The sequence below is a fragment of the Gymnodraco acuticeps genome, unplaced genomic scaffold, assembly GCF_902827175.1.
Source record: "Gymnodraco acuticeps unplaced genomic scaffold, fGymAcu1.1, whole genome shotgun sequence".
In the NCBI taxonomy this organism is placed as follows: Eukaryota; Metazoa; Chordata; class Actinopteri; order Perciformes; family Bathydraconidae; genus Gymnodraco; species Gymnodraco acuticeps.
Genome location: NW_022992313.1, coordinates 1,354,468 through 1,598,841, shown reverse-complemented (window position 1 = coordinate 1,598,841; position 244,374 = coordinate 1,354,468). Strand labels below are relative to the sequence as shown.

The 244,374-nt window shown below is 42.1% G+C and overlaps 7 protein-coding genes and 3 long non-coding RNA genes across 23 annotated transcripts; 4 read left to right on the top strand and 6 right to left on the bottom strand.

The window, feature by feature from the left end:
* Positions 1–5,787: 5,787 nt before the first annotated feature.
* LOC117541197 lies at positions 5,788–8,244 on the bottom strand. 3 transcript variants are annotated; one of them, XM_034208348.1, is made up of 3 exons: positions 8,083–8,244; positions 6,431–7,394; positions 5,788–6,242 (listed from the first exon to the last, which is right to left on the bottom strand). In XM_034208348.1, the coding sequence occupies exons 2-3, from the start codon at positions 7,271–7,273 to the stop codon at positions 5,910–5,912; spliced, it is 1,176 nt and encodes a 391-aa protein (XP_034064239.1). In that variant the 5' UTR covers positions 7,274–7,394; positions 8,083–8,244; the 3' UTR covers positions 5,788–5,909. The 3 variants fall into 3 exon arrangements, with proteins under 3 accessions (XP_034064239.1, XP_034064237.1, XP_034064240.1); XM_034208346.1 differs by having other exon boundaries at positions 6,431–8,244; XM_034208349.1 differs by lacking the exon at positions 6,431–7,394.
* Positions 8,245–11,812: 3,568 nt separating this feature from the next.
* On the bottom strand, positions 11,813–13,865 carry LOC117541186. Its single transcript, XR_004568277.1, has 3 exons — positions 13,758–13,865; positions 13,393–13,432; positions 11,813–12,234 (listed from the first exon to the last, which is right to left on the bottom strand). It is a non-coding gene; the product is annotated as an uncharacterized LOC117541186 (long non-coding RNA).
* A 3,402-nt stretch (positions 13,866–17,267) lies between these two features.
* On the top strand, positions 17,268–25,029 carry LOC117541185 (lymphotoxin-alpha-like). Of its 2 annotated transcripts, none has more exons than XM_034208321.1 (4): positions 17,268–17,772; positions 21,765–21,792; positions 21,883–21,942; positions 23,425–25,029. In XM_034208321.1, the coding sequence occupies exons 1-4, from the start codon at positions 17,560–17,562 to the stop codon at positions 23,835–23,837; spliced, it is 714 nt and encodes a 237-aa protein (XP_034064212.1). In that variant the 5' UTR covers positions 17,268–17,559; the 3' UTR covers positions 23,838–25,029. The 2 variants fall into 2 exon arrangements, with proteins under 2 accessions (XP_034064212.1, XP_034064211.1); XM_034208320.1 differs by having other exon boundaries at positions 17,277–17,772; positions 21,762–21,792.
* Positions 25,030–48,014: 22,985 nt separating this feature from the next.
* Positions 48,015–77,327, bottom strand: LOC117541194 (endophilin-B2-like). 8 transcript variants are annotated; one of them, XM_034208336.1, is made up of 14 exons: positions 77,072–77,327; positions 76,403–76,544; positions 75,383–75,394; positions 71,585–71,713; positions 65,024–65,157; positions 60,508–60,600; positions 60,399–60,410; positions 58,826–58,888; positions 57,200–57,223; positions 52,663–52,752; positions 52,426–52,526; positions 52,181–52,195; positions 50,978–51,164; positions 48,015–49,736 (listed from the first exon to the last, which is right to left on the bottom strand). In XM_034208336.1, the coding sequence occupies exons 1-14, from the start codon at positions 77,132–77,134 to the stop codon at positions 49,629–49,631; spliced, it is 1,173 nt and encodes a 390-aa protein (XP_034064227.1). In that variant the 5' UTR covers positions 77,135–77,327; the 3' UTR covers positions 48,015–49,628. The 8 variants fall into 8 exon arrangements, with proteins under 8 accessions (XP_034064227.1, XP_034064230.1, XP_034064228.1 ...); XM_034208339.1 differs by lacking the exon at positions 52,181–52,195 and having other exon boundaries at positions 77,072–77,325; XM_034208337.1 differs by lacking the exon at positions 60,399–60,410 and having other exon boundaries at positions 77,072–77,325.
* On the bottom strand, positions 71,930–72,744 carry LOC117541195. The gene is made up of 2 exons (XR_004568278.1): positions 72,596–72,744; positions 71,930–72,549 (listed from the first exon to the last, which is right to left on the bottom strand). It is a non-coding gene; the product is annotated as an uncharacterized LOC117541195 (long non-coding RNA).
* dph7 (diphthamide biosynthesis 7) lies at positions 76,441–104,267 on the top strand. 2 transcript variants are annotated; one of them, XM_034208335.1, is made up of 10 exons: positions 76,441–76,579; positions 78,246–78,418; positions 84,340–84,473; positions 84,558–84,645; positions 85,226–85,320; positions 87,969–88,126; positions 90,308–90,380; positions 90,458–90,523; positions 91,887–92,059; positions 103,688–104,267. In XM_034208335.1, exons 2-10 carry the CDS (start codon positions 78,287–78,289, stop codon positions 104,095–104,097), a joined length of 1,329 nt encoding a protein of 442 aa, XP_034064226.1. In that variant the 5' UTR covers positions 76,441–76,579; positions 78,246–78,286; the 3' UTR covers positions 104,098–104,267. The 2 variants fall into 2 exon arrangements, with proteins under 2 accessions (XP_034064226.1, XP_034064225.1); XM_034208334.1 differs by lacking the exon at positions 76,441–76,579 and adding an exon at positions 77,223–77,921.
* A 4,737-nt stretch (positions 104,268–109,004) lies between these two features.
* On the bottom strand, positions 109,005–110,040 carry LOC117541225. Its single transcript, XR_004568283.1, has 4 exons — positions 109,906–110,040; positions 109,632–109,676; positions 109,450–109,513; positions 109,005–109,333 (listed from the first exon to the last, which is right to left on the bottom strand). It is a non-coding gene; the product is annotated as an uncharacterized LOC117541225 (long non-coding RNA).
* Positions 110,041–111,608: 1,568 nt separating this feature from the next.
* On the top strand, positions 111,609–115,059 carry LOC117541223 (THAP domain-containing protein 5-like). The gene is made up of 4 exons (XM_034208389.1): positions 111,609–112,313; positions 112,668–112,759; positions 113,142–113,334; positions 113,504–115,059. The coding sequence occupies exons 2-4, from the start codon at positions 112,680–112,682 to the stop codon at positions 113,759–113,761; spliced, it is 531 nt and encodes a 176-aa protein (XP_034064280.1). The 5' UTR covers positions 111,609–112,313; positions 112,668–112,679; the 3' UTR covers positions 113,762–115,059.
* Positions 115,060–115,137: 78 nt separating this feature from the next.
* On the bottom strand, positions 115,138–123,405 carry mrpl41 (mitochondrial ribosomal protein L41). 3 transcript variants are annotated; one of them, XM_034208390.1, is made up of 2 exons: positions 123,278–123,405; positions 115,138–115,901 (listed from the first exon to the last, which is right to left on the bottom strand). In XM_034208390.1, exon 2 carries the CDS (start codon positions 115,880–115,882, stop codon positions 115,475–115,477), a length of 408 nt encoding a protein of 135 aa, XP_034064281.1. In that variant the 5' UTR covers positions 115,883–115,901; positions 123,278–123,405; the 3' UTR covers positions 115,138–115,474. The 3 variants fall into 3 exon arrangements, with proteins under 3 accessions (XP_034064281.1, XP_034064282.1, XP_034064283.1); XM_034208391.1 differs by lacking the exon at positions 123,278–123,405 and adding an exon at positions 122,482–122,571; XM_034208392.1 differs by lacking the exon at positions 123,278–123,405 and adding an exon at positions 116,209–116,566.
* Positions 123,406–124,397: 992 nt separating this feature from the next.
* On the top strand, positions 124,398–218,596 carry LOC117541196 (patatin-like phospholipase domain-containing protein 7). Its single transcript, XM_034208345.1, is given in 36 exon segments — positions 124,398–124,416; positions 124,678–124,734; positions 125,358–125,435; positions 125,639–125,726; positions 126,161–126,240; positions 126,712–126,806; positions 127,297–127,342; positions 127,344–127,438; positions 135,966–136,125; positions 136,231–136,311; positions 136,699–136,827; positions 136,956–137,036; positions 138,760–138,880; positions 138,986–139,057; positions 141,246–141,328; positions 142,698–142,847; positions 143,003–143,080; positions 151,526–151,731; positions 173,079–173,210; positions 173,685–173,808; positions 178,922–179,111; positions 179,994–180,143; positions 187,467–187,530; positions 187,684–187,852; positions 193,306–193,488; positions 197,321–197,439; positions 204,904–205,060; positions 205,325–205,441; positions 206,008–206,077; positions 206,896–207,012; positions 211,335–211,483; positions 211,656–211,808; positions 211,906–212,022; positions 212,936–213,020; positions 213,333–213,463; positions 215,638–218,596. Coding segments are annotated over 35 exon segments (3,978 nt in total). The 5' UTR covers positions 124,398–124,416; positions 124,678–124,692; the 3' UTR covers positions 215,704–218,596.
* Positions 218,597–244,374: the final 25,778 nt, after the last annotated feature.

The window sequence follows — 244,374 nt, the reverse complement described above, 5'->3', positions numbered from 1 at the left end:
GCAGTGTCCAATCAATCGCCAGCCGCCAGCCGCCCCTGAAGGGGAGCTAGAGGCGGCTGGCTTCCCCTGGCAGGGCCCTGACCAATCACAGGTTGGCAGGGGCATCACGTGGGCCTCATCTGATTGGTTAATCCCTCAATTTTTTTTCACCAAGGGAAGCTAGATTCTGCTGGCCTCCTCTCGCAACAGTGAATGCAATCTACTGTTTCACCATGACATCTAGAGGGGCGCTGTTTCACTCTTTGTAAAATACTCAATGAGAATGGGGGAGAGACGGAGAGACGGTCCGGCAGGAACACACAGGAAAGTAGAATTACAGAAACAAAACAAAGTGTTTTTATTTATTTATTTAAGTTATAACTACAATCCAAAAAAACAGGGGAAGCCTGGCTTCCCTTGGCCTCCGGGAGAAAACGCCACTGAGTAAAACCCCTCTCGGTACTGTAGCATTGTTACCACAGGGGTTTGGGCCATTGTCCTTGTATCCCACAATCACAGAATTATCAGCATATGAATATGAATCCTGCTGTACTGTCTGAAGGAGATTAAAACAGCAGGACAGTGTTGGTAATTGTATCTAGTATCGCTGCGTATCATGTCAGTCTCTAACGTTAACGTTACTGAAAGCTGCCGTTGGTGGGCCGCTGGCTCTGGCATAGGTGGGCCGTGGACTTTCACAGCGCCGGTACCGCATCCGCCGCCGCAAACACCCGCCGTTGCGAGGCTCTGGTGGCTCCGGCAGGTCCGGTGCAGCGGTGCTGTGAAAGTCCACCGCCGTTGCGAGTCTCCGGCTGTAATAATCCACTTTAAAAACACTTTTAAGGGTTATACTTATGTGAAGGTTATAAACTTTAGGGTAACCAGGGAAACTAGTAGTTTCTGTTTTTTTCTAATAAAGTGACAACAGTACCATCATGGCAAAAACTGGCTTTTTAAGGGTTAATATTCTGAAAATTAATGAATGTTTTGTATTATGAACAGGACTGATTTGGTCTGCGAAATGGCAAAATAGTATATATCTATATATAACGATGTACAAGGGTTGACAATAGTTATACAATGTGCACAAACTTCATTGTGTTTTCTTTTCTTTCTTCTTTGCAGATTGACAGCGACGTCATTGGTCTTATGGATGATGCCACTCTTCAAAAATACATCCCCTCCTACGGAGACCGAAATAGCCATCTTTAATCATTGTAGAAGTAAAAGGCCCACATCAAAGCGAAAAAAAGGCCTTTATGAAAGACTGAGGGAAAAAATGACAGTGAGATCGGAAAGTTCTCAAGGAAACGCATCAGGTACAGAAACAAGAAAAACACAGACAAAGAAGCTGAAAGCCACAAGAAATATTGAATAGGCTGGATTCACAATGACACTAACACAACCAAACAAGTAAGGGCAAAACAAGGAGGTGGCACTAGAAAAATTAAACTATCAACTAATGCTGGTTTGAATGAAATCCTTGAAACAGGAAAGACACTATTTTTTCCTGATGGAATATCACCTAAAGGACCTGAATCAGAGTTCGACTTTGAGGTGTGGGATTTTAAACAAAACTGCCTTACAGCTGAAACATGCCCTTCAATTAGCACAATGTATGAAACTGTGCAAATGACAATGTTGCGATTTTACATTGCCACAAAGCGAAAACCTTCTGCAAACGCTGACAGCGACACAGTTGAAGAGACTTCTGAGTTTAATCTTGTCTCGGGTGAAAATGACGACTACACAGATGTCATTATTGTTTTGGACGACATACAGCGATCACTAAACATTTCTAGTGATCCTGAAATCACCTTTGGTCCTCATTTCGGCATCGAGGAAGATGAAGAAGACACACTCATATTTGAGAATGTTCCTGTCCCCGCCAGTCCACTTGAGGCAGAGAAACAACTAACAATCACTGTACATCATGCAAACACCCTAGCTGACATGATTACTGCCTTTCTGATGCAGAGATTTTAAACAAATCATTGAATGTGAGGCACATTCTCCCAGATAACAGGAAGAAGCAGGCAGTGGTTCTGGGGTACTGAGGGATGTTCTCAGCTGCTTCTGGCAAGAATTCTATGAGAGATGCACACTTGGGACAACAGTTAAAGTGCCCTTCATTCGCCATGATTTTCCTGCTGAAACATGGAAGGCAATTGGAAGAATCCTTTTGAAAGGTTACCAAGATTGTGAATATTTCCCAAACAAACTTGCACTGCCTTTCCTTGAACAGGTGCTGTTTGATAATGTGTACAGTGACCTCAAAGCATATTTTATGCAATTTGTGAGCAGCCAAGAACGTGAAGTTTTGATGCAAGCGCTGACTGATTTCACTGCAGTTGACACTGATGACCTTTTGGAGGTTCTCGACAGCTATGGCTGTAGAAGGAAAGTCAGCGCAGAGAATCTTCCTAAAATAATTGAAGAAATTGCCCACAAAGAGATGGTCCAAAAACCAATGTTCGTTATTGACTGCTGGAGGGAGATTAACCATCAACATCTCAACCTCAGTCCAGAGGCACTGACTAAGTTGTTGTCTGACCTGCAACCCACCACAAAAAAAGTCTGCAAACTACTGAAATTTGATGTTGATTTGACTACAAACCAAAAAGAGGTAGCAAATCATCTGAAAAGATTCATCAGAGAGCTAGATGAGAGTAAACTTCAGAAGTTTCTACGGTTCTGCACAGGATCTGATCTCATTGTGACAGACAGCATCTACGTGGGATTTGAGAAAATGACAGAGTTCACAAGAAGACCGATTGCACACACATGTGGGAATATTCTGCACATAGCTGACAGCTATGAGAACTTCCCAGATTTCCGTTCAGAATTCAATGCAGTTCTTGAGAGCAATGTGTGGGTTATGGACATTGTTTAGACTCCAACAACAATAACCAAACCAATCCAAACTGTTAAGAGTTTTTCATGTTCGAAGTAGTTGTGCAGAATTGCAAGTAATGGTGTGCTATACTGTATATTTGGGAAGCACTTCACCAGGACCTTTAATAGTTATAGAGAAGTCCAGCTGGCCAGAAGGGAGCCCATCTTTCACTACACAAACTTGGTGGTGTGTTCACAAACTACAACAAACTTGCATATTGACTATTATTCTCCAGTTGCAGAACACAAACCTGACTTGACAGAAATGTAATTTGTTCATGTAATTCAAGACCTTTTAATACTGCTAAGATGTTTAAGGATTCAAACAAGAACAGTGGCATGCTTCATTGTTCTTATATGGAAACAGACAGTTGTAAAATACAATGTACTGTTTGCTCCCTCTTACTTTTTGTGTAAATTGTAAAATGATATGCCACTTACCCAGGTGAATAACTTGTGTAAAAGCATGAATGTGTAGCTAACCCCTTATCTGACCATTGACTGGAATATAAAGTTGCAAAGCAAGTGCCTTGTTCAAAGCATACTTGTTTATTTAGAACATATTTTATACTAGTGTAAAAAGTAATTAAGACATGTGCCAGTGCAATAACAATTATTAAAGTATCCAAAAATAAAAGATAGGTTTTGTTGCACACAACAATGACTGCAAAACAGATGTTGAGACTTAATACAATTTACCTTCAGAATGTCTTTCAGTATCAAAGCAATACTTGCAATCTTAGTAAAAAGCAAACAATTGTAATCATAACTTCTCATAACTGAGATAACTGGTAGAAGACTAGTTCAGTCTGTTTATATGCACATCTGAGAGGTGTGTGTGTGTGTGTGTGTGTGTGTGTGTGTGTGTGTGTGTGTGTGTGTGTGTGTGTGTGTGTATCTACTTGTTTAGAAGAACCAACCAGTCCACCACTTGAAACTTTAACAAGACATTTGGAATCAAGGCAATGTGACACCTGAGGAAACATTTGATCATACAACATTTTAAGCATTATTTTTAAGATATTTGTTCCGTTTCTATATTTCACATCTTGTTTATTTAGAACATATTTTATACTAGTGTAAAAAGTAATTAAGACATAATCTTAAAATAATGCTTAAAATGTTGTATGATCAAATGTTTCCTCAGGTGTCACATTGCCTTGATTCCAAATGTCTTGTTAACGTTTCAAGTGGTGGACTGGTTGGTTCTTCTAAACAAGTAGATACACATACACACTTTCCCTATACACACACACACACACACACACACACACACACACACACACACACACACACACACACACACACACACACACACACACACACCTATGAGATGTGCATATAAACAGACTGAACTAGTCTTCTACCAGTTATGAGAAGTTATGATTACAATTGTTTGCTTTTTACTAAGATTGCAAGTATTGCTTTGATACTGAAAGACATTCTGAAGGTAAATTGTATTAAGTCTCAACATCTGTTTTGCAGGCATTGTTGTGTGCAACAAAACCTATCTTTTATTTTTGGATACTTTAATAATTGTTATTGCACTGGCACATTACAGGCAGATATTTTTTCCGTTTCTATATTTCACATCTTGTGGATCAACCAATAATTTAAAAAAAAAAGCAAAGCAAAAGGGCTGTAATTTTCCGGTCATCCTTGTGCGGAATTCTCATGTTTTGTTAAATGTTACTTTTAACATTGAAATGTAAGTTAAGGTTACATTGTGAATCAAATGTATTTTCTTACACCACATTTGTATGCAGGCCTTCGATTGAATGTTGATAAAGTTTCCTATTCTTATGGGTATAAAGTGATTGAATAAATAAGCTTTACAATAGTTGTTCCAAGACTTCTCTAAAATATATTATAGTAATTCATATTTGACACTAATGTGAGAATTTAATTAGTCATGTGGCATTAAAAACAATGATAAAATAATTGAAAATTCATTAAGAACACTACCATTCTGTTTATCTATGCTTTGAATTCTTGATGCCTTTTTTACAAATGTGTATTTAATTGTCTAGAAATGGTATCCTTTATTGTCTTAATAAAGTTAATTGTTTATTTTTGCCAACACTAGGTTGTAATGTTATGGTGATACAGGTAAAAGACTGATGTATATCAATACTGAGAACATATGATGAATACTGCACTGACATAGTCATTGTATCAGCATTGGATACAATGAGCTCCTATTAGTATGAACTCACAACCAAGCTCCCAAAGTCGGTTCACCTCAAGTTATTACGGCTAAATTGTTTCATTGAGTTCCGAGAATACATAAATGTAACCACATTTTGAAATATAAGTAATTGAAATAAATAAAATGTGTTACTGCATAAAGACAATCTGATCCATTTAATGAATGTGTTGTGCAAAAAGGTGTGAATGATGTATCTATTGCTTAAATCATTCAATTTGTGCTTACACTTTTGCAAGAATGTGATCAGACATTTTTAGTAAAAACAATGGAGTTATACTGAAAAATTAACATGTTCATTATTGTATGCATGTGGCAATCAATAAGTCATTCTCAAGTGATGTTTGTATTCACCAATAAATGGCACTAGCAGGTTTGTTATGTCAGCGAATGGCGTTGTTATCCTTTCTTAAAGGAGGAAGTTTGCCCAGTGTAAGCAAAGCCGTCTCAGTTGCAGCAATATTAATGACTGGTCCCTTACTGTTTTTAGAGCGCACATGAAACAATCTGGCAACTGAGTGAAAATTAGCAATCAGTTGTTACCATTGTGTAACACATGGTACATTATTTGTGTATACAATGTAGAAAAATGTAACAAAGATTTGGCCCATACATACAGTAGGCTACCATTAAAAAAAAACTGTTGAAAAGCTGTAAAGAAAAATGAAAATAGTGTTGAGAGACAAACATTTAAGGAATACATGAAATACCATTGACTATGATTTTTATTGATACATTTTTGACTAAATAATTACTTATTTTTTAAGGTCAGTTTTGTCCTGAACAGTATTTTGTGTTTTGCATAATGACATGTACGCTACATGTACCATTAATCAAATACTTGTCGTCGTATTTCATCTCGTAACAGGATGTATAGATCAGCTGCAGCAAATGGATCTGCTGGATCATCCCATCCGTTTTCCGCCATGAGTAGACAACACAGTTCAAAAACAGTTTCATCGCATGGAAACTGGCCTTTGGGAGTACACTCTAACATACACAAATTGACCTCCTCCATGGCAATAGGTTTGAGTCTATCCTCAGCACTGTGCAACTCTGGGAATGAGTACATAATCACTGGCCGACCAGATGCTGTGTCATCAGTTGATCTTGGTCTGATTTTGTGGGAATTCCAGGTGTTGACCACTTCATCAAGTTCATCCTGCATAGAAAAAAAGCACAGTAAATGTAGACGACACATGTCTTAAGAAGCTTTCGGACATAACTTCTACCTGTCTAGATGGAGGCTGAGGTTGCTGCAATGTCCACGAACATAGTGAATTATAATATTATTATTACTCATACTACTTTTATTAATGACTAATCTCAGAAATAAATAAAATATTTTACCTGAACAAGATTAAGGTAACATAATTGGATAAGACTTTTGTCCAAAAAGTCTCCTGTGAAGTGGCCATCTTCCTGGAGAGTTTGGAACAGGTTCATCCAGAACTGCGCACTCTGTTTGCGGAGTATACCCCACCATCCTTCAATGCGCTGGTTTGCTGTGCTTCTTCCATAAAGGAAACTTCTCTCCCCAGCAAAACTGTCTGGGTGGTTCCTTCGCAAAAACATCTGCATTTCTTCAACAGAAACATTTTCCGTGCCCCTGTCTGCACGAATCCTCTCTGGACATCCACCTATACCTGAAACTGTTTTGATAAAGTAACTTGCAACTACTTTAGGATCACTGTTTGTGATATAGGCTTCCATCCATAACACATAGCGGCTAAAACCATCTATACAGCCGTTGATGGCAATGCCATAGGGCTTTAGTTTATCATAACCATCCATGTGCCAAAGTGCATTTGGCCCTCTGCATCTGTACTGACGTCTTCTCAAGCGGTGGGCTCGTCTTAATTCCACACCTTGTGGATCAACCAGTTTGATGATGCGTCTTATGCTATCTTGTGACACAACAAGGCCCTGTTGAATTGCACGGAGATGAAGCCAACGGTATCCCTGCATCTGTCCATTAGTCATGATCTCATGCTGTACAAAAGCTAGCACTTCCTCCAAGTCAGACTGGTTCTTCCTCCTGAACAGGTTAAGTCTTTTACAAATTCTCTTTAATGTTCGGACACTAATTACAATGTGATTAGTGTGTGCCAAAATAGCAAGTATTTCTTTGTTACTTAGGGAAAGTCTGAAGTATAGTTTAATTAAGTCATCCAAATCCGGCTCTGCAGGCATTGTTGTGAGCAGCGCAGCAAACTGATGTAATGCAGAATATAAAGAGGACAATTTGGTATTCGTAGGAGGGGTTGTAATATGGCAGTTGAATTGTACATCAGACAATAACGTTGCTTTTAATCTGCAAAAAAGAAAAGAAAATATATTGTTTAAATATTGTAAGGTTAAGACTCTTCTTCCTATTTTACACAGTATATGCTCAGTAAAAGTGTCCATTACGGAGTACGGATCTTATTTATCAGGAACACTTTATATGCAGGAACACAAATCCTACCTTTAATTTAAAGCCAGAAAGTGTTAAACATTCTTACTGTTAACCTCACTAACTTGTTTCATAAAATGCGTATATATAGGCATATATATATATATATATATATATATATATTGTAAAAAAATACGCATTTTATGAAACAAGTCTAGAATGGAGTAAGACAGTTGTGGTTGTGGGCCACAACCACAACTGTCTTACTCCATTCTAGACGAGATGATGTTTGAGATGTTGATCATTTTGATGGTTAATAGCCTTCTGATTGTCAGCTAGCTGCCTTGTTAAACACACTTAATGAAATCTTCTCTACAGAAACATGAAAACCACCAGGCTGTTGCTCTTGGTTAGTCGCCACTGTTCCAACAAGCACAAACTTGCGTGTCAACGAACTAAACCATTATTTACTGAATTAGATGGGGGGAGCCATAGCATATAAGCTAATGCACTTGCTGCTAGCTCATCAATGTCTGCATTTCATATTCTAACGCCTTTTCGTTGTTTTTACGAACGCCCAAAACACACTTATATATTTATAACTCACCTTTTGTTCTTCCATTTGCAATATGGTTTCCTCTTGGACCCCTCTGGCGCGCAGAAATTCACTCACGTCCTCCATTGTTGCCTACTGCAATGTGTAAATCGCAGTGAAGCTGGTTCGACAGTTACCGGTATTTCTGATTTTTTTCTCCCAAATATTTTTTTTTTTTTTGTTCTGAGAAAAAAGTCAGAATTCTGAGATTAAAGTCAGAATTCTGAGATTAAAGTCAGAATTCTGACTTTTTTCTCAGAACAAAAAATAATAATATTTTTTTCAAATCCTCACAAAAAAATGTTTTATGTGGCCCTAATCCTCTTCCGTAGTTGTCATACCATGGTTGAATGTGCAGCATTTGGATGCTCTAATCCAGAGGTGCCCAGTACGTCGACCGCGGTCGACCGGCAAAGCTGGTAGATCCCGAGTCATTCATTAAAAAAAAAAATCCAGCTCCGTTAAAATAGACAAACACAGGTTTTGATCCCTCCTCCCTTGGCCTTCCTGCCACTTAATTCAGGAGTTTACTTGATTGACAGAAAAAGCGACCTATCGCTTTCCAGTCTGTTAACCCAGAATGCAAAGCGATACAAAATCAGTCAAGTGCCGGGAAAACTCAAATTAAGTTAAAGAGACAAACAAGAGACAAACAACAAAATGAGTGCGGGACCGAGCAAGAAGCTAAAGACATACCACTTCCACCCAGAATGGGAGGAAGAATATTTGTTTGTGATGTCACATTCAAAGGTTATTTGCCTTATTTGTAAAGCAAGCGTCGCTCTGCCAAAGAAAGGTAACGTGGAGAGGCATTATCGGAGTGTTCACAAGGCATATGACAGCGACTTCCCTCCGAGTAGCGAGTTGAGAAAGAGAAAGGTCATGTATTATTGCTACACAAACATTATCTCGCAGTCTTAACATGCAAAAAGACAAAACAAATGCGTCTATGGTCGGTGTATTTTTGATCTTTCCAATCGAGACGAGATCTCTCTCTGTGCGCGAGGGGGCGGGGCAGTTTACACACACGCAGCTGCTACATGCAGCAACACACGGAGGAGATGGCGGAGAGAACTAAGCGCTCCGAGGTGTGGTTAAATGTTACCCGTCTTGAGGTGGACAATGCTCCTTGCCAAGAGTGTTTAGCATGTGAGGGCGGTAACACGAGCAATTTATCTAAACATTTAGCAAAAGTGCTCCACATCCAGACGGAGGAATGCACCGGGTTCGACTGTCTTTCTAGTAGCTCTGTAGCCCCATCCACGAGTAACGTTTCCACGTCAGGTGTTATGTATGCTAGCAGCAACACACGGAGTTAACTCAAGTATACAAACATGGGTTAATGATTAGAGGAAACAGAGTTTATGTTGTTAAAGTTTCAGCTATTCTGTTTACAGTTCTGTCATCAGGTTATTTAATACGATTTGTTAAAACATTGTTTATTTTGATGTGAAATATTATTTATTTAATTTAAATAAAAAGCAATGTTAATTTTGTAAACAATTTGTTAAGTTCATTTAATAATATATGTATTTTTGAATCAAGTATTCATCTTTATTGTCTTCATTGTTAGTTTCCACATGCCTAAAACAACCTCAAGCTAAATCTAAAAGTTGATGGCTAAATAAGAGCGTTTGAGAAATTGTGCAAGGCGTACAGTGATAGTCCGAATAGTCGATTAATCGTTCCATTAATCGATAGATTAATCGATTATCAAAATAGACGTTTGTTGCAGCCCTATTGTAGTTATCCCATAAATAAAACGTGTTATTCAGCAACCCTTGCAATTTGGGATTTTATTTTTGGTTGGTAGACCTCGGTGAGCTGGTCATTTCAAAAGTAGCTCACCAGCCAAACAAGTGTGAGCACCCCTAATCGATCCGAGAAGGGGTTCCGGATGTATGGCTTCCCTAAGGACGTAGAGCGAAGGAAGAGATGGATGGAAATGGTCAACAGACAAAACCTGTGTCTGACAGAGGACAACAACAACAGCAGAAAACTCTGTCATGTAAGTAATGTTCACAGAGGTGACATGACTTGTTAACATTTTAAAGGGCATCATATTTCCAAGTGTAGAGAATTATGACTCTTCAATGACATTTGAAGTGTGCAGTGGAAACTGATCAAACCTACCTACCTACAGGTACACTTTGAAGACGACCAATATATTGGCAACAAATCAGGAGGAAATTTGAGGTTGAGGCCAGATGCTGTTCCAACAATATTTATACATCGGCCTAAGCCGAAAAGGAGGACATCCACGTCAAGGAGTATGCCTCCAGCTGTCAGGAATGATGACCACACCTATTATGGCACATCAAACATTGGTATGATATATGAAGCTAACAATGTTTCCCATGTTATATAATTCAAGGATAGACTACACTCCTAATGCAACCTTCAGATTATACAGCTTCAAAACTACCAGGGTTCAGGGATTCTCTGAAGACTCATATACCACATGTAGATCATCTACAGATTTCTTCATACTTTAACATTGCCAATAGACAAACTTAGATGAATGTCACTATAGGAGTGTAGTCCATCCATCCATCTTCTCCCGCTTATCCGTGGTCGGGTCGCGGGGGTAGCAGTTCCAGCAGAGAGCCCCAAACTTTCTTTTCCCTGGCGACATCAACCAGCTCTGACTGGGGGATCCCAAGGCGCTCCCAGGCCAGCGAAGAGATATAATCCCTCCACCTGGTCCTAGGTCTACCCCTTGGTCTCTTCCCAGCTGGACGTGCCTGGAACACCTCCCTAGGGAGGCGCCCAGGTGGCATCCTAACTAGGTGCCCGAACCACCTCAACTGGCTCCTTTCGACGCGAAGGAGGAGCGGCTCAACTCCGAGTCCCTCCCTGATGACCGAACTTCTCACCTTATCCCTAAGGGAGACACCAGCCACCCTGCGGAGAAAACCCATCTCGGCCGCTTGTATCCGCGATCTCGTTCTTTCGGTCATGACCCATCCTTCATGACCATAGGTGAGGGTAGGAACGAAAATGGCCCGGTAGACCGAGAGCTTTGCCTTCTGGCTCAGCTCCCTTTTCGTCACAACGGTGCGGTAAAGCGACTGCAGTACCGCTCCCGCTGCTCCGATTCTCCGGCCCATCTCACGCTCCATTGTTCCCTCACTCGAGAACAAGACCCCGAGATACTTGAACTCCTTCACTTGGGGTAAGGACTCATTCCCTACTTGGAGTGGACAGTCCATCGGTTTCCTGCTGAGAACCATGGCCTCAGATTTGGAGGTGCTGATCCTCATCCCAGCCGCTTCACACTCGAACCGATCCAGTGAGTGCTGAAGGTAGCAGACCGATGAAGCCATTAGAACCACATCATCAGCAAAAAGCAGTGGTGCAATCCTTAGTCCACCGAACTGCAGACCCCCTCCCCCATGACTACGCCTTGAAATCCGATCCATGTATATTACAAACAGGATTGGTGACAAAGCGCAGCCCTGGCGGAGGCCAACCCTCACCGGAAATGGGTCCGACTTACTGCCGAGGACCCGGACACAGCTCTCGCTTTGGGAGCACAGAGATTGGATGGCCCTGAGTAGAGACCCCCTTACCCCATACTCCCGCAGCACCTCCCACAGTAACTCCCTGGGAACTCGGTCATACGCCTTCTCCAAGTCTACAAAACACATGTAGACCGGATAAGCGTACTCCCAGGCCCCCTCCAGGATCCTTGCGAGAGTAAAAAGCTGATCCGTCGTTCCACGACCAGGACGGAATCCGCATTGTTCCTCCTCAATCTGAGGTTCGACAATCGGCCTGACCCTCCTTTCGAGTACCTTAGAGTAGGAGTGTAGTGTACCCTTAAATGACAATAGGTGCACATGTAAAGGCAGCATACACATATAACAGCAAGATTGCCTTGTTATTGTTACAGAGATTCAGGGAGATATTGAGGTGGAGTTCCAAGGGAATGAAAGGGACATAACAGACAGAGAGAGTGAGACAGATGTCAGCAGACTGCCAGGGGCCAGTATGTCAGGGGCCGACAATCAAGAGGCCACCTTACCAGAGATCAGTGTGCCAGGAGCCAGTCAGTCAGGGGTCAGCTATGAAGAGGCCAGTTTGCCAGCGTCAGGTGCTCCAGGGACCAGACTGCCAAGGGCCAGTTGTGACCGGGCTCACGTGGAGGATCTAATGAGGCAACTGAGAAGGGAGAGATTACTAAGAAAGAGAGCAGAGAGGGCTCTGGTAACCAGAAAAGGATTCATTCGGCATTTTAAAAAAAAAACACAATATGATTAATCTAAAGTTTAAAAAAATCTTCAACACAGACCAAATTAGAGCACTTGGGCAATCAAAAAAAGGTGGGATACGGTGGGGGAAAGAAACCGTGAAAAAAGCAATAAAACCAGTGTTGCCAAATTTGGGTTCCTGGCTGGAGTGAGATTTTGATATTTAAATTACACTTATGCGCACTAAATGACTGCTATCGTGTCAGTAGCGGGACCTTAGCATATATATAGGATATATATACAATATATACAAATACACAATATTGGACACAGACTATAAAGGGCACACAGTTTCATTCACTAATGAAAGTCAAACACATGTTTGATTCCACTGTTTTATTGTGTGCCTGTGGCGATTTTTTGCAAGCAACACCACCAACAACCAATCACATGAATCTCCCGCCCCCGACATACAAAGCAATAGCAATGTTAAAACGAAGTAAACTGGATATAAAATCCCCAAACAGGCGAAAACCTACCAGTTTCACCCACTGTCTCTGCCACCTCCCTCCATGCCTGGTTCCTCCGGTTTGTATCCCGGTAAATAGTTCTGGTCGGAAAGAACCGGGTGATTTGCTACCGTAATTTCTCGTTTGGAATATGAGGAAATGAACTGCGGTCTGGCTCTCCCAGCTTGCACGCGGTTTGATTGGCTAGCGCTTGTACTGGCGGGATTTGCATACACGGGATTTGATTGGCTGATGCCAGCATCGGGAGCATCAAAAGTTGAACATTGCTCAACTTTTGATGCTCACGATGCTTGCAAAGCCATGCTCCGCTCCCCACAATGCAGTTCGGCGAAGATTCAAAATCTTCTACGTCACCCCATTCAAATGAATGGGCGAAGCGTTGAAAGCATTTTTTGACGCCTGTAGTGTAGACGGGCCGTGAGAGTTGGCAACCCTGATAAAACCCTCCAAGCCATGAATATGCCTCTGCCTGACATCAGGACCATTCAGAGGAGGATGCAGCAGGTCAAACTGGAGCCAGGAGTGTTGGGGGAGGTGTTTGATATGCTGAGGCTGAAGGCAGATGGCATGAGTGAGATGGAGAAGAAATGTGTGCTCACCTTGGATGAGATGTCCATCACGCCTAGCGTGGAGCTGCATCTGGGAACAGGGAGGCTGATTCAGCAGATAAAAACCAAAATAACAAAAAAAACACATAATCAATCTAAATCCTGCTTCTTAGTTACCCAGCATCATTGATATAAGCTGCTAGCGATTCATTACTGAAATCTTACCTTCAAAGCTGACGAAGTCGCGCTAGCTAACTAGCAGGCAATATAGCAAAATTGGTTGTAACAACCAAGATAAAATATAGATAATTACGCTGTGCATATACAAATGAAGACCAGTATAAGCATCATAAAGGGCCTCTGATACAATATAGACAGTTGACAATTCAAAAGAGTTCGATATTTCAGCAACTTACCTCTGGAACTAATCGACGCACCATAATGTGAGTGAGGTCCAACGCCCAAATGACAATATTTGGAACTATTTCGATGTCCATATCCCGGAAGTAGGCGCCGCCATTTTTTACAACGGAGGTCTATGGGAGTGTCGTAACTCATGAGAGGTTTCTCAATACTCAAATTTCCCCTCCTCGACTCCTATCCTCGACTCCCCTCCTCGAGACTTGGTGCCGCCCACCGGAGATGCGAGCGGAGGAGCCGAGGAGGGGAACCGAGGTGAGAGGAGGGGAAGCAGCAGGCGGTTAGAGAAATGAGAACTCCTCTCCTCTGAGCGGTCATTTTAAAGAGACGTCCATTAATGATGACAGGAGGCACAGCAGCCCTCTGTCTGATGGACAGATATGTTCATGATGACTTATATATTTACTTTTAATTCATTGACAGTGCGGTATAATGAGACAATAACAGGCTACAGATGCAGACATATACACACACATATATTTATATAAATATATACAATTTCAGAATCAAACAAGTATGAGAGCACTCTCATAATAACGTAACACAATCAGAAACTGGATATATCCCCCCCCCCCCCTCTCTCTCTGGTCGCTGAAATGGGGAATTGAAATTATGGGCCAAAATTTGTACAAGTATTAAAAGTAAGCAGAGGACACCAAACCAACTGAGACCCGTCTGTCCGCTGCATCTACGCACTGTACAACACACACACCTACACACTGTACCACACACACACCTACACACTGTACCACACACACACCTACACACTGTACCACACACACACCTACACACTGTACCACACACACCTACAGCTCCTAAAGCATAATCAGGCTACAGCCGTTGTGTATTTTATTATGTGAAGCACTAAATGGTCTTAGAAAAATATCGACTCTTTGTTTGTAGATATCTACTAAACTAAAGCAAATGAAGAGAGTAGGCCTGTTATACTCAGTGATATATATTATACACACTGCTCTGCTTTCTGCACGGACCTCACAGCTGTTCTCTCTGGAAACATCGCGTTGCGATGAAAGCAGTTACGAAGATAATATCCAGGGGATGCATGCAGAGCTGTCATTGGCTGAAATAAGTCCGGCCGTGCGTCACGCCTCCACCGTTCCCGGAAATGCATCCGTGGAGGAGCCGTGGAGGATGCATCAGTGTCTCCTCGGTTAGAGCTCCTCCAGAGAGCCTCCTCGATGCTCGATGCTCGGTCCTCGAAGTGCATTTAGAGAAATGAGATGTCCTTCAACATGGCGCGCTGAAATTCATTTCCGGGTCACTACCGGAGGACCGAGGAGTCGAGGAGGGGACATTTGAGTCTTGAGAAACCTCTTTAGTATCTCTAGGGGTCCTTCTCACTTCGGTTAAATGGATTCCTTGCGTCCCTCACTTGCGTCGTTTCCCTGCGTCTAGTCCCTCCCACCAGGGAAGCATGGAGGGACGCAAGGAAACCACGAGAAGCAGGGAAATGAGTTTTAAGAGCAATGGGACGTCCTTTCCTCCGGAGCGTCACGTGAAGCGACGTCCGTTTGTGATGACGCTGCACAGCTGATCGTCTGACAGCAGCTCTGTCCCCGTTATTTCCACACACACCCCCGCCTCTGTTAGTACACATTTACTGACACAAACATTTGTATCATCTGTTGTAGACCCAAATAAATAAAATAAAATAAGAACTCATTCTCAAAAAAGATAAACGCCATTCTTAAAATGTATAAACGAACAATAGTTAGATTAATATTGATTAGAGTGCACAATAGAAATAAAATAATTGAGAGAAGAAAAAGAGATATCTTATCTATGAAAACCCAGTTAGATTAACATTCATTGGATTGCACACTTTGTTTGTTTGTGTGGATATGCAGCACATTAACATTTTAAATAGCACTTAATGACTGACTGAATGGAAATGACAATAAATGAAAATGTAAAACGAAAAAAGCGATCATGAAAATGTTTCCAATAAATGAATAAAATGATTTGTGACCACTTTGTTGTTCAGATATATCACATATTTGTAACTAAATGAGACATGAATTGAAACAAAACACGGTATAAACTGAGGAGTGACTCTCGTGAGGTTCATGTGTTTTCTTCACTCCGCTGGGAAACTGCTCTCATGTCAAGAAGCATCAGATCAGTGCATGATGCGCTGCATCGTCCAATCAGTGAGCGATACACAGTAAGGGGGCGGGGCGAGTATCTGAGGATTTCATCGAAGGATGGTCTGGTGGTTCCTCGCTTATAGCTCCTCCATTATCGCTCCTCGGTCCTCGATCCTCTGGCAGAAATAAGGCCATTGGGACGCTACTCAAGATGGCGCAGACAAATCAACTTCCGGTGAGACCCGAGAAGCGAGAAAATGAAAAATAAGAGAAGTGAGAAGGGGCCTAGGGCTCTGGTAGAGATGAATGAGCCTACCCTCATTGGCCCCTCCCCCACTGAACATCACAAATCTCAGTATGTACAGCAAGGGGGTGTATCAGGCCAGGGACGTGCGCAGGTACGGGCTAATGTTGCCCGAGCAACGGCATTTTTGGCTGACCTGCCCCTCTGGAGAGAGCGAGAGGTTGTTTTTCTTTTTTCTGTTGTGGCCGAATCAACATGATAAGCCCACAATTAGTATTGTAGCGTCTCGCTGCGGCAAACACACTTTGTCAGCGCTGTCATCTGACGGTGCGTTAAGACCATAGGGTTAAGACCTATGGTTAAGACCACCTCAGTGTCGGATTTTGGAAACTTGATTTTGAGTTGTCTCATCATGCCAGGCGACAACCCAGGGGACTTTACTTCCTCTTGATAGCGTCGGTTATTTACAAAAAAACACCTAAATATAGCTTAGGCCTACTTGTTATTGTGCTTCTGTCTTTCTGTGTCTTCTCATCTGTCAACTCCCTCAATGGGGCCGCACGCTCTCTTTTCTTGATCGCCCTCTCACACAGGTACAGTTCAATGTCCCGCTTCATTGTAGGATTTCTGCCATGTCTCTACCACTTTAGTTTGACCATCTCTGTTATTAAGTTATGGAATACTAAATAAATAAGTAATTAGATACCTTACCGTTACTGTGCTCATAAAGAATGATAAGAATAAGAATACATTATGTATTGAACTGGTTTAATTAATTAGTGAGTTTATTTAAGGTAATTAGTTAGAGGCCCTATTTTATCAGTATGTCCTGCACAACAGTTACAATGGTCAAACTACATTGGAACAGAATTGTCCCCATTTTGTCTTTAATAGTTCCTAACATTAGATATTTTGGACCGCAAAACATTTTTAAAATCAAGTCACCGAATGCAAGTAGTCGCCTTAGCTTATTTTGTTATGAGATGTGAATTACTGTTCAATTTAGTTGATGTAAAAATCGTTTGGTTTCTTTTACATTAAAAACAAGTTACAATTTTCAAAAGGTCTTATATTTTTTTTCGGGGGGAGGTGCTTTTTCCAGTTTAGAGCAATAGCCCCTGCAAATGTCTGTGCACGTCCCTGTATCAGGCTCATGTCATGTGATACTGGACAGGAGAAACATCAATACATTCCTATGATGGGCCAACTTCTGAAACCAGGTGGGAGTGTGGACGTTCTTGTTGATAATCCCTGTCGCCTGCTGAGGTGGAAACGTGAGAAGTGTCCGGAAAACAAAGTGCAGGAAGAGGAAGTTCATGTTTGAGTCGTGACACTCACTGAAACTCGGTTTAATCGAGACTCCTTGCGAATGCAGAGATTGTCAACGTGGGCGACAGCAGGCTGATAAATAGAGATGCAGGATTGGAGCCGGAGACTGAGCTACAAATGGAGGCCGAGCGCTGCTGCTGCTGCTGCGGAGGGGAGGGGGCGTTACAGCCGCTCTCTCTGGTCCAGCCTGCCCCGCGGAGACAGACGCGACCCCCGGCCATGGCTCAGTGTGTGACCGTGGGGCTGCTGCTCCTCATCCTCGCTGCTCTGGCTCTCCTTCTCACGGTGGTGCTCGGAGGGCGAGGCCACCCCGTGTCACCGGACAGCCAGGTAACCTCTACACTCCAACAGTGGCTAAATAAAGTGTTAATTATTTTTGAAATCTGTGCCATTCAAAGTAACTAGCTAGTTTTAACTAAATTGACGCAACTGCTCGCGAGTTTTTATTCGCGGTTCCTAATCACAAAGGACAGGACGTTGCACGGTTACGCATTTTAAATGGGTCGACGTTTCAATGCTAGCTAGAGTTGTCTTAACGTTGTACCAAAGTGCTCTGGAAGTCCAAATAAACCCTAAACTAGTTTGCGTACAGCAGCCTTCTCACCGGTGTTCCGGATTAACTGTTTCCCTCGTCAACTGGGGTGATTTTCGATCGCTTCTTCTGTCGTTTACATAAATCTTTTGGTATATTTGGCTCGGTTGGAAGACTTTGATGCACATTCAGTACCAGTGTGTGAGGTTGTGGTTACGATGGAGATATCCGGACGTGAACAGCGGGGACTACAAAAAGAAAAACGAGTTGACTGGGGATGTCTGCTCAAAACATTGCGAGCTCCAATAAATCATTTAAACCAGCTATTGTTGCCAGACTTATTACCGAATATCGTTCTTAATGTGATACCAAGTCCATCTGAGACCTGTGTACACCTTCAGACAGCCTCCAAGTGAAGCACACGGTGTTTACTCACAGTTTGAAAGCAGCGTGGAGAAGTCTTCAGCTGTGAACTGTAAACTGTGATCCTCTCAGGGAAAAATGGGATCCGCCCAGGTTAAACTGTGTTACGACTTCTGTGGCTATCTACCAGCGATCATGATTAATATGAAAGACTACACACACATCCCTTTTATAAAAACAGTATTCTCTGTACATCCATCGCTGTGTGGTTTGGATCCCAACAGGACAGAAAAAGGCTATATTCATAGGCGGCGCATGAGGCTCAGGATTGGGAAGGCTACTTTTTTTACCTGACGCTACCCGCCCCCGGCGTCTATAGAAAAGAGCTCAACTCAGTGAAAGCACCGCCTGCTGACAAATCAGAGCTCAGTGTGCGGAGTTTAAATCTATCAAGTCATATTACATGATAAAGGAAATACAGTGTAAACTGCCGTATGCAGAGAAGACGCCGACGTGTCACACTTATCATTCATATCACATCATCAATCAGATCATATCATAATATATCATATATTTCCTTATCTGAGTCAGCTTCTCGAGCCGTATCTGGCCGTGCAACACTCACAGTGTCACATACTGTATTATTTTAAGCAATACATTAAGTTTGACGAAACACTCAAGTCAAATGTAATTAAAGTCAGATCCACTTGTGTTTTAGACAGGGCAGTGATATCATGAAACTGTTAATGTGCGCATTCAGACACTTTTTCTTTTACCAGCTGTATTCAATCAATCAATCAATGTTTATTTATATAGCCCAATATCACAAATGTTACATTTGTCTCAGTGGACTTTACAGTTTGTACAAAATATCAGTATGACAATACAACACCCTCTGTCCTTAGACCCTCACATCGTACAAGGAAAAACTTCCGGAGAAAACCCACCTTGCAGGTGCAACTATGTGGCTTTTATCCTGAATTATATGTTTAAGTCATGGATGTTTAAAGTTCATATTTGTCTAATATTAGTTTACTTTTCATTAATGAAGTATGACGCTGCTAAACGTTGCTAACCCCGCCCCTTTCACGTGAACGCGCTCTCAGCTGGAGAGAGAAACTCTGGCTTGATTTCCCGAGTTGATAACCAGCGTCGTATGACCGCTTAGCGAGATCTCGTTTGTTAGGGTTAGTTAAGATAACTCAAACGTATTCAGGGTCTGTTGAACTGGCTTCGTAGTACAGGGCACAGGTGGCTGCATAGCAGCGCTAATGTCAAAGACACACACATTATACATTATATTTTTCTTGCATGCAGTGACAAAAATATTTGGGAAGGCTTAGCCTTCCCTAGCCTACAGTACCCGCCGCCCCTGGCTATATTCCTTGTGTGTGTACACATGCCAAATAAAGCTGATACTGAATCATTACTATCATTGTTGTTGTCTTTCCTTCTGTCACACTAATGAGTAAGTCTATCTACAGAAGCAAAGCTTGCATTGCATATTAGAGCATGAATTTGGCAACTGTTATTATAGTTGCAATATGTAAAATTAGCCCTTAGCACACCATAGGGGACGTGATGCCTATGCTGTAAAGTATTTTATTTTGGTGAGTCTGTCGCAAGACAGAAAAGACAGCCAGTATTGCTAGAATATAAACCTTTTTTTAATTGCATTCTGTTTCTAGCGCAACAGCTTTGGTCCAGGTTTACATCCCAGCAGCTACTGCATTAGCAGACAGAGCAAAAGGAAATGGGGGCCTATTTAAAAAGTTAGCGTTTAAAAATGTCTATATTATGAGGCTAAATATTATATTATAGCATAATGTTGCATGGCAAATGTAACGACACACATGGCCTGATTTGCATATTGGAACTTTATGTGCACTGGAACACATTTATATGTACAATTAACAGTTATCACAACATAATGTGGGCTCGCAGGCTGATCAACTAGGATATCTGATCTCGGTGGGTCTTAGTGAGGCTTGATACAGACCTCAGTCAGTAGCCTATATACTATTTCTAAGCAAATGCCTACTATAATATGTATATTATAAGTGTAGATACATTCGCTCACATTATAAATGATGGTCGGGTTGCATTTTTCTGGAACTTTTTAACAAGGTTCATCGAAGACATTAAAGTGTGGTGGTGTAACACTTTGTGTAGATCCGTGGCGCACTCATAACGCGCAGGGCCCGAGTGATTTTTGCTGTTGGGACTCGGGTTTGAGTCCAGCATGAACTTTTTTGTTATTTTCATGTCGATGCACACTGAATATTATGTTTGAATAGAGGATTCCTAATATTGTTTGCCGAGACCAACATTAATGACCCATCAGCATTTTAAAGTCTAAATATCCCAAGCAGCAATGACATTTCTGCTGCTATCTTTGCAAAACGAGTTAACAGTCACATCTTATCTGGATGAGTGCTGCAGAATACTGTTTTTATAAAAGGGATGTGTGTGTAGTCTTTCATATTAATCATGATCGCTGGTAGATAGCCACAGAAGTCGTAACACAGTTTAACCTGGGCGGATCCCATTTTTCCCTGAGAGGATCACAGTTTACAGTTCACAGCTGAAGACTTCTCCACGCTGCTTTCAAACTGTGAGTAAACACCGTGTGCTTCACTTGGAGGCTGTCTGAAGGTGTACATAGGTCTCAGATGGACTTGGCATCACATTAAGAACGATATTCAGTAATAAGTCTGGCAACAATAGCTGGTTTAAATGATTTATTGGAGCTCGCAATGTTTTGAACAGACATCCCCAGTCAACTCGTTTTTCTTTTTGTAGTCCCCGCTGTTCGCGTCCGGATATCTCCATCGTAACCACAACCTCACACACTGGTACTGAATGTGCATCAAAGTCTTCCTACCGAGCCAAATATACCAAAAGATTTATGTAAACGACAGAAGCAGCGATCGAAAATCACCCCAGTTGATCGGGGAACCAGTTGACGAGGGAACCAGTTAATCTGGAACACCGGCGTTTCCCGACGAATACCCGCCCCTTTGGTAAGTGCATTCAAACGGTGCACATTTAACTATTTACATGTTTTGTTCATTCAGTGTATGACCCTCCGACACAGTTTCACTGAAGCAGAAGGCTGTCGATCATCACTTACTGTACATTTAGATCCTCAGTTAGTTCATTTCTAGGAATATTGTAATATGCTAATTGAATAAATACTGTTCTGCTTTTACAATGGCATAGACTTAACAATGTAATAACTACATTAACACATGTATTTGTTAAAATATACTTATTGTATAAATAGCAATTGCAATTACAGTTGTGCTTATAATAAACACTTTCTTCTGCATTTAAAGTATTGTATTATTCCTTTTGTCTGTGTTATTCTAATGTCTTGCATTTTCATTGTTAATTATACAAAGTGTAATGCGTTTCCTTACAGCAGACGATGAAGCCTGAGAGACAAGCATCAGGTACATATTTATATCCTACTGAGATTAAAGGTTATGTTGTGAAAGCAGTTGTTCATTCATGTGTTGAGCAACCTTTGATTTGTCTTGTAGGGGGCAGCTTCGAACAGCAGCAACAGAAAAACTCTGGCCATCCAAGTGCCATGCTAACAGGTAGCAAATGAGCGCTAGATTGCAGGGTTAGGGTTCTACGGACTTTTCTAGAAAGGCACTGATGTTTGTTTCAGAGTGAAGTCAACAAAGATACAAATATTGGTGCTTATTTTGACTTTGATGGTCTTGCTCTAGGATAAGAAAGAAGAACAGCTTGGCAGTAAACACAACATGTACCGCGTCAATTTTAATAGTCTATAGTATTTTGGTGTTACACAACTTAAACAAAACAAACCATAGGAACATGTATAGGAATATAGACTTATGTTTTTAATTTATAATCATATTATAGAGACAACAATCGACTACATTTTCAATTGTAGCTGTAGGGTTAGGGTTAGGGGTGTGTCGACTCTAAAGTTGACACTGACCACTGTGTCGACTCCTAGATTCCACCGGGTCCGTCTGCGTCGCGTTACGGCCGTGTTACGGCTGCGCCGCGGCGTTCGCAAAGATCGCGGCCACTCCAGTCAATGGGTGCTATTCCACCAGATGCGCCGCGTTACGGCTCAGAAGCGTCTCGGCGCTGGGCTCCGCTCAAAATAGGATTCAAGTAAATTTTTCGACGCGAGGCGTTGCAGAGGCACCGGGCAGGAAGTGGACCGGTGACAGCATCCGTCCCATCCCCCAAATAAACTAATTTGCAGACCCTATCCCTCCGTAGTCTTTCAAGTAGGAGGAGAAATGCCAGCGTTCTCCTCCGGTTTACAGGCACTGTGTAAATTATATATATATATATATATATAGAATAATTATGATGATGAATGCATTTTTTTACCACTAAAATACAGCAACACATCTTTGATTCATGTCGTTTATAACTGGAATATTACAATTATTATTAACTTTGTCTGTACAAAGTAGTCTGTCCAGGAAATATGCCCAAATCAACAAAAACTGCGAGCCGGCAGGCAAGACGCTCCGCTTCTGAAATGCTCCTGAAACGCCCCCGGTAGGGTATGACGCCGGACCAAAACCGCGACGCAGATGGACCCGGTGGAATCGAGGGGTAGCAGTTAACAATCTCTGCCGTGCATGCAAGACAATGCAGTTTTTAGCCTTACCAGCTTTTCTGTGTTGTCATATGATATTTATCGATACTAAAAAATAAATGCAGCCCTATTTACTATTCTGCAGGGAATTCTGTCTTTTTTCTGTCCTTACATATTTCCCAGCCGGTAGAATGGCACAACACGAAGCAGAAATGTGTAAGGGGAACCCTGAGCAATACTTTGGTTCCTCATGACGTTTTGATTTGACCAGAATACCTCCTGTGTTCCTCCTCACTGATGGATGGGATCATATTATCAGTCAAAACAGGCACTGAAGAGATTGGTTGTTATAAAAACATTTGGCTTTTAATGGCAAATAGTTGCTTTTCTGTGCTTTAGCATATTCACAGCTTTCGTGAAAATGTCAGAAAAGGACCCGTCAGCAGAAACAGTCATCACCTCACTTGTACCTGTTTGCTCTCGTCCTTAGCTCCTACAGGCAATAAGACTGATGGGGATTATCTTCTATGGGAGAGTGATAAGGGAAATGCCTTCTGTCTTGGAGGTTTCATCTACTCCGGGGGAAGCCTTGTCGTGCCCCGAGCCGGCATCTACAGAGTCTTCCTGCAGATCACCTATGAGAGCAAGAGTCACTTCCACTGTAACCTGAGGCTCAAGAGCACAGTGTTTGTTCTGCAGAAAAGTTACAAACTTGATCAACCTCTCCTGATGTCAGTAGACACCGTGAGTAAGAAATTGAAGAGGTGGAATAAATCCCTCTATACAGCCGGCCTGTTCTTCCTGGATGCTGACAGCATACTGCGAGTGACATCATCATGCCAGGAACTTATTGTTGGGAACGAAGACCGTGTGTTCTTCGGTGCTGACCTTCTGCCTCAGTAATCTGACCGTTAGGATCACCTACATCTGCTCTGCAAGTAGTTTGCACCTTTAACCCCATGGAAACGTAAAGGGACAGTTTGGATGCTGAGAAGCAGGGTTGAATATGATACTTATCTATAGTCAGAGTTTGACCCATGCCATGTTTTGAATTAATTGGACATACAAACTGATCAAGGCAGCAGGAGACCTGACTTTTGATGAGGTCTGGTGTCTCAAAAGAGAGCACAGATAGCGGCTTAAGTTCCCCATCAGAAAGGGCTATCAGAAGGCATAAAATACACTAAGGTAAAGTTAAAATTATATACTGCATCTACTTATAAGAATATACTACCCCTTTAAGGAAAGATAGCTAGTTTTCTGCTCTTCTTCTATTACTTCTCAGAGTCTATAGTAATGATAATGCAAGAAGCTGCCAGTATCTGCTCGACCAAAGTTCTCTATTCATCTCACACGCTGATGATTAGTGATTTAACTGAGATGCACTGAGAATGCATATTGAGAATGTATATATTTTTTTAAACATCCCAAACTCTTGTAACTTCACAGCCTTCTGACAGAATACGACTGTAAACGTATCCTATAACTTATTCTATAAGTTCAAGTATTTTGATCATTTATGCAGAACCAAGTTCATCATGTTTTATTTATTCATCAATTTTGAAAGTGAGGATTTTCTCTATTTGTTGATTGAATATATTTGTGATTGAGACTGTATATGACACCAGCCGAGGATTTTAAAATAGTCAACAAGAATTTTCTGACATTTTACAATGTAAAAAAAAAAGGGATATTCCAAAAAGAATGAACAGATTTGTTTGTTGTTAACAGTAATATATCCATTGAGAAGGCTAACCGATGTGTAGGCTGATCACACATAGAAAGGGTTTCTCTGTTCTTCTCTACAAGCCGGGTTTTGTGCTACAATATGCTGACATATGTTTAACAAGGTTAAAGCTGTGCTTTAATGTATTATTAAGTTCATTGGTTGTGGCGACACTGCACTCTAAATCGTTGCTATGCAAATTGAAATGTTCTTACTTTTGTGATGATTTGTGATTTTTTACTTACTGGCCCCCCTAACAATGAAAACGTTTTTTTTTTGTTTTTTTTAAATGTATATTTTCTGGTACTCGGTTTGCCAAAAACCGCAGGATTTTGTTGCTGTAATGTGAGATTGTGCAGACACCCTTATGTAAGTAGAGACATGTAACTGTTCATTGCCTTTATTTTTATATAAATATGGTGTTAGTGCAAACATTGCACTATAACTTCAGCTGAAGCTAACAGTAATAACTATAAGATCTATCTGAAATAAATAAGTGTACTGAAACAAATACCAATAACTGTATTGCATTGTTTTCTTATGCGCAATTACTTCATACTGTCTAGTTCTCTTTTTCGTCCTGCATTTATTGTGCCCCCCTCAGAAAATAACTAACAGAATTGAATAGGAAAAGAAGCATGAGTCAGAAACAGTAAAAAACAAGGCTTCGTGGTTTCCAGCTTTATCTCTCATCGGAGACAGCTCTTCTTGGTTCCAGCCTACTGATTTATTGGTTAGTAACACCTGCTGTCGAATAACCCTTGTTGTCATAATAATCAGTGTAATGTGTCACAGTGGGTCACTAACCTGGAAACAGACATAATATTGTCGTATTGTTGATAAGGGATAACATTTCATCATCAACATGAATCACGTTTCGGAATGCTCTCCCTGCTCTGCTCCACCTATCCTGGCTGCCGGTTGACCTTTTTATAACAATTATGCAATGATCCTCAGCCAGATATTCAGGATATATTTGGCAAGATGAGTCATTTACAGTAATAATATGTTTATTTTATGTGATTGTGTTTTATGTATTAACTGGTTACTAGAGAATGAATAAATAAGGTATTTAAAATCCTTTCTGGTATAAATATCCATGTAATATCTTATCTATTTCTAATGAATGAAAATGTCATTATTTATTGGACTATTTAAAAAAAAAAGTAAAACATGTTCGAGCAGGACGTTGGTTGTTGCTGAAAGGGATGGACCTTATTGTGAAGCCAGCACTTTGTATTCATTTCTCATGGTTAGAGTTGACAGGCAGACACAGTGCCAGCTGATCCACCCTCTGCAGGATCTTTGTGGTTTTTATTCAGAGCTTGGCACTCTCAGATGTGGCCAACCCTGTCTCCTAAAAATTACGTTCCCACAGAACTAAACTGCATTCTCAATTACGTTTAGCTAGAAACGTATTTTCTCCCACGTTATGTTTGTTATGAACGTATCTTAAATACGTTTATTTTCTATATATCTTTGCCATTTATTGTCTTGCTTATAATAATCATTTATAAATATCATTTTAGAGCACACATTTGAAATCGAGAATCGGGCTCGATATATGGTTCATATATTAATGCGCTAGCTAGACAGTTAGCTAACATTAGTTAGCTAACATTTAAAAGTCCTCCAATAAAGATGCAAGGTTTTCTTTTCTTGACTTTACTGTTCTTCTTTTACTTTGTAAAACGGTAACAATACAGAAATAAAACACATAAGTGTGCAGGCTTTACATAACATATAAGTAGCACTGTACAAACGGCACACATACTACTATTAAATGAATTAGCTAACATTAGCATCACTATTAGCTAGAAATAGCACATATCACTATTAGCTAAATTAGCACACATTAAACTAGCTTCAGACCAGCGTTTCCGCCAGGGGGGCGTCTTGCCGTCATTTGACGGCCTTATTCAGCTCGGAACGCCCTGAACTCGAGCCGAGGGCGTCCAAAAATATTAATAATTCCAGAGAAGATCGAGAGTTTTTATCACTTGAAATGACGAAAAGGAAAAAGGACAAGGACATCCCTCTGTTGGAGGCAACCCGGTATCACGGCAAGACGTGAACATGTGACGATTTACCATGCTGGGAGACGTGAAGATGTCACGGTTTCGTCCCTTCAAACGTGACAGCTACACGGTATTGTTAACCCATGTCAGAGCCATATAATAGAATAGTTATGACATCTCCGTTCACTCCAATGGACCACTTTTTTACAGCAATGGCGGATCATGGAGCCTCTCATTCGTTCCCCGGAAGTTAGCGCCAAGGCTAGCAGAGGTGTGGAGTTGCAGCATAATAGACCGTTCGTGACGGACTTTTAAAGGTAAGAAGAAGTTTAAAGATTTATATTGCGGATATTATCAGTACATCTGATTCAATTGAACATGTGTATTAAAGGATGTCAGTGGATTAGTAGATTTAGGGAACGTTTACAGATAACAGATCAAGCTAGGATACCGAAGCAAGTTAGCAACACACGTTGAACAGCATTTTAATTGTAAATTCCGTTCTCTTAATGTCTATTTGGTCCAACATTGTTGAATTAGAGAAGAGGGGCTTCTAAACGGGATTGTATGCGGGGGTGGAGGGAGTTAAATATTAGATAAATATAACTTTGGTGCGTGTAAGAGTGAGTGTTTTTAGCAGAGCCATATTGTGTCCTTGTGATTATGTTGATTATTACCTGTCTGTATAATGTTGCAGCTCAGCTGATTTTGGATTGATGGTAAAGGGAGAGGGACTTAAGTGAGTGTGAAAACACAAGGTAAGTTTAATACTACTGTTTTATATAAGTAAGCATACTAAACATGTATTATATCACTGTATTATATAAGTAATCTTGTTAGTAACCTACTGTATGGCAGGTGGAGGGGCAGTGATGTTACAGGTGGAGGAGCAAAACTGCAAGACTGCAAACTCACAAGACAGAGAAATCGAAGTTTGTTCTCCAGAGAAGAGGTTGATTTCACTTCAATTTTTTCATATTTTCTAAAGATGTGGAAATGGCACAAAAAAAAACTTGAGAGCTGTAACCAAGACAACTGTAACAACATGAGTAGAGAGCCACCAAGGTTTTTCAAGTCCCTCTCTTACTCCATTTTGCCAACCCAAACTTCCAGGTACATGACGGGACACCTTGCTTGTTTTTGTTGTTTGCGCTCCTCTGGCAGGTGGAGGGCAGTGATCCCTTCCCTTCTTCCCTCAATCTTTGAGACTAATGTAAGTAGAAGACATGGCACTGTAAATGTTCGAACATTTAAAATATTATACCACTTAAAAATAAAAAATATTACTTTTGTTACTAAGAGTTCATACTTATTATACCTGTGTCACCTTTCACACTATCGCTGTGATCATGAGCTATGGGCTTTGTAGATACAGGTCCCGGGGTGAATCGTGGTGCAGGGGCCCTTCTCTTTTTGACCACAGGGCGATGCACGAAGATGGTGGGTATAGCCTCTGCTCTCAGCCTAGTCTTGCTCTTTTTTGTCTTGACAAACTGGTCTGCATCAAAATGTGCCTGCGGAGTGACTTGAGATTACTTCACACACAGAACAACTCAGTTTTGTCTGCCCACATACATATTCCATAGTGGTTGAATACACAGTATTAGGAAACACTTTATACTTACTGGACATGTTATACTCATTACATACTGTATATACAATATGACCAAGAATGTGAGACAACTTTATAGAAATTCATATCACATATGTTACTGATGCCATTTGTCATACTTTGTTAAACTCACAAATAATAAAGTTCCATAACTTCAGTTGGGAACAAAGACCACACCTTATCTCCCCAAGGCAATTTCCCATCCAATAGGTGTGCTATATAGGTGTGTATAACCCTTTCTCCTGTCTGTTTATCCCTCTTTCAGCACAAGAACCAGAGGGGGATTCAATGGAGCCTGAATACCTGCACTGAGACCCTCACCCTGCACCCTGAGTCTCAACTCTGTGTTTTTCAAGCCTTTCCCTGTTTTTTGTATTAAACAAAACATTAAGCTTTCCCAATGGTGTGGTTTTCATTTTGTGAAAAAGTGCAAATGCAGTGTTTGTATATAAATCACATATTTTTTTGCTGTTGGTTGTGAAATTGCTCCTGCTTCCTCCGCTCTGTGTCAGTGGGGAAGCTGTACATTCATACTCCTTTCTCTGAGCGATTGGAGCATCCCCAGGCAGCACAGCAAACCATGGTGGCGACTAGGAGGCAGCACCGCAAACCAGGACAACACGGAGGAAAAGGCACAGACAAACTGCATGATATGCTATTCAATGTTTATTGAATTCCATGTATTTGCAATGGATGTTCCTAAAACAACACATTTAACATCATCATCATCATGCTGCTGCTGCTAGTCCTTTGATAGTCTCCTGTCCTTTCTGAAAGCCATAAAGATGACATTAGTCATTTAGATAACTTGTGTCCTCAATTACCATGGGATTACTGAAACTACCATGAATTTAAGAAAATGGTAGACATGAATCTAATCTGAATTTTAAAGCATTACTTTAGATCCCCTCCCTCTAAATATATCAATACACATTAGAAAGTGATGCTCCTGACTACCATACAAGTTTAAGAAGATAATATTGGTTTTAAAGAATTCAAAGCTATAAATAAACAGGCTCTTTAACCAAGGCACTGTTAGCCTAACATGTAAACTAGTTGTTCACACTAATCCTAATATTATCACTTAATATTAGCAAATTCTATTTAATTTTTTAAAACATATTGATGTAAATACATACACATATTGATTTGTTGTATAAATATTGCAAATCAAAACCTTTATTCACTAATAATTACCAAAAATCGTAGTTCTATCTCCTGTTATCAATGCATTCACATTGCCCGCCATGAACTTCCGGGGAACGATCCTCTTCTACATGAACCACGTGACGATAACCGTTTTTGGACTTCCGTTGTCGTTGTCACTACCCGATCTGCAGTTCTGCCCGATCTGCTGTGCGCATGTGCGAGATGGTCCGCCATATTGGACAACGCCGGACGGCAACCCAAGTAGGACAAAATTGACATCTAGACCGTCTGAACCATTCGCAAGTTTTTACATGTGACAAAATATGCATTGCGCATTCGCGAGTTTTTACATGTGACAAAATATGCATTGCGCATTCGCGAGTTTTTACATGTGACAAACGGTGATTTGCAGAGTTTTTACATGTGACAAACGGTGATTTGCATTGCATCTGACAGAATGAAGACTTTAGTGTTTTACAACAATTTGAGAGAATACATGTCTGAAGGTGAATTTCACACAGACCTCTCTAAAAATGAGCGAGATCAAATGCGCCGTGCGTCATCGAACTTTACAGTAAAAGGTAATTAATTATCATTCTCCTGTTATTTTGTGTTGTGACTAACTGATCAGTTACTTAGCTCTGTCCCAAGTTTTGTATTGTATTTTTATTCTATTGTATTTGTATTGCCTTTCTAAATGAAATAATTAGGGCCGGGACTTTAACGCGTTAATTAAGATTAATTAATTACACAAAAATTAACGCGTTAAAAAAATTAACGCATTTTAATCGCACTTATTTTTGCACCGCGGAACGTTTCTCACTGGATGAGTTTCAGGCGTACCGATTATACTGGAGCACCAACTAACGTTCATGACTTCAGACAACAACAAACCACAGTGAACAACAGTGGGAAATGTTGTTTTAAAAAACGGACGGATGGGAGCGTCGATAAGAGCACGGTTGTGTGCAAATTATGCAAAAAGGAATTCGCATATCACCGCAGCACATCAAGCCTCAAGTATCACCTCAATGCAAAACATATAGCAGCTAGCGTGGACGTTAGCCTCTTTTATCGCGTTCACACCAAAAAGAGCCGGTACTCAAATTAGTTCATGAGAACCTTTTTACCCCCACGAAAGTCCCTGCTAGAGAGCAGAGAGCTGCTAGAGAGCAGGGACTTTCGTACGGCTCTCTTGTGAGAAAAGAGCTATATTTCTGATTGGCTGGGCGGATTGCAAACCACGCCCCGTAAAACTCCCAAAAAGTTTTGTGAAGCCGCCATTTTATTATCCTCGCATTAGCATTATTAGCATTAGCCCCGCGCACCAACGGAGAGAGAATAACTTATGTCAACACAAAATAAAACATGGGAGCGGTGGAGATGAGGAGGTGTCGGCGTTCTGGCGATTTACTCGGAAGGCTTCAGTAGAAGCTGCTGGGAGTCCCAGCAGCTTCTACTGAAGGCAGTCCCCAACTCCGGGGACTTCCGGCCAGGGACTTTGGGACGCCGTGAAGTGGTTTGCGGCCTGCCAGTAAACCCAAAGCAGAAGAAGAAGAAGTGACGTCAGCGGCTTCATTTGCCTAATCCACCCCCAGGTTCAAAGAGTTCTCATGAACCTTTGTGGGAAAAGTACTGCGGTGTGAATGCGCCTAATGGTATACTAAAATCCATGTGAAAAAAATTGCTTCTCACTGTTCTCAGGTCAAATATTTATATGTGATTAAAAATGCGATTAATTTCGATTAATTAATTACAAAGCCTCTAATTAATTAGATTAATTGTTTTAATCGAGTCCCGGCCCTAGAAATAATACTATACAAAAAAATATTTAATTCAATATTATAATATAATTGATTATTTTATTATTATTTATAATATAATAATTGTATTCCTGAATGACCCCTTTTTTATGTTTGTGTTTCTGTTTTTTTAATTAATCAAGCAAAATTAAAGGATAACAAACTCCAGTTATATAATTCCATATGAATAAATAATATTACATGCAAATGACATTTCTTGTAGGATGCTGAACTCTCTCCCACCTCTCCCCTCTACCCCCATTGGACCTGGATCTTAACACCCCCCCCCCCCCCCCCACACACACACACACAATATATGTATTGCTGTGCCTTCTTATTTGCTCGTATTATGATGGGATATGGTTTAATTTAGTAAATGGTTGTGTGTGAAAAATGTATATCTCTAAAATGTGTGTTGGTGTATGATCACATTTGTATATGAAAATGTCTGAAGTTCATAAAAACATTCTCAGTGTTCAAGTCAATCACTGCAAAGGGTGACGATATGGCATATATATATAGCACCTTCTGCCATATCGTCACCCTTTGCAGTGATTGACTTGAACACTGAGAATGTGTATATATATATATATATGGAATTGTATATATATATATATACACACAATTCCAAAGCTGGTAAGGACTCTTTCAAATTTAGCAATAATAGTCTGAAGAAAAGGACTGATAACAGAGATTTGCTCTAATATGTATTCAGTATGATAGGCTCTGTCTTAACCCCAAATAATAAAACACAAAAGTCTTCATTCTGTCAGATGCAAAAGTCTTCATTCTGTAATAAAACACAAAAGTCTTCATTCTGTCAGATGCAAAAGTCTTCATTCTGTAATAAAACACAAAAGTCTTCATTCTGTCAGATGCAATGCAAATCACCATTTGTCACATGTAAAAACTCTGCAAATCACCGTTTGTCACATGTAAAAACTCGCGAATGCGCAATGCATATTTTGTCACATGTAAAACTTGCGAATGGTTCAGACGGTCTAGATGTCAATGTTGTCTTACTTGGGTTGCCGTCCGGCGTTGTCCAATATGGCGGACCATCTAGCACATGCGCACAGCAGATCGGGCAGAGCTGCAGATCGGGTAGTGACAGTCGTAACTCTTCTATTATATGGCTCTGACCCATGTTAACCAGTGGAGAAATAACCGGAAATACCAAGCAAATGCTACCCCGACGTAATGATTTATTTTTTAATAGTCACACTCGATTACAGCGATTTTCTTGTTGCCCCAGCTGGTCGACACCTCTTTTAGCAGAAACAAAGGCTACATTAATGTATTAAATCGATGTTAATCCATGCGTGTGGATGTGGAATTAACGGACGTGACGTTGTGCGATTGAGTTGCCAAGCAACAGCTTCGGTTCATGTTAATTTACAAACTATTCAACTACAACCGTAGTTATATTTAAAAACATGTTAGAAGGCCTCACGAAATACTTTAATGCACATTAAAATGTAAATGTGAAGGAATGTGTGTATAACAAAATACATCGGTCATTAAACGAAACCGGAAACAGACGTAGGCAAGATCCTCAGCTCGATGATTGGATGGTTATCCGCAATGCATGCTGGGATTTGGTGTTTATGTGATGTGAAATCTGAAAACGTTTTTTAAAAATACAATAATACTTTATTCCGAGTGTGCTTGCTTTACTCTTTGAAAGTCATCACATAACAGCATTGTAATACACGGTTCGGCTGCATTAAATATTACATATCTGCCGTAGTTCTCTATTTATAGAGCCCTGATGAGAAGACTTCTGGACAAACAGGAGAACTGCCGCCAAAACTGAATACGTGACGTTGATCATAAATATATAAGCAATTATACAACATCTTACATTTATTTTTCACACAATGCGTCTCCTTGCAGTATCAACACTAATTCGGCTGACTTTTATATTTGATCCAATTGGTAGATAGGCTGTATTTAAACCATAACCGTGCAGAGCTGATAGAAAGGGACACCTGGTGGTCAAAGCACGCTATTGAATTTTATTATTTTATTATTAGATATTAATAGGATCTCTATAAAGTATATTCATTACTCGTTATTCTCTACTAATAGTTCATTAAAGACTGTATATAATGACTAGTTTGAACATCCCTTTCAAGATTTCAAGATGTTATAAGCTAAGGTTTATTGACATAGCATATTATACACAACTACTGTGTAGTTATGCAATGAATGAAAAACTTGGGTTGCAGGTTCCTCAACAGTGCATTACAAGACATCTATCAATATGTGTGTATACTCCACCATTAAACTGTCATTCTGCACATTTATTATACTATCTACATACATCTTATAAGAGTATAATACATATGTATAATATCAGTTTAATAATAAACAAATAAGTGCTTAAACATAGTTAACATTGCAGGAAAGCAATATATTAGACGTTAAGTACTTTGTCAGGCTTAATATTTATCTGTAGATACAAATGTCACTGTGTGTGCTGTGTGCTCTGCATGTGTGACCATTAAAGAATCAGAATCAGAATACCTTTATTAGTTCCACAGAGGGGAAATGTGCAGCGTTACAGCAGGAAAGAGCCACAGACTTAGTGTTGCATATCTTACATGCGTTAAAAAAGTACTATGTTAGAATAAAATAAACAATATGCTAAAAAAGTACTAAGTTATAATATAATAAACAATATGCTAAAAAAAAGATAACAAGTTACATAATTTTCAAAAATACAGATCAAAAACAAAACGGCATATATATTGATTTAGTGGCCAGGTATAAATTACACAGTTATTAATGGCATATATATATTGCACATATAGCACATATTGCACAAAGTTGGTTTGTATTTAGCAGCAAGGGGTGTTATAGTCTGTGTTGTGGTGTGTGTAGGAGGGTCTACTAGGGGCAGTGCTGGTTGTAAAGTCTGACCGCTGCAGGAAGGAAGGACCTGCGGTTTCAAGAGGGTTTCATCCCTCCATATTCTTCTTAAAGCTTTTTTCTTATTCAAAATAAGACCTTAACCTAAAGTACTCTTTAATGTTTAAATTAAGCCTTATTAGTTTGTCTGTTTTGCACATCCTCCTATTAATATCTAATAATAAAATAATACAATTCAATAACGTGCTTTGACCACCAGGTGTCCCTTTCTATCAGCTCTGCACCGTTATGGTGTAAATACAGCCTATCTACCAATTGGATCAAATATAAAAGTCAGCCGAATTAGTGTTGATACTGCAAGGAGACGTATTGTGTGAAAAGAAATGTAAGATGCTGTTTAATTGCTTATATATTTATGATCCACGTCACATCTTCAGTTTTGGCGACAGTTCTCCTGTTTGTCTAGAAGTCTTCTCAGCAGGGCTCTATAAATAGAGAACTACGGCAGATATGTAATATTTAATGCAGCCGAACCGTGTATTACAATGCCGTTATGTGATGACTTTCAAAGAGAAAAGCAAGAACATTCGGAATAAAGTATTATTGTATTTTTAAAAAACGTTTTCAGATTTCACATCACATAAACACCAAATCCCAGCATGCATTGCGGATAACCATCCAATCATCGAGCTGAGGATCTTGCCTACGTCTGTTTCCGGTTTCGTTTAATGACCGATGTATTTTGTTATACACACATTCCTTCACATTTACATTTTAATGTGCATTAAAGTATTTCGTGAGGCCTTCTAACATGTTTTTAAATATAACTACGGTTGTAGTTGAATAGTTTGTAAATTAACATGAACCGAAGCTGTTGCTTGGCAACTCAATCGCACAACGTCACGTCCGTTAATTCCACATCCACACGCATGGATTAACATCGATTTAATACATTAATGTAGCCTTTGTTTCTGCTAAAAGAGGTGTCGACCAGCTGGGGCAACAAGAAAATCGCTGTAATCGAGTGTGACTATTAACAAATAAATCATTACGTCGGGGTAGCATTTGCTTGGTATTTCCGGTTATTTCTCCACTGGTTAACATGGGTTAACAATACCGTGTAGCTGTCACGTTTGAAGGGGACGAAACCGTTTGATTGATTGATTGAAAAGTTTATTAACAGCTTGTATATTGGGTACAGTACAGTACAGCTCAAAACATACAATTGTTAAGGGGATGCAGACCAGAGAAAGACTTTCGTCTTGTTTACATCAGGGTCCCCCATTTCCAATTCATCATGTCATTTAAGACATATAAGACATATTTGACATACAGATGGCTTATTTACAATTTACATACAGGTGGTTTTTTTTACATACAGATTGCTTGTTTACAATTTTCATTTTAGATTTCGTTCTAATACATCCTAACCGGACATTTAAGACATACCAAGTCTACAGATATACAGTTAGTAACAGAGTCTAAAATGCGAGTATATACATAGATGGGGGGGGGGAAGCTGTCCATTGAACGACAGGTTGAGATTTGTACCATTACCGGGGCCAGTTTTGCAATGCTCTCCCCCGAAGGTGCTCTTTAAGAGAGGTTTTGAAGGTAAGTATAGTTTTACTTTCCTTTACAGTTCTGGGAAGAGCGTTCCACCTTGATGTGGCATAATTGCGAAACGTGTATTCCCCCTTTTTTGTGCCAAATCTGGGTTTCACATGATTTGTGGAGCTCCCTCTGGTGTTATGATCATGGTATTCCTTGACCTTTGGGAAGAATTTTGACATGTACATGGGTACCATAGAGGTGTAGTGGATCTTGTAGACCAGGCCCATTGCAAGTAGCTGTACTCTGTCGTCTACTCTAAGCCATCCTAGGTTGTCAAAGTGGGCAGAGGTGAGGTGGGTTCTAGATGAAAGGTCAAGCAGTAGTCTGACCAGTTTATTTTGCGATGTTTGAAGTTTTATTTTTAGCGCCTTGGAGGTGCTATGGTACCATGACGTGCAAGCATAGTCATAGTACCCTTGAATGAGTGCTCCTACCGTGACATCTTCACGTCTCCCAACATGGTACATCGTCACATGTTCACGTCTTTCCGTGATACCGGGTTGGTTGGAGGGGCAAAGGAGTCTTGTGGGATTATTTTTCGGAGTATTGAAGATCGTTTCCCCGACATCCAAGACATGCGCGATTTGGAAGGAATGAGCGGGAGGTTTTAGTGGAGCACGCGCGTGAGCTGAGGCTCTGTGGTAAACTGTGGTAACATGAAGAGCCGTTTGGGAGCCGAAACAGCCGGCGCTTTAAAAGAGCCCCCTGGTCTGGCGGAAACACTGCTTCAGACCAAAAGTTACAAACTTCAAACATTCTGTACATAACACATCCAAATTGCACATGAATACCTCACAGACAAATAGTCTCCAAGGCTCAAGCATCACAGACACAAACACAGTTTATCATACATACCAATCTTTCCAAATCCAAAAGAGGTAGGTTTGCACGCGGCAAATGTGCACGCCCAAATTAGGTAATCAGAAGAAATGGAACCCCAGTAATTACATGTATAAACCATGTATTTAACATGTAGGGTTTTATGCCTTTTATGCATTTTTCAGAAAAAGTGGTAGTTTGGTAAACAGTGACATCAACGACATGTCTGGTCTGTAAAATGCCCGAAAAGTAAAAGAATGGGAGATAAATATCCCAAAGTCTCCACATTGTATTATATTTGTAATGTGTTTCTGGTCCTCTTTCAGTTGAGACAGTGTAGATGAAGGATGTGTCAGGATGTAGAACTCCTGTGTGAACATTGGATAAAGCCAGGTTCATATTCTTGTTTCATGTTGTTGACATATTAGAGTCAAAGGTTTGCACAGAGCGAAATATCTTTGTGTTGCGCCATAAATCAGAAAATATCTGCATTAAAAAAGTAATTTCCTGCATTTCTCTACTGATAAAGTGTGATATAAATAATGTACATGCTTTCAGATTGCTGTAGTTCACTAAACAGAGACATTAACGACATGTTTGGTGTTAAACATGTCAGAAAAAGTGAAAGAATGGGAGATAAATATTATATTTTGTGTGTGTTTGTAGTCCTCTTTCAGTTGAGACCTCTATGGTTGAGACACTGTAGGCAGGGTGCGAACTGGAGGGGAGCAGGGGGAGCTATAGCTCCCCTAGTGGTGACATGATCTCCCCTGGGAACATGGTTTGTGAAATTTGGGGGGAGCTCTCTAAAATACTGATATGATGACCAAATAAATTCCATTTTGGGCATGTTTTTTTTTTCAAAGGTGTAAAATAAGTGAAATAAAAATTATATTTAGAGTTTATGATTCATGAAAAAAGTGTCGCCTGCTTGCACGCTGCCCGCAGCTCCACCTAGGGTTCCAGAAATGGAGAAACGGGACACGCGCAAAGATTTTCGGGTTTCTGGTGGATTTAGTTACTTTTTTAGTTACTCCACCTCCTCACCTGCTGCGACCTCGGTGGGAGGAGGACACAGCTCTTTTAGAATATCCCGAACAGTTTTGGGGCCAAGCACATTGGCTGTTATTATCTCAGCCTTTGTTCTTCCACATTGCATTTTCTTTGCAGTGTTCGAATCACTGAACATGGCACTTGCCCGCTTATTACTGCAGTCCATGCTGTTGTAACTCAAACCATGCTTAACTGTGTGATACACTGATGTTACCTCACATGCAGCAACTTTGTCTTGTTCTGCAGTTGAACTGCCGAAGAATTTAGTTATATTTGATGCACCTTTATTTTGTGTTGCTCGCTTGTGCATTTCTGTGCCAGCATGCTGTTTCAGGTCGTTTTCTCTACCGTGACCTATTGAAAACTCCCTCCGACACAAGGTGCAGAAGACCCGAGACAGATCTCCACTCACGGGCTTTACCCAACTGTGTTTTTCTTCCCACTGTTTGTTGTAAGACACAAGTCTTTTCTTTTTAGAAGGGCCAGGGGGGTTCCCACACGACTGAACAGGCTGACATGCCACACAAACAATGATGCCGCTCGCCACCCACGGCCCACCGGAAACAAATCTCTCACACACACACACACACACACACACACACACACACACACACACACACACACACACACACACACACACACACACACACACACACACGCACGCATGCACGCACGCACGCACGCACACACACACACACACACGTGCGAGCATTGTGCCTGCCCTGTCAACTGAGCGGTCCTAGCGCCCTTCGCATACAGCACACAAACACACAGGCACGCAGCCAGACACACTGCATTGCGCGCAAACAGAAAAATATTTTTTATTTTTCCCTTTACACGGGAGTCCGGGACAAACAAAGTCCCGTACGGGACACGCCCCTTTTGGCTCAAATACGGGGCGTCCCGGCTAATACGGGACGGTTGGCAACCCTAGCTCCACCCACTACCCACTACCCACTCACTCACAAACTCGTTTAGTTAACACTGCATGTTTACCAGGCATTGTTGCCAGTAGCGTGGCGTGGGGGAAAATGTAGGGGAAGCCCATTTTTTGGGTCGGGGGGGATGGTCAATAACGTAACCAGATGAGTGATTACAGCGCCCGGTATCATTTTACACACATTTGTATCACACAGATGCAGGACTTGCACACGCCTGTTATCTAACCGAAAGGTCCGCACGCACTCTCCAGCTGAAACTCTCTCCTTATTAATTTAAGCATTTTACTTATTAATGTATGCAGACAATAACACAATCTATGTGATTTTTGGATTTACCGTGCCTCTCAATTGCCCGTGACAGGTTGGCAAGGTCGATGAATCCTGAAGTTGCCCAAGGATTGTTCAGGGAGCACGAATCCTTGTCAAAAAGAAGACATGGCCAGCAAAATAGACGCTGAAGTTTAGCGCTTCCAGTTAGCCACTCCGTGCGGACATAAATGTCCTCATTGAACGTCCGATTCTCTCCCTTTTGTACACACAGCTCGAGTGCGGGCATTGGCCTGTCATCTGATTTAATTTGTAGTTGCTGCTGTAGTGGAAGTTTAGTAAAGTTATGTTTGATTAAGTACGCCAAATCTCCACCCTCCATAATGCTTCATTTGCTTGATAATTTCTAACGGCGGTGATGACAGTTACAGTATTAAAACGGATGTTGATGTGATTTGATTGGATGGCAGTGTCCAATCAAATCGCCAGCCGCCAGCCACCTCTGAAGGGAAGCAAGAGGCGGCTGGCTTCCCTTGGCATGGCCCTGACCAATCACAGGTTGGCAGGGGCATCACGTGGGCCTCATCTGATTGGTCAATCCCTCAATTTCTTTTCACCAAGGGAAGCCAGATTCGGCTGGCCTCCTCTCGCAACAGTGAGTGCAATCTACTGTTTCACCATAACATCTAGAGGGGCGCTGTTTGTTTCACTCTTTGTAAAATACTCAATGAGAATGGGGGAGAGACGGGCCGGCAGCAACACACAGCAAAGGAGAATTATCGAAACAAAACAAAGTGTTTTTATTTATTTATTTAAATTATAACTACAATCCGAAAAAACAGGGGAAGCCTGGCTTCCCTTGGCCTCCGGGAGAAAACGCCACTGATTGTTGCTGCTACTGACATGTCGAAAAGAAAAAAACAACTTACCTTGGGTAATTTCTTTAAAAAGACGGCCAAACAACCTGATCAAGAAGACCAACCGAATGTAGCTGGCCGGCCCGCGTTAACCTGCCATCAGGCCCTGGGGCTGATGGTTTTGTAGGCCCCCTATTTAAACAACAAATCAAAGTCATTTATAGCCTCGGCAGGCTCTGTGATCGCACTTCTCCACTCTGCTCTATGCGCGCCTGGTCCTCTCCTCCAGATGAGTGATGTATCGGGCCTCCCTCATGTATTTGTCCGGTTGCCGTTGGCTCCCCTCCACGTAGCAAGTCCTCGTCGTCCTCTCCATCTCCTCCAACATCCCTCCTGTCTGTTTTTCCTCTCCATCGCTATCAGAACCAGACGGCCTACTTGGCTCCGAAGCCCCGCGGCCGGCACCGCTACCGCTCGGTACAGAACTAATCTGTCCTTCCTCCTCATCCTGGCCTACAGGTTTAAAATAACCTGTAAGCTTCGGCATTTTTTGTAATAGCTGCTTGTCTCGAAACTCCTTTTCCCTCAACAATTTCCTTTTCCGAGCGCCACTCTCAAACTTTTTCTTCTCAAACTTTTTCTCCTGAACAACCTTTATCTGTCACTCAATCACTCGCAATTTGAATAAGTCACATGTGAAACATATTCTCATTCTGATTGGCTGTGAAGTGGTGCCCACTGACTGTTTCGGAGTCATCTCTGGAATCCATCGATCTGTTTGATTAGCGGAGCAAATGATCAAAATACTACGGAGGGAAGATATTTTCGTTTGGATTACTGGTCTGGGGGAAGCTCACGTGTGTGTGTGTGTGTGTGTGTGTGTTTTTGCGTTTGTGTGTATTGTGTTTGTTTCCCGGGGAAAACACTCACGAGAAACACCGGCTGTTGTTATGCCTGCTGTGACGTCAAGTTACTCCGTTCTCCGCTTGTAATTATGCCGTTACAAGCTTCAAAGTTGTATTTATCATCTGAATTTGACGAAAGAAGTTTAATATTCTGAAAGCCAAGACTTTGTTTATTTGAAACCAGATGAAAACAAACTGTAACGGACCCTGCCGTGTTATCTATGATTATTATACACCTTACATTCATAATTTCAGCCGGAGGGAGGGGGAGTGAGTGGCGAGTGAGAGCTGTCATCTTCCCTTTACAAGCTTCAAAAATGTATTTATCGTGTGATTTGGGAAATAAAAGTTTCATATTCTGAAAGCCAAGACTTTGTTTATTTAAATGTTTTTTAAAAACATCCGAAATAAAAAACTTTTTTATTTTTATTTACTTTTTTATTGGCTCATGATAGGCCCGTGATCTCCGTAGGCCCCTGGGCTTCAGCCCAGGTCAGCCCGTGCATTAAGGCGGCCCTGGTAGCTGGTGGTAGCACATCGTACGTTGTGACTGCTGCTACAACAGAACCGAGAGAGGAGGGAGCTAACGTCAGTGCTAGTGCTAACTTGACAGCTAACGTTAACTTGGGGGCTGAAGAGACACAAGAAGACGAGCCGTTGTGTTGTGTGTGTGGCGTCGCGTCTCTCCAGGCAGTGAGAGGGTTGTGTTGTGCTATAGCTGTATTATTAATATTAATATTGTACATGGTTGGTGCCACTGGCTGCTCTTATCGCGTGTGTTCGGCTCTGTGTAGGCTACAGCCATAATAGGCTATAGCCCCATACTTGCCCCAACCTTCAGACCTCAGAAATCGGGAGCATTTCAAAACCACCGCATTAACATGCTTATTGTAGTTGTTAGTGCACTGTCTTGCGGCCTGTAGCATGGAAAGGAGTGAGCAGAGGGTAGAGTTGTCGATTCTTGTTCAGTTTACTGTGACTCTCTTCCTCACCCTCTCACCCCCTAATCCCACCAGGAGCGTCTGCGCTGCGGCTGCGGCGTTTTTAGCGATCGCGGCCACTCTAGTCAATGGGTGCTATTCCACCAGACACGCTGCGCCGCGCTGCGCCGCGGCTCGAAGCGTCCCAGAAGCTCCTCGCCGCAAGGAATTTCTAAAATATAGGATGAATCCTATTTTTGACACGGCGCAGCGCGGCGCAGGCAGGAAGTGGAATGTTCATCCAACAACTGCAAGGCTGCACACAAGACGCTCCGCTTCCGCAACGTTTTGAAACGCGCCTGGTGGGTTAGGACGCAGGAGGAGGTCGCAGCGCGGCGCAGCCGCAGCGCAGACGCTCCTGGTGCGATTAGGGGGTCAGACTGTTAGTTGCGCGCTACTAAAGAGACGCTCTACCATGGAAACCAAACAATGGTGTAGCTGTATTAAAGTCCGAGTGGAAACAGTCCTGAGTAAATCTGATTTTGTCAGAAATCGGGAGAAATGCGGGAGAAATATGACCCCGGGAGGAAACCGGGAGAGGGCAATGAAATCGGGAGTCTCACGCGAAAATCGGGAAGGTTGGCAAGTATGTATAGCCCATGTGAAACATGTAGCCTGTTTTTGAGTCATTTTAAGTTGATTTAATTAAACAGTCAAACGTTACATTGGTGGTCCGTGGATTATTTATTATCAAGTTGATTGAAGTTTGCGTAGCCCATACGTGCTCGGGAAATCTGTTGACATGAACATGATCCATCGGGACGTTTCATGTAAATGTAGACCTGTGGCACCACCCCGTGTGCAACAGATTTTGTCTTTATAATAGGCCTATGTCTGTGCTGTTGCTATTAATGCACGGATCAGCATTTACCCACCCCCCCCCCCCGCAAAAAAAAAAGAAATCCCGGCTCCACCGGAGACCGTGGTATAGTTTGCACACTGACTATAGGTGAAGGATGCTTCAGGAAAAGACCAAACACTGGATGTCTTTCAGTCGCCAACATGTGTTTTCGAGACACTGATATTAACGGGGAAATCCTGCAGGACTCAAATGCCTCGCCTCTGTTCAAACCAAGCGGCAAACTCTGGGGCAGAGCCGGGACGCCAATACGGAAGTGCAGGGCCGGCCCTGACCAATTTGCCGCCCTAGGCAAGATTTTAGCTGGCGCCCCCCCCCCCCCCCCCCCCCCGCCGAAATGCAGACACTCACTATGATTCGCGCGTGCACGGTTGTGGCAACAAAGATATTGACACAAGATGTGTGCAACTGTATTTCGTTTCCAATCCATTTGAACATGATTTAAGTGGGGGGGGGGACCCTCACCTCCTCTAGGGGGGTCCGGGGGCATGCACCCCCGGGAAGACTTTTTTTTTTTTAATATTGAAGTTAAATGCATCAATCTGGTGCACTTTGAGAGCAACATTAGGAGATCTATGGATACATCTCTCAACACCCATATGAATCTTTTTCTTTATGGATGTTTTACAAATCACTCCCCTTTCAAACTGTATTCTTGTTTATTAATAACAACTTTTTTGTACTGTCAGTATTTTATACCTGTTTTTCACCTATTCTCTTATTTTTTTATAACTATTATGATCATATAAAAGGTGTGCCTTTACCTCACTGAGCTGAGGTTATCAGAGCCTCTCAGTCTTTCAGGAGAGAGCTCTCTAAAGCTCTCCCCCCCGCGGCCGCTTACACAGTAAATTCCAATGTTAATAAAAACACACAGAAGCTGTGTACGTTTTTTGGGAGTTTGATTTATTTTAAATAAATACAAATACAAAATTAAAACCTATAATTGCACACTAAAACCATTATTTAAAAAAAAGAACAATTTCACATAAACCTCTGGTTTTTACTGGGACTGGTTCAACTTGATTTTGGGGGGGGGTGTGTGCCATAGTTTATGGGCGCTGTATGCAATATAGGCGTAGTTCTGTTAGTATAAGATAATAAGATGTACTTTGTTGATCCAAAATCGGGAAATTGTGTTGTTATGAAATACAAAAACATTTTTTTTTTTTATTTCTAACTTTTTATTTTTTTCAATTTTCGGCGCCCCCTATGGGTTGATGCGCCCTTAGCATTCGCCTATACTGCCTATGCCGAGGGCCGGCCCTGCGGAAGTGCCACACACTGTAGTTCATCTAGTGGCCAGTAGGAGCAGTCTGCAGAAGGGAGCAATTTCCATAGACCCCCATGTTAAAATGCCCAACTTTACAGCAGAAATAAACATGTTTACACCGTGGTTCAAAAAACCATATTCTCTGTATAGTTAGATTCCCCCTTCATGACTACTGTGTGGCGGGTGCATTTTTTCTCAACTCATCTGTTTAATTAATATTAAGCCTTAAAGTTATGCATATATTAGGGCGTGGTCACATTGAGTGACGGCTCTGTCAAGTGACTGCTGCTGTTAGCTTCTTGTCTCTCTGCTACCTGCTCCGTGAAGCTACAGGGACTCTGCCTGCTCAGTTCATCCAGGGAACACAACTTGAAGCCGGCCGTGGTTGTTTGTTCTTCATGCTTATATATCTATGGGCATAGATATGTCTCATAATTATTTGTGTGAACATAACAATTATTTGTGTGTAAATATGTGATTTGTAAATGTAAAACAACATCCACAAATGCATTTAAAAGATTTGCAAACTCACAAATACATTTGCAAGTGTAAAACGGATCTGCAAATACGCTAAATATGTTCACAAATAAAAAAAGATCTGTGAATATCTCTTTAACATTTACACCTTTCGATCAGGCATTTGTGAATCCATTTTCTATTTGTAGACCAAAAATGCGCTTGCGGGTCTCAAATCTCTGTTCACGGATCGTCTTTTTACACACACGGAATTTTGAGACATATTTTCCGCCGGTCTCGGCTAAAATCTACTCGTGTCACTCGGTTATTTTCGAAAACCACGTGATGGCCTGCTGATGACGACATTTCCGCATGATTTCAAAGTAAGAGCATGATGGTTTGTTTAATGCTCTGTTTTTGTATTATAATGAACAGCGGAACGTTAGATGCATTCTTTATCACCATCACCATCATGTTATAGTGATACAGTTAGTTTGTGTTATTGGTTCAATATAGCATATATCGAGCACTTTCGTTGATGTTGAAGTGCAGGCTATACGCCACTTTCGGGTCCCGGGGGAGCAGCTGGCAGCGAAACAGCCCAGATAAAACTCTTTCTTCATTGTTTGTTGTGTATTCAGTCAAGCGGGTCGAAGTTACAAAGCACTTCACATCTTATTAATCGGCCTAATTTTACCTTACCAGTGCAGTAATAAAGTAATCTGTAGAAAAGCACCGTATTTAGGTCAGGGTTATGGTGATAAAGAATGCATCTAACGTTCCGCTGTTCATTATAATACAAAAACAGAGCATTAAACAAACCATCATGCTCTTACTTTGAAATCATGCGGAAATGTCGTCATCAGCAGGCCATCACGTGGTTTCCGAAAATAACCGAGTGACACGAGTAGATTTTAGCCGAGACCGGCGGAAAATATGTCTCAAAATTCTGTGTGTGTAAAAAGACGATCCGTGAACAGAGATTTGAGATCCGCAAGCGCATTTTTGGTCCACAAATACAAAATGGATTCACAAATGCCTGATCGAAAGGTGTAAATGTTAAAGAGATATTCACAGATATTTTTTTTATTTGTGAACATATTTAACGTATTTGCAGATCCGTTTTACACTTGCAAATGTATTTGTGAGTTTGCAAATCTTTTAAATGCATTTGTGGATGTTGTTTTACATTTACAAATCACATATTTACACACAAATTATTTTTATGTTCATACAAATAATTATGAGACATATCTATGCCCATATATATCGGACTATTGTGACTCGCTCTGCGGTTAAAACAGACGGTGCATGAATGCGGTTTTGCGGTAAGTGAAATTCAAGTACTTTATGTGTTAATGATTTTAATCAGCTATGTAATGAATGATAAGGCTTGGGTTAGCGTGTAAGCGAGTGGTAGCTACATCGGTGCTAACGATGCTAATAGTAGCCTCCAAGTTAAAATCGACATAGACTATATATATAAATGTTAAAAGTTAAAACGAAGTGTTACGCGTTAAGTGGGATAATACTGTACAACAAACGGCTTCTGTTTGAGGTTGATAAAATAAGGTCATCCTTGTAATTTAGAGAGATATTTTATTATGTAGGTAGGAACTGTATGCATCGCTAAGGTTAATTTAAATTGGCTAGGGACGGGTGGCGCAGTGGTCTGCGCATCTTATCATCAGATCAAGGGGGGTGCTGGGGAACTCCAGTTCGAAACCCGCTCCTGCCGCCACTGCGTCAGGCCGTTGTGTCCTTGGGCAAGACACTTCACCCGGATTTGCTCCTGTGGGTAATGTCCACAGTACATGTATGATATCAATGTGTACTTGTAAAAGCGCCTCGATGACTTCGAGGCGTGAAGATGGGCGGTGTGGCGCAGTGCGCTGTGCAATGATCATCAGATCAAGGGGTGAAACCCGCCACTGCTGCGTCTGTAAAGCCCTTGGACACTTCACCTGAACTTGCTCCTGTGGGTATTGTCCACAGTGACCATTGCATGTATAACAAATATGTGTAATGTGTATTTGTAAAGCGCTTTGAGCATCTGGAAAAGCGCTATTATAAATGTAAGGAATTATTATGCTCAAGTATGTAGACAAGCTAATGTCGAAGTAGTGTATGTGAAATCAACCTCACAATAAGATGTGTGTATATTACAAATAATGTCATATTTCAACATGATTACTTACACTGAACAAAAATATAAACGCAACACTTTTGTTTTTGCTCCCATTTTTCATGAGATGAACTCAAAGATCTAAAACAGTTTTTATATACACAAAATAACCATTTCTCTCAAATATTGTTCAAAAATCTGCAAAAATCTGTGATAGTGAGCACTTCTCCTTTGCCGAGATAATCCATCCCACCTCACAGGTGTGGCATATCAAGATGCTGATTAGACAGCATGATTATTGCACAGGTGTGCCTTAGGCTGGCCACAATAAAAGGCCACTCTGAAACGTGCAGTTTTGCTTTATTAGGGGGGTCTGGGGGGGGGGTCCGAAAACCAGTCAGTATCTGGTGTGAGGGGTAGGGTTAGGGGTAGGGTTAGGGTAATGTTGTGAATCGAGTGGCCCATGGTGGTGGTGGGGTTATGGTATGGGCAGGCGTATGTAATGGACGACGAACACAGGCCACTCAATTGTTGTAAACGTTGTAAAAATACAAACAACATGACTTTACAATCATAGCAAGGTAGACAACGAGCTACAGAGTCGTTTTTATCAGAACAGTTCGATACGCGCCGTCATCCGAGCTAAACATCAATAATTGGTCACAATCCGCAGCTGGAGGAGGGAGAGGAGTGCTTAGGGACCGTCTACAAACTGCAACGGGGTTTTGCGAGATCTCGCAAAAGTATTGCGAGATCTTGCAAAGGGGTTTTGCGATATCTCGCAAAGGTTTTGCGAGATGTCGCAAAACATTTTATTTTTATTTTCTTTCAAATAATTTTTTTCTTCTTCTCCATGTCCCCTAGGGGGCTCCGTAAGTTATTGATCCGCGAAATCCGAATCTGTTAATAACTCAGCTCAGAGGAACGTGCATGTCCCCTCGCTCTGAGTGTTTTCTTGAGGTGTCTTCACTTATGTGAAACCCTTTTATATATACAGTCTGTGTGAAACCCGTGCCTATTGCCAAGCACTGATGTTGTATCTTTATATTTAAGGCCAAGCTCAAAGTAAAATCGATGAACCACTCCATTGTTGTGGTTTCTGTGTTGCCGTAGCAGCCGAACTGACCAGGAAGTACTAAATGAAAAGTATTGCGAGATCTCGCAAAACATTTATTTATTTTTTTGTTCAAATTATTCTTTTTTTTCTTCTCCATGTCCCCTAGGGGGCTCCGTAGTTACACACTTATCCAGACAGAAAGAAAGAAATATTTCTATTAAAGAAAGAATTATACATTTCTGTCTGGTTATGCCTTTATTAGTTACTAACTTGAATTTTTATTAAAATTAATTAATCAATTACTTTGTATATTTTATTGTAATGTAGAGACAAGGCCTTTAGTGACAATCATGTATTGCCTTACAATTATATGTGTAAAAAAAAAAAAAAGTCTAAATATGATATTTGGCCTCAAATCATCTGAGGCCCTGCGATCTTTGGCGCCCCCCAGGTTGGGAACCACTGCTTTAGGGGCTCCGTAAGGAGGAGATTCAGGTGATAAGGTGGGTGGGTGTTACCTTGGTTGGTTATTGACTAATGGTTGTTGTGTAATTGTGACATCACAAAGTGGCAAAAATCTGATCAGCTCATTTACAGACAGGTTTTTATATAAATGGATCAGGACAAAAGAGAGAGAGAACATAGTGTGTTTTTGGCTGTCAATGACAAATAAATATAGCAGCTGTGAAAATGAATAGATCCAAGTAAATCTTACTTTTTATTAAGTTCAATCCTATCCATTCATTGAGCATGGGTAAGGAAGGGGCAATACATATTTTTGACAAAATATATAATAATAATAATAATAATAATAATACTACTACAATATGAGGTAAACAGACTCACAACAGTCAGTATAAGTAAAAACATTTTTGAACAGAAATAAATGCAATGAGCACAGAGTAAAGAGCAGGACGGAGGACACACACAGCTCAGGTTAATCTAACTTCTTCTTTGATGACAGCCAGTTTCACAAACCCTTAAGACGAATCTGGTGGGTCAAAAGACATGTGCATTCCGTGCATGTACACATACCGGATGTCAGATAGCACATCAGATATATGCAAACATTTTGGTGCTGCAGTTCCCACAGACTTCATAAACTCATACACAACAACACATGTCCAGCAGGACAGGCTGCTGTAGCACATGCAGCACTAAGACAGAAGACACTTGTACAAACAGACAGTATCGTGGTTAACTCAGAAAACACAAAAGGGGCAAACAAAAATCCCACACACACACGTGCTTAAAAGTAGTTGCAGTCTTGCATGCAGTCGTGTACAAGTGTCAGACATTTTGTTGAGAGAAGCACATTTTTGGGCTTTAGCAGTTCTTTCTCATCATGTTAAGGCAGTTAGGGCAGGTCATGTTTATTTATTTTTAAAGGTGTTTAAAATTCAAAGGGACATCATCCAGTGCCGTGGAAAGGTGCGCCAGGCACAAAATAAGTCTAATCAAAACAATAGTGACTCGATGGCTTTAGATAACAGTTATTACATTCATCTCAAAAGCAGTTAAGGCAAATCTGTTTTCAAAGAGTTGAGGATGATAGGATGCAAAAAAAACGTCCATGAAAAAGCTGTTAGTGTTGTCATTTGTTTTTTCAGGATGCAAAAGATACAAGACATGCTTTACTGTTCATGTCGTATTGGAAGAACAGGGAGGAACACAATGTAGTTCTGCAGCAAAGTAGGAAGAAGTCACATCTTTCATTTGCATTTATAAATGAATAATACACCTGGTAGTTTCAGGACATTTCACAAGGAAACACAACACAATAAGGAAGCGTCTGTCAACAATCTGTGTTCTGTCCACTTTTGTTTTCACTTCTTAATGAGGACAAGACAAGACAGGACAAAAGTACATCAGCCCTTTATCAGGAGAATCATGTGTTCAAGTTTGATCCCACTCCATGACAAACTCCATGAGGTCTATGGAGTCACATTCAAATGTTGATGGAAATCCCCCTAATGACAGTACGACAGGTCTACGTGAACTATTGGGATGCACAACAATAAATAGTTAATAAATAAGAAAAGGGAGAAAATCCTCATAATGATCAACCAAACGGATCCAAAAGGAATGTTGATTCTCCTGCACACATTGTAACAATGTCTCCAGTGTGGGGATGGGAGTGTGTGTTTAAACACTTTTTGCTAATGCTTACTGAGGAGTTGTGATGTTTAAACTTACAGGTTGGTGTCAAATGTAATAAGCAAATGAAATACCATGGCTTCAGTAGTATTCACACACACTTATGAGTCAATGGTATGCGTGTAATGTGTGTCAGTGCATCTGTGTTGTTTAGCTGAGGAGCTCCAGGTATGTGACAGGCACTTTTCCTTTCTGGTTTCCTCTCTCTCCAATCAGCCAGTCCGAGTCCATCCCTGGCACTGTATACACTGTGATGAGCTGTAACACAGAGTGCATGGTCACTGATGAGACTTATCTTCAAGGTATATGGCTAGAGCCAAAATAACGGGGGGAAAGGAGGCCCTAGAACATGGCATTATCAGAAACAAGGAGAACATGTCATTTAAGACAATACATGTGGGGGATGGTATCGTGCCATGTGCTTGTCGGGGTGTTATAATTAAGGCTGCACATTAACCAACATTTGAACAAAATCGCAATACGGACTAGAGCAATACGATACTTGAATATGCTTTAAGAAACAGACTGCCTCCATCCCAGCTCTCCAGAGGGTTTCATTTATTTTGTTACTAACAGTGTTGCAGCTCCTCCCTTAAAACAGACGCCTCAGATTGATTATAATAAGGGGAAATAGGAAGGGAATAGGGCCTTTGTTATCAACTAATATTTGTTAGAAAAAATTCTAACAAATAGTAGTATTAACACATGAATACTACTCTGCAATATATGTTAACATATATATTTAAGAAGTACAATATTAGAAGTTTCATGTGTTGGCCATATTCCATTAGACTTTTAGAATTAGCTGCGGGCCAATTAAATATGGATCACGGCTGCAGTCGGCCCCCGGGCCGTAGTTTGGACACCCATGGTATACAGTCTCTTCAAAAACAGACAGATACATATTCTTTGAATATCGTTTACGTGACTTATCATCTTTATTTGTATATATTGTTATTATTGAACTATGCTAAGGTTAATTACAACAGGGGATAATGCTGAAACGCAGTTTTCATAGAGCATGTACAAATAGGTTTAACTACGATTTTTGTAAAGCACCTTGAATTGCCTTGTGTTGAAAGGTGCTATATAAATAAACTTGCCTTGCCTTACATTATGCCAGCAGATGAAGGAAGTCTGAAGTTTTAGACCATGGTTTGTAGGTGTGTAACTTCATTTTGAATGCAGCATTTACTTTTTAATACTCAAGTCGATAGTGGACCGGTCGATCAATTTATAAACCTTCGTTCAAATTGTACCTGCCTTGTGTGACTACATTGTGTCTTCACAAAAGCATGGGCATATGATGTCAGATCTAAGATAGCAGACTGAGAGTTCCAGTAACCCGGTCCACTGGATAAAGGGCCACTGTCCCTTCGGCTGCTCTAACACTACCGGCTGTGGGGCTAATATTAGGATCATCCCTTATCAGCATAGTGACATTTCTGGCTTGTGGCCCTTTTTCAACACATCAGCTGCAGTTGATGATGAAATCTTACCTCGTCAGCTAGAAGGGAGAGCTCGCTGGAGTCAGCAGCATCATAATCATAAAGGACTTTGGCCTTGCGGGTCCCTGTAGCCGGGGCCTGGACTTCCTCTATCTTCAGAGTGTCCGTCTCCAGCGGGCTGCCTTCTGATGCCGGAGCTGCAGGGTGAGTGGAGCTCAGTGCAAACGCATTGGGAAGCCTGAGGGGAAGCAGGCGGAGAACATACATATTAGATCAAAAAGAACACAATAATAGTACAAAAAGAATCACACAACAGCCGAAAACCAAACATATCTTGAGTTATGCTTCAGTACGTCTACACTGGAACATATGACACTGAAGAAATGATTAGTCATGCTCCATCAAAACTCAATGCTGACGAGAAAACTTGAGGCCGACACAATTATTACACTATTTCAATTGCAGGACATCTACAGGCCCACAGTGGACTGTGCTGTACTGTGGATGTTGATCTTTATCACCTGCATTAGCAGCAGGAAGGACATTTATAACACATCAGTCTGATATTAGAATCAGAAGACTTTAAGGATCCTGGGGGGAAAATTGGGCTTTGAGACATTTAGAATGAAATATAATAAAAGTTTAAAAATATAGAATACAAATATTTAAACATCACAAGTTACAATGTGCATTATACAAATATTCAATACAATTAAGATATTCATATAAACAAGAAGTTAAAGTAAAATGTCCAATAGAAGGTAGAATAAAACTAGTTAGAATCAAATATTTATATAAAATATATATATTTTATTGAATAGTTTGTCTACATTTTAACCATCATCCGGTGATAACCTTTCCTTCGAGATATTTTATATATTTTGATCTCGTTGATAAGAGCAGCAAAGGGGCAGCGGAGGGGTGTTGGCCAGAAACAGGCCCCAAGTCTAACAAGTTTTCTGTGCAACTCTCTTCACTGCCTTATTTGAGAAAACCCCACCTTTTGTGCATTCCCTGCTGGTTTGCTGCAGGTGGGCAAAGATCATTTTATGGTCAGGAAAATAAGGAACAACTCATTGGCAAAGCCAACAAGGACCTGAATCTCATTCTGTTCCATAATTGGGAAATTAACCTAATGCAATCATTTTCAGTCTGCAGCATATGAATTTGAGAAGAATTGTAAAGCAATTCAATGTGTGTCAGAACACAAAACAAACACAAAGAAAGATCACACAGGAGGCGAGCCATACTCACACGTTCTCATCACAACTGACGGCAGGAGGCAATGAGAGGGATTCATCAAGATTTGACCAAACCAAAAATAACAGAATCAGACAACAGTAGAACTGAGGAAGTCCAAGCTGCTTCTTTGTCAAGAGTTCTCAGTTAGGAACGTGATCCCATCACACTAGAAGTTGACTGCTTATTTTCATTGTATACAAATCACTGACCCAGTGAATCCCACGACATTCGTCCGTTTTGTACCATGTGACTCTCACCTGCTCAGCTCTTTCTGTAGTTCTTTCATGTGGAAGTCACACTGCTTATAGTAGGCGGCCTGGGCCTCCACAAACTCATGCAGGCAGCGCAAGTGGTTCACCTGCAGGCAGACAGACAACACGTCTCTTATTCACTGTTATTGTGTGTGTGTGTGTGTGTGTGTGTGTGTGTGTGTGTGTGTGTGTGTGTGTGTGTGTGTGTGTGTGTGTGTGTGTGTGTGTGTGTGTCAGACCTACATGTGTACTGCTGATGCCCTCCAGGAGCAGCCGTGTAACCTCTGCTTGGCGATCAAACTCAGTTTGGGCCACTCTGAGCTCATGCTCGGCCTGGGACAGAAGGGAACATATCAGTGACATATTTCCTTCTTTGTTTTTCTTTAAATCATTTCCACATCTCAAGTCCTGATTCTTTAGAGACATGCATAACTATGACTAGCAATGATAATGAATAACGAAAGGCTGACAATACAATAATAACCTGATAGGCCTGGTGATTTATATGTGATGAAGTCTCACATTTTTCCATGCCCTATTACCAAAAGAAGATACTCATTTGTGTAATTTACACCAAGGTACATTTATATGAAACATACTGCTGAATTGTTTGTAACTTTGTGTGCAGAACAGAGTAAACCGGAGCTGGATCCATAGGGGGAAAATTAAGGCCTCAGTATGCTTAAACAAATTGCTGTGTCAGATGTTTTACAATGTATTAAGCCCCATTAGAGTGTGTCTCATCACCAAAAACAGTTTGTTGTGGATAGCATTTTATAGCACTTTCCCACTGAAATGTGTTCATTTGTTTAACAGTTGGTTCAACTAGCGACCCAGTTCTGAACTGTACATCCTTTCCTTACTCCAGCTGCTTCAAAGTAGTGATTCACTCTCTCATTGGCTTCCCCTGATGCATATTTCCCCCCAAATATATATATATATATATGTTATTTTCAGAATTGACAATGTATGGCAACATAGCCAGTAAATAATGTAAACATGGATGCTGTTAGCCTAGCCACAATGATAGCAGGTTATTAGGGCGCAAGCACGGAGCGCTAGGACCCAACGGCGTCCTAGCACGAAGTGCGAGGAACCTATTGTTATCCTAGGTATTTTTTTTTTTGTGCTGGCGTTTCCTGTTTTTGAGGCCTTTAGGACGCTTCAAAAGTTGTATAATTTTGCACGGACGCCAGGACTGGTGAAAACTACAATATTCTTACAATATTCTGGAGTCAATGGGTTCAAATTATCCAACGTGCTCGCTAGCACCACCTATGAAAATCCCAATTCGGAATACATTTACAAAGTCGCACCGTAACTCTGAATGACCTGCAATTTTGCACACATATCCGGGTGGACCTGCTCTACAAATAATCCTCTTGGGACCCTAAGCTCCGCCTACATTTTTTTAATTAGCATAATTTTCAAAAACAGTGAAATGTTAACTTAAATTTTTATTTTCTGTTTTTCAACACCAAACTTCATATACAGCATCGGTGGAGGGTCAGACACATTACCCTACAAAATGAGCATGTTCAGACGACAAATATTGCCGCCATGAATAAAAACGTACTCGCAAAAAGGCGGGGTTTAGAAATAAATGCTCATAACTCATCAACAATGTATCCATATATCACAGCTTTTGGTGGATAGGTTCAGTCTGTCTTGGGGAATAGGCACACCAAAGCATTTTCATTTTGGACTATAGGGGGCGCCAAAAATACCACCAATTTATAACTTAAGAACGGATGGACGATTTAAAAAAAAAAATGTTACACATACTCTGGGGGTGACTACGAACTGAGATTTAAAGTGTCGCAACAAATGCAGAATGTGGACGTGGCCTATACATTTTTTTTAAAATTGCGATAGCATAAAATGAGCTTCGGACGCAAAACTTGGGACACACGTCACAGCCTACGACCTTTTCGAGAATGTAAAAAAAAAACGTAATTTTTCAAAAAACTGCTCACTTGTGTATTGTGTGGTAGTCACATATAGTTTCTCAGAACTTCACGAATTTTGGCACAGACATTCCTCATGGAATTGCGGACATATTTCTAATTAGCTTCCATTAGCCCCTCCCCCGACAAATTTGGCCATTTTGAAATGTTTTTCATGCATTTTAAGGACATTTTTGCAAACTTCTCCTAGGGGAATGATCGGAAAATCCAGAACAAGTTCAGCCCCCAATGTGATGTTAAATTGTGAAGCCAATTTTTTATAAATCAATCGTGGAGGTCGTAAGCTAACAACGAATACACCATTTTTGACGATTTACATCAAATTACTCCAAACTACTCGGATATAGTTTTTCCGATATTCATGAAACGCTGTATACACATTGCTCTTATGATTGTGGACATATTTAAAATTGGCTTTTATTAGCCCCGCCCCCCAGGAAGTTGGCGATATTGAAGAGTGTGCGTTTTTCATGCATTTTAAGCACATTCTTGCGAACTCCTCCTAGGGGAATGATTGGAAAAATTCCAGTCCAGGACAAGTTCAGCCCATATCCAATATCATGCTAAATTGCGAATACAATAGTTGCTAGCTCAATCGGGGCGGAGATAAGCTAACATTTCTGACGATTTACATGACGCAAATGACTCCAAACTACTCGCATATAGTTTTCCCGATATTCACGAAACGCTGTATACACATTGCTATTATGATAGTAGCCACAGTAGTGGCGTAGCCAGGAATTATTGTGTGGGTGGGCCTGGAGAAATGTAGGTGGGCCAGGGGGAGACATATTAAGCGTGGGGTTTGAGCTGAAACTTCATTTTTTAATGCACTAATAGAACATAAGCATAAATTAGCAGTGAAAACAAAAACATAGGCACGGCAGCCTCAGAATGTGTGTACAACTGACATCCACATAGGGATGGGTATCGTTAAGGTTTTAACGGTACTACTACTTGTATCGATAGCGCTTATCGATCCGGTCCTTTAACATTACTTTTATCGGTTCTTTTGGAGAAAAAAACAAGGTAAACTAACTAAACAAATAGTGAACAAAACTAACATTGCTTTTTATTTAAATTAAATACATAATATTTCACATACAAAGAAACAATGTTTTAACAAATGGTATTAAATAATCTGATGACAGAATTGTAAACAGAATAGCTGAAACTTTAACTAAATAAATAACTCAGTTACCTCTAATCATTAACCCATGTTTGTATAATGGAGTTAACTCCGTGTGTTGCTGCTAGCATACAGAACACCTGACGTGGAAACGTTACTCGTGGACGGGGCTACAGAGCTACTAGAAAGACAGTCGAACCCGGTGCATTCCTCCGTCTGAATGTGGAGCACTTTTGATAAATGTTTAGACAAATTGCTCGTGTTACCGCCCTTACATGCTAAACTCTTATTGCACTTTTGGTAACGAGCATCGAGACGGGTAAAGTTTAACCACACCTCGGAGCGCTTAGTTCTATCCGCCATCTCCTCCGTGTGTGTGTGTGTGTTGCTGCATGTAGCAGCTGCGTGTGTGTAAACTGCCCCGCCCCCTCGCACACAGACAGAGGAGAGAGATCTCTCGACTGGATTGGAAAGATCGAAAATACTAAAAATAATCAGACGCATTTTGCTGTCTTTTTGCATATTAGAAACGGAGTTGGCGACACTTAAACAGCAATGTAATGTTTGTGTAGCAATAATACATACGATATATATCGGCGGCCACAGGTTGTTTATCCTTGACAGTCGCACAGTGGGCACACACTGAGTGTTTTCATATTCAGCAAATGTGTACACGCTAAACTGCAGACCTCAAGAAGAAATAATACTTTCATTCACTCACGGCAAAAGTTACTTTACTTACTATAAAAACTCATGGTAAAAAAATGCACTCCCTATTCCATTGTCCATGAAGGTGGAATCTAACTATATCCAGAATACGTTTTATTGGATCCAGGCTAGAAACATGTTTATTTCTGCTGTAAAGTTGGGCATTTTAACATGGGGGTCTATGGGAATTGCTCCTTTCTGCATCCATCCCCTGTCGGCCACTAGATGAACTGCAGTTTGTGGCACTTCCTTTTGGGCTTCCCGGCTCTGCGCTATGAAGCGCTGATTGGCTGTGGGTGGGCCAGACGTGCATGTGGGTGGGCCCGGGTGGGCCTGGGCCCACCCACAGCTACGCCACTGGATGGCACACATATTTCAAATGGCTTGTCATTAGCCCCGCCCCCCCACAAAAATGGCAATTTTGAAAGATGGCCATTTTTCATGCATTATGAGCACATTTTTGCACACTGCTCTCAGGGAAATTATCGGAAAAATCCCACTCCAGGACCAGTTCAGCCCATATCCACAGCCATGCTAAATTGGGAGTAAAAAAGTTGCTAGCTCAATCGGGGCGGTCGTAAGCTAACTGAGAATATAAAATGTTTGCCGATTTACACGTCGCAAATTACTCCAAACTACTTGCATATGGTTGTTCCAATATGCACGAGACGTTGTATACACATTGCTCTTATGATTGCGGACATCTTTCAAATTGCGGACATCTTTCAAATTGCATTCCTCAGAAAGTCGGCCATTTTGAAAAATATTCAGTTTCCATGCCTTTTCTTCACATTTTTGCAAAGGCCTCCTAGGGAAATGGCCGGAACATTTCCATTCCAGGCCAAGTTCAGCCCATATCCAATGCAATGCTACATTGTGAGGGAATAGTCAGTCGCTCGAACTGGGAGCTCACGGGCTAGAATGTAGAGACTGGGAATCTAAACCAAGTTCACTTTCACAACATTCATGTACTTACTTTTTCCACTTCCTCACTCCAGAGCTGAGAGGCCAAAGCATACAAAAAAAGAAGAAGAGAAAAACAGAAGTCATAACAAGGATATTTGTTTTATTGCCAGAAGCCTCTCTCATTACTGGTAGGCTACCCCTCGATTCCACCGGGTCCGTCTGCGTCGCGCCATGGCTGCGCTGTGGTTTTGGTCCGGCCTCCTCCGGCGTCATACCCTACCAGGCGCGTTTCAGAAGCGGAGTGTCTTGCCTGTCGCTTCTGAGCCGTAACGCGGCGCGTCTGGTGGAATAGCACCCATTGACTAGAGTGGCCGCGATCTTTGCGAACGTCGCGGCGCAGCCGTAACGAGACGCAGACGGACCCGGTGGAATCTAGGGGTAATATGTCTTTAGAATGTATTCTGATAGTCAATAAAGGCAAACAATGCTTTTGGATTAACGCTGTATTTTGCCTGATATTTACACTGAAATATCATTTTGCCACTACTTTACTTATTTGGAGATGACTTTGTTTCAACGAGAAAGGGGTTAATTAGATGATTAAGTTATGAAATGCTCCAACCAGCTGCTGCTCTCTGTTTGCGTCTGTGCTACACAAAATATCTTTAATGGTCACATATTTAGTTCGAAAGGCTGAGTTGCTATGGGTGACACCTCGTTGTGGTGTACACTGTGAGTCAATTTAGGATGCGTGAATCCCCCACACTAATTACACAACTATTTGAGTAAGAGGGATTGTTACGGTAACTTGCACTTAGTCATAATATTTACAGCTCCATGTTCCTCAAGAGACTGAGAAATCAGTGCCAGGGCAGTTGGCCATTTCTGGTCCAGATAAGAAAAATAGAAGGGGGATCAAGACAAATAGAAACAGAAGGAGAACGTGAAGAATTAAAGGAATTGGAGGGTGATGAATAACAAAAAATAAAATGATATATTATTATAAAATATAAGTGTTACACCAAAAACAGCAGCTTCAGTGTGAGGTTTCAAAATTCTTTACTGACAATTGTTTGTCTTTAGATTAGAGCTTCACCACTAGATCTGGAGAAGCATCAACCAAAATATAACTTGATATGTCAAACTAGTTTTGTGTTAACCTGTGAATGTGACGCTCAGTATGAATCTTTGTCATATTTTTTAAAATGACGTTCTTATGGACAATATGTGTGAGTGTGTGGTATACTGACTACAACTGCTAATCCCTGCATAGGAGTAGAGGAGGAGCATAGTAGGTCATTATATACAGCATATTTCATTTAACCCAAAACACACTTCCTTTAACCCTCCTACTCCCATGGCAGATTCTCTGTCTTGTTTTGTTTTTGGTTAATGAACGACATCCTTGTGCTCTGCTAGACGATTGCTGTGGAGGGTTGGCCAACATTTAGCATTCCTGCATAAATCAGACGTTACACAGAGATCAGGAGTGCAACTCTGAGGTTACCACATCCGGACCATGAACAGTAATAAAGCACCGATTCAGAGCCATTTACAATAAGTGAATGCAGATGTACAGTACTGAAGGATTTTTGAAAGCACTCTCTGAATGTGCACATTGATCCCAAAGTGGATTCATTATTCTAAAAGGATTATTTTACATTTCCAGGATTGTTTTACAATAATCACTCCTTACCGCAGATGCACTGGCAGAAAGCACATAGTTTCGGGGTCTGGTCTCCTGAAAATCTGGAGCCGTCTGCAGAAAGAGTAAGGGATTCAAACTACTGTGTTCTCAGTGGACCACACTTTGGCTCATGATATGAATCGAGAAATGCAGAAAAAAACAACAATCAGAAAGCTCAGCAGAAATAAAACAATGATCTTGGTGAGTTACACTGTAAGATGACATGGAACAGTATACGATCTGTGCATTAGTAACACTGGGTAGATTTCAGTTTTTACAGAATATTCATACAAAAGTGAATCATTTAATATCATATTGTATGATATGAGTGTAAAGTAATTTATGTGGTCCATCTCTTAAATAGAAGTCAGAAAGTCTCCCAAAGATGACTTTAAATTAGATTTTTCTCTTTAATTTAAAACTGTTAAATACAAGCTTTCCAATTTGTTCTTGATTTAGAAATTCAAAGTCGTGGGGGCGGTTGCATACCTGTTAACACCTGACAGCACATTTTAACATTGGGTGTGTCTGAAATCATAAAAGAAAGGTGCAGAGAAATGATGCAACACAACTGTGTAAACATTCGCACCAGTGAAACTAGTGACTAATCTGTCCGGTTCACTGACTTGACTCTGACACTGCAAACAGGTCTTGTTTCTATTTTTAGCCTTAAGCAGTGCTTTGTCATGCACATGCTAACATGCATAAACGTAGAAAAAGTCTGAATGTGGCAGTCACCAAATTGCTATGGTCATTCTGAAAACAGAAGTGCTAATACAAGTCAGACTTTTCTAGTTGTCATAGAACAAAGTAAAAATGAAAAGAAAATGATGAATTATAATCTTCTTTTATTGGCATATGGCTTGGTTTCTGCCTGAGCAGTAGAAACAAAGCTTAAACCTCAAATAGAATGTTGTGCAGGATTCATTACAATGTGTAAGGAACCCAAACTCCTTGCTGCTGTGGCTGAAGGTGCTGCACAGCCACCTGCTGGACACACCATGTAGTACGTGTGTTCTCAGTCTGAAGACTTGTGAGGGCCCAGAATGACCCAGTGCTTTTTCGTCTTTCAAAGTGGGGCTGTATTGGACACTTCTCCACAGTCAGGACCTCTTTGCTCTGTATTGGCTTTATGTGCACCTTCTGTCTTTGTTGTTTATTGACCAGATTCTATTATATTTTTCTGACAGATGCCTTCACACTTAACCCGCCATATTTTATTCACAGCAGCAATATAAAGAACTGTTCAGAAAACATATTTCTATTAAAGTTACATTTGATAAATATTCAGGTTACATATGCATACCAAACAGAGCACAGTCATAGAGACTATAAGTGAATAATTGTCCAATAATGAAGTAACATTTTCTTCAATAAGTTTAAAGCTTTCTTTGCAAAGTGTCAACTTCAGGTCGAAGTTGTTTTTCCAGTCCATTGCTTTTTTTTTTATACCGATGATTAATATTTTTTTGTCACCAGTAATTGCATGGAACAAATAATTAATTCAGAGCAAGTGAGAAAGGAAAAACAACCCAACATGTGCACCACACTGAAATACCTTAAAACCACATTTAATACTCACTTCCCCGTCACACTGCAAAGGTTATGAACACACAGAGGGGTAGTCATGGTTAATGCCAGTAACACTTTAAGTACATTTTAAAAGAGGATGTGGCTGCGCGAGGACTCACCGCAGACCTGGCCTCAGCCGCCTTGGCCTTCTTCAGACGGGTCTTACAGGAATCAAGGTCCAAGCGCAGATTTTCCAGAAGACGCCGTTCTTTCTGAAATACACACAATGACACAGTGAGAAAATACTGTCCACCGGGGGTCAGCATGAGTAAAGCAACCATGCTGACCCCTGGTGGCCACGTTCAAATTTGACAGGAATGAGGCTTTGCACCTGTGGAACTCTTTACTTTGTCTCAAACTGGTTTTCTATACCCTTTGTAGAAACAAATCATGGACACAAAAATATAAATCCAGATTCAACCTCTGTCAGGCTATTGTTACCAACTCTTCCATTGTTCAGACCCAAAGAACAGTATTGCTGTCTGGTGGGGACCCCAAACTTCTTAAAGATACTTTTTAGAAATGTATTATAAAAGCCCATCCTCATGACTCAACATGACTACTTCAATCACTTTAAAATGATATAATCAGTGGGTAGACATGGTCAAGAGGCTATTAAAGATGATCATTTTGCCAATCATATTAGTATTTAGTGTCTAAAGTGCTTTAATGTTCAAAAAGCTCTTTCTTTTTTCTCATCCTCATGTCTACATGCATTTAGGCATGGAGACATGGTGAAGAGGACCTGGGGCTCATTTATAAAACTTTGCGTAGGATTCACGTGAAAAGATGGCGTACGTAGGAACAAAGGAAGTGCCTACTCACAAAATATTCTGATATACAAAACAGTGTGGACGCGTGTCCTCCGCGGTTTGGTTTCCCTTTATAAATCACTATCAACTCGAAAAGCGGCGCAGCTTTTGCGGGTTGAAAGTAACGCCCATATTTGCCTATACATAGTCAAAGAAACGTCCTGTATGAATATTCATTTAGACTGATTGCATGAAGAAGATCGCAGGAAAAGCCGACAGAACAGCTACAAAATGTAAAATGTCACAACAGGTTTGCCGGACACACATGGTAACTCAGATGTAACGTAAGGTTCTTCCCTTTCAGGAAATGATAGTAAGCCAAGTGCAACCAAGCTGGGTTTGCACATGTATTTACAAACAGCATCCTGACTGGCTGCATCACGGCCTGGTACGGCAGCTGCACCGCCCTCAATCGTAAGGCTTTACAGAGGGTGGTGAAAACTGCACAGAACATCACCAGGACGGAGCTGCCATCCATGGAGTACCTTCACTCCCAGCGGCTCAGGAAGAAATCCCTCAGGATTATCAAAGACCCCCATCACCCCAGCCACAAACTGTTCTGTCTGCTGCCGTCTGGCAGGCGCTACCGCAGCATCAGGACTACAACCACCAGACTCAGGGACAGTTTCATCCCACAGGCAGTAAGACTATTAAACACCTGAACTGTTGAACCAACATCCATAACATCCATCTGCTACTTAGAAATTATTTATCTAATATATAATTCCAATAACTTGCATATAGACTCTTATTGCACTATTTCACTTTTTTAAACTATTTTTCTTTTTGTATTTACTATTTACTTGCACTATATTTTTTCTGTTTCTGTGTTGCAATGCAATACAGCTTTATTTATAAAGCACTTTAAACCTCCAGACCAAAGTGCTGTACAGTCAAATAAACAAAACAATACATACAAAAAATAACACAGCACAGCTCACACACACCATAAAACAAGTACAAGTAAAAACAATAGACCATTTAAAAGCAATAAAAGCAACGCTCTAAAAGACGCCAAGGGGAAGAGGTGGGTTTTAAGAAGCTATTTAAAAACAGGCAGGTGTTATTGTGTTGCTCTGTTGGAGAAGCCTGTGACCTAAGATTTTCATCGGCATAACCACTCTGTAGCTATGTTCGTATGACAAAATAAAGAACCTTGAGTTAGAACTTTGTTTACAAAATACATTTCAATTTATTTGGTGGTTTGTGTTCCAGCTGTCAATCAGCTGTGCGCAGCGTCTCCACTGCACCCTGTGCATCTCAACCCCCCGCAGCAACTCTATCCACCACTTAAAGGAAATAAACCAGATGTGTTGTGTTATATCAGCTGTACAATTTACCAAATACATGGTGGAATTAGTTTTCATACCTTTTGTGTTTTAGGAGCGACCCTTCAAGTTTTGTCGAAAGGCATAATAATAATCCACTATATTTGTAAAGGACCGTTCAAAAACAAAGTTCTAAAAATGTTTAACATAATTACTGGATATAGTATAAAAAACCATGCACTCATATTTACTGTATACAACCTATAGAAATGCAAAACGGCATCAGTTTAAATGTAATTCTGTCTTTCTGTTTACATTGAAGTGAATACATTTCATAAAAAAGAGAACATATTCGAGGTGGTTTTCAAAAACATATCTGTAGTTATTTATTTTTGTGTGCACTCAGGAGCAACAAACAGGTCTTTGTTTAATCATTTTAAAGGTCATCTATCATGCTATTTTTAGGCAATAGCATAGGTCTCAGATATATAAAAACATATCTATGAAGTGTTTTGGCCAAAAAACCAAACTGATCACCCAGTCTAGCCTCATATCCCTCTATCTCACTTCCTGTTACAAAAGTGCTGATTCTGGGTATAAACAGGACTCTCTTGAGAATGAGACCCTAGGCGCGTTCACACCGGAGTACTTTTCCCCGTACTTTTCCCGTTTAGTTCCGTTAGTACCCCTTATGTCGCGTTCACACCAAAAACAGTACTTAGTGCCGGGAACTTTTACCCCCATTTTTAGTGCCTGCTGAGAGGTGGTACTCTCCTGGGGGAAAAAAAGTGCCCCAGTTCTGATTGGCTGGGAGAATTGTAAACCACGCCCCATAAAAGTCTGAAATCTTTTGTAGAGCTGCCATTTTATTATCCTCGCATTAGCATTATTAGCATTAGCCCAGCGCACAAACGCAGAGAGACAAACTTATGGCAACACAAAAGAAAACATGGGAGCGGTGGAGATGAGGAGGTGTCGGCGTTCTGGCGATTTACTCGGGGAGTCCCAGCAGCTTCTACTGAAGCCAGTCCCCAACTCCGGGGACTTCCGGCCGGGGACTTTGGGCGGCAGTATACGCCGTGAAGTGGTTTGCGGCCTGCCAGTAAACCCAAAGCAGAAGAAGACGAAGTGACGTCAGCGGCTTCATTTGCCTAATCCACCCTCAGGGAACTTATTCCTGTGTGAACGCGATCTGCTCTTAGTTCCAACTAAGGGAACTAAGTGATGGGAACTAAGTGCTGATAACTAAGTACGGCAAAGTACTTGGTGTGAACGCGGCTCCTGTGTCTCAATGAGATTTTGACCTGTATAAATACAAAAAATAAAAATAAAAGCTTTTTTTGGCAGATACTGTCTAAAATGCTGCGGTGATGAAACACAAGGATTATTAGATCAAGGATTGTTTCTGAAACAGTATGGAGCTCAAAGGCTTTCTCTCTTGCCGGTTATACCACAAGGTGAGTTCCTTTGTATTTCCTGCTTCTTCACACACATGCTCTCCAATACAGGTTAGCTCTGAGTGTTAGCGATGCTAATGTAAACACCGACCATATTACGTCCAAAACAGTCGGACATTGTTTCTGATAGCAACGTTTCTGATAGTGCCGTGGGTCCGCCGCCGATATTACGTCATATCGGCCGCAAATCTGGATCAGCTCCGTTGTAGCCCCGTTTTTAGAGATTTGGGTACGGAGGAAAAGAGAGAGGGTTTTATTTTCTGACGCTGCGTGAGTTCCCTGACACACCGGGGACACATCTTTATGTATACAATACATCAAAAAGTGCATTTTGCATGATAGGTCCCCTTTAAGATTGGCTTTTATCAATTTTTGCAAATATATTCTTCATTTGATTTATGGTATTATTTTACATGTTTCTCTAAATTCTTCCTTCTGCCAATGGCTTCGCAGTTTCTCATCCCTCCTCTTTCTTTGTGAGTACGGATGGGTCAATGTGTCCGTGGAGGACCGCACATTTCCCACAGTGCCACACCTGTCAGATAAGAACAGGACACTGAGGCTACAATTTGCACGGGCGCACCAAAATTGGGCAATAAAAGATTGGAGAAATGTTGCCTGGTCTGATGAGTCTCAATTTCTGTGGCGACATTCGGACGGTAGGGTCAGAATTTGTGGTAAACAACATGAAAGCACGAAGAATAAAGGCAGTTCTGAAGGCAGAAGGGGGTCCAACCCGGTACTAGCAAGTTCTACCCAATAAAGTGTCCGGTGAGTGTAAGCATCTACTGTACATAGCTTATACCAAGACTGGGGGAGATAAGACAGACTTCATAAGCTATAAATCGATAAAGATTTCATTCTGGACAACAAACTGTTTAGGTTTATATCTGAGAGACTAATATAAGACATCCCAACTAGAGCCTTTAAAACGCTAGATAGAAAGACAGTTTGCGAACAATGGGAAAAGGAAAACCAGAACCCTCACTAAACAACTCGCATCACAAAGACCCATTGGTTCAGATGCTAAATGGAACAATTGATCAGTTCAAAAGGAGAAATGTTGATGTGGTGTAATGTGTCATGTTTCAGACTCACGGATATTGTCCTCCAGTCTCCTTCCAGAAAGTTCCTGAGCGGGGTGAGAAAGCTGATGGCAGACGTCTGGAGGAAGTCCCTCTCTGCAGCTCCTAATCTTCTTTCACATTCCCCCACCTCCATCAAAGTACTCCCTGCAAGAACAGACTTCATCCAATCACCACAAAGTCCTTATTTCAAACGTCCTCTCCTCCCAGGCGTTCAGTCTGCAGCGTCTGTGTTTTGCTCTAGTCTAAGCTAAAGCCTCGCTATAAGCCGAGTGCTGCAAATGCTTTGTGTCGACTTCTTGACACTACTAAAAAACTTGCACAAATGAATAAAATAAAAAATAATGTGTATGTTTATTTTTTTACTTCTGCTGAACCAATATGGAATCAGAAGATTCAAAGTAAAGAAAACACGAGTGTATATGTCATCATAATAAACACCAGGGTTGCGTTCCGATAATCCAAAAATCAGCTCCTAAATTCTAACCCTATCTCCTATTCCTTGACCTCTGAGTGAAAGGTCACGGGGTTAAGGGATAGTGGATAGGAGAATTCAAAAGGACTTAGGAGAAGAGACCGCGGTACTTTAGAGAATCCGACTGCACTTTCACTATCCGACGTGTTTATGATGCGCCAGCGGACGTCATGAATGTGCGTCTGCTGCTGTGGGGAAACCATGGAAACTACAGTTTTCTATACAGCGGACTACAACATGGATGTTTAATAAGAACGAGGGACTACTGTAAACTCATCTAGAGACTCTGCACCGTGCTCTGATGCTGTTGCTTTATGCTTTATGAACGTGGACAACAGAGAAACATATTCTTCAGGACCAAAGTTGGAATTGAAATAAAAAAGGAAAGTGAAACTTATGCTCGTCACCCTCTCCCTCCGGTCCACATTAATACAAATGATCCCAATACGTATGATTGTATGAAAAGATCTTAAAATCAATACAAATGTATTTATTATAAACGTTAGTCCTTAACATCTATCACTGTGTATATCACCATTCAAACATCTTTTAAAAGTTGAACAAACCCACACAGCTCAGTAAAGACTGTGAGATGTTGACTTTATTTGATCATTTCAGTAAAAACTAACGTTCATATTTCTCTTTTTGATTATAATACTGATGAACGTTCAAAACAAAGCAATTTGGCAACTTACCACATACGTTTTAAAATGCTTAATAAGCACCGTAACTTTCATGATATCATTTATCCGTCATAATCGGTTGTTTCCGTGAACGGCCGACTGTTGTGACGGCAAATGCTGCGGCTGCAATGCATTGTGGGGCAGCATTTTTTCCTCTCCTTTCGGTTAGGGAGGTCCAGTGGTTCCTAAGCTAAAGGAGGTTATAAAGGAAGTTTGAAACCTCCTTTCCTATCATCTAGAGAATTGGAACGGCACTTATCAAAAAATAAAGGGAAACTTGAACCCAGCGTTAAATTGTGGTGTTTTTGAGTATCAAATTCCTCACTGATGAAGTCTGTCTGTCTTTTCTTTAGCCAAGAGAAGGGTTGCATTCCAATAGTCCATTTAGCTTAGGAACCTTCCTAACGGAGTGAAATGACCCGGAAGTACGTCACTGGCAGCCCGTCATAACTGTTGCATTTTTTCTAAAAAGATCAAGGAGTCAATTATTTGGCTCTGCATATTGTGAAGACCAGAGTTGGGCAAGTTACTTCCAAAATGTAATATATTACATATTACTGTCTTTTGAAAGTAATAAGTTATATTACAATATTACTGTCTCTGAAATGTAATGAGTTACACTACTTTAGTTACTTTGTAGTTACTTTCACCAAAATAACCTCAAAAGAATGGCTAGGTATTTTGAATGCTGAAATGTGGTTTAGTGCAGCTCATTATACATCCAGTGAAGGGCGATGTGGTATAGCATAACAACTGTGTAGGCCCTTAAGGCTACTAACAACTTGTATTACACGGCTTAGTTGAATACTCGATTCTGATTGTAACTTCTTAACATGTGACACGTTGTTAATACAGCAGTACAGACCACTGTCAAGGACTATGATGAAGGTTGCTAAGGAGGATCCAGAAAGAGAAAGGAAAAGAGGTTAAAAGACGGAGCGCTGGACGTCAGATAAATCACCAGAAGAAGGCAGAGAGGAAGTAAACAATAACAGGACACAGAATGGGCTCTGTAGTGTGTTTTAGTATATGGCCGTGTACAGGCCCGGTTCCAGAACAAAATGACTCAGGGTGCCTCTGAGATTACAGGGGGCCCAGCAGTAGCAGGTTTACATGAGCAATAGTGGCCGGCAACAGCAATGACAAATAGCATTGATGGTCCCAATGAACAGATTATGGCCTTTGTTATGTTTTGAAACCAAGCAAGTGAGAACATTTCAAGTGAGTTAAAAGTGCAATCCTGAAATATCTCATATAGTCCAAAGTGGACTGTGGCAAGGAAAAGCACAACAGCTTCAAAGCTGTACTGATAAAACAAATGAGAACATATTGTAAATCAAGGCAAATATGATTTGAACCAGCTCATGGTTTGAAATGACAAACATTGAAAAGCAAAAGTATTATTAAAACCATGTACTAAACATCACTTTGGTCCCATCATATACTCTGGGAAGAGAATATTTACTGTGCTTGAAAACTGGATCACATCATCATGTGAGGTTGACTTTGTGACCTGGAGAACATTTCAGCTGCAACATTAGCTCGTTGATAAGCTTGGGATATGAGATCTTTTTGTAGCCATTCGTGGTGAAGGCATCTGTGCTATTGTATGCATTATGTTTGACCCAACATTTCTACAGGCATGGCAGAATATGGCACTATTTCACATGAATATTCTAGCCCTTGTCTATTTGTATACCACGAGCTGCAAGATGACCGCCTAACCCCACTGTACAGGCGGGTACTTGTTTAGATATACCTGGGCAGTCGCTGTTTTGCCGTGGTATCCTGGCACCTGCGGGCCGCAGAGGGGCGGCGTAGTTTGGGGAGACGAAGACTGCTGCTCCGGGGGCGAGGGCGGAGTCAGGCGGGAGTAAGCTAGTGTCCACAACGGAGGGTCACGTGATGTCCCCATCTGACCTGTTGCTACTGTCTGCAGTAGATGCAGTGTTGCTGGCGTTTAGTGATGGTTGCTTTAACCATGTTCGTATAAATGATTATCCACAGATGTGTGTCACTGCTGTGGAAGCACTTTGGAATGATGCACGCGCAGCGGAGCAGGTCACGCGCACCTGACACCATTTGTTGTTTGTATTTTTTGCTCCGTTCTCTTTTTTGAATAGAGGGTGCATAACATTCAACTGCCCGAAGATCCCGACGCCTGAAGGGTAAACACCAGGTTCACTAATCTACCCGCACAATTTGTCTGGTGTCGGAATGTCTCGCTATGTTAGTACATTCTTAAAAAACAAAACACCATTTTGGGTTGAAATGTGTTGTAACTGCGTTACTGAGCATTGTAACGGGTAATATATTACCCACATTTCATTAGTAATGCGTTACATTACTTCGTTACAGCAAAAAGTAATATATTACTGTAACTCCGTTACTTTTGTAACGCGTTACACCCAACACTGCTGAAGACCAGAGTTGGGTGTAACGCGTTACTGTAATAATATTACTTTTGTCGGTAACGGAGTAGTGTGACGCGCTACTTTTATAATTCAGTAATCACACTACAGTTACTAACATTGCCCCGACACGCGTTACTTCGTTACTTACTAAAATCAGTCATAATCACAATGACAGACAAGAGGGGTTTCTGCCGCAGGTTTATATGTACGTATTTGCGCGATTTGCACATCCACATCTCCACGTGCAGTCAGTGCTGCATAAACATGGCTGAGTCAGCGATAACTTTCGAGGGGTGGAGGTATGCCCATTATCTTGAGTTCGTCTGAAGAATAGACAGGAATGTGACGGTGAGGTGCAAACTGTGTCCAGGCCAGAAGCTGTTATCCACTGCTGTAAACACCACGTCAAACCTCAACAAACACCTGCAAAGAATACATGCTAAGGTGAAGCTAATAGCTAAGGACCCCCGAACCCAGAGTGAGGATGTTGTGAGTGCGCCGCCGCCGACTCCGAAGCAGCAACAATTAGAATTTGGAGGACCGGTAACCAAAGCAGAGATGGACAGGCTTGTAGCATCCTTCATAGTAGAGGAAATGTTGCCCATGTGCCCATGGAATCACCATCGTTCAGAGACATACTCTACTTTATGTAGAGAGTAACAAAGTAGTGTAATATATTGCTTTTAAAAAAAAGCAATATGTAATATATTACTTTTTTTTTAGTAACGACCCCATCTCTGGTGAAGACATGCTCTTTTGAAATGATCAGAATTTGTAAAAACACACGAACCATGTTTCAGTGGCTCTTCCTACACATGAATAATAGAAAGCCTGCAGCCGAGTTACTGTGGCCTAACAATGACACGTAGAGAGCGCATGGATTCCTCTGTAATGAGTGTGAGCATTCTTCAAATGTTATTCATAAAATAGTAACCACATCAACCAATATAACAATCTCAAGACTGTTAGGTCAACAACAAGGGACGTCTTAGCATTGAGGCAACAGTCCTCACTTTAGCTGCAACCGTTAATCCAGTGAGCAGGTTCTAGCCTCTCAAATGTAAAAGTGTATAAATAACTTATGGTGTTTACCAGTAGGGAAATACCTGGGCAATTGTTCCATCTACAAATATTGCAAAACGATTTGTAAATAGCTCATTTAGGCGAAGCACCTACTCCCTATTTGGTAAATGTTTATATTTAAACTACGCCTTTATATTTGAGTGTGACATTTTCTGCAAGACAAAGAGTAATCCCACAGTCTGTTTGCAGAAAATACATCACATTCAGATGAAATGATGAGTGACAATAGTCAAATTCAGTTTTGCTCTAAAACTTGTATAGATCTAATTTCTGGATTGAGCTATGAATTTTGCCCGAGGTAGACATTCTGAGAGCAAAATGATCTTTAATTTGGCACAGCACGGATGAGGGCTGATCTATCTGCCTGACACACACAGTGGAGTGAACATGAGAGAGATGGATAGACCTTATACATAAAACACAGTTTTTCGTAAGTTAACACATTCTTCCTCACTTATTCTAAATAGAAAAAAGAAAGATCACTAAGAAATCAGAGGAGAATATCATCATAAAGCCTTTTAAACATTCATTTTGAAAGCTTTTGCTTTTTTATGAAACTAATGCTAAGAATTAGTTATAGAAAATATTTAAATTATTTATAAAATACTCCTAAACATGTTTAAAGGTCCCATGTCATGCTTTTCCGGTTATTACCCATCCCCTTGTGTGTTATGAAGGTTGTTCTGCATGTAAACGGTCTGCAGAGTCACAAACCCTCAAAGTGCACCCTGTAGCGAGTACAACTCTAACACAGAAAGACCTGTCTATGCTGCCCCAGAACGCCTCGTTGGACATTTCTCTTTTTCCATTGTTTGCTACCTGAGTATGATGACGTAACGATACCCAGGTCCAAATGGACCAATCCGTGGACACACACACACACTCACTCACTCACTGCGGATTTCTCAGCCTGAACACAGCCAGGCTGTGAGTGTGTGCTCAGGCTGAGTTCAGATGAGTTCCGCTGTGTCTCGCAGACCCCACGCAGAAACCAGGAAACGGCCCCAATAATCCAGCTTACACTGTCCGCTCCTCGCAGCAGCGAGCCCCGCAACGTCCCGCCCACACGGCACCCAGACCCTACGCACATACTTGCCAACCCTCCCGATTTTCGCGGGAGACTCCCGATTTCATTGCCCTCTCCCGGTTTCCTCCCGGGGTCATATTTGTCCCGCATTTCTCCCGATTTCTGACAAAATCAGATTTACTCAGGACTGTTTCCACTCGGACTTTAATACAGCTACACCATTGTTTGGTTTCCATGGTAGCGCGTCTCTTTAGTAGCGCGCGCAACTGACAGTCTGAGAGGGTGAGGAAGATAGTCACATAAAACAGAACAAGAATCTACAGGTCCAGCCCACACATATGCTCCATCAAGGATGGTACTACAGGCCGCAAGGCAGTGCACTTACCACTACAATAAGCATGTTAGTGTTAATCTAATACAGCTCCGGCGATGATCCACTAGCACCCCCCCCCCCCCCGCGTTGGTTTTGAAATGCTCCTGATTTCTGAGGTCTCAAGCTTGGCAAGTATGCCTACGCAGCATTCTCATCTGTTTGTCATTACTGGTGTCATTTTCTGGTTGGTAATACCATTGTAACACATAATCACTGATGTTCCGCTGTAACGGTGGTGGACTCATCAGAACAGAGTGGGCGAGCTGACCAATCAGAGCACAGTGGGCTCACAGGGAGAGGGGGGGGGGGGAGGGGGGGGGGCAGGAGCTCCAACAAGGCGTTTGGGACACATTTGTTGCCAATCTGCTACTGGTATATTGCAGGATAATTATTTTTCCATTAATAATACTGTGTTCATTTTGATGGTTAAATTGTAATATTTAAACCATGTTAGTTAGAAAGGTTTACATATGTTCCACTTAACCAATATCTGGACTTTGTTATTGGATGCATACTCACCATAAGGAGTTCCTGGACCAAACTCTTTTGCTGCGTCCTGCATGTAATGGCCCAGCAGCTCTGCATTGGTATTTCTGGAGGGGGCCTTCCTGTCCAACTTCTCATAGAGGAACTCTTCAATCCTGGCACCTACACAGAGAGCCAAGAAGAGCTTTCAGTTGCGGCACAGCCAGGAAAAAAGAAATGTTTGGATTTATACGTTTATTTACACTGATAAAAAAACCGATATATATATATCCAAAAAGAACACACTTAAGTGTAGTTAACTACTACTCACTGATGTATTGCACTCACTTCATTATGATAACATTTTAGCTTCTTGTTGCTCATACTTATTATTTTGTGGTTTATTTTTCACACATTTATAGTTGATTTTAAGCCAATAATATGAACCACCATAGACAACTCAGTAATTATTTAACATTAAATGTTAAATAATTACAGGGGTATTTGGTTAACATAACACAGTAGAACACGTATTTATTGTGTTCAGGGTCAATGAAGACAAATCAGAAGTAATAGGGGTAATTTTTGGACTTTTGTTAATTAGGTGTGCCTGCTGGATGTATGGATGGATAGCTAACATCAAAATGAATATGTAAACATGTGACTTATGGTAATAGTGTTCAGCCCCCTGTGCTTAGCTTGTGTATTCTTAAATTCCTGATCAAAGATGTACCAAACTATATGCTTAGTATATTGTAAACATGTATTTTGTAGCTTAAATTAGCTTTAGCCTCATCCTACCAACATACAGTGCATCCGGAAAGTATTCATACCCCTTAACTTTTTCACATTTTACAGCCTTATTTCAAAATTGTATTCACACCCTTTGCTATGACACTGAAAATTGAGCTCAGGTGCATCCCGTTTCCACTGATCATCCTTGAGATGTTTCTATAACTTGACTGGAGTCCACCTGTGGTCAATTCAATAGATTTGACATGACTTGGAAAGGAACACACCTGTCTATAAGGTCCCACAGTTGACAGTGCATATCAGAGCACACACCAAACCATGAGGTCCAAGGAATTGACTGTAGACCTCAGAGACAGGATTGTATCAAGGCACAGATCTGGGGAAGGGTACAGAAAGATGTCTGCAACATTGAAGGTCCCAACGAGCACAGTGGTCTCCAGCATTTGCAAATGGAGATGTTTGAAACCACCAGGGCTCTTCCTAGAGCTGGCCGCCCAAACCAAATTGAAACTCGGGGGAGATGGGCCTTAGTCAGAGAGGTGACCAAGAACCTGATGGTCAGTCTGACAGAGCTCCAGTGTTCCTCTGTGGAGATGGGAGAACCTTCCAGAAGGACAGCAAATCAGGCCTGTATGATAGAGTGGCCAGAAGGAAGCCACTCCTCAGCAAAAGGCACATGAAAGCCCACATGGAGCACCTAGAGCAGGGGTTCCCAACCTTTTTTCCCCAAGAGCCCCCCCAAATGACTCCTGTTGGAGTCAAATCATCTGAGGCCTGGCGATCTTTGGCGCCCCCCAGGTTGGGAACCACTGACCTAGAGGACTCTCAGACCATGAGAAAGCAAATATTCTGGTCTGATGAAACCACATTTGGCCTGAATGCCAAGCATCATGTCTGGTGGAACCCAGGCACCGCTCATCACCTTGCCAACAACATCCCTCCAGTGAAGCGTGGTGGTGGCAGCATCATGTCTGGTGGAACCCAGGCACCGCTCATCACCTTGCCAACAACATCCCTCCAGTGAAGCGTGGTGGTGGCAGCATCATGTCTGGAGGAACCCAGGCACCGCTCATCACCTTGCCAACAACATCCCTCCAGTGAAGCGTGGTGGTGGCAGCATCATGTCTGGTGGAACCCAGGCACCGCTCATCACCTTGCCAACAACATCCCTCCAGTGAAGCATGGTGGTGGCAGCATCATGTCTGGAGGAACCCAGGCACCGCTCATCACCTTGCCAACAACATCCCTCCAGTGAAGCATGGTGGTGGCAGCATCATGCTGTGGGGATGTTTTTCAGTGGCAGGAACTGGGAGACCAGTCAGGATCAAGCGAAAGATGAATGCAGCAATGTACAGAGAGATCCTTGATGAAAACCTGCTCCAGAGTGCTCTGGACCTCAGACTGGAGCGAAGGTTCACCCTTCAACAGGACAACGACCCTAAGCACACAGCCAAGATAACAAAGGAGTGGCTTCAGGACAAGTCTGTGAATGTCCTTGAGTGCCTCAGCCAGAGCCCAGACTTGACCCCGATTGAACATCTCTGGAGAGATCTGAAAATGGCTGTGCTCCCCATCCAAGCTGATGGAGCTTGAGACGATCTGCAAAGAACAATGGGAGGAACTGCCCAAAGATAGGTGTGCCAAGCGTGTAGCATCATGCTCAAGAAGACTTGAGGCTGTAATTGCTGCCAAAGGTGCTTCAACAAAGGATTGAGTAAAGTAAACTTATGTTTGTGATATTTGAGTGTTTTATTTTTAACTCATTTGTAAAAATTATTTTAAAACTTTTTTCACTTTGTCATTATGGGGTATTGTGTGTAGAATGTTGAGAAGACAAATGTAATCCAAATTGAAATAAGGCTGTAACATACAAAAATTAGGAAAAAGTGAAGGGGTATGAATACTTTCCGGATGCACTGTATATCAATTTCAAGCACTATGAGCAAAATGTTAACTTATTTCATTAACATTATTATTTATGCAATTGATGTTATCTGAAGGAACTATTATGATTATTATTTGGGGAAATAATAATAATCTCTTACAACATGACTGACGCATGGCAAACATTGGATTCATCTATTCAACTGTATCCATTAAAACTTGATACGCTGCAAATGAGTCTTTTTGACTGGGGTTCCCAAGGATCAAAATACATTGGTATTTAAAAAAGAAGCACTTATTAAAATAGTAACATGACATGAAGTAATTAGGAAACAATTGATACACAAAGTTATGAAATTATAGATACCATCAATATTTCTGTAACTCTCAACAAAGATGTACTGTAAGGTTTCTCTTATTGTGTCTACTGTCTGCACAGCAACTCTTATCTTAACAATATAGTCTTAAAAATGTTACGGTCTAATTAACCTCCAACTCAGCCCAAACAGTGTCCATCTCTTAAGATATAAATGTGATATGGGTGAGATGTGCATTAGACTTGAGAGGTACCAAAATACCTTCAAATGATCATGATCAGAGTTTACATAACCACACTTAAGTTTAGTTTGAAAGCAAATATCTGGGTCTTATGGTGGAGGTTCCATACAGGTCAGCTCTAAGGGCCCCTGTCTCCTGCGAGGTTCTTCTGCTTAATCAAAAACATTCTAAGAATCGCTCATATGGTTAACACGCAGCAAAACATGTGTTTTACTCAAAAGAGATGAGGTCATAAAGGGATTGATTTTTGACGGAATGCAACAGAGGTTTTTTTGCGTATTTAAGTTTGTAGGTGCTCAAATCTAAAATGCCCAAAACCAGGGATAAACATTTGTTCTTCTTTTTTATACTGTACAGACAGAATACCAGCATATCATGCTTTAGCTTTATAGCAAAGTAAAAGTGGGCTAAGGTTAAACCATTAAAAACCCCTTTGGTATAATGTATCAATACTAATGTCCTGTACAGCATATTCCGGTCAACAATCAGTGTGTGCCACTATCCTCATCCCTGAGCCTTCAACATGTATTTTGCAGCAAACCAATATCTGAATGGGTTTTGGTCATGTTAATCAATTACTAATTACTATGGCTAATAACTCAAAGACATGAGAGGTTTCCACAACACAGCACTAAAATAGGGAGGCAGAATACTTACCAGTGTGATCGACTGTAGCATGGAGAATCAAAAAGTAACATGTTAGAGTTCCCTATTCTCTAGCATGTCATTCCATATCACTGTTAACCCACAGTGTGAATAATAATATGCCTAGTGTTTGACCTCTTTGATTATAGGCGTTCTTACAAATAACCTGCCACTAACTTCTTGCACGATGTGTTGCAACTATGCTGACTGACAGGTGGTAAGAGGTGCCTACTTTGAGAATCATTTAAAGTTGTTTAAGGCTTGTCATTCGTTAGTGTGTATTGTGCATGTGCATGACAATGCACAAGCATGCAACGTAAGACACATTCCTGCCGTCGGTTTAAGATATTCTGCTGATCAACAGTTATCAGCCGTTGTGCACAGAGAGACAACACTGTTACAAAATGAAGGGAAAAAGACTGCGATAACATGGAGCTAAAAAATGATGAACATTTTGAATATTCAGAGCATTGGCCTTGAGATTTAATGAGAACAAATATTCAACACGTTTTTCATACCCAAGGGATACATAGTACATTTTGGTGAATTATAATATGAACCTAACTTTTATTTAAACTTTACCGTCAGCAACTTAAACAACTTAAACTGGACCTGTCCTGCAGGCATACGAGGGCAGCAAGACTCGGATCATCAGTGTTTACAGCACCTCAGAGCTATATATTAATACACAATAAGAAGATCCCTACCAGAAGCACTCTGCGTGTTGGACGAGTAAGACCTGATGACTAATCTGCCCTCACGTCATGTAGAACTACTACTACTGAAGTTAAACAACAGGTTTGCAGGGGGATCCATTTATGTGAAATAAATTACTTTTTGTTTGTCATTATAACATGTACACTGCAGAGGGCATGCAGACTATAACTTATTTCCCATAATAACTGCTAAACAAATCAATTATCTGACAATATAACTTCAGCAGAGTGTTAGTTCTGCTTGGAGATAATATGTAGCCTTCTCTGGAATACTCCTTAAAGCTCTAATGATAGGACTGGTGTAGTGATGGCATACTTGGGTTGGGCTGCAGCAGGACTTCAGTCTGTCTGTAGATTTTCTCCGTCCACAGCTTGGTGCAGTCTGCGCGGATCATCAGGTTCTCAAAGTGAGCGTCCAGCTCCGTCTTCTCCGCCTGGCCCAGCTTCTCCTCTGTGAACTGAGGCACAGCAACACAGCCAAACTGACACACAAGTACGTACAACGCTCCATAGCGTCAAGCTTTCATCAATTATTATGAAAACATAGGGACAGCATTCACGACAGCTCATTATTCAGTCACCCTCAAACTTGTCTACACATTAAGTTTACAACAACGTTTCATGTTTTACTGAGGTATTTTAACTGATTTATGATAATGGTTACTAGAGACTGGTAGCCTGCACATGCTTGGCCTAAGATATAACGTTACATTAACAAGTAAACGCCTATGGCAAACAGTATTTGGACAGCCTGTGTTTAATTAAAGTAAAACGTAGGCCTTGACTGTTCCAAGCTGAATATAAAGTAATGTATCCTCCTGCTATGCTAATAGGTAGCGTTATGTTAGCTTGTCAGGGCAATAGCCATGGTAGCGTTAACCCAACAGCAGTCCCTGAGTAGCGTCACTACAGCTGGCTGTCAAAATGAAAGGAAGCATCATCAGCCGAACCACAGCCATGTTACTGTGCACGAGGGTTACATTACCTGGACAGCCCGCGTGAAAAACACTCCAGCACCGGAGGCTATTTTCTTCACGTTGAAATCCATTATGTTTGTATCTGCTTGCTTGTGGTCATACACTGACTCGAAGCAGACTACTAGCACTCGACACGGCTGGATGTTGTGGCATACGCAGCTAAACTGCAAAGATCACGTGACCGTCATGGCCCTAGGAGCGTCAAACCATGCCTCAAACACGCATCGCTCTGCCACATTTTAAAAGCAAAACATTGGACTACAGGCGAGTTTCTTTAGAAAAAATATCGTTATATATTTTATAAATTACAGCAGTAACACAAGGCTTGAGCAACTGTTACATTAGTCGTATGGTCTTGCTTTTCATTTTAAATATGCAATACCAACAGTTGGCCAACAGATGCCACCATTAAACAGCGTTTTGCCTTCAAATCTTTTAAGATTTATTTTGAACATTTTCCCGGAAACGTGCTGTCCGACTGTAAATGTCCGACTAATATGTACACTGACGATAAAACTATAACAGTGACATTTGTAAATGTTACTGCATATTGGAACTGGCAGAGTACATCCAATATTATTAAACATCCCATCAAATGTATCAAAATTGAAGGCAGCGGCATTAGCAATGCAACAAATTAGAAAGCCATACAAAGACAGTTTTAAAATATAGACAGCCTACTACTACCATGGATGTAAAAAGATCACTTTTTTACTCATGAAGATCGTGACCATTAACTAGAACTTCCGGTGCAGCCCTTCAACATAAAACGTGCCTACAATTGGGTTGGGCAATGTTGTTGCGTCTGAACTATGACGTAACTACGTAAAAAGCTGTCGTCTCGGAGCTGGCTCACATGTGAGTTTTGTTGATAATTGTCCTGTTGATATTAAGTGTTAAACAAATGTTAACGTAACTTTGCTATCTTTGTGTACCAGTTGAATATCCGCTCACTGTGAGGGTATTTACTTTTGACAGTTAGCGCTGTGTGATACTCCAGCAAGTGAAATCACGTTATAGCCTGCTAGCTATTTCTACCACAGATTATTCAGTTAGCTCAGATTTAGTTTACTCGAAGTTAGCTTTAAACTATTGCTTACGGTTTTATGTACTACTAGATAGATATATCTGAGTGTACTCGTTATACAGTCGAGACGTAACGGGATAACTTTTGTCTTTTAGTTTTTGCACCAGCACAGTGACGTTATGCAAAGCAGGGGGCCATGGCTTGGAAGTCGAGGACCCGCAACCTGCAGGTGTTTGACACCGAGCTGAGCGCCGACACGGCGGAGTGGTGTCCTCTGTCCTCCATGCAACACCTCCTGGCCTGTGGGACCTATCAGCTGCAGAAAGGGGTGAGTGTGACGCAGGGGCGGATCTAGAAAAATATTCATGGGGTGGCAAGAGGGTGGCAGGAGAATTTGACGGGTGGCATCCCCTGGCAGAAGTATATGTTGATTTAATCGCAGTCATATCAATCAATGTTAACTTGGAAAGCCACAATATTTATATTTTAACTCAATAACATTAGGTGACATATAGGATGCTCCGATCGATCGGTCACCGATCGAGATCGGCCGATACTCACTCTCTACCGATCGATCGGTGCTCTCTAAACATGCCGATCGCATGACGTAAAATACATGACACTTTTCTCTGTGTGCGGCAAAACAAGCTCGCCAAAATGGCTTCACCGGTCTGGCAGTATTTCAAGGTGTCCGAAAAAGACAGTAAAATAGCGGATTGCAACGTGTGTGAAGCAGAAATCCTGCAGCTCCGCCCGCTGTGACGGACCGGTGAGCGGAGCGAAACACACAAGAGTTAGACCTAACACACTTAGCTATTTGATCTACCTCTGGAACAAGCTAAACTAGTTATTATAAATATATTTATTCTTCACTGTCGGGTCACTCATTACTGGATCAGTGAGCTGCATGAGATACTGACAGGCTGTCAGGAGAGAGAGAGAGGGGGGAGAGAGAGAGGGAAAGAGAGTGCTTCTGCTAATTTCTCCCGTGTTATTATCCAAAGTGAATGTAAACTTGAATAATGTACATCATTTGAATGTAATAATTAAGTTGATTGTTGTTTGTGGAAGCTCCAGTGAATGAGCCCCATTAACTGAGTTTTAAACATCACTTTAAATGGAAGATTTAAAGTGATGTTTAAATCTTCCATTTAGGCCCCGCCCACTTGATCGGATCGGCGATCGGTATCGGCCGATACTGATTCCGGCGATCGGAGCATCCCTAGTGACATATTATTGTGGCACATCAGTAAAGCCTTAAATTGAATATAAGGTGGCAGACATAATTGAATGAATTTTAACTGAATGAGTTTGTCTCACTCTTAGACCAGCAGGAGTACCAAATATATGCAGACTGCTGCAATAAGTACTAGGGATCGACCGATATGGTTTTTCAAGGCCGATACCGATACCGATTATTAGTAATCAAGGAGACCGATAACCGATATTTGGAACCGATATACATTTGCAGTAAAATCAGAAAATCTTGGTGTCAAAATGTAGAATAACACAAACTCCAACACAACTCAACACAACTTCTTTGAAATGCATTTAAGCATATATTATGTTTAATGAACTTTTAAACATCTTACAACTGGTTTCCTCTCTGTGCCCTTTTCTTTAGTGCAGCCATCTACAATGAGTTAGAGAGAGACAGAGAGTTAAAAGTGGGGCTGCAGGCTGACATGCTTAACTAACAATACTGCTTAATTTATTATATCAAAACAATGCCTGTCTATCTAGCATAACATCCCAATAAGCTGCTAGCAACTGCAAAACACTAGTGCTAGCTAATGTTTTGCAAACTATTAAAAGTGAGGCTATTACAGTAAGCCTAACGTTAGTCTAGTAGCCTCACTTCTAATATTTTGCTAAACATTTGCTAGATACATGTTGGCTATCTAATGAGCTTCACATATCAAGCTGAAAAACTGCGAGGCTCCACTCAGGAGTTAATGATGAATGTTCCTCAAGATGCTTGCTCGCCCTCCTTCAAATTTGAAAGTAATTACTATCATAAATCAAAGGAACAGTTCAGCGCCACACAACTTCATTGCAAACAGTTCAGGGTTTCCCACACATAGACTATACTTGGGCGGGCCGCCCAGGTATATTAACGGCCGCCCAAGTATATTTCGCGACCCATTTCGTTTTTTTTTTCTAAGTTTTATTTTTATTTTTATTCGTCCGTGACCACGACGCCATCTGCGATCGATTAACTTGTGGACAATGATCCCTCGCTCTATGCCTCCTGTGCCCAGTCCCGGACTGGCCATCGGGAGGACCGGGGGGCTTCCCGATGGCATGGCCTGTTAAGTGATTTTATGATTATTGAAATGTATACAGTTCTGTTTCATATAGGTGTTCTCATAGATGTAGTCTCTTTATTTTGCATGCATTTAACTCCAACGTTTAAAAAAAAATCTTACTGGGGGAGCATGTCCCCGGACCCCCTAGAGGATTTGAGGTCCACCCCCACTTAAAATCACATGGATAGGTTCCTAAATACATTAACCATTTAAAAAAATAGTAACCCATGTCCATATGTTTATTTGTGGGTAGTAGATTTAAACTATAGGGCTATCACTATGGGCCCTGCCTGTACCTGTTCGCTCTGCCATCGCGTGAAGGGTCTGCTAACAAGCGACCAGCAGAAAGGCTAATGTTAATGTTGTTGCCTCAACCTCGCGCCAGGGCCGGGGGAGGGGTTACAAGGCTCGCGTCTTGTGCTGCATTCACTTGCACTCGGACATTAGAGATTTTCTCTCATAAATTTCCGATGAGCCACAACTTTTCTTTCAAAACAAAGCTGCCAACTGGGGTGGCAACTAGGGTGGCAAGGCATTTTTCTGAGGTGGCAGCTGCCATCCCGTAGAACCGCCACTGTGGCGTTACACACCGAGGTTACAGACAGAAGTGTCTCAGGAGTCCTGGGACACTTCTGTCTGTAATAATAATAATAATAATTCTTTACATTTATTATAGCGCTTTTCCAGATGCTCAAAGCGACTTACAAATACACATTACACATATTTTTTATACATGCAATGGTCAGATACTGTGGACAATACCAACAGGAGCAAGTTCAGGTGAAGTGTCTTGCCCAAGGACACAACGGCTTTACAGACGCAGCAGCGGCGGGTTTCACCCCTTGATCTGATGATCATTGCACAGCGCACTGCGCCACACCATCCATCTTCACGCCTCGAAGTCATCGAGGCGCTTTTACAAGTACACATTGATATCATACATGTACTGTGGACAATACCCACAGGAGCAAATCCGGGTGAAGTGTCTTGCCCAAGGACACAACGGCCTGACGCAGTGGCGGCAGGAGCGGGTTTCGAACTGGAGTTCCCCAGCACCCCCCTTGATCTGATGATCAGATGCACAGACCACTGCGCCACCCGTAACCTCGGTTATGGGATGTCCTGGGCTAGGACATCCCATCCCTGTTGTGTGGGCAGAGTTACTAACCTGAGTTAGCGATGAGATCAAATAAGATTAGAGGACTGTATTGATCCCAAATTGGGAAATTGCTTTTTTTCACAGCAGCATGTAAACAATGCATTGCACCTTAGTTAAAAATAAAACTATTGAAACGTTTTTTATAAACAGTTAATATACTGTACATACATAGGCGGCCCGTGAGGCTCTGGTTTGGGAAGGCTACATAACTTTTTTTACCTGGCGCTGCCCGACTGCGGCGTCTATATAGATAAGAGATCAACTCAGTGAAAGCACCGCCTGCTGACCAATCAGAGCTCTGTGTGCGGAGTTTAAAGCTATCAAGTCATATTACAGGATAAAGGAAATACAGTTTAAACTGCCATAGGGGTCAGTGTATGTTTTGGTCATTGGATTTTCTTTTCACAAATGGATATTCAAAAACGACTGGATATTTAATTTTCGTTTTAAAATTGAAAAACCAAAATTGAAATACAAGGCGTTTTTCTTTATCATTGTCAAAAAGGGATTTACTAAACTTAAAAAACGGGATGATTTTCATTTTCTACTTCTCAAAACAAAAAATAAAATCACTAGAAAACAGAAACAAAAAACTACAGTTTTTTCATATTCTGTTACCGGAAGTTACCTTACAAAATAAGAGCGCAGATGAGGTCAGAATCCGTGTATCTACGGTCCATTTGTCTTTCTTTATTAAACAAGTAAACGGAAGAGCATCTGCAAGGCGTTTTTGCTTTTCACTTTACTAAATGGTCAAGAGCAGTGACGTGCGGTGAGGTTCATGGCTGGTGAGGCACTGACTCTTTCAGAGTCAGATTTACAAATGTTATATTTTGACCTTAATCGAAATATTCGGTTATTTTCAAAAGCTTTTTTAGTCTGATGCTTCAATTCATTTTAAACAGACCGTTCAACAAAAGGATACCCACAATCTAAATATTGGATTGTTCTTTCTTAGTAAGATCCCATTTTCATTACAATTGTGGTCTTACCTTGACTTGAAGATGAACGGCCCGTCCACACAGCGGCGTGTGTTGAAGCTTCCAACGCTTCTGCCCATTCACTTTGAATGGGGTGACGTCACTTTTAGCCGAACTGCATTTTGGGAAGCGACGTGGAGCGTTGCTGGCGTCAAAAGTTGAGCAATGTTCAACTTTTGACGCCTCGACGGAAGCGTCAGCCAATGAAATCCCGTTTATGCAAATCTGCCCGTACAATCGCTAGCCAATCAAACCGCGTGTATGCTGGGAGAGACTACACAGATTCTGACCTGATCTGCGCTCTTATTTTGTAAGGTAACAGAATATGAAAAAAAACTGTAGTTTTTTTGTTTCTGTTTTCTAGTGATTTTATTTTTTGTTTTGAGAAGTAGAAAATGAAAATCATCCCGTTTTTTTAAGTAAATCCCTTTTTGACCATGATAAAGAAAAATGCCTTGTATTTCAATTTTGGTTTTTCAATTTGAAAACGAAAATCAAATGTCCAGTCGTTTTTTGTTTTTGAATATCCATTTGTGAAAAGAAAATCCAATGACCAAAACATACACTGACCCGTAGGCCTATGCAGGGAAGTCACGGACGTGTCGCACTTACCATTCATATCACATCATCAATCATATAATATCATAATGTATCATATATCTCCTTATCTGAGTCAGCTGAGCCGTATCTGGCCGTGCAACACTCACAGTGTCACATACTGTATGCAGAAGTATTATTTTAAGCAACACGTTAAGTTGACGAAACACTCGAGACAAATGTAATTTAAAGTCAGATCCACTCGTGTCTTCATAAACCTGTTAATGTAGCCTACGCATTCAAACACTCTGTAGTTTATTTTTAACCAGCTGTTCTGTATTCACCTTGCAGGTGAAACTATGTGGCTTGTATCCTGGATTATGTGTTCTAGTCATCATGGATGTTTAAAGTTTAACTTCTTCATATTTGTCTAATATTATAGTTTACTTTTCATTAATGAAGTATGACACTGCGTTGTCAGTATGCTTGTCCATGTTTGTGATTGGTCAAATGTTGCTAACCCCGCCCCTTTCACGTGAACGCGTTCTCAGCTGGAGAGAGAAACCCTGGCTTGATTTACCGAGTTGATAACCAGCGCCGTAGGACCGTTTAGCGAGATCTCGTTTGTTAGGGTTAGTTAAGATAACTCAAGCATATCAGGGTCTGTTGAACTGGCTTCGTGGTACAGGGCACAGGTGGCTGCATAGCTGCGCTAATGTCAAAGACACAAACATTATACATTATATTTTTATTTTACCAGGATGCAGTGACACAAATATTTGGGAAGGCTTCGCCTTCCCTAGCCTACAGTACCCGCCGCCCCTGTGTACATATCAACAGTGTATACATAAACACAAGCAGTTAATATATATAATTACATATGTGGAGTGGTGGTGTCAGGTTAATAAAAGAGAAACTTTATCATTAATGAAACTAATCTGACCTGTTTTCACTTTATTCCTGTCATATATTCCCTGTCTGTAAAAAAAAAAAAGGCACGACATCAAACCTTTTTTGGAGGAGTTATTGTACACAGAAACATTGCTTCTGCACATATCTGCTTATTTTGCACCTGATTCTGATTGTTTCATTTGAATTCCAACGAATCAAAAAATAAATAAATATTATTGTAATTAAATGTATTGCACATACTTATTACATGATTATTTGGGATATAATGAATTGCAGCAGAACATATTGGAGCTACAGCCACTCCTCTTGTTGCTGTCTGACTGATGATTTCACTTCCACATTCTTCCTGCAGGCTGGGGAGGAGGATGCTGCACCGAGCCGGACCGGTCGTTTGTACCTTTTTGAATTTCGGCGAGAGATATCGATGAGCCCCCCTCTCACTGAGCTACAGCGCATGGACACAGCAGCTATTTTAGATTTGAAATGGTAAAAGACCATAGTTTTGACGATTGTAACTATTGACCTCGTCGTCTGCTTCCTTCCTGTTCATTTTGTAGCTATTGTTCTCAGGTGCCATGTGCCGGTGTCAGGGGAGGCGGTGCTGGGACTGGCAGCTGCCAACGGAGAGCTGCAGCTGTACACACTGTCACACAGTCAGGTGAGAAATGTGGCATCAGTAGAATCACAACCAGTTTTTGACACATGATCGCTGAATACATCAGCCTTTGAGATTAAAACTGATTTAAAAGCAGTTTTTCTCCAACAATAAGAAGTCCATATGAGCCCTTTTCTCATAAATGCTGAACATAACTCTGAATAAACTCACTTATAAATGTTGCTTCATGTGTCTGTTAGCAAAAACTGTATACAATGCGCAAAATCAGACGGCTTGAGTTTGTATACCAAATAGCAACTTCATTGCTGTCCGTACCGTAAATACAAACAGTCTCGTCTTGCATTGCCTTTAGGAAATAGCCAAAGAACAAAATAGATGGATCAGGGAAACGTAATAGGTTATGTGCTGCATTGGAGACATGGATCTTTCAAAAGGGCCAAAAAAAAGTATGAGAACATCACAACCATATGTGCCTCTGATGTTTAGCAGGGCCGTGTTGAACTGTTAGATTTTAAAGCAGAGTTTTCTCTATTTGACAAAACACCAGGATCCCTTCCCAATAGATGGACAATATATTGTGTTGTTGTGGTCCTCTGCACTCACTGATGTGTGTTTCTAGTAGGAGGGGGGCCGCAGCCTACACCCTCTGTGCAGTTTGGAGGTGGGGGCCGAACGGCTGGCTCTGTCTTTAGACTGGTCTACTGGAAGAATGGACAGGTAACAAACGATCTGCATCTGTTTTTCTCCATCAAAGTTCACATCACATTTTCTATGTATCTATTATAACGTGTTACTGTTACATGCAGTATGTCTGCAGTAGGGACATAATACTTAGTCCTAACACGGCTCCTTAAACTTTGTCCCTCTTAATCATATCTGCCCTGTTCAAAAGATTTTGGGACAGAATAGCAAGAAAAACATGTTTGTTGCATACTGTTACGAACTCAGATACTCAGGGTATAGGACCCAATTGCACGACCCAGGAGACAGAGGTAAAGTATTTGTAAGATACTTTATTTTCAATAGACGAACAAAAATAATCACTATCAAATCTCTGGATGAGATGACAAAAAGAGAACAAAAGAAAATGGCTCACGTAGTAAGGAACAACATATTTTGACAACAAGGAGAGCATAGATCTGACCTAGGCATGAGACAAGACGAACTGACGAGGAACACTGGGAGACTGGGGAATTGAAACACACGACAACAAGACACAGGTGGAGACAATCAGGGGCGGGGCTGGTGCTGATGAGCACGGGAGACACACAAAAGGTAGACAATCAGGGAGCCTGGAATGACAGGAGCCTCATCCCAATACCCCTCCTCGACTCCTCTCTTCCCCTCCTCCGGGACTTGACCCGGAAATCGATCAAGACACGCCATTTTGAAGGACGTCCCAATAGCTGAAATGCACACGGAGGAGTCGAGGAGGGGTGAGGGAGGAGACGAAAGGGAGGATACACGCGAGCAGACTACGCGGAAGTGTTTTCACTACTCGCGTATAAAAGCCCCGCCCCCACCTTCACAGCTGGTCCATTTGAACAGAGGAAAACCGACAACTGGAAGATGAGTGGAAAAGCGTCACATAAATGTATAAGTGCTCACAGCTCCGTGGGAATTATTATGTGCAATTCATTTCTAAATTACTATAATTATATTTTTATTTAAATGTAGGCTACATTTTACACCAAAACGGAACACAAAAGCAGGACCAACCATCATTGAATTCCTTGACTAACAAGAGAAAGATTCATTCATTTAAATATTTAACCGGAAATGGGCCGGTTCTAAGGAGTTATTCAGTTAAGCCCGATGAGAGGGGATACAGCTGTGCACATGTCATCATTAACAGACGTCGTTTAAGAGTGACGTTTGAGTGAACGAGGACATCCCAATGAATACCTGAGGACTCCTCTGTCTTCGCCTCTCCTCCCTGGGTCCTTCTCACTTCGGTTAAATGGATTCCTTGCGTCCCTCACTTGCGTCGTTTCCCTGCGTCTAGTCCCTGCGTCTAGTCCCTCCCACCAGGGAAGCATGGAGGGACGCAAGGAAACCACGAGAAGCAGGGAAATTAGTTTTAAGAGCAATGGGACGTCCTTTCCTCCGGAGCGTCACGTGAAGCGACGTCCGTTTGTGATGACGCTGCACAGCTGATCGTCTGACAGCAGCTCTGTCCCCGTTATTTCCACACACACCCGCCTCTGTTAGTACACATTTACTGACACAAACATGTGTATCATCTGTTGTAGACCCCAATAAATAAAATAAAATAAGAACTCATTCTCAAAAAAGATAAATGCCATTCTTAAAATGTATAAACGAAAAAAGCGATCGTGAAAATGTTTCCAATAAATGAAGAAAATGATTTTTGACCACGTTGTTGTTCAGATATATCACATATTTGTAACTAAATGAAACATGAATTGAAACAAAACACAGTATAAACTGAGGAGTGACTCCCGTGAGGTTCATGTATTTTCTTCACTCCGCTGGGAAACTGCTCTCATGTCAAGAAGCATCAGATCAGTGCATGCACTGCATCGTCCAATCAGTGAGCGATACACAGTAAGGGGGCGGGGCGAGTGTCTGAGGATTTCATCAGAGGATGGTCTGGTGGTTCCTCGGTTATTGCTCCTCCATTATCGCTCCTCGCTCCTCCTGCAAAAATAAGGCCATTGAGACGCTACTCAAGATGGCGCAGACAAATCAACTTCCGGTGAGACAGAGACCGAGGAGCGAGGAAATGAAAAATAAGAGAAGTGAGAAAGGGCCCCTTGTGTCTCTCACTCGCATCTTACGGAGGCGGAGCTAAGATGCAAGGAAGGGACGCGAGTGAGGGAAAGGAGGAGTCGAGGAGGGGTATTGGGATGAGGCTAGGGTAAACGGTGAGTGACAAAACAAAACAGGAAGTGGAAGACAATACAACCAACATAAAATGTGACTATCTCAACATTTCTGTCGGTGCACAACACATACTGCAAAATATGACCTGATACACTAAAACAGGGGTCACCAACCTTCTTGAGACTAACATATAAGAAAATAATTTTCACTTATCACTGTTTCAGCACAATCATTATAAATAATAATTATATATTATTATTACTATTAAAAGTATTAATATTATTTGTATCATATATTATTATTATATATAGCTACAGTCTAAGGAGCAGATGAGATTATTTTCCCGCTGCAGTGACAGCGGAGGTCAATAAAAACTCTGCTGAGATTTTGCCTAAACAGTTAAATATGAACAACATAATTCAAAAGGTTTGTGTTTATGTGTTTGCCTCGGACAGACTTGTTCATGTTGTTCTGACGGCATGTCTTCATAATAAATCACTAATTGTGTGTGTGAGCAGCAGTGATGTGCGGGTGGTGTGCAGTGACTCAGCGGGCTGCGTCAGCGTGCTTTCTCTGGCTGAAGGCGCTCTGGTCTCACTCTCCCAGTGGAAGGCTCATGACTTCGAGGCCTGGATCTCTGCCTTCTCCTACTGGGACACACAGCTGGTGTACTCTGGTAACACTCTTTCAAATCATAAACAGTTCCTTTTTAACCAGGGCTGTCCCTACGCAGATATTATTTATTCTTACCGTGGCTGTCAGCCTGCCTAAATGTAACCAATAATAGCATGTTTGTATATCCTTGCATAGTTTAGCTTAGGTAACATCCTTAATTAATGAATTGATAATGTTACACATTCAATATTACATCTCCATCAACAGACATTAGTGTCAGTGCAGCATGGTGCCCTGTTCAGGCAGAGCTCAGAGTGAGCTGTCTCTGTTAGCATGTGCTACCAGAGACATGGTTATTATTAGGAAAGCTGGGGTGTAGAGTGTTGGCTCAGGAATAAGGAGAAAAAAGGGGAGCGGGGTTCTTTTTAATCTCCATTTTAAACTCAGGTCAAAACTTTAAGAATAAGCATTCAATAATAGTGCGAAATACCATTCTATTTATTTAATTTTCAATATAGATCAAAGGTTGAGAATGATGCCAATCTTTTGAGAGGGAAACAAACTTCTAGCATTGGTGCATGTCCTTATGATTTGACTTCATGCTCTACGTTTGGACCTTTTCCCCCTGTGGGCCTAATCCTCTCTTGTTGCAGTGGTATACTGTATATACCTGATCCCAGTCCCAAAGCAGGTTGGGGATGTTTATTATTTTCAGAATAATCTGTACGTTGGAATAGATATTGCTGAATTCTTGATTTATTTACAAAACATTATATAGATCCCAACCAGTGACCTGCGGTGAGGTTCATGGCTGGTGAGGCACTGACTCTTTCAGAGTCAGATTTACAAATATCATATTTTGACCATAATCGACATATTTGGTTATTTTCAAAAGCGTTTTTAGTTTAACAGACTGTTCAACAAAAGGATACCCAAAATCTAAATATTGGATTGTTCTTTCTTAGTAAGATCCCATTTTCATTACAATTGTGGTCTTACCTTGACTTGAAGATGAAGTCCATGCTATCCTTCTGGACAACAATCTCCATTACATTTTTGTAAAAGTCCTCCTTATCTTCCTCTAGTTTCAAAAGTCTAGCTTGTTGTTCGCGTCTATACCGTCTCTGCGTAGAATAACAGTAGCAACAAGAACCTGTGGCCTCACTTGTGCCCCCTTCAGTGCGGCAGAGGTTATGGCTGCCTCCCCTGGTGCTTTTTTCATTGCCGTTGTATGATGAGACCAGCGAGCCTAAATATCATATATACGTGAAATAAGTTATTTAGAGACTATGGATGGCGAGGATAAATGTAATAAAGGGATCTACAAACATTACATTGGTGACATACAGTGAGATGGTGCAGGCATGCGCTTAGGGCCCGCTTTCCAGCCAGTTTCTGTGGGGTGACGCATTCTGAGGTGAGGCAGAGCTCATCTGTGCCTCACCTTACCACACAGTAACTGGCTTGAGCGCGCTCACAAAATAAGTGCCCGCGCTACATTAGTGCCCGCGCTCCAGCCAGTTACTGTGGGCTTACGAGAAGCAGAGCTCGTCCCTGCCTCACTCCTCATCGCTCCCATGTAGTTGTAGCGGAGCTCGGCAAATTTGCTAATTTTGACTATAAAAAGCGATTGGAATCAAACAGAAATCACATTTACAACACAGATCAGTGGAGACATGTTATTATTATTACTATTTAGTTTTTCTTTAGTTGTTTTTCCGTTACATTGGAGTATGACAGGTGAGGCTCTGCCTCCCCTGCCTCCCCTGACTGCACGTCGCTGATCCCAACTATTACTGATGTCAAGAGGTTGATTTGAAAATTACCAAAATCTGATAATCATACATAAATTGATCATGTTTTACATAAACACAGGACATACTGTACAATTTTTATAATTCCCTTCATTTACCAAGCAGGGCAGTTTGCAGTTCAAAATCATTGATGTGCTCTCCGTAAGACAAACTGTTTTACAACTGTTTGATTTATGTTAAGCATTTCTCTATTGCAACTTCCTATTACTTATCAGCTAACATAAACTGCAGACTGATACTGATATTACAAAAATTGCACAGTATTGCACAGTATGATTATATTATTAATCTATTGTTACTGGATGTGTAAATGCCTAATCATCCTTTGTGGTGCATAGGAGGGAACTCATTTGAATGATTTTACTAATGATAATGTCTGTTTGCCTGTGTGTATGCGTCCTCTCTCTGTTTCCCTGTGTGTGTAACAGGCGGTGATGATTGCAAACTGAGAGGCTGGGATCTCAGGGCCGGTCCGGCCTGCCCCACTTTCACCAGTAAAAGGTGAGTCCTGAAGTTGCTGTCATCCATCTCATTAATGAGGCCAGCTACATAACACTCTCCACTTTGTTCTCTTGAAGGCACTCAATGGGTGTGTGCAGTATTCACAGCAACCCGCACAGAGAACATATCCTGGCAACAGGCAGGTAAACATCCCAATTAACTATCTGTGATAACTTGTTGTCATCTGAGAATGACCTTTTCCACTGTCTGTTTACTACCACTGCTTCCTGTCTTTGGTCTCACTATTTCTGTGACATAATGTGAGCATGGTTCCCACTGGTCAGTGAAATCCCTAAAATGTGTCAATTTGAGGGTAAAATCCAGGCCTTCAAAGATCTACAAGTCATTTAAATTGATTGAATTTATATCCATTCGCTTGCACTATATATTTGATCAGTGTCTCAAACTATGCCGTGTTAGGTTGTTGAATTTGAGGGAACTATGCCTCGAAAGTCCTTGAATGTGTGTGAACTAGGGGTGTAACGGTATCCGTATTCGTCCCGTACCGTTACGGTTCGGACGTCACGGTTCGGCACACGCAGTCACACGACGAATACGCCTTTTTTTTACGAGTGGGAAAAAAGTCTGTCATTCAGGGTAGTATCCACTACACTATATATAATCCAGGGGGCGGTATTGCTCCTAAAAGCTGTTTGCCAGCTGCCCTTAAACAACAAATGAAGAACAAGAAGAAACACAACAACAAAACGAACAAACTACAAGAAGAAGAGAAGTTAGTATGGCGATTTCAGATAACACACAGGAGCTAGAACCCACCTGCTTCTTTTAAATCAGCTGTGTGGGAACATTTCGGGTTCCCTGTGGACTACAATAACGATGGAGTGTGCGAGTGGTGGATCGGACGAGGATGGTGTGTCGGCGTTGTTCTACAGTGGTGCGGTATGCTAATGGGAACACACGCCAAACATGCTAAATCATATAAGAAGGCATCACCAGATTTGCCAATCACCGGAGCCCGGCAAAAGACAGCAGCTGCTCAACAGCTGATCCCCGCTGTTTTTAAGAAGCCAATAGACATGAGAGCCGAGAGACCAAAATAAATAACGGAAGCTTTTGGCATATGTTTTTCAACGACTTTGCGCTCTTGAAACACTTTCTTATTATTTATGATGTAATATTTTCAAGACATTATTTTTAGCTTTACAGCTTGATGAAACCTTTTTGTTTGACATCAGCCATTATAGATACTATGGCCATCTGAGTGTACTGTGTATGGTTTGTTTTTAACTGTTTAATACAGTTCATTATTCAAAATGTCAGAGTTCTTTATTTTTAAACTGAAACTTGCACTACTGTTCAAACATAAATAACAACAAACCTGGAATTATGCATTTGGGACTTTTTTTTGCTTTTTCTTGTTGTACCGAACCGTACTGAACCGTGACCTCCAAACCGAGGTACGAACCGAACCGTGACTTCTGTGAACCGTTACACCCCTAGTGTGAACTCTGTGAAAGTCTGTGTCCTGGTTCCCTGGTTCTGCAGCTACGATGAGCAGGTTCTGCTGTGGGACGGCAGGAACATGCGGCAGCCTCTCAGTGAGACTCCGCTGGGGGGCGGGGTGTGGAGGCTGAAGTGGCATCCGACCCACGAGCAGCTGCTGCTGGCCGCCTGCATGCACAACGACTTCCACATCCTCCACTGCCAGCAGGCCCTCGGTGAGTGTGCAGGAGGAAGTACCTGCTCTGGATGGTTTCTATGAACTTTGTTAGTTAACCTAGGTTTGGAATCCTGATTCTTAAAGTGTAGTGACTCGAGCACAAACAATAAGTGAATCAAGAAAAAACGTACAGTAATTTCAGTGATTTGGTTAGCAAAAATGAATGAGAAAAAAAAGGGTTAAATTCAAGTTTCCACTTGTGGTACATTTATAAAAGAGTTATATCTTTACTATTTGCTGTCGTTTTATACTCACAATGATAAATCAGTTATATTTTGAAAATTATGGTTATATAAATTCTTTAAAGGTCCCCTATTATACTGTTTTTAATCAATATATTATAGGTCAAAACATGTTTCTGAAGTGTTTGGCTCCAAATACCAAACAGATCCTGCATTGTAGCATGCCATAATCCCCTCTGTTTCAGCCCTGTTTCAAAAGGGCTGATTCTCTGTCTGTTACTTTAGATGACAATAAGGAGCCACTCCCCACGCCCCTCTGAGAGATATTTGGTTACAAAGAACACAATAGGCGCTTTCACACCGGAGTACTTTTCCCCCCGAACTAGGTCGATAGGGGGGGAGATTTGGTTTCACACCAAAAAGGATCTGGAACTAGTCCCTAGTTCGCGCAAACCTTTTCACCCCCAGATAGTCCCTGCTAGAGAGGTAGTACTTTCCTGAGGAGGAAATGGTTTGTGGGTGTGTCGGCCACACTAACATTGTGAAGATAAACTTCTGTTGTTGCAATGTTGAGGTAGAATGAAGGAGTCTGGAACCGTCATTAGCCAAAGCACTGAGAGTTTTATTGATCACAGTACATTAATACGGCCGGGGAAATCACTTAGTTTCACACTGTCCCGTGCTCCACCATCATGATCTCTGCCCCAAAAGACACAAAACATCTAACAACACGAGGAGAGGCGGGCCCCCAGAAGCCCACGTTTACCTAATTAATAGCAGATGGGAGACAATAGTCTACTTGTCTCAAAGAGATGCAGACAAGCCTCAACCCTCCCCCACGGATATAGGAGAAGCGTTTGACCTGTGACCTCAACTTACAGAGGAGTCTTTGACTGATAAGTCAAACACATGTTTGCAGTATCACAGAATCTAAGAAACTATAGGAAACTCTATAAACAGATCAGATTAAAATATTCTCTTACAGATTCACTCTTTTTATCAATCTATTGATAACCAATTAACATTAGTCTAAGAATATTTCAGTCAATACTTAAAATCAATAAGCGTCTTCAGAGTTGGGTGGGCTCAGATACATTCATTACATTAAAAGTAGAACAAGATTGAAAACACTTCAATCACCCTGATTGAACACAGTCAATCATAATAAAAATCATCTCTCTTCAGTGCTTGGCATCTTTTGTCAAAAGGCACAATAATAAACACATGGGATACAAAATATTACAGCAAAATATATGTTTCAAAAATAAGATCTTTTATCATTTATCACTCAGTTAATCTCATTCATCAAACACAAATTCTAAATCAGCTTATATCTCAAAGATTTACTTTAAGGCAATTACTTATTAAAAACACAATTAGAATTTAGGATTATAAGAAATCAATTGAGGTATAAATCAGAATCATGAGAGATCCAGCTAAGGTTCCTAGTTAAGGTATAAATTCACAGTGATGAATCGATCAATCTGTAATCTGTAAAATTATAGTGTCCTCAATCTTTAACATTACTTTACGTTTACTTCATTACGCTTTATTCAAGAGTAAGGCATGATATTTAATTAATTACATTACTTCAACTATCAATCATTATGTCATTTCAAAATCTGAAGGGAAAACTAAACAATTCTCAAAATGTTTAACAATCTGAAAAGGAAGAATCAAACATTTTATTGTATAACAACCTGAAAAGGAAAAAATCAAAACATCTGTTCTTTATTCAGAGTGTCAACTGTAATCAATATTAGAAATATCTTATTGTTCAATACCTTATAAATCTGAAAATATCAATTAATTAATTAGTTTAGTGTGAAAGTGTAATCTGATCTGACAAAATATATTTATCACCACTATTTAACACATATCTGTTCATTGGGAATACAAAAACAATCATTAATTGTACATCTGTAATCATCTGATCATCCAATTCAAATGTTATCTTTGTATCAGAGCTAGAAGAACATGTTTTCCTCCTCTCTTTATGACACAGAATGTCTGGTGTAAATGAGTGTGTTGCTGCTTTGATGAAGCCTAATTTGATAAAGTTTCAAATTAATTTCTGAAATATTTCGTAATATAGTTGTCTTTGTCACATTTTATTTGGCATTAGTAAATAATTATGCACATTTACAGATACTTTACATGATATGAGTGATAACACGTGTTATAAGGGCTATTTTTTCACAATAGGTGTGCCTTGAGATTTTTTACTTGTCCTTTGGTGTGCCTTGGGCACAAACAAGTTTGGGAACCACTGGCATAAATGATAGTGGGCGTCTGAGGGTGTCATTACTGAGAAATGTCAAAGAAATTCAAAACATTACATTTGAAAACAGGTTTGCATTCCTCCACTTAAGGTGACGTTATCATTGGAAACAATAAAAACGAACTATTTTGATGTAGAATCTATAAATTGAATCGTTAGAGCAGAACAAAAATGGTTGTATTGTAGCCTGAGTTCCGTGCAGCCTCTAGTTTCACCAGGTGGAAAAATGGTCCATATAATGTGAATACATGCAGAAGTAGACAGTAAGAGGCCCCTGACATTAGGCCTATTTTTTAAAAATAGTAGGGGCTCTTCACTCTGCATAGCAGTATGAATAGCCTTAAAAAACATACAACCCACTCCGTGGTAACGAGAGTCATATTTCTGACCCATATGCCCTAAGTGAAGCCGTTAGTCTCATCTAACTGACCCAAGGGTTGGTGCTGGTGTGACAGTTCCAAGTGTTCAGAGCAGATGTCAAGCTTTCAGTTCATGGCTCGGTGGGGGGGAGCAGACCCACGTGAGACAGTATCAAGGCTGTAATGTTCAGTGTGAGGCCCGTCATTCTCTCTGGGTGCAGGAAATGGTGCCCATTCTCGGACCAAACCATTAATGTCATGTAGAGCAGCCATAGCATCTCTGTGACTGCACTCAGCCGGACTGTAGCAGGGTAGAACTGGGTGACTCTTAGTGAAGCTGTCCAACGCCATTAGACAAAATGAAACCACGTGCTAACAAAAAAACACAGGGTCATCAATGTCTCTCTTTACCATTGGCCTAATCATAAACAAATTAGTGTGAAAAATGTGGAACACTAATCCATCATGTGGAATGTTGAGTTAATTTAAATAATTACTTATGGGTTGAAATCAAATTAACATTAACATTAGAACTAAAGTCAGTTAACAAATTTGACTTGCACAGATCAGTAATCAATACACCATATTTCCAGCTCCGTGATGAAAACGATAACAAGCAGGGATGCAAACTTGTCATCTTTTGGGGAAATGTTGCCGTTTTGAATCCAAAATAGGTCGTTTGTGTGATTCATGTTGATCTGCAATAAAATATTATTGGGGTATGGACAGGGTTGCTAACTTTGGGTACCTGGCTGGAGTGAGATTTTGATATCATGGGTTTAATTACACACAAGCGCACGAAGTGACTGCTATCGTGTCAGTAGCGGGACCTTAGCATATATTTAGGATATATATATATATAATATATAGGGCCGGGACTCGATTAAAAAAATTAATCTAATTAATTAGAGGCTTTGTAATTAATTCATCGAAATTAATCGCATTTTTAATCACATATAAATATTTGACCTAAGAACAGTGAGAAGCAATTTTTTTCACATGGATTTTAGTGTACCATTAGGCGCATTCACACCGCAGTACTTTTCCCACAAAGGTTCATGAGAACTTAGTTCATGAGAACTCTTTGAACCTGGGGGTGGATTAGGCAAATGAAGCCGCTGACGTCACTTCTTCTTCTTCTGCTTTGGGTTTACTGGCAGGCCGCAAACCACTTCACGGCGTATACTGCCGCCCAAAGTCCCCGGCCCAAAGTCCCCGGCCGGAAGTCCCCCGAGTTGGGGACTGGCTTCAGTAGAAGCTGCTGGGAGTCCCAGCAGCTTCTACTGAAGCCTTCCGAGTAAATCGCCAGAATGCCGACACCTCCTCATCTCCACCGCTCCCATGTTTTATTTTGTGTTGCCATAAGTTAGTCTCTCTGCGTTTCTGCGCTGGGCTAATGCTAATAATGCGAGTGCGAGGATATGGCGACAATGGCGGCTTCACAAAACTTTTTGGGAGTTTTACGGGGCGTGGTTTGCAATCCGCCCAGCCAATCAGACATATAGCTCTCTTCTCACAAGAGAGCCGTACGAAAGTCCCTGCTCTCTAGCAGGGACTTTCGTGGGGTGAACTAATTTTAGTACCGGCTCTTTTTGGTGTGAACGCGATAAAAGAGGCTAACGTCCACGCTAGCTTCCACGCTAGCTGCTATATGTTTTGCATTGAGGTGATACTTGAGGCTTGATGTACTGCGGTGATATGCGAATTCCTTTTTGCATAATTTGCACACAACCGTGCTCTTATCGACGCTTCCATCCGTCCGTTTTTTAAAATAACATTTCCCACTGTTGTTCACTGTGGTTTGTTGTTGTCTGAAGTCATGAACGTTAGTTGGTGCTCCAGTATAATCGGTACGCCTGAAACTCATCCAGTGAGAAACGTTCCGCGGTGCAAAAATAAGTGCGATTAAAATGCGTTAATTTTTGTGTAATTAATTAATCTTAATTAACGCGTTAAAGTCCCGGCCCTAATAATATATATATACAAATACACAATATTGGACACAGACTATAAAGGGCACACAGTTTCATTCACTAATGAAAGTCAAACACATGTTTGTTTCCACTGTTTTATTGTGTGCCTGTCGCGATAAGCAACTAATTGACTTATCGGCTCCAGAGTATTTGTGTTGGATAATCTATGGTAGGGCTAACCCATACAGTGGTGGGGCTCAAATCAGTATTTGAAATGTAATTACATACACGCTATATCGCTCCCTTGTCAGTGAAACGCCACGCGTGAGGTTTAGATTATTTCCTTGTCTCAATCCAAATTGAACTGTATGAAATAAAAATAAAAATAAAAACATTTGTCTTGTAGTAAATAAAAAGGGCGACCTGGAGCCAATCCTGCCATTTCCTCACAAGTGAAAGTGTTGACATGCTGAAAACCCAACCGCCGCTTGGGGTCTGGGGGGATTCTCCCCCAGGAGATTTTTTGAAATACTAACATAAAATACACATTCTCTCTTGAGAGGAAAAAAATAAATCCATCTACAGTATTACTACACGACATATTTAAATGAAGCTGAACCTGCTGCTCCTCGGGAAAAGGCTGTGTGAATTACTTTACATTACCCCATTGTTCTGTTGTGTCAAAATGGAAGGTTTCTGGCTAACGTTAGCTTAGGTACTCAGATCTTGTTCTTGAGTACAAGTAGAAGTACCAGAGTGTAGGAATACTAAGTTACAGTAAAAGTACTGCATTCAAAGTGTTACTCAAGTAAAAGTATAAAAGTATTGTCATCAAAATATAGTGAAAATAGCGACAGTAAAAGTAGTCACTGTGCAGATTGGTTTATTTCAGAATACTATATATGATATGTTTTATAATGATTGATCATGAAAGTGTTATCAAAGCTGGTAAAGGTGCAGCTAGTTTGAATGACTTTGTATACTGCAGGGTAGCTGGTGGATTTACTCCAGGTGGAACTAAAGTCTGATTCAACACTTGATTAGATTTCACATCATTCATCCACATCTGAAAGTAACTAAAAGGTATTAGATACATGTAGTGGAGTAGAAATACACCATGTACCACTGAACTGTAGTGGAGTAGAAAAATAAAATAGCAAAACATTTTAAATACTCAAATAAAGTACCAGTATCTCAAAATTGTGCCCAAGTATAGTACTTGTTGAGTTTATGAACTTAGTTACTTTACACCAGTGGCTATACAGATAGAAAGACTAAGCCTTGCACAGAGGCATGAAAATACATTTTCAAAGTGCTCAAAAGTTCTGCCAAAAAAAAAAACTGACTGCTGAAATTAGATCTTCCTTTGTGCTCAGGCCATAAAACCCCCAATGCACCGTGCTGTGGTCTGCTTCAGATTATCTTTTCCTTCCAGAGGTCACGCCTGTCTCTGACCCCGTGTCTTGCGTTTTATTTTTTTTATTTTTCTTCTGCAGCACCAAGCAGAGTAAAGAAAAGGGAGGGGATTTTGACTAGAAATAATTTGAAACAGTTTAATAAAGAATGTTGAACTATATTTAAAACTGTAATTGAACTTCAACTTATATCAATTTTCCAATTCCAGTGGCCAGTTGGAAACAGATAATGACAAAGTTTTCATTTTGCAGCAACCGTGCAAAAAAAGTTCAATCACCATTATGTCTGAGTCTTGTCTTATCTGCTTTGTTTCGGAATGTGTTCAATACATTAGGTTTTTTTATTTTCATTATTACCGTACAATACATAGATTAATAATAAATGAAACAAATAATACAACATTGACCTATTTGAGCAGACAGATGACCCGCAGTGATGCCTCTGAGGTTCCCGGGTGTAAGACGCCTTTTGCTATTTATTTTCCTTTTGCGGAAATTTAGATTACAATGTATAATTTTGGTCCCTACATCATGCATTTTTTCTCAAGTAATTTACTTTTGGTGAGATAACTAAAGTTTAGTTCATTTTACCTTGGCTGTGGACTGATTCATTATTAGTTGTTACAAAGCATGCACAAGACGGCGGGTAGACAAACAAACACGAAACAATTATACAAACAAACATGAACCCGCAACAAATCAGCGCCCTGGCCAAAAATTCATCCAGTTTAATTTAGTCCGAAATTACGGAAACGTCAACGGGAGCACTGAAATATCTGTTTAATATGGGCTCTTCTCAGCCATATTTACTAGTAATCTGTTGATGAGCAATAAACTACCTTATTCTCAATCAAAACCACTATGCAAATGTAGTGGTAAAACTGCTCAACCGACCGAGAGCAGAGATTTTCTTAATTAATTCAGTACTTATTTTTTTATTAAACAATATCCAATTCAATAATCCGTTAGTTTATTAAACAGTGTGAATGTAATATTCTGCCACCACCCTTCCCATTTAATAGCTACATTTAGTTCTTGAGCTTATGGTGTGATTAACAGAAAATACAAGTCTGTGTTCTTAAACATTCCTCGTGTGCCGTTCACCACAGGGGGGAGGGGAATTCGCCCTCCCTCGTGCAGGCTTGAACAGACACCCGAAAACGGATTGGTCTGATTTAACCCGTTGAAATCTCCAGAATTCGGCAATTTGTTTCAATTACAAATCCTCACATTGCTTTTTGAAACAGAGGTTCCACCTTGCTGATGCTTTCCTTAAGGTCTCTCCGAATATTTGCAGTGTGTGATTGTCCAGTAATTTAATTCTAGAAAACACACACAGCGGAAATCGTTAAAAGTTGACGTTCCGAGGTTATTTATTAGCCCCAAATATTCTTATTGTTTTATACATGAGCTGTGCTTGCTTTTGTTGGCACTTGCCCCAGCAACAATCACAGGAAAAACCGGCCAGGATAGAATCCCCTAGACACCGATTCCTCAGGTTATGATTAAGCCTTCAAATGTACAGAGTGAAGAGACCAAAACAAATTGCACTCGCGCAGTTTCACAAGTAATTTTGATACCGTCAATCACAGAGTCTGGTAAGGCAGTTGTTCAAATAGATTTGAAAAAAAGCACTTACCAGTCTTCTGAAGAAATCTCGGTATCCTGTTCGTAGACGCCAACTGTGAAGATAAACTTCTGTTGTTGCAATGTTGAGGTAGAATGAAGGAGTCTGGAACCGTCATTAGCCAAAGCACTGAGAGTTTTATTGATCACAGTACATTAATACGGCCGGGGAGATCACTTAGTTTCACACTGTCCCGTGCTCCACCATCATGATCTCTGCCCCAAAAGACACAAAACATCTAACAACACGAGGAGAGGCGGGCCCCCAGAAGCCCGCGTTTACCTAATTAATAGCAGATGGGAGACAATAGTCTACTTGTCTCAAAGAGATGCAGACAAGCCTCAACCCTCCCCCATGGATATAGGAGAAGCGTTTGACCTGTGACCTCAACTTACAGAGGAGTCTTTGACTGATAAGTCAAACACATGTTTGCAGTATCACAGAATCTAAGAAACTATAGGAAACTCTATAAACAGATCAGATTAAAATATTCTCTTACAAACATCACTAGGCGAATTGCAAACCACGCCCCGTAAAACTCCGAAAAGTATTGTGAAGCCGCCATTGCATTTCCTCGCATTAGATGTGTCAGCGCTTCTGGTGATTTACTCGGAAGATGCGACCCAGCAGCTTCTACTGAAGCCAGTCCCCAACTCCAAAGTTTACGAGCGTTGTTCGGTAAAGACACGCGCACAGCTCTTATGAGGTATCTGAACAGCGTGTAAATTGACAATAAAGCGGATATTTTGTACAGTGCTTTTGGTTCTCCCTTTTATTTAGCACAGTCAAGACAGGCAAAATTACAATAGTGCAATAGTAACAATAACGGCATCACGCTGTCCCAGGTGTGTCGTATGTATCGTAAATAGGCTCAGCAGCAGACACACCTTAGTGCAAAGATAAATAGCAGATAAACCACTACAAAGTAAGCCTGCCAGTAAACCCAAAGCAGAAGAAGAAGTGACGTCAGCGGCTTCATTTGCCTAATCCTCCCTCAGGGACTTATTCCGGTGAGAACGCTATCTACTAGGAACGTTTGAGGGATTAAAGAGTTCGGGGGGGAACAAGTACCGGCTAAGTACTTGGTGTGAAAGCGGCTAATAGGCGCTTTCACACCGGAGTACTTTTCCCCCCGAACTAGGCCGATAGGGTGAGGGGAGATTTGGGCTGCAGCCACACGAGGACAAAAACGGCCGTTTGCGTTACTGTTTAGTGTCATATTGACCATTCGGCCACACGAGGATGACCGCATACGGCACTAAACGACTGAGGAAACGATAACGGGTCCCAAGGTGGATAGAACGGCATACGCAACGCTCTGGGGGGTCAAACAGCTCCGTGTGTGCGCCCAATACGATCATTTTCTGATAATGATTGCGCAATAGCCCCGCCTATCCCCACCTCTGCTGCTCACCTCCGCGTACCCCGTGCCATTGCTGATGTGTTTTGCCACCAACAACAACAACAATGGCGGATCGCAGAGTTGCTATCGTGCTCCGGACGCTACTGACCATGCTACAGTTCTTTGTGCAACATCTACAGCAGACTTACACATCCGGGGGGATCTTACTCGCTGCTTTTGTGGATATGTACTGCAGCTTCAGCGATCATTTTCTGATAATGATTGCGCAATAGCCCCGCCTCTCCCCACCTCTGCTGCTCACCCCCGCGTCAAAGTAAACTGCACACTGAATTCAGATTATTTATCTTTCTCTCGATATGGACATAAACGCGAGAGAAGTCTAATCTGACAGGACGGAGACACCTCTCAAACTACCTAAACTAGTTATAAATATGTTTATTTTTACTGTCGGCCGGGTCACTCATTACTGGATCAGCTGCTGCATGAGACAGACACTGACGCTGTCCAAAGAGAGGGAGGAAAAAGAGAGGCTCCGTGTATTTTTATTATTATATTATATAGAGTCGTTATTCATTTGTTTTAAAGCTCAATAAATAACAAAGAAGACCTTTGACCGGCACTTTTATAATTTTGTCGGAAGGTTTAAACTTTAATACACGTTGACTGGCGAAAAACTCTGCCCGGTTCCCTCGGCCCCCACCGCGGAGAATAAACAGAAGGGCAACCATGACAACCATGCTTCTTCGCTGCTTTTGTGGAGGAAGTTACAGCGCCACGTACAGGCTCCTGCCTATGTACTGCAGCTTCTCCAGCTGTTGGAGCTAAATGGAGCGGTCTCGTGTGGACAGACACTATCCGGATAACTATTGCGTGTGGACGGAAGCTTGTTTGCGTTTGCGTTAATCCTATGCGTTTAGCCGTTTTCGTCCTCGTGTGGCCGGGGTCTTGGTTTCACACCAAAAAGGATCTGGGCCTAGTCCCTAGTTTGCGCGAATCAGAGTTTCCGTTAGCCGGTGATTACCGGACTTTGACCGGTAAAATATGCTGAAAACCGGCAAATCTAAATCTCTCCGGTCAAAATGTCCGGTCAAAATTATTTCCCCTTAGCGCAATACCGCATCAGTTGCACCACTTATGTGACAGACAAGAATAGTATGTGACAGACAAGAAGAGTATGTGACAGACAAGAATAGTCAATTATAATGTCTAACACTTAAAGGTGGGGTAGGTAAGTTTAAGAAACCGGCTCGAGATACACTTGTTGTTATATTCCATGGAATGCTCTTAACATCCCGATAGCAATGAATATCTGAAGTGCTTTGACAAAAAATCCATAAAATAATGTCATCTGTGGAAGCTGTGGCGCTGTAAAAAGCACGACCAATCATCTGAGCCGGCCCGGCTAAAGTAACTGGATGGCCTACCTGCCTGTCAGCCTTCCATCTGGGCACAAACTTATCTCGTGCCCTCATTGGTGCTGACGAGTCGACACGCAGCTCTGCATGATCACATGCAGCGGTGAGCGGAGCAAAACACACACTTCAGGTTAGAATATCACACGTAGCTATTTTAATTAGGCTACCTCTCAAACTACCTAAACTAGTTATAGATATGTTTGTTTTATGTCGGTTCACTCATTACTGGATCCGCGAGCTGCATGATACTGACGGGCTGTCAGGAGAGGGAGCGCTCCGTTTATTCCCGTGTTATTATAAGTTACTGTACTTTTGAATAATGTAGTCGAATGTTGAAAGATTAGTTTAATATAATTTTTTTATTTAGCTAGGAAATTCTGAAACGCTCACGTTTGCCTGTGTGCTCGCTCAAGTTGGCACAGCATTACAAATGTGCCACAAAACCAACCAATGGATGTATAATAAGACCGTCAACAGCCTGATGGCAACCTAAAACCCCTCTCTTTCCATATCTCAAATCGAAGACGAAAACAGCCAATCAGAACCCGGTTTCTCTGAAGTCTGGCACCGCCCTTTATTTTAACAATTCCCAATTTTATGTGAGTGCGCACACAGCCTGAAGAGGAAAGCCCAAATTCACAAAGAGAGTTGATAACCAGCTTTGTAGAACCCGTTATCTCATCACGAGTTTTAGTTTTGTCGAGCCAGCTAAGTCAAAGAAACCCTTAATCTGTTAAATTTGCTTCCTAGTATACCCCCCCTGAATCTTAATTACAGAATGAACGGAGATCCATTAGGTGGTATATACACTGGGGAACTGTCAGTGGACCTGAGACATTATATACAAAGTTATGTATTGTGGTTGAAATGGAGCCTTTCAGAACACCTAATAGTGAGCAGTTTATGTACAGTAGGGCTATACCAAAAAATGTTAAGCTTAATTGAAGACATTTGATTCAACTTAAGGGAGAACAGATCCTGAATAGAAGCTTTAAATGTAAAAAAAAAAATTGTCAGCACAGCCCTGAATTCTTCCTATCAAACCATCAGTGTGTTCATGTCATTCTCCAGAGGCCAGTGGAGGAGCATGTCCTGTGGTAGCCTCCTACATACTCCACAACTCTCTGGCGTACGGAGCCGACTGGTCCCACCTGTCCCTGGAGGAAGCGGCCCCATGCTCCAATGTCGCTGCAGAACCCAAGGAAAGCCTCACAGAGAGCGGAGGGCACTTGAGGATTCAGTATGAATCTCCCACAGCCAGCTTTGATACTTCCTTGGAGGACGATGCAGGACGATACATCCCAGAGAGCATTGCAGCGCCCACTGTCCTGCCTGCTGCAGCCCCTGTCTTCAGCTCTAAAGAGGACGCCCCTTCACTGTCCTGTCTGCTGGCCAGCTGCTCTTTCTATGACCACATGCTCCATGTGTGGCGCTGGGACTGGACTCCAGAGGAGGCTCAACAGGAACCAGAGCAATGCTGACCCGGCTGGAGCTCTGGGTGCATTGACACTAAAGAAATATCTTCTACTTATGTACCTAAGTAATGCAGGATGCACAGCCCCACTACATCACACAATTTAACATATCAAGGATAAGTAAACCCTGTATTCAAGACACTTGATTGTTATAATAAAACTTTGATTTAAACAAATTGCTTATAATCCCTATAAATGCAGCTATTCATTATGGAAAAGAAATGTTTGCAAAAACACCCTGAAGACTAGCATGAAAAGTAATGTGAGGCATCTGCTGCTTCCCAGAAATCTGAGCTGGTGATTTTTAAAACTATGACCAGGGGCCTCATTTATAAAGGGATATACGCTCAAAAAATGGCGTACGCCAGTTTCTACGCAATGTTTGCGATTTATAAAATACTAACTTGACGGGAAAACGTGCGGTCCTCCACGCAAACTCTAACCCATGCGTACGCACTAAGCACACAAACGGGAGAGACGAGAAACTGCGACACCGTTGGCAGAAGGAAGAATGGAGAGAAATATGTGGAAATAATACCATAAATAACTTGGGCGTAGGAAGCATCCTCAATGTGGGTGAGACAATTTAACAGGGGGTGTGGGCAGGTGGTGGACATCACCTCCTCTAGGGGGGTCCGGGGGCATGCTCCCCCGGGAATTTTTTTTTAAATGTTGAAGTTAAATGCATCAATCTGGTGCACTTTGAGAGCAAAATTAGGGACTAAATCTATGGATACATCTCTCAACAGCCATATGAAACAGAACTGTAAACAGATTTACTTTTTCTTTCAACATTTATTTGAACAGCAAGTGGAGGCAAAAGTGACTGCACCCAACACAATAAACCTGCTAGCTAACTAGCCTAAACTCAGTAACAGAATGTGGGCAACACGTTCTTCTCCACAGCCGCGCGACCTCTGAGTCAGACGTCACTTCCCCCTTTTCTATCCTACGGGTACAGCCACTCCCAGGTAATTCACGTAAGCAAAAAAAAAAGGGAGTGGCCGGAACACTTACAAATGTGGGCCGGTAGGATTTAGGCAAAAAAATATATATACATTTTGTTTATTTTTTAATTATTTTTTGTTGGCCCTCCAGCCCACGCAAAGCACCGGCCTATCGGGAAAACTCCCGGTATTCCCAATGGCCAGTCCATAGCCCAAAAAAGCTGCGCCGCATTTCGAGTTGATTGTGATTTATAAAGGGAAACCGGCGTAGGACGTGCGTGCGCAGTGTTTTACAAATCGGAATATTTATGTGCGTATTTATTTGCTTTGTCCTACACACGCCACCTTCCCACGTGAATCCTACACACAGTTTTATAAATGAGGCCCCAGGGCCGGCCTGTGGCATAAACAGTATTTAGCAAATGCTAAGGGAGCATCCATCCACCAGGGACCGCGGTGAATTTAGTTTTAGGTTGGATATTCGACGGACATTCGCGGACCCACCAGCAGCGTCAGTTTAATGGGGAGATCTTCTCCGCGAAACGAGGCTTTCACTTAGGGACCATCAACAAATGACTTTTACAATTAAACAAGAAAAATGTTCTTTTTAATAAATCGACAGTGACACTGCGTTCGCCCCCCACCCATTTCTCTTTTTTTTTTCAACGTCTCATGAGTAAGGTGCAGTACCGGAGTCCAACAGAGAGGCAGCAGCTGCGGGACAGTAGACTGCGTACTGCGAAACCTTCCCTGCCTTGAAGAAGAAGAAGTGATCCTTCGTTGTGAAGAGTCTGCGCCACAGCAGTAGCCCCTCTGCTACAGGGGTTGCGTTCCGATAATCCAAAAATCAGCTCCTAAATTCTAACCCTATCTCCTATTCCTTGACCTCTGAGTGAAACGTCACGGGGTTAAAGGATAGTGGATAGGAGAATTCAAAAGGACTTAGGAGAAGAGACCGCGGTACTTTAGAGAATCCGACTGCACTTTCACTATCCGACGTGTTTATGATGCTCCAGCGGACGTCATGAATGTGCGTCTGCTGCTGTGGGGAAACTATGGAAACTACAGTTTTCTATACAGCGGACTACAACATGGATGTTTAATAAGAACGAGGGACTACTGTAAACTCATCTAGAGACTCTGCACCGTGCTCTGATGCTGTTGCTTTATGCTTTATGAACGGGGACAACAGAGAAACATATTCTTCATGACCAAAGTTGGAATTGAAATAAAAAAGGAAAGTGAAACTTATGCTCATCACCCTCTCCCTCCGGTCCACATCAATACAAATGATCCCAATACGTATGATTGTATGAACTATGAAAAGATCTTAAAATCAATACAGATGTATTTATTATAAACGTTAGTCCTTAACATCTATCACTGTGTATATCACCATTCAAACATCTTTTAAAAGTTGAACAAACCCCACACAGCTCAGTAAAGACTGTGAGATGTTGACTTTATTTGATCATTTCAGTAAAAACTAACGTTCATATTTATCTTTTTGATTATAATACTGATGAACGTTCAGAAAAAAGCACTTGGGCAACTTACCACATACGTTTTAAAATGCTTAATAAGTACCGTAACTTTCATGATATAATTTCTCGGTCATAATCGGTTGTTTCCGTGAACGGCCGACTGTTGTGATGGCAAATGTTGCGGCTGCAATGCATTGTGGGGCAGCATTTTCTCCTCTCCTTTCGGTTAGGGAGGTCCAGTGGTTCCTAAGCTAAAGGAGGTTATAAAGGAAGTTTGAAACCTCCTTTCCTTTCATTTGGAGAATTGGAACGGCACTTATCATGGCTGCCACTGAGGGACTTCCGGGTCATTTTACTCCGTTAGGAAGGTTTCTAAGCTAAATGGACTATTGGAACGCAACCAGGGTCCAACCAAGGGGCAAACTCTGGGGAATAGCCGGTGTCGGGAGAAGCCCATGGATGTATAATAAGAACTGGATACAGCGTGGGAGGCGGGGCCTCATTCATTCCTACGAGAGTTGCTCATTAGCGCATGATGACAAAATGGCCCAACTTTTGAGAGAGCGAAACGTCACAGATTACCCGGCATGCCTGAGAAGTACCCGTATGTGCACTCATAGAGCATGCGCAACTTTAACCACGCCGCCCAAAAGGCTTGTTCACATTAAGCACGTGAATTTGCGTACACGTAACAGCACCGCGCGTTCATGACAGCATGGTACTGGATTTACATTAACGAGGCGGCAGTTAGCAGCTAGCGGCTTGCTAGTAAATTATGCTAAATTACACATCAATCGTTATGTACTTTTATATTACGCGGACATCAGGATCTAGTGATATCCAAGCAACAGAGCTTCATTTAGCATGATACTTGTGTGGGTTGTACATGAAACCACTTGGTAATATATACAAATGTATATGTTGAAGCCTGTTATGATCAATTGTGAGTTAAAACTTTATCTAAAAAGTAAAGCTGATGATGGATTACTGTGGTGGAGTTAAAATAACAATAGCCTATTTCTTTTTGAAATGTGATGGAGTAAAAGATAGTAACTGTGATTATTCATGTTAAGTAGCCCACAAGTAACTAAAACAATTGCAAGTGCAATAAGAAGCTACAGGAACGTTAATCTACGTCGGTAATATTAACTTTGTTTAATACAACATTTACGGTACAATATTTAAATCATACATCCCATGTAGTATAATGTTTTACAAATGATGAATTACAGCAAACATGTGCAATATATCCATTATTACAGCTCCGTGGGCTGGCAGTAAGGCGATATGGTCCGTTGTTATTGTGCATCCATGGGTAAAGAGAAACATGAACGTGCCGGGCGGCGCGGTCCCGTGGGTTAGATGCGCGTTCATAATGCCGAGGGAAATAACTCTCAGAATAACGTTATTAGCACATTTTTACAACTTGAGGAACGAATGTTTTTAATAAGAGCTATACAAGTGTTCATACTGGGTAGTTTATTTAGTTTAAAAAAAATTATCCAACGAGTTACAGACCACTCTTTCCCAATGTAAGTCAATGGGAAAAAGTGTTTCCGGGCCCAGCAACCTAAAGGAAGTGTAGTACCGCCGTTTGACCAGCACGAATATTCTCATCAGACTCCGGCGCACTTCCTGGGGGCTTGGAGAAGCCCCTCACTGCAGTGCGCAGTACCTCAAGATGGGCGGGAGCTCAACATGGGCGGAGCCTCAACGCCCCTCCTTCTCAACCTTTGAGGCACGTGACGGGACGGCCCCACCTTCTCAACCTTTGAGGCACGTGACGAGCTTCACAGATGACGCGTTGCATCCTGTTTCCGGGGTAGTAGTTCTGTTCTGTTAATCATAGCGTCAGAGTATTAACTATTTTAACATATTATATCTTATATTATTAATATATATATATATATATATATATATATATATATATATATATATATATATATATATATATATATATATATATATATATATATATATATATATATATATATATATATAATGATACCTTGAGGTCTGTGATGATGGCGAGTGATCTGTCGCCATGGCAACGGCATTTAAAAATGTAAAACTCAAATTAAACACATTAACAGCCTTCAAAGCATATTTTAATGTCTATTTGCATGTTAATTGCATCAATTATTTCAGTTATGACTTCAAGAAAGGGCCTTCATTTGTTTTTTAACATACACCTTTTTCATTTTCATTTAATTTTAATTTCAGAGGCAATATTGTATATTTACTCACTTTTTACTGAAAAACATGTGATATAAATGAAATCATATCACATTATTTCCTACCAGTATTTTAAAAAGTATATTAAAAAAGTGCCATCGTATTGACAAATTGATAGAATTGACAGGATAATATCGATGGTAATATAATACTGTGAACAGAGCCATTCCGCATGTACTTCTACTTTTGACACTTCGAGTACATTTAGCTGATAATACTTATTCTCTTTTACTTAAGAAACACTTTGAATTCAGGACTTTCAATTTGATTGAACACAGAAAGCAACAGACAAGACAGGACAAAATAATACACAGACAGATCGTGACAACTAATACATTTTGAGGCATTAGTGAACCCCCCAGCAGCACTCACTCATGACCCCATCTCAAATGATGGCCTGCTTCTTTTGTGGAACCTCACAACCTCTTCATCCTGAAATATATTTGACAAAGAGAGGTTAAATGTTTAACACTCACACTGGTTCAAGACTTTATCATTTGTGATTCAACAACTTCTACCTGCATTGCCTTTTCCTCCCGTCGCCTCTTGCAGTCTTGCGACCTCGCTTGTTCAGACCTTGGTGAATGAAAGACAAACATTAAAAACATTCATTAAAAATGATATAGTCAGGTTACAGTGTAAGAAATAGTCTCAAGAATGCAAATGTAAATTGTAAAATTAAAGAAACCTACGGCATGGGAACGTTTTTCAGGAGAACTAGGGTTACCACCAGTGCTTAATTTGCTGCATGTTTGTCTTGGAATATAAAAAGCACACAACCAGATGGGTCAACAACACATGTCCTGACAAGTCTTGTATATCAATGAAAAATATCAATGAAAAACTGAAATATGAAACCCTTATTTCTACATACCTCATTGAAATCAAATTGGGCTCTTGCCACAATGTAAAATGCGTACTGTAAATAAAGAAATAGTATATTATGTTAGGTTGTTGTGATGCTATGGTGTTCATTGACAAATAATATTCCTCCGTGAATGTTGTTTTGGATATAAATAAATTACAGCATGTCTCAAACTATGAGCAATAATGGAGTGCAAAGCATGCTGAAAGCAGTATACATTTGTATACATTATTATAAACAGAAAAATAGGACTACTATGTTTACTGTATATCCAGTATCTTACCATCAAAAACAAACACCCCACAGTTGTTCGAGAACCCTTGTCTTGGTAGGCCCTGTAGTGTGAAAAGTCATGTGTCAAAAATGACAATTACATCATACTCTTCAGTAGAATAATTTTAACAAATCTAACCTGGACATCATCCACACCAAGACTTGCCCAAGGCCCAGGGCACAAGATCTGAGCAAGGTTTATGTGAACACAATGCATGTGAAAGTTAAGAATAAGTACAATTTAATTCAACTTTATAAGTACTCGAAAATCAGGCAGAAAATCTTTGAACACTGTTGGAACAGGAACAAACTTGAACTTCCAAAAAAAAAGTCATTAAGGGGTCAAACAGAACAGCCCGCTGTCAAGTGGCATCTATGGTTCTGTTCAATGCCTTTTATTTAATACAATGCATCCCATGTTAGCTCAAATAACACAGAGCCATAGATTAAAAAAAGATAGACAAGTGGTCTGAAACAGAACTACCACTGTCCGGATGTGATGGAACTGTGCGCCAAAAGACCTGAATGATTTGGTGCGACTATCATCTCTCCAGCCAGCGCCACGGAGGGGATCTAGAAAGAAAATCTCCCTAGCTTGTGGCCTCAGTATCTGTTAATATCACACGTTCCAATATCAACAGGTATACTTTGACATGCAAACGTTATATTTAGGGCCGGGACTCGATTAAAAAAAATAATCTAATTAATTAGAGGCTTTGTAATTAATTAATCGAAATTAATCGCATTTTTAATCACATATAAATATTTGACCTGAGAACAGTGAGAAGCAATTTTTTTCACATGGATTTTAGTATACCATTAGGCGCATTCACACCGCAGTACTTTTCCCACAAAGGTTCATGAGAATTTAGTTCATGAGAACTCTTTGAACCTGGGGGAGGATTAGGCAAATGAAGCCGCTGACGTCACTTCTTCTTCTTCTTCTGCTTTGGGTTTACTGGCAGGCCGCAAACGGCGTATACTGCCGCCCAAAGTCCCCGGAGTTGGGGCCTGTAAATCGCCAGAACGCCGACACCTCCTCATCTCCACCGCTCCCATGTTTTATTTTGTGTTGCCATAAATTAGTCTCTCTGCGTTTCTGCGCTGGGCTAATGCTAATGCGAGGATAATAAAATGGCGGCTTCACAAAACTTTTTGGGAGTTTTACGGGGCGTGGTTTGCAATCCGCCCAGCCAATCAGACATATAGCTCTTTTCTCACAAGAGAGCCGTACGAAAGTCCCTGCTCTCTAGCAGCTCTCTGCTCTCTAGCAGGGACTCTCGTGGGGGTAAAAAGGTTCTCATGAACTCATTTTAGTACCGGCTCTTTTTGGTGTGAACGCGATAAAAGAGGCTAACGTCCACGCTAGCTTCCACGCTAGCTGCTATATGTTTTTGCATTGAGGTGATACTTGAGGCTTGATGTGCTGCGGTGATATGCGAATTCCTTTTTGCATAATTTGCACACAACCGTGCTCTTATCGACGCTTCCATCCGTCCGTTTTTTAAAACAACATTTCCCACTGTTGTTCACTGTGGTTTGTTGTTGTCTGAAGTCATGAACGTTAGTTGGTGCTCCAGTATAATCGGTACGCCTGAAACTCATCCAGTGAGAAACGTTCCGCGGTGCAAAAATAAGTGCGATTAAAATGCGTTAATTTTTGTGTAATTAATTAATCTTAATTAACGGGTTAAAGTCCCGGCCCTAGTTATATTATAAAGTTGTAGGATCTGTATTATACAACTAAATGAAGCGTTGAATTGAAAGATAGAAACACTATTTGCGGCATGGCAAACTTCATTGTACAGTAAACAAACAATAGCAAAGACTGAACTACATGTACTCACACAGAGTCCAGGTTCCAGGTTCCCACACTGGAAGGACAAGCCGTTGGAGATTTGCTGCATTTTCCTGGAAAAGCAAAAAACCAGTTGTGTTGATGTGACTTCAGTAATGAGTTGGTACAAGAACATGGAGCAGCAACATGGGTAATCAATCATGATCAAAATAGCGGCAGGTGTTGCATCGGATTGATGGTGGAAGATGGTGGAAACCAGGCAGCTATAACATGGCTGTTGGAAGCAAACACGCCATCTACTCTCTGTAACATGTAGTTTCATAATGTAATATCTTATAATTGTTTGATATAATATAGTATGTTTTATACATATATTTACATATTTTAGAACAGCTTCAATACCTTCTCAATAACTGTAAGACAGCTGTTCAGGATCTGGCAGAATACAAACACACAGTCAGTAAAATACAGAGTACATGAAACATGCCAACAATTGCCCCGACCCATAGATATATATAAACACTAGATGGCTCATGGGAGATTTTCCAGCGTAGCTCACCGGCCGCCATCTTGCTACAGTCAACAGGTACTCTGATTCGCGTTATGGTAGCTGTTGTAAGGTGAGTCATCTGCACACAAATACTCTTAACTCGCTGAAATCTTGACTGATTTACAAACGGTTTGGTTTATTATAAACATTATTAGCATGGCTATGATACAGGATGCTTGGACATGTTGAAATTGCAGCTTTTCTTTGTGTATGTGGTTGTATTTATTAGCTGGCTAATAACAAGAGGCTGTGAGTGAGACCTAGTATTACAAAGTTGACCCAGCAACTTTACACCAGTGGGAGAGGCAGAACTGCTCTTTCTTTTCAACATAACTTAAGTTACACATGATTTCTTCCAAGTGGTTTGGCTTGTTAAAAACATCTTGCATTATGATACAGGAATTTGCTGGCTTTGTGTTTACAGAAGTACCTGACTATGCCGGACTTTTGTGCAGCCTACGGATGCTCTAATCACCGCAGTCTGCAAACAAGAACCCGTGGGATCACCTTTCACGTGTAAGATATGACAATATTATGACTAAAATTAGGATAATCGTTAATTACTTAGTGGATGTATGTACATTACAAGTCCTGCTACACAGGATCAGTGGGGCTATGTGAGATAACAGTATTGCAAGATTGTTGTTGACCCAGCCTCTTTAGAATATGTTGTTACCATTTCTTTACACAATTATTTAATGTTTCTTTTGTACACCTTTTTTATTACTCTTAGTGTGGTTGTCTTATTCTTAAAGTAGGCTATACATACATGCATACATACCAAAAATATGATAATTTCGGTGTGTATTTTTGTCCTTACCCTTAATGTTAAAGGAAAGAAGGGAGGAAAATGTTGACAATAATTTATATATCTGGCTACCATTCTCATGTTTTTAAGGTTTCCCAAAACCGGAGAGAGGAGGAGGCAGTGGGAACTCGCCCTAAGAAGGGACGGTTTTGTTTCCTCTGGCAGGACACTGCTCTGCAGTGAGTACTTCAGGAGTGAGGACTTTGACAGGACGGGGCAGACTGTCCGGCTTAAAGATGGTGTTGTGCCAACAGTATTCAATTTCCCAGCTCATCTTCAAAGGGTATGTGTATCATTGGCCAACAAGAATTCAAGGTGTATAAGATTGATATATAAATATGTGATTAAATGTCACACTTTAGTTTTTTCTTTCTGCAAGTTTAGGAATAAATAATGTGTTGTGTATTACAGCACATTTTAAACACTCAACATGTCTTTAATGTTTATTTTAGCCGGAAGCAACAAGAAGCACAACCACTTCAAGAAGAGCGGAAGATGAACCTCAGCCTAATGTTGTGAGTATTCTGAATGTGGCCAAGACCAGAGAGATGGTCATTGATTTCAGGAGGGTGAGGACGTCTCCTCTACCCCTGTGCATTCTGGGAGAGGATGTGGCTGTTGTGGAGGACTACAAATACCTGGGAGTGCACTTAGACAATGGGCTGAACTGGAGGATCAACACTGACGCTGTGCACAAGAAGGGATATTAGAAGAAGGATATTAATTTCCATATTACTATTATTTATATATTCGTATATTTTGCCAAAGCAACAGGGAGCCACTGAGTGTTGTCAGGGCAGCAGAGTGGGTAATTTGCCAGGCATCAGCAGATTCTAGACGATCACAGCCCATCAAACTGCTAGAGGTCCTCTACATTGTGCGGAAGAGGATAGGTCCAGAGGATGTGTTTTTGCTCGGGGAGCACATTGTCGACACACAGTATGGCATTGACAGTCACCACCATACGCTGTTGACATTAGTTGTGTCCCTGTTTTTTAAGCTAAGGCTGCATCACATTGCAAAAATAACTGCTCTGAGCTTAGAGTGGCAGCATGAGACAGAAGCTCACAAAAACAGTCCTTTTCAAAGGGCATTAGCTCCAACTGTGTGTGCACGTGTTACGTGCCGTAGTGGGTGCTTGTGTGTCTCCCTCTCTTTCCCCCTGATGTTTCTTCTTCTTTGTTTAATGGTGAATCGTTACCACTAGGAGCATATATCGCCACCTACTATGTATTTATTAAATCTTTATTAAATCTAAAGAGGTGGGTCCTATGCAGCCAATGTGGTTCTTTGACCCAGCATTTATTTTTGAGTGAAGGTCACATGACCTGGAAGTTATTGAAGCAATATGCTCATTTTCCCATTCAAATATTATAAAAATATTTACAGGGTGAAAATGTAATAAAAAGAGGTGTCCTATGCATCAAGTATAGTTGTTTGATTCATAGCTGAATTTGAGTCATTAGGTCACATGATCTAGAAGTTATTGAAGAAATATGCAAATGTTTCCATCAAAATATTAAAACGTATTTAAAGTATTAAAATGCAATAAAAAGAGGTCTGTTCAACAAATGTATGCTCTAGAGTGGATTTGCTTCACATTCACTCGATCGGGAAGCTGTAGATTTATTAAAAATAACATGTTTCTTGTGTAATTGAAAAGTCATTTGTTGATGGTCCCTAAGTGAAAGCCTCGTTTCGCGGAGAAGACCTCCCCGTTGTAATACAGCCAGCAGCAGGGGAAACTGACGCTGCTGGCGGGTCCTTGAATGTCCGTCGAATATCCAACCTAAAACTAACTTCACCGCGTTCCACCAGGAGCACCAAATGGGGGGGAAGGAAAAAAGGAATTAAAAATGTAACTTTTACAATTTGTTTTGCTAATACTATTTGTAATAAGTATTGGATAACGAATTCAGAACTGTCTACATTGTGTAAAGCGACCGTACACAGAGCGGTCAGTGTTTGGCTTGAACTTATTTGATCAGTGGTTCTGTAAAATGAAAATTGTGACACAACCAATCACACACAGCATGTCCTCCATCAAACAATATGGAACGCTTCTGTTATGACAGTACAAAATAAAAACTTTTAGAAGCCATTTTAATTGCAGTCATTACACTTTCTGACAAATAAAGTTACATTGACAAGTTAAAGTTCACTGTGCATGTATACACGTTGCCACTGAGTGAAAAGGTCTTTGAAATCAAGGGGTTCTGAAGAAAGTGGAAATGACTGATGCAACTCTGCAGTATGGGTCATAGACTTACAGGTTTTATTTTGCCAGATGTCAACCACTTGCATGACATACTTTTTCTAAACACAGACAGACCCATGTGTGATATTTTTCCTGAAAGTGTCACACCAGTTGTCAACCGCTTTCAGTCTGATCACATTTCTTTGTCAAAGATCTGCATGCATCTTTACCGAACATAGTTCTTTGGAAACAGCTTGAAGAGCTTCCCCTCCTGCTTGGGATTAAATCCATATTTCTCCAGCTGTTCTTTGCTGAAAGTCCCATCTTTATAGTCTTTCTTGATCTGAGGGGCCACTACTTCAGCAAACACACTCTCTGCTGAGAGGGGGGGCTCCACTCCTCGAGGAGCGCGATATGAGACGTAGGGTTTAAGTTTGAAGTCTTCCAAGATCGGCACAACAAACTCAGGAATCATGGTCCGTATGGACAGAAACTTCCTGCTGGACAGCCTCATCCCAGTGGGCCTTGCACCCCTGCCTTTGTTATGAGTCCTTGATCCACGTTTGCTTGTAAACTCAGCCATTCTGTCCGCTCCTCTCACCAGACCCCTCACCAACGTGGATAACACCCCCATGGTTCCACAGCGTTTCCTCCTTTAAAAGACGGAGAAAAGGAGAAGACATGTTGTTTGACACATGTATTCTAGGGACAGTGGTGTAATGTCTTGAAGAACATTTACTCAAGTATTGTAATTAAGTACGATTCTGGGGTACTTCTACTTCAGTATTTGTATTGTATGCTTCTTTATGCTTCTACTCCACTAGAATTTGGAGGCCAATACTTCACTTTTTACTCCACTACATTTATTTGACAAAATGAGTTAATAGTCACTGTACAGATTCAGATTATTAGCTGAAACTAAATATACATACATTATGTAGGTACTTTTAGAAATGTTACCATTATTCCTTGGGATTGTGACAAACAGCATTGTGATCTCCCTGCCTGTATCGCATACAGAAGATTGACAATAAGTTGACTTTGACTTGACTGACTAAATACGCTAATAAATAAAGTATCATATATAAAAGGTTAACATATCCAGCAGCTGTACATAAAGAAATTTAAAGTAGTTCCCCCGTTACCAGCTGTGGTGAACACATTAATACATCAAAAAGAAATCCAGTAATGATATCATTCTAATATGGGACATTAAAAACAATAGTTACTTTTACATTTGGTACTTTAAGTATATTTTGATGTGCTACAGTTCAGAGGTAAATGGTGTACTTTTACTCCACCACATTTAATACCTTTAGTTACTTTACAGATGTGGATGAATGATGTGAAATCTAATCAAGTGTTGAATCAGACTTTAGTTCCACCTGGAGTAAATCCACCAGCTACCCTGCAGTATACAAAGTCATTCAAACTAGCTGCACCTTTACCAGCTTTGAGAACACTTTCATGATCAATCATTATAAAACACATCATATATATTATTCTGGAATGGACCAATCTGCACAATGACTACTTTTACTGTCGCTACTTTCACTATATTTTGATGAGAATACTTTTCTACAAGTATCATTTTGAATGCAGGACTTTTACTGTAACAGAGTATTCCTACACTGTTTTACTGAAGAACAAGATCTGATAACTTGTACTTTTACTCAAGTACAAGATCTGAGAACTTGTACTTTTACTCAAGTACAAGATCTGAGTACTTCTACTTTTACTCAAATACAAGATATGAGTACTTCTACTTTTACTCAAGTACAAGATCTGAGTACTTCTACTACCTCTGTTTATAGCCTATGAAAAAAACTATTAGAAAACGAAGGCTAAAGCTAACGTTAGCAGATAGTGACAATGTATGCTAGTTAGCTAGCTCAACGATTCCTTAAATAATATTGCGACAGAAAACCTCTTCACTGCACATCACCCTCTGCCGATCCGACAGGGAGCTCTGCTCTGAACACCTGAACTGTTCTAACAGCTGTTCACCAGCGGTCCAGTCTGTGCTACAGTGACTCCGGACCGCAGTTACTGTTAACGAACATTAGGTAATGTAGCTGCTGAAGTTAGCGGAGCAGCAGAGCCGACAGACAGGAAGACTCGAGCACACAGCTCGCGCTTCATTATAATATATTAAAAAAATAACACCATGCGCGTCAAGATGGCACATAACAGCTCGCGGCCGGAGATTACTCCGGGTCCCAGACAAGCCCCCAGGAAGTGTGCCGGACTCTGTGTTGTGTTTATTGTGTCCAAAACGGTGGTACTGCAACTTCCGTATCAGTCCGTGATGTCACAGTGACGCGTCCTAAACCCTGGAAGTAAACTGCGCATGTCTACCCTACTTTTATAATTTTCAAATCATAAATCTATCGATCATAAATCTATCGATTAGGTTTATGATTCGGAAATTATAAAAGTAGGGTAGACATGTGGAGATTATCCGACTGAACAAAACGTGATCCGTCTCTTGAATGTGTGTCAACCACAGACCTTATTTCGAGCTATTTTCCAAAATCCTATGGAGAAATTGCATTGCTTTTTTGTCGAAGGAACCCATGCGCAGTTACTTCTGGGTTTTAGGACGCGTCACTGTGGCACTCTATTGACTAACATGGGGAAAGAGACGTCTGTAAATCAGCGGATCTTTTTTTTTAACTAAATAAACTACCCAGTATGAACTATTTTATAGCCCTTATTAGAATCACTAGGTCCATAACATTTTAAAATGCACTAAAAGCCGAATCTAGATTTATTTTCTCTCCATTCAGTCTAGTGAGCCGAGAGTGGAAGCTCGGGGTACGGGTCTTAAGGAGCAACTCAACTGTGCATGCTCTAGCCAGGAATGACGGGTAATCTGTGACGTTTCGCTCTCTTAAAAGTTGGGCCATTTTGCTTTCATGCGCCAATGAGCAGCTCTCATAGGAAAGAACGAGATCCTGGCCGTTTCACAGGGTATTTCTCAATGCCGAGTAAAGCTGCTCCAGAGCCACTATTTCAAGCATACTATGTCATCGAGTGCCGCCGAAGGACTGTTCCACTGTCCAGCATACTTGGAATTCTACCGAGCCCGGCGTACTTTGTAGCGAGACATTTCAAGGCTGCACATGTGTAGACTCTGCGGTCTTAAAATCCCCACAATGCTTAGCGCACGGACCAATTTCCCCAAATCTGTGGCGGAAAATGTAAGACGGGGCCTCTCATATGACGCACACCTGCACACTTGCTCGCCTATTCCACTCTTCGTTTTCCGAATGCCAGGAAGGATTCTTGCCTCGCTTCTGAAGCAAGACGCTCGGGAGACGTGCTACCAAGCAAGCGTACTCGACAGAGTGGCGAAGTCCCTCCCCTTCCGGTTGGACCTCCATGGGACCTTATTTCGAAAAAATTATGTATTGAAGTCAATGGAGAGAGAAAGATTATCTTTTGATCCCGTTTGAATTGTGCCACGAATTACACATATGATGTTTGTCAAAAAAAAGTGTCGTAAAACTGTGAAGTAACACATTTGTTTGTGTGAAACGCTCAATGAACTACATCTCTGGTCTCGCAGAACAACACACGTCACCAAGATGGCCGTCACTACTGTCTTGTCAACAAAACGATGGACTACCCTCACTTTCACCACAATGAAACACGTCCAGAAGAATGTCATGCAAAGCTGCCTGCCTGCCTTTGATTCTCTCTGAACTGCCTGGTCTTTTTAATGTTTAATATCAACCATTTGTGCAGATAACATGAAGTAGAAAAGATCGCCGATCGCCGATGCTAGCGTTAGCATTTCTCCCCCGGGCTTAAATTGTGTATTATAGAATGATCACACCGGTGACAGTACTCTTCAAAGGGTTCACGAAATATGACTACTACTCTTACTGTTTAACATTTTGGGTTACTTAATGTTACTTCATGTTAAGGCTAATAAAAATGACAAGGCTGTAATGCTAACTAACGTGCTAGCTACTAGCTAGGTAGCTAACTTGATCCAGCCACTCCTGGTCCTTTCATCAGACGGGAAGTGAAAGAACGAGCAAGACCCAATGCTGGTATGATAACAACCTGGTACTAAGCACACAGGCATCTTGTTAAAGTTCTCTCATCTTAGCCAGCGCCATATAGATAGATTATATCTATATGGCGCTGATCTTAGCCATCTCTTAGTGGAGGAAAACAATTGTGACATCACTTACGCGACTCTGGGATTTGTAGTCTTTCTAGTTGCGTATTTTTCATCGTCTTATATTTCAACAGTTTTACGACAAACTGTGACTTTTTTGACATGGAAATGATTTTTTAAGATTGACAAACATATGTGTAATTCATGGCACAATTCAAACGGGATCGAAAGATACGTTTTCTCTCTCCATTGACTTCAATACATAATTTTTCCGAAATAAGGTCCCATGGACCGGAAGTAGATGGGCGTGACTTCGCCACTCTATTGAGAAACACCCTCAATGTCGAGAAAAGCCGCTGCAGAGCCACTATTTCAAGTATACTACGTCATCGAGTGGCGCCGAATGCTGGGCATTTAAACCATGGATGTATTATAAGAACTGGATACAGCGTGGGAGGCGGGGCCTCATTCATTCCAATGAGAGTTGCTCAATGGCGCATGATGACAAAATGGCCCAACTTTTGAGAGAGCGAAACGTCACAGATTACCCGGCATGCCTGAGAAGTACCCGTATGTGTGCTCATAGAGCAGGGGTACTCAAATACAAATCTTAAAGGTCCAAAATAAATGTTTCAATAAGACAAAGGTCCGTTTATTACGGTCATTCAAACTTTTAAACAATTGCAACAAGATTCTTAACACGAGGTTGCAAAAACAAAAATAATCTGTATGCAGCAGTTTTCATTGTTATTGTGTCTGTGCTTGACCCCTCAGAGTCGCAGTGTAAGAGCTGCACAGTTATGAATAAAGACAGCTGCACCCTCTTTCATTCAGCATTCCCATTATTGCTTTATAAATGTATTCCCCCTTGTGTGTCCACTGAGGATCGTCAGGCCCAACACATCTTCAACAAACTCCCCCTTTGCCTCATCATAAAAACTCACAAACACCAGCAACTGAGCATTGTCAGTGGTGTCAGTGGACTCACCCACAGCTAAGGAAATGCACTGTGCATTTTTTATTCCATCACAAAGCTGATGAATCAAATCACCAGCCAGTATTTATGTTCTTCTGGTTGCTGTGGAATCTGAGAGGGGATTTGCTTGATTTGACCTGTTATTTCCTCTTTTTGTTTGCCTTCAACATGGTCTCCATCACTTCAGACATGCATTCTTTTATACTCAGTTATTATCCAGTGGAAAGTCCTTACCTACTGGCCTAGTTCAATTAAAGTGGTTACTTTTTTTTGGCTGGGCAGTGTAGTTTTAAACACCGTCTGATTTGACTTTCTCAGGACTTAAAACAGTTTTTTGGGGGCAGACCCCCTCAAAGAAAAAAATATATTTACACACGTAAGTTCATCATCTTAATAGTTGTGTATGCTCATCCGTGAGCAGAGCATCAAGTTGACATGTCTATTACAGCTGAATGCGGCGATTACCATTTTGTTCAGCGAAACGCCTCACAAACGTATTAAGATCAACAGCTTTAGTGCGTTTTGATTCAATGCTGAGTACAGCCAAACTGACAGTCTCTTCTCTGTCAGACCGCAAATACCTCATTCCTTCAGCGCTTGGGTCCGAATGCTTCTCGTTTTGCGCCGTCCAGTTCAAAATGAAATCGCCGCCAATCGTATGTCCACGCTCGCGCCAGGACCGGGGGAGGGGTTACATGATGTGCATCTTGTGCTGCATTCACTTGCACTCGGACATTAGAGACTTTCTCTCATAAATGTCCGATGAGCCACAACTTTTCTTTCAAAACAAAGCTGCCAACTGGGGTGGCAAGGCCTATTTTTAGGGTGTCAGTTGCCACCCCGGTAGGTGAAACAAGGCTACTAGCTACAGTACAGATGGAACTAGATGAGCTGTTAACTCTCGCTCTGAATTTTTTGTTGTTGTTAATTCTCGCTCTGACTTAGACAGGTTGAAAGAGACACACACATGTTTCCCACCCGCATTCCGCGAAGACCCGCCCTACTGTGCCTCTGATTCGCAGATTGTTTGGGGGGAAAAAACGCTGACTGGATGCTGAATGTGATTGGACCAAAGCGTTGACACACACAGGTGGAACACAGTGGAACAGTCAGACATGCAGAGCGCTGTTTGCAGTGGACATAGAGGAGAATTTTGACTCATTGCGAATGCGTTGTGGCGATGTCTCACATATAATACAGAGATAATACATATAAAAAGTATAATTTGCTCAGAGTCCGGAGACAGTGGTGGTTCGGTCCGGATCCGGACCGGAGTCCGTAGTTTGAGGATGCCTGTCATAGAGCATGCGCAACTTTAACCACGCAGCACAAAAGGCTCGTTCACATTAAGCACGTGAATTTGCGTACATGTAACAGCACCACGCGTTCATGACAGCATGGTACTGGATTTATATTAACGAGGCGGCAGTTAGCAGCTAGCTAGTAAATTATGCTAAGTTACACACAGCGCGGTCCTGTGGGTTAGATGCGCGTTCATAATGCAGAGGGAAATAACTCTCAGAATAACGTTATTAGCACATTTTTACAACTTGAGGAACGAATGTTTTTAATAAGGGCTATACAAACATTCATACTGGGTAGTTTATTTAGTTTTAAAAAAATTATCCAACGAGTTACAGACCACTCTTTCCCCATGTAAGTCAATGGGAAAAAGTGTTTCCGGGCCCAGCAACCTAAAGGAAGTGTAGTACCGCCGTTTGGCCACAACGAATATTCTCATCAGACTCCGGTGTCAGTACCAGATATGTTCCGGCTACCAGATATGTTCGGGCTACCAGATATGTTCGGGTGTATTTCCGTCATATCCGTCTACTCACCTCCCTCTGCTGCCACACACAGAAATTGATTTAACTTCTGTTAGACAGCTATCATACTGAATACATATTTACTGTGAATGTGTGCAAAAATGTATGGCATATAGCTGTCGAACAGAAGTTAAATCCATTTCTCACTTATTCTGACAATGTACTTAACCCCAAATAAAAGAACCCAATAAAAAGAGTTGTTACATAATAGTGAAGTCACGTTGTAATAACAATAACTCATCTCTCTCTCGTTTTATTTTTGAGCTTTGCCAAAAGCCACTGTGTCAATGTTGTCCTACTTGGGTTGCCGTCCGGAGTTGTCCAATATGGCGGACCATCTCGCACATGCGCACTGCAGATCGGGCAGAGCTGCAGATCGGGTAGTGACAGTGACATCTGGTACTGACACCGGCGCACTTCCTAGGGGCTTGATTTAAACAGTCCTTCAGCGCCACTCGATGACGTAGTATACTTGAAATAGTGGCTCTGCAGCAGCTTTACTCGACATTGAGAAACGGCCCCTGCTTCCCACGCTTTATACAGTTCTTAGTATACATCCATGGTCCCAGACCCCCCCATATGCCTACCCCAAACATATTTGTATTGCAGATCTACACAAATGACCTATTTTGGATTCAAAACGGAGAATTTGGCCGAAAGGTGACAAGTTTGCATCCCTGATCTGAGTACATCTAACACCAATATCTAGGGAAGTACACAACTATAAGAAACCCCAGCTTGAACATTACTTTTTTTAAAGAAACGCTAACCTCCATTTGTTAACATTAAAAGTATGAAATAAACTATTTTAATAACTTTTAATTACATGTTTCCACATGCAGTAAAATTCCTTCTGGTGACATATGTATTGCTAGGTCTGAGGAAAAACACAGAAAGTGTTGCATTTTCTGTAGTGAATTCATTAGCTTGCTAGCTATCGATAACATGCGAGCTAGCTTATTGCAGTTAGTAGCATCTTCTGGCAAACTACAGTTCCTAACGTTATTACACGAAAACATGTGTTTCCGTTCAGTTAAATGTCATAATGTTCTCTCTATACGCTCATAAATGATGACAAAATTCGACTCCTCTCACCTTGAGCCCACTGTTTGTCCAACACAAGCAATGTGCTAGCACTCACTGCCCAATGAAATGCTCAGTGATTGGTCGAAAAGTTACACCATTCACCAATCACAATCCGAGATACTAGAACTGGACTGTCAATGATTGTAATGCGTCAAGTTAACCAGAGTTACCTGGAAGACCGACAGCTAGCCCTTCAAAATAAATGCTAAGAAGGCAAAACAGTATCTGCAGAGTGTATCTAATTTATTGGCAATGTTTTCCTGATGTATGGATATACTGTGTAATAATAAAACATGTAGCTGCACTCTCTCTCCACAGAGCCCAGTTATCTCTCGCTTCTGGTCCATAGTCCACGCGCGTCGGCATGATGCTTTTATTTGGACAGGAGTGGCAGGACATTCAGAGCGAGCATTCCGACACTATTCTTAGGTTTGTAGATACACAGAAACTTTGACACCAAAAAGAAAGGTACGTTGGGAAAAATATGTTTTCGGGTCTTTAGAACAGGGTAGGCTATAGCTGAGTGTTAATTTGTTTGTATTAGTTATAGACTCTTTGAATGTAGCTTTCAGCTCGCATTCGGTTGTCCTGCTGTGTGTGTTTGTAACGGACTGCACACAGAAGCGGACACCCCCTGTCAGCTATAACAAAGTCAAAGTTTATTTTACATGCAACGTTTGCTCTCTGCGCACTCTTATACTGACTATAAGTTCATATTAAACTATAACTGTGTGAGTAATTGTGCTTTATCCACTAACGCTGCATGTGAATCCTGTCAGCCAGGAATATGATGCTCCTTGTTGTCGCCAAACTTTTGAAATATCTGGCAATTTCCCTTTGGCCAAATGATCTCACGTGGACCAAAATAGGATACGACGTGAATGCCTAAATCCACTTTTTATTTCGACATATAGATAACAAAGCACTGATAAACACCTATTTATTATTATTGCTCATTTTGAATTGGCACACGAATAGAGACTAAGACAAATGGAGTCGTAAATATGTGACAGAAGTGATCCACAGATGGATCTGGTAAACAAAGTTAGGTTTGATCCCATTATCCCGTGCAGAGTGCTGGGGAGACAGCGTGAGGGGGAGTGTTCGGTTACAGCCATGAAGCTTGTGACCATTTTCTCGTGAGCCATGTAGGTGATCTTTAACCCAGATTCTTAAATAGTCCCGGTAATTTGGGTGGAGCAAGGCACGTGCGATAACAGCGTCAATCGTTCGAGTCCCGGACTTTTAATATTTTAACGTAAATGCTTTATCAAAATGTTCTACCACGTCATTATGTGACCATCTTCTGAAGGTTCAAATTCACAATCTTTATCTTGATGAAATGTTCTCATTGTTTGACTTTTTGGTTTAAATTATTTCATGTAACTCTAGAAATGGCCTCATTTCAGTCTCTTGGAACAGGCATGGGAGAGAATGAGGAAGAGGAGAGCTGCAGCATCTACCCGGTTAGTCTCCTCAGCACCATCCATTACACTGTATTGTCTGAAAATACATATCCATAGCCCTGGCTTGTACCTAGCAAGGCATTCATTTATACTGGGGATGCTAAGGACGCTGAGGAAATGTCCCCACCACTTTTGGAAAGGGACAATTTTGTCCTCACCACTTGCAATAATTGTACAATTTGAGAAAGGTTAATGTGCACAAGAGAACATGCCAATCTGGAGGACTGTTCTCACTTTGTGGGTGTATTTCTGGTAACCCAGTTGGTGTAGTTTGGACCTGCCACATGTTTTATATAAGTCATATTTGAATAGATAACGGTAAAGCAATTGTTGCTCCAGCTTTGCAGCAACGCAGCATAGTTACTGCACTAGTTATTGTAAGCATATTGTATGTATGATATAACAGTCGGCATATCATTCAGAGGTGTTTTTCCTAATGAAATACATGACACATTTCAAACAAGTATTCTGCTATGCTTTATGTATTTCACGTGATGATTACGGCTCTGAAACTGAAATGATAAGGTTGTTGCCTTGTCATATTTTCAAATGAACACTGCATCACAGCCTGACCTGCCTGCCGGTTTCTTCTCTCCGTGTTGTTCCTGTGCTTCATGTTTCAGAGCCTGCTGCTTCCACTCGGTAGTGAGATCAAGGCCAGGATGCAGCAGCTTGTGGAAGAAAGGATGGAGGCAAACATGGTAACCACCCACAGTTTGAATTGAAAGAATATCACTAAAGTGTGTGTTGAAGTGCACTGGAAATGTAATGACGACATATGAATGACTTCTCTTTTGCCTTTTATCACATAACATGTCGATGGGTAATATAAATAAGAGGGTCATCTCCTTTGTTAAATAACTGCAGATTGCTCATTGAAAACCTCTGTCTGTCTGTGTTGCAGTTGACGGCTGTGCTGATCGGAGCTGTGACGGTTGTTTCTGTTGTTGGAGTTGTTGTGTTCCTTCTTTACAGAAGATTCAAACTGTCGAGTCAGTGCCCTGCACACTGCACCCCCTGTTCGCTTTCACACTACATCTGTTTCTAAAATGTTTCATGATGAGAAAAAGACTTGTGTTAATGCTTGAACAGTTGTTGCTTCAGAGACTGATTGTTACAATAGCAGAGATCTTTCAGGGTTCACAGTTTATACAAGCATGCATTCCAACGGTTGGACCTGGGTACTGAAAGGTGGCAGACATTGGTCGTGATAGTGCAGGTAGTTGATACAAACAAAGTAGTTAGTGCATGAATTGTGTTATTTCAGGGCCCTGGCACTGCAGTGTGATCTAAGCAGGCAGCTTTACTGCATCAGTCCTAAACTGGTGTCAAGGGCGCAGACAATCTGTAGATGGCTAATGGCCTCTTTACATTACATTACTTTACTAATGTTATGGCCTGATTGAGGATGCTTGCTGTGTTTCAGAGGAGCAGGCCGGCGTTCCACACTATCGCTTCAGGAAGAGAGACAAGGTGATGTTCTACGGCCGAAAGATCATGAGAAAGGTCAGTGCCCTTTTAAACATTGTTAAAAATGTCAAATGTAACATTTCTGCATTTAAATGTCTATAAACAACCAGACATTTCTTGTATATTTGGTTGAGTTGTGTTTTTTTATAATCCCAAATGTGCCTAACAATTTTCAGATTTTTTTTTAACGAAGCTAACAAAGCCATTCTACTTCTAATGTATTGTCGTCATTATCCCCTTTTCAAATGGACTTTTTTCAAGTTTTAAGCCACTTTTTTACGGTATACTTTTTAGATCTTGGTGGTTCTTAAACCACTTATTTGTTAAGTATTAAAATAATCGGCCATCTCAAATTTAAGTCTGAGCTGAAAAAACGTGAGAAGCAATGAATGTGTTCACATGCTTTTTTCATTGTTTTATTACAATTCTTTAATCACCATGTCCGCTTGTTAAGGAAGAGAGGAATGAATGCTAGCACATCAAACCGACAAACTTTTCCCTTTGCAGGTTCAGACGCTGTCTTCAGTCCCTTCTTCTGGTTCAAACTCAGCTTCTCGGCAAAGAGTGAGAAAGAGGACCAAAGTCCTGTCGATCGCCCGCAAGTGAGTCCCGTTTTCAGCATTTTCTGAAAACACGATAAGCTCCAGGGTTCAAAGGTCATTCATATCTTTGAAATAGTTGTTTGATAATCAAACTCAAGGTCCAAGTAAGTGCCTTGAGTTACGATTAATTTATCAATGAAGATAAGATGGTATGTTAACACAGAGAAAACACAATCAGTGTCAGTCATCACTAAATATTGGATCTAATGTAGATGATGAATATAAAAAAACAGCATATGCCTAGAGTTATTCTAAATCCTTCCTTTAATAATCCAATAAACAACCATTCAGGATTTCCATTAAAACACTTAAATAAACAGACATGCACTTATTAAACAGGAAGATTTGTAATATAAAATACCAGTGTGTTTAGAGAAGTTGAACAGGTGTGTGAAATGATCTCAGAATGATGGTTCAGAGACTTGTTCTGCCAATCAGAGTAGTCCATTCTGTCAGTATGAAGGAATTCATTTGACATGTGTGTTGTTAGGATCCTGCGCATCAGGAAGGAGCCCCCCACCCTGCAGCCCAAGGAGCCCCCCCCCCAGTCTGCTGGAGGCTGACCTTACGGAGTTTGATGTCCAGAACTCCCATCTGCCCTCCGAGGTGCTGTACATGCTGAAAAATGTCAGGTAGGTGAAATTGAATGCTTTATTCCTTCTTTTAAAAAAAAAAAGTATATCCATTTATCTTTCTTTATAAATATAACTAGGAATCAGACAGAACCCCACTACTGTAGCAAGCAGCAACATAAAACTGCAACAACGAGAAAAATAAATCTAACTAATACAACACGACACAACCAACAAATAGATCAAAATAGGTATCTTGTTAATTTGGGATAATAGTAAACAAGCTTTCTCTATCATAAACAGTGGACCGATGTGTATTCGTCTAACTACATGCCTTTTTTTATTTTAATTGAGTAAATGTCCCTTGCTAATAGACATGTGTCTCAATAAGAGTCTGGGTTGTACATGGACTTACACCAAAACAATCTAGATTGTCAAATTGCACTACTGGTTAAAGGAAAGGACAACTGTTGTTCAAGCAAAACAGGCCAAACATTCTCTTTTATAAGTTAAAGAGTCCTCTCCTGCTGATGTTCAGGTGTATATCAGTATGTAGTGTCTCTACTTTAAAGAGTCCTCTCCTGCTGATGTTCAGGTGTATATCAGTATGTAGTGTCTCTACTTTAAAGAGTCCTCTCCTGCTGATGTTCAGGTGTATATCAGTATGTAGTGTCTCTACTTTAAAGAGTCCTCTCCTGCTGATGATCAGGTGTATACCAGTATGTAGTGTCTCTACTTTAAAGAGTCCTGTCCTGCTGATGTTCAGGTGTATATCAGTATGTAGTGTCTCTACTTTAAAGAGTCCTCTCCTGCTGATGATCAGGTGTATATCAGTATGTAGTGTCTCTACTTTAAAGAGTCCTCTTCTGCTGATGTTCAGGTGTATATCAGTATGTAGTGTCTCTACTTTAAAGAGTCCTCTCCTGCTGATGTTCAGGTGTATATCAGTATGTAGTGTCTCTACTTTAAAGAGTCCTCTCCTGCTGATGATCAGGTGTATATCAGTATGTAGTGTCTCTACTTTAAAGAGTCCTGTCCTGCTGATGTTCAGGTGTATATCAGTATGTAGTGTCTCTACTTTAAAGAGTCCTCTCCTGCTGATGATCAGGTGTATATCAGTATGTAGTGTCTCTACTTTAAAGAGTCCTCTCCTGCTGATGTTCAGGTGTATATCAGTATGTAGTGTCTCTACTTTAAAGGGTCCTCTCCTGCTGATGTTCAGGTGTATATCAGTATGTAGTGTCTCTACTTTAAAGAGTCCTCTCCTGCTGATGTTCAGGTGTATATCAGTATGTAGTGTCTCTACTTTAAAGAGTCCTCTCCTGCTGATGATCAGGTGTATATCCGTATGTAGTGTCTCTACTTTAAAGAGTCCTGTCCTGCTGATGTTCAGGTGTATATCAGTATGTAGTGTCTCTACTTTAAAGAGTCCTCTCCTGCTGATGATCAGGTGTATATCAGTATGTAGTGTCTCTACTTTAAAGAGTCCTCTCCTGCTGATGTTCAGGTGTATATCAGTATGTAGTGTCTCTACTTTAAAGAGTCCTCTCCTGCTGATGTTCAGGTGTATATCAGTATGTAGTGTCTCTACTTTAAAGAGTCCTCTCCTGCTGATGTTCAGGTGTATATCAGTATGTAGTGTCTCTACTTTAAAGAGTCCTCTCCTGCTGATGATCAGGTGTATATCAGTATGTAGTGTCTCTACTTTAAAGAGTCCTCTCCTGCTGATGTTCAGGTGTATATCAGTATGTAGTGTCTCTACTTTAAAGGGTCCTCTCCTGCTGATGTTCAGGTGTATATCAGTATGTAGTGTCTCTACTTTAAAGAGTCCTCTCCTGCTGATGTTCAGGTGTATATCAGTATGTAGTGTCTCTACTTTAAAGAGTCCTCTCCTGCTGATGTTCAGCTGTATATCAGTATGTAGTGTCTCTACTTTAAAGAGTCCTCTCCTGCTGATGTTCAGGTGTATATCAGTATGTAGTGTCTCTACTTTAAAGAGTCCTCTCCTGCTGATGTTCAGGTGTATATCAGTATGTAGTGTCTCTACTTTAAAGAGTCCTCTCCTGCTGATGTTCAGGTGTATATCAGTATGTAGTGTCTCTACTTTAAAGAGTCCTCTCCTGCTGATGTTCAGGTGTATATCAGTATGTAGTGTCTCTACTTTAAAGAGTCCTCTCCTGCTGATGTTCAGGTGTATATCAGTATGTAGTGTCTCTACTTTAAAGAGTCCTCTCCTGCTGATGTTCAGGTGTATATCAGTATGTAGTGTCTCTACTTTAAAGAGTCCTCTCCTGCTGATGTTCAGGTGTATATCAGTATGTAGTGTCTCTACTTTAAAGAGTCCTCTCCTGCTGATGTTCAGGTGTATATCAGTATGTAGTGTCTCTACTTTAAAGAGTCCTCTCCTGCTGATGTTCAGGTGTATATCAGTATGTAGTGTCTCTACTTTAAAGAGTCCTCTCCTGCTGATGTTCAGGTGTATATCAGTATGTAGTGTCTCTACTTTAAAGAGTCCTCTCCTGCTGATGATCAGGTGTATATCAAGTATGTAGTGTCTCTACTTTAAAGAGTCCTCTCCTGCTGATGTTCAGGTGTATATCAGTATGTAGTGTCTCTACTTTAAAGAGTCCTCTCCTGCTGATGTTCAGGTGTATATCAGTATGTAGTGTCTCTACTTTAAAGAGTCCTCTCCTGCTGATGTTCAGGTGTATATCAGTATGTAGTGTCTCTACTTTAAAGAGTCCTCTCCTGCTGATGTTCAGGTGTATATCAGTATGTAGTGTCTCTACTTTAAAGAGTCCTCTCCTGCTGATGTTCAGGTGTATATCAGTATGTAGTGTCTCTACTTTAAAGAGTCCTCTCCTGCTGATGTTCAGGTGTATATCAGTATGTAGTGTCTCTACTTTAAAGAGTCCTCTCCTGCTGATGTTCAGGTGTATATCAGTATGTAGTGTCTCTACTTTAAAGAGTCCTCTCCTGCTGATGTTCAGGTGTATATCAGTATGTAGTGTCTCTACTTTAAAGAGTCCTCTCCTGCTGATGTTCAGGTGTATATCAGTATGTAGTGTCTCTACTTTAAAGAGTCCTCTCCTGCTGATGTTCAGGTGTATATCAGTATGTAGTGTCTCTACTTTAAAGAGTCCTCTCCTGCTGATGTTCAGGTGTATATCAGTATGTAGTGTCTCTACTTTAAAGAGTCCTCTCCTGCTGATGTTCAGGTGTATATCAGTATGTAGTGTCTCTACTTTAAAGAGTCCTCTCCTGCTGATGTTCAGGTGTATATCAGTATGTAGTGTCTCTACTTTAAAGAGTCCTCTCCTGCTGATGTTCAGGTGTATATCAGTATGTAGTGTCTCTACTTTAAAGAGTCCTCTCCTGCTGATGTTCAGGTGTATATCAGTATGTAGTGTCTCTACTTTAAAGAGTCCTCTCCTGCTGATGTTCAGGTGTATATCAGTATGTAGTGTCTCTACTTTAAAGAGTCCTCTCCTGCTGATGTTCAGGTGTATATCAGTATGTAGTGTCTCTACTTTAAAGAGTCCTCTCCTGCTGATGTTCAGGTGTATATCAGTATGTAGTGTCTCTACTTTAAAGAGTCCTCTCCTGCTGATGTTCAGGTGTATATCAGTATGTAGTGTCTCTACTTTAAAGAGTCCTCTCCTGCTGATGTTCAGGTGTATATCAGTATGTAGTGTCTCTACTTTAAAGAGTCCTCTCCTGCTGATGTTCAGGTGTATATCAGTATGTAGTGTCTCTACTTTAAAGAGTCCTCTCCTGCTGATGTTCAGGTGTATATCAGTATGTAGTGTCTCTACTTTAAAGAGTCCTCTCCTGCTGATGTTCAGGTGTATATCAGTATGTAGTGTCTCTACTTTAAAGAGTCCTCTCCTGCTGATGTTCAGGTGTATATCAGTATGTAGTGTCTCTACTTTAAAGAGTCCTCTCCTGCTGATGTTCAGGTGTATATCAGTATGTAGTGTCTCTACTTTAAAGAGTCCTCTCCTGCTGATGTTCAGGTGTATATCAGTATGTAGTGTCTCTACTTAAAGAGTCCTCTCCTGCTGATGTTCAGGTGTATATCAGTATGTAGTGTCTCTACTTTAAAGAGTCCTCTCCTGCTGATGTTCAGGTGTATATCAGTATGTAGTGTCTCTACTTTAAAGAGTCCTCTCCTGCTGATGTTCAGGTGTATATCAGTATGTAGTGTCTCTACTTTAAAGAGTCCTCTCCTGCTGATGTTCAGGTGTATATCAGTATGTAGTGTCTCTACTTTAAAGAGTCCTCTCCTGCTGATGTTCAGGTGTATATCAGTATGTAGTGTCTCTACTTTAAAGAGTCCTCTCTGCTGATGTTCAGGTGTATATCAGTATGTAGTGTCTCTACTTTAAAGAGTCCTCTCCTGCTGATGTTCAGGTGTATATCAGTATGCAGTGTCTCTACTTTAAAGAGTCCTCTCCTGCTGATGTTCAGGTGTATATCAGTATGTAGTGTCTCTACTTTAAAGAGTCCTCTCCTGCTGATGATCAGGTGTATATCAGTATGTAGTGTCTCTACTTTAAAGAGTCCTCTCCTGCTGATGTTCAGGTGTATATCAGTATGTAGTGTCTCTACTTTAAAGAGTCCTCTCTTGCTGATGTTCAGGTGTATATCAGTATGTAGTGTCTCTACTTTAAAGAGTCCTCTCCTGCTGATGTTCAGGTGTATATCAGTATGTAGTGTCTCTACTTTAAAGAGTCCTCTCCTGCTGATGTTCAGGTGTATATCAGTATGTAGTGTCTCTACTTTAAAGAGTCCTCTCCTGCTGATGTTCAGGTGTATATCAGTATGTAGTGTCTCTACTTTAAAGAGGTCCTCTCCTGCTGATGTTCAGGTGTATATCAGTATGTAGTGTCTCTACTTTAAAGAGTCCTCTCCTGCTGATGTTCAGGTGTATATCAGTATGTAGTGTCTCTACTTTAAAGAGTCCTCTCCTGCTGATGTTCAGGTGTATATCAGTATGTAGTGTCTCTACTTTAAAGAGTCCTCTCCTGCTGATGTTCAGGTGTATATCAGTATGTAGTGTCTCTACTTTAAAGAGTCCTCTCCTGCTGATGTTCAGGTGTATATCAGTATGTAGTGTCTCTACTTTAAAGAGTCCTCTCCTGCTGATGATCAGGTGTATATCAGTATGTAGTGTCTCTACTTTAAAGAGTCCTCTCCTGCTGATGTTCAGGTGTATATCAGTATGTAGTGTCTCTACTTTAAAGAGTCCTCTCTTGCTGATGTTCAGGTGTATATCAGTATGTAGTGTCTCTACTTTAAAGAGTCCTCTCCTGCTGATGTTCAGGTGTATATCAGTATGTAGTGTCTCTACTTTAAAGAGTCCTCTCCTGCTGATGTTCAGGTGTATATCAGTATGTAGTGTCTCTACTTTAAAGAGTCCTCTCCTGCTGATGTTCAGGTGTATATCAGTATGTAGTGTCTCTACTTTAAAGAGTCCTCTCCTGCTGATGTTCAGGTGTATATCAGTATGTAGTGTCTCTACTTTAAAGAGTCCTCTCCTGCTGATGTTCAGGTGTATATCAGTATGTAGTGTCTCTACTTTAAAGAGTCCTCTCCTGCTGATGTTCAGGTGTATATCAGTATGTAGTGTCTCTACTTTAAAGAGTCCTCTCCTGCTGATGTCCAGGTGTATATCAGTATGTAGTGTCTCTACTTTAAAGAGTCCTCTCCTGCTGATGTTCAGGTGTATATCAGTATGTAGTGTCTCTACATGTCTCCATGCTTTAATGTTCAGAAAGCTCTTTATTTTTCTCATACTGTCTGTGCTGCAGCACCTCTTTTCCCCTTCTGTCTGAAACCAGAGCCCAGTCTGCTCTGATTGGTTAGCTGGCGGGCTCTACTGTGATTGGTCAACCGCTTAGAGATGTCCCGCCCCTTAGCCTCTCATGTACAAAGTGTTGGAGCGCTAGCCAATCAATCTTTTATTGGACATTTAACTTTATATTCTTATGTTTTATAAACATCTTATTCTATTTTTAAGAATATTTTTATTAAATATTTTTTCTTCAACTTCTTATGATGAAATAGTTTGTTCTATTTCATTTGAATTAACATTTCATTTTTAATTCTATAATAGAACCACAACAACAAAACTCAATTTCCACCGGGATAAAACAGATACTGATTCTGATGAATCCATTATCAAAACTGTTGCTGAATAATTTTGTATTGATTCTCAAATTGATCAACTCTGCTTGACTCCAGCTAGCCAGCTCAGGATCCACATCTAACAACCATGCGTATCAGATTAACAGGAGAGTATGCATACACATCCTGGGCACACAGTGCTGATCCATACTGATGCAGATGTCCAGATTCAATCATGAGTGTTGTCATTATTAAAGCATCACATACTGTGGGTGTGTCTTCTGTCCCCAGTGGTCAATACACTGATTTTGAACAACACTTTAAACATGGTAAGCAGTGTAAACAGTGTCTTCTTACAGAACTGAAATCTTAAGGATTATAACTTTTCTCCCCAAATGAGAGAGACTGCATCTGTTGTACATGTAAGGTGTAAGAATGTTATATCTTGGATATGATAAGGTTTAACTTTAATTCTCATAACCGTGGACTGGACTAAGAAAACCTGGAATGGAGATTTGTGGATTATATTATTATTTTGACTATTTATCATGAACTATATATATTGCATACACCCTTTCACTCATATGGGACTCACTGATCATTTTAACTATTGAATATATTATTGTGTCTGCATTTAAGAGAGATGTGTTGTGTGTATTTGTTCAAATGTATTAATTTAACATGGTAAAGTTACAGACATTTTGAACTGGTTAAGAGTGGCTCTATGGTTGCCCGTCGGTAACATGTACCTTTTGTAGGGTTTGGCTCGACCTAAACTTTTAAAATGGTCAGGCCTGACCTGATTGGCACCCCAGCAACTTTGGTCAAACTGCTACAAGTGTTACATTTAGGAATGTGCTTATTATCATTAGCAGTATTATAAAGATGTGCACATCCAGTGGTAGAAAAAGTATTCTGAAGTACATTATTATACATTATTGTCATAAAAACTGAATTCCAAACACAAGTCCTGCATTCAAAATGTTTACTTCAGTAAAGGTACAAAAGTATTATCAGCAATATGCACTTAAAGTATAACAAGTAAAAGTAATCATTGTACAGAAAAATTGCCTTATTGCGTATATAATTATATTTATATATATATGACATTTCTAGATAATATTGTTTCATCAATTAGCATTTTTCTGTTGTAGACAAACAAAGTTCTGATTTACTTTTTGTAAAATATTGTATATGAAGTGTTAGTCCACTGGTTAAATCTTTAGAGATGCATTTTGTTAAAAGTTGCTAAAGCTGTTAAATAAATAAATGTAGTGGAGTAAATTACATTATTTCCCTTTTTAAATGTGGAGTAGATGTATAAAGTAGCAAACAATGGAAATACTCAAGCACAAGCACCTCAACAATTTACTTAATTACAGTACTTGAGTGAATGTACTTAGTTACTTATTTTCTGCACACCTACAAAGCCCTTTACAACTTGGCCCCCACCAATCTCACCGACCTTCAGGAGTAACCCAACCCCTAACCACCACTCCTGCTGCTCGCTCATTCTCAGCTGGTCTCCTGGTGCTAACCTTCCCCTTGTCACGGCTGTTGGTCTTTCGGCTGCAGTGCTCCCAGGCTCTGAAACTCCCTCCACACACCAAACAGTCTGACTACCACGTTCAAACCCCACCTGTTCTGTTCAGAATAGGCTAAACCAGGGCTGTCCAAACTTTTCACTGAGGGCCACATACAGAAAAACACATGAAGGGCTGGGCCCGAGGTGAGGTATATTGCCTCATAAGTTAAGTTGTAAGTCAGCAAAATCGATGGAATGTGGCTAAATGATGCTTGATAGTTGAATATGCTTTAAGAAACAAACTGCCTCCATCCCAGCTCTCCAGAGGGTTTCATTTAGTTACTGTTGCAGCTCCTCCCTTAAAACAGACGCCTCAGATTGATTATAATAAGGGGAAATAGGAAGGGAATATTTCAAGCTGGTTATGGAAATAAGTTATTGGGCCTTTTTTATCAACTCATATTTCTTAGAAAATGTTTTCCACTTTGATTGACTGAATTAAAAAATGTGGGCTTACTTGCACATGAATACTACTGTGTTATATATGTTTACATACATATTTAAGAATTACAATATAAGAAGTTTCATGTGTTGGCCATATTCCATTAGACTTTTAGAATTGGCTGGGGGCCAAAGTTTGGACAACCCCGGCCTAAATACTATAGTTTGAACCAGTCTGTATGCTTTCCTCAACTGTTACTGAGCATCCCCCTCATACATGCCTGCCATGTTTTCCTCATCTCTTGCTGTTCTTATCAGTTAGAGTATTTATTTTATGAATTGTAAGGTGTCCTTGTGTATCCTGTGAAACTGTGAAGTCCACTGAGACAAATGTAACATTTGTGATATTGGGCTTTATAAATAAACATTGGTTGATTGATTGATATCCTGGAAAGCGCCTTCAATACAATGTATTATTATTATTATTATTAGGGTGCTGGGCCACTTTGAGAAGCCTGTGTTCCTGGAGCTGTGCCGGCACATGGTGGTGATCCAGCTGCACCAGGGGGAGGCACTCTTCAGACCAGGGGACACTGATGACAGTATTTACGTGGTTCAAGATGGCCGCTTGGACATGTCCATCCATGAGAGCGTGAGACCTCAGGGCTGACCACAAACTACTGCCTGCAACAACCACATGGATATTTGACACTCAGCGATGTGATCAGGGAGATGTAATGGTGTTTTCTTCCTGCAGGATGGGACTGACGCTGTGGTGAAGGAAGTGTTACCAGGAGACAGCGTTCACAGTCTGCTGAGTATCCTGGACATCATCACTGTACGTTTGCATTTTAGAACAGAGGAAAAGTACACCGATTTTTCACTTTAGTAAAAGTAGTGTAAAATACTGTGGTACAAGTCAAAGTCTGCATTTCAAATATTTTTTCAAGAAAAGTAGAAACGTTTCATGTATTTGTATTTAAAGAACATTTGAAAAGTGCTCTTTCTGCACCAAGGCACATTTCAGAATAATATGTATTATATTATAAAAGGATTTTATGAAATAATTATTCTATTCATCACTTAAAGTGTTTTGTATGCTCTTCTACATTAGCTCTTCTTTATTGGCGTGTTGTTCCCATTTCTTGATGCATGTTAATGGTTTTGTTAGGGTTGTTACTCCTCACAACTCCTTCTTTCTCCACAAACTGTACTGTGTATTCAGGGCTATCCAGCGCCTTATAAAACGGTGTCTGCCAGAGCTGCAGTCACCTCCACCATCCTGCGTCTGCCGGCTGCAGCCTTCCAGTCAGTGTTTGAGAAATATCCAGAAACTCTGGTCCGTGTCATCCAGGTAAAGCGTCCACTGACACTTCCGCAGTGCAAGTACAGTCTGAGCCAGAGAAAAGCACAGGCAGCTTCACAAACTGCATCCATTCCCTGATGTGGCACTGACAGAGCAGTGCGTCTCCTCCTCTGCAGATAATCATGGTGCGTCTCCAGAGAGTCACCTTCCTCGCCTTACACAACTACCTGGGCCTGACCACTGAGCTCTTCAACCCGGTACTGTTTGATGTTGTTGCTCTGCTTCATTCTGTTTACTGATAAGCATCACCTTTTCAAATGAGATACAACGAGATACAGAGAATGACCAAATACTGCCCAGGTACACCAAAGATCACCCAATTAATGTGCAGCTCTCAGAGGGCCACCAGCTGCAATTAAAGAAGCAGTGGATTAAATAAATGCATTACATGTGTAGAACACTAAGGCATTGTATATTTCCCCTCTTTGGATGAATAAAGGTATTCTGATCCTGATAACAAGGGTAGAGTTAACCAACAGTTATGTAATGTGTCCATATCTTCAAAATGAAAAGGCTGATTTAAAACTGAAGCTCCGTCATAAGGGCCTGCTGTGATCATTAAGCTAAGCTTGTAAATAAATAAAACATATTTGGGTAATAAGCTGGTATTGCCCCCTCCTCTTCAAAGTTTTTTTTTATTGAATGTTCCAAAATGGGACAGAAAAAAGTTATACTTTTAAATTCAGTGAACCCTTAGGCATCCAGCTGACATACAGCTCATGCTTATATATTATAGTATACCCCTCATACCCAATATACACTTACCCACAAATGACAAACAAGAAGGTTGTGTATTGAAAATATATATATATAACACTTTGAGTATTGCCTCACGTGGTGCACAACAATACTGTAGCATAAATTCATTATTTAAACTAAATATGTCACAATGACCAATGGCGTCAAGTGGCTTGCAAGTTTAATAGTACATTACAGGATATAACATAAGTCCATCACACTACAAAAAGGAAAATATGACAGCCAATAAATTCATTTAGGATAATTTTCGGACGTTGCTACTTGTTGCATAACACTCCACTAACAATTACTGAACAGACAATACATAAATGTGATGATGAATCACTTCCATCTGTGCCCCTCCCTAGCCTTTCCTGACTCAGGGATAAGGGTCCAGATCCAAATTTAAGTCACGTTACTCGCTCAGCAAACACCTTTAGCCTTTGAAGCAGTTGTTGATCACTTGTAGCTCCTACTGACGGGTATGGGGGAGTCGGGAATCATTGATGGTTTAAATAGTCAATAAAATAGGTTTATCGGCCATACATTTGAACACAAAATATTAGGCTGATCTTCATTAGGTCATCCTTCTCCACAGAATTATTTTTGTTGACCTTTTGGGATTTGATAATGTTGCAATCATCATTGACTATGCACAAAGGGTAAATGTAATGAAGTAGCAGCAAGGTTATAGTAGAAATAGAAAAAACTCTAAATTGCATGCTGTTGTTCTACAACAGTGTTCTTCAAATATTAAGAAGTGCAAGTGTTATGAAGGGTTAACATATCAAATACACTTACAACCTTATATTCAACATTTTAGAATCCTACTATATAAATACTGTTTTGTAAAGTCATAAAAAAATGTTGAGGTACTTTTGAGGCAATTCAGATGTAAATAGTGAACTTATACTTCAGTACATTTATTGAATGCCTTTTGTTACTTTACAGATTTGGATGAATGATAAAATATAATCAGCTCTTAAATCAGACTTTAGTTCCACCTGGAGTAAATTCACAAGCTACCCTGCAGTATACAAACTTCAGTCATTCAAACTAGCTGCACCTTTACCAGCTTTGAGAACACTTTCATGATCAATCATTATAAAACATATATATATTATTATAAAATGTAAAGTAAAATAAAAAGTATTTATATATATATATATGTGTGTGTTGCAGGAGAGCCAAGCGATCTCCCTGGTGTCGGTTGCCAATGTTCTGGGGGAGGGTTATCCACACCGAGGCCTCCGCAGGCAGCCCTCCCACTCTGAAGATCAGGGCTCTGAAAAAAGTGACACAGGTCAGAAACAACACCAATGTCACACACTTCACTTTTAGGCTGCAGGAATGTATTTCTAGTAATGTTTGTCGAACATATCTGTTTTCTTGTCACCCACTTCAACAGAAAAGTCCAGTTACTCAGAAACTTCGAAATACAAGAAATCTCGCTCATTCTCCACCCCGATGGCTGTTACAGGTCCTTTCTTTTATTTGCTTCACATTCTTGTCTGGGTAGGACATATGCAATTCAGTGAACTATGGTTACTCCAGAACCCTGGAACAAAGAAGTAGGAATAACAATTACAGAAAAAAACATTTGGATTATGTTTTCCTGATGTCAAAAAGGTGTGTCAGTTCCATGTGTGCTAATGTTTAGTATTTTTGCAGTTAACCAATACTTTTTTGTTTTCTTGTTACCAAACCCAATTACCAGACATTTCCCACTTCTCATTCGCAACGTTTTAAGCTCATATAAACAATAAGACAAGAATAGAAAAAAAATGAATCAACCTATTTTTTAACCATCAAGCCTGAAATATAATATACTAGAAAGGAAATACTTCACATGATATCTGAGCTGTGACAAAACATGAAAATGCAGTTTACAGTGCAAACAGCAGCAACACTCACTGCAGTCTCAACACTCATCAGCCTCAACACTCACTGCAGCCTCAACACTCATCAGCCTCAACACTCACTGCAGCCTCAACACTCATCAGCCTCAACACTCACTGCAGCCTCAACACTCATCAGCCTCAACACTCACTGCAGCCTCAACACTCACTGCAGCCTCAACACTCACTGCAGCCTCAACACTCACTGCAGCCTCAACACTCAGCAGCCTCAACACTCATCAGCCTCAACACTCACTGCAGCCTCAACACTCACTGCAGCCTCAACACTCACTGCAGCCTCAACACTCACTGCAGCCTCAACACTCACTGCAGCCTCAACACTCATCAGCCTCAACACTCAGCAGCCTCAACACTCACTGCAGCCTCAACACTCATCAGCCTCAACACTCACTGCAGCCTCAACACTCAGCAGCCTCAACACTCATCAGCCTCAACACTCATCAGCATCAACACTCAGCAGCCTCAACACTCAGCCTCAACACTCACTGCAGCCTCAACACTCAGCAGCTTCAACACTCATCAGCCTCAACACTCATCAGCATCAACACTCAGCAGCCTCAACACTCATCAGCCTCAACACTCATCAGCATCAACACTCAGCAGCCTCAACACTCAGCCTCAACACTCACTGCAGCCTCAACACTCAGCAGCCTCAACACTCAGCAGCCTCAACACTCAGCCTCAACACTCATCAGCCTCAACACTCATCAGCATCAACACTCAGCAGCCTCAACACTCAGCCTCAACACTCACTGCAGCCTCAACACTCAGCAGCCTCAACACTCAGCATCCTCAACACTCAGCATCCTCAACACTCAGCATCCTCAACACTCAGCCTCAACACTCAGCAGCCTCAACACTCAGCATCCTCAACACTCAGCCTCAACACTCATCAGCCTCAACACTCATCAGCCTCAACACTCATCAGCCTCAAAATTCATCAGCCTCAAAATTCATCAGCCTCAACACTCATCAGACTCAACACTCATCAGACTCAACACTCATCAGCCTCAACACTCAGCAGACTCAACACTCAGCAGACTCAACACTCAGCAGCCTCAACACTCAGCATTCTCAACACTCATCAGCCTCAACACTCATCAGCCTCAACACTCAGCAGCCTCAACACTCAGACTCAACACTCATCAGCCTCAACACTCAGCATTCTCAACACTCATCAGCCTCAACACTCATCAGCCTCAACACTCATCAGCTTCAACACTCATCAGCCTCAACACTCATCAGCCTCAACACTCAGCAGACTCAACACTCAGCAGACTCAACACTCATCAGCTTCAACACTCAGCAGCCTCAACACTCAGCAGCCTCAACACTCAGACTCAACACTCATCGGCCTCAACACTCATCAGCCTCAACACTCAGCCTCAACACTCATCAGCCTCAACACTCAGCCTCAACACTCATCAGCCTCAACACTCATCAGCTTCAACACTCAACAGCCTCAACACTCAGCAGCCTCAACACTCAGCAGACTCAACACTCAGCCTCAACACTCATCAGCCTCAACACTCAGCAGACTCAACACTCAGCAGCCTCAACACTCAGCTTTCTCAACACTCAGCAGTCTCAACACTCAGCAGTCTCAACACTCAGCAGTCTCAACACTCAGCAGCCTCAACACTCAGAAGTCTCAACACTCAGCAGTCTCAACACTCAGCATCCTCAACTAGGAACATTGTTTGCTGAGCTCCATGAGCACTCTGATGATGGGATCTTTTTGTTCTGCAGGTGAAATGTCCTTCGGTCTCAACAAAGTGTATGAACGGGCTCAGGTTTCCAAAGAAGAAGCTCTGATTCACAGCCCTGTGAAGGTCTCTGTACAAATATTTTCTTTATTGCACTTGCTGTTGGTTTGAATTCAGATTAAACATTTGCTTACATTTACACAAACATATTTTAGACTAGTCTGTAGTGACTGCTCTTAATACTGCTCCTCATAGGTTTACTGGAGTTTAGTTTAGTTTATATTGAGTTTAGTTTAGGTTAGTTTGAGTTTAGTTCAGTTTAGTTCAGTTTGAGTTTAGTTTAGTATAGTTAAGTTTAGTTTTGGTTTATCTTAGTTTAGTTTCAGTTCAGTTTAGTTTACTTGGAGTTTAGTTTAGTTTAGTTTAGATTGAGTATAGTCTTGTTATGTTTATTTTAGTTTGGTTTAATTGAATTTAGTTTGAGTTTAAGTTTAGTGTTCTTTAAATGTCCCATGTCATGCTTTTCCGGTTATCACCCGTCCCCTTGTGTGTTATGAATGTTTTTTCTGCATGTGAACGGTCTGCAGAGTCACAAACCCTCAAAGTACACCCTGTAGCGAGTAAAACTCTAACACAGAGAAGACCTGTCTATGCTGCCCCAGAACGCCTCCTTGGAGATTTCTCTTTTTCAATTTTTTTTCTTCCGGGAACCAAGTGACGTAACGACGATCCAAATGGACCAATTGGTCCAAATGTTTGTCATGCTGGTTGCTAACGCCATTGTAACACATAATCACTGATGTTCCGCTGTAACGGTGGTGGACTCATCAGAACAGAGTGGGCGAGCTGACCAATCAGAGCACAGTGGGCTCACAGGGAGAGGGGGGGGGCAGGAGCTCCAACAAGCCGTGTAGGACAGAGAGTGAATACACACTCTATACAGAGATGCTGTTTGAGAAACCAATGTGAGTTTGGAACATTGAACAGTATAAATCTATTCTAGTAGACCTCAACAATGGAATCATGATCAGTAGAAATGGCCATGACATGGGACCTTTAAGTTTTGTTTGCTTCTGTTCAGTTTCGTGAGATGAGTAAAGTTTAGTTCTGCTTATCTAGCTAAGTAGTTAGTCTAGTTATGATTAGTTCGATTTAGTTCAGTTTTGTTTTGTTATACCTAGATAGTTTAATTCAGTTTAGTCTAGTTATGTTTAGTTACATTCAGTTCAGTTTATTTTACCTTTGTTCTGTTTTGTTTGGTTTAGTTTGCTGTGAGTCGGAATCGATATCTAGCATGTGCAAGTCCCGCATCGCATCTTGTTACGTTACATTACACCATACTTCGTTTAGGCACTACAATGTTAGGCAGTCCCTTTAATGGCCCATTTTACAACACTACATAGGCATATACAAGGTCATTCTAACTTAGAATATGTGTTTAGTTTATGGTTTAGTTTCTTGCTAATGTCACAAATACACTTTTCTGTCTCCTCAGTCGATACTCAAGAAGAGTGTGACCCTGCAGCACACTCCATCAGCTGTTTACCACTACAGTGAAGCTGGAGCAGAAAATGTCCAGCACAACAAAGTTAACGCCATTTTCCAAGCTGCCAAAAAGGATCTGCTCCATGTCATCCAACTACAGGTAGGGGACAGACTTTATTCACTGTAAGATTATTCAGCACACAAAATCCACAATTGTTTCAAAAATGGAAATGTAAAATTAAAAGTGAAAGACTGATAAAAATGTTACTGTTTCTAAGAAGACATATCCCTGTTTTTGTGTTTGTTTTTGATCAGGACCCCCATCTTTTGGAGGGGAGAGTTAATCTTCGGCAAGTCAAAGCCGGCACTGTGGTGGCTCACCAGGGAGACCAGGTCAGTGTGAAGGACCGACGGACAGAGACTCTTTGTGGAACACACACTTCATCAAAGAACAAAGTGCAAGTGTATCTTTAACAAATAATGTCCAAGTTTTCCACACAGAGACAAGGCTATGATTATTTAATATTTAACTGCTTAAGGATGTCTTTTATTCCTTTATGGGCATTATTTCCCTCTATAAGCAACAACATCCCACTTTGACAACGCTTCTGATTTGTCCACTTGAGTGTTAATTTGTTTTGATTTCCGATTCTTAGCCCATCTGAAATAATCTGGTATACTTACAGAGCTAAAGATAAAATACAGTACCGGTCAAAAGTTTGGACACACCTTCTCATTCGAAGGTTTTTATTTATTTTAAAATTATTTTCTAGATGGGAGATTAATACTGAAGACATCACAACTATAAAATAATACATATGGAATTATCTAGTAAACAGAAAAGTGTTAAACAATCCAGAATATGATTTATATTTTAGATTCTTCAGAGTAGCCCCCTTTTGCCTTGATGATTGCTTTGCATACTCTTGGCTTCTCTCAGTAATTTTCATGAGGTCGTCTCCTAGAATGTATTTCCAACAGTCTTGAAGGACTTCCCAGAGGTGCTGAGCACTTGTTGGCTGCTTTTCCTTCACTCTGCGGTCCAACTAATCCCAAACCATCTCAATTGGGTTGAGGTATGGTGATTGTGGAGGCCAGGTCATCTGACGCAGCACTCCATCACTTTTCTTCTTGGTCAAATAGCCCTTACATAGCTTGGAGGTGTGTTTGGGGTCATTGTTTTGTTCAAAAACAAATGATGGTCCCACTAAGAGCAAACCAGATGGCGCTGCAGAATGCTTCGGTAGCCATGCTGATTAAGTGTGCCTTGAATTTTGAATAAATCACCAACAGTGTCCCCAGCAAAGCCCCCCCACACCATCACACTTCCTCCTCGATGCTTCACGGTGGGAACCACACATGCAGAAACCATCCGCTCACCTTCTCTGTGTCTCACAAAGACATGGAGGTTGGAACCAAAAATCTCAAATTTGGACTAATCAGACCAAAGTACAGTTTACACTGGTTTAATGTTGAGTCCTTGTGTTTCTTGGCCCAAACAATTCTCTTCTTCTTGTTGTTCATCCTCAGTAGTGGCTTCTTTGCAGTAATTGGACCATGAAGGCCTGATTCACGCAGTCTCCTCTGAACAGTGGATGTTGAGATTTGTCTGCTACTTGAGCTCTGTGATCATTTATGTGGGCTCTAATCTGAGGTGCTTTAATTTGTGCTTTCTGAGGCTGGTAACTGTGATGTATTTATCCTCTGCAGCAGAGGTAACTCTTGCTCTTCCTTTCCCGGGGGTCCTCATGAGAGCCAGTCTCATCATAGCGTTTGATGGTTTTTGCGACTGCACTTGAGGAAACATTCAAAGTTCTTGACATTTTCCGGATCAACTGGCCTTCATTTCTTAAAGTGATGATGGACGGTCGTTTCTCTTTACTGAGTTGAGTCGTTCTTGCCATAATATGGATTACAACAGTAGTCATAGGGCTTTCCACTGTGCACTAACTCTACCTCTGCTCAACACAACTGATGGTCTCAAACACATTCAGAAGGCAAGTAATTCCACACATTGACTCTTGACAAGGCACACGTGTTCATTGAAAACCATTCCAGGAGACAACCTCATGAAGCTGACTGAGAGAAGCCAAGAGTGTGCAAAGCCGTCATCAAGGCAAAAGGGGGAATTAATAATAATGGAATTAACTGTCCAGGCAGAACAGGGCCCTGAGCAATTTGCTTCCCTAGGCAAGATTTTAGCTGGCGCCCCCCCCCCCCCCCCCACAATGCAGACACTCAATGTGACTCGCGCATGACTACAAAACAGAAAGATATGGACACAAGATGTGTGCAAATGTATTTAGTATCCTAGGGGGGGGTCCTCACTTCCTCTAGGGGGGTCCGGGGGCATGCTCCCCCGGGAAGATTTTTTTTTTAAATATTGAAGTTGAAAGCATCAATCTGGTGCACTTTGAGAGCAACATGAAGAGATCTATGGATACTTCTCTCAACAGCCATATGAAACAGAACTGTAAACAGATGTACTTTTTCTTTATGGTATTTTACAAATTACTCCCCTTTTAAATAGTATTTTTGTTTATTAATAACAACTTTTTTTTGCTGTCATAGTATTTTATACATCTATTCTCTTGTTTTTTTATAACTATAATGATCATACAAAGGTGTGCCTTTACCTCACTGAGATGAGGTTATCAAAGCCGCTCAGTCTTTCAGGAGAGAGCTCTCTAAAGCTCTCCCCCCGCGGCCGCTTACACAGTAAATTCCAATGTTAATAAAAGCACACAGAAGCTGTATATACGTTTTTTGGGAGTTTGATTTATTTAAAATTAACACAAATACAAAATTAAAACCTATAATTGCACACTAAAACCATCCTTTCAAAAAAAGAACTATTGCACATAAACCTCTGGGTTTTATTGGGGCTGGGGCAGTTCAACTTGATGCTGGGGGGGGGGGGGGGGGGGGGGGGGTATGCAATAGTTTATGGGCGAAAATGTGTTGTTATGAATAAAAAAAAATAAAAAAAATTGTATTTCTAACTTTTTCCCCCCCAATTTTTGGCGCCCCCGATGGGTTGATGCGCTCTTAACATTCGCCTATACTGCCTATGCCAAGGTCCGGCCCTGAGGCAGAATATTCTTTCTTCCATTTATTGTAGTATTTCCAATAATATACATAGAACACCTTTCTTCCTTTGTGGCAATTCTGTGTGTCACTATGGGATGCGCTTCCCCGCGTATACCTCAGAAGCATCGATCTAATCACGCCAATCCTGATTGGCTGGTGATCTTGACCACAACGTCAGGGAATCGTCAGGGAATCCAAACACCCTGCTACAACGCAGCGTCATTCAAACACCTCTTAGCCTGGCTAGCTTAACTGTCCATAGACTGAACCACTTCAAGCTAACTTTCGGTCGCGGGACGCTTGCCAGCTACACTTGCTTTGAGCCTCCGCTCTTCACCATAGACTGGAGCATATCTGGATATTAGCACACCAGCTAATACTCGATTCTGTTTTTAACGCTAAGGTTTTGTTTTTTTTCTGAATATTTACACACCAGTTATTGTTCCGAACCTCCAGCCAGCAACCGGGACAAGGAGGAAGCTGCTGCGGAAGCCGAGCCGTGTGCTGAGGCTAGCAGGGGCTCCCAGTTGGACCTCACCATGGACCCGCCCGTGGAGGACGTCTTGGAGTGGGACTATATGGACGTTGACGAGGAATCATCGGAGTTTCTCATATCAGACGAGGACGACGTTTTCGTCCCATCTGCTCAGGCTGCCAAGTCTGTGTCTGTCCCTCCGGACGAAAGCATACCAGCTTCACCCCATCTCAGCATGGATTTGCAAGCCGTGTGCCAATGCGCTGCATCCAGGCTTGACATCCCCTAGCCTGAAGTAGCAAAGGAGACCACCAGATCTCACTACGAAGGGAATAAATTGCCTCAGGCTGAGAGGACGGCAAAACAGCTACTTCCAGTCAGTGCTTGAATTGGAATGAAAAAGGTGCCAGTACTCTAAAATCAGCAACTTTTTCAAGTCAATTTTATATATACAGCCCACAAACAAGAATTTGGCTACTATAATGCTGGTGGGTTTGTCTCTTTACTACTGTATATTTTAGAAAGGTTCACTGTACTTAACATTTTTTATGATAGGCAGCGGATATGGCTAAAGCTCAGTAAGGTCAATATTAACTGAAAATATAGCAATCAAAGTCTAGATCTTCTGCTGAAGACACATGAAGCAGAGACCTTTCAGGTGAGAGCCCCTCTGGTGGTGTTCAACATTAATGACAAGGAAACAAAGCTCTGGTCAGAAGCATTTTTTATAAAAAGCTTTAACAAAATTAAGTATTTCTGTACATTTTGAATGCAATCTAACTTTCCAACTCAGAAAACGAAAAACGAAAAAGTGCCAAAAGTCTTCTCACATTGCTGAGCTGCTTTGAAATATACTTCACCACTGAAGAATACAAATATGTATAAAGTAAACTATGATGCAATCTAACTTTCCAACTCAGAAAAATGATAAAGAGCATGAACAAAGAACATGTAAAAACAAATGCAAAATTTTCACAATCTAAAATGAGAAACTGTAACTGCAAGTAACAAAGTCTGAGCCATGGTAAAGAGTTACATTGAACACCAAGCTGATCAGATAACTCCCTGGTTGGTCTGAAGTCCTTCTATCTCCAGGATCTGTACAAATCGGCACATTATGCCAAAAGTCTTCTCACTGGGTGAGCTGCTTTGCAATATACTTCACATTGTTAGAAAAGGCTCCAGAAGGCCTTGGGGACATCAGTATCAGGGGCTGGAGCTGGACAGGCTCTTTCATCAGCACTTCTCCTTCCCTTTGCCAGCCAGGACCTCACATACTGTTCCGGATTGAACTGTCCTAGTGATGGTCCATTACATTTAATGAAAACCAGGCTGGACAGTCGGCTGACAGAGAGAGCATTCCTTTTTGCAGTAAGGATATCGTTCATGCAGCTGAATGCCCGCTCACACTCACTAGTGGAGACAGCGATGGTTCGGACTGCTTTCAGTAGAGGCTCCATGGCAGCAGGTGTACGGGATGCCCTGGTTTCCTTGTATTCGCGAAAGCCCTGAACAGTCTCTCTTCTGTCCACTTTCAGCACTTCGCACAAACGTAGCACCTCTACGTCCCCATACTGTACGTCTAACTCCTCTTCAGGCCAACTTCCAGGATGGATAACTTTCATGTCCTGGATTAGCTGATTGTCCCGGGCCTCCCGGCCATGTAATGGGATTTCTCTTGTGCTGACATGAGAGGAGGTTGTGGAAGTCATTCTGTGTCTCAGATTCTCTACCATACTGCGGAAAAACTGACCTGCATGAATCTGTACAAGCCTGCCATTCTCACGCAGGGCAACACCCTTGAAGGACTTCTCAGCTAGAGCTGTATGAACTGTAGTCATGTGTAGGCCAGGCATGATGACCATGGATTCAAAAACTCGTATTTCTCGAGTTAAGAGCCTATCTGCTGTAGGCAGTGTCATCTCTCTTTTTTGGAGTTGCCGAGAGAGGTCGCTGAGCTCTGTGAGCGCATCGTACATCAGTCCCAGATTGCTGACAAACGTTGCAGATGTGAGCACATCATCCAGGCCCTTGTACTTTGCTCTGTCTCTGGAATCCCTGCTCGTGTCGTTTGCAGCATTTGTGAAGTGATCATGAAGCACTCGGTAGTTTTCCCAGACTGCTCTGACGCTCCTTTCACTTGAAGCCACCCAGCGGATGGACAAAACACGCCCTATCACCAGGAGACGCTGTCCGACTGCTTGCGCACACTGCGCTAACTGCCTCTGATTTTTGGGGGAGGCATGGAACAAGGAATAGAGTTTGTCAAAAAAGATCTGGAAATGATTGAGCCCTGAGACCTCCTTGACCATATCCCCAACTGCCAGCTCTAGACGATGATTGGAGCAGTGCCACACAAACAGGCTTGGGAATGTACTACACAACTGAGTAGCAACGCCTGTTCTCTTCCCTAGCATGACTGAAGCCCCATCCCATGCAAAAGAAATGAAACACTGACCTAAAAAGTCCTCGTTAAAATCTCTTCCAAGACACTCCATTAACGCCTTTGTGATGTCATCAGCCGTTGTTCCATCCAACTCGATCAGCTCCCAAAAAAACGTTTCGGGCTCAGCATCAGCTAATGCTGAGCGTAGACACACAACAAGCACCGTTTTAACCACTAATAGTGGTAGATTCATCGACCAAAACACAGAGTTTTCTTTGGTTTCTGTAATGTCTTTTGCCATTTTTTTCTTCAGCTCATGAGCTATGTGGTCGATGATTTCGCCACAGGTTTTATTGGAGTGCAAAACCCTGCCCACGTTCAGGCCCATTCAGTTTCTGTACATTCAAATCAATTGGCATGTCTGTGAATGGCCGGCTATGTTTGCCAATTTTATATGCCGTTCGAAAAACTCTGATAGTGGTGTCTAATTCAGATGTATGCATAGACTGCACTTGATGTTGAATAGTTTCACGTGAAGCAGATGTAAGGATGTCAGCAGCTTTTACATGGGCTTGTGATTCTTTATGTTCTTTGATTTTTTTTTCTCAGGCTAGCTTGTTGTTTGCCCTTGTCAACACCGAAATGAGACACTGCACACTCACCCCATTCAGTTGACAGTTTCAGTCCTTGTCCAGTGTGTATTCCCAAAGATTTGACATCTCTGCATATCCGACATCCTAGCTTCTTATCTTTAAGAAGGAGCCATGCATTGGTCTTGCAAAAATATTGCACCTGGTCCGTTGTCCAGCAGTCAGGTGCATCGCTTTGCCCGGTGTTGGTGGTGGCAGTTGAGCCAGCAGCAGCTAACGTTAGAGGCTCTGGAGGAGGCGGCGGAGCTAGTGCTAATGCTAATGCACTAGAACTTGGAGCAGGAGGATCAACCAAAGAAAGCTCCCCATCAGACACAATTTCCAACACAGGCACAGCATTCTCTGTATTTGAAGTTTCTTCCGGCGACAACCGCTGTCTTTTTGCACTTTTATTAATCCACGCTAACATTTTAGAAATGCTAATTTGTGACGTGACTTGCTTTCCTTCTCTCGGGGGCGTGCCTGCTCTGTTCTATCACTCTACATAGCCACCCACTGGGTGGGAGTTGCACTGCATAAACACAACACACGTGCATCTAGGTATGTAAATTGTAAAGCATTAAAACATGGTTTTACTAACAGTTTTCAGTATGTTGTTACTACTTCGGCATTATTATTATTATTATTATTTTTAAAAACGTGTATTACTATTAAATCACGGTCAAATAGGTTAATTTTGACATAGTCGTTTCCACCACAGTATTTACATGGAGAAGATAAGCCCCGCCCCCTCTCCAGCACGTTCTGTTTGAATGACAGGAGTAAACAGCTGACAGCCCGCTGTGAAACTCCAGTGGTTAGAGCGATGAGAATGTCCGTTCGGCACCTCATGACGCATCTACTGAGTACCCGGGCGGCTGTATATATATATATGGATGTATAATAAGAACGGCGGGAGAGTGTTGAGTACTGGCACGGTGCATGAGTACCGGAGTACCGCCAGCATGCCGGTACTGAGCAAGAAGTGCCGGTACTCCATGGGTCAGAACCAGAAGTGCCGGTACTGCGTACCGGTGAGTACCGGCCCAATTCCAGCACTGCTTCCAGTTTTTCTGGAGCTATTGGACGAGGGGTCTGTCTCGTGGAGGGACCACCCGTTCAGCAGTAAGTCCCGATACAATGTGTTGTTGCTGGCTCTGGCATCCGCCAAGCGAGTCAGTGACATTCATGCGCTCTCTGCGCATCCTTCATGCACTCAGTTTGCCCTGGGGCAAGCAAGATCGTTGCTGAAACCTAACCCTGCTTTTGTGCCTAAGGTGGTTGGCTCATGCTCCCCCGTTGACCTTGCGGCATTTTCTTCAACGTTATATTCTTCTGAAGAACAGCGGTCTAATTTGCTGTGTCCAGTTTGTGCCCTGTTGAGTATTGGTGTTTTTTTTCTCGAAATAAGCATGTTTGGCAATAGGGGAGTCTCCATATCCCATAGTGAGACATCGAAGCGAATGTTATGAATGAGAACTATAGGTTACTAGCGTAACCCCGGTTCTCAGAGTAAGATGTGTGAGATGGCGTAATGAAATTGATGCTTCTGAGGTATACGCGGGGAGGCACATCCCATAGTGAGACATCTCACTCATGTTACTCTGAGAACCGGGGTTACGCTAGTAACCTATAGTTTCTCCTGGTAAAAAACAAGGTGCCCAACTAACCCGGTGCCAAAAACCTCCTTCAAAATAAAAGCATAAAGAATGACTTCAACTAAAAATAATTAAGATAAATAATGATTAATTTACCATAACAAAAACAGCTAGAAAATACATTTTTAATTATAAAATAACATAAACCAATATATAGCTCCAGCACTACCTGTATTTATACAAACATGTATCATCAATCAATCAATCAATGTTTATTTATATAGCCCAATATCACAAATGTTACATTTGTCTCAGTGGACTTCACAGTTTGTACAGAATATCAGTATGACAATACGACACCCTCTGTCCTTAGACCCTCACATCGTACAAGGAAAAACTTCCAGAGAAAACCCACAGTTTAAAGGGAAAAATGGGAGAAACCTCAGGGAGAGCAACAGAGGAGGGATCCCTCTCCCAGGACGGACAGACGTGCAATAGATGCCGTGTGTAAATTGAAAAGATAATACATTTGCAACATAGGTAGACCAAATGTTTGGAAATGTGTGTATAATAGGAAGATGAATCCACGAGGATATCCATCCAGGACATGTGGATGTATCCAGGTAAAGAACATTTCTAGCTTCTCCACCTCTCTTCCAGGATGCAAGTGTGGCGTTTATCATCTCGGGGGCGCTCCATGTGTACCAGCGTATGATAGACCGCGAGGAGGAGTCCCTGCTGTTTGTCTCCCACCCGGGAGAGATGGTGGGTCACCTGGCCGTCCTCACGGGGGAGCCCCTCATCTTCACCGTCCGAGCTCACAGAGACTGCACCTTCCTCTCCATATCGAAGGCCCACTTCTATGAGTAAGATCACGCTTTTCTACTACGCTGCTACGGACAGTTAATAGCACTACTGTATTTATTTGTACTGTTCTAATATATTTAGATTCATCCATTTAGAAGTCTACTAGACTAGGCATACCAACATGACTGTTCTTTTTAATATATTTACTGTTTTATTTATACCTTTTAATGTGTGTATGAGTATGCACCGAAAAACTGAAACGTTGACTTTAGTTAAATGTATTATGTCAACACATTTCACAAAACTGTATGAAGTTCGTTGAAAGCAATCATATTGAGTTCAAATACAAATATTATGTTCAAATTAATATTATTGCTTTCAACTAACCTAATACAGTGATGTGGAATTAGTTAACCTGTTGAGCCCGATTGAGATGCAACATCTTGCAAGAAACAGCGTCTCAGGGCTTCTTAACATTTAACAACCTATTAATGATGCATACCCACTTAACAGGAAGAAACTCAGCTAACTGACGATATTAACAATTTTTACCTAAACGAAACACAATTCCAACACTAAGCGTCTAAACCAGGGGTGGGGAACCTTTTTCCTCTCAAGGGCCATTTCAATTTTTACAACATCCTCCGAGGGCCGTACAAATTATTGAACTCAACCTTTGCTAAAAAATAAATATGGAAGTCAGCTTATGTCCTGCCACTACTAAAAGGAGGGGAGGCCACCTTATTAAACAATTATAGACCCATCTCCAAATGTTCAGTTCTGGCCAAGGTTCTTGAAAGCCTAGTGAGTGAGCAGGTAAAGGTGTTTTTATGTAACAATGACATCCTGTCTAAACTAGGGATGCCAGTGATTATTCGATTATTCGAATATTCGTTACAGTCTCCATAATCGAATATTATTTTTAAAAATCGATTTTATTTATATATGTTTTTATTATTATTTATGTTTTATTTTTTATTTTTCTGGCTTAGTTTCAACCAAAATATAGACTAATGCTAATAATAGTAATAGTATTAATAATTGTAAATGGCCATTGGTCACACCACCAGTTTGTTTGACTGTAAACTTGGAGGAAGCCTGCGTGCAGAGCAGACTGCTGCTGCAGCACGCTACACACCGCCCCCGCCCCCACCCCCCCTCTCCCTCACACGTGCGACTAAAGATGAACAAAGCGGCAGGTAAAAAGAGTTCCTCCTCGTGGAACTACTTCGAACTTACAAGTCCAAAGGAAGTTAAATGCAAGCTCTGCGAAAAGACGTTGGTCTATCACAGCTCAACCTCAACAATGCGTTCGCATTTGAGTACGAAGCACGCCAAAGAGAGAAAGACGCAGCACAGCCGGCCATTACCAACTTCACTTCAAGGCCACGTCGTTGTGATGATATGCGTGCAGGTGAAATAACTGCACTAATCACCAATATGATAGTGAAGGACATGCTGCCAATACGTTTCGTGGAAGGAGGGGGTTTCCTTAAGCTTATGGCAAGTGTGGAACCAGAGTACAGGGTCCCGGGCCGTACTACAATGACCAAACGTATAGAAAAGCTGTACAAAGATAAGGCAGAAGATCTGCGCAGAAGCTTGTCAACTGTCTCAAAGGTGTCGATAACCAACGACGGGTGGACAGCACTCACAACAGAATCGCACGTTACCATAACCTGCCATTACATCGACAGTGAATGGGAGATGAAGAGTGCGGTTCTACAGACCCGTGCAACGCCCGAACGGCACACGGCAGAGAATTTAGCCGAGGGGCTCCGCACACACAATAGGCTATTTATTGAATGTATTTCAATGCTGCTATTATTAATACAGGCTACATGATGGTGGTTTATTTTTTGTTATTTTCTAAAGTGCCTGCCATTGCCTATATTTGAAGATGCGCGATGCACGCACAATTTATTTATTGCAATGCTGCTATTATTAATAATACAGGCTACAGCCTGTATTAATAATAGCATTGCAATAAATATTATTATAGTAATTTATTTATTGCAATGCTATTATTAATACAGGCTGTAACCTGTATTATTAATAATAGCAGCATTGCAATAAATAAATCGAATAATCGAATAATCGATTATTATTCGCCAGGGCTGCCGAATAATCGATTTTGATCATGGTCAGTTTCTGGCAACCCTAGTCTAAACATCAGTCAGGCTTCAGAAAGCAACATAGCACCATCACTGCCACAATGAAAGTGGTGAATGATATTACGAGTATTTTAGATAATAAGCAGAGTTGTGCAGCTCTATTTAATGACCTTTCCAAAGCTTTTGATACCGTCGATCATCACATCTTGAAGCAGAGGATAGTCAGTATTGGCTTATCCTGCCATGCAGTGGGGTGGTTTGTGAACTACCTCTGTTACCTCATTCACACCAACGCAACTCCGGTTCAAGCTCCGTGCTAGAGCTTTTCAGGTTCTTCGGTTTAGCTCTGGCTCTTTTCACACCGCCCAGAGTCCGACTGGTGCTGCGTCATTGCGTCATCGTTTGCGTCATGACGTAACCATTTGCATGCCTGCTTCATATAGCCAAACCGCGCGGAAACCCCTCACAGCTGACACCGACAACAACAACAATGGCCGATTGTGCTCCAGCTTCCTCTGTAGCTCTTCGGAAGACCAGATTCCCAGTAGGTAGCTGGTCTCAGTGGACCACTGCTGCTTGTTAAGTTTCTCCATCGTTGTGTACAAACTGGATAAAATGCCGGCTTTTTGTTGTTGTTCAGGAGTTGATCCCGCTCCTGCCCCCGCCTCCGCCTCGACGTAAGCGTGATGTATGCGGTGCTTTTGCTCTAGCCGGACAATTTTTTGGTGCTTGAAACGAACCGGATTCCGGAGCTAAGAGGCTGCTCCGCTGCAGTGTGAACAGGAAAACCTGGTGCTTTTCAAGCTCCAGCTCCGAACCGGCCCTGAAACACCGTTGGTGTGAATGAGCTATCTGAAAGGTCCCAATGTGTTCACTTTGATGGGCTGTCTTCTGAATGGTTAAACATCACTAATCGTGTACCACAAGGTTCAGTTTTAGGTCCGCTATTATTCTCTATCTATATTAATAGTTTAGATGAAAATGTCGAAGGAGCAACCTTAAATTTTTATGCGGACGATACCGTTATGTACTGTGCAGGTCCCTCGATTAACGAGGCTGTTGTTAAATTACAGGCTGTTTTTAACATTATTCAGGCTCAGCTCTCTGAGCTTAAGCGTCTTTTAAATGTGGATAAAACCAAGGTAATGCTCTTTTCTAAAGCTAAAGCTAAAAATACACCGGAGACTGCTTTGGATATTGTAACTACGCAAGGAATACAACTTGAAGTGGTTGCCTGTTACAAATACTTGGGTATCTGGCTTGATGACTGCCTCACTTTTAAATTTCATGTAAATAACCTGCTTAAAAAGCTGAGGGTTAGGCTAGGTTTCTTTTACAGAAATAAGTCCTGTTTCTCACTTGAGGCCAATTCCCAATCTGGTACCACTCAGAGTTCCCGTTAGAATATTTTTTCGCTGGTCAACATGTCCGTTAAAGTTTAAATCTTCCGGACAAAATGAGAAAAGTGCCGGTCAAAGGTCTTCTTTGTTATTTATTGAGCTTTAAAACAAATTGATATGATTCAATATTAAACTAATTATAGTAGATTAACGACATTATTCAAAAGTGAACAGTAATTTACAATAACACGGGAATAATAAACGGAGCGCTCTCTCCCTCTCCTGACAGCCCGTCAGTATCATGCAGCTCGCGGATCAGTAATGAGTGATCCGACAGTAAAACTAAACATATCTATAACTAGTTTAGGTAGTTTGAGAGGTCATTAAAATAGCTACGTGTGATATTCTAACCTGAAGTGTGTGTTTTGTTCGCTCACCGCTGATCATGCAGAGCTGCGTGTCGACTCGTCAGCAGCAGCTGATCTCTCTCCCGTCAGATTAGACTTCACTCGCGTTTATATCCATATCGATCAGATCCAGCTAGTTCTAGCTAATGATATGACTACCTGCTTATTAAAAGACACCTAAACAATAAGTGTCGCTATGCAACCGGGTGAGGCCACAAAGTATAGCGCAGCATTATGCATTTGTTTACATGCCCACCGGAACCCCGAGGCATTACCAACAGATCAACGCACAATCAACCCATACAGGAAATCTCTTTCTCCACATGAAGTGTTAGACATTAGAATTGACTATTCTTGTCTGTCACATACTCTTTTGTCTGTCACATAAATGGTGCAAGTTGCGCAACTGATGTGGTATTGCGCTAAGCGGAAATTATTTTGAACGGACACTTTGACCGGAGAGATTTAGATTTGCCGGTCTTCAGCATATTTTACCGGTCGTAGTCCGGTAATTACCGGCTAACGGGAACTCTGGTACCACTACATGTTTTTAAAGCTCAGTTGGATGCTACACAATCAGATGCTGTTGGTACCTGTACATGTGTATAAATATGTAAATTGTAATCCCTGTACATTTTGCTGTATGATGTCCTTCTGTTGTTCTGTTGTTTATGTTTTTATCTCTTCATGTGGAACCTACTGCTGCAGGTCTCCCTTGAAAAAGAGATCATTGATCTCAATGGGATTTCACCTGGATAAATAAAGGTTTTGAATTGCACGTGCACGGTTGTGGCATGACCACCAAAACAGAAATATATGGACACAAGATGTGAAGTTAAAAGCATCAATCTGGTGCACTTTGAGAGCTATCTATGGATATATCTCTCAACACCCATATGTAACAGAACTGTAAGCAGATTTTCTTTTTCTTTATGGATATTTTACAAATCACTCCCCTTTCAAACTGTATTCTTGTTTATTAATAACAACTTTTTTTTTACTATCATATAGTATTTTATACCCGTTTATATTTATATATATATATATGTGATTGGTTTTTGGTCGCGCGCCAGACAGGCCCACCGGCAAGCTTCAACGCGACGGAACCGTGTGTACGATACTGGTTCAGCGAGCTGCATGAGATACTGACCGGCTGTCAGGAGAGAGAGAGAGGGACAGAGGGAAAGAGAGGCTCCGTTTCTCCCGTGTTACAGTATTATTCAAAGTTAATGTAAACTTTTGAATAATGTACTTCATCTACTATAAGTAGTTTGTTTGAATTGAATAATTATGTTGTTTGTTGTTTGTGGAAGCGCGTCATTTAGCGAAAAATTAATCTGAACTTTTCAATCTGTTACGATTATAAACTGAAGCAATACAAATGAGCCCCATTGACTGAGTTTTAAACATCCTGGAAGGACCAGGGTACGCAAAAACTAGGAATGCAGGTTGATGTGGAAAAAATAAGGATTTTATTTACCCAATATACAGTTTTAGGATGGTTGATAAAATCAATTAGGAGGAACAAAAAAATTAATATTATTAATAATTTAAACAGATACAATCTAGCATTAATGAATAAACAATACATCACCAAAATGGGTGACATTCTGTATGCTCTTCTATCCAAGAGCAACTCACATACACACAGCCTTCCTCTCCACACTGCAGGAATTGATATCATACTGGCCAGTCCATTGTTGAGTGCAGGGGGAAGAGGCTCTAAAGATGGGTGGCTTAAATGAAGTGGCCTCTTTAGACACCCCTCAGGGTTTGAGGGGAATGGCGTAGTCCAATTAGCTGGGCACATCTATATAGGCAGGTGGTTTTCATCAGCTCAGCCTTTTGCCAGGAGCAAGGTGAGCTGCAAGACACTGACAACAGGATTAACAAAATACAATTAACAATAATTATTTTAAACAAGATTGCGTACACTCAATCTAGTAAAATAAAGTTGTTTCAAGAACAATGTGTCTGTGTATGTATGATGTAAAACAAAAGCATAACCTTTAGCATGTGTGGTTGTTTGTGAGGCTTGTAGCCTTCACACATTCCCCTCCTGGAATCACGCCATGAGAGCGTGATGGGAAGTCCGCAGTAGTGTTGTCTTAGCCTGGAATGTGCTGGATGGTGAAGTTATATTGCTGTTAGCATCCTTCTTCCCTGCCATCCACTTAAGGGCTTTATGGTCAGTTTGTAGGATGAACTCTCTTCCCAGGAGGTAGTACTTGAGAGAGTCCAGGGCCCATTTCACTACCAGGCATTCTTTCTCAACAGTTGAGTAGCAAGTCTCCCTTGGGAACAGCTTCCTGCTGATATAGGCCACGGGGTGAAGGTCATTGGGCTCTCCCTGCAAAAGCACCACTCCTAAACCTCTCTCTGAAGAATCAGTTTGCAATATGAAGTCTTTACCAAAATCAGGACTACACAAAACAGGGTTCTTACTCAGTGCATCCTTGAGGTCGTTAAAAGCAGACTCCGCCTCCTCACTCCACTGCAGAAAAGTTGGGCCCATCCGCTTAGTCATATCTGTTAGAAGAGCAGCACGAGAGGAATAGTATTAGCCATCCAACTATGGCTAATACTAGCCATAGTTGGATGGCTTGTAGTTTGTGGTTCTGGGGTTTGATAACTCTGTTGCCGATAATATAACCTAGATATTCCGTCTCTGTCCTGTGACTGACAGTCAATCCAGCCTCCTTTAGACGTCCAATGACTGCCTTCAGATGGTCCAAATAATCCTCTCATGTAGCACTGTGAATAACAATATCATCAAGATATGCTGCAGCAACATCTGACAATCCCAACAATACCTGATCTATTAATCTTTGGAACGTAGCTGGAGCGCTGTGCAGTCCAAAATGTATTATGGTGAACTGGTACAGACCCCATGGTGTACGCAAGGCTTTTAACTCACAGGACTGTGGAGTCAGCGTCACCTGCCAGTAGCCTTTGCATAGATCAATAGTTGTTAGAAACTTTGCTTTGCCCAACCGATCAATGAATTCATCAATGGAACTAGATAGGAATCAAACTCAGAACTTGCATTCAGATAACAAAAGTCTATGCAAAACCTTATGGTGCCATCCTTCTTTGGTACCAATACAATGGGATTTCAATCAATCAATCAATCAATGTTTATTTATATAGCCCAATATCACAAATGTTACATTTGTCTCAGTGGACTTTACAGTTTGTACAAAATATCAGTATGACAATACGACACCCTCTGTCCTTAGACCAGTGGTTCTCAAACTTTTTCTGTCAGGCCCCCCCTTTGGAGAAAAAAAAAAAGTCGGGCCCCCCCAACACACATAGTCAGGCTCAGTGGCGGCGCCAGAGACTTCTTTTGGGGGTGCTGTGGGGTAGCTTGACGTTTCATAGAGGGTGCTCAAACATTTAGGGTTTCCCATTAATGTACCGGGCGCTACAGTGGAATTTTCTACTGCAACACTCTCCACGCATATACACAGTGTTCCCGCAACTGTTACAACGAAGGCTCGATAATCAGCTCACGGCATATAGGTGTAAGCAGGGGTAAAGTGCTATTTTTATAGGTGGTGTGTGGACACATTGAGAGCAAAATGAAGAGATCTATGGATACCTCTCAACACCCAGATGAAACGGAACTGTAAACAGATTTACTTTTTCTTTATGGATATTTTACAAATCACCCTTTTAAACTTTATTCTTTTTTTAATGTCATATAGTATTTCATACCTGTTTTTCATTTATTCTCTTATTTTTGTATAACTATAATGATCATATAAATGTGTGCCTCGGAAATAATTGTTTACATTAATGGTGACCAAAACGTTTGAGACCCACTGAGATAACAATGAAAGAGTCCTTTAGTTCACTGAGTCTCTCAGTCTGACAGGAGAGGACTCTCCTCCACTTTGTTGTTGAAAAAACTCCTTATATCCGTTAGCGTAGCTCGCTAGCACCAGAAGCTAAGAACAACGATCTCCGGTACCGGTGCGCTCTCTCTCTCTCTCTCTCGCGCGCACACAAAATGGCTCGTTCCACACACACAGAGACCCAGACGTAATAGTACTGTACTGTATCATATTATTTTCGAATCAATAATTTTTCAAATTATGATTTTTTTTTTTTTTTATATAACCATTTTTCCTCCTGGTCTTTCGCGCCCCCCCCAGACATGCCTCTGCGCCCCCCAGGGGGGGCGCGCCCCACACTTTGAGAACCACTGCCTTAGACCCTCACATCGTACAAGGAAAAACTTCCGAAGAAAACCCACAGTTTAAAGGGAAAATGGGAGAAACCTCAGGGAGAGCAACAGAGGAGGGATCCCTCTCCCAGGACGGACAGACGTGCAATAGATGCCGTGTGTAAATTGAAAAGATAATACATTTGCAACATAGGTAGTCCAAATGTTTGGAAATGCATGTGTGTATAATAGGAAGATGAATCCACGAGGATATCCATCCAGGACCTATGATCCAGGACCACAGCCACGACTCAAGATCCAGGGCTCGCAATCCAGGACAGAGGAGCGCAGGATCATCCATGACTCCGGATCCCGGCGTATATAGACACCAAAAAGAAAGACATTTGGGGAAGCTGGGTTAATCGGAACATGAGAGTACACAGGTATAGACAGAGAGAAGGAAGAAGTAAGATGTCCCCCGACAAACTAAGCCTAAATCAGCAAAACTAGGGGCTGAATCTAATCAGCCCTAACTATAAGCTTTATCAAAAAGGAAGGTCTTAAGCGCACTCTTAAAAACGGATAGGGTGTCTGCCGTCCGAACACAAACTGGAAGCTGATTCCACAAATGTGGAGCTTGATAAGAAAAGGCTCTGGATTTCACCACTCACTTCTTGATACCTCAATGATTCCCAAGGATATCATCAGATCCACTTCCTTTTTAAGGGACATCAGGAGGCGCTCAGGGATTCTGTAGCTCAATCTTAACACAATGTTGTGGTCAATAATATTTGTACAACCAGGATTTTCTTTAAAAACTTCTGGGGCACAGGGCACCGACCTGGGTTTGCTCATCAGCTGTTGGGTGTTTGAGATCAGACAAAGCAGTGGCAGGTAGAGGAAGGTACTGCGCATCTTCGTCATCCTCTTCTTCCACATTCCTAATCAACAACATTTCCTTTTTGTCGGACCTGGGAAACCATTCTTTTAATAGGTTAACATGCAACGTTCTCTGTGAGCGTCGCCAGGGGTTGCAATCTTATACGTGGTTGGACCACAGACTGTATATATAAATGGACGTAGGGTCCGTGACGTCACCCATAGGATTCTGCAGAGTTGCAGAGAAGCCCTTAGTAGGCGGAGTAGGCCACTAACGGCTCGACAGTGACGTCAGAATTCAACTCCCGCCTGCTCCAAATAAGGGCAAAGAGGCGGAGCCGAGGCGGGACCTGCTGCCACCGAGCTGGAAGTTCCAGAGCTAGATAGATAGATTCAACTTATTTTGACCCATCCTAGTGTTAGGAGCAGTGGGCTGCCATTATGTACGGCGCCCGGGGAGCCGTGTAGGGAACGGTGCCTTGCTCAGGGACACCTCGGTAGCACTTGGTCTTTCCGGGACTTGAACTGTTGACCTTCCAGTTGCCAAACCAAGTCCCTATGGACTTCGCCACCACCGCCCTAGCTAGCTACCAAGCTAAGCTAACATGCTCCCCATCTGCACACTGCCGTCGCATTTTACGTTTCTAAGGTAAGCGGACATGAAACTATTCAGCAAAACTATAAATAATAATCTAAGTTATTAAGTTTTTAGCATAATACTTCAGAATCTTAAAACCCCTTAATGTTTGTATGCAATTGTGCTAAATTCAACACTGGAATCAAGCAAATATTAATATGTTTGCATGACATTAGTTATTTATATTTTGATATCACTTAATTATACGTTTAATACATTTAAGTCAAGCTAAGGTACATGTGATGGTAGCTAGTTAGTGCTCTTACCTGTGAGGCCTACTCCAAACAGCATGTATCATTAAAACTAAGTAGCAGTTCTAGATCCTTGACTTTAGACAAACAATTCAAGAGACAAAATGTATTTAAAGACCAATCTTTATTTGAATGTGCCTCTTAACCTGATATATTAGTTATACAGTAATAGTATTGACAATCTAAAAAAACTGAGCAACTCAACAGTCAACTTTATATTTCTTATTGTCCAAAGCATTTATTATTTTCATTTTCCCCCTCTCATATTCAGTGTGGACGGATTGAGACAGCGTGGTGTCCAGAGAGCTGCTGAGACTTCAGGGAGAAACCTCCGTGTGATGGACGTCCTGTCTGTTGGTTTGGAGAGGACTGAGGCTCTTTCCTCAGCGAGGAGGACCAGGCCTGATGGAGGAGCCCATGCTGGGCATAGCTGATACCAACTGTACAGGCCTAGTCTGTCACTTTATTTGACTAAATGTGTTTACTTATACATTTAATAGGTTTACACCTTCTGTACATATGTGCTTTTTATTTAAAACATGTTTGATTAAGTTTTGGTTCACATTTCAATACATTGTATTTGTATATGCACTCCTTTTGTCCATTATTCTTACAGAAAATGTTAGATTGCACATTCATATCTGACTGAAGATTGGCCCCATTTATTTGTGACGTTGCAAACTCTGCGGTTCAAGGCACAAGTGATGTGAAGCAGAGTCCTGCACGGGTCTGATTTTCAAGACCCGCCCCGCACCCGCGACGTGCAATACCGAACCCCCGCCCCGCTACCCCCGCACATATTGCCAATTAGTTCAGCAACCCGACCCGACCCGTCAGCACAAGATCCGCAACCCGACCCGAACCCGCATAGCCTATATATGAGCAGTGAAAACGTGCAATTATTAACACACGCAGTTGCATATTTGTCTCAAAAAGCGTGGGATGTTGGTTATTTTCTCCATCTAGGACAGGGGTGGCCACCCGCGGCTCTCGAGCCGCCTGCGGCTCTTTGCTAGTTTCATGCGGCTCTTCAGTTCATATCGAATTGTATATGTGTGAGTTTGGGGGAGAGACACTGACTCCTGACTAGTGTTGCACGGTGTACCGATACTGAAAGGTATACCGCGATACCCTGTCGTTTAAAAAACGTTATGATTCCTCCGTTTCATTAGTATCGGTACTTTAAGAATGACGGCGGAAAGTACTCCGGTGAGAAAGCGCTGTTTTAATAAGAGCCGTGTGTGTTCAGCGCTCTGCTTCCACTCCCTGCACTGCAGCCGTGCCTGCAGTCCCTCCCTCTCAAGCACGCTCTAAGTCCCTCCCCTCTCAAGCACGCTCGAAGTCCCTCCCCTCTCAAGCACGCTCTAAGTGCCTCCCCTCTCTCGTGCACGCGCTAGCTGCCAGAGCATGTGAGAAAACGAGAAGCATGGCTGCAAGTGGGAGTGCAACTGCCGCTGCGCCTCGGCTTGTTGACAAAAAATACTTTAGTATTTTAGCTATATCTCTGACAGTGAGGGCAAGCCTACGGACACCACGAGGCCTGTCTGTAAGAAATGTATTAATTGTATTTAATACGAATTCTTGTCATTTATTGTATTTATTGTTCTCATTGTTTAAAAGTTGGTGTTATGGTTATGATTCTGGTGTGACATAAAGCACAATAATTACATTTAAGACTGTTTCCCGTTTTTTAAGAAAAATAATCGGAATCGCAATTCTTGACTTGGTATCGAAACCAAAATGTTGGTATCATGACAACACTGACAGTTAAACCTGATATTTAGTAGGTCTGTTAAGTATTGAATGCTGATCATTCTGACGTAATTTGGCCGGTCAAAGTTGTTCGGGCTCGGATAAAATCGCTCCGTTACTTTGGTCCCGTGTTACTTTCGTCCCGGCTCTCCCTACGTGTGTATGTGTGGTGTCAGGTGAGAGGATGACAGCGCGTCTAATTTTGATGTGGCCCAACAGCCAATCACAATAATACCTGCAATGCAGTGAACCAATCACCTTTGAGGGGGGGAAACCTATTGTTGATGAAACACTATTCAGTGTTTCCCCTACCATTGTCTTGGAGGGGCACTGCGAGCCGCCAACGGAGCCCCGCGCCCCCCCTGAAATTCAAGGTGTTATATATATACTTTTTAAAAATATATATAGCATCAAATTGCAAATAATCTATAACTACTGTCACTTTTCACATTGAACATGTGCTCTTTTATTAAATAAACTAAACGCTTTCATTTTAATTTGTGGGTTTAGTGTTTTTGACCCTAAGAAACACTGATGCATTAATCAATAACAATAATACACAGCTCCTCTCTCTGCTCCAGAGGATTTTAAAAATATATCCCAATGCCACAAAAATGAATCAGTGACGTGGTTGAAATCTTGTCTCCAGAAAACAAAAAACTGAAACAAGCGGTATCAGTGACTGTGTGTTTGATGTGGCTCCTTGCAGTAACATAGAAAACATGTGGCTCTTAACCTCTGACTGGTTGGCCACCCCTGATCTAGGATGACACCAGAAGCCTCCCAGACGTTGGATTTCGCTCTTGAGGAAGTGTTATTGAAAATGCTGTATTCTCCGCTGGAGAGCTTCACCTCAGCCATTTCGAATGTGGCGCGCACAGCAGCAGATTGATCCGCTGCAGAGGTTATGATTATGCGCGGTCCCGCGGGGGAGAGGTCTGAGGATTTAAACATTAAACTAAATTATTATTATTTTAATATATTTATTATGCAATACCCGCGACCCGACCCGCATCATCTTTGTTTTACCCAGAACCGAACCCGGAAAAAAGCGTTTGAAAAAAATACCACCCGCGAATCACCTTTTTTGCGGGTCACCCGTCGGGTACCCGCGGGTACCCGACCCGATGCAGGACTCTGATGTGAAGCTCATAAAGTGAGGCGAATAGAAATAATCAGCTGACTGTGTTTTCAAAATATTACATTACATTGCATTTAGCTGACGCTTTTATCCAAAGCGACTTACAATACGTACATTCGACCAGGAAGACACAACCTTGAAGAAAACAGAATCATATAAGTACATCAGGTTTCATAGAGCCAAACATTTCAAGTGCTACTCAACTGGCTATAGATAAGCCAGTCCTTTATTAGTATATAAGTGCTCTGTTAGCAGTTCTTTGTTAGTAATTCTATCGCTCGAGGTAGAGTCGAAAGAGATGAGTTTTCAGTCTGCGCCAGAAGATGTGCAGGCTTTCTGCTGTCCTGATGTCAATGGGGAGCTCATTCCACCATTTTGGAGCCAGGATAGCAAACCCACGTGTTTTTGCTGATGGGAACTTGGGTCCCCCTCGGAGCGAGGGTGCAGCGAGTCGTTTGGCTGATGCAGAGCGTAGTGCACGCGCTGGGGTATACAGTTTAACCATGTCCTGGATGTAGGAAGGGCCAGATCCATTCGCAGCATGGTATGCAAGTACCAGTGTCTTGAAGTGGATTCTAGCAGTTACCGGAATCCAGTGAAGGGAGCGGAGGAGCGGAGTGGTGTGGGAAAATGTAGGAAGGTTGAAGACCAGACGAGCCGCTGCATTCTGGATGAGCTGCAGAGGTCGGATGGCACATGCAGGTAGACCAGCTAGGAGGGAGTTGCAGTAGTCTAGGCGTGAGGTGACGAGAGCCTGGATCAGAACCTGTGTGGCTTTCTGGGTCAGCTGGGGACGTATCTTCCTGATGTTGTAAAGTGTGTATCTGCAGCAACGGGTTGTAGCAGCGATGTTTGCAGTGAAGGACAGGTTGTTATCTAGGATCACACCCAGATTCCTTGCAGTCTGAGTCGGGGAAACAACAGAGGTGCCGATGTTGATTGTTAGGTCAAGAGTGGGACAATCTTTTCCCGGAAGAAAAAGCAGTTCAGTCTTGTCAAGGTTGAGCTTGAGGTGATGAGCAGACATCCACTGAGAGATGTCAGCTAGACAAGCAGAGATGCGTGCGACGACCTGGGTCTCTGAGCGGGGAAAGGACAGAATTAATTGGGTGTCGTCAGCGTAGCAGTGGTAAGAAAAACCATGCGGGCTAATGACTGATCCGAGCGAGTTTGTGTACAGGGAGAAGAGGAGTGGACCAAGAACAGAGCCCTGAGGGACCCCTGTAGTTAATTGACAAGGGTCGGACTCGGACCCTCTCCAAGTTACCCTGTAGGTACGGTCTTTGAGGTATGAGGTGAAGAGGGAAAGTGCAGAGCCTGAAACTCCAAGTTCTTGGAGAGTGTGAAGGAGGATCTGATGGTTCACCGTGTCGAATGCAGCACACAGGTCCAACAGGATGATGACAGAGGAGAGGGATGCTGCTTTGGCAGTGTGCAGTTCCTCAGTGACAGCAATGAGAGCAGTTTCTGTGGAGTGACCTGCCTTGAAACCAAACTGGTGCGGATCCAGAAGTTTGTTCTGATGGAGATAACAGGAGAGTTATTTAAAGACAGCGCGTTCAAGTGTTTTAGACAGGAACGGGAGTAGAGAGACAGGCCTGTAGTTTATAACATCAGACGGGTTGAGAGTAGGGCTGTAGCGATACACTAATCTCACGATACGATACGATACACGATATTCAGCTCACAATACGATATATATCACGATATTCAGCCAACGATACGATTCGATATAATTCGATACACTTATATCATTTTCTGAAAGATTTTAAAGGGACAGTGTGATTTTGGTGACATCTTGAGTGTTCCATTGACTTGGATTGAATTAATTCAACTGAAAACTGAAAGCATCAATTATACAATATATGGCTCTGACAGAGAGTCTACAGCTTGCAAATGCTGGACAAAATGAATCAAAAGATGTGGTGAGAAAATTAGTTTCATTTATTGAAACAATGCAAACTAGCTTACAAGCCTTTGAAACGTAAGTACATAAAGTGCAGTATCACAATGGAGAATTAAAAGGTGCAGCAGGTGGCGGAACACAGGGGATTTGAATGGGACTTGTTAGAAATTAAAATCAATGTTTTGATGGCATAAAGTACCTTAAACATACCATCAGTTTAAATGCTGTTTTATACTGAAAAACCAGAAGTTCTTGTGCACAACCAGTTGTTAAGCTTTTATTCTGAAAACCCTTCATCTCCGGTTAGCATTTAGCATGTGGCTAATATACCATTTACTATAGAGGTGAATTTAGTAGCGATATGACATGGAGTGTTGCACATCGAAACCTACTGATTTCAACACTACAGCTATAGACGTCGAGATATTATTATTGCTGAATATTAAATGAAGGTACAGTTTATTTGAATACGTTTGTTTACAGACGTGGGTAGCATGAGACAACATCCAGAACTACCGGAAATGATACCAGCCGTGAGGTATTTTTGGAGTATTGATTATGGCATTTAAAATGTATTAAATGAAAAGTCATGAAAGAGATAAGGAGGAGAAAAGGCGTGTTTAGTTATATATTTAATGTACAATGTCTGAATCCTCTGTAATGCGCAACAACGAACATTGGAGACGTGGAGGGCCGGCCCCCAGCAGCGCCAACCGGCCCACAGGGAGGAGCCAGCAGAGGATATTTAACAGATGGAAAGGTGGAGCTCGCTCTCTTCCCTTCGCTCGAGAGCCAGAACACAGCTGTTTTTCTGACTGAACCATCTTCTGCTTGTAACATTACCGCGCTTTTTATTAATTAAAGTATACATTTGAACCTTCTCAGAGACTCAATTAGTCTCCTTTTTAAAGCTTCTCTCCTGGACGCGAGAATAACGAACACAGTTATCAGACTTAATGTATCGATACCCGCGGCTGAAATATCGATACTTTCTCGGAAAACTAAATATCGATATATATTGCAGGATTGATTAAATTGCACAGCCCTAGTTGAGAGTGGGTTTCTTTAGGAGAGGGTTTACTCTTGCCTCCTTGAGACTGTTTGGAAAGTGACCAGAAGTTAGAAAAGTGTTGATGAAATGGGAGAGAAACGGTAGAATATTTGGAGCGATAGTCTGAAGGAGGTTTGAAGGGATAGGGTCCAGAGGACAGGTGGTAGGGCGGGCAGAGGTAATGAGGGTAAGAACCTCACTTGGAGAGAGAGGGGAAAAGGAGGTCAGTGTGTGGGTGGAAGGAGGGTCTGGTGACCCAGCGGTGAGTAAAGGTGAGTCAGAAAAAGAAGAGCGAATATCATCAACCTTTTTTTCAAAGTGGTTAACAAAGTCGCTTGACAGAAGTGAGGAGGGGGGAGGGTCCAAGAGGGTGGAGAAGATGGAAAATAGTTTTTTGGGATTGGAATAGGAAGATTGGATCTTATCTTGAAAGAAAGTGCTTTTTGCCTGAGAGATCGAAGCAGAGAAAGAGGAGAGGAGAGCCTGATAGGTTAGGAGGTCGTCATGGTGTTTGGATTTCCACCGTTTCCGCTCTGCTGCCCTAAGGACGGTTCTATTAGCACGCAGTGCGTCATTTAGCCAGGGAATAGAAGGGGACTGACGAGCCTGCCGAGATGTGAGAGGACAGAGAGAGTCCAGAGAGGATGAGAGAGTAGAGAGGAGAGTTTCTGCAGCAGAGTTTGGAGGCAGGAGTTGGAACGAGTCAGAGGAAGGGAGGGCTGAGAGCACCGACGAGGCAAAGGTAGAGGGGGAGAGGGAACGAAGGTTACGGCGGACAGGTGCAGGATGAGAAGAGATTAGTTTGTTATGTTTGGAAAGGGGTAGAGAGAATGAAATGAAGAAGTGATTGGATGTGTGGAGCGGGTTTACAGAGAGGTTAGAAGCAGTGCAGTTCCTTGAGACTATGAGATCAAGGACATTGCCAGCTTTATGAGTCGGTGGGGATGGAGACAGCGAGAACCAAAGGCGGTTAACAGAGATGTTAGTTCGTCTATCTTCCCTGTCTGGAGGTTGAAGTCTCCGAGAAGTACAGCGGGAGGGCCAGTTTCAGGGATGTGTGAGAGGAGATTATCTAATTCCTCCAAGAAGTCCCCCAAGGCGCCTGGTGGATGGTAGAGAACAACAATGGTTAATTGTATAGGATGGGTTACTGTGACGGCATGGAATTCAAAGGTGGAAGGAGTGAAGTTAGGTAGCTTGAAGAGGGAAAAGCTCAATTTGGGAGAGAGCAGGAGACCAGTGCCACCTCCTCTGCCAGTGGGTCTGGGTGTATGGGAGAAGGAATATGCAGTGGAGAGAGCTGCAGGGGTGGATGTGTTTGATGGAGTAATCCAGGTCTCAGTGAGAGCAAGGAAATCCAGGGTCTGCAGGGAGGCGTAGCCAGAGATGAAGTCAGCCTTAGGAACAGCTGACTGGCAGTTCCACAGGCCAACTGAAACTAGATGTTGGATCTCAGTGGAGCATGTGGGATAGACGAGAGCAGGCCGGTTATAGCGATTAGGAGATACACGGGGCCAGTGATAATTGCGAGAAGACACATGAACAGGAATGGAGAAAATACACATGATTATAGCATGAGGGGCTAGATAAAAGTAGTTTCTTAGTGAATGTCCTGTACTGGTCTTAAAATCTCATAACATCAGCTTTTAATGTTCCTCTTGGATGTTCTTCTTGACCCTCAGAGAAGGAGAAAATGTTGAGTCGTGTCTTTCAGGCATGTCCTTTCCTGACACTTTCCTGACACTATGTGTTAAATATCTTTGCCTTCAATACATTAAATTAGAAAGCTAACAAAGTCATATTGCTAAATATCTAAATGTAACTTTTTGCATGGAAAAAACCCTCAACTTAACTGATGTGTAGGTGATCTAGTATTTAGTATTGTTTAATGGAATGTATATCAGGTCAATACAGTATTCAAGTCAATACTTCATTTATTTAAACCAATATCTTTCTTGATTCTTTGTACAGTATGAAACATAGAGTCTTTGTACCTGTGCTGAAGTTCACTGCTGTGAGGAGTCCAGTTCTGTCTCTCACTCTCTGGTCCAGCCTGTCTGCATCACCTGGACACCTTAAACAAACAGATATATATGTAAAGTACCATGTGTACAAACAATATAACTTATTCTCTTCTGTTGAACATGTTGGATTGTGTATTGTCCGAGTCAGGGTCCTTTTTATTTTACTGTAACTTTGGAAGTTGTGTTACCAATGCTTACTGTTTATTTGATACCAATTTGGTAATGCAATTAATAAAAACAACAAGGTTTGGGTTCGTTCTTCAGATGACTGTGACGTTAACGTGTAAGCTCAATAATAAACTCCAGCTCAACCAACCATATTGTAATATCTAAGTAATCATCTTGAAATATGACATTATTATTTGTAATATACACACATCTTATTGTGAGGTTGATTTCACATACACTACTTCGACATTAGCTTGTCTACATACTTGAGCATAGCCAATTTAAATTAACCTTAGCGATGCATACAGTTCCTACCTACATAATAAAATATCTCTAAGTTACAAGGATGACCTTATTTTATCAACCTCAAACAGAAGCCGTTTGTTGTACAGTATTATCCCACTTAACTTGGAGACTACGATTAGCATCATTAGCACCGATGTAGCTACCACTCGCTTACAGGCTAACCCAAGCCTTCACATTCATTACGTAGCTGATTGAAATCATTAACACATACATAAAGTACTCGAATTTCACTTACCGCAAAACCGCATTCATGCACCGTCTGTTTCAACCGCAGAGCGAGTCACAATAGTCCGATATATAAGCATGAAGAACAAACAACCACGGCCGGCTTCAACTTGTGTTCCCTGGATGAACTGAGCAGGCAGAGTCCCTGACAGGGACTCCCTGTAGCTTCACGGAGCAGGTAGCAGAGAGACAAGAAGCTATCAGCAGCAGTCACTTCACAGAGCCGTCACTCAATGTGACCACGCCCTAATATATGCATAACTTTAAGGCTTAATATTAATTAAACAGATGAGTTGAGAAAAAATGCACCCCCCCAATCCATATTCACGAAGGGGGGAACTATACAGAGAATATTTTTTTTTTAACCACGATGTAAACATGTTTATTTCTGCTGTAAAGTTGGGCATTTTAACATGGGGGTCTATGGAAATTGCTCCCTTCTGCAGACTGCTCCTACTGGCCACTAGATGAACTGCAGTGTGTGGCACTTCCGTATTGGCCTCCCGGCTCTTCCCCAGAGTTTGTCGCTTGGGTTGGACCCATTTTCTGCTTTACCTCATAAGGCCCTTGCCATTTTGCGAGGAGTTTGTTGTCTTGTGTGGAGAGCATAACCAAAACCTTTTGTTCAGCGGAAAAGCTCCTCTCCCGGGCATATCTGTCATACCTCTTTTCCCAGTGGGTTTTGAGCAAAGAAAGTGGGCCTCTTACCTCATGTCCATATAAGAGTTCAAACGGGGAGAACCCAGTTGATGAGAGAGTAGAGATATATATATATATATGGGTCATTCCAGAATTGGAGGACAATTTAGACACCAACATTTTTGAAAAATGAACCTTTTATTTTATGTATTTAGGAAAAACAGACAATAAACCATCAACAAAAGTGATTTGCCCAGCTAGGCATCAAATGTATATTTTCCAATGAAGAATTACCCCTGTTACTCTAATTATAGTAACAGGGTTGAAAGTAACAGGGTTGAAAATCAATGCTAATTTGAGCTTTAACCTCAGGAATTATTGCTAGATGTAGCATGTAATGCTACTTTCAAGGCAAGGACAAACTTGGATATCTAATGCAAGAAAGATAACTTTGAAACTAATATGCTTTATTCTGATAATATCAGTAACAGGGTTGAGTGGGTCAGAGTGCCACACTCTTTTAAGACTGAAAAGATTGTAAAAATATGAAAAATAAAAGAGAGGACTTGTGTTGTGGTCTACCCATGGCACTAGCACATGGCTTGCTGATGTCACTTCCACTGTGTCATCTGATTTACAGTTTTTTCACTTCCTGTGCCAATCTAAAAAGGTTTGGGTAATAGGGTTGAACGCATGTTGAGGGACACACCTTCTGTAGGCTGTTTTTATTATATGTACAGCACTTTGGCTCGACCAAAAATCGTTTATAAATGTGCTATATAAATAAAACTTGATTTGATTTGATTTGATTTGTGCAAAATTACTGTTATTTAAAATATGTTTATGATTTAACAAATTGATTTTACCATTACAAGAGACATATAGAATAATACAAAAAAAAGTAAATAAAATCCCTATTTTAAATGTTATATTTGACATGCAAGTTGGTCACCAAGAAGCGGGGACAAGAGAAAAATGCCATTTTAGGGGATGTTCGAGAGCTATTTGATCATTTAAATAATATTTTGAAACCACTTTTTCTACAACTTTATATACATTTTGTCTCAAGACAAGTATGTTTAACACAACAAGTGCATGTTTTAGCATTTTGGACATGGATTATTAGATTTCTTATATGGGGGACATGAAATGTCCTCCAATTCTGGAATGAACCATATATATATATAAATATAAATGGGTGTACAGGTGTGAATGTACACATATAAGTATATCGTTTTTATATATTTACTGTTGTGCCTTTTTATTTATACCTTTTTAATTAGTGAATATGTGTGTATGAGTAGGTTTTTTTGTATATATACTCAAGTGGGTGTACAGGTGTGTATTTTGGCACATGCAGTATGTATATCTTTTTTATATATTTTAATTATTTGGGATGGCTAGAAACAGCATTTTGATCCGTCTGTCGTGACACACGGCACGACTTATCTCAGCCAATGACAGCTCTGCATGCATCCCCTGGATATTGTTTTATTAACTGCTTTAATCGCAAGGCGATGTTTACAGTGAGAACAGCTGTGAGGTCCGTGCAGAAAGCAGAGCAGTGTGTAAAATATATATCACTCAGTATAACAGGCCTACTCTCTTTATTTGCTTTAGTTTAGTATCTACAAACAAAGAGTCGATATTTTTCTAAAACCATTCAGTGCTTCACATAATAAAATACACAATGGCTGTAGCCTGATATATTATATGCTTTAGGAGGTGTGTGTGTGTGTGTGTGTGTGTGTGTGTGTGTGTGTGTGTGTGTGTGTGTGTGTGTGTGTGTGTGTGTGTGTGTTTGGTGTCGTATGCTTACTTTTAATACTTGTAAATAAAACTCTTGGCCCGTAATTTCAGTTCCCCATTGTAGCGACCAGAGGGGGGGGGATATATCCAGTCTCTGATAGTGTTACGTTATTATGAGAGTGCTCTCATACTTGTTTGATTCTGAAATTGTATATATTTATGTAAATAATGTGTGTGTATATGTCCGCATCTGTAGCCTGTTATTGTCTCATTATACCGCACTGTGAATGAATCAAAGTAAATATATAAGTGGTCATGAACACATCTGTCCATCAGACAGAGTGCTGTGCCTCCTGTCATCATTAATGGACGTCTCTTTAAAATGACCGCTCAGAGGAGAGGAGTTCTCATTTCTCTAACCGCCTGCTGCTTCCACTCCTCTCTCCTCGGCTCCCCTCCTCGGCTCCTCCGCTCGCATCTCCTGCGGGAGGGACTAAGTATCGAGGATAGGAGTCGAGGAGGGGAGTTAGAGAAATGAGAAACCTCTTTTGACTCTTGAAGCTCACAAACATTTAGGCATTTCATTGTGATACCAAAGTGTGTTCTTCTCCTCACAACACTGGATGCATGTTTTTTAACGTTGCAGGATGATGCGCGAGGATCCCCGGGTGGTGCTGAACGTCGCTCACACTGTGGTGAAGAGGGTCTCGCCTTTCGTCCGGCAGATTGACTTCGCCCTGGACTGGATGGCTGTGGAGGCTGGCCGTGCTGTTTACAGGTATTTACGATTAAATACTGACACAACTCACATCAACACTAATTAGATATATTTATATGAAATAAACTTTATTACACCATGAAAACACACCTTTGTTAAGCTTATCCTAATCATTTATGTCCAATGTTCATTTTGTACATTGGGGATACTAGAACAACTAACAAAAGCATGCAACTAAAGAAAATCATTTTAAAAATCAGTTGTAAAAATGTTCATGCCAATACAATGATAGCATATATGTGTGTTCTCTTGTTGATTGCGGTGATGTTTTATTGCAGGTGAACTTGAGTGCAAGAAAAAGTGCTATTTTTATGATTTAATTGTATTATTATGATTTGTTTTACTTTTAGAGTATACTGCATTCATTTCACAAACCATCATTTTAAAGCCATTAAGAGAAAGAAACAATAATTCTAACTAAATGAATGAAAATGTGGGGAGATGTTGAATCTTTTAATTCCTTATTGGTTTCAGACAGGGGGACAAGTCAGACAGCACCTTCATCGTGCTGAGTGGCCGACTCCGCTCTGTCATTGCAAAGGATGATGGGAAAAAGGAGCTGGCTGGAGAGTATGGCCGTGGGGATCTCATTGGTGTGGTGAGTGTTCACAAACTGCTGATTAGACACTCCATTGACAAACTGGGGACAGTTCAATCAGGTAAGGCTTTGTTTTTTGTTAAAAGAAAATGTGTTGACACAGGCGTGATATGAAAGACATTTTAATAGTCTTTGGCGATCAATCCTGATATTGAGAGAATATCAGGATTGAATAGGAAGTGGGGTGAAGAATATACTGAAGATCCGGCTTTGAGGAGATGTGGATTAGCTCTCCTGGCACTGGATGTGATGAATGGAGTTGGATGTGCTGGAGGCGGGCCAATATCTCCAGTGGTGAGCTCTGCAAAGAGGGTTGATAGCATTATCTATTCCATCTGACCTCCGTCTGACAGATTTCCAAGGGTAATATCACTGAAAAAAATGAGGTTAAGAGCATTATTGTCACCCAAATGTTGAAACTTGAGGGTCACCTTTTCTGACTTAAGTTTACAGACAACTTTATTCACTTCATGGACAGACTGTACTGTAGCATTTTTAATATCTGATGCTAAACTACAAGTGTTAAACATGACATCTGGTCTGGTCTGCTTAGCAACGAATACTATCTGTCCTATTTTTTACCTCTTTTTCAGTTTCTTTAAGGGGGGCTGCCTCTGTACAGCATGTGCTGCTTGTAAATGTAGCAGCTGTAGGTTATCAATGTAACTATGCTGATGTACCTGAACTACCCCTTTAACAGTAGTAAAATCCATCCCCACATAGCAGAAATGTTCGTTCTCCTCACGTCCAACATGGACGTCAGACTTCAGTAGAGTAATAGAGTAAATATCTCTTGACAGCTCCATGCCTTGCAAAAATGCTGATTTGATGTCCATAGAATAGACTTGCCACTGATTTTGACAAATCACTGCTAACAGCAGTCTAAGTGATTCTGAAGCAAAGGTTGGGGAATCTCTCTGTAACTCATGGACATTAACTTATTCAAAACCTCAGGCTACAAGTCTAGCTTCGGGCACAATGCCTTTGGAAGTTTCTTTGAGACTGCAGACCCATCTTGTGGAGATGCATTTCTGCCCTGCATCTTCAATTTATTCAAAAATATAATTATTCTGCCAGTTGATTATTTATTCCTGTTTAGCTGCATCAAATTAGATGTCTTTCGCTATAAGTACATCAGAATCCATATTTTCAGTTTCAATGTTAAGACTATCAACAATTGACAAGTCAAGTGACTCCTTTTTTCCATCACTGCCATCAGATTCAAGATGTTGCAGGTTATACCAGTTTTTGTGCTTACCTGTGGCTTTGCCTCTGCCTAAAACTGTGGCTCGATGTTGAACACCGTAATTTCTGTAAATGTTACAGTCTGACATGCTTTCAACTTTACACCTGAAGAAGTCACAGGGTTAACATATACATTGTGCTGTGTTTCAGTCTGTGTCACATTTATATGTGTCATGGGTGAGTGTAGTACTTCTCCTACATCTACTTAATATGGCTGCTGCTGCCCTGTTCATAGTCTGCATTGTGTTCACTCTCTGCGCTATGTGCTGCATTGACTAAAGTAATATCCTCACTTTCTGCCTGTCTGTCGGGATCATCTTGTATAGTTTGCTTATCCTCGTCCTGTGTGTTAACATGACACCGTCTAGAGCAGGGGTTTTCAAAGTGTGGGAAGGTGAGCCTCCCCTCAGAGAACATAAGAACAGCCGCGCCCCCCCTCCCAATTATTATTGCTATTATTATTGCTATTATTATTATTGTTGTTGTTGCTATAATGCAGGGGTATTATTATCCAGTGGAATGCCCTTACCTACTGGCCTAGTTAAATCAAAATGGTTACTTTTTTTGGCTGGGCAGTGTAGTTTTACACACCGTCTTATTTGACTTTCTCAGGACTTAAAACTGTTTTTTGAGGGCAGACCCCCACACAGAAAAATATATATTTACACACGTAAGGTCATCATCTTAATAGTTTGTTATGCTCATCGAGTCATCCGTGAGCAGAGCATCAAGTTGGCATGCCTATAACAGCTGACTGCGGCGATTACCATCTTGTTCAGCAAAACGCCTCACAAAATTAGTAAGATCAACAGCTTTAGTGCGTTTTGATTCAATGCTGAGTACAGCCACACTGACAGTCTCTTCTCTGTCATTGTAGACCACAAATACCTCATTCCTTCAGTGCTTGGGTCCGAATGCTTCTCGTTTTGTGCCGTCCCGTTCAAATAAAATCGCCGCCAATCACATTTCCAAGCTCGCTCCGGGGGAGGGGTTACAAGGCTCGCGTCTTGTGCTGCATTCACTTGCACTCGGACATTAGGGATTAGAAAATCTTTGGAGGGAGTTGAAAGTCCGTGTTGCCCAGCGACAGCCCCAAAACATCACTGCTCTAGAGGAGATCTGCATGGAGGAATGGGCCAAAATACCAGCAACAGTGTGTGAAAACCTTGTGAAGACTTACAGAAAACGTTTGACCTCTGTCATTGCCAACAAAGGGTATATAACAAAGTATTGAGATGAACTTTTGTTATTGACCAAATACTTATTTTCCACCATAATTTGCAAATACATTCTTTAAAAATCAGACAATGTGATTTTCTGGATTTTTTTTTCTCATTCTGTCTCTCATAGTTGAGGTATACCTAGGATGAAAATTACAGGCCTCTCTCATATCTTTAAGTGGGAGAACTTGCACAATTGGTGGCTGACTAAATACTTTTTTGCCCCACTGTACATGCTTTTCAGCATACAATATTAATTAAAGTGAAGCACAGTACATATATCCCTTATATCCCTTCACAGAACTAAAGCATGCTTTTAAATAAGGTTTAATGAGATGATGGAATCAAAGCTGAACTGTATAACATAAAAAGGCCCACATGCTGAAAACCCCACCCCAGAAGGGGGTCTGAGGGGATTCTCCCCCAGGAGATTTTTAGAAATACTAACATATAAACTACGCATTCTACACTCTGAGAAGAAAATAAATAAATGTATTACTACCCAACATATTAATAATATGTTATGCCATTGTTTGTTTTTCACTTTGTGCTGACAGCTGAACTTGCTGCTCCACACAGAGAGAAGAGTAAAGAGGAGAGAGTCTGTGTGACTTACTTTAAATTGTGGATAAGGGTAGATAGCTCCCATTGTTCTGTGACCTGTCAATCATCAAACCGGGGGTCATATTTCATTATGTGTTCATTTGTATCTGAAGTTGTACCCATGGATGTATAAAGAAGTTGAGAACTACTGCTCTAGAATACCACCATGTCTCACAAATACGATAGCTCCATCCTGACCAATAACTACACCTGGACCCTTCCACTCTATGCAGTCTGCTCGTTTGTAATATACTTTGTCACCTGTCTCGTACTTGTCATCTGTGGGTCTAAGCTGTTTGTGTAGTGCCCTCCTTATTCTCTCTGAACATTCAGCTTCTGTGAAAGCTTTCCTGGAAGCGTGCAGTACTGATATCTGTTCTCCTCTAGCGCTTACAGTGGTGCCCTCAAGAGCAGGGAGTGTATCAACTAACACAGAAGGCAAGTTAGGATTCTGACTAAAAACGAATTGATGTGAACACTGTGCATACTGTTCTTAGCCATAAGGACCCAGTCTAGGGCAGTGTGCCAGTCACATCCATTTTCCCATTTCACCTTTTGGATGATTTGTCTGATTGTGTCTCTCCAATAGTCCGTTGCTCCAGGGACTGTATCCTGCTGTTCTGGACTCAATTTTAAAGTTTTCTGCCATGTTTCTGATCTCCTTATTATTGAATTATCCTCCATTGTCACTGTAAAGACGCTGTAGCGGGCTGTGGACACTTATCCATGTGCGAATGAAGGAGTTGAAAATGGAATTTTTTGTCTTCATAATGTTCCCTGCACTGAAATGTGTAAAGTGTTCGATGATATGGAAGTACCATACACCAGGTTCCACTTCATATAGGTCCACTGCTACTGTCTCATTGTACTCCGAGGCTAGAGGCAAACCCACAGCAGGCTTTGGCTTGGTCCTGCTGTACCTCTGGCAAATGTCACAGTTACGTACTGTTTGTTCCAAAATACTGACACATTCCTTGTCTTTAATTCCAGAGCTTTCGATGAGTCTTTGTCGTTGATCTGCTGATGCGTGGCCAAACTGTAGAGTTTCAGGAGAACTTGCTACTTCTCACGAGTAGACATGTTTTTGTGACTACAAGAACGTCATCTACAATTGGTCCCTTCTCAGTGTCTTTGTCTCTGATGTCAACATAGTAGAGGTCAGAACTGGTGAACTCGAGAGGTACAGGCTGCTTAAACATCTAAGCACTGTCATTTTCCATGTCCAAAACTGTTCAGTTTTCAGGGACGTTTTGCTTAGGAGAAGTGGAATATCAGCTGAAACCACTTCAGCTTCAACACTGCACTTTGTCTTTCCTGTTTTAGCTGGTAGTTTTACTTTTCTTGTAGAGTTCACTACATTTCCACCACCAAATTGAAATGGCCTGCAACTGGGAGTTTCGGTTTGCAGCATCTGATTAACTTGTTCTTGGCTAAGTTCCTCCATGTAGTTTTCTAGCCATTTCTCTCCACATACTGTAAGAAGTGCAAGCAGTGTCAATAATGGCTGACCCATCGACTCAGTCAGAAATATTTATATTCACCCCATCAATGCCAGTTGCACAGCATCAGGAAACACCATGTTATACTTTTTCATCCGGTTGTATCTCTGTTCAAAGTCAATAATGTAGTCCGCCATGGACACGGCACTGTCCTTTGAAATGCCGTCAAAATGCGAGTAGGCTTCATACTTTCGGTCTTTTTCCTCCTTTTTGTCGAGCTCTGTAACACGTCTCCAGACATTGACTTCATTTTTCCAACACTCGTAGGGCATGGCTTCGTCAAACTTTGACAGAGTTTTATAGTTAGAAACCATCCTCTGCTACCGATGTTAAACGTAATAAACACAACGTTTGTATACTTTAACTGCTTTATTGAGCTCGCACATAATCAACCGACAACTTCCACATACTGAACCAAAACTGTGCATGTGCTACACAGGTTAAGGGGAAACTCTTCCCTGCAAAGCACATTGTACAGGGGGTAAACATGTTAACAATAACTTGTGCTTAAACTTCATTCAAGCAGCTGTTGTGTGTCCTGTGCAGGTGGAGGCGCTGACCCACATGAACCGAGCCACCACGGTGCACGCCATCCGGGACTCGGAGCTCGCCAAGCTCCCTGAAGGCGCTCTGAACTCCATCAAGAGGAGGTATCCTCAGGTGGTGACCAGGCTCATCCACCTGCTGGGAGAGAAGATCCTGGGCAACATGCAGCAGGTCAGCGGACCTCTGGCTGGTAATTACATCCCCCGTTTTGTTAGCCCGCAGCTAATTCTAAAAGTCTAATGGAATATGGCCCACACATGAAACTTCTTATAATGTACTTCTTAAATATGTATGTAAACATATATTAAACAGTAGCATTCATGTGTTAATAAGCCCACATTTTTTAATTCAGAAACTTAAAGTTGAGAACATTTTCGAACAAATATGAGTTGATAAAAATAGCCAAATAACTTATTTCCATAACCAGCTTGAAAAATGCCCTTCCTATTGAGGGGCCCAGCCCTTCGTATGCTTTTATGTATGTGGCCCTCAGTAAAAAAAAATGTGGACACCCCTGGACTACAGTGTGTATGCAAGTTTTGTTTTAGGTTTTTTATATATTTAGTTTCAGTCTTACAGTAGTTGTATTTGTTTGTGTGAGTGCCAGGTGTAATGTCTCAAACATATTTAGGTGCATTAACATACAAAATACATGTTTGGAGAATTATGTAGCAATGGTATTAATGTTGAAATATTTTGATTTGGTAATCAACATTAGAGCTGAGCTGAAACGCTTGGTTAAATGACATTTGATTCAGGGTATTTAATTAAAGACTCTTGGAGAATAATGCATAGCTCCATCTCCTGGGATGTCAGGTCTGTTCAATTTCTGTGGTTCAATGTCACAAGAGTTGACTTACCCCCTTTTGGGGTATCATTATAACAGCTGATATGAATCAGTTAACATGTGGAGATCAATTAGGCTTTTAGCATGGATTAAGATACAAGAATGCAGAATAGATAAATAAGGAAGATTTACTCAGTAGACATTGTTTTTTATTGAATGTTGCGAACCAAAAAGTTATTTTCTGCCTAAAATATGTAGTGAGAAAACTCCTCCTCTGCCCTGCAGCTCGTGGTCTGGCCCTCCACACCCCCACCAGCAAGTGGGATGTTGGGAACCCAGCCTCAAACCTGTCCACTGTGTCCATCCTGCCGGTGTCTGAGGACGTCCCCCTCACAGCCTTCACTCTGGAGCTGCAGCTGGCACTCAGCGGCATCGGTACACACACACACACACACACACACACATACACACACACACACACACACACACACACACACACACACACACACACACACACACACACACACACACGGTCCAGTTTGCCATTTTTAGAGGCACCACAGGCCTGCTTCCACCGCAGCAGGCAGAGCTGGGAGAAGTACTCAGATCGTGTACTTAATAATATTAGCAGTACCAGAGTGTAGAAAGTAATAAAGAAAAGTCCTGCATTGAAAATGTTACTCAAGTAATAATACTAAAGTATGAGCATCAAAATATACTTAACCTGTTAAACCCCATGCAAAACTGTGTCTCAGGGCTTCTTAACATTTAACAACCTATTAATGTGTCATACCCACTTAACGGGAAGAAACTCAGCTAACTGACGATATGAAATGTTCTTACCGAAACAAAACACAACTCTAACGCCGAGCGTCTGAATTAGCATTAAGCGAAAGAGTGCTAACGCACTTAGCACATAACTCACGGTAGCGATATTTTATACTTCATGCAATCTGCACAAACTAGATATCATATGAAAGCTGAGATTCCAATGGTATAAGTATCATCACTGTGCGACCAACCTTACCGTTGCTGTTTTCTGATCAAAAATTGTGTTCAAGGGCATTAAAACGCATATAAACGCTGCTGAAGGTTAATCCAATGTCTCTGTCACTTTGAAATGATTACTGATAATCCATCATAACATTTATGTCAATAAACAGAGTTTTCATATAGAGTGTATGAGCTTCTGGTTTTGGGCATGCTGGCTGCGCATCAGTCTCATTCACCAATGGTAATGTTTAGATGGATTTAGGAACATCCCCTCGATTCTATTGGCTCTATTGGTTCAAAAGAGGTGTCAATCACCAACATTGACCGATGGGTTCCAGAGATATGGCAAATACACCCAAATGACCCCAGAAGTGGGGTTTTTTTTCACTTGTTTTGCATCAATCTTGATACAGGGTACTTATTATATGTTATAGTTTGGATTCCTAAAGCTTTTTGTCTACTATCCCATCATTCAAGGGCAGTGGCGGCTGGTGGAAATTATTTTAGGTGGGGCTATTGTAATGGTGAATAAACAACACGGGAAATGATGACTTCTGGTGATGTTAGAGATATGAGAAGACTGATCAATACCTCCATTATCTTCAGTGTGGTTAGCTATGAATCTTCCAAAACTTCCGAATACCTTGTCCTGGACATAGTTTCTACAGTAAACTGTGCAACAGTACAGTAGGCCCACACAAACTGCAGAACACCGGTTCTTTGGGAACACTCAAATGATTGAATTCCCATTTAAAATCAGGAGACTAAATACGAACATTATATGCAGACACAGCCGTGGTTCAGAAACACAGAAATATTAGAAAACAGACCATTAAGGCAAAAAAATCTAGTTTGATGGATGCTGTCAAATCTCAACTATATACAATAAAATGTGTGTGTGTGTGTGTGTGTGTGTGTGTGTGTGTTTATTTATCACGGGCACATAGTATCTGTCCCCGGCTGTTTGAAGAGCAAGCATGGGAAACAAAAGACAGCGTTTACCTGTTTGCATCCAGCTAGTCACACACAGTTACAATCACACTCCCTGTAATTGCCATAATTAATAGATAGTTTAGCTTCTCATCATCATTTGCTGTGGCCCACTGATGTTAACGATCGTAACTGAAAGGCTGCCTGCCAAACGTAAACATTCAGCCACGTGACTCGCAAACTCTGGCGAGAGTTTTACACAAGACGGATCCTTTCTAGCCATAACCCTGCACCGGGCGCTGACATTGGCGCCCGGTGATCATCAGATTTGACGACGCTGATTGGCTGAAATTATGTTTCGGAGGCATAGTTTACAGATAGCAACAGTCAGCTGCTAGTGGATGCTGCTGCACTGGTTGAGGGCTCCTCTCTTAGCGCCCAGACGAGAGAGGGTAATGATACACGGGCAAGGCCAGGCAGGAAACATGTGACTTATCAGTAACTTTAGACGTCGTAACACAATTTTAAACGATATTCTATTGTAGATTATACATTTTACTGATACCAATTATATAATATTGACCTTGTTCATTAAAAAAAAATAAAATATTTTTTTATATATATATTTTTTTTTTATGTGGGAAGAGGTGGGGCGGCACCCCTAGCGCCCCTATGGGCCGGCCGCCACTGTTCAAGGGTGTTTTTCACTATAAGGTGCAGGTCTCCCTTGAAAAAGAGATCTATGATCTCAATGGGATCAATCTGGTTAAATAAAAGTTTGAAATGAAATGAAAATAAGTAATGGGGTTTTTTTTGTACGGAAACTATAATTTACATTTTTTGACTATGATCAATCTGAATTTACTTTAAAATAAAAACATCTATATTGATTTTGACTTTTCTACATCCAACTCACAGGTGTATCATTGCTTTGAGAAAAAAGATGATTAATTTACCCCTTTTAGAAGGGAAGATATAGTCATTTGTTCTGGGAATGTCATTTTCGAGCCTGAGACCTGAAAAACAGGCTTGGGGTGGAACAGGTTAAAGTAGCGACAGTAAAAGTAGTCCATGTGCAGATTGGTCCATTTCAGAATAATATATATGATATGTTTTATAATGATTGATCATGAAAGTGTTCTCAAAGCTGGTAAAGGTGCAGCTAGTTTGAATAACTTTGTATACTGCAGGGTAGCTTGTGGATTTACTCCAGGTGGAACTAAAGTCTGATTCAACACTTGGTTATATTTCACATCATTCATCCACATCTGTGAAGTAACTAAAGGTATTAAATACATGTAGTGGAGGAAAAGTACACCATTTACCTCTGAACTGTAGAGGAGTAGAAGTACAAAGTAGCAAAACATTGAAATACTTAAGTGAAGTACAAGTACTTAAAAACTGTGCTTAAGTAAAGTATTAGACTAAATGTACTTCAGAATCAGAAACGGCTTTATTAACACGTAGACACGTGGACACGTACGAGGAATTTGACTTGGTGTCGTGGTGCATACATAAAAAAAAAAAAAAAAAAAAAAAAAACACAGATAGCGAACTATTTTAAGAACACTATAATAACTTACAAAAAAATAAGATAAAATATAGTAAAATATAAAATAATATAAAGCAGTCATTTACATTGAAATAGAATGCAATAAAATATGTGCAGTAAGCAAACCAAATATTGTCAACATTGTGTGCATAGAGTCTGCGTTGTGGCTGAGGTAAAGTGTCAGTGGGGGGGTCGGGCCTTGTTTATGAGGCCGCTAGCGGAGGGGAAGAAACTGTTCAGGTGGCGATAGGTTTTGTTCCTGATGGAGCGCAGCCTCCTGCCAGAGGGGAGGGGGGTGAACAGTTTGTGTCCTGGGTGGGAGGGGGCGGCCACTATCTTCCCTGCCCGCCTCAGGGTCCTGGAGGCATGCAGGTCGTGGAGGGATGGCAGATTGCAGCCGATCACCTTCTCTGCAGAGCGGATGACACGCTGCAGCCTGCCCTTATCCTTGGCTGTGGCTGCAGCGTACCAGATGGGGATGGAGGAGGTGAGGATTCAATTCAATTCAAGTTTATTTATATAGCCCAAAATCACAAATCCTATTTGTCTCAGAGGGCTTCACAAGTCAACAAACACAATTGGCAAGTAGGATGGACTCCATGATGGAGGTGTAGAAGTTCACCATCATTGTCTTTGGCAGGTTGAATCTCTTCAGCTGCCTCAGGAAGAACATCCTCAGCTGGGCTTTTTTGATGAGGGAGCCGATGTTCTGCTCCCATTTGAGGTCCTGGGCGATGATGGTGCCCAGGAAGCGGAAAGACTGCACAGCAGTTACTGGGGAGTCACACAGAGTGATGGGGCGGGTATTTGTTACTTTAGCCTACTGGCAGCAGGAACTGAGCCCGTACATGGCCCAGCAGCTGTAGCAGGTAACTTATGTGGCGACCCAACACAGTTCAGTTGCATTACTGTGACGCATACACATGCATATATATTACATTTTTTACCAGGCAGTGTGTTATTATTAGGCAACACAAATGTTCTGGTGGTTTGGATTTTCACAAAACAAAACGTTTTTTTGTTTAACCCCAGTGAGCAGAATGGATCAGATGCAATATTTAAAGCTGGCTGTTGGAGCTATTTATTGATTTGTATTATTTAAAGTTTTTAGGTAAATAAAGTTATGTCAATATCATACTATGTCATCATTTAGGTACATTTGAGTAGTCGTTTTTGCTTTTTGTTGTGAAGATGATTTGGTATTTATGTGATTACACACCGGAAAAGGCATATGTGTTTTTTACCAGGGAAATAGAGGATGTAAAGCCATCGGACGCAATCTTTGATTTTTCTTGGTTTAAGGACAAATATACACTCCACAGGGGTTTTCACTGGTGTCACTGATTAGGCCTCCTATGTGCAGGATGTGCTTGCAGGACCTCACTGCTCTGTGGGTTCATCAGTTGTTTCTTCTTCAGGACATTACATTCCATTGCATATCACTTAGCTGAAGCTTTTATTCATAGCGATTAGTAAATGACCATTTGTCCCCTGAGCCACAGCTGCCTGTAAGACAACCCTTTATCCTGTTACCATGGCTGTGCTCAGTTTACAGACCAACAAGGCTGCGGATCATTCATTTAGGGTTTGGTAACATGTTTAATTTCAATGGACTTGGACTGTTTCATACTTTGTAGTTCTGTTGATACTCTGTAATGTTTGATACTGTTTAGAACTGTTTGATACTGTGTAGCAGATATGGAGTACTCGATTCCTGGATTCGGACTCGAGCCGGACTTGGAGTGCCGATTTTCCGGACTCGTGACTCGACTCGGACTCGCGCACTGATTGACGCGGACTCTGACTCGGACTCGTGAATTTTTCACCCATGATGACTCGGACTCGACTTGTACATTGACGCTCCGACTTGGACTCGGATTCAAGCAAGTTTTGTCAGGAGTCAGATGTAATCTGTCCTGGCGTGTGCACCTGCGAGGCGAGTTCGCGTACTGGGCGCGCCCCAACTATTCCAGTCTAAAGATGTCCAGAGACACACCCCGCATCGTGCTGTGTGCTTTCACAGATTTCCCTTCGACATTGGGAAAGAGCAGCGCAAAATGCTCGTTATGTGGAAAAAAGATTGAAGAGAAGGCTCCATAACACATTACTCTAAGGATCGAGTTCAGACATATAGGTAAGTCATCTTGAACACTATCATCAGAGTAACGTGATCAAATCAATAAATATAGATTCAGCCGATAACACGAAAGCACATGGCTACTTAACATGCAGAATGGTAATTTTGCATGCTAAGTAGCCATGTGCTTTCTGGGGCTTAATCTTTATTGATATCATTTAAACATTCACTTGTTGACTGTTGGACATATGTGTTTGACGTTCATAAGTTATGTGATGTTTTGCCGACTGTGTTGAAATAACTTAACAAAATATTCGTTCATTCGAACCCATTTGGAATCATATCCCTTTTTCGTTAGTGTATTAATAGGTGGCTTGCTTTGTTTGTGCTTGTACATTTTATTTTTTAAGGCTCAGGATTATGGTTTTGTATTTCACTGTTATATAGCACACTGATAACAATGTTACTTTTAACATTGTTTCTCAATCCTTGAACTCAAACAATACAAAATGTATTTAAATGATTGAATTATTATGATAAACATGCCGCACCCAGTTTGCAGTGGTTGAAACTAAGGATTAGTAGTTGGGGCAGCCCTATTTTTAACTAAACAATTTATTTAGCAATAAGAAAGATTTTTGGAAATGATTTGGCATCAACAAGCTAAAGTGTTTATCCTTTCTTCCCCTAGATACCAACAATACTTTCTCTCATGTTCTAACGTTCTTAACAATGTATTTTCAGTTTCTGGGGTTTTCAAACAATTAAATATACTGAAATTAAACCAGGAATTGTGACAGTCATTGTGTTTAATGTAGACCATTTTCATTTGTAAAGCAGCTCTTTGAAGGTGCCAGAACGGAGCACTGGAGGCAATATTGGAACTCGACTCAACCTTGATGATGATAATAATAATAATAATATTTGTAATAAGCTTTATATTTGTATAGCACCGTTTATACAAGAATTGTAGCCAAACTCGCTTCACAGCAGTTCAATAGACAAATTAGTATAAAATGACAGGATAAAAGCAATGTAGAGGAGCAGCTACATTTCAACACATATATCCACTGAGATTAATACATGAAGACTTGTGAATCGGACTTGACTTGGACTCTTCTTAGGTGACTCGGACTTGGACTCGAACACAGGTAATGATGACTCAGACTCGACTCGGACACTCCTTGGGTGACTCGGACTCGACTCCGACTCTCCTTAGGGGACTCGGACTTGGACTCGGACTCGAAAAGTGGGGACTCGAGACGAGAGTGACTTAGACTCGTGAATTGGTGACTTGACTACAACACTGCTGTATAGTACTGTTTGATACTCTCTAGTACTGTTTGATACTGTGTAGTACTGTTTGATACTCTCTAGTACTGTTTGATACTGTGTAATAAAAGGGCAGTTTAAGTCTGACTACACTCCAAGCCCACAGGTCACTACAAATTAGGCACAGAATAAGATTATACACAAAAGGAAAGACCCCCCTATATGTCAAAGAGAAATGTATAATCATACTGAACAACTTTTAGGGAAAAGAAGGATCTACTTTAGACTCTGCACTATGATACTTCGTGCCACACACTCATTCACATCAGAATCAGAATACCTTCATTAGTCCCACAGAGGGGAAATGTACGTTGTTACAGCAGAAAAAGAGCCACAGACAGCTTAATGTTATATATGTTACATGCATTAAAAAGTTAACTAAGTTAAAAAAAGTTAGGATATAATAAACAATATAATAAAAATAAATAAAAAATGTAACACAATTTACAAAATACACATCCTGTAACAGTTCTTAGGATTTAGCAGCCAGGTATATATTGCACATAGTTTAACAGCAAGGGGTTTTATAGTCTGTGTGTCTGTGTGTGTGTGTGTGTCGGGGGGGGGGGGGGGGGGTCTACTAGGGGCTGTGCTGGTTGTACAGTCTGACCGCTGCAGGAAGGAAGGACCTGCGGTATCTCTCCGTGAGACAGCGGGGGTGCAGCAGCCTGTCACAGGAGGAGCTGCACAGTGAGGACCGGGTGTCCTGGAGGAGGTGGGACACATTGTCCAGCAGGGAGGACAGCGTGGCTGCCATTCTCCTCTCTCCCACCACCTCCACAGTGTCCAGAGGACTCCCCAGGACAGAGCTGGCCTTCATGATGAAATAGGTCCTGTATTAAAAACAATTTTGTTGTGTTTCTGTTTTGTGAAGGCCCAACTCTACTCCTGACCAGTGACAGCATCAAACAGCGCCTCGGTGCTGCGGCTCTGGACAGGTAGAAATGTTTTATTCTTTTACTTTTAAGTTAGTCATACAAGTCATTACTGATTAGTATTTCATTCACAGTAATACTTAATGAGAACAGACATATTTGTTTAACATATGCTATTTAATTTACTGTCTAATATTTGTTCCTCATTTTTTGAAGTGTCCATGAGTATCGTCTGTCCAGCTGGCTGGGGCAGCAGGAGGACATCCATCGCATTGTCCTCTACCAGTCTGACTTCACCCTCACGCCCTGGACCCAGCGCTGCATCCGCCAGGCTGACTGCATCATCATTGTTGGACTGGGGGAGCAGGAGCCCACTGTGGGGGAGGTCAGTTTAACTTAGTGTTTATATTGGCTCAGCCAGGTTATATGGGATGCCCAGTCTACGTACAGATGGGTCACTCATTTTGAAATATTAAACTTGGTTTTCTTTTCTTTAATTGTTCATCCTCATGTAGAATGCTATCACGAAACACACATTTGGTTGTTTATAGCATAATGAACATCTGATTTAATGTGAGGTAGGGAAATAATCATTTGAGTATAAGTATGTGTATATAAATATGTAATTTACAACAGCTGTAAAATGCTTGAAAAGCTTGAAAATGCACCTTGAAAATGCTTGAAAAGTGCTTGAATTTGACTTTGGAAAAGGTGTAAGAACCCTGAGAGAGCCTCTTTACCAAGCTCCAAACTAAGTTAAATATCTCAAAAGGTGTAAAAGATATCAAAGATTTGAATATGAATTGAATAGCTGAAGGTCCTGTGATCATTTTAAAGTTGGAATGAAGTCTCTAGCTGAAAGTTTGTGGAAGAAGAAGCATTTGGCATAAGGTGTAGGTAAAAGAGGATTTAAAGAGTTGTCCCATTGACTTCAATGTTAAAAAAATAGTTTAAAAAGCTGAATATTTCAAAAAGTATACAATATTTTTAAAAAGTTGAAGGTTTCCCATCGATTCCTGGAAAGGCTGAATAGTTTAATATTTGAATGGTTTCTGTAGCTGAAAGTAGGCTGAAGTTATGGAGAGCCAAAGTATTGGCTGAAATAAGGGGATTAAAGATTCGAAGAACTATAGTGGAATGCTGTAAACAGCATTCACACTAAATAACGAGCTGCACTATACACACTAATGTTAAAATCTGAAGGAGGCCTCTTTACCAAGCTCCAAACTAAGTTAAATATCTCAAAAAGTGTAAAATATATCAAAAATCTGAATAAGATATTAATAGCTGAATGTCTTGTGATCATTTTAAAGTTGGAATGAAGTCTCTAGCTGAAAGTATGTGGAAGGAATAGTGTAGGAGCCAAAATGCTTGTTTTGCCATTACTTATTATTTGTATTATTATCTTCATTTCTGTTTGCATCGCGTTTAATTCTTATTGTTTATCACTTCCGGCAATGGTCACGTGGGTGTGGTTTATTGTTATTTAGGTCACCTGTTGGATGCCGGTTTGGGAGGATATGATGTAGGAAGAGGGTGAATGGCGCTCTTATACTTTCTGTTGTCGGGAGTTTTACATTGTTTGTTTGCGTTTTATTAAACACTATGGACTATGAATGACTTCGGACTCTTATATGGAATGCGTCACAGCAAAGAGCACATTTTAGCCTATCAGCGGCTAACTCATAGGGAGTTTGTGCCACTATATTAGTCAACAGAAAAGGATCGCCGCATCGAAGACGCGACGGAATGGACCGGATCCTAAGCAGACGAAGCCAGGACGTTCGGGATCACGGAGTTGGAACACTGAGACAGTTTCCCCCTCGGCGAAGTGGAAAGGAAAAGCCACAATTAACCGTGGCCGCAGGCGGAAACTGATTGACTGGAGCACATCACAGCCAGTTGAGGCGTTAGGCACAATTGCGTTCATTCTGTTTATTTTTTGTTTGGAACACAGTTTGGAAGTGCTGCCATTAGTCCATTGGGGACTGTTACTTGGCCTGTTGTGTGCGTGCTGGTTATGTCGATGTCGGCGAAGGTGTGGATTTCCGGAATTGTTTGTAACGTGCACAGCTATGATCACTGATCAGGCACAACGTCTGTGACAGGATTGACATTTGTGAATACTGTTGTGTGCATATTGGAACATGCAAAATGAGTGATAACAACGAAAATGAGGATGGAGTGGACAGTGTGTTAAATATTGGAAACAGAAATAGCAAATTTACTTTTCATGGCTCAAGATCCAGAGTAGGCCTATCAAGAACTGCATCTGCTTATATAAAAGCTCAGGCGGAAGTGGCCGCCCTGATGGTTTTACAAAATCTACTTCAAAAGAAACATGCTTTGGAAAAACAGGAACATGAGCTGAGGAGAAGAAAAGAACAACTGGACCTAGAAGGAGACATCTCCGCCACCATGGCCAAAATGAAGGTTATTGCTGCATCTAAGAAATCCAGTGTTCCAAGTAACTCTACTAAAGGATCTGATGGCAAGCAGTCATATTTTGGAAACAGACTTACAGTAAGGAAAAGAAAACACTTAATATCAACACAGATCCTTTTGTACCCCAGCCACAAGTTATATACATCTGCACCAATCATTCCAGAGCACAGTGTAGCTAATCTAAAAACATCAACAATAACAACCAAAGACAGAGCTGACACTGAAATCATCACATCTACCATAACACCCGAGTCACAACGTCATCCGGCAGAAAGCACATTTGCAACCATGAAAGCTGGAAAAATAAAATACGACATAGAAACGAAGATGGACAGAAAAGAACCAGCCATGGCCTCTTTGCATACAAGTGGCCTTACTGGGGCCGGTGAACAGGAATGCAAACTCTCAGAGTCAGTGATGGGTGCTAGCAGGACATCTGTAATGAAAGTGGATATGCTGTGGAAACATCAATTTAAGATGCACTATCCTGAAGGTGGCAGAGACATCCAGAGACTTTCCATGGGAAATCAGCGGTTCCGGGCTCCAGTCTTAAAATCTGCCAAACTATTGGAAGGACCAATCGCATTAGATTGGAAAAGGACAAGGAAAAAATGACTTGTACTTGGGATTCAGATGAAGACAAATAGTGGCTTTCTGAACATACCCGGCCCTCAGCCAAGTATGCCTTTTTCATGAGGCAGAGAAACTTTTGCCAAGTCTAATTTTCCATTTTTCACCTTGCTCCCTGCATACAGTGACTATTTTTGCCCCCTGCATTCACAATACTACACACAGCATACTTGATTGCTTGTATACTGATATATGAATACTGGATTTAAAAAATGATGATCTGCATATCATTAGAATATACAGTGTTTTATTGTAATTTGTTTTGAATAATTATTATAAATTGTTATATAATAATTAGGGGCCGGAATGTAGGAGCCAAAATGCTTGTTTTGCCATTACTTATTATTTGTATTATTATCTTCATTTCTGTTTGCATCGCGTTTAATTCTTATTGTTTATCACTTCCGGCAATGGTCACGTGGGTGTGGTTTATTGGTATTTAGGTCACCTGTTGGATGCCGGTTTGGGAGGATATGATGTAGGAAGAGGGTGAATGGTGCAGCCTTCTGTTGACCGTCAGCTCGGGAGTTTTACATTGTTTGTTTGCGTTTTATTAAACACTATGGACCATGAATGACTTCGGACTCTTATATGGAACGCGTCACAGCAAAGAGCACATTTTAGCCTATCAGCGGCTAACTCATAGGGAGTTTGTGCCGCTACAAGTAGCATTTGGTGCAAGGTGTAGGTAAAAGAGGATTTGAAGGTTCCTCCCATTGAGTTCAATGTTATAAAAAGAGTTTAAAAAGCTGAATATTTCAAAAAGTATAAAATATTTTGAAAAAGTTGAAAGTTTCCCATCTTGTACTGAAAAGGCTGAACATTTTGATATTTGAATGGTTTCTGTAGCTGAAAGTAGGCTGAAGTTATTCGACAGCAAAATATTGATTGAAATAACGAGCTGCACTATACACACTAATGTTAAAATCTGAAGGAGGCCTCTTTACCAGGATTTGTAGGTTCCTCCCGTTGAATTCCATTAGTGCGAATGCTGTAACAGCATTCACACTAATTGCACAGCATTCACACTAATAAAGATTTGAAGAACTATAGTGGAATGCTATAAACAGCATTCGCACTAATAAGCTGCTGCTGTCCACACCCCTCTGAGAGATGATTGGTTTAAAAAAACACAATGGGGCTCTAGGAGGAGATTATAGGTGATAAAGTTTTATATTGGACACCCCAATACTTTACAATGCCTGACAGTGACCAATCAAACCTGATTCAAATCCTTACAGTTTTTAAGGAAGTCTGAAGTGCAGATTGTGGGAGAAACTTCTGTGGGAGTCACCGACTCAGGAAGGAGACACAGGGAGAGCTGGAGCTTTGATGTCAAACACTGATCTGAGCTTTAGCCAGAGAATTCACAAAACAAGTCCAAGAGCCAGAGGTTCTGACTTCACGGTAGAGTTGCCACGTCAATTCTGAATAACTCTACCCCAGACCCATGTATTTAGCTAGTTCAGAGAGAATAATCAACATTGTGCATAACAAGATAGAATGATAACACCTCTATCAGCTGACACCAACAGGCAGGAACAAGGAGATAAAGCACTGAGAGCACAGCAGCCAAGTTTACAGGTGCGTGTGCTCAGTCAGGACAGTATGAACTGATAAACTGGGTCAAAGTTATGGGCTTTGGAAAATATTTCCCCAACAGCAGATAAGTTAAAGTGGACCTATCATGCTATATTTGAAACATATATTGTAGGGCCATACCTATATAAAACATGTTTGTGAATTTTTTTTTTCAAAATACCAAACAGATCATGCATTTTAGCCATGCCTCATTTCGCTCTATTTGCTCTTTTCCAGCCCTGTTTTTGCAAGGGCTGATTCTGCTTTTGTGGCAGACTACAGCGCCACTTACAGGCCTGGCATATGTACTACAGCGTCTCCAGCACTTTCGAGCGGTCTCTCATTCCCCTGATAGGTGGAGAGTTGCCCATATAGGCGGAGCACCCCTTTTCTGACGTCAGAAACATTCAAATAATAATCAGACACACCGGGGACACATATTCATGTATAAAAGACGTACAAAAGTGCATTTTGCATGATAGGTCCCCTTTAAATCAGAGGATGTATTACACAGAAAATATGTAATCAAATGAATAAGCCAATGCTATAATTAAAAAACAGAAACTTTCTGTGACATTAAACATCCAACATCAAGACTCTGACAACAACTGAAAGAGAAACCAGAACTTGAATGCACACAAGACTAATCTCAAGAACAAGACACAGGTGGGGAGGGAATAGAAACACAGGGGCCCCAGGTGAACACAATCAGGTAATGAAACAGGAGGGGGGGAGTTATGAAGGTAAGGAGAGATATAAGTATTGTGGGAAAAACACATGCTCGCATTACAATGTTTAGGAGAATTCAGAGGAAAATATGAGAGAATCCTCCACATTAAAACTACTTTTTAATCACCTTAGAGATGACAATTTTGTCAAAAGTGACTTTAGGTAATATCTGATACTATGTAGGCTATTGGACCAAGCTACAATTTACGGTAGCTACATTACGGCTGTGTCTGTAATTTGTTTAACATTTTAGCCTATGAAGACGGGTCACTTCCATGGCCACACCATGTTTTTGAGCCTGGGACTTCAGATTGTCATTGCCATAACTACACTGTATCTGTGCATATGACAATTAAGCTTTTGAACCTTTGAACCTTGATCCTTCACTGTATGAAGCACCGCCCTGATCTGAGTGCAGGCTGTCAGCTTCTTCCTCCTCTTCTCCACCTGTAGTTGGAGAGAATGCTGGAGGGCAGTGCAGTCCGAGCTCAGAAGCAGTTGGTGTTGTTGCACAGGGAGGATGGCCCCCCACCCAAAGGGACGGCCGAGTGGTTGAACATGCGCAGCTGGATCTCCAGACACCATCACCTGTCCTGTCCCCGCAGAGTGTTCTCCCGGAGGAGTCTACCTAAGCTGGTAAAGATCCCCAACCTAAGTCTTTTAATGGCTGGTCTGGCCCAGCATATCATTCATATTTATCTACATTCTCATATCATTTTATAATATACTGTAATACACTATAGTTTGCCATACATTGTCGTATATTCATTTTCCTACGTTTTTTAGGTCTTTTGTATGTGTCAGGGGTGTCCAAACCTTTTTCAAAGTACGCCAGATTTGATAATGTGAATATGCCTGGGGGCCAATAGTCCTGTCTGCCATTTTTTAAACATTACTGTAACATAAAATACACTGTTATATCACCATTTTCAATTATCTTTATTTTTCAAATGGCAATATAACTAAATATAAGACACTAAGGCAGGTGTGAACAACTTTAAAATAAAGTGGGGTGCCAGTCAGAATCAGAACAGAAATTGTTCAGTGAATCCATACACAAATTAATTGATTCTGGAAATATTATGCAATACAAATTAAATCACACATCAATTTCCACTTTCGTCAGTTTTATTTCATGGCGAAAAACAAGATATTCACTGTTACATGTCTGATATGTGTAATATGTAATGTAAAGCACTAAAAGCATTTGGAAAAGCTCTCGAGCCGGTTTCTCAAACTTACCTACCCCACCTTTAAAGGTTCATGAAAAAAAAAAGTATCTTGTGCGCACGATATACTTTCTCGTGTGCACGATATACTTTCTCGTGCGCACGAGACACATCGAACTGCCCGATTATTACGCCATATTATTAGTTTTATGAAGAAGATGTCCGGTCGCCGAAATGTCCCTAAAATGAAGTCCGAGTTTGAAATATATCTCAAATAATGTATGCACTGCCATTTCCCCACATAAACATAACAGTCTGCGATGAAACGGTTGTCTCCTGTACGCTCCACTTCCTACTTGGCGCACCAGTAACTTTCTCGTGCGAACGAGAAAGTATCTTGTGCGCATGAAAAAGTATATTGTGCGTACGGATCCATCCAAAACCAAAAACCAGCGTCTTTTACAGAAAAGGCTAATTGCGGCATGAGAACGGCCCCTGGTGCTGCCGCCATGCGGTGAAAGGAGGAATTACATTAAGGCCCCGTCCACACGGAGACGATATCAGTTGAATCCACGTTCTCTATCGTATAGACGAGGCCGAAACGGAAACGCGGATTCCGAATTTGATACACTTTGTTAACGACTCCCAAAGTGGGTAGGTCTGAGGACGAAGCGCTTGCGGCTCCGTGTGTACGCCCTATACGATCATTTCCTGAAAATTGCCTCTCCCCACCTCTCCTGCTCACCCCCACGCCACACGCGTCATTGCTGATGTGTTTCGCCAACAACAATGGCGGATCACAGGGTTGCGTTCATGCTCAAGACGCTACTGACCATGATACAGATTTTAGTGCAAAATCTACAGCTCCTCTACCACAACCATCAGCAACAATAATAATATAATATAATAATAATAATAATAATAATCGTCATCAGTCTTATTCGCTGCTTTTGGTGTATTTTGTGGCGGAAGTACAGCGCCACTTACAGGCCCGGCATATGTACTACAGCGTCTCCAGCGTTTTCGAGCGGTCTCGCGTGGACAGACACGTTTCTTGAGCCGTTTTCGTGTGGACGGAAGACTTATTTGAAAACGACTAACCCCTAGATTCTACCGGGTCCGTCTGCGCCGCGTTACGGCCGTGTTACGGCCGCGTTACGGCCGCGTTACGGCCGCGTAACTAGTCTAGTCAATGGGTGCTATTCAACCAGTGTTACGACTAGAAGTGTCCCAGAAGCGTCTCGGCGCTGGGCTCCGCTAAAAATAGGCGGCTGGTCTATTTTCTACGGGACGCGAGGCGTTGCATAGCGCCGGGCAGGAAGTGGACCGGTCAGAGCATCCAGTCAATCCCCAAAATAAACACATTTTGCAGACCCTATCCCTCCGTAGTCTTTCAAGAGAGAGAAATGCCAGCGTTCTCCTCCAGTTTACAGGCACTGTGTAAATTATATATATAGAATAATTATGATGATGAATGCATTTTTTTACCACTAAAATACAGCAACACATCTTTGATTCATGTCGTTTATAACTGGAATATTACAATTATTATTAACTTTGTCTGTACAAAGTAGCCTGTCCAGGAAATATGCCCAAATCAACAAAAACTGCGAGCCGGCACGCAAGACTCTCCGCTTCTGAAACGCGCCCGGTAGGGTTTGACGCTGTAAGAGGTCGGAACAAAACCACGGCGCAGCCGTGACACGGCACAGACGGACCCGGTGGAATCCCGGGGTTAGGCTCTTTTTCGTTTTCGTCTCCATTTCGTCTCCGTGTGGACAGGGCCTAAACAAATGTATTCTGTTTGACAGTGCTAGCGCAGTGGTTCTCAAACTTTTTTCAATAATGTACCCCCTTTGAAAAAGAAATTCAGCCAAGTACCCCCTGATCAGCGCAAACACAATTTGTGAAGGAAAAAATGCTTTTAAAGAGGTACAGTAGCCTACAGTGCTGCACCATCAGTGTCTGATTTATTAAAACAACAACATTGTAACTGAGAAAAAACTACATTTAAAATGTTTATAATCCATCACTAAATTCATGGCAAACCAATTTTAACATCATGCAATAACACTGAGACGACATTAGTTGCATTGAACTGATCTTTTTAATAAGTTGTACTTACAATATAGTGAGAACCATGGGCTTGTGCTTCACTGAGGATCTTTGTCATTCTGACAGGGAGGCACCTGCAGTTCTTAAACTTATGTTTTGAAATATGTGTAACTCTGTTAATTATAAAACCCACACTGCTCAAACTTCGTTACTTTTCCTAAAATTGGTATATCTATTTATTTTGGGGCGTGGGGAATGAAGAGAAAAAATATATGAGCATTTTATGAGCATGGGATTTTGACCCCTTCTATAAACATATGCATAATGCTGCGCTATACTTTGCGACCACACGCCGTTGCCAAGCAACGCTTATTGTTTAGGTGTCCTTTGATAAGCAGGCAGTCATATAATTAACTAGAACTAGCTAGATCTGATAGATTTGGACATAAACGCGAGTGAAGTATAACCGGACGCGAGAGAGAGATCAGCTGCTGCTGACGGAGAACACGCAGCTCTACATGATCACAGCTCCGCCGCTGTGACGGACCGTTGAGTGGAGCAAAATTAAATACACTAAGAGTTAGACCTAACACACTTAGATAGTTTATCTACTCTGGAACTAGCTAAACTAGTTATAAATATATTTATTCTTTACTGTCGGGTCACTTATTACAGGTTCAGCGAGCTGCACGAGACTGACGGGCTGTCAGGAGAGAGAGGAAAAGAGAGCACCCCGTTTTTTTTCCCATTTTATTGTCCAGAATTACTGTAAACCTTTGAATAAAGTAGTTAATCTACTATTAGTAGTTTAAATGCATTACTTGTGTTTTTTTCTTTCTCATTAACATAAAATAAATCTCACGTACCCCCTGCAGTACTGCAACGTACCCCCATTTGAGAACCACTGTGCTAGCGGGCCATAAATAATATATTATAAGACCGGAGCTGCGGGCCGTATTAAATCTGACGGCCCGCTGGCCAATCTTTGGACATTCCTGGTATATGTAAATTTCAATTTGGTGTAAATACTTATCCTTAATCTTTTGTATTGCTGTGTGTGTGTGTGTGTGTGGTGTGTGTGTGTGTGTGTGTGTGTGTGTGTGTGTGTGTGTGTGTGTGTGTGTGTGTGTGTGTGTGTGTGTGTGTGTGTGTGTGTGTGTGTGTGTGTGTGTGTGTGTGTGTGTGTGTGTGTGTGTGTGTGTGTGTGTGTGTGTGTGTGTGTGTGTGTGTGTGTGTGTGCGCAGAGAGAGTTGTACCAGCGTGTGTTTGAAAAAGGTCCGGATCGTCATTCCGACTTCTCTCGCCTGGCCAGGGTTCTGACAGGAAACAGCATCGCCCTGGTGCTGGGTGGAGGGGGCGCCAGGTACTTTATATACACTTTATAAACAAACACATTCAGTACATCAGCAAGACTCAATGAGACATTGTTTACCCTGCAATCAAATCTGACACAAGTTCCACACATTAGTTATGTTTTTTCCACGAAAGGTATAATATCAAACATCTGCATTGAAATATCATATATTAGTTTCAGATCTTTGTAATTTGAGATTTTAGAACCTGTTCTTTTTTTACGATACCTGGCAAGCAGTGTACGAGTTTTTTTTAATCATATAAACTTAACACAAAAAGTAAGGACATTTGTGTTTGGTAGATTATTTCGGCAATACATCTTATACTGTATACATACAATACTGTTGGAAAGCCTGTTTCCTTACCTTTCAAATGGTGCCACATTTGCAAGGAACATGCATTTGTGGGATCAGCAGCAGAGCTGAATATGTGGGTTGCGCCCATGAAAATGTGACAAATCTCCTCTGCCAATGCCAAACAGCTTTTTTTGCTGCTTGTTTGGTGTTGTTTGGTGGATTGGATGATTGAAGTCGGAGGAAACAAGACATATTGGCAACAATTTATTTGTTAACAATGTATTATTTTAACAAGCAGCCTCAGTAGCGTGTGGAAGAACCAAACACAGCCAAAACAGCCTCTCCCCCTCATGCTGTCACCAGCCTGCTCACACTCTGCTGTGGGATGTGTTGGTCACTCTTACCTCATTCACACCAACGGTGTTTCAGGGCCGGTTCGGAGCTGGAGCTTGAAAAGCACCGGGTTTTCCTGTTCACACCGCAGCGGAGCAGCCTCTTAGCTCCGGAATCCGGTTTGTTTCAAGCACCAACAAATTGTCCGGCTAGAGCAAAAGCACCGCGAGGCGGGGGCAGGGGTAATCGGAATCGTCGTTGAAGTTGATGATTACGATTGTAAAGCAGTTTTGAATATAGCATGTAACGACTGTAAAGTTGGTAGTAAAGCCGTCCCATTTCTTCCATTTAGTTTCGACAGAGCAAAACCAAAACGAGTAGCGCTTCAACACAATCGGCCATTGTTGTTGTTGTCGATGTGAGCTGTGAGGGTTTCCGCGCGGTTTGGCTTTATGAAGCAGGCACGCAAACGGTTACGTCATGACGCAAACGATGACGCAATGACGCAGCATCAGTCGGACTCTGAGCGGTGTGAAAAGAGCCGGAGCTAAACCGAAGAACCGGTTCTGAACCTGAAAAGCTCTAGCATGGAGCATGAACCGGAGTTGCGTTGTTGTGAATGAGGTATCTGACAGCAAGCTGATCCCACAAGAGTGCAGTCCTGACCCCAATCGGGGTCAGGACTGCAGGCCATTCCATCCTCTCCACTCCCAATCTAACGGTGCAGCAATCAGCAAAGCGTTTTCCACGTCTTCTCCACACTGTGAACATAATGTTGCTCCACATGGTGAGGTTCCAGTGCTCTGAACATAATGTTCCTCCACATGTTGAAGTTCCAGTGCTCTGAACATAATGTTCCTCCACATGGTGAGGTTCCAGTGCTCTGAACATAATGTTCCTCCACATGTTGATGTTCCAGTGCTCTGAACATAATGTTCCTCCACATGTTGAGGTTCCAGTGCTCTGAACATAATGTTCCTCCACATGTTGAGGTTCCAGTGCTCTGAATATAATGTTCCTCCACATGTTGAGGTTCCAGTGCTCTGAACATAATGTTCCTCCACATGGTGAGGTTCCAGTGCTCTGAACATAATGTTCCTCCACATGGTGAGGTTCCAGTGCTCTGAACATAATGTTCCTCCACATGTTGAGGTTCCAGTGCTCTGAACATAATATTCCTCCACATGTTGAGGTTCCAGTGTTCTGAACATAATGTTCCTCCACATGTTGAAGTTCCAGTGCTCTGAACATAATGTTCCTCCACATGTTGAGGTTTCAGTGCTCTGAACATAATGTTCCTCCACATGGTGAGGTTCCAGTGCTCTGAACATAATGTTCCTCCACATGTTGATGTTCCAGTGCTCTGAACATAATGTTCCTCCACATGGTGAGGTTCCAGTGCTCTGAACATAATGTTCCTCCACATGGTGAGGTTCCAGTGCTCTGAACATAATGTTCCTCCACATGTTGATGTTCCAGTGCTCTGAACATAATGTTCCTCCACATGTTGAGGTTCCAGTGCTCTGAACATAATGTTCCTCCACATGTTAAGGTTCCAGTGCTCTGAACATAATGTTCCTCCACATGTTGAGGTTCCAGTGCTCTGAACATAATGTTCCTCCACATGTTGAGGTTCCAGTGCTCTGAACATAATGTTCCTCCACATGTTGATGTTCCAGTGCTCTGAACATAATGTTCCTCCACATGTTGAGGTTCCAGTGTTCTGAACATAATGTTCCTCCACATGTTGAGGTTCCAGTGCTCTGAACATAACGTTCCTCCACATGGTAAGGTTCCAGTGCTCTGAACATAATGTTCCTCCACATGTTGATGTTCCAGTGCTCTGAACATAATGTTCCTCCACATGTTGAGGTTCCAGTGCTCTGAACATAATCTTCCTCCACATGTTGAGGTTCCAGTGCTCTGAACATAATGTTCCTCCACATGTTGATGTTCCAGTGCTCTGAACATAATGTTCCTCCACATGGTGAGGTTCCAGTGCTCTGAACATAATGTTCCTCCACATGTTGAGGTTCCAGTGCTCTGAACATAATGTTCCTCCACATGTTGAGGTTCCAGTGCTCTGAACATAATGTTCCTCCACATGTTGAGGTTCCAGTGCTCTGAACATAACGTTCCTCCACATGTTGAGGTTCCAGTACTCTGAACATGTTCCTCCACATGTTGATGTTCCAGTGCTCTGAACATAATGTTCCTCCACATGTTGAGCTTCCAGTGCTGTGAACATAATGTTCCTCCACATGTTGATGTTCCAGTGCTCTAAAAATAATGTTGCTCCACATGTTGAGGTTCCAGTGCTCTGAACATAATGTTCCTCCACATGGTGAGGTTCCAGTGCTCTGAACATAATGTTCCTCCACATGTTGATGTTCCAGTGTAAGTGGGCCTGACGGTGAAGGGCAGTCATGGCAGGCTCCTGGCAGCTGCTGTTCGGAGGAGATTTGTCACATTTTGAGATTTGTCACATTTTTCATGGGCGCACCCCACATACCTAGCTCTGCTGCTCATCCCACAAATACTTGTTCCTCACAAATGTGATACCATTGGAAAGGTAAGAAAACAGGCTTTCCAACGGTATAAGATGTATTGCCAAGAAGCATTGTTTTAACTTAAAAATAATCTACCAAACACACATTTCCTTTCTTTTTGTGTTCGACATCAGGGGCAGATATACAAAGTCATAATAATAATAAAAAATTACATAAAATGAAAATACAGTTTCATATTTCCGATAAAATATTCCATGATGGGTATATGGAAGTATATGTGCAGGCTTCAGGTTTATGGAAGTGAACCAGTCGTCCTGGTGAACACATTCCAACACCTGTTTGATCGTCAGCATTCTGGGACAGAGGAATGCCGCAAGCTCTGTAGTTTATAAACCAATAGGTTAAAAACAGCAGGCTTCTTTAGCGAATGACCCACCTCTGGAGTGTCCCCCTGTTGGAAGAGACCCAGGGGGATCACCACATGACCAGCTGACGCCAACGCTGAGCAGCTGCGTCACGGAGAGGGCTGTGCGGGTTGTGACACGCCAGAGGAGAGCTGTCAGTTCCTCCACTCTCTGCCGCGAGAGCCGCGCTATGCTGGCTGAGTTTAATTCCACTCCAGATAAACGATTGTCTGAGAGGGAAGAGGACAGCTCTTCTTCCAATTCATTATGAAACCCAGGCTTTGACAGATGCGATACGAATGTAACGTCTGTAAAGCAACTTCCTCCCTGGAGCGAGCCAGCAATAGCAGGTCGTCCAGATAAAACACACTCTCATCCCTCCTCTGTGTAGTGGCCTTATACACAATTTGAAAAAATGCGAGGTGCCAGGAAATATCCGAACCGCAGACGATTGTCTGGTCTGATATTCCCTGAAATGAGAAAACGCAGGAATTTCCTGTGTTTCGGGATGATGGGTACGTTGAAGTATGCATCCTTCAGGTGGAAGTGAACCAGTCGTCCTGGTGAACACATTCCAGCACCTGTTTGATCGTCAGCATGTGGAATACTGACAGATCGAGGATGTCTCATTGCCCCAGTCTTTTTCGGGATTAGGAAAATAACGGGAGTAAAAAAACCCTGATATTCCTCCCTTTGAGGAACCCTGGAAATATCCTCTTTCAACAGGAGTTCCTGCAGCTCGGATTGGAGCGCAAGACTGTTCCTGGGATGACAGGAGTGTTTCCTGTATCCCATTGAACTGTGGGGGGGAGAGGCTAACTGCAGGGTGTACCCTCTGCTGATCAGCCTGCTCATCCATCTGTCCATCAGACCCACGCGCTGCCACTCTGAGAAACACTCTGAGGGCGGGCGCACATGCTCGAGATGTTCTGTGGTCGTCATGGCGACGAGCCACGCCAGGGAGCCTCCACACGCTGCGTTTCACTCCGGCTCTCATCATGAGGCGTGTACACGCTCAGGGGATGAGTGGAGGTGTGTGCAGTGCTGTCCACATGAGGCGTTATAACGGCGCTCATGGGTTTATTATGACCGTGTGTAGGAGGCGTATCTCGGACAGAGGAATGCCGCGAGCTCTGCAGTTTATTAACCGATAGGTTAAAACCGGCAGGCTCCTGCAGCGAGCCCTGCTGGCTAGTAACTGATAGGTTATAGGCAGCTGGCTTACACAGGGGGGATATGTGAGAAACACTTGTTACTGATGACTCAGACAAAAGTTGGAAAATGAACACATTTTATTTTACTCATAACCCCCCAAAATTTCAGAACCGGCTCTGCTTCCTCAGAGGCTCTTGTGGAGCAGACCAGGAGCGGGGGAGCCTCACTCCCCTTTGACTCGCCACCGGGAGACCCTGTCTCTGGGGTGGCGGGGGAGCGGAGACGTGGGACGGAGCCCCTGCAGCCGCCGAAGGGCGAGCCTGACGCCGAGGCGGTTGCTGTGGGCGTCTCTCCGCTTGCGGCCTCTGCTACCACTGTGGCCGGTGTGGACGCCGCGGCTGCTGCGGGCGTTGGTGCCGCTGTAGGCGCTCAGCAGGCTGGAGCCAGCTGACATGCTGGAGCCAGCTGACATGCTGGAGAATGTCGTCCGCCTGTTCCGCGGCCGTCTTCATGGACTCCACCATGGCGTGGAACTGGGGTCCGATTGGAGCGTCCAGTAGCACTTTTCTGGCTGTCTCCGTAACAGACGCCTGCTGCAGCCAGAGGTGGCGCTGGATCTGTGATCTGGATGTTATTCGCCGCCGCCGCCGCCTAAAAGGCACACTGGTGCACCCGGTCGGTCTGGCGGGCGACATACTGGTCTCTGGGGGAGCTCAACGTAGGGCGCCGTCCAGCGATTATGTTGGCCTGTCTTACCCCAAAAAACGCCGTCAGGCTCGTCTCCAGAGAAGGGGTGGCTGGGAAACCAGCATTTGTGAACCCCTCCACCTTGGTGAGGGGAACAAATGTGGCCACCGGAGCCTTCAGGGTCCTCGGGTTTGCCGCCACCCCCTCCTGGAACCTCCTGATGGCCGGGAAGCGTGGCCAGATCGGGTCACTCCTGACCGTCTGCACCCGCGAAAAACTCTGGTCATGTCGTCCGGAGCACACCTCTCCTGAGCTAGGGGAACGGGGAGATCTCTGCAGGCGGCCGCCTTGCGTATGATCTCTGGCAGTTCCCCTAGGATGCCACCTATCGCTGGTAGCGCTGTGGTGACGGAGAAGGGGAAAGCATGTTCGGCCGCCAAGCTGGCACCCTGCTCCGTCCGGTGGAGAGGAGGGAGGGGAGAACCGAACGGTGAACCGTGGAGGGAGGCGGGGTAGGAGTCGTCCGACTCTTGCCCGGCAGTCGGCCCCAGGGACACGAGGCTCCCGTCCGCGGGCTCGTAAGCCTGGACGGGCCAATCGTCCTCCTCGGCCGCAGCAGCGAGAGCATCCGCTCTCCGCTTCCTGTCGCCCGAGGGGAGACGGGCACAGTGTGTGCATGCGACCTGCTGGTTTAGAGCCTCGTACGCGTGCTCTGACCCCAGGCAGGATTCGCATACTGTGTGCTGGTCATAATTCATTATGAACCCAGAGCCACATGAGGGACAATCTCTCACACAATTGTTACTCATGTTTACTCTGCAATTGAAGTGTCTCTTGTGCTTCAGTAACGAGGTGCTGAAGAAAAGAGGGAGCAGATTGTCGGGCCTCCTTCCTATTTATACCGGAAGGGAGCCCGAGGGTGGGGCCCACCTTGCGGGTGGGCGTGGACTACAAGTGTTTCAGTGCTGCGCGGGTGCGCAGGGGGATTACCCAATAGCGATAGCCTTAGAGGGCGAAGCCATATACGAAATAGAACCTCTTTTTCTTTCGTCTGAGGAAATGTGCTCCCCCCCTAACAAATATCAGCCTGGGCCTTTCTGAATGATAGCAAACCCTCTGCTAGTTGTCCCACAGGCCTTTTTGTTAACATTCCCACAAGATACTACCATTTCTTTCAGATACATCTGCACATGTTTCTTTACAGGTTCTAGTATCTTGCAATGGTAAACACTTAAGAAACCGTTTTTGGCTGTCCAGATTCTCTGAACACTATAATAATTATAGTAATACTAGTGCTGGGCAACGATTAAAATGTTCAATAATGAATTCAAAAGTAGTGTATTGCGTACTTTTATTTGATTAGTACTGTGAAATGAACAAAAGTGCAATAACATTTGGTTTGCAAACACTTCAAACAAATAAGGTGCTTTTTAACAGCAGTATTCCCTTTACACAGTAGAAGTTAAAATATTTATTGTAAATCTCCACTTCAACATTAACTAGAAAATGCATTTCCTGCTGAAAATGCGTGTGAATGCTGTATGCTGCGAAAATGTGTTGCTGAACTTGGCTGAAAATGCAGAAAAATCGGAATATTTTAATAGTTGAATGGTCTCTGTAGCTGCTTTTAGCTACAGAAACCAAGTAAGTGTGTTCCTGAACTTAGTGGGAAAATACAGAAAAGTGAAAAGATTGTAATCAAAATGGTTACAGCTAAAATGCATTGCACTGACATGGTGAATGATATGCTGGAGTAGGAATACTAGTAATTAAGCTTAATATTTAAAAGAAAAGTTAAAAAAGGTATAAACAACAACCTGTATAGCCTCAATATCCTGAAATAGCTGAATAATGTAATAGTTGGTTTCTGTAGCTGAAAGTAGGCTGAGTAGTACTAGTAGTAGTAGTTGTTGTTGTTGTTGTTGTTGTTGTTGTATAGTTGCGATAATAACTGCAGTGTTGGCCTTTTGGACGTAACTGGGGGGGGTAACAATCAGGTTACATTACACTTGTGTGCGTGTATCAGAATCTTCAGCAGTATGTGATATCCCAGATACCCTGTGATGTCATGAGGCCTGTCTCTCTGCAGGGGCTGCTCTCAGGTGGGGATCCTGCGGGCTCTGAATGAGGCGGGGATCCCTGTGGACATGGTGGGGGGCACCTCCATCGGCTCCTTAATGGGAGCACTGTACGCTGAGGAGAAGAGCAACAGCCGCATGAGGGTCCGGGCTCGGGAGTGGGCCATGGTGTGTGGACGAAGATACAAATGCACTTTTAATTAAATGGAATGTTACTTAGATATAGATTTTTGTTATAAAATGTTTTTATTTTCATCCAGAGCTTGGTCTATTTATTATGACCCCAGCTCTGATATTTACGAAGTATTCTTGACACTAGTTTAACGTTTGTTATTACTATTTTTAAGACATCATTCTTTCAGAGGAAAGCTGAGTCTAATAGTTTACTACACTTTTTCTTCACTTCCCTTAATAACTTCCTCTGTTTCTCAGGATATGAACTCCTTCTTTAAGAAGATTTGGGATCTGACATACCCTGTTACATCCATGTTTTCTGGAGCGTCCTTTAACTCCAGCATCAGCTCCGTCTTCAAGGGCAAACAGATAGAGGTACGGTGATGGTTTTCTTTTAAAGTATTTAAAATGACGTAAGCAGTCGGGCCAATAGGATATATAGACTAAGCCAAATTTAAGAGATCATTGGTATTGTTCCAAATCCCTTGAGCTACTTTTACTTTTACATTACATTACATTACATTGCATTTAGCTGACGCTTTTATCCAAAGCGACTTACAATAAGTACATTCCACCAGGAAGACACAACCTTGAAGAAAACAGAATCATATAAGTACATCAGGTTTCATAGAGCCAAACATTTCAAGTGCTACTCAACTGGCTTTAGATAAGCCAGTCCTTTATTAGTATAAAAGTGCTTCGTTAATAGTTCTAACGCTCGAAGTGGAGTCGAAAGAGATGAGTTTTCAGTTTGCGCCGGAAGATGTGCAAGCTATCTGCCGTCCTGATGTCAACTTTTACTTTTTGCTATGAGGATTATTTCGTTTTTTATTTAACATTATGCATATGGTATAATTGTGACAAAGCAACATTAATAACTCATGAGAGCAGATACTTTATGACATATAATTGTGTCTGTTTTACCACCTTTCCTCTGCCAGGACCTGTGGCTGCCCTACTTCAACATCACCACTGACATCACAGCGTCCTGCATGAGGGTGCACACTGACGGTCTGAGCGCCTTCTGGCTCTTTTTCATCTAAATCTTCTGATACATTCATTTAAAAAACCAGCTTCTTAATTTAGAAAATTGCAAAGTTAGGGGTGAAATGTTATGAAGTATATTTACTTTACCTGAGTATTTTAATGTTACACTACTTCTACTGCAGTACATTTTGAAGCCAATGTTGCACTTTTTACTTCACTAATAGTAACTAGTAGCTAGTTACTTTACAGATTTAGATGATCAGCTACAGTAATACAAAATATAAATAAACTAATAAACAAACATTGACATTTAATTATAGGTTAAGATATCAAGCAGCAAATTACAAAAAAACTATAGTAGCTCCACATTTCATAACAATAATAATCAAGTAATCTATTAACATGTGATTCTGAAGTGGACAATTACCCTTAATAAGTACTTTTACTTTTGGTACTTTAGCATATTTTTATGCCAATATTTTTGTAATTTACTAAAGTAAGATGTAGAATGCAGGATCTAAGCTTGTAACCCTAACCCTTTCAAATTACCACTTTTAGAAGAGCAAGCAATAACTCTGAGTAATTCTTCCACCACTGTACCAAATGTGAATATATTTCATTTATGGAATCCCCCCTAAAAACATGTTTTTACTCCACTTAAAGGGTGGAAAAACAGGTCTAGCAAAACAGAGTACTAATGAAAAAAAACATCCCTATGATGCTTTATTTCTTGGATATCTGATGTAAAGTATGTTTTAAAACTGCTTACAGTCAGCTATCTATTTCTACTATTGTCTTTTTTTCTATTATTCAACATGTTGATGTCCTGTCTCTGTCTTCAGGTTCTCTGTGGCGATACGTCCGGGCTAGTATGTCCCTGTCTGGTTACCTGCCGCCGCTCTGTGACCCCAAAGATGGACACTTACTCATGGACGGAGGGTACATCAACAACCTGCCTGGTGAGGGACATTGGGAGGGGGGGGTTTCACTGCTTGTATTGCTTCACATAAGTGGGAAAGGTTGTATTCAGTGTATAGCAAGGTATTGGAACATCTACTTTTTAAAGGAATTCAAGCTTTGTTAGAAATATAGTACACCATTATAGACTGGGCAGTATAGATCTGTTTTGGGGGGACTTATTCCTATAACTCAGTGGTTCTCAAACCTTTTCTGTCAGGCCCCCCCTTTGGAGAAAAAAAAAGTCGGGACCCCCCAACAGAAATAGTAACGTTTATTAAAATACATCAATATGAACGTGAGCATTCCTTTCAAAAAAATCACTTTGCTAGAACAGTGATAATAGAACAATGCTCCATAATTATGTGTGGTAAAATAAAAAAAACATAATACAATTGTGCAATCCTTTTGCTAGAACAATAAGTTATAATACTTTGCCACTTTGCAATCTGTGCAAAAAAATGAAAAGAAAGAAAATGCTGGTATTTGGCAAAGTGTGTCTTCTTATCACAGCGTTAGTGGCTGCAATGAGCCTGTTTTGCACTGCACATTTAAAATGGGGTTGCAGGCTCAGTGGCGGCGCCAGAGATTTTCTTTTGGGGGTGCACTAAATGTTTGAGCACCCTCTAAAAAAGTGATAAAAACCTAGAGGACATTATTCAACTTTTGAAATCCTCCTCCTGCTGCCTTGATATTATTCCAACAGGATTTTTCAAAGACGTTTTGCCTTGCATGGCCTCAGATCTACTTCATATAGTAAACAAATCTCTTCACTCAGGTATTTTTCCACAGGCCCTGAAAACTGCAGTCATTAAACCGCTCTTAAAAAAAGAATAATCTAGATGCTTCAGTAATGAACAATTACAGGCCCATATCAAACCTGCCATTTCTAGGTAAAATCATTGAAAAAGTTGTTTTTCAACAGTTGAGTAATTTCTTGCATTTAAATAACTGTTTTGATGTGTTCCAGTCAAGCTTTCGTCCAAACCACAGCACTGAGACTGCTCTTGTAAAGGTCTTTAATGACATCCACTTAAACACAGACAGTGGCAGAACTTCAGTGTTAGTATTATTAGATCTCAGTGCTGCGTTTGACACTGTTGACCACAGCATATTACTAGACCGACTGGAAAACTGGGTGGGACTTTCGGAAACAGTTCTAAATTGGTTTGAATCCTACTTAAAGGACAAAAACAACTTTGTTTCTATAGGTAAATACACATCTGAGTTGACAAATATGACATGTGGGGTACCTCAAGGCTCCATCTTGGGGCCTCTTCTCTTTAACGTCTACATGCTACCACTGGCTCAGATAATGAAGAACAACCAAATAAGTTACCATAGCTATGCAGATGACACACAAATGTACGTAACAATTTCACCAGGAGACTATGCTCCAATTCAAACACTGAGTAAGTGCATTGAACAAATCAATGACTGGATGTGTCAGAACTTTCTCCAATTAAACAAAGATAAAACTGAGGTAATGGTTTTTGGAGCCAAGGCAGAACGTATAAAAGTTAGCGCTGAGCTTCAGTCTGCAATGTTCAAAACAACAGATAAAGCCAGAAATCTAGTCATGGACTCTGACCCGAGTTTCAACAGTCACATTAAAACAGTTACTAAATCAGCCTACTATCACCTAAAGAATATATCTAGGATTAAAAGACTAATGTCACAGCAGGATTTGGAAAAACTTGTCCATGCTTTTATCTTCATTAGACTGGACTTCTGCAATGGTGTCTTTACAGGTCTCACTAAGAAATCTATTAGGAAGCTGCAGCTGATTCAGAACGCTGCTGCTCGAGTCCTCACTAACACTAAGAAAGTGGATCACATCACTCCTGTTCTTAAGTCTTTACACTGGCTTCCTGTGTGTCAAAGAATAGATTTCAAAATACTGCTGCTGGTTTATAAAGCACTGAATGGTTTAGGCCCAAAATACATTTCTGACCTCCTGCTAAATGATGAACCATCCAGATCTCTCAGGTCTTCAGGGACTGGTCAGCTTTCTGTCCCCAGAGTCAGAACTAAACACGGTAAAGCAGCGTTCAGTTATTATGCTCCAAATATCTGGAACAAACTCCCAGAAACCTGCAGGTCCGCTGCAACTCTTACTACTTTTAAATCCAGGCTGAAGACTTTTCTTTTTGTCGCTGCTTTTAATTGAACTATTCATATCTTAGACTGCACTGTAACTTTTATCCATGTATTTTTTCTTTTAATGTTTATTTTATTAGCTTCTCTTTTTAATGATGCCATTTTCTTAATGTCTTTCATTTTTTGTAAAGCACTTTGAATTGCCTTGTGTTGAAAAGTGCTATATAAATAAACTTGCCTTGCCTTGCCTTGCCTCTATGAAACGTCAAGCTACCCCACAGTAGCTGGTACATTAATGGGAAACACTAAATGTTTGAGCACCCTCTATGAAACGTCAAGCTACCCCACAGTAGCTTGACGTTTCATAGAGGGTGCGCAAACATTTAGTGTTTCCCATTAATGTACCGGTTGCTACAGTGTAATTTTCTACTGCAACACTCCCCACGCAAATACACAGTACACCAGCGACTGTTACAATGATGGCTCGATAATCAGCTCACGGCATATAGGTGTAAGCAGGGGTAAAGTGCTATATTTATAAGTGGGGAGTGGACCTAACATAGGGGGGTCCAGGGGCATGCTCCCCCGGGATTCTTTTAAATATTGAAGTTAAAGCATCAATCTGGTGCACTTTGAGAGCAACATTAAGAGATCTATCGATACATCTCTCAAAATCCATATGAAACAGAACTGTAAACAGATTTACTTTTTCTTTATGGATATTTTACAAATCACCCTTTTAAACTTTATTATTTTTTTACTAGTATTTCAAACCTGTTTTTCATTTATTCTCTTATTTTTTCATAACTATAATGATCATATAAACGTGTGCCTCGGAAATAATTGTTTACATAAATCGTGACCAAACCGTTTGAGACCCACTGAGATAACTTAGACTAAAGTTAACTATCTAAACACTCAAAGAGTCCTTTAGTTCACTGAGCCTCTCAGTCTGACAGGAGAGGACTCTCCTCCACCTTGTTGTGGAAAAAGCTCCTTATTTCCGTTAGCGTAGCTCGCTAGCACCAGAAGCTAACAACAACGATCTCCGGTACCGGTGCGCTCTCTCTCTCGCGCACGCACACAAAATGGCTCGTTCCACACACATACAGAGACGAGCTTGAATGAAACACAGAAACCCAGACGTAATTGTACTGTACTGTATAATATTATTTTCGAATCAATCATTTTTCAAATTATAATTGTTTTAATTTTTTTGTAATAACCATTTTTCCTACTGGTCTCTCGCTTCCCCCCTGTCATGCCTCTGGTAGCCAATATAAGGCTTAGCAGTACAGATAAATGTGGGCTCACTATTTGGCAAGCAACCAGTCACAGTTGCCCTGTTTATCTCATGTCTTATAAAAGCTTATTCATGATTTATAAAGTGTTCACAACCTAATTAATAAATGAATTACAAACTATTCGTAAACCCTTTATAAGGGTAGTCTTATTGTAAAGTGGTACCGGATTCTTATAAGTTGTACACCACTGATTATCCATTGACCTGATATAACATTGTCAAAATCAGCTAAACAAAAGGACTGATGCAGCAGTTTTATTTTAATAAAAAATTGTATTTGCGTTTTAAGTTAAAATAAATCATTTGTAATTACAAGGCAGGCAGAGATACATAAATGAATTATATAACAATTGACAAATCAGAAGAAAAAAAATTCCTCACACTCTTTTTTTGGTCAAAACGTGCTGCCTACAATACCCACAATGCCACTCGACCCCTGAAAGTTGGCTTGAAGATTTGGATGTTTCATACTAGTAGTGGCTAAAGTAGCCTGGAGACTCATACAGAGTTACAAATTGCTTTCAAACTCCCCCCCCAATATGTTCTGTCTTTAACCTTCAACCCCAACATATGCTGACTCAGGACACATTACTGAAGTGTTGTTAGACTTCATCAGCTGCTTCTGGTGACAAAATAAGACTTTATACAACCTGTATAAAGTCACACTTTTGTAGTTGTATTCCCCAACACCTTGACACTTTAATGTGTAAACTCAAAGTATTCCTCCTTTACGTTAAATGTACAGGACAAAGTAAGCAAAAAACAAAGCATAAATATCTTATATAAAAAATTCCAAACCAGTTGTAACTCTGGGTAATAATTGTGTGATCTTGTTAAACCTCATGCTCACAATAAGAAGCCAACAAAAAGAAGATAATCAGGACCTGAGAGAATGAACGTGTTGGTCTCGTGTTGTTCCAGCGGACGTGGCTCGCTCTATGGGGGCCAAAGTTGTGATTGCAATCGATGTTGGAAGTCGGGATGAAACCAACTTAACCAACTATGGCGACTCTCTGAACGGCTGGTGGCTGCTATGGAAACGCTTCAACCCTCTGTCTGAGAAAGTCAAGGTACTATTCATGTCAGATGTGTACTATTTTTAGTACTTAGTGGGAAACGACTATTGTATCACTTACTGATATTATTTGAGAGAAATAGTGGAGAGTATGTGAGAATGGTGGAATGTAAGCAATCCGATCGGCCTTCGCAGCCCTGTAAGACTCGACTCTTGTTACCTCCCAGGTCCTGAACATGGCAGAGATCCAAACCCGGCTAGCATACGTCTGCTGTGTGCAGCAGCTGGAGCAGGTCAAAGACAGCGAGTACTGCGAGTACATCCGGCCACCCATCGACCACTACGGCACACTGGAGTTCGGCAAGTTTGACGAGATCGCTGTGAGTTTTCGCTCTGTTCCTCAATGTAATATTACCCATGCCTCCTCCACCTGGAGGCTTAGATTATCCCTCTGACCCCCAACCTCCATGTGTGCAGGAGGTGGGGTACCAGCACGGAAAGACATTGTTCGACGTGTGGCAACGCAGTGGTGTGGTGGACAGCATGCTGAAGGACAGACATCAGGAGGAGTTCCACAAGACCAAAACTGGCCATGTGAGTGCAAACTGCAGAAACTACTGACCTAGACTATGATAGATTTTGAATTACTGATCATGTTTTGTTTTACGCGCCAAAGGCACAATGTATCTCATAGTTCTTAATTTGGTCCGTCCTTCTGTCCTCTTCTTGTTAATGTGGTTAATACAATTTCTCTATGTGGTCAGAGATTCAGTTCATGCAGCAGTGAGGCCCAACACACATGTTGTTCCCAGCCTATGGCTTCTTTTTAAGAGTTTTAACATGCTCACTGTAATTTTTTATTATTGACATTGCATTGCTACATTTTTAGATGCTTCAACTATTCATAATTATCCGGTGAATCACCAGTACCTCCTTCATAACCTTCAACAACTAGCAGTCTCTGGCTCTGCACTTCCCATGCTCACATCATTCAGAACCTGCCAACGAACCTCTGAGGTCCCTCAAGGCTCTGTTCTGGGTCCTTTTTTCTCTGTACACCAATTAACTTGGTTAATTATTGTAATTTCTGTATTAGTTACTTAAAATGGTTTATTGGAAGTTATATGTAATGTCACTCTTGCTGATCTGAATTTGTATCCTCATGGTTGTGTTCACTTATTGTATGTGCAGTATTATATGCTGCACATACCTCTACACGTCACCTAGCTTGTGGCATGCAGGATTACACAGAAGCAGGATTTACTCTCAAACCATGCTCTAGTGACACTAGTGACTACAAACACTTGAGTGCATCTTTAAATGCACTCATTTTAGTGCCAGTGGTGTCATGGTAAGCCATTGAATTATCAAATAGGTGAAGGCTTTGTCAGCACAAAGTCACAGCGACTTATTTAAAAGGAAAAATGTATGCCAATTGATGTCTGTTTGTAAAGGAGGAAGAAAAAAGACGGATTGACTTTAGAGTAATGCAGTTTGTGTCTTTCAGGTGGTCACGTGTCCCAACGCGTCCTTCACAGACCTGGCAGAGATAGTGTCGAGAATCGAACCTGTCAAGAATCCAGTGATCGATGGTTAGTTATCAGAAAATATTGTAATCAATAAACAATGCATCAAAAATGTTTTATATAAACTCTTGTGGATCTTCCTTAAAATACTGCTTTTGATTTTGACTACTCTATATCCACTTCAAACACGGGACACTATGTCCATCCTCTAAAGCTCTCAGAAGGATAACGTTTTTTAAAAAATACATAAATCATCCTTTTGGAAATCTATATAATGATAACGTTTTATGATTTCAAACATTCATTTTTGTAAAACATTTGTTGAAGAAAATAGTGAAAAAAGATGCTCTTGTTGTCTGCTGTAATGTGTGCCTGTAGAGGAACTGTCTGATGATTGCCAGACGGACTACGATGAGGAGGCCGTGGAGAGCGCGCTCTCCGACTACGAAGCCTTCACTCAGGGCAGTGAACACACCGAAGAAGAGGAGACAGCAGACACTGCTGAAACTGTGTGTACAAAACTACATCATTTACTCATTGTTAATGAATTTACTCCTCAGGGTTTCAATTATGTCATATTACCACAGCAATCATTTCTACATTAATAGCAGGGGGGGGGGGAAGTACTCAGATCTTGTACTTGAGTAAAAGTAGAAGTACTCAGGTCTTGTACTTGAGTAAAAGTAGAAGTACTCAGATCTTGTACTTGAGTAAAAGTAGAAGTACCAGAGTGTAGGAATACTCTGTTACAGTAAAAGTCCTGCATTCAAAATGTTACTCAAGTAAAAGTAGAAAAGTATTCTCATCAAAATATAGTGAAAGTAGTGACAGTAAAAGTAGTGATTGTGCAGATTGGTCCATTTAAGAATAATATATATACAGTGGGGCAAAAAAGTATTTCGTCAGCCACCAATTGTGCAAGTTCTCCCACTTAAAAAGATGAGAGAGGCCTGTAATTTTCATCCTAGGTATACCTCAACTATGAGAGACAAAATGAGAAAATAAAATCCAGAAAATCACATTGTCTGATTTTTAAAGAATTTATTTGCAAATTATGGTGGAAAATAAGTATTTGGTCAATAACAAAAGTTCATCACAATACTTTGTTATATACCCTTTGTTGGCAATGACAGAGGTCAAACGTTTTCTGTAAGTCTTCACAAGGTTTTCAAACACTGTTGCTGGTATTTTGGCCCATTCCTCCATGCAGATCTCCTCTAGAGCAGTGATGTTTTGGGGCTGTCGCTGGGCAACACAGACTTTCAACTCCCTCCAAAGATTTTCTATGGGGTTGAGATCTGGAGACTGGCTAGGCCACTCCAGGACCTTGAAATGCTTCTTACGAAGCCACTCCTTTGTTGCCCGGGCAGTGTGTTTGGGATCATTGTCATGCTGAAAGACCCAGCCACGTTTCATCTTCAATGCCCTTGCTGATGGAAGGAGGTTGTCACTCAAAATCTCACGATACATGGCCCCATTCATTCTTTCCTTTACACGGATCAGTCGTCCTGGTCCCTTTGCAGAAACACAGCCCCAAAGCATGATGTTTCCACCCCCATGTTTCACAGTACGTATGGTGTTCTTTGGATGCAACTCAGCATTCTTTCTCCTCCAAACACGTCTAGTTGAGTTTTTACCAAAAAGTTCTATTTTGGTTTCATCTGACCATATGACATTCTCCCAATCCTCTTCTGGATCATCTAAATGCTCTCTAGCAAACTTCAGACGGGCCTGGACATGTACTGGCTTAAGCAGGGGGACACGTCTGGCACTGCAGGATTTGAGTCCCTGGCGGCGTAGTGTGTTACTGATGGTAGCCTTTGTTACTTTGGTCCCAGCTCTCTGCAGGTCATTGACTAGGTCCCCCCGTGTGGTTCTGGGATTTTTGCTCACCGTTCTTGTGATCATTTTGACCCCACGGGGTGAGATCTTGCGTGGAGCCCCAGATCGAGGGAGATTATCAGTGGTCTTGTATGTCTTCCATTTTCTAATAATTGTTTCCACAGTTGATTTCTTCACACCAAGCTGCTTACCTATTGCAGATTCAGTCTTCCCAGCCTGGTGCAGGTCTACAATTTTGTTTCTGGTGTCCTTTGACAGCTCTTTGGTCTTGGCCATAGTGGAGTTTGTAGGTGACCAAATACTTATTTTACCGAGGAATTTACCAATTAATTCTTTAAAAATCCTACAATGTGATTTCCTGGATTATTTCCCCCCATTCTGTCTCTCATAGTTGAAGTGTACCTAGGATGAAAATTACAGGCCTCTCATCTTTTTAAGTGGGAGAACTTGCACAATTGGTGTCTGACTAAATACTTTTTTGTCCCACTGTATATATGTTTTATAATGATTGATCATGAAAGTGTTCTCAAAGCTGGTAAAGGTGCAGCTAGTTTGAATGACTTTGTATACTGCAGGGTAGCTGGTGGATTTACTCCAGGTGGAACTAAAGTCTGATTTAACACTTGATTATATTTCATATCATTCATCCACATCTGTAAAGTAACTAAAGGTATTAAATACATGTAGTGGAGTAGAAGTACACCATGTACCTCTGAACTGTAGTGGGGTAGAATTACAAAGTAGCAAACATTTTACTTTAGAACAGTACTTGAGTAAATGTACTTAGTTACTCTACACCACTGATTAATTTATAGTAATGATTGTTTTCTCTGTTTCACAGGATGAGGAAGTTCAAATCCGAGTTCGACGCCGGCCCAAAAATGCTGCACTAAGTCCTACACCATGACTCCAAAAAACATGCATGTAAAGGCAGTATTTCTGGTAACCGATAAGGAATTCTCAAACATGCAGCTTATACTCTTATCCAATCAGCAGCCAGGTAGCTCAAGTCTTCCTCTAACACACTCAGCAGGACTGTAGTTGGATACAGCGACTTCTTGTTCAGAGCTTTCAGCAAAAGAAGGGAGTTTTAAGACAGGGAGGAGCCACAGTGTGTCGCTGTCTCCTGCACAGACTTCAGTGCTCAAACAGTTCAGTTAGAACCAGGGTTTATTGGAGAAATCAAAAGCACATATTTTTACAAACTGGTTTATTAACAGCACGGTGTATTTTTCTACTTGTTTGACACATTGGTTGTTTTGTATGGCAGTTCCTTGCTCTGTTGTTCTGGAAAAATAGGAAACAAATACATACAAGCAATTCAAGCACACTTAAAATGGACTGGAACATTTTTAATTTAATATGTATAGTATATACAGGGCTATTTCTGCCACAGATCTAGGCATAGTTGCTTCCTACCATAATAAGCTTAACCCATAAAGCACTATTGTGCAATTCATGATGTTTACATATAAGTTAAAACAGTTAATATGCATTTGATGTGCCTTGAATGAACTCCCCTTTCATCTTCTCTTCAGAGCATAAACACACCACATGGTGACCACGTTTCATCCCAACAAGAATAGCATACAGTACAATACACTTTTTCACCTATGCGAAATAACTTGCATTGGATAAATATCATGTATGAATTTCTTACAGCGTTCCTCAGCAGCACCGCCATGCAGGGAAGGCAGACTTTATTTCAACAAATATTTGTGGATGTACACTACTGTTCGACAATGCACAAAAGACATGGTGGAGCTGCCCGCTGATGGCACAAATTCAAAGGATTTTGAATGGCAATAAACCACTTTAGTAAAAAAGAAGAAAAGTATTTAATTGTTGGGAAACATTTGCCGTTGCCTTCCATAAAAACCTGCTGGTTTAAAGGACATTTCCTCGCAGTTTGACACCATGTGGCTTGATTTTTAGTTTTTTTCTTAACAGTAAAAATGATTTGATTATAACAGTTAGTAGAGATACGTATACATAGTGTTCAACAAGTACGTTTGCAATTGAAACACAGCATTGGACGTAATCCAATAAAACAGGTGTAACACAATTCATAAACAATGGGCTAATATTAGCATAACTAATTTGGGTGCAAAATGAATAATATTATTCATTTCCCATGTTTGCTCTTTTTTGAAACCCTTGGTTTTGCTGAGTCTCAATGGGAAGTCCCGGTTTAACAAAGGTTAAACAGGTAAAATACAAAAATGACAGCTGTTCTTTTAAACATGACATGAAAACATGTTTCTGTGAGCACAAACTTGACCCCAGAGGAAATCTACAAAGAGCAGACTCAGCCAGCGGTGCGTTCACAGGCTCTTCTCATGGTCCCTTTACTGAGTTGGGAAGTCACTTTTATTTGTGGTATGGAAACAATGTGTTGTTTTGCTCGGTGTTTAAACACAACGTGATATCTGTTTGCAAGTTATTGTTCCAACTCGAGCGGGCCTTCATAAGAACTGTTCTATTAGGAAAGTATTATGTCCGATTATTACGACAACACATGAATGCAGCACACATTCTCTATCTCGCAATGTGAATGAAAGTTAAACATTATTTTTGTATCCGTTCATCCTTGGACTATGCCTCTCACTTCCATTAGGTCTGATGAAAATAGGGCCAGTAGTTTTCTGTGATCCTGCTGACTGACAGACAGTTATTGCGTCAATCATAGTTTTCATGAACATGAATAGACGTGTACCCAGCCAGTTTGCACAGCATAGTGTATTTACTCTTGTTACACCAAGTATTGTTGTTGAATTTGGATAAAGTTATTCATTCAACCCGAGGACAGATCACTGGTCTCACCTTATACGACTAAACATGTGTTGGTACAGGTGCAAGCCTGGTGCCTGGAATGTGAAACTTTATAATAGAGTTATATTGATAGAAGGTGATCATCATTGTAAGGGTGATTATGACAGGACATCCTGAAACTGGTACTAACCCACTACAGCATTTAATGTAACATTACACTTTTTATAGCTGCTTTTTCATCACCGTGGTTACAGCTCCTGTGGTTTTGATTTGTGATTTTAATATTGATGACCTGAAGGGAAAAGTGCCAAGCGTATAGTGACTTCTGAAGACCATCTCTGTTTATGTTAATGATGTGTATGTTATCATTAACATAAAACATAAATGTAGACATTGGCTTTGACAAACTGTTGGTTTTCTTTCAGTTTTTGTTACTTATTTTTGGTGAAATAGTTGCATAGAATATTGTAGAAAGCTTTAGAATATTTAATTATACATGTTTAGTGAATAACCTGCTTGTTTAAATTAAAACGAATGCACTATTTGATAGAATCTTAAAGCCAAAGTTGTGGAAAAACTGAACAGCAAAGTCCAGACGATGAGTTCTTCTTTGGAATCTGAAATGAAACTGTAACCAATTTTCCCCTGGAATAATAAAGTCTTTCTGATTCTGATGTTGCCATGAAAAACTAAAACATGTTCTGAATGACTGTCACAGTGTTTAGGTTCTATACATGTTAGATCAGAGTATGTTTTTAAGCTATGTGACTTAATGATGAAAAAATGTCAACGCTTACTGATGCATTTATCAAAATATCAAGCACAAGAAATAACCCAGATATATTTCCTATATTAGATTTTAAATGCAGGATTTGTACTTTAGTATTTGTATACTCTAGTATTGTTAGTTTTACTCAAGTAAAATACCTATGGTGTTCTTGTATTTTATTTAATAAATTCTGCTGAACATTGTGCCTGTCCTTGCAGAATGGCAGGTGTTTTTTCCAGTGTGCAACATGATAAACTCACCGATAGTCTTGTCTGTCCATTAAAAAAAAAGACCGAAGAGTAATTTGGATTAACATTTATTCGTAAGATGGTCATGTAGGGACCACAGACTGCATGTGTCCGTCCAGACATGGGGTGAGACAGGAGCAAAACACAGCACAGAGCTAACCCACAGTCTTTAAAAAACCGAATCAGTATAAGGTTATAACATTTCCCAGAAAGAGTGCAATTTTAACACCACCAGGACAACAAAAGGAAACCCGCTCCACCTTCGTAGCCAGTTGCCTAAATGCTTCACTTCCAACATAGAAAAAGAATAACTTGGTTTTCTTCACATTACATACTAAATGCTTTTTTTTTTTTTCGGGAGGCAGGGGTAAGAGAAGTGAATGTTAGTAGTGGTGGCTACAAGTTTCAACACATGAATGTTAGAGAATGATAAAGCTTAAAGAATGTTTGCATTTGTGAACCTAACCCTACATTGCACTTGGGAAAACAAATATAAAATATAGGTAGTGTATGACACCCCAACATCCATACCGGCAACACATATAAATAAACTTCATGCAGGGCCAGTGTTTTCATGTTCCCCCTATTAAAAAGGTACCAAGGCTACATGTTTGCAAACCAAATGGGGATATCATTTAATAAAGTTTTCACATTCAAAAAAATACCTACAGCGGCGGGTGTATTTTGCTGTTGGTTACGTGCCTCCCAGCGGCAGAGCGTCACTCGAGGCCGGCTCCATCGCTGACTGTGTTCACGAGCTGCAACTCAGCCACCCCGATGCACCGGCAATAGCGCTCGGGGACATGAACCAATGTCGCCTCGAGACTGTGTTACCTGGGTTCCAGCAGTATGTTAAAGGTCCGATGACATGGCCATTTCTACTGATCATAATTATATTGTTGAGGTCTACTAAAATAGATTTATATTGTGCAATTTTCCAAAATTGGGAGGCGTGTGGTGGGGTTGTGCGTTGGTGTTCGGATCAGGGGGTCACAGGTTCAAACCCCACTGCAGTCAGCATGTCGTTGTGTCCCTGGGCAAGACACTTCACCCCAAAGTGCTCCTGTGGGGATTGCCCACAGTATTGAGTAGGCCTATGTAAGTCGCTTTGGATAAAAGTGTCTAACACACATCTCTGTATAGTATGTGTATTCACTCTCTGTCCTAAACGGCTTGTTGGAGCTCCTGCCCCATACACTATTAATCTGTTTATTATAAATAAAAACAGGGACAACATTTTTACCAGGCACTGAACTAGTCATGCATTAATTTATTATGTGTGGGAATAAGGCAACTGGCACTACCTTGACACATCTGTCGCATATGGACCTGAATAATTCATAATTGTAATAATTAAATTATAATAAAATGTTGGATTATATACTGACAGTTTCAGAGTGAATACAAAAGATGGGAGTGTTTGTCATTTACGTATATTTATTTTAATGACTATTTACGATTTTTGGAGGAAGACTATGGAAGCAAACAAGAGACAGAAGTATTTGAATTTTATCAGACACCGAATTTATAGCATTGAGAATAATTACTTTGAAAATAATGTATCTGAATATTTTTTGCTCCGAATTTACCCATGTGAAATACAAATGTTAAATATTCAATTAAAAAAATGTGAATGTTCAAATTCAGATCCAAAAAATTCGGTGTGTAAAATTCGACGTCAAAAATTGCGATGCAGGGCTACTCAGACAGGATAAGCAATCGAGTCCGAATGCAATCAAACCGACTTCTGGCCTATCAGCAGGGTCCGCGTCATGGGGGGTCATTCGCGGGCCATGCCCCCCCAAATGAGTCACTGTGCCCCCCCCAACGCAGGGTGGCAAGCCTTGCCACTTCTTTTTTTTAATCATATAAGTGAAAAAGTTTCCATTAAGTTTTTTTGTGTGAAATACATCAGAAATAAAGAATACAAATATAAAACGCAGCCTGAGGTGTGCTCACTGCTGCTCTCTGATTGGTGTGTTGCTTGACCAATGACCCCCGACTTTTGTTTTGTTATCATTACGTGGCTGACTGGCTGTGTGTTTAGATGAAAGCCGGTGGCGATCTGTTCATCTGTTACACTAATTATACAGTAAAGCCATCGGAAATAATATGATATACAGTACAGTACAAGTAGCCTTTTTCTGGGTCTCTGTGTTTCATTCAAGCTCGGCTCTGTGTGTGTCTGTGTGTGTGTGGCACGATCGCATTTTGTGAGTGCACGAGCGGTAACGTGGAATGTTGTTGTTAGCATCTGGTTAGCTAGCTATGCTAACGGATATACAGAGCTGTTTCTACAACAAGGTGGTGGAGAGTCGTCTCCTGTCAGACTGAGAGGATCGTATAACCTCAGCTCAGTGAGGTAAGGACTCTCTCAGTGTTTAGATAGTTCACTTTAGTGTAAGTTATCTCAGTGGGTCTCAAACGGTTTGGTCACCATTTATGTAAACAAGTATTTGCGAGGAATACCTTTATATGATCATTAGCCTATAGTTATTACAAAAATAAGAGAATAAATGAAAAATGGGTATGAAGTACTATAGGACAGTAACACAAGAATACAGTTTAAAAGGGGATTGATTAGTAACATATCCATAAAGAAAAAGTAAATATGTGTACAGTTGTGTTTCATATGGATGCTGAGAGATGTAGGCTATCCATATATCTCCTAATGTTGCTCTCAAAGTGCACCAGATTGATTTTCATGTATTCTCTCTGGCTGTCCATCTCATAATGTTCACATAAAAACTAGCTGTCAATAGTAATATCATTCAGAAGAATTATAATTTCTTGCAAAAATCTGTCACAAAAAGAGGTTGCACATTTAAATTCAGGTGTTGTTATGGCAACGCTGCTGCTGCAAATACGTTCAAACATGCAGTCGACACGTAAAGCAGTGGCAACTATGCCACCATTTCAGCTGACTTTTTCTCAGAAATACTGTCGCATAACATCCATATACAGTTGCAAGAAAAATTATGTGAACCCTTTGGATTCTCCACACATAGCGTTGTGTGTTCCTTCCAAACAACTCAACTTTGGTTTCATCTGTCCACAGAATATTTTGCCAGTAGTGCTGTGGAACATCCAGGTGCTCTTTTGCAAACTTCAAACGTGCAGCAATGTTTTTTCTGGACAGCAGTGGCTTCCTCCGTGGTGTCCTCCCATGAACTCCATTCTTGTTCAGTGTTTTACGTATCGTAGATTCGTCAACAGAGATGTTAGCATGTGCCAGAGATTTCTTTAAGTCTCTAGCTGACCCTCTAGGATTCTTCTTCACCTCATTGAGCATTCTGCGCTGTGCTCTTGCAGTCATCTTTACAGGACGGCCACTCCTAGGGAGAGTAGCAACAGTGCTGAACTTTCTCCATGTATAGACAATGTGTCTTACCGTGGACTGATGAACATCAAGGCTTTTAGAGATACTTTTGTAACCCTTTCCAGCTTTATGCAAGTCAACCATTCTTCATCGTAGGTCTTCTGAGAGCTCTTTTGTGCGAGGCATGGTTCACATCTGGCAATGCTTCTTAAGAATAGCAAATTCAAAACTGGTGTGTATTTTTTATAGGGCAGGGCAGCTTTAACCAACACCTCCAATCTCGTCTCATTGATTGGACTCCAGGTTGGCTGACTCCTGACTCCAATTAGCTCTTGAAGAAGTCTTTAGCCTAGGGGTTCACATACTTTTTCCACCCTGCACTGTGAATGTTTACATGGTGTGTTCAATAAAAACATGAAAACATATAATTGTTTGTGTGGTATTAGTTTAAGCAGACTGTGTTTGTCTATTGTTGTGACTTAGATGAAGATCAGAACACATTTTATGACCAACTTATGCAGAAATCCAGGTCATTCCAAAGGGTTCACATACTTTTCCTTGCAACTGTATTTCAGTGCTAGGTTGATGCTTAGCTAAGATAACTATGAAATACTTTAACTGACAGAACTCAGAATCAACTGTGAACTGTAAGGTAGCTTCGAGCTTCATGTCGAACAGTAAGTCAACATTTTCCAGAGAGCTTTCTTTGAAATCACCAGGTAACGCTAAAAAACATTACATTTAGATTGTATGACAAAGTGTTTATTTAATATCTCTGGCTAGCTACTTGCTAACGGTTTAGCTTACCCCGGCGATTCAAAGTAACGTCAACGTAGCTGTAATTTATGCTTTGCTTACATGTTCGCATAACTTGGAAGTTTACTGATATTTACATACCTTGTTTACCTGGCTCAAGTGGTGGCTCTGGGGTTGTTGTGTGAGCCACTACTTGAGAATTGTCGTCTTTTTTAAGAAAATATATTCTTATGTCCATCTTCAAAAACTCTGAGTCCGACTGACAGTTTATTTTAAACATTGTCACAGCTCACAGGATAGGTACCTGTCAGCCAATAAGACAGATGTTTATTTCCATTCAACTCTCTGGTTGGTCTGGTGCTTATATATACAGTCTATGGTCTGGTGTCTTGCCTCTGTTGCATTCACTGAACACGGGAAATTACAATCCTGCCGTCCTCTCTAGTGTCATGATGAGGTTCAGGTAAAGCACGGTCAATGTATTATATTATTGACTCAATAATATAATACATGACTTTTTTTTTTTTTTTTTTGCTAGGGGGCCCCTTAGTGGCTGCGGGGCCCTAAGCGGCCGCTTATGTCGCTTAATGGGTCGGGCCGGCTCTGGTTAGTTTGCTAGTTAGGTTACTGTATGCATTGTTAAGGTTCGTTTAAATTCGCTATGCTCTACTATAGCATAAAATAGACTAGCTAACGTCAACGTATTGTTGAAGAGAGGCTTAGTGTATATTAAATCAACCTCACAATGAAATGTGTGTATCTTTAAAGTATGAACGTCACATTTCAAGATGGTCCAGAAATAACGCTCCCTTAGATATTGTAATATGGTTTGTTGAACTGGAGTTATTTATTGCAGCTAACCGCCTATCCGACGAACGACCCAAACATTGTTGTTTATAATATTATTACCAATGCCTCTTTTAATTGTATTATCCTCACACTTGAGAAACAGCCTTATCGTGGCTATAGAACGGAACATGTAACTTAATTCCTGCATTTAAGGACGATGAATAGCGTAGTCAATGCTTTAGTGACAAGGAAATGATTTGTTTAAATATTAGATACAGTATGACGTTATATGTGACTTCAGTCAGAATTAAGCTTATCCATTGCATTGCATTTGTTCAATAGGTTTGTGTCTTACCCTTACGTGTGTGATACATATATGATACTGATCAAGTCCTTGAAGTCCAGCTTTCTAACCAACTGGCTTTCAATGAATGGACAGCATGGCAAGACTGCAAAGCATTATGGGGGGGACAGGGCTGCGGAGCCTAAAGATGGATCTGTTGGTCCTGGCACCAGGGGAGGGACAACTGATTTAGTATGAATAGCTGCTAAAAATGTACCTGCATTTATTAAATGTCAGCTAAAAGAGGAGTGAAATGAAAATCCTCTGAATTTTCTGTGAAGATATTAACAGTACTTAAAGGTGGGGTAGGTCATTTTGAAATTTTTGAATTTGAAAATACACAACAGGAAAAAATCTGCCACTTCCTTACAGAGCCCCTCCTCCAACACACACGGACGCGCACATGACCAATGAGGGCACGAGATAAGTTTGTGCACAGATGGAAGGCTGACAGGCAGGTAGGCCATCCAGTTATTTTAGCCGGGCCGGCTAAAATGATTGGTCGTGCTTTTTACAGCGCCACGGCTTCCACAGATGACATTTTGTATGGATTTTGTCAAAGCACTTCAGATATTCATTGCTATCGGGATGTTAAGAGCATTCCATGGAATATAACAAAAAGTGTATCTCGAGCCGGTTTCTCAAACTTACCTACCCCACCTTTAATGTCAGCAAAACATTACAATTATTATTTACAATGGACTACGCTTAGCTAACAGACTAATTTCCACCACTCATAGACCACACCCACCTTTTCTTTTGAAAAACTGGGTGACATACTGTCGCCCTTTAGTCCCTCTCTCTTGTCTTTCTCTCCTTTCTTTTCTTTCTTGAAAGCCTGACTTTGTTAGTCGTTGAGACATCGTACACACGTAAGCACTAGCATCCCTCCTCACATGCTCTCACTCTCTGCTCGAAACGGCCAGTGCCGCAGGGCACAGCGTTTGGAGGCAGGACCAAACCATTACATGTAAATAGAGGGGGGTGTTCGATGCTTTGGATAATTAACTTGACATTGTAGTGCCGTGAAAAGAGAGTCGGAGGCGGTGTATTAAGAATGGAGTTCCAATCTTTATTATCCATTACTTTCAGAGAGGTTAACACATGCACTGCTCTGCCTGATGAGCTAGCAGGAATGGCAGCTAAAGCTACAGGTGTTCCCCACTAAAGGGTCCGTGTGGCAACACAATAAGCAAGGTGAATTATGTCCAATAACGTGTCACCACACAAGCCCCCCCAGAATTCACACATAAACAAAATCAGCATGGCGGGGAGGAACGACACGCCGACCCCCACGACTCCTGAGCACGGGAGTCGGAAAAGTGACTCCCGCCTGTGCGGCCCCCGGAAGGGGAGGGACCGGAACAACAGGTCTTAAATCCGTGACAGGGGACGAGGCCGGGGGGCGGCCCCGTCGCGGAGGTCGAGCCAGCACCACAGGCTGGTCCAAGTCCAGGTGAGCAGCCTTCACCCGGTCCACCGAGACGTGCTCGGCCTTGCCACCCAGGTCGACCACCAGGTGCTTGTCCCCGTGCTCCAAGACCCGGAAAGGCCCATCATAAGGGGGCTGCAGGGGGCCTCTGTGCGCATCGTGCCGGATGAACACGTGCTCCGCCGAGCGGAGCTCTGCGGGAACCTGGGACACCTGAGTACCGTGCTGAGTAGTAGGGATCGGAGCAAAGGCCTCGCGGCATCACGCAGGAAAGCCCGCTGGGCCGACGCCGACCAGGGAGCCGATGCATTTGGGAGGAAATCCCCCGGAACTCTCAGCGGCTGACCGTAGACCATCTCTGCTGTAGAACACTGCAGATCTTCCTTAGGTGCGGTCCTCAGGCCCAGCATCACCCAGGGCAGCTTGTCGACCCAGTTACCGTCCGTAAGGCCGGCCTTGAGGGCCGCCTTCATGGAGCGATGAAAGCGCTCGCAGAGGCCGTTAGCCTGAGGGTGGTAAGCGGTAGTCCTGTGCAGCTTAACCCCCAAACCGCCTGCCACAGCGTTCCAGAGCTCGGACGTGAACTGAGAGCCCCTGTCTGAGGAAATGTCTGACGGGGTGCCAAAACGACACACCCACGTTGCAATGAAGGCCCGGGCAACGTCTGCGGCTGATGTCGAAACGATGTTATCACTGCTGTCTTGGGAATGTCCAGGGGGTGCATGGGCACCTGGTGGTATCCACGCACCAGGTCCACCTTGGAAAACACCCCCGTACCGGCCAGATGCGCCGAAAAGTCCTGAATGTGCGGCACCGGATAGCGGTCAGGCGTAGTGGCGTCGTTGAGTCGGCGGTAATCCCCGCACGGGCGGAACCCGCCGTTCGATTTGGGAACGACGTGCAGAGGGGAAGCCCAAGGACTGTCGGAGCGGCGGACAATGCCCAGGCGCTCCATGGTTGCGAACTCCGCCCTCGCTACAGCCAGCTTAGAAGGGTTCAACCGCCGGGCCCTGGCGTAGACAGGAGGCCCCCCGGTAGTGACGTGGTGTTCCACGCCATGCTTAGTGGTAAGCGCAGAGAAGGTGGGTAGCGACAAGTCTGGAAACTCGGCCAACAGTCTGAGAAACGTGTCTGCACCTGACAGCGAGCCTGACAGTGCAATGTACAATGTACAATGTACGCTGCGCTGCCAAGTGTTTACACGAGGGAAGAAAACGTTAAGGCATCAACCAAACGCCTATTTTTAACGTCCACTAAGAGTCCATGAGCACACAAAAAATCCGCTCCGAGGAGGGGAAAATAAATGTCCGCTGTCACAAAATCCCAGCTGAAACGCTGTCCTCCGATGCACAAACACATAGGCCTCACGCCGTACGTGCGAATGGGACTGCCGTTAGCCGTCGTCAATCGCGGTCCGTGCCCCCCACGGGCGACGTCTTCACTCGACGCTGGAACTACGCTCCGTTGAGCGCCCGTGTCACACAGAAACAAGCTCCCCGAAACGCTGTCGCTGACGAAGAGGAGCCTGCACGTGCCGCCGACGCTCAGAGCCACTACTGAGCGCCGGCCCCTCCGTTTCCCGGGGGTTTCTAGCTGCACGGAGCGATGCATCTCTTCGCCCTTGTCCCGAAACGTGCGTGGTAAACGCACTCTCCGGCGTCTCCACGCCGGCTAGCCACAGCCGTGTCCGGCCTCCGCCATGCTTTCTTGACTGCCGGTGGGCCGCTGAGCGTCGCGGCTAACGTCTCTGCCCCGGGCTGTTGCGTAGCCAGGAAAAAACGATCCGCTTCCTCAGCCAAAGCACGGGGCTCTGTGACAGGCGTGTTGGCCAGCGCCGTCTGTACCCGGGGAGGCAAGTGACGCAGGAAAATCGCCGTGAATAAAATCCGGGGATCTTCCTCCCCTAGCAGATTTAGCATTTTCTCCATTAGCTGGGATGGCTTGCTGTCTCCTAGGCCTTGAATGTCAAGTATCTGGCGGGCCCTCTCCTTAGCAGATAAGCTAAATGTCTTAAGGAGAAGGGCCTTAATCGCCTCATATTTGCCATGATGTGGGGGGGCTGCGATGAATCCCACCAACCTGGACGACGTGGAGCTCCCCAGCGCTGCTACCACATGGTAGTATTTTAGGTCCCCGTCACGGACCTGTCGGCAGGCGAAATGTTCCTCCACGTGTGCGAACCATGCCTCCGCGGCGCGCTCCCAGAATTCCGGCAGCTTTATGAAAACATCGCGCTCAGCCATGTTCGTTAATTTTCGTTAAAAGTCAGGGTCACCAGTGTAGTGCCGTGAAAAGAGAGTCGGAGGCGGTGTATTAAGAATGGAGTTCCAATCTTTATTATCCATTACTTTCAGAGAGGTTAACACATGCACTGCTCTGCCTGATGAGCTAGCAGGAATGGCAGCTAAAGCCACAGGTGTTCCCCACTAAAGGGTCCGTGTGGCAACACAATAAGCAAGGTGAATTATGTCCAATAACGTGTCACCATAACATTATCAATATGACGTTATATTAATGTTAATTATTGATGATTGATGAAAGGTTACTTAAACATTTTTTCTTAATGTTCTAAAAATGTTTGGGGCCCCTGTCAGTCACGGGCCCTTAGAATCGTCCTAACTTGTCACCCCCTTACGGCGCCCCTGACCGTACCACACACACCTACACATGATCAGGCTACAGCCGTTGTGTATTTTATTATGTGAAGCACTGAATGGTTTTAGAAAAATATCGACTCTTTGTTTGTAGATACTAAACTAAAGCAAATAAAGAGAGTAGGCCTGTTATACTGAGTGATATGATACACACTGCTCTACTTTCTGCACGGACCTCACAGCTGTTCTCACTGTAAACATCGCGTTGCGATGAAAGCAGTTAATAAAATAATATCCAGGGGATGCATGCAGAGCTGTCATTGGCTGAGATAAGTCCGGCCGTGCGTCACGACTCTTTGAAACATCTCTGTTCCCGGAAATGCATCCACGAAGGAGCCGTGGAGGACCGTGGAGGACCCATCAGTGTATCCTCGGTTATAGCTCCTCTAGAGAGCCTCCTCGATGCTCGATCCTCGAAGTGCATTTAGAGAAATGAGATGTCCTTCAACATGGCGCTCTGAAATTCATTTCCGGGTCACTACCGGAGGACCGAGGAGTCGGATTTGATGAAATGAGAAAGGGCCTGCACACAGACTAGTTTTGTAGTCTAACAGGAACTTCATTGTTGTGTTGTTTTGTGTTTTACGTTGCACCTCAGAGACAGAAGGGAGGAGACGAAAGGGAGGATACCATGGATGTATAATAAGAACTGGATAGCACGTCAATTTGCGTACACGTAACAGCACCGCACGTTCATGACAGCATGGTAATGGATTGTTATGATGGATTTGATATTAATCATGCGGCAGTTAGCAGCTAGTGGCTAGCTAGTAATTATGCTAATGTGCACATCAATCGTTATGTACTTATATTACGCTGTAACAGGATCTAGTGATATCCAAGCAACAGAGCTTCATTTAGCATGAAATAATTATTGCACTGTATATATATATATATATATAGTGCAATACGCTTCTTAGTGCAATAATAAGCTACAGGGACGTTAATCTAACGTCGGTAATATTAACTTTATTTAATACAACATTTACGGTACAAGATTTAATCATACAGCCCATGTAGTATGATATTTTACAAAAGATGAATTACAGCAAACATATGCAATATATCCATTCTTACAGCTCCGTGGGATGGCAGTAAGGCGATATGGGTCCGTTATTATTGTGCATCCATGGGTAAAGATAAACGCATGTAGTGCTGAACACGTAACATGAACGTGCCGGGCGGCGCGGTCCCGTGGGTTAGATGCGCGTTCATAATGCAGAGGGAAATAACTCTCAGAATAACGTTATTAGCACATTTTTACAACTTGAGGAACGAATGTTTTTAATAAGGGCTATACAAGTGTTCATACTGGGTTGTTTATTTAGTTTAAAAAAAAATATCCAATGATTTACAGACCTCTCTTTCCCCTTGGTATCCTCCAAGCCCCCAGGAAGTGCTCCGGACTCAGATGAAAATATTCGTGCTGGTCAAACGGCGGTACTACACTTCCTTTAGGTTGCTGGGCCCGGAAACACTTTTTCCCATTGACTTACATTGGGAAAGAGTGGTCTGTAACTCAAAATTGCAAGGGTTGCTGAATAACACGTTTTATTTATACATGGGATAACTACAATAGGGCTGCAACAAACGACTATTTTGATAATCGATTAATCTATCGATTAATGAAACGATTAATCGACTATTCGGACTATTACTGTACGCCTTGCACAATTTCTCAAACGCTCTTATTTAGCCATCAACTTTTAGATTTAGCTTGAGGTTGTTTTAGGCATGTGGAAACTAACAATGAAGACAATAAAGATGAATACCATCCATCCATCCATCCATCCATCTTCTCCCGCTTATCCGTGGTCGGGTCGCGGGGGTAGCAGTTCCAGCAGAGAGCCCCAAACTTTCTTTTCCCTGGCGACATCAACCAGCTCTGACTGGGGGATCCCAAAGCGCTCCCAGGCCAGCGAAGAGATATAATCCCTCCACCTTGTCCTAGGTCTACCCCTTGGTCTCTTCCCAGCTGGACGTGCCTGGAACACCTCCCTAGGGAGGCACCCAGGTGGCATCCTAACTAGGTGCCCGAACCACCTCAACTGGCTCCTTTCGACGCGAAGGAGGAGCGGCTCAACTCCGAGTCCCTCCCTGATGACCGAACTTCTCACCTTATCCCTAAGGGAGACACCAGCCACCCTGCGGAGAAAACCCATCTCAGCCGCTTGTATCCGCGATCTCGTTCTTTCGGTCATGACCCATCCTTCATGACCATAGGTGAGGGTAGGAACGAAAATGGCCCGGTAGACAGAGAGCTTTGCCTTCTGGCTCAGCTCCCTTTTCGTCACAACGGTGCGGTAAAGCGACTGCAGTACCGCTCCCGCTGCTCCGATTCTCCGGCCCATCTCACGCTCCATTGTTCCCTCACTCGAGAACAAGATGAATACTTGATTCAAAAATACATATATTATTAAATTAACTTAACAAATTCTTTACAAAATTAACATTGCTTTTTATTTAAATAAAATAAATAATATTTCACATCAAAAGAAACAACAATGTTTTAACAAATCGTATTAAATAATCTGATGACAGAATTGTAAACAGAATAGCTGAAACCTTAACAAAATAAAGAGTTACTCCGTTACCTCTAATCATTAACCCATGCTTGTATAATGGAGTTAACTCCGTGTGTTGCTGCTAACATACATAACACCTGACGTGGAAACGTTAGAAAGACAGTCGAACCCGGTGCATTCCTCCGTCTGAATGTGGTGCACTTTTGCTAAATGTTTAGACAAATTGCTCATGTTACCGCCCTTACATGCTAAACACTCTTGGCAACGAGCATTGTCCACCTCAAGACGGGTAACATTTAACCACACCTTGGAGCGCTTCTCTCCGCAATCCCCGCCGTGTGTTGCTGCATGTAGCAGCCGAGTGTGTGTAAACTGCCCCATAATGAAAGTAATCATTAGTTAGCTCATTGTTCAAAATGAGCTCCAACTACAACAGTTAAGTCAACTCTTGCATCGGTAATAACAATAAAACAAAATATATAATATAATAGTATAACTTGTGCCTACTTTAACAACACTTTCCTAATTATACTAGTGTGGTGACACGTTATTGGACATAATTCACCTCTCGTATTGTGTTGCCACACGGACCCTTTAGTGGGAACACCTGTAGCGTTAGCTTCCATTCCTGCTAGCTCATCAAGCAGAGCAGTTGATGTGATAACCTCTCTGTTATTAATGGCTAATAAAGATTAGAACTCTGTTCTTAATACACTGCCTTCGACTCCCTTTTCCTGGCACTACACTGGTGACCCCGACTTTTCCGAGAAAGTTTCCGGGAAATTAACGAGCATGGCTGAACGCGATGTGTTCGTAAAGCTGCCGGAATTCTGGGAGCACGCCGCGGAGGCATGGTTCGCACATGAGGAGGCGCACTTCGCCTGCCGACAGGTCCGTGACGGGGACCTGAAATACTACCATGTTGTAGCAGCGCTGGGCAGCTCTGCGTCGTCCAGGTTGGTGGGATTCATCGCAGCCCCCCCACATCATGGCAAATATGAGGCCCTTCTCCTTAAGACATTTAGCTTATCTGCTAAGGAGAAGGCTCACCAGTTACTTGACATTCAAGGCCTAGGAGACAGCAAGCCATCTCAGCTAATGGAGAAAATGCTAAATCTGCTAGGGGGGGAGGATCCCCGGATGTTATTCACCGAGATTTTCCTGCGTCACTTGCCTCCCCGGGTACAGACGGCGCTGGCCAACACGCCTGTCACGGAGCCCCGTGCTTTGGCTGAGGAAGCGGATCGTTTTTTCCTGGCTACGCAACAGCCCGGTGCAGAGACGTTAGCCGCGACGCTCAGCGGCCCACCGGCAGTCAAGAAAGCGTGGCGGAGGCCGGACACGGCTGTGGCGAGCCGGCGTGGAGACGCCGGAGAGTGCGTTTACCACGCACGTTTCGGGACAAGGGCGAAGAGATGCATCGCTCCGTGCAGCTACAAACCCCCGGGAAACGGAGGGGCCGGCGCTCAGTAGTGACTCTGAGCGTCGGCGGCATGTGCAGGCTCCTCTTCGTCAGCGACAGCGTGGCCATTAAGAATAGGCGTTTGGTTGATGCCTTAACGTTTTCTTCCCTCGTGTGCACACTTGGCAGCGCAGCGTACTGCCGCGGCCGTCAGGCTCGCTGTCAGGGGCAGACACGTTTCTCAGACTGTTGGGCGAGTTTCCAGACCTGTCGCTACCCACCTTCTCTGCGCTTACCACTAAGCATGGCGTGGAACACCACGTCACTACCGGGGGGCCTCCTATCTACGCCAGGGCCCGGCGGTTGAACCCTTCTAAGCTGGCTGTGGCGAGGGCGGAGTTCGCAACCATGGAGCGCCTGGGCATTGTCCGCCGCTCCGACAGTCCTTGGGCTTCCCCCCTGCACGTCGTTCCCAAACCGAACGGCGGGTTCCGCCCGTGCGGGGATTACCGCCGACTCAACGACGCCACTACGCCTGACCGCTATCCGGTGCCGCACATTCAGGATTTTTCGGCGCATCTGGCCGGTACGGGGGTGTTTTCCAAGGTGGACCTGGTGCGTGGATACCACCAGGTGCCCATGCACCCCCTGGACATTCTCAAGACAGCAGTGATAACGCCTTTTGGACTTTTTGAGTTCCTGCGGATGCCTTTTGGACTCAAGAATGCCGCTCATACGTTCCAGCGCCTGATGGATTCTGTGCTGCGGGACCTGCCGTTTGTGTTTGTCTACCTCGACGACATACTCGTCGCCAGCGCTTCAGTGCAGGAGCACCTCCGAGCCCTTTTCACACGGCTCAACGAACACGGATTAATCATCAATCCTGCAAAGTGCCAGTTCGGGGTGTCGGACATCGATTTCCTGGGGCACCGCATCACCAAGGGCGGTGCGACACCTTTGCCAGCGAAGGTGGAGGCTGTTGCGGCTTTTCCTCGCCCACTCACAGTCCGGTCGCTTCGTGAGTTTCTGGGGATGGTGACTTTCTACCACCGTTTCATCGCCCGGGCCGCACACATCATGCGGCCGCTGTATGAAGCGTTGAAAGGCAAGACCCCCGTCCAGGAGATCGACTGGACAGCAGAGGCGGACGGCGCTTTTGCTGAGGTCAAGACCGCGTTGGCTCAGGCGGCTTTGCTGGCACACCCATCATCTACGGCTCCCATCTCCATCACCACGGACGCGTCGGACTACGCGGTCGGCGCAGTGCACGAGCAGTGGGTGGAGGGCGCTTGGCAGCCGCTCGCCTTTTTCAGCCGCCAGCTGACGCCTAGAGAACGCAAATACAGCGCCTTTGACCGGGAGCTCCTTGGACTTTATTTGGCCGTGCGGCACTTCCGTTTCATGCTGGAAGGCCGTGAATTTACGGCGTTTGTCAACCACACGCCGCTCACCTTCGCCATGTCAAAAGTGGCGGAGCCTTGGTCGGCACGTCAGCAGCGGCAGCTGTCCTACATATCGGAGTTCACTACGGACATTAAGCACGTGGCTGGCAAGTCGAACCTGGTTGCTGATTGCCTCTCCAGGGTCGTCATCGGTGCCGTCCAGTTGGGCCTGGACTATACTCGCATGGTGGCGGACCAGGTCACAGATCCCGGCGTCCAGGCTCTGAAGGTGGAGAGCGCGGGGTTGCGCTTGGAGGACGTGGTGTTTCGGCGACGCGGGCATTACTCTCCTGTGTGACGTCTCTACGGGCCTGGCGCGGCCTATCGTCCCTGCCAGCTGGAGGCGTCCTGTGTTCGAGGCTGTGCACGGCCTGTCACACCCCAGCGTTAAACCTTCAGTACGTTTGGTAGCGCCGAAGTTCATTTGGCAAGGACTGAAAAGGGACGTGAGGACTTGGGCCAGGGAGTGCGTGGCTTGTCAACGCGCTAAGGTGCACCGCCACACGAAGGCCCCGTTGGAGCGTTTCCTGGTGCCTGAGAGGAGGTTTGATCACGTCAACATTAACCTGGTTGGTCCATTGCCTTCCTCTCAGGGGTTTTCCTACCTCCTCATCATGGTGGACAGAACGACCCGTTGGCCGGAGGCGGTTCCGCTCGTTTCGACATCAGCCGCAGACGTTGCCCGGGCCTTCATTGCAACGTGGGTGTGTCGCTTTGGCACCCCGTCAGACATTTCCTCAGACAGGGGCTCTCAGTTCACGTCCGAGCTCTGGAACGCTGTAGCAGGCAGTTTGGGGGTTAAGCTGCACAGGACTACCGCTTATCACCCTCAGGCTAACGGCCTCTGCGAGCGCTTCCATCGCTCCATGAAGTCGGCCCTCAAGGCCGGCCTTACGGACGGTAACTGGGTCGACAAGCTGCCCTGGGTGATGCTGGGCCTGAGGACCGCACCTAAGGAAGATCTGCAGTGTTCTACAGCGGAGATGGTCTACGGTCAGCCGCTGAGAGTTCCGGGGGATTTCCTCCGAAATGCATCAGCTCCCTGGTCTGCCACGGCCCAGCGAGTTTTTCTGCGTGACGCAGCGGAGGCTTTCGCTCCAGTCCCGACTACTCAGCACGGTGCGCCAGGGTCTCGAGTTCCCGCGGAGCTACGCTCGGCTGGGCACGTCTTCATTCGTCACGACGCACACAGAGGCCCCCTGCAGCCCCCTTACGATGGACCTTTCCGGGTTTTGGAACACGGTGAAAAACACCTGGTGGTCGACATGGGCGGTAAGGCTGAGCACGTCTCGGTTGACCGGGTGAAGGCTGCTCACTTGGACGTGGAACGGCCGGTGGTGCTGGCTCGGCCGCCGAGACGGGGCCGACCCCCGGCTTTGATTCCTGTCAGGGAGTGTGGACCTGTTGTTCCGGTCCCTCCTCTGTCAGGGGCCGCACGGGCGGAGGTCACTGTACCGACTCCGGTGCGCAGGTCTCGTGGGGGCAGGCGGATTGTTCCTCCCCGCCATACGGATTTTGTTTACACGTGAATTCTGGGGGGGCTTGTGTGGTGACACGTTATTGGACATAATTCACCTCTCGTATTGTGTTGCCACACGGACCCTTTAGTGGGAACACCTGTAGTATTAGCTTCCATTCCTGCTAGCTCATCAAGCAGAGCAGTTGATGTGATAACTTCTCTGTTATTAATGGCTAATAAAGATTAGAACTCTGTTCTTAATACACCGCCTTCGACTCCCTTTTCCTGGCACTACACTAGCATACTTTTACTAAAGTAACATTAACATGTTTAAATGCAGGGCTTTTGTAAGAGAGTATTTCGTATAGTGTAGCATGGTCTACTTGACTTATCTAACCGAAGTGATCGTTACGTTACTTTGCAAACCGTCACCCCCCACACACACACACACAAGGACAAGGTAACGTTGTGATTAACTTATGGGCATAGATTTGCAAACTCACAAATAAATTTGCAAGTGTAAAACGGATCTGCAAATACGCTAAATATTTTCACAAATAAAAAAAAGATCTGTGAATATCTCTTTAACATTTACAACTTTCGATCAGGCATTTGGCAGCGAAGCAGCCCAGATAAAACCCTTTCTTCATTGTTTGTTGTGTATTCAGTTAAGCGGGTCAAAGTTACAAAGCACTTCACATCTTATTAATCGGCCTAATTTTACTTTACAGTAATAAAGTAATCTGTAGAAAAGCACCGTATTTAGGTTAGCCTTCATAGTAAGGCTACATTAAATGTTATAATATTCATAGTGTCCTTTCTATTGTATATGCATATATTCCTGTCTATTGCTTTCATTTGTATTTAATTGTATTGTGTAGTGCCGAGAGACGGGAGTCGGAGGCGGGGTATCAAAGTTACAAGCTATACTTTTATTTAGCATCTGAACACACATGTAAACAACTTCATGCCCGGGAAGCGAAGACCGGCGGAAACAGGAAGTCCGGCTCACTCAAATGTCCATACCCCAACCCATAGATCCGTGGGTGAATAAAGTCAATCACCACACAAGCCCCTCCATAGTCAAAATCCTCGTGCCTGGGAGGAAGTACCACACGACCCCGGCGCGTACGGACCACAGGGGCCGAGGAGGGCGGGGCTGCCAACGAGGGCGAGGGCATCCCCACAGGGGGTGGGCCATGGGAGGGCGGCCCCGACGTGGGGGCAGAGCCAATTCCAACGGCCTGGAAATGTCCACGTGAGCAGGCTTAATCCGATCAATGGACACAGTCTCAGGCCTGCCACCAACGTCCACCACCAGGCTTTTGTCCCCGTGACGTATGACCCTGAATGGACCGTCGTAAGGGGGCCGCAGGGGGCCGCGGTGGGCGTCGTGGCGAATAAAAACGAAATCTGCCGACCGTAATCCGGGGGACACCCGGAAAGCTGGGTTGCTGTGCTGCGACGTGGGGACGGGCGTGAATGTCCCGGTCTCCAGCAGGGAGGAGCGCTGTCCGGCTGCAGATCAGGGCACAGTGGCGGTGGGAATGAATTCCCCGTCTGGCCATAGACGAGTTCCGCCGACGAGGACTGCAGGTCTTTTTTGGGGGCACACCTGAGGCCGAGCATAACCCACGGGAGCTTATCCACCCAGTTGCCGTCTGTCAAGCCAGCACGCAGTGACGCCTTCATGGACCGGTGAAACCGCTCACACAATCCGTTAGCCTGGGGGTGATATGCGGTGGTGCGGTGCAGCTTGACCCCCAAACCCACAGCAACAGCGTTCCACAGCTCCGAGGTGAACTGAGAACCGCGGTCAGAGGAGAGGTCAGACGGGGTCCTGAAGCGCGCCACCCGCGTGCCGATGAAAGCGCGGGCGACGTCGGAAGCTGATGTCGAGGCGAGGGGAACGGCCTCGGGCCAGCGGGTCGTCCTGTCCACCATCGTAAACAGGTAGGTGAAACCGTGAGAGGGGGGGAAGCGGACCTACGAGGTCGACATTGACATGGTCAAACCTCCTCTCAGGAACCGCAAAAAGTTCAAAAGGGGCCCTAGTATGGCGGTGGACTTTGGCCCGTTGACAGGCCACGCACGAGTCGACCCAGGACCTCACGTCCTTCTTAAGCCCCTGCCACACGAACTTCTGCGACAACAACTTCACGGACGGCTTCCTACCGGGGTGGGAAAGATTGTGAACCGCCTCAAAAACGGGTCGACGCCAGTCCGCAGGGACCAGCGGTCGAGGCTGGCCTGTGGAGACGTCACACCACAGCTTTGCGCCAGAGTCACCAACCGTGACCTCCTCCAGGCGTAATCCCGTGACCGAGGCCTTGAGGGTCTGGACCACAAGGTCAGAGGCCTGGTCAGCGCCCATGTGGAGGTAATCGAGGCCCAGCTGCACAGCTCCGATGACCGCTCTTGAGAGGCAGTCCGCGACCACGTTAGCCTTGCCAGCGATGTGTCGTATGTCCGTGGTGTACTCGGAGATGTACGAAATCTGGCGTTGCTGTCGGGTGGACCACGGCTCGGCCACCTTGGACATGCAGAAGGTCAGTGGCTTGTGATCCACGAACGCCGCAAACTCCCGGCCTTCCAGCAGAAAACGGAAGTGGCGAACCGCCAAATAGAGACCAAGGAGTTCTCTGTCGAAAGCGCTGTACTTGCGCTCCCTGGGAGTCAACTGGCGACTGAAAAAGGCGAGCGGTTTTCAGGCGCCGTCGACCCATTGTTCATGCACCGCGCCCACTGCGTTGTCAGATGCGTCGGTGGTGATAGCGATGGGGGCCCTGTGTGACGGGTGAGCCAACATGGCGGCTTCGCTCAGGGCGGCTTTGGTGGCGTTGAAAGCGACCTCCCTTTCAGCCGTCCAGTCTATGGCCTGGCCGGGGGACTTGTCCCTGAGGGCCTCGTACAGCAGGCGCATGGTGTGGGCCGCCCGGCGGATGAACCGGTGATAAAACGTCACCATCCCGAGGAACTCTCGGAGCGCCCGAGCTGTAGGCGGTCGTGGAAAGGCAGACACGGCCTCCACTTTCGACGGGAGGGGGCGGCCTCATCCTTGCTGATGAGGTGCCCGAGGAAATGGATGGAGGACAACCCGAACTGACACTTCGCCGGGTTGATAATCAGGCCGTTTTGGTTGAGCCTCGCGAAAAGGACCCGGAGATGTGCCTGGTGCTCTTCGGAGGAGGAGCTGGCGACCAGGATGTCGTCTAAATAGACGAAGATGAATGGCATGTCTCTGAGCGCTGAATCCATCAGCCGCTGAAAGGACTGAGCTGCGTTCTTATGTCCAAACGGCATACGCAGGAACTCGAAAAGCCCAAACGGCATAATTACCGCAGTTTTGGGGACGTCCGAGTGGTGCACCGGAACCTGGTGGTAGCCCCGCACCAGATCCACCTTGGAGAAAACCAGCTTGCCCGCCAGGTGTGCAGAGAAGTCCTGGATGTGAGGGACCGGATAGCAGTCTGGCGTAGTGGCGTCGTTAAGGCGGCGGTAGTCACCACATGGTCGCCAGCCACCGGCTGATTTAGGGACCATGTGAAGCGGCGAAGCCCAAGGGCTGTCTGAGCGGCGGATGATGCCCAGACGCTCCATGTTGACGAACTCCGACTTGGCGACTGCCAGCATATCAGGGTTGAGCCGCCGGGCCCTAGCGTAGACAAGGGGGCCTTCAGTGTCAATGTGGTGCTCTACCCCGTGTTTGGTTGTGGCAGCGGAAAAGGTGGGCTGCGTCAAGTCGGGAAACTCACTGAGAAGGTGCTGGAACTTGACTCGCCCTGTGAGAGTGAGCTGGAGAGCCCGCTGAATGACGCCTCGCCACGGGTACACGTGAACGAGGCAAACGTCAGTGCGTCCACCAGGCGGCTGTTCTTGACGTCCACCAGCAGTCCTTGAGCGCACAGGAAGTCTGCGCCGAGGAGAGCGAAGGAGATGTCAGCCGTGACGAAATCCCACTTAAACCGCTGACCTTCGAAGCACAAGTCCACTGTCTTTGTGCCATAGGTGCGAATAGGGGTGTCGTTAGCGGACGTTAAAGGTGGGCCATGGCCTCCACCGGCAGCGTCCTCCACAGTAGCCGGCAGGACGCTCCGCTGGGCTCCTGTGTCACAAAGAAGTCTGCGACCAGAGAGGGTGTTCCTGATGAACAGGAGCCGGTTGGATGTGCCCACGCTCGCGGCCACTACTGAGCGCAGGCCTTGGCGTTTCCCGTTACCTTGTAGGTGCAGGCAGGACGGCACATCTTCGCTTTCGCCCCGTAGCAAGCATGGTAATAACACAGGCCAGGGCTGGAGTTGCTGACGTCGGCCCCGGAGCTTCTGCTAGGTGGCATGCCTGTACCAGGGAAGGTGCCGCTGCGTGTCGGGGCCAGCACCTCCGGGGCAAAACGCTGGGTTGCCAGGAAGAACCGGTCGGCTTCTTCGGCCAAAGCGCAGGGCTCAGTAATAGCCGTGTTAGCGAGAGCTGTCTGTACATGCGGCGGCATATGCCAAAGAAACAGTTCTATGAACAAAAATTAGGTTCTTCCGTACCCAGCAGGCTGAGCATCATCTCCATGTGGTCAGAAGGCTTGTTGTCCCCCAGGCTATGAATAGCGAGCAGGCGTCGGGCCCGTTCCGACCGTGACAGCTCGAAAGTCTTTAGCAGGAAAGCCTTGAACGCTGCATATTTATCCTGGGCAGGAGGAGATGTAATAAAGCCCACCGTCCGGGTCGCAGTGGAGCTCCCCAGCGCCGAAGCGACGTGAAAATAGCGTGCTGCGTCGTCAGTCACTCCGCGGAGGGTGAACTGAGCCTCCGCCTGAGCGAACCATGCAGCCGCAGATGTCTCCCAAAACTCCGGCAGTTTGAAAAAAACGGCGTTACTTGCCATGCTCGGTTCAGTCTCGGATCTTTCAACGAGACTTATATCGGGGTCACCAATGTAGTGCCGAGAGACGGGAGTCGGAGGCGGGGTATCAAAGTTACAAGCTATACTTTTATTTAGCATCTGAACACACATGTAAACAACTTCATGCCCGGGAAGCGAAGACCGGCGGAAACAGGAAGTCCGGCTCACTCAAATGTCCGTGCGGAACAATACCCCAACCCATAGATCCATGGGTGAATAATGTCAATCACCACAATTGTGTTTATACTTGTTTCCACACATTTCACAATTTGGGATGAATTGAGTGTCTATCTATATATGATATCCATCTATCTATCTGTCCGTCTATCTATCTACCTATCCATCTATCTACCTGTCTAACTTTCTGTCTGTCTGTCTGCCTGTCTGCCTGTCTGCCTACCTACTATACCTGCCTGCCTGCCTACCTACCTACTAGTTGTTTTGTTTGGAAAGGTTTTGTCATTGTATTGCTCTTTACCGGCACCTGCAGAGTACAGGACTTTACATTGTACTTACAATTTTACATTGTAACTTTGACCCGCTTGACTGAATACACAACAAACAATGAAGAAAGAGTTTTATCTGGGCTCCTTCACAGTGCACTGTCCTTCACAGTGCACTGTCCCACCTTGAACACCAGGGGAGCTATGTGAGGATGCTCTTTGTTGATTACAGTTCTGCCTTTAATACAGTCATCCCGGGAAGATTGGTTTCCAAGCTATCTGACCTAGGATTTTCCCCAAACATCTGCCAATGGATTAAGGACTTCCTAACTAACCGCCCCCAGACAGTGAGAATAGGCCCTCACCTCTCCTCCACCCTCACACTCAGCACCGGTTCACCACAAGGCTGTGTGCTGAGCCCCATGCTCTACTCCCTGTACACCTATGACTGTGCCCGCACTCACCCCACCAACACCATCGTCAAGTTCGCGGACGACACAACCGTGGTTGGACTGATCACAGGAGGAGATGAGTCAGCCTACAGGGATGAAGTCCAGAGACTGGCAGTGTGGTGTTCAGATAATAACCTTGTTCTGAACTCCATAAAAACAAAATAACTCATTATAGACTTCAGGAAAAACAGCACAACACCAGATCCACTGTACATCAACGGCAACTGTGTGGAAAGGGTTCCTGCCTTCAGGTTCCTCGGCACACACATTGCTGAAGATCTATCCTGGTCTATCAACACCACAACATCTGTGAAAAAGGCCCAGCAGCGACTCCACTTCCTGAGGATCCTCAGGGAAAACAACCTGGAGGAGAAGCTCCTGGTGTCTTTCTACCGCTGCTCCATAGAGAGTGTGCTGGCATATTGCCTAACCACGTGGTGTGCCAGCTGCTCAGAAAAGGACAGGAAAGCCCTTCAGAGGGTCATCAACACAGCCCAGAAGGTCATCGGCTGCTCACTGCCTTCTCTGGAGGAACTCTTCAGCCAACATTGCCTCAACAGAGCAGGCAAAATAATTGCAGACTCTTCACACCCTGGACACTTCCTGTTTGCTCTTCTGCCCTCCGGTAGACGCTACAGGTCAATTCAATCAAGGACAAACCGACTGAAAAACAGTTTCTACCCCAGAGCCATACGAGAACTGAACACCGTCAAACGCTGAACTGAACAGTTACAACTTGCAACTGCACTACTTTTTAATAGTTGTATTAACTTATTAACTGATCGACATCAGAGATGCAAAATATCATCCCTGTGTTTTTATATTGTAAACTGTATTTAAATAATGTGCGGGCATGTATGCATGTTGGTATGGATGTGTGAGCATATGTTTATGTGTGTATATATTTATATAGATCTATTTTTTCGTTGTATGTGGAAATGCACTGCGAGGATTGCTTTTTTAAATTTCGTTGTACCTGGTGCGATGACAATAAAGGAATTATATTCTATTCTAAATGTTGTCATCAGCAGGCCATCAAGTGGTTTCCGAAAATAACCGAGTGACACGAGTATATTTTACAAGAGACCGGCGGAAAATATGTCTCAAAATTCCGTGTGTGTAAAAAGACGATCCACAAGCAGAAATGTGAGATCCACGAGCAGAGATTTGAGATCCACGAGCAGAGATTTGAGACCCGCAAGCGCATTTTTGGTCAACAAATACAAAATGGATTCACAAATGCCTGATCGAAAGTTGTAAATGTTAAAGAGATATTCACAGATCTTTTTTTTATTTGTGAAAAATATTTAGCGTATTTGCAGATCCGTTTTACACTTGCAAATTTATTTGTGAGTTTGCAAATCTTTTAAATGCATTTGTGGATGGTGTTTTACATTTACAAATCACATATTTACACACACATTATTTTTATGTTCACACAAATAATTATGAGACATATGCCCATATTCACTTCAATTAATGATAAGCTTGCTAACAGCAAGGCACAAGGCTACTTCACTGATTTAGCTAGCTAATGTAAGATACAAATGTTGTCGAGCCCTCACTGCTTGTAAAATAAAGAGCACAAACAACTGACTACTTACCCGAGCGGCGAGCCCCACTGTTCTCCGTCATTTTTCTCCCGGGGCCATAAATCGGTTCGATTGCATTCAGGCTCGATTGCTTATCCTGTCTCAGTAGCCCGGATGATGTTGCATCGCAATTTTGGACATCGAAGTTTAACCTCTTAAGCCCCACGGACCCGAGCTCGGGTCCGAAAATGCTATATATGTAGCAACAGTGCTATATCTGAAGTGTCATTCATGAAACTATTAATATTCCATACCCATCTGACCGGAGGAAACTTGGCTTACTGACGATACGAAAACACATTTTTTTTTCGAAAAATAAGTCTCACAAGAAGCCTCTAAATGACCCCATGTCAAAAACGGGCAATTGCTATGTCTGCTCATAACTCACAAAAACGATCATTTATAATTCATCCTTTCCGCACAAACAACACATTTTCTGAAAGCTGAGATTCCACAGATTCCATGGGTGTACACCCCATCACTACAGGCACAACATTAACCGAGCTGGCAGCCACAACATAGCAAGTAAACAATATCAGTTTTCAAATCCCTGACAATAATTAGGTCTTACCTTGGCTGTTTTGTGATCAAAAGTTGTGTTCAAAGGAATAAAAACGCTGCTCAGGGTTAATCCAATGTCTCTTGTCACTTTAAAATGATTACTGAGAATCAATCCTTTCATTCACGGCAGAAGAGTAGGTCCAACGATTAACAGTCCGTGGATTCAGCTGCGGGAGCTGCTTTTTACGCATAGCTGCCCCTCCGCAGGCATGACGTATTTACGTAATTTGAAACTGCTACTCGATTCGATTGGCTCTAACGATTCAAAAAAGGTGTCAATCACCCAAATCGACCAATGGGTTCCAGAGATAGGAGTTTGCGTAAGTATAAATATAGGCAGTATCAGCTGATTTACGCACGACCCAGTCTTTGTACGCTGCATACTAGGCTATAGCGTAGCATAGCATGTCCCGCGGCGACAGGAGAGCAGAGAACGGCAGATCGATCAGCGAAACAGCAGGATTTGTTTTCTTTGTCTTCATCGTAGCAATGGCAGCCAGAAAGAAGACTTTTTTGTCCGTCGAGGAGGCATTGGATATCGTATTTCAGGACTCTCCGTCGGAAGATAGTGATCTCGTCACGCACGAAGGGGACAGTAATGACTCTGATTATGAACCTCCGTCACCGGAAAGGTATGGATTATCTCTGTTTGTATCTATTACTTATTTATTTGGTGTAAGAGTATTCATCTGTTTTTATCTTTTTGTTATTTATTTGGTGTAAGAGTGTATTCATCTATCGTAATTTCACACACGTGACAATAACACGACGGCATCCATCTTGTGATATAATGTTCTTTCACACACTCAACAACAACAAAGAAGATGGATGCCGTTTCTTGTTCTTGTTGTTGAAATATATATACATATATACATATACATATATATATACATACATATATATACATACATATACATACATATATATACATACACATATATACATATATACACACGTGTATACATATATATATACATATACATATATATACATACATATATATATATATATATACATACATATATATACATACATATATATACATACACATATATATGACAGACAGAATATTAATATTAAATATTGAACAGATTATATGAACCCCGTCTCACATAATTTACACGGTATACATTTTGAGTGATATAATGTTATTTCACACACTCAAAATTGATGTTCTGCTGTTGTTGTAGAGAAATTATTTCTGATTTGAGTTACATTTTTGAAAGTACAAGCCAGAGAATTAATCGATTTGTTTTTTCCACATTTGTTTTCACAGTGAGGAAGGCGATGAGGATATGGCTTCTGGATGCCCGAGTATTATGGGGAAGATGCCACCAAGGTCAGGAGGTACTGCAGGAGGTACTCTGATGCTGGCAACTGAAGAGTGAAGACACCTGTGTACTGCAGGAAGTGTCAGGTCCCTCTGTGCTTCACTACCAAAAATAACTTTTACAGGGCATGGCATGACTTACTGGAGTAATACTGTAACATTCAGGGTTTGTATAAAGTTTTTTTTTTACCCAAAAAATGCTTGTTGTATAGTGTGTTTGCTAATTTTTTTTAATAAATCTGCTCCAGTTGGAGTCAAATGTTTCCTAAGTTTCCTCATTTTTATTGTGCAAGTAACATGCATCTCATGCAAAGAGGGAACTTCCCACACACACCACACACTCCACACACACACACTCCACACACACACACCACACACACACACACACACACACACA

What these genes read in the sequence shown, in the direction of transcription:
- LOC117541197 (XM_034208346.1), bottom strand. Translation starts at nt 7,489, where the DNA reads ATGGACACTTTTACTGAGCATATACTGTGTAAAATAGGAAGAAGAGTC. An exon ending in GTTACCTTAATCTTGTTCAG is followed by an intron (nt 6,243 to 6,430) that starts GTAAAATATTTT and finishes TTTTCTATGCAG; the next exon opens with GATGAACTTGATGAAGTGGT.
- LOC117541185 (XM_034208320.1), top strand. Translation starts at nt 17,560, where the DNA reads ATGGAGGCCGAGCGCTGCTGCTGCTGCTGCGGAGGGGAGGGGGCGTTA. An exon ending in GCCTGAGAGACAAGCATCAG is followed by an intron (nt 21,793 to 21,882) that starts GTACATATTTAT and finishes TTTGTCTTGTAG; the next exon opens with GGGGCAGCTTCGAACAGCAG. An exon ending in TCCAAGTGCCATGCTAACAG is followed by an intron (nt 21,943 to 23,424) that starts GTAGCAAATGAG and finishes TCTCGTCCTTAG; the next exon opens with CTCCTACAGGCAATAAGACT.
- LOC117541194 (XM_034208336.1), bottom strand. Translation starts at nt 77,134, where the DNA reads ATGGATTTCAACGTGAAGAAAATAGCCTCCGGTGCTGGAGTGTTTTTC. An exon ending in TTTTCACGCGGGCTGTCCAG is followed by an intron (nt 76,545 to 77,071) that starts GTAATGTAACCC and finishes GCTGTGCCTCAG; the next exon opens with TTCACAGAGGAGAAGCTGGG. An exon ending in TCTCCCTTCTAGCTGACGAG is followed by an intron (nt 49,737 to 50,977) that starts GTAAGATTTCAT and finishes TCTGTGTTACAG; the next exon opens with CTCATCACAGTGTATACAGT.
- dph7 (XM_034208335.1), top strand. Translation starts at nt 78,287, where the DNA reads ATGGCTTGGAAGTCGAGGACCCGCAACCTGCAGGTGTTTGACACCGAG. An exon ending in TCTACTGGAAGAATGGACAG is followed by an intron (nt 85,321 to 87,968) that starts GTAACAAACGAT and finishes GTGTGTGAGCAG; the next exon opens with CAGTGATGTGCGGGTGGTGT. An exon ending in CCACTGCCAGCAGGCCCTCG is followed by an intron (nt 92,060 to 103,687) that starts GTGAGTGTGCAG and finishes GTCATTCTCCAG; the next exon opens with AGGCCAGTGGAGGAGCATGT.
- LOC117541223 (XM_034208389.1), top strand. Translation starts at nt 112,680, where the DNA reads ATGCCGGACTTTTGTGCAGCCTACGGATGCTCTAATCACCGCAGTCTG. An exon ending in CGTGGGATCACCTTTCACGT is followed by an intron (nt 112,760 to 113,141) that starts GTAAGATATGAC and finishes CATGTTTTTAAG; the next exon opens with GTTTCCCAAAACCGGAGAGA. An exon ending in TCCCAGCTCATCTTCAAAGG is followed by an intron (nt 113,335 to 113,503) that starts GTATGTGTATCA and finishes TGTTTATTTTAG; the next exon opens with CCGGAAGCAACAAGAAGCAC.
- mrpl41 (XM_034208390.1), bottom strand. Translation starts at nt 115,882, where the DNA reads ATGGGGGTGTTATCCACGTTGGTGAGGGGTCTGGTGAGAGGAGCGGAC.